Here is a 288,358-nt window from a genome sequence, read left to right on the forward strand (position 1 = left end):
TATATAGATATATAGATATATGATTTTGTCTGTTAGCCATGTCATTTTTATTTCCCCCTATCTGGTTTCCTAACCAGGGAGGAAGGTGAGGAGATGATGAAACTAGCTCTACCAGAACAAAGATGACTGTACAGAAATAGGTAAGACCAGACTTTCCAAACAAAGGGCTTGCGAGAGGCAAGACCTCACACTGTCCTGCACTCTGACGTGAGATGGACATGAGAAATCTGGGATTGTTAGAATCCTCTCCCCGTTATGCCTAACTAGATAGACCCCAAACTAGATAGTGATGGAAGATGCAATAACTATGTGATTATATATTTGGAGACAGCATACCTGAAGTGGGTTGGCTGATTTCTTGCTGCCTAGTGTCACTGCTCCCTGCCTGCCTGCCCGGAACATAATTGAATGATTGCATAAAGATTATAAGATGAAAACATAAAGAAAAAGGCAGAAGAATTATTACTTTTACTATATTGGGCAAAGAGCAGTTCTACATAGAATTGCCTCAATTCGAAGATTAAAAAAAAATTGTATATGATCCATGCAAAAATAATTTTTATAATTAAGAAAAGGGTTATAACACGAAAAGATAAAAGCAGAATATACATCTGAAGAATTCCTCCAGACAATTTGATAAACTTTTAGGGGAAAATGTGTCCTATGCTGTCTTAGCATCTGAAAAAACAAAAGTAAAGAGAAGGGGATAGTAATGGAGGATAAGAAATAATAGATGAGGATACAGATTTGAACGTTATTATTAAATGAGTAACCATACAGAAAACGATAAAGAGTCAACATATGGTAACTGAGTTTTCTAAATAAGATAACAGAGCATGAAACAAAAAAAAATATGCTCAAATATATAGAAGAAAAATTTTCCATGTGAAAGGAAAGCTAGAACATGCAGAATGAAAGGGATCAACATGTTAAAAAAATAATATGGTCATTAATGAAACAAATTCTGGTTATACTGATGAACTTCAAGGATAAAGAAAAAATCATACAAGTATCTATGCACAGGAAAAATGTCATCCTAAAGGAAAATGAGACTGACCGCATATTCTTCTTCAGCAACATTAGATATCAAAAGGCAAGGATGCAAAGTCTATGGTGCTTGAATGAAAGCCAAGCTTCCATTCATTTATACGTGCAAAATAAACTATGTCCATATATGCAAGAATTCAGGAAATACAATAACCAATGAAACCTTTGCAAAAAATATTGTTAAACTATAATCTAACTAAGCTGCTGCATTACAATAAAGAACTCATAGAAAAGTTTTGATATGAAAAAGCTGGAGATAAGCATTATTTTCACTTAAAGAAATAAATACAAACATATCTGGCAAGTGTAGATACCAAATAGACTATAATTTTTTTTTTTGCGGTACGCAGGCCGCTCACTGTTGTGGCCTCTCCCGTTGTGGAGCACAGGCTCCGGACGCGCAGGCTCACGGGCCCAGCCACTCCGCGGCATGTGGGATCTTCCCGGACCGGGGCACGAATCCGTGTCCCCTGCATTGGCAGGCGGACTCTCAACCACTGTGCCACCAGGGAAGCCCCTAGACTATAATTTTTATAATTTTTTGAAGAAAAGCTAAATACAATTGACCCTTGAACAATGCAAGGGTTATGGGCACTGTCACCCCAGGCAGTTGAAAATTCACATATAACTTTTGACTTCCCCAAAACTAAACTCCTCATAGCCTACTGTTGACTGGAAACCTTACTGATAAAATAAACAGCCAATTAGCACATATTTTGCATGGTATATGTATTATATACTGCATTCTTACAATAAAGTGAGCTACAGAAAAGAAAATGTTACTAAGAAAATCATAAGGAAGAGAAAATACATTTACAGTACTGTATTGTATTTATTGATACTGTAAGTTTACATCTGCTTACAAGATGAGTCATCTGTCAGTACCTATATCAATATTGTCTTATATGATACAAAACACTATAGATGCTACATGTATTACTAACACTAGACATGAAAAATGAAAAGAAACTGTTAAAGAGAAATTCACATTTATTTACAGATGTAACAATCATGCATTGATAATGAGGAAGCAGCAATATGATTATTTTATGGTAGCCTAGTGTAACTGATACAATTGCTTCACAGTAGCCTAGCCTATACACTAATGAATGATCATAAAATTTTTATGGCATACAGCTTACAATCATATTCATAATACAGTACTGGAAACACTGCTACATTAAAACAAACAAAAAAACAAACCACACACATACACTTCCTTTTTTTTTTTTCGGTACGTGGGCCTCTCACTGTTGTGGCCTCTCCCGCTGTGGAGCACAGGCTCCGGACGCACAGGCTCAGCGGCCATGGCTCACGGGCCTAGCCACTCCGTGGCATGTGGGATCCTCCTGGAGCGGGGCATGAACCTGTGTCCCTGCATCGGCAGGCGGACTCTCAACCACTGCACCACCAGGGAAGCCCCACACTTACTTTTTTAAAGACCTAAACGTAAGACCTGAAGCCATACAAGTCCTAAAAGAGAACATACGCAGAACACTCTTTGACATAAATAGTAGCAATATCTTTTTTTAGATCTGTCTCCTATGGCAAAAGAAACAAAAGCAAAAATAAACAAATGGGACCTAATTAAACTTAAAAACTTTTGCACAGCATAGGACACCATCGACAAAACGAAAAGACAACCTACTGATTGGAAGAAAATATTTGCAAATGATGCAACCAATAAGGGGTTAATATCCAAAATACATAAACAGCTCATACAACTCAATATAAAAAAAAAACTAAAAAATGGGAAGAGGATCTGAATAGACGTTTTTCCAAAGAAGATATACATATGGCCAACAGGGACATGAAAAGATGCTCAACATCGCTAATCATCAGAGAAATGCAAATCAAAACCACAATGAATATCACTTCAAACCTAGTCAGAATTGCTATCATCAAAGTCTGCAAATAACAAGTGTTGGAAAGGAAGTGGAAAAAAGGGGGCCCTAGTATACTTTTGGTGGGAATGTAAATTGGTACAGCCACTATGGAAAACAGTAAGGCGTTTCCTTAAGAAACTAAAAATAGAACTACCATATGACCCAGTAATTCCACTCCTGGGAATATATCCAAAGAAAACGAAAACACTAATTCAAAAAGATACATGCACTCCAATGTTCATAACAGCATTATTTATAATAGCCAAGATATGGAAGCAAACTAAGTGTCCACCAACAGACGAATGGATAAAGAAGATGTGATATATATAAAAAATGGAATACTACGCAGCCATTAGAAAAAGAATGATATCCTGCCATTTGCAACAACGTGCATGGACCTAGAGGGTATTATGCTTAGTAAAATAAGTCACAGGAAGACAAATACTCTATGTTATCACTTGTATGTGGAATCTAAAAAATAAAACGAATGAATATAACAAAACAGACTCACAGATACAGGAACAAACTAGTGGCTACCAGTGGGGACAGGGAAGCGGGGAGGAACAAGATACGGGTAGGGGATTAAGTGATACAAACTACTATGTAAAAAACAAATAAGCAACAGGGATATATTGTACAGTACAGGGAAATAAAGCCATTATTCTGTAATAACTTTACTTTTTGGCCACACCATGCAGCATGTGGGATCCTAGTTCCCCGACCAAAGATCCAACCAATGTCCCCTACGTTGGAAGCACAGAAGCTTAACAACTGGACCGCCTGGGAAGTCCCTGTAATAACTTTAAATGGAGTATAATCTACAAAAACAACAAACCACTATGTTATATGCCTGAAACTAATACTGTAAATCAACTATACTTTAATTTTTTTTAAAAACCACTTACTTGTGATGATAGTCTGATATGCGGTTTCTTCAGTTACAAAAGAGAGGAATACTGTATGGTACTGTAATTTTTTTTGACAGCAAAGTTATAAAACAGTAAGAAAGCTAACACATTATTAATTTTATATTAAATATCACTCACCTTATGCCTATGGAAAGATAGGCTATCCGCTTCAATGCAAGTCTTGCACACAGTGTTCTACAACATGAATATTTAGGCAGTGAAGATGATCATGATGACAAAAAAAATCTCATATAATTCTTGCCGTAGTTACTAGATTTCCACACAAAGATACACAAACATACACAACAGGTAAGTTTATTAACTGCATGGCACAATGATTCCTTACTATTCATTAAGTGGAGGTGAGTCATCATAAAGGTCTTCATCCTTGTCATCTTCACATTGAGTAGGCTGAGGAGAGGAAGAAGAGGAGGGCTTTGTCTTGCTGTCTGAGGGGTGGCAGAGGTGGAAAAGGAGGCAGGAGAGGCAAGCGCATTCAGTGTAACTTCATGGAAACACACAGTAATCTGTCTGACTTTTTTGCTTTCTCATGCATCTAAAAAATGTTTCTATACAACACCAATCCTTTTCCCACCATTTGCTTTTGTTTCAGTGTCCCTATCATAGAAGGGTCTGTGTCGTGAAAGAAGTCAAAAGCAGTCTTGTATAATCAAAACTCTTCTGCCAGATTGTCTAATGTCAATATGTTTTGTGGCACTGCTTCTTCTACATCTTCTTCCTCATCATCTGGCACTGGTTTGGAAGCACCCATCTCCATCAGGTTGTCTTCTGTTCATTTCTCTAGTTTGCTGTCTACCAGCTCTTGAATTTTTCCAAGGTTCATATCTTGAAACACTTCACCCTCCACCTTTTTTTTTTTTTTTTTTTTTTGCCATATCCACAATCTCTTTCATGATTTCCTTGACTGTCTTTGTTGTAAAGCCTGTGAGGTCATGCAAACATCTGGACAGTTTTCTCCAGCAGGAATTTATTGCTTTGGGCTTCATGGCTTTCACAGCTTTTTCTATAACTATGATGGTATCTTCAATGGTGTAATCACTTCAGGCTTTCATGATGTTTTCTGTATCTGGGTTCTCTTCCATAGCACTGACAATTCTTTCCATAGAGGACCATGCATAATGAGTCTTAAAGGTCCTTATGACCCCCTAATCTAGAGGCTGAGTTAGAGATGTGTTTGGGGGCAAGCAGATCACTTTGATGTCTTCAGTATTGAACTCATGGGGTTCTGGGTGGCCAAGGACATTTTCCAATATCAAAAGAACTTTAAAAGGCAGTCCTTTACTGGCAAGGTATTTCCTGACTTCAGGGACAGAGCATTGTTGGAATCAATCCAGAAAAAGTGTTCTGGTTGTCCAGGCCTTTTTGTTGCACAACCAAAAGACTGACAGCTCTTGTTTATCTTTGCCCATTAAGGTCCAGGGGTCAGCAGCTTTATAGGTAAGGGCAGTCTTGGTCATAAACCTGACTGTATTTTCACAAAACAGTAGTTAGCCTATCTCTTCCTGCCTTAAATCCTGGCGCACGCTCCTCTTCCTTACTAATAAGTGCTCTTGGTGGAATTTTTTTCCCCCAGAATAAGGCACTTTCATCTGCATTAAACACCTGTTCAGGCAGATATCATTTCTCCTTAATAATTTTCATAATGGCATCTGGGAACTTGTCTTCTGCCTCTTGGTTAACAGAAGCTGCTTCTCCTGTTACTTGACATTTTTTAAGCCAAACCTCTGTAACTACCAAATCAGCCCTTGCTGGTATTAAATTCTCCAGTTTTAGATCCTTTACATTCCTTTTGCTTTAAGTTGGCATATAATGACTCCACTTTTTCTCAAATCATATTAGTCTATAGATATGCCTTTTTTATAGCAATCCTGCACCCACATAAAAGCTGCATTTTCAATATGAGCTAAAAATGTATTTTGCAAAAAGTGCAAGGTTTTTGTGTCTTCTGGTGTAGCTGCACTAACGGCTTTATGAATTTCCTTTTCTTTTTTTTACAGTGTGTCTTACCCTGAACTCATTTATCTTGAAATGGCAGGTAACCACAGCTGCAGACCTCAATCTGTAATACACACCAAGCAATTCAACTTTTTCTTGTAATGTCATGACTTTTCTCTGCTTCTTGTGAGCATTTCCAGTGTCACTAACAGCACTTTGTATGGTCCCATGGTGTTTTTCAAAGTTTGTGGTATTGCATTAAACAAGGTAAAAAACATGCAAGAACCACAAGAGATCACTTTTTACTGTGACACACAATTTACTGGAGAAACAAACTGCTCACACAGAGACGACTAGCGTCACACAGCATTTTAAGTGGATACTCACAACTCTTGAGCTCACTGCAACAGCTACAGGAGGTGGCTACAAAATTATTATAGTAGTATGTACTAAAGTTAATTTTATGCAATTATGACTTAATACTGCATCTTTATGTTTGCTTACATTTCTCTCATCTGCAGATGGTGCCATATGGCCTGTGTTTGCATGTCTAAATTTTGGTAAATTTTAACTTTTTATAGATTTGTGTACATTTTATGGTAATAAATGATAAAATAGACTAGTGTCTGCATATATTTTATACATGGATAACATCCCTTTTTCTTACTTTTTCAATATCTCTAGGCTACTTGATTTATAAGTTTTTTCAAAGTGCCACAAATCTCCAAAAATTTTCCAATATATTTATTTAAAAACATCCTCATATAAATAGACCCACTCAATTCAAACTGATATTTTCAGACCACGATGAAAAAAACCCCTCAGAATTAATAACAAAAGCAGATGCTGCAGGTTGGCTCAATCAATATAACTTCAACTCATCTGTCATATTTCCTCCTCTAGAAAAGAGCTGGAAGGCCAAAGACCAAAGGGATTTCTCCCATTCCCTTGAAGCTAAAGTTATGTATGGACTACCTTTCGCCAACAAGACATAGTTGTGTGAGACTTAGCAGAATTGACTTTGTAAAGTGAAGATCACATGCCTCCTCAGGCAGGTTTTGTCTTGGAATGTGGTTTCTCTGCAGCAGTTATAGTAGAACATCTGGTGTCTAGTAATTATCTTTTGTGAACTGCAAAGGAAAGTATTGTCTGCAACTAAGAACTTGGCCAAAACAACCCCAACTACTTGATGATTTTAAAACTGTCTCAACTTTAGACCAAAGAAGAAATAAAAACTGCACTTATATCATGTTTGGAAATTAACTACAATGAAAATATCAAAATTTATGGGATTATACCTAAAGCTGTATTTAGAGGAAAATTCATAGCTGTAAAATGTTAACATACAAGTATCATTATTAAATATGAGGACTTTGGGGTCAACTGCCTTTGTTTGAATATTGACTCTTTAACTCAGTGCTCAGAACTCAGTTATGTATGATTACAGGCAAGTTACTTAGTTCCCCTCCAAGCCTGTATTTCCTTATTTTAAAAATGGAGATATTACCTCAGAGGTTGTTACAAAGGTTAAATAGGAAATATCTAAAGCACTCAGCTCAGTGCTTAGCATAATCACTCAAACAATATTAATTATCATCATAAGGAGTTAGAAAATGGATAAACCAGTCTCTTGCTAGAGGAAAACAAAGGGAGGGGAGAGTAAAAGGGGAGTTAGAAAACTTAAGATATTTTCTCAATGAAGGAAATTCCATATCTACCCTTCATTTGCTTTCAGTAGGCTCTAGGACTGTCACAACCCTATTCAAAGCAATGAAAGAATTCGGAACCTTGCCCCAGGAAAAAATCCTTGAGGATTTCTCATAGAAACAATTTGTGTTAGAATCTCCTGATTCTGGGTGAGAGAAGTTTTAAAACTATTTTAGAGGCTATCCAAAATTAGACTGAATTAAGTCTCCCCACGTATGTTCATAATACATTCAATGCCAGTATTGTGGGATTTCTAACTTGGGCCATTTAGTCATCTCTATCAGTCATACTCAAACAACAAGCATGTCATTTGTAACAATATTTGATATTTATCAGGCATGTTATAATTATAGAGCTCTTCCTTATGCATTTCTACTTGACCCTTAGAACAATCCTACGAATAAGCTAAGTGAGTCACTTGTTACTATACTGATTAAAATTTTACAGAGGAGAAAATCAAGTTCCAGAGATATTTTATATGACTTGTTTGAAGATACTAAATGGCAGGGCACAGAAATTTAGAACTCAGTTAGGAACCAAAAAGTACTAGACTCACTGTAATATCTTCCTTATATTTTTATCCAGAAGTATCTTTAGGCTGCCTGCTAGAGTCATGGGATTTGAGAGGGTTTTTATTTACTAAGGAGAGAACACACTCCTATTTGTATTTCATCAGGATTTCTTTCTATAACCCATTCAACAGAGATTTAATCCTAAATACCTTAAGAGTATAAGGATCTGCCATTATCATTAGTACATGTATTCCCACCAGTATCTAGTTTTATTCCGTTCCCGAAGAAATGTAAAAAGCTTTTCCATGTCATGCTATATACATTTCAACATTAACTCTGGATTCATCATTTAAAGATCTTAACTCTTCATGTACACACTAACATTTCATCAAGTTTATTGTGTAGTAATGAAAACACTTATGTTTCTCCATACCTACCAGATATTTTTAGTTATACATTTATTTATTTTAAATTTTATTTATTTTTTCTACAGCAGGTTCTTATTAGTCATCTATTTTATACATATGTATTTGTTTATTTTTATTGAAGTAGTTGATTTGCAATGTGGGATTAGTTTCTGATGTACAGCAAAGTGATTCAGTTCTATATATATATATATATATATAAAAACACATATACATATGCATATATATATTCTTTTTCATATTCTTTTCCATTATGGTTTATTATAGGATATTGAATATAGTTCCCTGTGCTATACAGTAGGACCTTGTTGTTTATTTTATATATAGTAGCTTATATCTGCTAATCCCAAACTCCTAATTTATCCCTCCCCCACCCCCTTTCCCCTTTGGTAACCATAAGTTTGTTTTCTATGTCTGTGAGTCTGTTTCTGTTTCTTAAATAAGTTCATTAGTATATTTTAGATTCCACATATAAATGACACCATATGGTATTTCTGATCAGATATTTTTATCTTTTCTTTAGTTATAGTCTCCTTTTCAATTTTAAGATGTTACTGAATCTATAAACAGATAGTGCAAAATGTTCTGTACTTCAGGTATTTCACTAATTCAGATGAGTATGTCGGAATACTCCTCCAACCAGGCTAAACCAGTGAGGTTTTTTGTTTCTAGAAGGCTGATTTCCAGTGTATTCACATATTGCACAAACCTCCAGCACTTTCATGAAATCAGATCAATCACTTGTACTGGTGCCCAAAGTTGCTGCCAAGCTTATAGTAAAGTGAAGCTGGGTAAAGTGAAGCTGCCATTCTGGACAGAACTGACTAAGCAGAGTAGATGCTTGATCTTGGGGTTGCTACTCTCCAGGCCAACCAGCTGCTCATGTGGTGGCCCAAGACAAGCTACCCAACAGGAACAACCATGATAAACTGCACCAATCAAGTCTGCCTTCTTAGGGCATCTGAAGAAAAAAGGAAGTAAGAAAATGGTAGTGGGGGCAGAAACAGAGACCCTTGGAGAGAAGGCAGTAAGCATAAGTGACGGAAATGCAGAGGCCAGAAAACAGAGAGAAACAGAGTACAAAGTCAGTAATGGCAGAGGCAGCAAAAACAGAGAAAAGCTGATTCACTACAATGGTGGAACAGCTGCCATATAGGGAGAAAACGAACCCTGTTGCTGATGAAATAACTAAACAACAGAAATAGAACTGTATATGCTATATTCTGAAAATCATTCAAATTTCTCCTCTTCCATAAGCCCAAGTTAGGCTGCTGTTTCTCTTTTCCTTACTTTCAGTGTATCCTCTAGTGTCTTTCTGTTCTTGCAACTTAAAATAGAATCTATCACTATTAACTAAGTTTGCAGTTATTCACTTAAACACAGATCAATGAATTTATGATAAATTGCTGTTCTGAAGGAATCATTTTAGTCGAAAAAATATCTTAACTGTGGTTAGACATTTACGTAACATTTTATTTCTTCTGTTTTGAGGCCAGTAGCTAAATTGAATATAGTAAGATGTCTTGCAATTGGCTACCTACACTCACCTGCTACTAATAAACGTAGTTTTTACATTTAAATAAGATGCCTTGAAGTCTCTGGTACTTTCCTCCGTAGAAAAGTTATATTTTCAACTTGCTCCTTCCTATAAATAAGGAATTGCATTTTCTCACTGCAAGAGAACACTAACTCAATAACTTTTTATTCAAACCTCACTCAAGGTTTCTATCTGACATAGGAGTGATTGTTCTGGAGCTTCTAATACTGCAGGTTTGTTAAACCACTGCTGACCAGCATTAATTTACACAGGGACCTGTAAGCCTGTTGCTTACAAAGTGAGGGTTTATTTTTGGTTCCATCAACAACTCTTTTCTAAGGTCATCTTGTTTTTGTGCCTACAGTGAAAGAATATTTTAGAACTTAGCTTGTGTACTAATAATATCAAAGCTACTGTTCACTAGAAAATTATAGTGCTCAAGGTCATGGAGCAGAGCTGATGCCTGGAAAGATTTTCATTATCTCCTTTCCTGATTATGCTCTACATTGGCTGGAATGTTACTTAGAATATAAAGTACCATTATATCAGAGAGTTTACGAACAGTTTGAGGCATCATGCATGCTCTTTATGGACACTCCTTTAAGTTTCATAACACAAAAATGCAACTTTATGTGTTTCTTTTGCCTAATATTCTGTTACAAAGAAATGCAAGGAGTTTGGAGAAATTAAAGGCCCACCGTTATTTGCAGAACTGACTTCTTATGAATAAGAATTTGAAGGCATTATGACCATGCTTCTCATAACTCAATTCTTTAACTATCTGCATCAAGATCACTTATGAGACTCATTTCAAAAATAAACTTTCCTCTTGGTACTTTCCACTCAATTTTGCTGTGAACCAAAAACTCCTCTAAAAATAAAGTCTATTTTAAAAAATGAATCTGGATACAGACCTTACACTTGTCACAAAAAATTAACTCAGAATGGATCACAGACCTACATGTAAAATGCAAAACTATAAATCTCTTAAAGGATAACAGAGAAGATCTAGATGACCTTGGGTATGGCAATGACTGTTTAGATATAACACCAAAGGCACGATCCATGAAAGAAATAGTTGATAAGCTGGATTTCATCAAAATTAAAAAAACTTCTCTCTGCAAAAGACACTGTCAAGAGAATGAGAAAACAAGCCATAGACTGGGAGAAAATACCTGCAAAAGACACATCTGATAAAGGACTGTTATTAAAAAAATACAAAGAATTCTTAAAATGCAACAATAAGAAAATGAACCTTGCAATTAAAAAAACAGGCAGAAGGCCTATACAGACAGCTTACCAAAGATATATTGATACATATGGCAAATAAGCATATGAAAAGATGCTTAGCATCGTATGTCACTAGGGAATTGCAAATTAAAATCACAATAAACCTACACACCTATTAGAATGGCCCAAATCCAAAATACTGAGAACACCAAATGCTGGTGAGGATGTGGAACACCAGGAACTCTCCTTCATTGCTGGTGGGAATGCAAAACGGCACAGTCATTTCGGAAGAGAGTTTGGCAACTTTTTACAAAACTAAACTTACTCTTACCATACAACCCAGCAATCACACTTCTTGGTATTTACCCAAAACTGTGTCCACACAAAAACTTGCACACAGATATTTATAGCAGCTTTATTCGTAATTACCAAAATTTGGAAGCAATTACAAGGTCCTTTGTAAGTTGAATGGATAAACTGTAATAAAAACAGACAATGAAATATTATTCAGTGCTAAAAATATGAGCTATCAAGCCATGAAAAGACATGGAGGAAACAAACACATATTACTAAATGAAAGGAGCCAATCTGAAAAGGCTACATACTGCATGATCCCAACTAAATGACAGAGGCAATGGAAAAGACAAAACTGTAAAACAAAGGTTGTAAAAACAGCAGTGGTTACCAGGGGTTAGAGAAGAAAAAGGGATGAATAAGCAGAGTATAGAGGATTTTTAGGGCAGTGAAACTATTTTATATGATACTATAGTGGTGGCTACATGCCACTAAACACTTGCCCAAATCCATATAATGTACAATGCCAAGAATGAACCCTAGTATATACACCATGGGCTTTGAGTGATAATGATGTGACAATGAAGGGTCATCGATTGTGACAAATGTACTGCTCTAGTGGGGGATGCTGACAGTGGTGGAGGCTGTGCTTGTGTGGGCAGAGGGTACACGGGAAGTCTCTGTAGTTTCTCCTCAATTCTGCTGTGAACCTAAAACTGCTCTAAAAAATAAAGTCTATCCAAAAAAAAAAAGTTCCCTGGGTTCCATACCAGAGTTACTGAATCAGACAGAATCCTGGAGAAGTGTTATGATCCGAGGAATATGAGTTTTAGCAAATCTCTTTGGAGATAAGACGACTAATCATGTAGGGAGAAGTGAGAAAAGGAAAGGAGAGAGAAAATGGGAAAGAAGAGATGAGGACAAAAAGTAACATTGACTGATACTCTTGTGTACCAACCTCAAAGATTCAGATTCAGCAGAGCTAAAGTGAGGCCTAGAAATCTGTATTTAAAACCTCCTTAGGTGATTCTGAAACTACAATGAGGTACCACCTCACACCAGTCAGAATGGCCATCATCAAAAAGTCTACAAATAATAAATGCTGGAGGAAGTGTGGAGAAATGGGAACCCTCCTACACTGTTGGTGGGAGTGTAAACTGGTACAGGCACTATTGGAAAACAGTATCGAGGTTCCTCAGAAAACTAAAAATAGAGTTACCATATGATCCAGCAATCCCACTCCTGGGCATATATCCAGACAAAACTATAATTTAAAAAGATACATACACCCCTATGTTCACAACAGTACTATTTAAAATAGCCAAGACATGGAAACAACCTGAAAGTCCATCGACGAATGGACAAAGAAGATGTGGTGTGTATGTGTATGTGTGTGTGTGTGTGTGTATAATTGTGTATATATATATGTGTCTGTCTGTGTGTATATATACATACATATATATATATATATATATGTATATATATACACAACGGAATATTACTCAGCCTTAAAAAAGAATGAAACAATGTCATTTGCAGCAACATGGATGGACCTAGAGATTATCATACCAAGCGAAGTTAAGTCAGAAAGAGACAGACAGATACCATATGATATCACTTATATGTGGAATCTAAAATACGACACAAATGAACATATCTATGAAACAGAAATAGACTCACAGATAAAGAGAACAGACTTGAGGTTGCCAAGGGGGAGGGAGGGATAGGGGAGGGAAGGATGGGAGTTTGGGATTAGCAGATGCAAACTATTATATATAGGATGGGTAAACAACAAGGTCCTACTGTGTAGCACAGGGAACTATATTCAATATCCTGTGATAAACCATAATGGAAAAGAATATGAAAAAATATAAATATGTATAACTGAATCGTTTTGCTGTACAGCAGAAATTAACATAACATTGTAAATCAACTATACTTCAATAAAATTTTAAAAAATAAAATAGAATAAAACCTCCTTAGGTGATTCTGATAGAGGGCGGGACATCCCTACATCCAATGAAGGAGCTTCATGGAAGTAAGGTTTTAAAAAAAAGGAGCATGAGGCTAAAAAGGAGGTTAAAATGGCACATAATATTTCTGATGTAGAAAATAAAATGACTGTTCTGAATGTTAAAAAGAAAAAGGATACAAAGGCAATGAAAAGATGATTTGAGCAAAGGACAAAACAACTAGAGAAAAGGGTTCTTCGTCCTGAGATCAATAATTATTTCTGCCAGACGACAGCCCTGCTATGTGTCTCATGATCATATAGGTGCACACTCTTCACCATCTTCATGGAGACGAGGCCGATGACAAAGTTATCTCTGGGGATTTAGTCTCAAAAACAGATTAGGTAATAAAGCCCTAACATGCCAATTACAAGAGTGGTAGTTTCTAAATGCCACAATGTAAAGCATTTATTATAAACAAGCAAAAAACAACTGGCAGATCGTTCAGATAAAAAGCAGTTCATACAGTGGGTTAAAAAAATCAATTTTTAAAGACGACATTAAAAATCCGTCAAGTCGGTAAGTGTGTCCATGAATTAGCACCTAAAACTAGGGTAACCACGTAATTTATTATTCAGAACAGGACACTTTCGAGTGAAAGAGGCTCTTAACAAGTACACCAGGAAAACAGGTGTAGACCAGAATGTCCCAGATTCATCCCAGGCAAACCAGAATGGATATCTCGCTAATGGTAATACCTCTTTGAACATTAATAAACCTAACGATAATAATCTATACTAACCACAATGTTCCAAAGAGGAATTGATGGTAATTACAAAGTTAAAAACCGCAGATGGTATTAATCCAATTTCTTTTTGCTCTCCACCCATGTTCTTAGTGTGAAACATCAAATGACACTTTTATAATTACTTGGCACAGCAGTAATTAATACTGATCTTGGAACTTAGTAAAGCTCTACAATAATTTGTAGACCACATTGGATTCAATCTAGTCTTTACTCTGGAATTCATGCAGTGAGCACTATTTCACCAGCTACCTCACCACTACCACCAAGACAACAGGCTCTAACTTGGACAAATTGGCAGAAGAAATTTTAATTTTTTTGTTTTAAGATATAGTATACTTCTATATAGATCCTGAATCCCTAGTGAAATAGTATCTTGATTATGAAACGAAGAGTCATTTCGTTGGATTTCTAATATGAAAGGGTTTGGTTTTTCTTTTCTATTTCAACAAATATTTATTGGGGTTCTACAGTATGCCATGCTTTGTCTAAATGATAGATTAAGCAGAGGAGAGAAACCAAATGACTGTCAATCCAATGAAAAGTATTGTTTAGTCACTTGTAATCTATGAGACTAGTGGTTCACAAACCAGACTGCACTTTAGAATTATTGGGGGGGAGCTCTAAAAGGAACCTTGTGGGGGCTTCCCTGGTGGCGCAGTGGTTGCGAATCTGCCTGCCAATGCAGGGGACACTGGTTCGAGCCTTGGTCTGGGAAGATCCCACATGTCGCTGAGCAACTAGGCCCGTGAGCCACAATTACTGAGCCTGCGCGTCTGGAGCCTGTGCTCCTCCGCAACAAGAGAGGCCGCGATAGTGAGAGGCCCCGTGCACCGCGATGAAGAGTGGCCCCCACTTGCCGCAACTAGAGAAAGCCTTCGCACAGAAATGAAGACCCAACACAGCCATAAATAAATAAATAAAATTTAAAAAAAAATCTTGTGGCTTGCCACATAAAAATCTGTACATAAATGTTCACAGTAGAACTATTCATAATAGCCAAATAATGGAGAGACCAAATGTGTATCAGCTGATGAACGGATAAACAAAATGTGGTATACACATATAATGGAATAGTTTTCAGTAATGAAAAAGAATGAAGTACTGCTACCTGCTACAACATGGATGAACCTTGAAAACAGTAAGCTAAATGAAAGAAGCCAGACACCAAAGACCACATATTGTATAATTCCATTCATATGAAATGTCCAAAATAGCAAATCTATAGAGACAGAAAGCAGGTTAGTGACTGTCTAGGACTGGGGATTTGGGGGAGGAATGGAGAGTAACTGCTAATGAGAACAGATTTTAGGGTGATAAAAACGTTATAAAACTGACTACAATCATCAGAGAAATGCAAATAAAACCACAATGAGATATCAGCTCACACCCCTTTGGATGGCTATTATCAAAAAGACAAGCAGTAACAAGTGTTGGTGAATGTGAGGAGAAAAGGGAACCCTTGTACCCTATTGGTGAGACTGTAAATTGGTACAGCCATTATGGAAAACAGTATGGAGGTTGCTCAAGAAATAAAAAATAGAACTACCATATCATCCAGCAATCCCACTTCCAGGTATATAACTAAAGGAAATCAAATCAGGATCTCAAAGACATTATATCTAATGTTAGAATTGCAGCACTCCTTAAGTGTGATACCTGGAGTACATACCCAATCAATGGCACCTTTCCTGCCAATCTCCATGGCACGTGTGCAATCTTCATGTCTAGGACTCTGACACAACTTTCCCTTCAACACCTCAGCACCCTGGCTGGGAAGGAGCCTCACTTAGAATTGCAGTTTGGCAATGCTGATCTTCTTCCAAACTTGGAGCAGGCCTGACCTCCTGCAAATTGGCTGGCTGGCTGATATCCTGCTTTATGTTAGAGAATCTACCTTGTAATATTCCACATTGTCACTTGCCAGACACTGTGGACCGTCACTCCCTGGACACACTGCTCCTGAAACTCTTACCTGCTTGAATGTTGACACTGGCCTGGGCAAGCCAGAGATAGCCCCAACTATCCACTTGGATATGACCTGTGATTGCTGGTCCCTGCAGCTCCCTCAGGCATGAGCGTGACATTCCTGGATTCATCTCCGTTTTCTGCTGGCCTGCCAGTAAGGTTACAGCACTACCTCTGTTAATATAAAACATTTATGGTCTTATGGAGTATTGAAACATTGCTTAAAAAGTGTTATTTTTAAAATTTAAAGAGTAAATCCCAACTAATTCTATTTGGAGATATGTTTGAGAATTTCACTGTATGTTAATATTTCTGGAAGGATGGAGGAATCAGACTACATCATATTCTAACTCCATAAAGGTCGGGAATCACAGGGCTAAAGCGTGAGTGACCCAGAAGTATAGCAACCAACCGCTCGTCATCAACTTGGGGAGACTTAATTGACTGTGTCCAGGGCTCACTGTTAGGGCCATTGTAAGAAATGATCTAAAGGGACCTTCCCTGGCGGTCCAGTGGTTAAGACTCCGCACTTCCACTGCAAGGGGCGCAGGTTCCATCCCTGGTCGGGGAACTAAGATCCCGCAAGCTGCGCAGTGCAGCTAAAAAAAAAAAAAAAAAAAAAAAAGAAAGAATCTAAAGAAGAAATTAGAAATGTGGCCATCAAGTGAAGGCATTTCACTGAGTAGGAATGAAAACCGAGTGGGAAACAGGATGGAAAGCCTTTGTGCAAGATCATATATTTAGAAACAAAAAGAATAGATATGAGAAGCCAGGTTGTAAGTGCTATAAAAAGCTCAGGGACAAAGCTGAGCACTGTCACCCTAAACATGCAGGGAGGGAGCATTGTTATGAATCAACATAGCTATAAGGTTCAATACCGGGAAGACCATACATTTGCCATATCAATTAGCAGAAAGGTCCAAAATGGGAAAGCTCAGTTCTGTGTACTTGGGAGAAGCAGCAACCTTGGTTCCACAATTAAACCTAAAAAGTAACAAATGTCCCAAATAGTTGAGAACCCCCAAATTCAACATGAAAAAAAATCATATATTATAGCAAGTATTCATCAAATGTTTATTACTTGAATGAATGACAAATAATTTAATCCAACAATCTTCAAATTGCTTAAAACTATGACAATATTTAGCTTTTCAAATTTCATATGACCTTACTCTTTCTGTGCTCTAGTTTCTAAAAGCCTGGTAATTCCTTCTATTTCTCTTCAAAAATTCTTATGCTTACGGTGAATAAACTGGCGGCATTATAAAATTATTTTAGTTCGAATGAAAATGTATATTCCTGCAAGACATTTCAACCAGTTGCAAATTATCTGAACTGAAACAAATAAAATTATGCATTGAATTTTTATATCACTCTAAAAGTTCATGAACTATATATTCTACCACTCCAGGTTTTACTTAGAAGTTTCTGATTTTATTTGAATCTTACCGTCCATGAGATTTTCTAATGACATGATAGAAATCTTAATATTCAAAAGTGTTTATACTTTTAAAAGGATGGCAGGAACCTGAAACAGACTTTCTACACAGAAGGCCTCCCTGTTTCTAACAGGAATATACCACGGTCAGATTTTATGCTCAGGTCACACAAAGATGGGCTGTTACTAGAGAGTTGTTTTATACAGTTGGTATTTTTAATTCTCTATTTTTTGGTTCCAAAACGCAGTCTTCATTTTCATCAGGAAGAGAAGTCTGTAATTTCTTCCAGTTTGAACTCATCCATCCACTTTTGCAAATCATTTGCATCATTTATCGTCCATAACTTCGCAAAACACTTTAGCCTTTTCCTGGAGAGAAAATAAAATACTATTTCTTTTATAAATGAAATTGTTAGAGGCCAGTACATCTCATGGAAAGCTATGAAAAGTCTGTAACATTAGACTCACAGGCAAGGTGATTGGGAAGCTGTGGTTGGGAAGCTATGTCAGGAAGCATCAGCCTTCCTGAGAAACAAGTTTTTCAGTGCTGCTATTATAATCAAGAGACCAAAGCTGTTGATCAGCTCTCTGACTCTGGGGAGGGGAAAGCCCAGCTTCCTCCCTCTTCTAACTCAGCCAGAGGCTATGTGTGCTCACAGGATGAAAAGTAAAATTGATTTAATAATATAATGCAGGCTATGGAAAGAGTAAAATGCCAACATAACAGAGACCTACTTAGGGTCTGAAGAGGGAGTATATGAGTTCCAATCACTGCTCCAGCACCAACTAGCTGCGTGACCCTGGTTTCCTGGTCAGCTTCCTACCCCCACCTGGCCTCATTTTCCCCAACTATAATATGGGGATGACAGCAGTACCTATCTCACAAGGCTGTCGTAAGGAATGAGTTAATGTATGTAAAGCAATAAGAACAGTAACTGGCACAGTGTCTAGGCTGCTGCAAAGGACTGACTGCCCAGACTTGCTGGTGCACACAGCAAGCATTCAATAAATATTAGCTATTACCAAACCCACATGAATGCACTGGATTCAGTTTGCTTTCTTTGATCTCGCCAATGGAATCGATGTGACAGGCACTTTTAGTGAAAAGGAAAAACAATAAATGCAGTGTATCCTGATAAATCATCAGATTCCATCCCAATGCAACCTCTTTCTATAATTCTGTCTTTTTAAGATAACTTTCTAGATTTCAAAATGTCATATACTAGTTGGAAGAGTTAAAATATTTATAAATAACCTGTGAATTTCACTGCTCTTGCTTTATAGGCTATATAGCAGCAACATGTATAAACTCTCATATTTTATCACCATCGTGCTTATGTATCTTTTGTAGTAAAGTTTTATTCTAGTTTCTTTAGGGAGAAAGAAAAATAAGAAGACAACAAGAGAGGATTTAAATCAGCCCAAAGAACTACGGGCTAAGCTTATTTTTAAACTCTCACAGATGATTACTTTTCTCTCTAGAAAAATTTTATGTTAATCTATTATGTTACAAATAACTAGAAACAAGCGGTCACTGATTATAACATTTGTTTCTAACTTGGCATTGAGGAAAGGATCCAGAAGAGAAAGTCAACAGAGGAAACGACATGTCTTTTATAGTATTCCAGCACTTTGGACCTGGTTCACCACCATTTACCACTGCAAAGTGTGGAGTGCAAGGCAGAACCACAGAGGCAGGAAGAGGAGAAAGAGAAGTTGGTTGCACAACTGTACGTCAGTATACAAGTTGGCAAGTGCTTAACTAATATTAGGTGTTAATATCTCAATATTTAAATAGGGGATGATTTCCAGAACTAAAACATATTCTTACAGTATAGTGGTCAGCCAAGATGTTCTATTGGACTAAAAGCCTGTTCACTCCTGGTCATATGGTTATGGACCAGGGCAATCATGTCCTGCCCCAGGCTGATCAGACTCCCCAAGCAGAGAAGGAGTGGGGTAGGAGGTAGGTGAGGAGCTTATGTTGTTTTATAATATAATCTTATATTTGGGGAAAAAAGGCTATAATTTATTATTTATTAGTATGATATTTTCCTAGGAATATCTTCCTTCCAAAGTATGTCTCAAGTTTATATGAAGATTAGTATATATACTGACTATATACTTGCTGGCTATCCAGGGTAAAAAGTGAGTGCATTCACAAAAGCGTTCCTAGATGATGGAGAAGTCGGTTAGAATGAAAACTTTGTCACAAACAAATCCACAAAGTAAGTGACGTGTGGATACTGACTCTAATCACCTAGTTATGTGATATTATTATTTTCATTCCTGTCCTGACAGAATTCTTCATTTCTGAATGCAACTACTGCATATCTGAATGCAATATATGAATAAAAGAAGTACTCTAAACATTTTATATATTAAGGTTTCCATTAGTAATTTTTTGCATAAACGAATATTTTAGGCAACGAATGTGTTGGTACATATTAAGGAGTTAATTCTTTAGAAAAATGATTAAAAGAACCAATTTATCAACTTAATAAAGACCTGACTAGAGGGGCATGAGTGAATTCACGTGAGCTTTGGTAAGAGCTGTTTTCATTTTATTGTAATTAAATGTTTCACAATACTTGAAGAGACACTTGAAGGAAGTTCTGATGTTCATTTACAGGACAATCCTCTTCCTGGGACAACTTGGAAGATTTCATTATAAATCAAAAAATGCAGCACAATCATTCTGACCTTTTCATATTTACTAATCCTTCCAGCTCTTTTGATTTGCTAGCTGCTTTCTTTAAAATTTCTCCAGGAACATCTGCTAGTTTAGCCACATTGAGTCCATAACTCCTTGCTGCAACTCCTCTGGTTATTTGATAAAGAAAAGTGACAAAATCAGGAACCTGGTCTTCTTCACCTAAAAAGTAGAGTTAAAAAAGAGAGAGAGAGACAGAGAAGGAAAACTTCATGCTTGAAAGTTGAAAGAAATTAGAGGATTGAAGACAACATACAAATTCTTATAACTTTATTCAATTAAAATTTATAATCTGAAAAAGAAATCCATTGTTCCTAATCCCTTGTTAGCTCCTTTTATCAATACTACATATCTAGAAAAGGGTAAATACTGCTTTGAAAATGCTTTTGCATTTAGAATCTATCTTTTAGCTCAGTTAAAATGGTTTTTAACAATTACTCATTGTAAGCTAAGAAGTATTTAGTTTTATGCTGTTTGCTGAAAAATTTCCACTGACCTTCTATATCAAAAAAAGAGTGATTCTGATACATGGTACAATACAATTTCTCCTTTAAAAATAGATTTAAAAAAAAAAAGTGTTTTCCAGTGGAAGAATATATGCACCAGTCTTGTAATACACTCTGTAAAGTAACATATATAAAAGATGTTTCTAAGAGTGCTAGAAACAAAACCACAAAAACAGATAAGGAAATATTACATGTTGCACAGTTTAAATAACAAGACCGAGAAATTCTGGCTTATTAAACATCCTAGTTAACTAAGAGCTATACATATTGAAGTGGATGCTGTCTGGTACCACCCAAATCCCACTCAGGACTGAAGGGTTTACTGCCCCAACTGTCAGGAAGGCTGTTGAGCCTGCAACGCCCAGCTGTGTGCTCTCTTTGGGAACGTCCTCAGCTGAAGAGAACTGCTTCACCCAAGGTCGCGTCCCATCTTGGGAAACCTGTGTCCAGTGACTGGTTGCTATGGGGGTTTGCAGGCAGCCTCTAAGATGGCCACCAAAGTTCCCTGCCTCCTAGTGTTCAAACCCTTGTGTCACTCCCTCTCCTTGAGTGTGGGCTGGTTCAAAGGACTTGCTTCTAATGAATAGAATATGACAAAAATTATGGCATGTCACTTTTGAGATTACATCATGAAAGACTGTGGCCTGTCTTGGGCACTCTCACTTTCTTTCTGGCTTGTCTGCTCTGAGGGAAGCCAGTGGTCATATTGTGGGCTGCCCTATGGAGGTCCCATGGAAAGAAACTGATGTCTCTGGCCAACAAGTCAGTGAGGGCCTGGAAGCCTACCAACAGCCACGTGAGTGAACTTGGAAGTGGCTATTCTGAGGTCTGCCAACAGCATGTGAGTAGGCTGGGAAGTGGATTGCCCCAGTCAAACCCTGAAGCGACTGCTGCCCTGGCCGATACCATGATGTAGCCTGTGAGAGACTGTGAGGCAGAGGTGTTCAGCTGGGCTGCCCCTGGATTCCTGCTCCACAGAAATTATGAGATAATAAATATTTGCTGTGCTAAGCTGCTATGTTTTGGGGGATAATTTATTATGCAACAGTAGATAACTAATAAAAGGTATAAGGCCTGGCTCTCTCACCCGAAGTTGAGGTAACTCTGAAGGACCAACCCTCGTCAGAGCTCTCTGCAGCGTGGGCTGAAGCCTTATAACTGTAACCCAGCGTTGATCGTGAGAGCACTCCCCAATAAACTCTGGCATGTAAACCTCAGAATCTGCTTCCTGGGGAAGCAGTCTACCACACAGTACATATACATGAAGTTAAAACTTCTAAAGAATTGGGATATGATGAAGTACAATAATACAAAGACAAGACGGTGAAGGGATTCAGAACAAGCCTCCCCAAGATGTGCCACTCTGGCGTGCAGAGTGTCTGGGGCTGAAGACAGGGGAGGCCCCACAGGCTCAGGAAAGGCTTTTTAGCTCCCCCTTCAACGGCCTGAAAGAATTTAGATGGAGGTAGGGGGCGCCCTGGCTCAGAGACAGACTGTTACCACAGATAACGTTTATCTGAATGACCTATGTATAGGGCAAGACAAACATCTAATTCCCAAATATCTGTTTTTCTTATTTCCCTGTGAATTACCATCCTCCCCTTTGATGCCCAGTCTCCTATCCCATTCCTTAGCTCAGGATGGCACAGAAGCCTCAACTGCCTGACTTGCCCTCATATTCTTATAATTAAATATAATTAAATTTGGTTTTCTCCTGTTAATCTGTCTTATGTTAATTTGATTATTAGACCAGCCAAAGCACCAAGAAGGGTAGAGAACAAATTCTTCCCCAACAGCTGCATACAGTTTAATCTTTGATAAACCTAAAGCAGCTCGGGATTATGCAGCTTTTATTACAAAATTCAATATAATTGCACGGTATTGCAAAAATGTCCAAGATGAACCAGATTCACAATGACTTCTGAGACCCTAGTATACTTATTATAAGTTTATCAGGAGCTTTTCTCATATATTATTTCATTGGATAAATGTGTATGCTTTATTCTTTTATCCAGCTAAAAAGCCAAAAGACTGAACACAATGGAGAAAAAGGATAATGGAATTTTCTTTAATCTCCTCTAAGAATTCAGCAACAGACAAATAATACCTTTCTAAGGGTGGGTGCTAGAGGTGGGAGGTGAAAAGAAGGCTGACACTCTCAGGAATACATAGACTAAAACTCACATTACAAAGCACTAAGAATACCTTTTGCCTCCAAATAAAACTTAAGGAACACAAAGAACAGGTGACAAAGTGGGTGGGAAAAGACTAGGAAAGAAGCATGTAGAAACCAGTACCTGCTAACCTGGATAGTTTTTTGTTACCTTTCAATGCTCACAAGACCCAAACTGAAGTGAACAGCAGTGGGGTATCAAAAAAGCCAATTCTTTTCATCTCAAAGACAAGTATTGCCTTTATCACTTCAACTGGGTTAGTCCTAACTGATTTCTCCACCTCCAGCCTCTCCTCTATAATCTAGCCTCCACACTGACCTTTCTGAAAAAGAGATTAATTCATCTGTCAGTCCATCTATCCATTCATTATCCACCCATCCATCTACCCCTCTATCCACCCATCCATCCATCCATCCACCCATCCATCCATCCATCCATCCTTTTCTGAAAGCCTACTAAATGCCACAAAACCCCCTCATTTAAACACTGCTTTGCTGACGGCTTTTTCCTTTTTTTTGCTTTATATACATATAAGATGTAGTATATATAATATAGCTAGCTAAAAAATGTTTCTTAAATATAGCTATAAAATATAGTTAAATTATATAAAATATGATATTGCTCCCAAAAAACTCATTAACATAACTCAGTACAAACAACTGCTGAATTTGTCATCATATGCTGGTCTCTACTTCGGTACTAATTATGGTAGTTCTTACAGCATCAAGGTAAATAATGTAACCACTCTTCCATAATCACCTGAAGGAGCTATTTTTATAGTTACCTTCTACTTCAAGACTATCTTTCACCACTCTTCCATGGGAGAGAGAGGGAAGAAGAGGGAGAAGAGAGAGAGAAAGAGAGAGGGAGGCGTGTGTGCGTGTACAAAGGAAACATGGAGGTGGAGAGAGCCAGGTCGCAGAGCAGATGGTAAAATGACTCATTTCTTTACAGCTTCAAATAAAAGTTCTTAGTGAGGACCCTACTTGTAAGCTATGACCAATTTCTTAAACAGGTATTACTGAAAAGCTTATCTGACACTGCTTAGAGTCAGTGAAAGTAATCATTCAAGTTTCTGTTTGCTACAGGGAAACTTAGCAAAACTGTTTTAAAGCAAAACTCCTCTAGACAGGTATTAAAGAGATGTGTGCTGATCAAACAGTTTCTGAAGTCACTTTTAGGATAGATTCATAAAGATTTAGAGATGGATGAGGTTAGGAGACTTTTCCCACATCTTATGGACTGGAAGAGACTAAAACACAGGTTTCTTACTGCTGGTCCATTGCTTTACCTACCACACCAAAGGAAATAGATAAGCATAGTATCTTGGAAGTCACCCAGAAGGTCACTGGGGCATTTTACTGATGACCAATGGCCTCTAATCTAGACAGAAGAGGAATTAGGTCAGAGGTAAAGGATGAAGCATAGATACAGTCAGGGATAATATTGGAAGTAAGCAGGCAATGGAGGAATGCTTCAAGTTTCTGAGTGAAAATTATTTTCAACCTAAAATTCTAGCCCTAGCTAAATTATAAATCAAGTGTGAAGGTATGGAGACATTTTCATTCATGCAAAATCTTTACCTTCTTTAGTTGATATTATTAGTAGCCTATCCAAAATCTATTCCACCTCTAAGAAAACCCTGATTTATAAAGGAATTAACTCCCTGACCATTTATCTCAGGGAGCAGTGTCCTCATATCCAGCTCCAAATGTTGACCCCAATTAGTCTAGGCTGATCAAAGTTATCCCTTCCATTCTTACTTCTAGGAATTGGTTTAAGAATGATCATGTGATTCAATCCTGAAAATAAGATAGGACACTGAGGAGAAGCTAGTGGGTATCTAAAAAAAGTTCCCTTGCTCCTAAGAAAGAGTCACAGGAAAAGCTGGTCCCTTTTCTTCCTTCCGACATCGTCAATTCTGGATGCGATGCCCAAAAGAGCTGCAGCCATCTTGCTGCTAGTCTGATGATGAAACCAGCAGGGCAGGAAGACAAAGCCTGGAGAACTGCATAGAAGACGAGCTGAAGCCCACCCTTCCTGAGGTTCCTGTAATACGAGATTATATGTATCCTCATCGTCTGAGTTGGTGTGAGCCCAAGTGTTCTGTTACGTGCAATCCAATGCACAGAGGAGAGGTTAAGAGACTTCCTAGGATGACAGCAACATCTGGGCAGCAGGCCTAGGAAACAACCAGTTCAGATGAGCAGGAGGACAAAGGGCTCCAGGAAGAATGACACCAGTGGGGAAAACTGGAACCAACAGGTTCAGTCATGTGGGAAACTGTCTAGAGAGGTGTTTTGCAAAGCTATTGGAGGATACAGGAATTTTCAACAATAGACTCAAATAAAACAATGAAAGAATGAAAACAATTATTACCTTCAAGAAAAATGTTGTACAAGAAAGAAAACATACTTGGCTCATGAGTAAGCAATACCTACTGGCAGTAATAGTGAAAACAATGAATGTGAATGAAACGGAAAAAATGTGAAACTATTATACCAGGAGGAAGGGGAAGGGAGGGCGGAAGACCCTCATTTAACAGAAGTCAGTAAATATTGTGTCAGGTTGATGAACTAAGAGATAGGAAAATAAGCACAGTATTTAGAACTATGGAAGAAATGGATGAAAGAGTCAAAAGCAGTTGCCTTGGGACTGGGATGGGGAGGGGCCGTGGAGTAATAAAAGGATGGAAGCAGGGGACCACTGCCTGTTAGCATGAGTCTTTAGCTTTATTTAGTTTTTAAAAATTATGTTCATGAATAAAAATCTTAATCAATAAAATAAAATGCCAAAACACTTAAGATGTAAGGGTCTGGGTTAGTAGTCAGTTCACATCAAACACTTACCACTGACCCTTCCCTGCTAGTGAACTCTGTTTTGTTTATCCCATTGGATTTTAGCTTATAAGCTCCTCCTGTCACTTTGGATGCAGATGAATAGATACAAAACTGCTTCCATGAGAGAATTTATGATGTGTTTTTCAAGACCGCATGGTGGTGAAAGGCCAGGACTGCCTAACATTACATTTATCTTAGGTCCAGTGCTTTGTTTTATTTGGGCCAGTTGCCTGATATCTTTTTCAGGTCCATCCTTACTTATTACTTTTCCAAAATAAAATTTGGACTCTGGAGTATCTTTGATAATGGATTTTCCATTGTAGCACACCAACTGCATAAGCCATCACTGGCCCCCAGCTTAAAAATATTATTATTGGGCTTCCCTGGTGGCACAGTGGTTGAGAGTCCGCCTGCCGATGCAGGGGACACGGGTTCGTGCCCTGGTCCAGGAAGATTCCACATGCCGCAGAGCAGCTGGGCCTGTGAGCCATGGCCGCTGAGCCTGCGCGTCCGGAGCCTGTGCTCCGCAACGGGAGAGGCCACAACAGTGAGAGGCCCGTGTACCGCAAAAAAAAACAAAAAAAAATTATTATTGAACAGGGGGAAAAAAAAAGCTAAAATCTACTATATTACTTACAGCACTTGAATTTTTTCTATTGGCTAATGATGTACTTTTTCACAAAATGTTTCATTTCTGTGACATGAGTAGTAAGCAAAAGGCTAGGAAAAATACCGTAGCTCCCATATACCATTTCTAGCAGAGCAGAAGAGAACCTGCAGGCAGAGGACATGGATTCTAGGCTCAGTTCAGCCCCCACAAAGGTGGCTGACATGGGAAACCCACTTTACCTGAGATTCACTTTCCTTGTCAAATTAAGATAACATGTATGGCCAGTATAGAGTATTGCTCTTAGTAAGTTATTAATGCTAAATGATATTCTGGGAAATGTACTGAGTATTTTTAAAGATAACTAATACACTTGACTGTTAGGGCATCTTTTCTGAGATGGATCTAAGAATAAAACCTAAATGACCCCCTCACCCCACCTTCTTCTTGTAGAAAAATGAGATAAGGAGGGCCAGAGAAGGATTCAGACATGGTGAGGATAAATGCAAATTCTATCTGACCCTAAGCTTAGAGAAAATGAATTTGGACAAATGTCAATTACAATCAACATTCACAGCTTTCATGATTAATAAGCAATAAGTTCATGCTCCTATGAACTTCAAGTTATAAATTATGAAAACCAACAGAATTCTAGTTGTACTTACTGCAAGAACAATTCATACCTGGGTCCTGTTTGCTTTCATCCTCATTGACCAAGAATCCCATGTGATAATTCCCCACCTGTTGTGAGTAACTTTTTTCTAATTCACAGACTGGTGGATAATGGGTAACAAAGAGGGTTAAGGATTTCACCTAAAGCAGTGAGACACAATGAAAGTTATTTTATTTTTAAATTTTAATTTAAACTTTTCTCCAACTTTATTTTGAAAAATTTCAAACCTTCATAAAAGCTTCAAGACAAGTACAATGAACACTCATGTATTCTTTATCTAAACAACCATTTGTTAATATTTTGCCATATTTCCCCTTTCTTCCTCCCTCCCCCTCTACACACACACACACACACACACACACACACACTTTTTTTCCTGAACCATTTGAGGATTGTAGACATCATGACACTTGGTCCCTAAATACTTAAGATTCTATCTTCTGAGAACAAAAACATTCTCCTATATAACCAGAATAAAATTATTACACTCAAGAAGTTTAACAATGATACAGCACTATTTACTAATATATAGTCCATGAACTTCCCTTACTGTCCCAATAATGTTCTTCAGAAATTTCTTTATATTAAAAAAAGAAATCAAGACTCATGTGGTGCACTTCGTCATGCCTCTTTAGTTCCCATTAATCTAGAACAGTTCCCAGACTTCTCTTTTTTCACTTCTATGTCTTTAAAATTTTTGAAGTCTCCAGGAGGGCTGTTTTGCATAATCTCCCTCAATTTGGATTTGCCTCATTCAATTCAGATTAAAACTTATTACCAGCAATATTACATATATACGTAGGTGACATACCCTTTTCAGCATATCACATCAGGAGGTACATGATGTCAGTCTGATCTATTATTGGGGATGCTAAAGCTGATTATTTGGTTTAAGTGTGTGCCCAGAAGATTCCTTCACTGTACTGACACCTCTCTCCTTTGTAATTAATAAATAACTTGGGGGGGTGATACTTTGAAACTGTGTGAATATCATTTTCTCCAACAATATTTCATCCAAAGGTTTTACTGTTGATCATCATTGCCTGAATCAGTTATTATTCTGGTAGTTAATAAATGCCGATTACTGGGCCTATAACCTGAGAAAACCAAAATTCAAAACGAGTCATGTACCAAAATGTTCATTGCAGCTCTATTTACAATAGCCCGGAGATGGAAACAACCTAAGTGCCCATCATCGGATGAATGGCTAAAGAAGATGTGGCACATATATACAATGGAATATTACTCAGCCATAAAAAGAAACAAAATTGAGCTATTTGTAATGAGGTGGATAGACCTAGAGTCTGTCATACAGAGTGAAGTAAGTCAGAAAGAAAAAGACAAATACTGTATGCTAACACATATATACAGAATTTAAGAAGAGAAAACAATGTCATGAAGAACCTAGGGGTAAGACAGGAATAAAGACATAGACCTACTGGAGAACGGACTTGAGGATATGGGGAGGGGGAAGGGTGAGCTGTGACAGGGCGAGAGAGAGTCATGGACATATACACACTAACAAACGTAAGGTAGATAGCTAGTGGGAAGCAGCCGCATGGCACAGGGACATCGGCCAGGTGCTTTGTGACCGCCTGGAGGGGTGGGATAGGGAGGGTGGGAGGGAGGGAGATGCAAGAGGAAAGAGATATGGGAACATATGTATATGTATAACTGATTCACTTTGTTATAAAGCAGAAACTAACACACCATTGTAAAGCAATTATACCCCAATAAAGATGTTAAAAAAACAAAACAAAACAAAGCTTTCTCTATTAGCTGGAATTTTGTAAAGTCGAGCTTTCCCTTCTTCCTCCCTACCCTCACCATTTTAAAATTTATTTTTGTGTTGTTAGTATCAATACAGACTTGTGGATTACTTAATTAGCAATGTTTTAAAGCACAGTTATATGTGTTCTAGAAATCCCTATCTTAAGGGAAGTTAACACCAAATCTTGGTCTAAACATTAGCAGCAGAGGGTAATCAAATTGAAGAACTCCAGTTTTGATTCATCTGCTATTCGCCTTATTAAAAGTCAGAACATATGTCTTTTCTCTAAAAACAATTACAAATAAACCTATTAAGGCAGAATTTCTTTGACAAGTTGCTCTTAAAATCTGCCCTGAAATATCTTAGGACCAGCTGTCTCCCCAGTGTCCCTTCCCTGAGCTGACGGGCATTTCTAGCTGGAAGACCTAAGGGTTTGGGTTACACCACTGCCCCCCTCAAGGCCATTTTCACCCTGCAGCAGCAACACGTAGCCTCCCTGACTCCTCCTTTTCCTCTCTTCCCCATCCCAGCAATCAAAAGACATCATGAAAAATAAAGATTTTCATCCATAAAAAAGTTAGGGACTCTTGTTCCTGAAGAATCCTCTTCAAAGACTTAACTCCAAGGTAAACTTTATCTAAAACTAACACTTTCTTCATCAACATTTAAAATATCCAAAAACTGCTACAGAAGCAATGAAAACATAAGTGACAAATTCAATTCTGTCCTAATTTGTTCCTGAAGGTTCTTAAATGACTCTTTGAAATTGTGACAAACTGCTTTTGGCAGCCAGCCTCCAACATGGCCCCAGAGATCTTCGCTTCCCAATGCTCATGCTCTTGAGTGGTCTCTTCCACACTGATCAGGGCTGGCCCTGTGTACTCAACAACATGATGGCAAAATAAAATGCACTGCTGCTTCTACCTTGGCCTCTTGGAATGCCTCCTCTGGGGGAAGCCAGATGCCACTCTGTAAGGATACTCAAGCAGCCCATGGAGAGGCCCACAGCGAAAGAAACTGAGGGCCTGGCCAATCGCCAGCACCAACTTGCCAGCCACGTGCGTGAGCCACGTTGGAAGAGGATCCTGTAGCCCTGGGTGACAACTTGACTGCAACCTCAGAAGAGGCCCTGGGCCAAAACCACCCAGCCAGGCTGCTCCCAAATTTCTCACCTCCAGATACTCTGAGAGACAATAAATGATTATTGTTGTTTTAAGCCACCAAGTTTCAGGGTATTTTGTTATGCAGTCATAGTAACTGATACACTGCTATAGCGTAGATACAATTAAAGGAAACTCGAAGTTGACAAATTCAGCTCTGTCATAATTTGTTCCTGAAGGCTCAAAACAAAGGAATGTCTTAATTAATCTAGTTTTTATTAAATGAAAGATTCTTTAAATTCTGTAGTGCTTTACAATTTTCTGAAGTGTCACACACATGATTTCATATATCCCCATAATAACCCTTTCTCCCCTTACCCCTAAAAAGCCCCTCCCTGCTTCCTTCTCCCCACTAGTTTGCTCTCTGTATATGTGAGTCTGCTTCTTTTTTGTTATATTCACTACTTTGTTGTATTTTTTGATTCCACATAAGTGATATCATACAGTATTTGTCTTTCTCTGTCTGACCTATTTCACTTAGCATAATGCCCATCCATGTTGCTGCAAATGGCAAAATTCCATTTTTTTTTACAGCTGAGTAGTATCCTTTTTTTTTTTAACATCTTTATTGGAGTATAATTGCTTTACAATGGTGTGTTAGTTTCTGCTTTATAACAAAGTGAATCAGCTATACATATACATATATTCCCATATCTCCTCCCTCTTGCATGAGTAGTATTCTTAAATGAATGTTTAAAAAGTGTGTTTTGGGGGCAGATATAGAACTATACTGAACCTGTAGTTTCTACAATGATTAAAGAAAAGTTCCTGAGCTATATCTTTTTGAAAATACAGAATTTCTTTAAAAGTAAAAAGTATTTATTTTAAAACAGAAAATACGTCATCATTAACTATGTAAGCTAACTAAACGTTTAAACAAAAAACTGAGGGCCACAAAACTTGAAAGAAAAGGGGATTTTATTTTTGCAAAGAAATACGAGCAAAAATGTGCTTTTATTGGCTATTTAGGAAGAAAGCAATGAAAATGGAAGGAAGACACAGAGACAAAGAAAAGTTAAAAAGTAGAGAACAAAATAGAAAAAGAAAAACCAAAGAAGAGACAAGGTTCAGGGGCAGGTGCTAAGGTGAGAGGAAAAAAGGAGAGATCAAAATGAACAAAACCAGAGACAGTTAATAAAGGGGACAGTTTGATGGAGATGACGGAGGTGCAAAGTTTGACACAAACAAAAGTTCACATTCAGATGCTTAGAAACGAACTCTGGGACTTCCCTGGTGGCGCAGTGGTTAAGAATCCACCTGCCAATGCAGGGGACATGGGTTTGATCCCTGGTCGGGAAGATCCCACGTGCCGTGGAGCAACCAAGCCCGTGCACCTCAACTACTGAGCCTGCGCTCCAGAGTCCGCGAGCCACAACTACTGAAGCCCGCGCACCTAAAGCCTGTGCTCCGCAACAAGAGAAGCCACCGCAATGAGACGTCCACGCACTGCAAGAGAGTAGCCCCCGCTCGCCACAACTAGAGAAAGCCCACACACAGCAACAAAGACCCAATGCAGCCACAAAAAAAAAGAAATGAACTCTAAAAAAAAAAAAAGACACATGCACTGAAGGTGTTACTAAGATAGAGACACCGAAAGATCAGATCAAAGGTCTTATAAGGAGACCTTCTAGGATATTGTTGAAAAAAGTATTTCACAGGGCAAAAATGGCACTATCTCTTATTTGGTTCTTTTCTCAAGGATTGGGTTGCAGGTGATGGGCCCTGCTCTTGATTTAGTTTGCCAAGGAGAGTAAGATACAGGTCTAGGTGGAAATATTGCCAAGGAGGCCTTTCTCCTACTGACCAGGTTTATTCTGCCTCAGCAAAAGAAAGCAAGACACATCAAAGAACTACAAACGTTACTTAGGGCCAATCTACCTGAGTTCCATATATAGCATTTGAATGATCAATTGCAGGAACAGGATCAACTGCAGGATAATATTGAATATTTTGAAACTGAGGTCAGGAAAACAATCTGTATAGTATGCACCATTCCTGTACAAAAAGGTATGCAAGATACTTACATCTCTAATAAAATGCTCAAGTGTAGCATAAGCAATGGCGATTCCATCATGGGTGCTTGTCCCTCTTCCCAATTCATCCAAGATAACCAAAGACTGTGATGTTGCTTTTCTTATTATTTCTGCTGTGTCAGCCAGTTCTTCCATAAATGTACTCTGTCCTTTACATATGTTATCTGCAGCCCCCATCCTACAAACAAGATGACAAAATCCTGATTTTCCTCTGAACTTCATTATTAGGAAGCCAGACATTATTTTCTGAGCAATAACTATAAAAGATCCCTACAGGGGTCTATGTACTTTGAGCCAGTAACAGCTGAAATTGTATTAAAAGAAAATATGTTGGATATAAAGAGTGTCTAACATCAAATGGCACCTTATAGAAACATTCTGGGTAGAACCTGAGGTACTGGACAGAGCTCTTGAAAAGCAGGGAAACCTCTGACTCAGCCTCTTTCTGACCAATCATTTCAAATCAAGGTTTTAGTACTCACAGGGGAAAACAACGCTTCTCTGTATCACTGTGTGCAAAATCCTTGAGTACTAGGATGCTGTACAATCAAAGGCTTTTTCCAGTGTTTCCTGAAGAAGATTCCACACCGATATTACAAATTAAAGTACCATGTTGAAATAAAACTTTTCTTTTTTTTTTTTTTTTTTTTTTACTAGAACTAGAATTATGGAGGTTTAAATAACCTCAGACACCTAATACAGGTTCCTAAAGTGGACTTCATGGAACAGTGTTCTTAGAGATGTCAAGAAACAGGTTCAAAAGTTGTAAGGGCTCTTTCCTGTAAGACTTCTTAGAGCCTTTAATATTCTACTACATATTGTGCATTTCTTACACCTGATCTAGTACACAGCATTTCTAACTCATTTAACCATGGACCCTTGAAACTTCTGGAGCACCTTCTGACAATAATGGTTTACAGAACACATTTGGGAGATGTAAAAAAAAAATCTGGGGGGAAAAATTAAGTATTTGCACTCCAGGTCATGTAGTTTGCAGCAAAACCTAGAATTCAGACTCTGACCCACTAGCCAGCTTTGTGGACGCTGGTGACTATTTTCTCAGCAAAATACCTTCATCAATTTAGTTTTTCTACAACAGTTCACATGTGACCTACAGCAGCATAATATGTCTCTTATTTCTGGAAAAGCTCATGGTAAAACCGAGCCTTAACTATCCTGTGGCTGGAGCCACGTACTGGGCAGGAGCAATGGAGTATAATGCCCACCTCCTCAACTTCCAAAGAGTGGTGGCACCTTAGGAGAACTGCTCCACTAATCAGTGGCATTTAGAAACTGTAATTAACTACATCTATGATGGAGGTGATAGTGCTGTCGATTCCGTCTCCTTTAAAATTGATAACTACAAAACATAATTTCTGAAATGCTGCTAACTCAGGAGCATTCTGGTTACTTTTTCAAAGTTTAAATCCTGTTATTTACCTCAATTTTCAATGTTTACTTTACTAATATGTTCCCTACCACAAAGCAAGAATATTAAACTTTCCTAAATCTGCAACCACTCTGAATTCTTCAGAACCATAATGTTTGATTCTCACTTAACAATGTTTGATTTTATTCCTGACAGGTTGTGAACTGACAAAAAGAACATATCTTTCGCTGATAATAAAATAGCTCTGATAAGGCAAATATCTGGGGGGGGGGGTATCTTTGATTCAAGAGTTAGAAAAACAAGCAAGCACTGGCTAAGATTTTAATGAAACAGTTTATGTATACTTAAGTGCTTTCTAGAAATAGTACAGTAACAGAGTGGTCTCACTGGGAACTGCAGGAATTGTAGAATGCTTTGGGGAAAGACATTCTAAGGTGAGATTTCAAAACAGGAGGGAAGGCTGAATGATCAATCAATAAAAAAAGATGGTAGCTAATTGGTTCTTTCAGGAAAAAAAAAAAAAAACGACAACAAACAAAGATGTGTCCCTACTTACACCATATTCCAAAATCAATGTATATGAATTTAAAAGTTGAATGTAAAAATAGAAACCATACACATACCAAGCAGTCTAGATGAAATTTAATCTCTAGACAGGTGGGTGGATGGCTTTATATACATGGCATCAAAACATGTGTGTAGCAAAACGCCATGGTACCAATGTGTCTTACGGTATTACAGGGTTTCTGTCCTTAAGGAGGTCAGGCCAGATTTCAGGGGATCTTGGGTGTATTTTTATTAAACAATGGTCCCAACTCTACTATTAGACCAGTAGTTTTCAAATACCTTTTACCTGTTAAATCCTTTGTTCACATGAAATTTTACAAAGAAACTCCATGAGATCAAAGGAACACTGATTTGGTCAAGAACCCAGCACTGAGGCCTCGCTTCCCTTCTAGAGGGGGCGCTGTGGGATTCCTAACACCCTGTAGAACAGTTTGAAAGCCACTCCATTACAGGAGCCAAAACATTTTTTCACAATTCTATTTTTCCATAGCACCTGATGATAAAGTAGCAATGCTGCCCAGCAGACACTAAAGAAATGGTGGCGCCTTAACCAGTCACTGAGGCCACTGGGGAAGTATGTGTTTGTAACTGTGGGAACTGTTTATTGATAAAAATATTTTCTGGGGCTTCCTTGGTGGCGCAGTGGTTGAGAGTCCGCCTGCCGATGCAGGGGACAAGGGTTCGTGCCCCGGTCCGGGAGGATCCCACGTGCCGCGGAGCGGCTGGGCCCGTGAGCCATGGCCGCTGGGCCTGCGCGTCCGGAGCCTGTGCTCCGCAACGGGAGAGGCCACAGCAGTGAGAGGCCCGCGTACCGACAAAAAAAAAAAATATATATATATATATATATATATATTTTTTTTTTTCTGTTAACTTCTCTTAAGAAATTTCCTTTAAGGAATTCCTCTTCTTAAATTTATTTTTCCAATAAATTTCAGCAATATAAAGATTTTATATGATTCTGATGGACACAGAATTTTATCAATAAATCCATTTTCCTTTTGGTCTTGGTTACTAGGAAACAACTGGATAGCACCTTATAATGACAAATAGCAACACTGACTTTATCTTAGGTTTCTATCCTTACTTGTCCTTGATCTTTGAATACCATTTTACTTTCTTGTTGTCCTGCTCTATTGTATATATCCCAGTAAACTGTCTAAAATAAGTTTTGGAAATAAGGCAGGGTGTAACACCATTAACAAAAGGTCTGTAATTTTCTATTAATCCAACAAGCATTTACAACACATCCTACTGGACAATGATTCTGAAATTTTTCAAATGTTAAAATATGTTAGAGATTTAAGGAATTCAGAACATATGTCATTATTATCATTCTGCCTGTATTTGTATTCAAATGCAGGGAAAAATGGAAAATGCATTCTTTAGGTTTCATCTCAGAGTAAGTTTGCTCTGACAGGTTACAGATATGTGATTAAGAAAAAAAAAATCACTCTGATATTTTTAGGAGTGGCGGCTGACTAATCTTTCTAATCCCCTACTCCCTCCTCGTCTAACCCTTATATAGGTCAACAAAGCTTAATAAAGCATTAATGGAGAAAAGAAATTACTACTTTTTTGAATCAGTTTCTAAAATCAAGAACACTTTCATGAAAATTTGAACAAGGGTTTGTTTTTATGAGGTCTTGATATTTTGAGATAACATTCTAGATGTTTCTAAATTATAGCAAATAGGGTGGGGCTCTGTCCCTTCAAACCACAATCTTTGGGCCTTATGAAAGGAAAATGCTAGCATGAGGGAGAAATTCTGAAATTAACAGGTGGAAAAAAGGATTCTTTATATTGAATGATAAGTAATTGGAGCTTAAATATGAAAACTGTTAACTAGAGGAAATGATTATTGTACTGCATCACGATTTTTTTGGACATACTTTAAGTGCTTTTAAAATAATATATAAGTACATATATTTTACATATATATAACTAAAATTTACCATTTTTTAAAATTATTTATTTATTTATTTTTGGCTGTGTTGGGTCTTCGCTGCTGTGCTTTCTCTAGTTGTGGCAAGCTGGGGCTCCTCTTCGTTGTGGTGTGCGGGCTTCTCCTTGTGGTGGCTTCTCTTGTTGTGGAGCACGGGCTCGAGGCACGCGGGCTTCAGTAGTTATGGCACGCAGGCTCAGCAGTTGTGGCACACGTAAAATTTACCATTTTAACACTTTTTAGGTGTATAATTCAGTGGTATTAAGCACATTCACAATGTTGTGCAGTCATCACTACTATCCATTAGCAGAACTTTTTCATCATCTCAAAATAACCCATCAAAAAATAACTCCCTGTTCTTCTCTCCCCTCAGCCTCTGCCTCTATGAATCTGCCTCTTCTAGTTCCTCAGATAAGTGAAATCATACTCTATTTGTCCTCTAAGTGTTTTGTATAGGAGGGCTTTTATATTAGCTAATTTTGCCTTCTTTTTGGAATTGAAGATGTTCTACTCACTTCATTTCGCTAAAAACTTTGCAGAATTCTATACAGTATGGGTGTTTTAGCTTGGGTTTTTTTTTGCATATTATGTAATTTTTACAGAAGGAAATAATCTCCTGAATAGCAAAGTACTCTAACTTAAGAAGGATGGTGTAAGGAAGAAAAAAAAAGTTAAAGTCTAAGAAGAGAAAAAAGGCTTCAAAAGAATACCAAATATTGAAAGATGTGTAGATACAGCATGGTATTTAAAAGGTATAAAAAAATGTGAAGTAGTAGATCTGTATCACATTTACACATAACCATTAACCCAGCAATGGAATGAAATCACAAATAATTTATCACTACACATGTGCATTTTTTAAAAGCCTGGAAGGCCATACACCTAAAGGACGATTTCCAGGTAGTGGAATTACAGGTGATTTAAATTTTTTTCTTTTGAGCTTTTCTATAGTTTTAAATTTTGCACAATGAATAAGCTTTACAGTATCATTAGAAAAACAAATGTTATTTTAAAAATCACAGTACATTTAAAACACTTTATACTCTATTGATACATTTAAAACACTTTATACTCTACTGTACCATTGTGTTAAGACAAGGCAAAATGACTGCAATTAGCAAGATAAATAACCAGCTTTCTTCTACCAATATCAAAAACACCTCATTAGCAGCAATGAAATTATTATAATAGATAATGAAAAAGGTTTCTTTATCTAGGGTAATTGTTTCTACTAACAGCTGCAATCAGATCACACTATGGTATTTAAAGTCAATTTATAACAGCTATTACAGTGAACTGCAAATATAACCAAGCAAAAAAACACTACAACAATCTTTCAGTGTCAATGGAAACATAGCTGAAAATCAAGGCAGCAATCCAGGAAAATGCCAAACTTGTATTGGCTCACATGAAACCATGTTCACTAGAACCACCTACAAAGCACATGCAGGCCACATAAGGACACAGGTGTTTTCCTATCAAAGGAAACCCACAGTGTGCTGACTGGGCAAATCATTCCCCAACACATCTACTTGTCTATTCAGTGGGAGAGTCCCAAGAAATTCAAAGGAAAATAGTTAACTATTTCTTAACTATTTTCTGTGAAACAACACAATAATTAAGGCCATCAAAGCAAGGATAAATCAGTCATGAGGGAAAAGACTAACCAGATTAATTAATAAGTTCAGTACAGGGAAACGCGACACAATCAGAGGAGGCATTCTTATAACTGAACTCACACTATGAGCTTGAGCAAATCACAATCTCTGTTTCTGCTTTTCCTTCTGTAAAATGTCAAGTGTTGAAACTAAATAATAGCTCCTAAACCTGGATATGTTTCTGAGTCACTTGCAGAGGTTCTTTTTTTAAAAATTTTTTTTTCAGTTGAAGTATAGTTGATTTACAATGTCATATTAGTTTCAGGTGTACAGCACAGTGATTCAGTTATATATATGTAAATATATGTGTGTGTGTGTATATATTCTTTTTCAGATTCCTTTCACTTATAGGTTATTATAAAATATTGCATACAATTCCCTATACTATACGGTAGGTACCTGTTGGTTATCTATTTTATAAACAGTAGTGTGTATATATTAATCCCAACCTCCTAATTTATCACCCCCCCCTTTCCCCTTTGATAGCCATAAGTTTGCTTTCTATGTCTGTGGGGCTATTTCTGCTTTGTAAGTAAGTTCAATTGAACCTTTTTTTTTTTTTTTAAGATTCCACATATAAAGGATATCATATGATATTTTTCTTTCTCTGTCTGACTTACTTCACTTAGCATGATAATCTCTAGGTCCATCCATGTTGCTGCAAATGGCATTATATCATTCTTTTCTATGGCTGAGTAATATTCCATTGTGTATGTATACACATACACACACACACACACACACACACCCCACATCCTCTTTATTCAGTCATCTGTCAAAGGACATTTAGGTTGCTTCCATGTCTTGGATACTGTAAACAGTGCTGCAATGAACACTGGGGTGCATGTATCTTTTTGAATTATAGTTTTCTCCAGATATATGCCCAGGAGTGGGACTGCTGGATCATATGGCAACCCTATTTTTAGTTTTTTTAAAGAACATCCAAACTGTTCTCCATAGTAGCTGTACCAATTTACATTCCCACCAACAGTGTAGGAGGGTTTCTTTTTCTCCACACCCTTTCTAGCATTTATTATTTGTAGACTTTTTGATGATGGCCCTTCTGACTGGAGTGAGATGATACCTCACTGTAGTTTTGATATCCATTTCTCTAATAATTAGCGATGTTGAGCATTTTTCCATGTGCCTGTTGGCCATCTGGATGTCTTCCTTGGAGAAATGTCTACAGATTCAATGCAATCCCTATCAAATTACCAAGGGCATTTTCCACAAAACTAGAACAAAAATTTAAAAATTTGTATGGAAACACAAAAGACCCTGAATAGCCAAAACAATCTTGAGAAAGAAAAATGCAGCTGAAAGAATCAGGCTCCCTGACCTCAGACTATACTGCAAAGCTATAGTAATCAAAACAGTATGGTACTGGCACAAAAACAGACACACAAATAAGTGGAACAGGATAGAAAGCCCAGAAGTAAACCCATTTACCTATGGTCAATTAATCTACAACAAAGGAGGTAAGAATATACAATGGAGAAAAGACAGTCTCTTCAATAAGTGGTGCTCCAAAAACTGGACAGTTACATTTAAAAGAATGAAATTAGAACATTCTCTAACACCATACACAAAAACAAACTCAAAATGGATTAAAGACCTAAATGTAGGACCAGATACTATAAAACTCCTAGAGGAAAATATAGGTAAAAAGCTCTTTGATGTATATTATAGCAATATTTTTTTGTATCTGTCTCCTAGAGTAATAAAAACAAAAATAAACAAATGAGACCTAATTAAACTTAAAAGATTTTGCACACCAAAGGCAACTGTAAACAAAATGAAAAGACAACCTACAGAATGGGAGAAAATACTAGCAAATGATGCAACTGACAAGGGATTAATTTCCAAAATATAAAAACAGCAAACAGCCCAATCAAAAATGGGAAGACCTAAGCACGAGTTCTTAATTACAAAGTCCAGGAGTCTCCTTCATCATACCGATAACAACTGTATCTCCAGGGAATCTACATTCCAGGGACATGCCTGGAATCTGCACTTAAAACTAAACGAAACCAAACCCTCAGGTGACTTTGAAGCATTAAATTCATACGACCACTTCCCATCAAAAAGATGAAGTGAGATATCTCCTGTTTGGCAGACACAGCTACAGGAGCTAAATAAACCAGAGAGGCACTCACAAGGCAACATTTCTGTTGCCAATAAAATTCTCAACAGCCCACTCATTTTGTAAAATATAATGTGGTTTTTAGTTCTGGTATTTACTACCAACTAGAAGACATGTACTCAGTCAAGATATTTTCCTTCTGTCCAAGAAGTATACATATATTTTAACAGAGTAAAAATACTCCACAGTAGGTGCTCAATCAATATGTGCTGAATTAAACTAAATTCAGCAAACAAACCAGTTATCATCCACACAGCCAAAAGCAAACATTTAAGATAATTTAATTTAAGCATTTGAAGACCTATTACCTTCCAATTCTCTCTCAAAGTAAACACAATGGTGCGATTCTGAGTACAAAGCATTCCTGAAGCTGGGGACCATAAGAAAGAGTTTACGTGGGGAGGGTGGCGAGAAAATTATTAACCAGAGGCCACTTAATGTAAATACCCCTTTCTACCAACATTTAATTGACATAAATAGAAATAAATTATGCTGAGAGAAGCCAATTGTTTTGTTGTTGTTTTTCAACCAGACTTAATAATTCATCGCTTTTCTAAAACTTAAATACTGAGTCCAAAAAGTTGAATGAGGTTTAAGTTTGCACTTATCAGGATAATAAGAAACAGATCTTAATTGAGTGATGCACTCAAAGATGTTAATAATCCTTGGAAATATGTGTCTAGAAATATAATATTTCACCAATGAGTACATATATCACCAATTAGGGCCAAATGTATATGTTTGCCAAAATTCTACTTTTAAAAAATCCTTCTTATTCAGAGAAAGGTTCATGAGGTTACAACATCCAGGAAAAGACTCCCAAAGCCTCCTGTTTATAGCTTTTCACGCATTTATTTATTCTTCTTACAGCACAGCACACACCACATAGTAGGCACTCAATGAATATTTATGGAAAACATGAATTTAAACCTAGTGTTGTAAATGTCCAATTAATAATGCAAAAATAACCAATTTAAAGATAAAGTTTGGGAATTCCCTGGCAGTCCAGTGGTTAGGATTCCATGCTTCCACTGCACGGGGCACGGATTCGATCCCTGGCTGGGGAACTAAGATCCCGCATGCCACGCGGCATGAACAAAAAAAAAAAAGACAAAGTTTGGAGCCAAATTTTATGCACACATCTGCTAGATTTTAATATTTTTTCCATTGAGCGCAAAAAAGGATCTGAAGTGATTTAGAATAACAAAATATTTATAACAGAAGAGTTACAATGAATATGAAAGTAAGATTACAAGCCATATAGTAGATGCTCAAATTTGAGACCGCAAGTTTAGCATGAGCTTTTAAAATGCTAATTTTAGGGTCTCACGCTGAAGATTCCAATATAATAGGTCTGTGACAGGCCTTAGAAAGCAGCATTTTTAACAAGCATCTCTGATTCTGATGCAGCTGTTCTAAGAATCATGCTAGAGAAATACTCATGGAGAAATACTCCCATATAAGAAGAGATGGGGAAAACTAAACCAAATTTGTTTCTACACTTGCGCCTTAAATTTAGCTCTTAACCTCTTGGCAGTCAAGACAAAAAGGAATTAAAGGGGGAGCAGCCATTGGCTGAAAACATGAGGCCTGGCAGTTTGTCAGGGAAGGCCAATAAAGTGCTTCAAATCTCTTTATAAACAGGCACAGCACGCACATGGAGAGAAAAAAATTCCTTAGCATTAATAAAATGTCATTTATCAGATGGTACTTCATGTAAAACATATTAATAGAAATGAAAATGCCCTTATGACCGATTTTTGAGACTATATAGAAACATATCAAATGGGTATTTCTTGTTGTAATTAATTTAAATCGTAGGGACAAACTTTTACACACTGCTGGTGGGATTCTAAACTGGTCCATGTTCCTTGAAGAACAAGAAAGATGCACATTCCTTACACTCTACAGTCCCACTCCTAGGTAAAGCCCAGAATCAGAAAACTCACACGTGTACTAGATGTGTGTAAGACAGGTATGAGCACTGTTGATATTTGCACCAAATTTGAATCATATTAGATATTAATCAAGAAAAATGGATAAACTATGGTGCATGCATACAATGGACTATCATAATTAGAGAAAAATGAGTGAACTAGAATTATATGCATCCATATGGATGAAGTTCATAAATATAACATTGAGGGGGAAAAAGCCACTTGCAGAAGAATGACGCTTAAAAGCATACCAAACATAAAGTTTAAAAGCATACCAAATAATTCCATATAGTATTTCAAAACATACCTATGTAGTAAAAATATAGAGAAACTCATGAGATAAAAACCAGAGTCAAAAAGGGTTACTCTGGATGGGGTGGAGGGGAACAGGACCAGGGAGGGTTATGGGTTCAGTTGGATTTGCAATGCTTTATTTCTTTAGTAGGTTGGAAGCTACAAGGGGACTGTAATATGTCTGAATAATTTCATAATAAATGAAAAATATGAGGTTATAATATTAAACCATATCCTAGTAAAAATTTAAAATCCTAGGGATATCACTGAATGTGGTCCACATAGACTCCTTTCCAATGGTAATAGGAAGAGAAGGCGAGGACAGGGGGAATGGACAAGGAACAGGGTTCTTCTACTAGAGCAGTGCATCCCAGATGGAGGTCTCAGAGGTTAAAGAGTTCAGGGAACCTCTGCATAGCAGACACACCACAGCCAATAAAAGTGTGAGACTAATCTGTAAGAACTGACAGGGAAATTCAGTTTCCCCCAGGTTAGGAAATAAAAGCAAGCTACATGATAATAATGCTTAGTATAAGACCACGTAAGAGAGAAGACTTACGTATACCTCTAACCTTGTGGAAAGTTACATGAAAAACCATAAATAGATGCTGACCTGTAGAAAAGTAAACATTTCACTTAATACCCTACTACACTGTAAACAGTTTTCATAATAAGCTTCTCTTACTTTTAGAATTAAATAACTGAGCTCTCCAGCAAGGGCTTGGGGAAATGCTTCTCAGCCTTGCCCACATTTCAAAACCACCTGGACACATGTAAAATTCAAATTCCCAAACCCTGCCCCAGGCCAACTTAGAACCTCTGAGGGCAGGGTCCAGGTTTCAATATACTTTAAAAGCTCCATTAAAAAAAATCCAATGTACATTAAGGGTTAAAAAAATCAAAGATGTTAAATGTGCAAAGGGCAATGTTTCTGTTATGAAAATTAAAGACACCAGTCTTGCATACTGATCTGACAGAAAGCCATCAATTCCTAAAGGAGGAAGAACTAGGGCTACTTACAGGCTGGGTTACAACTTCGGAAAAATAAAGTCTGATATGCTCTTGGGAAGGTTTAAAGCTTAGAATCCCAAATTCCATGCTACTGAGTAGGGAAGAGAAGTCTGTCCAGGAAAAAAGTATTCCCAGACAATGACCATATATGCATTTCATTAGACGCCTATGAAACATCTCATTTTGACTGATATAACCCTTAACATTTTTTGGGCAGGGGAGTACTTTTGTTACCTGTTTATTTCAGAATTTTGAAAATGTTCATAAGCCAAACTAAAGAAAAGTCACCATAATCCTATATCTTTTACAATATTTTGGAATGCAGCCTTCTATCTAGATGGTTTTCTCTGCATATATTTACATATACAATTTGTCATACAAAAGTGGAATCACACTGAATGCCAAGTTTCATAACCAGCTCTTTTTCATGTATTGTAATAAGAATATTCTTTCATGTGATACTACTTCTGGATTGGCCCATCAGGACCAGGTAACTATAAAATGTATCCCCAAGTAGATGAATAAACTAATGTGTTTGCAGGAGTTAACTCAGAATGAATGCTACTATATTGAAACAATGAATTTGGTGTTGGCAAGGTTTAGAGTGCGGAATATTTGGTTAACTTCTTTCAAGGATGACAGCTAAGACCAGCAATTCGTAGTGATTTCACACCCTTCAAAAATTATTCTCAAAACCTGGTATTATCAAACTTTTTGTTTTATAGATGTGAGACCTGAGGCTAAGTTTAGAAAAGGAGTACTATACTAACATATATATGAAGACAGACTTTTAAATCCAAAATACTAATGACACAGACTCTAGAAGAAGGAACAAAACTCAAATTTATTGAGTACCTATTACATACCAGGCACTTCATGTACTTAATTCCCACAATAATCTGTGATTAAGCAGTATTACCTCCATTTTATAGATGAAAAAACTGAGACATTGAGAAGTCAAGTAATTCACCAAAGGTCAGATAGTTGTTAAGTAGCAAAAGTGGGATTTGTACCCAACTATAACACTTTTTTTTTTTTTTTTAAATTCCATGACACCATACTTCTTTCAAGGCTCTAGATGAATGAAGTAACTAGCACACAGTCAGGAAATTGGTGAACTTGTATTGAGACCTGACCTTTCTGGCTCTAAAGCTTCCATCCTTTCCCACACATAACCTATCTACTCACATTTTAGGAGCACTTATTATTAGCAAGAGATAAGAGAATCCTACTGACCCATGCAGAACTGGGCAAAGTCTGGGATTTTACCCTATTTATATCAAGTTAAGCCAATATGGTTTCACAGATGCTAGCAAAAGACATGAAAACCCTGAATCAGAAACAAAGGACTTTTACCCATATTGGTTTGCATCAGCTGTCAAGTCCCGTAAGGGCAAGGCAAAGGGCTCACCACGGATGCTGTGCATGCAGTGGGTTGTATTACAAGGCAGAAAACTGAACTTGAGGATTCACTACGTGTACAACAAAAAGAAGCACGCTTCCTCTTTGTGGGGAGATGTTATTACCTCTTCCCTCAAGACTGCTTGCTGCAAGCCCAACCCTGACAAATGCCCAGGTAGGGAGCAATCAGGGGCTTTCTTGGTGTACTCAGTAGGGACATGCAGGGACACTCAGGGCCCATGGCAGACTGCTTTTATAAACATGACCTTAAGGTCCATGAAACAACAGCTACTTAAATGGTAAAGCATAAGAGAGTGTCCCATATTTCAGTGTTTATATCTTTATATCCTTTAACTGACTGAAATGATTCTTTGCTAATTAATGTTTTAAGGTTGTGACCAATCTTGCAGTATAGGGACTTCCCTGGTGGTCCAGTGGGTAAGACTGTGCTCCCAATGCAGGGGGCCCAGGTTCGATCCCTGGTCAGGGAACTAGATCCCGCATGCATGCTGCAACTAAGAAGTCTGCATGCCGCAACTAAAAAGATCCTGCACGCCGCAACAAAGATCCCATGTGCCGCAGCTAAGACCCAGTGCAGCCCTTCCCCCACAAAAAAATCCTGAAGTATAAAAGATCAATATCTCTCTGTGTTTCAGACAGATCTAGATATTCAAATAGATTAAGGTTTGATTTGTTTGCCCAGACTTCATAGCTTGTGTTACAAACTTTGGTCAAATGTCTGGTCGTCTCTCTTTTCACGACGTGAGCAGCCATTTCTAATTATTGCCTAGATCTATAACTACATTAGGGATTGCAAAAAAAGAGAGGGGGTGATATTCTAATACTACTATTCCTTCTCTGTTAGCTGGAACACTTCCATAAAGAGAAAATTCTTCTCATAATATTTTTGGGAAGGCATGGTAGCTGCATGATTCTTCCCCTTTATTTTTCAATTTTTATTCTCCAAAGTGACTAGTGATTTTTTAAGTATCATGAATTCATTCTAATATCCTCTAAGGTGACTGATGCATTTTTTTAGAATCATAAATTCATGGACATAACATATTCCACTGGATACCCCTCTTAAACATGTTCAAGTCTACCACTCAAAAATAAAACAAGTCCCTTATGGGATCTCTCACCCTGTCTTCCCAGCCAATCTGCTCCAGGGTCACCTACAAACTCTATATCCTAACCTCTCACTTACTCTCTAACCCTCTTTAACTGGAGTGAGGCCCCACCACTCCACCAATAACAGCTCTTGCAAAGGTCACTAGTCATATCCATTTTGCTAAAACCAAGGTGGACTTTTCAGGCTTCATCTCATTCAGTCTTTCAGCGCTGTGGACCACTTCCTTCCTCCTTGAAGCACTTTTCCCCGTGCCCCCATGACACTGGGATGTCCTGGTTTCCCCCTACCTCTCTGGGTACTTCTTCTTTGTTGGTTTTTCAAGCTTATCTTCTTACTCAGCCATGACATGTTGGCAGTTCTAAGGCTCAGCCTTGGAACATTATCTTCTTCACTATATTTACTCTCTGCCAACATGATCTCATCCACACCCAGGATCTCACTTCCCACTTATACAAAGATGTCTCACAACAAATCTATATTGTTACCTTTCATCTCTCCCTGTGAACTCAAACTTTATATCCAACTGACTACATGACAGCTTCCCTATGGTCTCAGAGTATTGCTACCTACTACATACAAAAACCAAGTCAATACTCAGCCATAAAAAAGAACAAAATAATGCCATTTGCAGCAACACAGATGGACCTAGAGATTAGCATACTAAGTGAAATAAGTCAAAGACAAGTATATGATATCACTCATATGTGGAATCTAATTTTTAAAAATGATACAAATAACTTATTTACAAAACAGAAACAGACTCACAGATTTCAAAAACAAATTTATGGTTACCAAAGGGGAAATGAGTGGGGGAGGGATAAATTAGGAGCTTGTGATTAACATATACACACTACTATATATAAAATAGATAACCAACAAGGACCTACTGTATAGGTCCTATAGAATATTCTGTAATAACCTACATGGGTAAAGAATCTGAAAAAGAATGAATATATGTATAACTGAATCACTTTGCTGTACGCCTGAAACTAACACAACATTGTAAATCAAAAAACCAAAAATAAAGTCAGGATCCAAGGAAAAAAAATCACTCTCTTCCAGTAAATGCCGGCATTCTCCACCCAGATGCACAAACCACTGTCATCGCTGAAAACTCCATTTATCTCAGCCTCATATCCCATCTATCACCAAATCCTGTTGATTTATTTCCTGTTATTTATTACCTTTCAAATACGACTCCTTTCCATTTAAACTAACACTACAACCCAGTCCAAACTACTGATACCTCTCACCAAGGCCACCGCAAGGGCCTACTGATAAGACTGCACTGATCAACTGTGTCCTTCCTCCAAACATTCTCTGCATTTCAGCCAATGTAGATGTGATCATACCAAGCCCTGCTTAAAACCCTTCAATGGTTTCCCATGGCTTTTACACAAACTCCTAACACGGCCTACACTTTGCGTAACTTGCCCTTACCTATTGTCTTCAGCTTCATGGAGAATCTTGCTCCCCTAGAGGGCCACCCTTCAGCTGTTGTCTCACTATGGTTTCTTTAATGTGAAAGAACATTTGCACATGCTGCTTTCTTGGTCTGAAATGCTCTTCTTTCCTTTGATTAGTTAACGCCTCCTTCAGATTACACTTCACTTGCTAAAGGAAGCCTTCTCCTGACGTTCCTGACCAGATCAGGTCCCAGCACCACAGGCTACCACAGCCTCATATACCTAGCCTTTGTAGACTTGTCACAGCTGCAATTTTACATTTCTTTATACAATTTTTTGGTTTATGCTAATCTTCTCCATCAGGTAAACTTCATGGGAACAGAAACTATGATTGCTTTGTATTCTGAGTGCTTGTCATATGTTAGATGCCAAGTTAGTATATGTTGGATGAATGAACAAATGAAAATGAATGGATAAAGATCCAAATTTGCTGAATTAATGCACTTTGTCTTTTTCCAGAAGGCTTACATTTGCTCTCACCGAATATACTTTATATAAATATTTTATATACATAGAACAGGTTCTATACATTGGTAAAAATTTTATTATACTAATATTATAAATATGTTATCATCACAAAGGTTAGTTATTGTTATTATCATTGAATTCATTCCTTGTGGCAGAAACTATTTTCTGGTTACCTCTAAATCCATTCCTGAACACCTGTCCCTTGCCTAGCTCCGTTATAAAAGCTGGATAAAATCAAATTCATACTTTGTTTCGCTTGTAATTATGGCCATGAGACACAGCGCTGGTTAGCGAAATGTAAGTGAAAGTTTTCTGGGAGGCTTCTGAAAAGGTACTGATTTCCTGAAAAAAAAGGAGAAGCTTTTGCATTCCTTTTCCCTTTTTCCTCATATGACTATCAATGTGATGTCTGGAGTCACAGCAACTATCTTGCAACTATGAGGAGAGGACAACAAAACTGCAGAGCCACTGAAACATCAGAAGTGGTCACCTACTTCAAGCTTCCTTGTTAAATGAGAAAAGTAAACCCTTATTTTCTTTTCTATTACTTGTATCTAAAAACATTCCTGATACTCTGCTAACAAGATTCTCTTCCAGACAAATTACCTTACATTGCCCAAGATATGTTTTCTCTTTCTTTTTATTTTTCTCTTCCTTTTATCTTTTTTCTATTGATGAAATTTCTCTTGTCACTCCTCCTAATAACGTAACCAAAATAAAATACCTAGTATTTTTTCTTAGGAAATAGAAAATTAATTATAATGTTAAAAACTAAAGAAATATTTTTAAAATTTATTATATTGAGTTCATTTACAAATATATGGAGATCAAAATAACATCTGTTTGGTGATATGGCATCAAATATTGGGTTGTCCAAAAAGTGTCTTTGGTTTTTAAGTCAAAAGAAAAGACACGTTTTTCATTTTCACCAAGAACTTTTTTTTTTTAATTTTATTTACTTATTTTTGGCTGCATTGGGTCTCCGTTGCTGTACGCGGGTGCAAGCTACTCTTCATTGCAGTGCGCAGGTCTCTCACTGCGGTGGCTTCTTTTGTTGTGGAGCACGGGCTCTAGAGTACAGGCCCAGCAGCTGTGGCGCACGGGCCCAGCCGCTCTGCAGCATGTGGGATCCTCCTGGACCAGGGCCTGAACCCGTGTCCCCTGCACTGGCAGGCGGACTCCCAACCACTGCGCCACCTGGGAAGCCCTCACCAAGAACTTTATTGAACAATATATTTACTGTTTTGTTCCACTACCTTCTGCCATTTTTCAGGCAACTTCATAATTCCATCTTCCCAAAAATTTTTATCTTTTTGAGCAAAGAATTGTTTACAGTCTTCCAGGGAATTGAAAAATTTTCCTTTAAGAGAATTTTGTAAAGACCGAAATAAATGTAAATCTGAAGGTGCAATGTCTCATGAATACGGTGGATGAATTAGAACTTCCCGGCCAAGCTGTAATAGTTTTTGCCTGGTCATCAAAGAAACATGTGGTCTTGCGTTATCCTGATGGAAGACAATGCATTTTCTGTTGACTAATTATGGACACTTTTCATAAAGTGCTGCTTTCAGTTGGTCTAAATGGGAGCAGTACTTGTTGGAATTAATCGTTTGGTTTTCCAGAAGGAGCTCATAATAGAGGACTCCCTTCCAATCCCACGATGCACACAATACATCACCTTCTTTGGATGAAGACCAGCCTTTGGTGTGGTTGGTAGTGGTTCATTTCACTTGCCCCACGATCTCTTGCATTCCACATGATTGTACAATATCCACTTTTCATTGCCCGTCACAACTTGTTTTAAAAACACAACATTTTCATTACGTTTCAGTAGAGAATTGGATGTGGAAATACAGTCAGAAGGTTTTTTTCACTTAACTTACATGGAACCCAAACATCAAAGCGATTAACATAACCAAGCTGGTGCAAATGATTTTCAATGCTTGATTTGGATATTTTGAGTATGTCGGTATCTCCTGGTATCTCCCGGGTTTCTCAACGTGGTATAACGTTGATTGTTCTCATTGAATGTCTCGATTTGATCGCTATCAACTTCTACTGGTCTACCTGACCGTGGAGCATTGTCCAGCAAGAAATCTCCACAACAAAACTTCACAAACCACTTTTGACACATTTGATCAGTGACAGCACCCTCTCCATACATGCAAAATCTTTTTTTGCGTTTCAGTTGCCTTTTTACCTTCCTTGAAATAATAAAGCATAATACACTGAAAATGTTGCTTTCTTCTTCCATCTTCAATATTAAAATGGCTACACAAAAATTCACCAATTTTAATGTTTTTTTTAAATGCATGCTGATGTGACAGCTGTCACAATAAAATCTAACAAAATTGTTTCAAATGAAGTTAAAGACAGCTAAGAACTACTAGAGCCATCTTACGGTAAAAAAGGAACAAACCTTTTAGCCAACCCAACAGAATTTAGGTTGCTTTGCTTTGTTCATTCTCTGATTAAAACCCAAGCCTTAGTGTTTTAATGTCTACTCAACTGCATGAACCTTAGCATGTGATATATTCTGATGTGTTCAAGGGTCAAATATTAAATAAGCAGGAAAATAAATCAGACACTCTACACATATACTTTGACTATACACTATAGACTATATTTACCTTTTTCTAAAAATGTAAGTATAAGAAGTATAAATAATATTTTAAGAACTGATAAATCTGAGTAAATAGATTAAACTATGAATACTAATTGGTGAGACCACAATATTTCACCTATATTCCTAATATGGCATGCAATTTAGGTTTATAGGTTGAGGGTAAATCTTAGCCAGTTGCATGTTATGTCCTTAGAGCAAAAAAGAATATGAATTAAATTATCTTGGGCCAGTGCCTTTTCCAGTCTGTTGTCAGTTCCCGACCTATAAAAATAAGGAGGGTAAACTAGGTTGCAGACTGCTTTATAGAGCCTAGAAGCCAAGTCTCCAAGCCTTCTACCTCTTTCTTTTTGAAATTAAGAAAAATTTTATTTTATATTGCAGTATAGTTGATTTACAATGTTGTGTTAGTTTTAGGTGTATAGCAAAGTGATACAGTTATACATATACATATATCTATTCTTTTTCAGATTCTTTTCCCATATAGGTTATTACAGAGTATTGAATAGAGTTCCCTGTGCTGTACAGTAGGTCCTTGTTGTTTATCTATTTTATATATAGTAATGTGTATATGTTAATCCTAACCTCCTAATTTATCCCTCCCTTCACCTTTCCCCTTTGGTAACCATAAGTTTGTTTTCTAAGTCTGTGAGTCTGTTTCTGTTTTGTAAATAAGTTCATTTGTATCATTGTTTAGATTCCACATATAAGTGATATATGATATTTGTCTTTGTCTGACTTACTTCACTTAATATGATAATTTCTAGGTCCATACAGGTTGCTGCAAATGGCATTACTTCATTCTGTTTTATGGTTGAGTAATATTCCATTGTATATATGTACCACACCTTCTTTATCCATTCATCTGTCGATGGACATTTAGGTTCAAGCCTTCTACCTCTGATTAAGGCAGAGCAGATCTGCTTTTATCTGTTTAATTTTCAACTTCTACAAATAATTTCCTTTAAGAAAGAACTCGGTAACTAACAACAAGTTGAAAATGACCAGACAAAATGATCTCCTAGGTCTCTTCTGATATTAATTTCATGATGAAATGATTTCTTTAAGTCCCGAAATTCTAAATAGCAAAATCCTATATAGCAAATCTGTTCACCTAACTATGTACGTAAGAAGAAAATTCATGTGACGATGTGGGCTTGATTTATTGTCAGAAATATATTCAAATAGAACTAATGTTTTTACCTTGTGAAAATGCCATCCACAATTCCAACTGTTGCTTCCTCTGCCGGAACATAGGAGCCAATTTGAGCCATGATAGTAATCAATGCAACTTGCTTTATGTAGGAGCTCTTCCCACCCATGTTTGGTCCAGTAATTATCATTACTCTCTCTGAGTCCCCCTAGAAAATTAAAAAGCAATTTCACTTATTGTACTAGAGGGGCTTCTATGTAATAGCTACAATTTATTCCATAAATGAGAATGCATTAGGCAAAAGATTAAGGTGTGGTGTTTAAATATGTCACCCATTAAGTATCACAAAAGGAAAGAGGACCTCTTTGTCTTCAACTTGACCTGTGCTATTACAGAACAGTGAAGTCTTAGCAGCACACATGGTTGTTTCTGGACTTAAAAATGGAAATAACAAGAAGTAACCTAAACGAGATAAATACTATGGCTTTCTCTTTAAATAATCATTAATCTGCCTATGTCTGTTTTTTATATTACTTACATTTAAAATCTATCAATTTCCATTTGTCCATACTAAAATTATAGGTATTACACATCTAATTGCAGAAAGCCCTAATCTGGGTTGGTAGCACATGAATATTTTCAGTTAAAGAGGGATAACTGCTAAAGGGATGGATAATACCAAATTCTAGATATTGGTTTTATCAGGATTTAATTACTCACTGGTATTTCACCAGAATAAGTGAAAACGGGAGAAAAGCTGCAACACTTGCAATGATTTAATTTCTAGCTTACCTGTATTAACTAATTCTAGTACTTTCCATGTATAGACTCATCTTAAGAGAAACTGTCCAGCTGCAGCCCTCTACAGAGGAGTTAGCCTAAGGCATCCATGTGCTATGCTATGTGGACCCACCACTCTTGGCAATACCTGCCTGGTCAAGAGTAACCAATCGGTAACTGACCAACAGCCTAAGAGGTGGCTTCACATACCGGTCTTCTGAAACTAATCAACTAATCTCTTGGGAGGTGAAATCGAGAACCATGGAGAGGTTCAGTCAAACTGGAGAAGAGGTTGAAAAGAAACACAAAATGAGGCTACAAGGCACTGGGGACCATGAGTAAGAAGTTATGAGTAACCAAAAGGTAGGGCAGGGAAAGAAAAAATACAGAAGAGCCAAGAGGAAATAAGAAACTTCATGCAAATAATGGGGGCATTAGAGTAAAGCATTAGAAAGTCTTACTATTAAAGGTATTAAAAAGTAAACCTGTTCCCATCTCTAAAGATATCCCATATCCTTATTAACCATACATTTCCAGTCTCCCTAAAGCCAAGGTATACTAGAGATCTTGCTCTTCCTGTGTGATTCCTTTCTCTTAGGATTACATATGGCTTTATAATGAGCCTCATGAATCTCCATTACTTGAAGGAACTCGAGTGAATCTGTGTTTCTTGGAACAGAAAGAGCCTAGCACAGTAAGAGCAAAGGAAACAAACTTGGTACAAGTAGAATGATAAAACTTATGATTAAAATTTTTAAAATTCTCCTACAGATGTTAAAAAATAATAAGCCTATTATAAACAAATGAACATTTGGCATATGAAATGTTTTGAAAATTCAAATTAAATGAACAGATGTCTTTTTTAAAATTGACAGAAATTACACAAGAAATAGAAAATCTGAATAATCCTATACCTATTTAAGAATTAAATCTGTAATTAAAAGCCCTTGCAAAAGAAAAACTCCAAACCCAGATAACTTCCCCACTGAATTCTTGTAAACATATAAGAAAGAAATAGCACCAATCTTACAAAAACTCTTCTAGAGAAGAGAACAAGAGGGAACTCTTCCCAAATCATTTCAGAAAGCCAACATAATCTTGACATCAAAACCTGACAAGAGCATTACAAGAAAAAAAAAAATACAGGTCAGTTTCATCCATAAATATATAATATATGCAGGACTCCTTAATAAAATATTAATAAGACAATCCAAGGATATACAAACCATTTAGAATTTTTGAGGAATGTAAGGTTGGTTTAATATTCAAAAGCCAATCAATGTAATTAACCACATTAACAGAATACAGAAATCATGATGCTCTCCAATGACACACAGAAAGCATCTGATAAAATTCAATATCCATTCATTTAAAGAATTGCAGGAAAAGGAAATAAAAGGTATAAGAATTGGAAAGAAAATGACGAAATTATGAAACTGTCATTATTCCTACATAAAGGAATAATGACATACAGGAAAAACTGTGTTTCCAGAAAAATCTAAAGTAATCTATGAAAATTATTAGAATTGACAAATGAATTGAGCAAGAGCTCTGGGCATAAGTTCAGTATTCAAATGCCAACTTTATTTCTACATTTTAGCAACAAGTAATTACAAATTTTAAAAATTTAATGATATAATTTACCATAGTATCAAAAGAAATCAAATACCTAGGAATAAACCTAACAAAATGACCAAGACTTCTAAAGAGAAAACTAGAAAACATTATTGAAAGAAATTAAAGAAGGCCTAAGTAAATTAAAGAAAGCGCCATGTTCATAGACTAGAAGGCTCAATATTGTCATGCTACAATAATTAAACTGGTGTGATTCCGGCACAGACACAAATAGACCAGTGGAACAGAATACAGTCCAGAACAGACTGACATGTATACAGTTTCCTGACTTACAACAAAAGTGACACTGTAGCACAGTGGACAAAGGATGTTCCTTTTAATAACTAGTGCTGAGTCAAAAAGATATCCATATAGAAAAATTTTAAATCTTGATTTCTTAAGTTACATCATAAAAATCAATTCCAGGTGGATTATAGATTTGAAAGACAGGGAAAAACTATAAGGTTATTAGACAATAACATATGACCTTGGGGGTAGACGAAGATTTCATAAGCTGATCATGAATCACAATTAACTGTAAAGAAAAACGCTGAAAATTAGAGTACATTAAAATTAAGAACTTTTATTCATTAAAAGATGTAATTAAGAGAATGAAAAATTATGGAATAGAAGATATATGTACTAAGTATTTCCCAAAGACCTGAATACAGTATACATAATGAACTCCCACAAATCAAAAGAAAGACAACCTCAAGAAATATGGCTGAAAAAAATTTTTTTAAATGACAAGAGAGGGATTTCCCTGGCGGTCCAGTGGTAAAGAATCCATCCTGCAATGCAGGGGACGCGGGTTCGATCCCTGGTTGGAGAACTAAGGTCCCACATGCCATGGGGCAACTAAGCTCATGCGCCACAACTGCTGAGCTCGTTGAGCGCCTCAACTAGAGAGCCCTGCATGCCGCAAACTACAGAGCCCACGTGCTCTGGAGCCCATGTGCCACAACTACAGAGAGAAAACCTGCAAGCCACAGCTAGACAGAAGCCCATGTGCTGCAGTGCAAGATCCCACAGACCACAACAAAGACCTCGCAGTGCCACAACTAAAGACCCAATGCAGCCTAAATGAATGAATGAATGAATAAAGTAATGAATTAATGAATGACAAGAGAAAAAACACAAATGGCCAGTAAGATGACATTCTACTTCAAATCATTAAGAAAATGTAAACCAAATCAGAGAGACCACATCACTTCACTAAATGGCTAAAGTTAAAACCAAAAACTGCCAGTATTAAGCTTTGGCAAAGATGCAAAACAACTAGAATTTTTATATACTGCTACTGGGGAAGTAAATTGTACACTAGTTTGGAAAACTGTTTGGCAGAATCTATTAAAGCTGAAAGTAAACATATCTGAACAATTCTGCTCTTAGGTACATGTCTAACAGAAATGTATACGATGTATATTAAAAAAAATGTAAAACAATGTTCACAGTAATACTTTTCATAATAGTACTAAATTGGAAGTAACTCAAATGTTTATCAATAGAACAGAAAAGTTATCATGTATTTATACAATGAAATTCTCTATGACAATGGAAATAAATAATATGCAAAAAATATGGATGAACTGTATAAAACCAATGTTGAATCAAAGAAGCCAGACACAAAGAGTATATATTGTATGTCTCTATTGATATCAGGCTCAAAAACAAGCAAAAATAACCAAAATTATTATTCTTTGGTAAAAGATATTAGGACAGTGATTAACTTTCAGGGGGGAAGTAGCTACTGGGAGGCCCTCTCATACTCTACAAGTGGAGCTTTTAGAATGTGTTCATTTCCATTCTATTGTTCTACTTCTCAACCTGGTTTTGGGATACTTAAATGGGGACACTTTGTGAAAATTCACTAAGCTGTACACTTATGATTTGTGCATAATTCTGTATATTTCAATAAAGGTTATTTTAAAAAGGAAATGAATATATTCTCACAAATTAATCTACCAAGCAATACAATTCCAGAAGTTAATTTTGAAATTTCTTTGATAGATTAAAAACAAACAAACAAACAAAAAACAAAGGAAAGTCAATACAATTTTGAAGAACCACAATTGTGAGAGGAGATTTTGTAATAAAGCTATAGTAATTAAAAGTGCAATATTGCTTTAGGCACAGGTAAACATAGCAGTAACAGAAAGCCCGGACACAAACATATACATGGCACTTGGTATTTTGCTTATTTTATAAATAAGCAAAAAAGATACCATGGTTCAATAAACAATGGTGGGACAATTGGGTATCCATATGATAACTGAGTTAGGCTTGAATCTCACAGAGTCCCTAAATCGAATCTAGGTGGATGAAAGAAAGAAATGTGAAAAGCAAATCTTAAACTTTTAGAAGAAAACATGGGAGAACGACTTAATGACATGAAGGTAGAGAATGATTTACTGAACAAGATAGGAAAAGCAACACAAAAATATAAATCATACAGGAAAAGACTAACACATTTGATTAAATTTTTAAAACCGCTGTTAAAAGCAGTCATCAAACACAAAATGAAAAGGCATATAACAAAGAAGTAGTACTCCTACTTATTAATAATACCAAAACAATGGAAAAATGGGCAAAGGACATGAATATGATATTTATTAAAAAAAGAAACATGAAAGGCCAAAAACATGTTAATCAGGGAAAGGAAAATGAAATCAGCAGTATTTTTCAAGGGACCTATTCCTTACATTCATATGAAAAAATAAAGAAATACCCATAGTGAAAACTTTTGAAGGAATAATTTCAAGAAATAACTTTTTACTTTCATCATACCATCAAAAAGTTTAAAAGTCTGTTTACATAGCATGTTGGCAAGAATGTGGACAGGAATTTTGGAAATGTTTACTCTTTAACTGATGTTAAAGAGTCCATATACTGGTACATATGACACAGCAATTCCTCTTTTAGAAATCTAGGAAAATGCACAAGCGCTCAAAAAGACATTTATAAAGCTGTTCACTCTAATAACTGTTTGTATTCGTAATAGACAAAAAATAGAAATTGTCTATCACTAGGAAAATGAAAAGATCTATTTTGTACAATTATTAAAACAATTATTTACAAGGTAGAATACAATAAGATAGGTTCAGTGGCACATATTTATGTAAATTTTAAGTATATACGAAAATATTTATATAGTATTAAGATACATCTAGGGCTTCCCTGGTGGCGCAGTGGTTGAGAGTCCGCCTGCCGATGCAGGGGACACGGGTTTGTGCCCCGGTCCGGGAAGATCCCACATGCCGTGGAGCGGCTGGGCCCGTGAGCCATGGCCGCTAAGCCTGCGCGTCCGGAGCCTGTTGCTCCGCAACGGGAGAGGCCACAGCAGTGAGAGGCCCGCGTGCCGCAAAAAAAAAAAAAAAGATACATCTATATCAAAGAATAAAAGCCATGCATAAGGATAATAAATAACATCAGGATAATGGTTGCCAATGACGGCAGGAGGTAAAGAGGGAGGAAAAGAGATGGTAGTTAATTACATATGACCTTAGCTATATGTATCCTATTTTATTCACTTTAAAAAACCCTAAATTATTACAAAATGTCAGTCTCTATGATATCTGAGTGAGGGGTAAATGAATGTTATATTGTTTTCTATACCTTTCCACTTGTTTGAAATATGAGGTAGTTGAAAGTTACTTAAGTGAATTACTTTAAGATCTAATTATTTCATGGATAATCACAATCAAGTAACTCTTTTCAAAAACACATATAATTTCAGAAAAATTCACATAAGTTCCAAACGACGTTTTGTTATTTGGATTTCCAGCATATTATACAAAAACAAAGTACTAGAAAAGCACATAATGGAAAGTGAAAGAATATAACACAAAGGAGATAACCCACAGAAGGGTTACACGTGCCATGCTAAGGCCCCCTGAACTGAGAAGGCATTGTTTATGGAGCTGCCTGAAGCGGAACTACCAAATTCAATGAGCACGTGAGGGTGGCCAATGGGAATGCGGGAGCAGAAATTTTTTTTTAATCAGTAATTAAGGAAAGCTATAAGAAAAACATACACCCTTTATCTTGTAGACAACCTTACTCCTCCCAATGCCTTGAAAAATAAAAGTAATTATTGTTCGATCCCATTTTTTCATCCAGTGAAAATCAATAAATTTGACAGGGTATCTTAAAAAAATCTTAATTTAATAACTAAATATTTTAGTAAATAAGATCTATAGTGATAAAGCAAAATATAATAGTATGTGTAGTTAGAAGATGATATCAGTTTCTGGCTTTGCCATTAACTAGGTAGGTACATCTCATTTCCTCATCTGTAAGAATGAATAACAGAAATCTTGGCCTTACATGAATTTTGTGAAATTTAAAGTAAACAAGAAAACAAAATATGAAATTCCTTCAAAATTATAAATGCTGTAACAGTTTTTGTAAATCATGTTTCTTAAAACTGAGCCACATGAAGAAAAAGTCACAACACACTCTAAACTAATTGAAACAGAAAAAATGAATTAAAGGAAATGGATAAAAGGAAATGAAAGTAAGTTTGTTAGGCTTAATGTAAAAGTCAAATGTGAAACTTACTGGAAGAGTTTGATAAGTAAAATAAGTATGTGTATGGTACTTACACAAATAAAAACGTTACTCTCTTTTGGATTTAAATTGCATATAAGTTAGCGAAAAATTAATAAGCAAATCTGGTACTTCCCATTATTTTCAAAAGGAATGACATTTTCCTTTCACAGTGAACTACACAGAAACTGCTGGTGTTTAGGACCACATGATCACGTACATGTTCCTTGAATACTTCATCTCTCCAGCATTCAATACAGGATAACAAAGTTTTCAATTTATTTGATTTCAGAGCCAATTGATACACAAAAATCAATTCTTTGTATATATAGAGAAAAATATCACATAAAAACTTACACTTCAGAGTTCTAATATTTAAATAATGTTTATTTAGCTGGAAAACAAGTCTCTTTCCCTGACACTATACACCAGTAAGTGATGAATGACTGATAAAGCAAAATGACCCTTAGAGATCTTCTTTAACCAGGAAGAGGGTATCCACCAAAGCCTTATCACAAACATCAGACTTAATGGTCAAATATTAAAAGCATTTCCTTTAGATCAATCAAGACAAGATGCCCACTATTACTGCTTTTATTCAACCTTATGCTGGAGGCCCCAGGCAGCATAACATGACACTGAAAAAAATAAAAGGTATAATTATGGACTAAAAAGAACAAAACAAAATTGTCATTCACAGACACATGATGGTTTACAAAGATAACCAAGAAGAATGGCTAGACGAATTATAACTAATGAGAGAGTCTAACAAGGTGGCTAGATTTAAGATCAAAATGCAAAATAAACTTCAGTTTTCTATAAGAGCAACAAATAATTAGGAAATAATTGTAAAAAAGTGGTGTGATGAATTGGGAGATTGGGATTGATGTATATACACTAATATGTATAAAATGGATAACTAATAAGAACCTGCTTATAAAAAAATAAATAAAATTCAAAAAAAGTTATGATCTATATAGCAACAAAGGAATACTTAGTAATAAATATGATAAAGATGTAAAAAAACCTTTATGAAAATAATTTTTTACTTTTCTTGAGAGGACTTAAAGAAAACCAAAATAAGTATATACTACATTCACAGAGGAACAAATTTATATGCCACATCTATATCATAAAGATGCCAACTTTCTCCCAAAGTGATCCCTAGGGTCAATGCAATTCCAATAAAAATCTCAATTCTTCCCCCCACAAAGAACTAGTTAAGTTGACTCTAAAATGAAATGGAGAAGCAAATGCTAAGGAAAACTCAAGATGTTCTATTAGAAGAATAGGTGGGGAGATGTAAAACATCATTTAATGCTATAGTAAATAAAACTGTGTGATTTTGGCTTAGGAACCAAAAACAAAACAACCACCACCAAAAAGAAAACAAAAAAAAACTGACCAGTAGAAAATAACAAGAGTCCAAAACAGTTCCATGAAAATATGAAAAGTTAATATATGACAGAAATAATTCTGCAGATTGATGGGAAAGAATGGATTATTTGAAAATTGATGTAGGATAACTGATTATATAGAAAGATATGAGATTGGAATCCCACCTCACACAAGATATAAAAATAGATTTTAGGTTGATTCATTAAGGACCTAAACCTGAAAAGTAAAACTTAAGAAATTATAGGTGTGGGCTTCCCTGGTGGCACAGTGGTTGAGAGTCTGCCTGCCGATGCAGGAGACACGGGTTCGTGCCCCGGTCCGGGAGGATCCCACATGCCACGGAGCAGCTGGGCCTGTGAGCCATGGCCACTGAGCCAGTGCGTCTGGAGCCTGTGCTCTGCAATGGGAGAGGCCACAACAGTGAGAGGCCCGCGTACCGCAAAAAAAAAAAGAAATTATAGGTGAATACTTTATAAAGATTGGTCAAAAAGATTAATATATAACCCAAGTTTATAAAGTATACAGAACTCACATTTCAAAAAGTCATTTGTACTCTCTGTAAAACTAGTCAGGGATATGTGCCTGCCTTTCCTCTCTAGTTCCCAAGATGACATAGCAAGTACATACATGATCAAGGAATTTCACCTATTTAATGTGTTTATCTATCTTTTAGTGAGGATCATATGTATTTGAGGTACCACACATCAAAGGGTGTCAGATATGAAAGATACATTAAATCTATCTGGAAGACCAGTTTGGATGAGTAAGCATTCTAACAGAATAGCCAGAAGCCAAAAGTTGGCAAAAAACCACTACCCACTCTGGAGCCTACTAAAGTTACTAGTAATGCACCCAACAGGACTGGCCTAGACAGTGCCCAAACCTGTGGTAGCATCAAGCAAGATGCCATGCACAGAGCAAGTTCTCAAGAAACCACACATGGATGGGTGGATGGATGGATGAATGACAGGGAACAAAAGGTGAAGTACTGCACCAAGGGGACTGTTTCTGGATAGCATCTATTACTCTGATGAACCTTTGGAGAGGCTAGAATTTCATTCTTTAAAGTTTTTACCTTAGTATTGGCAATGTCTGGATAGCATGTCATAAGATCTTAGTATTGTGTACTAAGAGTCAAAACACTGAATTTAAATCAGTAAGTTTTAAGATAGCTAATCAAGTTCCACATTTAATGCCATATTCTTTGGGAGAAAAAAGAGGTAAAGATAAAAAAAAATAAAAGGTAAACTTCAAGGTATCATAAGAAAATCATAGACAACAAGTGCCAGGCACTGTGCTCAAGATTTTATATTCGTCATCTCATCCAGTTCTCATAACAGTCTCATGGGGTAATACTAGTATCACTGTATTTTCATGTTACAGGTGAGGAAAGAAAGGCTTGGGGAAGCTAACTATTACCTTGCCCAGTAATGCAGAACTACTAAGTAGTAGAACTGGGATGCTAAGTGAAGACCACCCTGACAGATGTCTCAAAGGGAAGCCCTACTCAATGACAAGAAATCACAGTCACCACTAAATGAGAGTGCTGCTCTAGCTCAGAGCCAGCATCCTTGGATTTCTCACTGGGTAAACTACAGCGATGATCAGTCAGAATATCCCTGAAGTCAGGAGATGCATAGCAGAAAAAAAAAAAAAAAAAAAAGATAAAATTGTTCAATGTTAATTTCTAAGACTTGAGTATCACCTAATTTTCTGCAAAAACTGCTTTCTTCCTTGACAAGTACAGATGTTGACATCTATCCTTTAAAAGGAATCATGGTAGGGCTTCCCTGGTGGCGCAGTGATTGAGAGTCCGCCTGCCGATGCAGGGGACACGGGTTCGTGCCCCGGTCCGGGAGGATCCCGCATGCGGCGGAGCGGCTGGGCCCGTGAGCCATGGCCGCTGGGCCTGCGCGTCCGGAGCCTGTGCTCCGCAGTGGGAGAGGCCGCGGCAGTGAGAGGCCCGCGTACCGAGAAAAAAAAAAAAAAGGGAATCATGGTAGAACTACTTTTATAATAGCTGCAGACTGCTGAAAAAGCTCAACGGTATCAAAGTGCTTTATTCCCTGAAAACGTCAATCAGTGGCACGTTACAGTAAGAGACTCCTCAGTGAAAGCTTCGTCCAGACAAGCTCTCAGCCAAATCCCTGCACTTTTAGCCCAAGGCAAACTCCAAACAGAAAGGGGGAGAATGAGGCTGGAGAGGAGTACAGGCTGTATGGTGAGATACCAAGATAAAAGTCCAAATCCTTCCAACATCTACATGCTTTCCAATTTACGTTCCACTGAGAGCTAGCTGTTACTCTGCCCAACCCTTTCATTTTATAGATGAAGAAATCAAGACCCAGCGAGTATGGTGGCCTATCTGAGATGACAGTAAACTAACAGCAGAGCAGGATTTGAAATTACATCTCCCATCACAGTCAGGCACTTTCCCACTACACTCATGTACCAAAAAGTAGTACACGATAAGAATTTTTTAAAAAAGGAATAGAGAAAGTGCTAGAATAGAAAGAAATTATTTCTGGCCACAGTGATGGGGAAGGCTCTAAGGAGGCAGTAGCATATTTTGGGTCTTGAAGGCTGAGTAGTTCAATCACTGGAGATGAGTAAGAGATAGGAAAAGAGAAGAGGAACATTCTGCACAGGTCAGAACACTTTAAAAAGCAGTTATCCTTGACAAGAAAATTCATGAAGTGTTCCATATTTTTAATCTATGGTGAAGGAAGCAAGAATATACCATGGAGAAAAGACAGTCTCTTCAATAAATGGTGCTGAGAAAACTGAACAGCTACGTGTAAAAAAAAAAAAATGAAATTAGAACATTCTCTAACACCATACACAAAATAAACTCAAAATGGATTAAAGACCTAAATGTAAGACCGGATACTATAAAACTCTTAGAGGAAAACATAGGCAGAACACTCTCTGACATAAATTGAAGCAAGATCTTTTTTGATCCACCTCTGAGTGAACGAAATTAAAAACAAAAATAAATGAATGGGACCTAATAAAAGCTTTTGCACAGCAAAGGAAATCATCAACAAAACGAAAAGAAAACGCAGAGAATGGGAGAAAATATTTGCAAACGAAGCAACTGACAAGGGATTTATCTCCAAAATATACAAAGAGCTCATGCAGCTCAATATCAAAAAAAACCCAACCCAATCAAAAAGTGGGTGGAAGATTTAAACAGACATTTCTCCAAAGAAGACATACAGATGGCCAAGAGGCACATGAAAAGATGCTCAACATCACTAATTATTAGAGAAATGCAAATCAAAACTACAATGAGGTATGACTTCACACTGGTCAGAATGACCATCATCAAAAAATCTACAAACAATGGAGAGGGTGTGGAGAAAAGGGAACCCTCTTGCACTGTTGGTGGGAATGTAAATTGATAGAGCCACTATGGAGAACAGTATGGAGGTTCCTTAAAAAACTAAAAATAGAGCTACCATATGATCCAGCAATCCCATTCCTGGGCATATATCCAGAGGAAACCATAATTGAAAAGGATGCATGCACCCCAATGTTCATTGCAGCACCATTTACAGTAGCCAGGACATGGAAGCAACCTAAATGTCCATCAACAGAGGAATGGATAAAGAAGATGTGGTACATATATACAATGGAATATTACTCAGCCATAAAAAGGAAAGAAATTGGGTCATTTGTAGAGAAGTGGATGGACCTAGAGACTGTCAGAGTGAAGTAAGTCAGAAAGAGAAAAACAAATATCATATGATATCACTCATATGTGGAACCTAAAGAAATGGTACAAATGAACCTATTTTCAAAACAGAAGTTGAGTCACAGATGTAGAAAATAAACTTGTGGTTCCCAGTGGGGGAAGGGGGGCAATAAATTGGGAGACTGGGATTGACATATACACACTACTATATATAGAATAGATAAATAATAAGAACCTACATGCAAGAGGGAAGAGATATGGGAACATATGTATATGTATAACTGATTCATTTTGTTATAAAGCAGAAACGAACACACCATTGTAAAGCAATTATACTCCAATAAAGACGTTAAAAAAAAAAAGAACCTACATATACACACTACTATATATAGAATAGATAAATAATAATAATAAGAAGAAGAACCTAGCAAGGGAACTCTATTCAATTCTCTGAAAGGACCTGTATGGAAATAGAATCTAGAAGAGTGGATATATGTGTATGTATAACTGACTCACTTTGCTGTATAGCAGAAACTAACACAACATTAGTTAATCCACCATACACCAATAAAAAAAAATTAATTAAAAAAAGAGTTTTAAAGAAACTGTTGATTTAGAAAAAAAAAAAAGCAGTTTATCCAGGAAGAAAGGAGCACAAGAAGACAGAAATGATAGAAAATAACATTCAAATGCCATTAATATTTCCTCCAATCATTAACAATATATCATGATAATGCTATGTGAAAAACACATTTATAGTGATTTTCACTGAGGATAAACTGGAGACTGGCAGAAAGACTCTTGTACAACCAAAGCTGTAAGAAAGATCCACAGAGAGAATCAAAAACAAGGATACAGATGAACTTATTTACAAAACAGAAATAGACTCATAGATGCAGAAAACAAACTTATAGTTCCAAAGGGGAAGGGGTGGTGGGGATAAATTGGGAATTTGGGATTAACAAATACACATTACTATATATAAAAAACAAGGACCTACTGTATAGCACAGGGAACTATTTTCAGTATCTTCTAATAACCTTTTACAAAAAATAATCCAAAAAAGAATATATATACATATACGTATATATAGATAACTGAATCACTTTGCTGTATACCTGAAACACTGTAAATCAACTACATTTCAATAAAAAATATTGTTTTAAACAAAAATAAATAAACAAAAAGAAAGATCCACAAAGAATCAGGCAGGAAGGGAAGAGAAGCGATCAGGTCAGGACCTATGCCCCTGAGAAAGGACATAGAAGAGAAGGGGGATCCTTCCTGGGGAGTGAGCGGTTCAGGCCACATATTGGGCGCCCCAGCCCTGGGGTCCAACACAGGGAAGAAGAGTCCCCTTAGCTGGTTAGAAAGCCAGTGGGACTAACAGGAAGGCTGAAAGAAACCTAGACAACGTTCACGAAGAGTGCACACAAACTTCCTTACTCTTGAAACAAGGTGCAGAAAGCAAATTGAAACTACACTGGACTCTGGAAGGTTTCCTGCGACCACTCCAGCACATGCCCTAGTCTGAACCAAGCACCCGCTCAGGCCCCACCTGCTTTGTGACACAGCTCCATGCTAGGGTGAGTGCTGCTGCAGCTGAGGAGAATGTTCACTTGCAAGGGACTGCCAGCCCAGACCCGGAATGGCATCTGAATGGGGTAAGAGCAGCCATTACTGGTGCTGACAGAAACAGCACATCAGAAGTGGTCCTGGGCTTTGACTGTGGCCAGGACCACCACAGCCCGTGCCCAGATCTAGGCCAAGTGCCCACAACGGCCCCGCCTGCTCTACGGCGCAGTTCCACACTAGGGTGAGAGCTGCAGCAGCCGAGGGGAGTGCTCAGTCGTAAAGCAGAAAGGCGGCTCAGACTGGGAACAGCATCTGAACAGGGCAGGGGCAGCCATTACTGGCACTTACAGAGGCAGCACACCAGAAGCAGTCTCAGGATCTGACAGTGGCTGAGGCCAACAGCCCGCACCCAGACTCTCTTGCTCCAGCACTGCTCCCTTCTGGGGCGAGGGTACTGGTGCCGGGAGTGGGGAGAGCAACAGCACACACTTTGAGGGAATGGAGCCAGCTTGGACCCAACTCTCAGAGCTTCTGCTCCTGCACCTTGGGACCTGCCCCTGCCCCCAATAGGGTGGTGTTGGCCACAGAGCAGAGGAGAAGCTCCAGCTCTCACTTGGCTCTGGCCCTGGGCCTTCCACCTCCAATCCCACTGCCTACCAAGGTGATGGCTTCTAGCACACCCTGGGGAAAGATGTGACTCATGCTCACGTGAGATCTAGCTCTCCCACCAAAGGCACTGGGCACATTCAGATTATATAAGGTCACTCCCACACAAGGATACCCCTTCAAGACCACAACAGGTAACTGTTTCACCTAATTTCACACAGACAGAGAAAGTTAAGTAAAATAATAAGACAAAGGAATTTGTTTCAATCAAAAGAACAAGAGAAAACCTCTGAAAAAACAACTAAGGAAACAGAAATAAGTAATTTGCCAGATAAAGAATTTAAAGCATTAGTAATAAGCATGCTAACTGAATTAGGGAAAAGAATAGAGGAACACAGTGTGAATTGTAACAAGGACCAAGAAAGTATAAAAAAGAACCAGTCAGAACTTAAGAATAAGTGAAATGAAAAACATACTAGAAGGAATTAATAGCAGACTAGGTGATACAGAAGAATGCACAACTGATTTGGAAGATAGAATACTGGAAATCACCCAATCAGAAGAACAAAAAGAAAAACAAATTTAAAAACTGAGAACTGTTTAAGGGACTTCTAAGACAACATCAAGCGAACCAACATTTGCATTATAGGGGTCCCAGAAGGAGAAGAGAGAGAAAAAGGGGTCAAAAATATATTTGATCAAATTATGGCTGAAAACTTCCTGAACCTGAAGAATGAAACAGATAATCAGGTATAGGAAGCACAGAGACTCCCAAACAAGATGAACCCAAATAGACCCACACTAAGATATACCATAATTAAAATGGCAAAAGTTAAAGAGAGAATTCTAAAGTCATCAAGAGAAAAACAGTCATATATAAGGGAACCCCCATAACGTTATCAGCTGATTTTTCTGCAGAAAGTTTGCAGGCCAGAAGGGAGTGGTATGATATTTTTAAAGTGCTGAAAAAGAAAAACCTGCAAACTAGGATAACCTACCTAGCAAGATTATCATTTAGAACTGAAGGAGAGATAAAGAACTTCTCAGACAAGCAAAAACTAAGAGTTTATCAATACTAAAGCTACCCTAAAAGAACTGTTCAAAGGTCTTCTCTAAGTGTAAGAGACTATAACATGAAGTAAGTATCTATAGAGAAGGAAAATCCCAGTAGTAAAGGCAAATATATGGTAAAAGCTGAGGATCAACCACTTAAATAAGTTAGTATGAGATTAAAAGACAAAAAATTGTAGAAGGAACTATAACTACAATGAACAACCGTAAAGGGATAAACATGAAAATGTAAAATATGACATCAAAAACACAAAATGTGGGAGAGGGGATATATAGCTGTTAGGCTAACTGATGCCATCTTGGGCCCTTAGAGTCTCTCCTGTCCTTCCACTGACACTACCCAGGACTGTACTATGCAGTAAATCACTTCTCTGTCCTTAAGGGCTTTGAGTTAACAGATATTGTTTAATAATAATTAGGATCAGGTGGCCTCTATGCTCTGTTAGTCCCCAAACAATGATGAAAACCTTCACTGATGTATTCCTAGTGCCCACAAGACTAGTTACCCATTCATAAATTTAATTTAGGAATGCACATTCTGTTTCCAAGCACCTATCCCCCACACCCTAGGTCAATTATAAAATTGTCTCAATGGTCCCTCGGCAGTGCAGACTGCACCTACGAATGCCTCCGCATCACTGTCTCCTCAATCCCAATTGCACCCTGTGAGTAAGTTACCCTATAATAAACTGACGCGTTGATTATATGGGGCTGCCTGCCTCATCATTTGGTCTCAGGATGCCTTCTCAGTTGGGTGGGACTTTTTTTTTTTTTTTTTTTTGCGGTATGCGGGCCTCTCACCGTTGTGGCCTCTCCCGTTGCGGAGCACAGGCTCCGGACGCACAGGCTCAGCGGCCATGGCTCACGGGTCCATCCGCTCCACGGCATGTGGGATCTTCCCGGACCGGGGCACGAACCCGCGTCCCCTGCATCGGCAGGTGGACTCTCAACCACTGCGCCACCAGGGAAGCCCTGGCTGGGACTTTTCATTCCCACTGTCCTCTAACAGGGGAGTAAAAAATTGTTCAAACACATCTTTTAGAATGTGTTTGAACTTAAATGACTACCAATTTAAAACAAGTAGATATAGTTATAGGTCAACATAAATAAATCCCAAGGTAACCACAAATCAAAAACCTACAATAAGTAAACAAAAACTAGAGAGAAAAGAACACAAGCATACCACAAAAGAAAAATCATCAAGCCAAAAGGGAAGCAACTAAAATAATAATAAAAGAACAGAGAAGAACTACAAAAACAACCAGAAAACAAGTAACAAAATGGCAATGCCAATAAGTACATACCTATCAATAATCAATTTAAATGTCAATGAACTAAATGCTCCAGTCAAAAGACATAGTGTGGCTACTGAGATTTTTTTAAAAAGGACCCATCTATATGCTGCCTACAGGAGACTTACTTCAGAGCTAAAGAAACACACAGACTGAAAGTCAGGTTGGGAAGAAGGTATTTTATGCTAATAGAACAACAAGAAAGTGGAGGTAGCAATATTTATATCAGACAAAATAGACTCTAAAACAATGTCTATAACAAAACACACAAAAAAGGGCATTATATAGTGATAAAGGAATCAATACAAGAAGAGGCTATAATACTCACTAACATATATGAACCTAACAGAGGAGCACCTAAGTATATAAAGCAAATACTAACAGACATAAAAGGAGAAATTGACAATAATATAATAATAGTAGGGAACTTTAACACCCACTTACATGGATGCACAGATCATTCAGACAGAAAATCAATTAGGAAACAGTGGTCTCCAATGACACATTAGACCAGCTGTCTACAGGACATTCTATGCAAAAATAGTAGAATACACATTCTTTTCAACTGCACATGGAATGTTCTCATGCTAGGCCATAAAATAAGCCTCAACAAACTTAAGAGGGTAGAAATTATATCAAGCATTTCTCAATGACAACCATATGAAACTAAAAATCAATTATAGGAAGAAAAATGGGAGAAACACAAACACACAGAGACTAAACAACATGCTACTAAGACACCAATGGATCAATGAAGGAATCAAAGAGGTAATCAGAAAATACCTTGAAACAAATGAAAATGGAAATGCAACACTCCAAAATCTATAGGATGTAGCAAGAGCAGCTACAAGAGGTATGTTTATGGCAATACACACCTACCTCAAGAAACAAGAAAAATGTTACAGAAACAAGCTAACCTACCATCTAAAGGAATTAGAAACAGAAGAACAAAGGTCAAAGTCAGAAGAAGGAAGGAAATAATACAGATCAGAGAGGAAATGAATAAAATAGAGACAACCACCCTCCCCAAAATAGAAAAGAACAATGAAACCAAGAGCTGATTTTTTGAAAAGATAAACAAAATTGATAAACCTCATTAAGGAAGAAAAAGAGAGAAGGCCCAAATAAATAAGAAGAGAAATAATAATTGATATCACAGAGATACAAAAAATCATAGGAGAATACTATGAAGAGTTATATGCCAACAAAATGGACAACCTAGAAGAAACGGACAAATTTCTGGAAAGAGACAACCTTCCAAACTGAATCAAGAAGAAATCTGAACAAATGATCACTAGGAGTGAAACTGAACATATAATTACTGGTAGTGAAATTGAATTTGTAATTTAAAAAACCTCTCAGTGAACAAAAGTCCAGACCAGATGGCTTCAAAGGGGAATTCTACCAAACATACACAGAGGAGCAAATACCTATCTTTCTCAAACTGTTCCAAAAAAAACTGAAGATGACAGAACACTCCCAAATTCATTCTATGAGGCCACCATTACCCTGATACCAAAATCAAAGACACTACAAAAAAAGAATAGAAAATTATAGGCCAATATCTAAGATGAATATAGATGCAAAAATCCTCAATAAAATATTAGCAAACCAAATCCAACAATATATAAAAAGGGTCATATACCATGATCAAGTTGGATTTATTTCAGGGGCTTAAGGATGACTCAATATTCACAAAATCAATGTGATATACCACATTAACAAAAGGAAGGATAAAAATCACATGATCATCTCAACAGACACAGAAAAAGCATTTGACAAAATCCATTCATGATAAAAACTCTCAAAGTAGGTATATAGGGAACATTTCTCAACATAATAAAGGCCATATATGATAAACCCACAGCTAACATTATACTCAACAGTGAAAAGCTAAAAGCTTACCCTCTAAAATCAGGAACAAGACAAGGATGCCAACTCTCACCACTTCTATTTAACATAATATTGGAAGACCAAGCCACGGCAATCACACAAGAAAAACAAATGGAAGGCATCCAAATTGGAAGAAAATAAGTAAAACTGTCACTATTTGCAGATGACATAATACTATATATAGAAAACCCTAAAGTCTCCACCAAAAAACTATTAAAGCTAATAAATGAATTCAGTAAAGTTACAACATACAGGACTAATATAAAAAAAATCAGTTGCTTTTCTATACACCAATAGTGAACTATCAGAAAGAGAAAAGCAAGAAAACAATCCATTTAACATCGCATCAAAAAGAAAAAAATACCTAGGAATAAACCTAACCAAGGAAGTGAAAGACCTATACTCTGAAATCTATAAAACATTAATGAAGGAAAATGAAGGTGATACAAAGAAATGGAAAGATATCCCGTGTTCATGGACTGGAAAAAATATTGTTAAAATGTCCATAATACCCAAAGCAATCTGCAGATTTAATGCAATTCCTATCAAAATACCCATGACATTTTTCACAGAACTAGAACAAATAACGTTAAAATTTATATGGAACCATAAAAGACCCCTAGTTGCCAAAGTAATCTTGACAAAAGAGAACAAAGCTGGAGGTATCACCCTCCCAGACTTCAGACAATACTACAAAGCTACAGTAATCAACACAGCATGGTACTGGCACAAAAACAGACACAAAGATCAATGGAACAGAGTGGAGAGCACTGAAATAAACCCACACACTAATGATCAATTAATTTACAACAAAGGAGACAAGAATATACAATGGAGAAAAGACAATCTCTTCAATAGGTGGTGCTGGGAAAACTGAACAACTACATTTAAAAGAATGAAATTGTAACACTTTATGACAACATATATAAAAATAAACTCAAAATGGATTAAAGATCTGAAACCATAAAACTCCATAAATCATAGCAGTATTTTTGGGGATCAGTTTCCTAAGGCAAAAGAAACAGAAGCCAAAAGAAACAAATGGGACCTAATTAAACCTAAAAGCTTTTGCACAGCACAGAAAACCATCAACAAAACAAAAAGACAACCTACTGAATGGGAGAAAATATTTACAAATGATATGACCAATAAGGAATTAATATACAAAATATATAAACAACTCAGCATCAAAAACACAAACAACTGCATTAAAAATTGGGCAGAAGACCTGAATAGACAGTTTTCCAAAGAAGATATACAGATGGCCAACAGGCACATGAAAAGATGCTCAACATCACTAATCATTAGAGAAATGCAAATCAAAACCACAATGAGATATCACCTCACAGCTGTCAGAATGGCTATCATCAAAAAGTCTACAAATAAAAAATATTGGTGAGGATGCTGAAAAAGGCAACCCATTTACACTGTTGGTGGGAGTGTAAATTGGTGTAGTCACTATGGAAAATAGTATGGAGGTTCCTCAAAAAACTAAAAATAAAACTACCATATGATCCAGCAATTCCACTGCTGGGTATGCATCTGAAGAGAACAAAAAAACACTAATTTGAAAAGATTCATGCACCACAATGTTCACAACAGCATTATTTACAATAGCCCAGATATGGAAGAGACCTAAGTGTCCATCAACAGATGAATGGATAAAGAAGATGTGGTACATATATATAAAATGGAATAACACTAAACCGTAAAAAAGAATGAAATTCTGCCATTCATAACAATGTGGATGGACCTAGAGAGTATTACACTTAGAAAAATAAGTCAGAGAAAGACAAATATTTTATGTTACCACTTACATGTGGAATCTAAAAAGTAGAGCAAACGAAGGAATACAATAGAATAGAAATTGACTCACAGATATAGAGAACAAACTAGTGGTTACCAGTGGGGAGAGAGAACAGGGGAATGGCAAGATAGGTGTAGGGAATTAAGAGATACAAATTACTATGTGTAAAATAAATAAGCTACAAGGCTATATTGTATAGCACAGGGAAATATAGCTATTATTTTGTAACACCTTTAAATGGAGAATAATCTACAAAAATACTGAATCAATATATTGTACACCTGAAATTAATATAATACTGTAAGTCAACTAAACTTCAATTAAAAAGAAAACACATTTATAGCAGAATCATGAGAATAATCTGGCCATAGAATTAAATTAAGCTTACAACTCAAACATATTTTATGGTATGCATTATTGTTGCTCTGCTCTGTCATTAGGTACAAAGTCAACAGGGTATGCACATTATTGTAATCACTCTTACTTTTAACATTTATATAGACAAAACAAGATTTCTGGGAGTATTTGTTCTGGGAGAAGAGAGGAAATGGAAAGTTTGTGGTCTTTGCTCTCCTCCCACACTACCTCAACTTGACTAGTTTCAAGTATCATTCTTGTAACAAATATGTGAGCTCCTACTATGTGCCCACATGGTAGTAGGTTCTAAGGCACCTTCTTGATCTCAGGGTAAGAAACTGTGACCAGGATTCTAGTGTCCATCCTGCCCCACTCTAGAATACTTGGGCTGTGGATTTCCCTTGGGTGACAGAGATCCACAGGGTTCAAGCACTTCCTGGGAATCTTCCTGCTGTGCGTATTTGACTCATTTTCCTCCCTCTTACAAATTTAGAAGCCACCAACCACACTTTTCCCTTTCTCCCTCCCAAAAGGTAAATTTATATTATTTATATTAAAAAAAAAAACAAAAACCACGAACTAAAAACTCCACTTTGGACTGCTATAAAAAAATCCATCCATTACGAAGTCATTTGGTTTAAAAAGTAAACAATCCTGAGACTGCTGTGGGTTATGGTGGCGTTTCCCAAGCGGTACTGAGACAGGCTGGGACCTGGGACCCCTTGCTGCAGTGCTTGCACCTGGACAAACGTCTCCTCGAGAAACAAAATACAAAGAAACTATATGAGACTAAAAACAACTGCATGAATACGCAGCTGGGGTAAATTTTGGATAACAACATACAAAGAGACCAAAAACCGAACTGCCACTTCTGAAGAGCCGGGAGCAAAAGCAGGGTACTGAGCATGCCCCCTGCATACAGCACCACCAAAGGGGTGGGCGAACCCCCTAAGCCACTCTCCAGCCCATCCCTTGGACACACCCCTAGCCTCACCCCATATAAGGAACCAGCTTGGCCTCCCTGAGTGAGCCAGAGAACCTGTTGCTTGTTCTCGCTCCTCCTTGCTGAGGCAGGGGCCCCAATAAAGCCTTGCCTGAATTTCTTGTTTGGCCTCTTATCAATTTCTATTGATTAAGGAGGCTAAGAACCCTGGTTGGTAACAGTATGTCTTGGCAAACTGTCTTGGTCTGCTTCACAGGTTACAGGTGTTCCAAGATGCTGACCCTCAAAGTGGCAGGTGGAGCTGGGGCAGTCAGAGCTCCCAGGACAACCTCCTTTTGCTCTGAGCAACCTTTTCCTTCTCCTTTTATGCCAGTGTACCAGCACTAGCATCATTTTATTGGTGTGCTGCGAAGTGAAAAAGGTTGGAAAGCACTGGCTTGCCTTTGCATACTTTCATGTTTTGGGAAATAGTTCAAGACTATTCAACCTAACCCCTGGCAGTCAACTCCCCTTTCTGGGCCTTGGTTTACTCACAAGTATGAAGAGGTGGTTACACTAAATGATCCCTAATGTCCCTTTCTAGTTCTACAGTATAATTACTGTGTAAGTTGTGAACTTCCCATATAACATCCTGAAAAATAACATTTTGTGAAGAAGAAAAAAGCACAGATTTGGAGTAAGACTTGGAGACTGCTCAAGACTTCAAGTTAATCCTTATTTAACAAATCTGATTAGATGCCTGCTACGTGCCAGAGAGCCGTGATTGACAGTAGGATTATAACTAAAGCAGAGAAGCAAAGTCCCTGTTCTCTTCAAGCTTACAATCCACTGGGAACCACAAACCAAAAAAAGGCAATTACAATTTAGTGGCATAAAGACTAAACTGGGGAGAAATACAGAGTGTTGTGGGTATGTGACAGGGGTACCCATCCCAGCTTTGGTAGGGAAGCTTTAGTGCGGGATGTGACACCAGGACCAGACTTAAAGAAAAGCAGGAGCTGGAGGGCATGTGGGGTGGGAGGTGGGTGTGTGGGAGGTGGGTGCGGACGGTGTGGGGGAAGATGACATTCTAGGCAGAGGGAAGACCATCTGCCAAGTCCCTTAGTGGCACAGTACGTTGGGAACTATACGACTGGAATTTTAAGCATTAATTCAAATAAGGGAGTGATATGACAGGTTAGGAAAAGCCCTGTGGCTGCAGAGTGGAGAATAAACTGGAGGTGGGCAGATTCAGTGGCTGCTAAGTCTACAAATACTCAGATTATGTAATGAGTCAGGGAAGGGAACCAAAAAGGGAGGGTTTAAAAGCGTACTCCTTTCAATTATGCTTGCAGAAGTCAAACAAGGTTTCCTAGAAGAGGAGGCAGAGCCAGGTCTTAAAGGATAAAAAGGAATATATACCTTGTTTTTTTAAATTTTTTGTATTTCTATTTTTTTTGATGTTCAGATGAAACAATAACTGAATGCTAAAAATTAGGTAGGGATATATTTAAAAGATACTTGAAAAATTCTCTTCAGCTAAACCCACTTTCAGTGAAATGACTCTTCTATGTCATGCCTGAGAGGGCTTTTTCTTCAGCCTTCTTTACATTTTTATACAATCTCCCTGAGTGACAGACCCAGAATCTAAACTCCCTGTACATGCATCGTGATGATTCTTAAATCCCTAACTCCAGCTCAGCCCTCTCTCCTGGCTTTTATATCCACCTTCACCTTGGGATCTCCACCAAATGTCCCACAAGCACCTCAAAGTCACAGTTCCTTTCTATTTGATTCTTTGTTATATTCCTGCCAGAAAATCCAGTGTAGCAGGTTAAAAAAAAAATGTTAGTTTGTTTATTGACCATTCGGATATCCTGTACTTTGAAATGCCTGTTGAAGTCTGTTGCCATTTTTCTACTGGATAATCCGTTAGTTCCCTCATAGCCTTTGTAAGTACTCCATCAGTGTTAATTTAATTGGATCTATCTCCCACCAAATTAGAGCGGTATTGTGTCTCTTCTTTGTAAGCCTGAAATCAAGCACAATATTGACACAAAGTAACTGTGTCAAAATCTGTAAGAATAAAATATTCATATAACAATGCTAGTAAAAAATTCATAAATCAATGCAAGATTGTGAGATGTGAAAAAAAATGAGTATTCTTAAAACCGGTTGAGGAAAAGCAGGCAGTAAGTTGGCTTGTTTAGAAGCATTACAATGAGTTCATATAATACAGAATCCAGAAAAGTATAATTACATGTGCAAAAGACCATTTCTTAAAATTACATGACTATCAAAAGCAATGATGCCACCTGACTTTCAGGAAATTATTTTCAGAGTGTATTTTATAATTAACACCTATAAAATATTTAAAATTGAGTTTTACATAGTAAGTTCTTTTTCAACAGTATCCCTATATAGAAATTTATACCCTGCAAAAAAGAATGCACTTCACCATAGCAACAGTTCTATATCAACTCCTACTCAAGTTAGAAAAAGCATATGTAAAAGAAATGAATATTCTGGAATATTCTGAGGTGCTTGCTGGAATAAATCACTCCACTTATTTTGTAAAAATTTAAAAGTAAGAGTTCAACGTTTCTTTGAAACATTCCTGTAATTAGGTTAATTTAGTTTCTCAAATCTTGCTTTTTTAAATAGTGTAATACGTTACTTAAAAGAGGGGGAAAAAAAGAATAAAAAAAGGAAAAAACAAATTCAATGTCAAGAATAACATACTTGATTGGTGTTTTGGGGGATGAGAATAACAACAGGAAATGATGTTTCAAGTGATTTATAAGTAAACCAAGGTACTATATGGTACAACTCTATTACTTTCTCAAGAAAAGTAACACCCTACTGGTATTATGGAAACTGAAAAAGAAATTCTTATGTTCACAGAGACTTCCTGTAATAAGTACTTCCAAGTACTTATTAACTTGGTTTGATAAATTAAGTAACTTACAAATTCCCTAATGAGAATAAACATGTTTACAGACACTGGGGATCTGGTTATGTACTCCTACAAGTCTTTGGATGATATTGCCAACGAAAAATTGCCACTTGCCATCTGCCTCTACAAGGACTAAGTCACAAACCACTGTAACCGCTGACCTTCAACACACCCTGGAAGGATTTCAGGGTGGAGATCAGGAATAAGGCACTCTGTGCTCTGGGAAAAACTGGCAGAACAGGCCTTCAGATAGTTAGATGTTTTCAGGAGGACATTTTGAGCCCAATTCTTGCATCTCCTCATATCTAGAAAAGCACTAAAATCATTAACAGTGACATCTGCTCCTCGTGACTAGCAGCAAGCCTCCGCGAAAACGTGTACTTCACCACACACACCCCCTTCACTAAAGTCATATGTAACACTGACCTTTCCCCCCACTTCTTTGGAGCAGTTTCTCAGAGCTATCTGAAATGCTGTCTCCCAGGCTATAGCCCTCATTTTGTCCCACATAAAACTCAACTCACAACTCTCACACTGTGCATGCATTTTTTTAGTCGGCAATATCAGAATGTATCGTTAAACTTGATGTAATTCGAAGCATTTCCTTTCACTCACCACCCTTGTGGTCAACCAAATTCACCAGGCTCACATCTCTGTCACCCTTGCTCACAGCCCAAGATGGAATACTCTGTGATATTCCCAACTCCCTTGCTCTCCTGGGCTTCCTTTCTCTGGCCTAATTTCCAACTGCTCCCCTACATTTCAATTTTCTCACTATCCTCTGAAAAATTCCCCAATAGTTCTATGTTTCTAACTTCCTTGCTTAACATTTCCTTCATACGCTGACTTAGACTGAAAGCTGGCTGTTATTCCCCTGCAGTCCTCTCATTTCAAGGATGAGCTTTTTGCCACATCCTGTCACATGTATCTCAGGGTTCAAACGTTCTCCCCTATCTGCTTCCTCAGGGCTTTACCATCTCTGCTTGTCTTCACCACAGGCATCTACATCTACCTCCAGGTCACCAGTCTCCATCCCTCGCAATCTCTGACACCTGGACCACCTTCACCTTCCACTACAAATCCTGTTGTTTTAGATGATTTCAATGTGCATATGGTTGCCTTTTTCTCAAATGCTGTTCCCTGATCTCCTCATTTCCGAAGACCTTCTCCACTTCCACTACTCACCTTCCATGGCCATACCTAGGATCTTGGTAGAACACTACCAAGTAGAACACTACCAACACTTGGTAGAACACTACCTCTGAAATCTTGAAGTCAGGCATCTCATTCTCTGATACAATCTCTCTCACTTAACTATTCCCTACATATTAATTCTTTCATCTCATCACCAGATAATTTTCCTCTGTGCTGACAAAGACTCCCTCCTTGACTAAATTCTAGTCAGGCTCCTCTGAGCCCTCTTCTTGACTAGGCCCCAACCTTGGCCTAGTCAACTGCAACTCTCTCAGCACAAATGACTTCACTTACCCTCCCCACTAAGAGACCAGAGCAAAAGCCAGCAGAGCTTCTAACTGCTCAAGGCTGCATTCTTGGGATGACCCCAGTCCCCCTTAAAGTGCCTGCCTACAAAAGCACAACACTGCCAAGAGAGAATTTATACTTGTTCCAGCCAAAACGTGGTGATAGGCAGATAGACCCTGAACCTTCTCTTAGAGCAGTTACTTCAGAAAGCTTGCAATTATAAATCCTTTCTCTGCCCCTCTAAGAGGTAAATCTTCTACCACCTAGAGCTGCGTGAAATGCAAACATTGAAATGCAAACATTCATTGAAATGCAAACATTCATGGAGATAACTCTCACTGTCCTTCTCAGTCCCTGTGGGAGGGTATTAGCAACAGTTGCCAGTTAATAAACCCAGAAGGGTCTCACACTAACCAAACCCCTTTCTCAATTTTTCTGTTCCCACTTCCTTGAACCTGCCCACGCCCACCACTCCTCCCTACTCCCTCATTCTCCCTTTAAGACACCCAGTCACCTCTGTACAAACTGAAGTTGAATTCAGTTCAAGCTGGACTCTTTTCCCTATGCAATAATATTACTGAATAAAACCACCCTTGCCACTTTAATTCGTGTGTGGTAGTATACAGCTCTGTTTATCTTTGACAATGTAATTCTATGTAACACACACACACACACATACACACAGAGTTCACTTTTTTCCCCAGCTTTAATCATTCTCTTGCTAGTATTCTCAATCCTTTAGGGAAAAAAAAAATCTAAATTCCTTAACATGGCTTTAAACAAATTGGCCCCTTCCTTATTTCCGACACTTTTTTCTTTACACTCTATGTCCCAACCTTCCTCAACACCTTTCAGTTCCCTGAACCCACCCTGTCTCACTCCCAGACTCTACCATGCTGGTTTCTGACCTGGAGTACTCCTCTCCATTTCCCTGGCCTGCAGTGACTCACTCTCTTCAGTCAATATTTCATCCCTGGGAAGCTTCGCAAATGCTCCCCCTACATTGGGTTAGGTCAACCTGCTACGTGCTCCATGACACCTGGTCTCCTGTACCCTAGCCTGACCAAGCTGTATTGTAATAAACTATCTTCTCTGCTAGATCACCAGCTCTCTAAGGGCAGGGATATTTCTGTCTTGCTTCCCACTCTCTGTCCTAATGCTCTGCTTCACTACCTGGGGCTAAATAGGAACTCAGTAAGTATGTGTTAAATGAATAAGTATCTTAAATCATTAATGTAGTATAAGAGAACTCTAGCCCATATAACAAAAATTCTTATCATTGAAATCAGCTGAAGCATCTGTGATTCTTTAACAGAATGTTTGAAAACAGTAGAGCACAAGACAAAGCCTATACTATATACCAACAGGAATCTGCAAAACCATGGCATGATTCTACCCCATTAGCATCTGCGAGCATTTATAAATATGAAATATTTTCCCTGGATTACCAAGGATAACTAATTAAGGCTAATCCTTTAGTTGCTAAATTGTTCCCTCTATAGTTAGTCTTTCATTGGAAATAGCACTGATTCCATATTTGGTGGTGAATATAAAACTACAGCCAAGGATTAGTTGATTTAAAGCCTAAGGTAAAACTTGTGTAAATTTTTAAAACATTATTTGGTATTTAAAAGTTTGAGATTAGTGTTATCATCTTTCACTTATTTTTGGCCATGATGTGGTACTTACCAACAAATTTGTACTATTGGGAACATACTGGCCCTGTTCTCCCAGCAGCACGTCAATCACAGGGTGCCGGCCATTTTTTATTATGATTTTCCTTTCTTCTTGTAGAGTTGGTCTGCGAAAAGAAGCATGTTTCAATTTACAAGGCAAGGAAACAGGCTTTAAAAAAATCTCTAAGAGCATGAAAATTTTTGTGGCCAGTCTGTCAGACACACAACAAAACCTTAAACATGGACTTTAAGAACATATGTTCAGAATAAGTCTCTGAGTATAAAAGTTAAATTTCAACTGCAGAATCAGAATTGGAAAGACAATTATAATTATAGTGCTCTGAAGCACAAACTTTAGCAGAGTCTTACGATGGCTCCGTAACTACCTTTTATGAGATCCTTTTTATTTTTCTACTATTCTCTAAAATATTTTCATTAATAGAAACTACAGTGCAGATTATTGCTACTTAAATCATTTTTAGTAATAAGCAAAATAAAGAAAATCAGGCAAAATTATTTCTAGATTTAATTATTACATTAATAAAAATTGTGTGTTGGACTTGGGGACAGAAGGACCTAAAAGTTTCATATTCTGTTTAATTAAAACATCTTTATATGGTCTTTAGTATCTTTCACTTTTTTTGATATAAAAAATGTTTGTTTGTTTTGCTGGTTTTGTTTTTTAAGGTTTTATCTTTCTGTTTTTATCTATAGCTTTATCTATCCAAGCTCTTGTGAGCACTGTCCTTCTCTCAGTCTCCTCCCCAGAGGTTACCACTGAGAGCAGTTTGGAGTCTACTCTTTCCAACCTTCTTCTCTGCATTTAAGTTTATATACACTGATTGTATTGCTTTGTGATTTCTTCTTAAAAAAAAAAATCATACTGTAAGATATCATTCCACAACTACTTTTTTTCTCCCTTAATATTCCTCAATACATATAAAAGGCAGATTTCACCATTTACCATATGGGTCCAATGGAATCTTTCATTTATTTTTTAAGTATTTCTAAGTCATTTTACAAGTAATATGTAGAAATGCAAATAAAAGAATAGTGAAAAAAATCATGACAAATTTTAGTAAGAATTCAAATACAGCAAATCTCAAATTTTTATTCTCTATTTCCTGGTTTTGAAGGCATATATACCTGGAATGGGCAACACACTGTGAATGTAAATAACTGTTCATAAGCTGTCATGCATGCACCTGGACCATATTCATTTATAAATACTAATTCTAGATTTCAATATATTTCTAATAGGTTTTAGCTTATCATTATTTCTGATTCTTTTACCACTTGCAACAAAAATGCACTGTTTGAAAAAAAATGCACTGTTTGAAGAATTTTTTGAAATCTTTTAAAGCTCATAATTTTGTAAAAGAGAAGACAAGCCATCTTCTTTGTTTCATAACTGCAAAACATTTTTGCACTTACATTTATAAATACAATTAGAATAATCAATCAAATGAGTATTTTTATTTTATATCATCGATTTTCTTTCAATCTCCTGCCTTCAGCACCTATCCACCAGCAAACAGCATCAAGTAAATTTTAGCGCACAAATATCATAAAAGAATACTCCCAGACGTCCTTTTAGCAAAACAGGATGGTCCCGTTTCTTGTCACTAAGTATTGCATGCTGTGTGTTTCCTTTGGAATAACAAACTGGATAAGAATACTACATTTCATTTTGCCCTCACAAATAAATTACTCACACACTAATTCTTGAGTTGGAGACAGTGCACCTAGGATATTATTATCCACACACTCATAATCTGAGATTTTGTTTACACCAGAAATTTCACCACCATCATTAGTATCTAGAGCACTGCTATCTTTCCCTTCACATTCATCTTTTGAATAACCTAGTAACAATGAAATGTCTCCCATCAGTTTTTTTCTCTTTGCTATTATGGGTGAGAAACGAAAAATTCTGAGTTCTCAACTGTGTAGCCTCAAAGTTTGAAGCAAACTACAAGAGTGGCATCTCCAGTCTTCTTATATACCTTCTTGAAACATGATGTAACTCTTCGGAAAATACAATGAGAAAAATGAAGAATGATGTGACAGTGATTTCTATCTTAATTTTGCATCATCATTCTCCAGCTTCTTACTTTAGACTTTTACAGCATACTGGGAAAAATTGATAAACAGTGATGAAATCATTCCTAGGATGATGAAATAGTAAAGCATTCCAGACATTAGCAAGATAAAAATCATTAAAGATCCCAAAATGAATCTTTGATTTATAAAAGGGTCCAATGGACCCATCTGGTAAAGGCAAGACAGATTAAATTTTATTCTCCTTTAAAAAAAAAAAGGTAAATTTGTCTCTTTGTTCTTTGGAAGACCTTTAAAGAACTCAAAGCTGAAATTAGGTCCAGTGAACCCTGATGGCATGGAATACAGAAGATGACAGATCATTTCTTGTCAGAACTTCAGCATTCTTTGGAAGGTGCTGAATAATAAGTTAGCTGTTCTCCACGGTTGAACATTTAGACTGCCTAGATTTTCACTGTTATAAACAATGCTCCAATGAACACCCATATATACGTGTGCATGTGCATATTTCCAAGTGTTTCTCTAAGCCAAAGGAAATTCCTGAAGCAGAATTTCCAAATCACAGGGTATGCATATTTGTTAACAGATGAGATACCTGTATCAATTTACCCTCCTACCAGCAGGATATGAAAGGTGACTTTTCATACCCTTATCTAAAGTTGGTATTATCAAACTTTCTAGTTTTTAACAGTGTGACCTCATTGCTTTAATTTGCAATCACTGATTCCTAAGGTTGAACGTCTTTTCATCAATTTCTTGGCCACTTGCTGGTCTTTTTCATCTTAACATCCTATCAATGACCTCCTCAAGTGCTTAGACTCAGAACTTTCACATATAAGCACATTTCTGAACTTACTCAAAACACCAAGAAATACTACTTTCCTAAATAAATACTTAAATTCTTCTTAAATATATCTGGCTAACAAAACCCCAAGAATGTACACTCACACGTCTCAAAGAAAGTCACTAAAATATCTTCTGAGTAAACAATTCGAAATCATCCTTTGGAAAAGGACATTTAAAATTACAAGAAAAGGACAGTTTTTGAATTTTAGGGTATAATTTTAAAATACAATTTTTCCCTAAATGGGTTATGAATCTACTGTAAAAGAAAAAAGATGAAACCAACTGTAAGCGATATCAGTTTTAAAATAAAATTCTAAGTGCTCTGCCAAGTGAAATCAACATATATTCATGACATTGATATGATTTCCCAGGAAGGTTTTCACTTTAGAACAAAATTTGATTTTTTCTGCTCTAAAATCTACACTGACTTACTCCGTTACGATCAAAATTACATAATGACAAAACACTTCCTGGTATAGTAAGAAGCAAATGATTATTCAGAGAGCTGAGATGATATACTAGGACAGGACAGTTACAGCAAGAAAGATATGAAAATCATGTTGAGGGCATTTTGTGGCACTGAAGAGAAAGAACTGAGAAAATCTGGATTCTGCCTGAAAAGAATGAAACATTGAACTTGAACAAATTTACTTATTTTATATTTTTAAAATTGCATCATTCTCCTTTAAATGCCCCAGAGAAACAAAACATAATCCATATTAATAAAACAGTATAATGTCCAGAATACGAATTGGATAGAAAGACCTAGAATAAGAACTTCTGCATAAAGATTTAGACTCTAGTGAATAAAGTGTCCTAATAGCATTTAGAAAGAAGAGACTGTAATTATGAAGCCAAATAATCAATTTTAACTGCAATAACTCAGATGCACTGAAATCTTTAAACAAGTTGGAAATCTAAGGAAAAAAAAGTATAAACTTCAGATACTTAAGTACTAGTTTAAAAGGTATTTTAGATAAATGTTTCCTATTTCATGGCTATTTACACTCAATTTTATGGCTGCTATAAAAGAGACTGAGTATATTACTTAAAGGTTACGGTGTGATTTTTCATTTAAATTTTTCAGGTGGATTTTTCTTAATATAAAATATATAGTATCCAATTAGAATAGTATTTTAGTGTGCAACATTTCCTGAAATTGTCTTACTGATAGAAGAGGTGGTTTGGAACAATCGTACTGAGGACAAGTAAGAGGTTGGATAAAGTACAGAAAACAGCTACTTGAAGGCTCCTGACAACTAACAGGACAGCAAGGAATTACCAGGGCAGGATCTGGGGTAGAACTGAGGGTCAGGGAGACTGTTTGCCAATTACTGAGGGAACAGCTGACACTGAGCACTATGGACAGCTTTAATCTGGATTGAGATACCAAAGGCTGCGCATCAGGCATAAGAGTGCATATGAAGTGAGAAATGCAGATTCTGAATCTTTGAACCTTTGAATATTTGAGCCTTTGAATCTCTGAATCACCTCAAGCCCTGATAAGGACTAAGTGATGCCAGACGTTAGTGTATTGAGATGTGACTCTTCCAGAAGAAATATAACATCAAATTATTTCTACAAATGATTTTGCAAATACAATGCCTACAAGATAATCAAAATAACCAGGCATTCAAGGAGATACATGAATGAAAATGAACAGAAACAACAGACAATAGAAACAGGCCCACAAGGACTACAGATATTTGAATCATCAGACACAGACTTTAAGATAACTATGCTTACCATGTTCAAAGAGACAGACAAGATTGCGAATTGATAGAAAACGGAAAATGATTTTTAAAAAATAAATTATTATAGGTATGAAACATTCTAAAAACCCTTAGGCTCAGATATTTTTTATTAAAGACAAAAAACTTTTACAATACTTAATTCTTTCTGATTTTTGAATAAACATCTGTGAGTAACAATTGCTGTTTATTAAGTGTTTATCATCTACCTGGTCCTGCTTAGAAGTTTCATAATGTCTTTATCACATTTAATTTGCACAACATTTCTAAGAGGCAGGTATTATTTCGTCAATGCAGAAACTGAGGATCAGACAGGTTACGAAACTTGTTTACAGTCAGTTGTCAAAAACCAGGCTGGTATTCAAAACTATGCCCCTAAGAGATGATTAGGTCATAAGGGCAGAACCCTCAAGAATGGGCTAGTATTCTTATAAAAGAGACCCCAGAGAGCCCCCGATAGGGCAATGCCCACAGGAGTCACAGAGAGCCACCAGTGCAAAATTCCGGTCTGGGGCAGCTGCCAGAGTGAGCTCAGGCACAGAGCACCAGCAGAAGTGGGGCTACCAAAGAGACCTACCTCATGGGCAGGGCCCAGGCACAGAGCCACTGTGGCAGCTGGGTGGCCTGGAGCCCTAGGGGCCCAACCTTTGCCAAGCAAATCTACAGGAACAGGACTGCCACCCCAGTGGGTCAGGAAAGCAGGACCCTTGTGCCCCAGTGGGCCTAGAGGATAGAGCACTGAGTCAAAGATTTAGCTGATGCTTAAGATTTGGACTTCAGGAAGAGCAACTGAGTGCAATTTGCCTCAAAATGAATCATACCTTAACTCTCCCCCATATCTGATTTAGATGATATTTAAATGAGACTTTTATAATTATAAAGTTAAACATATCATAAAGTGTTCCAGTGAATGCTAACAAATGAAAGGATTGCTCCTTTATGAAAATGTCACCCACATAAACCTAAAAATTGAAATATGTAACATTCCCCTCTAGTTACAGTGAATATCCGCTTTCACTGCACTCAATGGTACAGCAAGAAAGGAATTTCTTAATTTTAAATCAAGCTATATGTGTATGACATTCAGCTTTACCAAGAGTTCAACATATTTGAGTAATTTTAATACCTTACAATAAAAACACTGAAATTAATTGAATAATTCTATCTGTTCTAAAGCACTGGAAAAGGGGAGAAGTGAAAAAACACATTACCTGCAGTAATCTCCTTGCTTAGCGACCTTGGCCAAGGAGAAAATGCAGTCAACAGTTGCTAGGTGATGTACTGCTTTACACAAGGAGTGATAATGTTCACTGAAGTTCCTACAGAAACAACAACAACAAGGTGAGCAAACTGATTTCTTAGACCTGTAAAAGCTGCACAATAAGTAATCACTTTGTTAGCTTAGATGAGCATAAACAAAATAACCAGGCATACCTAGCAGTTAAGAAAGGTGGAAATTACAGTGAACTACTTTTCTGTTTAATAACTTGATTGAGGCTTCTTTTTCTTTCACTTGGAAAGAAATATATATATTTAAAAGTTTCTATACAAAAGATGTCTACTATTAATACCTTATTGCACATTTCATCTGACCATGACACTTCAACTCAGACCTAATGAACACCAATGTAGTGATCATTTTCATTTAGCTTAAGTAATGTCATGAACTAGCCAAATGGGTCAGCCTCCCTTTGTGCTTCTCCTTCACAGCATCATCCAAACTAGGAATAACAGTCTTATTATCTTTCTCTCACATTGACTGGAAACTTCTCGATGGTAGAGCCCAAATCCATCTGATTTACTTATTTAACATCTAGCCCATAGAGTTGACACTGTAATAAATTTCATAGAAGGCAAGCAAGAAGAAAGGTACTTTTTTTCAGTAACCGTCAGTTGTCTTATTAATAATTCATATAGAAATTAAACCTTAGACTTGTTTTTCGATAGGTCTGCCATTGACTCAAATCTTTGGCCAATTAAGTAGCTGATGATCTAAAAGCTTAAAAGACTTTACTGAAAGACTTATTCAAGAAAAAATATAGGAATGTATCCAGGGGGTTTCCTTCTCTTTGTTTTTTTTTTTGCTTAGATTATCCCATTATCTCTTGTCACAGGAGTCCCTTATACCCTTTTAAAGAAGGTCCCCACAAAAGTGATGACTGTTATGCTGAATGCTTCTCTTAAAAAATATTTCTGTATTGTACTATGGGTTTCAGAAACTGAGAGATTTAGTCTGTTTGCTTCTTAAATCCAAAGGTTTTTAGAGTGCTTCCTAGCTTGAAAATGACATCCAGATTAAGCTACTATGTGATTAGTTATTACTATAATACTGTATTGATCTTTTAGAATCTGTAATTTCTGATTTTTTATTAATATTAGACTATTCTATGTAAATGACTTTTTCAGATACTAGAAACAACACGTTAAATATCCAGTTTTATTTCTGCATTAACTTTGTGAATTGAAAAATTTGTGAACTGAAAAAGATATCTTTACATTACAGTATATTTTAAACTTCTTTGAGTAGATGGAGCATAATGAATACAGTTTATCAATTTCTCCCTGAATTAAAGTTAATCAAAACAAACAACATGAATCCCACTAACAGTATTAGGAGTCTGTGCAAAATCCCAAGCACAAAGGAGACTGGCCCCTGCCATCAGACAGGAGCACCAAGTTTTCACCTTAAAAATGACTCTTGGGCTTCCCTGGTGGTGCAGTGGTTGAGAGTCCGCCTGCCGAAGCAGGGGACATGGGTTCGTGCCCCGGTCCAGGAAGATCCCACATGCCGCAGAGCAGCTGGGCCCGTGAGCCATGGCCGCTGAGCCTGCACGTCCGAGGCCTCTGCTCCACAAAGGGAGAGGCCACAGCAGTGAGAGGCCCGCGTACCGCAACAAACAAACAAACAAACAAACAAAAAAAACTCAGTTTTGAAGATGCCACGTGATGCACAGATGTAACACCCCTGAGTGGTTGCCCAGTGATCAGGCCTTGTCATTTCTGGTCTGGCTTCAACTTTAGATCTGACCACTCATCTATCCCTTGGACTGTGGCTGATTCTGTCCCTAATTCTAATTACTGACCCATCTGGTCTTCCTATCCTGGCACTCTCTCTTTTGCCAGAGAGCAGCCACATTTGATGTTTCTGCTCTTGCCTCTCTGGATCTGAGTGTCAAAGTACCTGTGGCACTTAAAAAAAAAAAAAAAAAGCAGCCAATTCTTTCCTACTCTCACTCCATTCTTCTCAAGTCCTGTCCAGGCTACTAAAACCCTAATTTGCCACTACCCAACAGCCTTAGGTTGAGGGTAACTGTCCCTGATGACCTTCTAACTTCCGGGATTGAAATGAGTAACATAACTCTCAGTCAGTACCATTTCAGTTTAACAACAAAAAAGGCAGGAGAGAGAAGGTAATTATTTTGATACGGACGACAATGTTCTTTTTCATGTCAATTGTATAAATAAGGCATGTGAAAAAAATTTTAAAACTATCATAAACCTTAAACATCACCATCATAACTTCATAATTCTTAAGAAGCCTTGTTTGACTTCTCGGTCTTTGTCTATTTGCTACACTTCGCCAAATTTCAAAGAGATCATTCATACTTAGAAAAATGACAAGCTGAAAAATGGGCAGTTCAGATAACAATCTGATAGACTGGGTTTATGTCATAACAACGTGCAACTTTATCACTAGGCCACCAAACAACTTCACCTAAACACTGTGATTTAATTTCTGGTCAAAAGATATTGCTGGGTCCCTGGGAAGAAGATTAAGACACTTGTGTTCTAAAGCTGTTATGACAGTTTATCATCATATGTTTACTATCAAATGTTGCTCAATGATATCTGAAGTTAATAAAAAAGGAGGATATTTTATTTTTATTTGCAAATGAATTTCTAAAATAATCAAGTGACTGTGTGAGAGGTATTATAATTCAATTTTTAAAGAATTTGCAGTTGAGATTATTCAATATCCACAGCCCATCTTCTAGAACACAAAAGAAGAGACAGTTTTTTGAGAGAGGGTTCTATTCACAGACTTTGTTACAGCCTTGATTTCTTACGATATTTTGATAAAAAGTAATGTGACTAATGGACAACCGTTAGTATCTCAGTAAGAGACAAAAACACTTTGTATAGCTGGTATTCAATCCTCTGGTGTCACGTTCAATGAGGTTAATCATTTCTGAAATGACATTATATTCACACCATCTGGCACCTCAGTAAACAGTATGCCATAACAATCAATGCTATTCTCAAGTTGGGGCTCTAGTTGCAAATGCTGTAGCTAAATTTCAGCCAATACTCTTTCTTAAGATAAAAAATTTAACATATTTTTCTCATTTTGAAAGTAATATATGTATATTATAGAAACTTTTGCTATCATGTATCTGCAAAGTACATTAAATTTCCAGTAACCTCATCATCCAGAATTAATCACTTAATATTTGAGACGATACACACGCCCCCACCCACCCACACACACACACTTCTCCAAAGATATACACCTGGACAAACCTCTCCTCGAGCAACAAAATACAAAGGAACTATGTGGGACTAAAACTAACTACTCACATGCCCAGTTGGGGCAAATTCTGGACAAAAGATACAAAGAGACCAAAAAACCCAACTGTCACTTTTGAAGAGCCCCAAGCAAAAGCACGGGGTCAGGAGCAAAAGCAGGGCGCTGCACACGCCCCCAGCTCACAACATCACCTAAGGGGTGTGCAAGCCACCTAAGCCACCCCTCCGGCCTGACCCCTGGCCACACCCCTACCCTCACCCCGTATAAGGAACGAGCTTGGCCCCCCTGAGCGAGCAAGGGAACCTGTTGCTTGTTCTCATTCCCCCCTGCTGCAGTAGGGGCCCAGTAAAGCCTTGCCTGAACTTCTTGTCTGGCCTCTGATCAATTTCTATTGATTAAGGAGGCCAAAAACCCTGGTCGGTAACAAAATCTCTTTCTGATGCTATAATTCAAAACTTTGCTGGGCAACAAGAGATGGTACCAATTTATTACCTTTTAAAAACTCACATATTATCTTTTTTGTTCCTTTTTTTCCACTTGTCAGATTGGTTAATTTAAATGGAATAAAGCTCCCTGAAGACTTCACTGAATACTGTTCAAGTTTTTAAAGAGAAAGATTTCTGTTTAGACTGATGCCCATGGATTGATTCACCATGGGCGGGCTCTACAGCCTGATGGTAAGGGGCACACACCCTGCCACCAGATACCCTGGGTTGCACCTGGGCTCCAATCCTTACCCTTGTTGTGAGCAACTTATTTTTCATTTCTGCATCTCACTTTATCCATTTGTAAATTGGGGATGATAATAGTATTTCACTAATAGGGTTCTTGTGAGGAATAATGAGCCAACATATATAAAGTGCTTAGATGTGTGGTGGTCTGCAGCCAGCTCCCATTGACTCTTGAAACTCAGCTGTGCACACCTCTTCCCAATCCAGTCCAGCAGGAGATTGCAATCAGTCCAGGTGGGAGTAGTGACACAACAGAAATCAAACACACACTACTACTCTTCCAGAGAGTTGGCTGTTAACCATTTACCAGCACACCAGCAAATTAAATTAAATATGAGCACGTGACTATTAATAAATCCAGAATGAGATATTCTTTAAGACAAAGGCAGGACTCTTCAAAAAAAAAAATCTCATAAAAATCCAAAAAGGTAGGGGCCTATTCTAGATTCAAATACACTAAAGAAACATAATAACCAAATGCAACATGTGAAAGTTTTTTTTAAATATGGGGGGAGGAGGACTCAGACATAAGAGAACAGACTTGTTGCCAAGGTGGAGGGAGGTGGGGGAGGAAAGGACTAGGAGTGTGGGATTAGCAGATGTAAACTATTATATACAGCATGGATAAACAACAACGTTCTACGGTATAGCACAGGGAACTATATTCAATATCCTGTGATAAACCATAATGGAAAAGAATATGAAGAAAGAATGTCTATATGTGTATAACTGAGTCACTTTGCTGTAAAGCAGAGATTGGCACAGCATTGTAAATCAACTCTACTTCAATAAAAAAATTAAAAAATTAAATATGGGGGGAGGGGGACTTGAGGCAATTCAATATTTCTTAAATTAATATTAATTTTTCTTAGGTATGATGTAAGATTACAAAGCAAAATGTCCTTATTTTTAGAAGATGTATGCTTAAGTATTTAGGTGTGAAGTATTACACTGTCTAAAACTTACTTTAAAACGTTTCAGGAAAAAAAAGTGTGTGAGAGAGAGATAAAACAAATGTAGCAAAATGTTAACACTTGATAAACCTAGGTGAAGGGTATATAGATCTTCATTTCAATTTTCCCACAGATGTAAAATTTTTCAAATTACAAAGTTAGGGGGAAAATGTAAAAATATAAGAAAAAAATTAAATGGCAATGATAAAAACAAAATAACTAACCCATACTTGTCCAACTCTGAAAATGTTAAGCCTTTATATAAGAAAAGTAAACAAAGTCCAAGGTAGAATTTCAAAGTGACACTACTAAACATTCTTAGCAACAAAATGTTAGTACAGTAACAATAAAGTATATTTGGTTTCTTACTAAAGACTAAAATGAGCTTACATTTCAAAGGATTAAAAATAAAATCAGAGAACACATGTACTCAACTATTTTATGGCAGGTCACAAGCAGTAATCTCTACTTTTCTTTTTGATGGAAAGATTTTCCGGTCTATTTCTCATAGCAAAAAGTCAGATTATATTTTTCATTGTAAACTCACTCTAGAAAATCAAGCCATTCAGCACTGCAGTCAAGGACTAGCTGCTCCCGGAGCTGATTCAGATGTCTGTAATTTTCTACAATAAAAGGAGAGTGAAAGCGGCTCACAGCTTTTGTGCTGGAAGAGAAGAAAAAACATAAATAGGAAATCAAGGTTACTAAGAAATCAGTAATGCCATCACTTCAGAAAACTAAAGTAGTTATTATTCTCTGATGAGCGTTGAAAGTAAATAGCTGTAAATACAGAACATTCCTCAATTATGATCCTGAACTTTACTGACTCCAAAGATCTTTGTTGTAAATAAAATACTTGAAGTTCACAGGACTTTGTTCAGGAAGCTTTTAAAATTCATTTCAAGTTATATCCATATGGCAAAGTCAAAGTTTAGAATTTCTGTTTCATAAGTAAAGAGCTTTTTTCTTTAAATTATACTAAATGAAAATGCTTGCTTTTTTAAAAAAAGATCAGACGCAAATATAACAAAGGAAGTCCTAACAAAGCGGGGAGTTGGACATATTGGTGAGGGTGGTATTATTTTTTATATTTTATACTTTTTTGTATGATTAAAGTATTTCAGTGAAAAAAAAAGCATTACAGAGAATAGCAATGTATTAATTCAGGAAGCAGTCAAAGAAGAGTTCTTCATGATCTAACTATAGATTCACAGTGACCCTGGATGGGAAGAAATATCATGTACTCCTCTTCTGGGCTTGCATATCATCTCTGCTTCTTCCTCAAGAAGCTGCAGAACACAATGGGGGATGCTATGGGTCCCCAGTCAGAGAATCCAGACCAAGGCTTCAACTCTGCCACTTACTTGCTAGCTATGTGACTTTGGGCCAATAAAACTGGCTTTCTCTAAACTAAAAACATTCCTCATCTATCAAATAGGGATAATAATAATATCTACCTTATAGGTACAGCTGAGAGGATCAGACAGTGCTTAGCAGAGTACCTATGTCATTAGTACTCAATGTTAGGAGCTGTCCCATGGTGGTGGGGATTACTGCTATTGATGCTATTACTATGATGGGAACTTTAAGAAGAAAAGGTCAAGATTGAGTGATAGGCAGGTGATGACAGAGTGTATCCTGATCTTTGTTTGCACCCTCACTCCTGTAACATGCTGTCACAATTACCTTTAATTTGGCAAGTTACTGGATTATAAGTGAGCCTTTCACATTGGAAATCTGACTTGATATTCTAACCTATTCCTGTCAAGGTTCTGATAGCTAAACAACAGATAAAAAATAACAGTGAAACTTCCCCCATACCGTCTTATTTATTCATTCAATTTACATCATTGAAATGTTCAAAAGACGCTGGCACTGATTTATGGCTTGCTTATTGCTTTTAAAGTATGTCATCTAGATTTCTATGCAAACATATTTATCATAGTTCTCTTCTGACAAAACTCATTTAGTGAGACATTTTAGTGATTGTTCTAGATACACTAACATGATTTCTAGTAATTTCTCTTCACAAAGCATATTACCATTCATTAGCTGTAGCACAGGACAAAAACAGATAAAGAATGCCTGCAAAATGAGGAAACATTCCCTAAAATCAGTAATACCCAAAATTCAATTATAGCTTCTGGTAACATAGGAAAACAAAGGATGGTATCGGGGCAAAGAAACCCATGACTGTGCCTTCAGGATCCTTTGATAGTGGCCATGGATAATAAATAGTTTTCTTTTTTAATTAAAATAATAATTAAAATTCATAATCATTCACACATCATGTCAAAATAATGTTAAAATTTCCTTCCATTCTTAACATAGAGTTCCTTCATACCATCACCAGCTACTAGTCCCTCTTCTACTATCTTAGGCAAATGTAGTATTTTCATCTCAAGTTCATGCAAACATATTAACGGTAGTAATAAATATTTCACAAACGATGATGCTACTCACAAGAGGAAATACACTTCGATAAAACCACTTCTTTAAAAGAGTCCCCTCTTGGGGATTAATGCCTAACCAAGGAGAAAAGGCAGGGTCTCAACGTGGTTCTCTAATTTTGTTTCTGATTATTTTCATCAATTCATGATATAACTTAAAAAAAAAAAGAACATGTAAAGAACTATTATAACTATGTGCCATGGAAAGCAAGCTCAGTGAGGCACAAAATGAAATGTCAGCTTCTTAAAAGAAATGTCAGGTATAGCATTCATCAAGAAGTTCAAGCAACCAAATTAATCTTATAACTGAAGGTTCTGCAACTTTCTTTTTCCATGTGTTTAAAGTGTTCTCTGAGGTATAAGAATAAAACAGTAGTTCACAAAACAAGAAAAGTGTACACAAATAAGATATCCTTTGGAAAAAATGTTTTAAAATCCAGGATAAAAAGAGTTTAAGATAATTATTTATCTAGTTAAAGTTCCATAAAGAAACTGAAGGGCCAAAATTGCTTTTAATGTCAAGGATGTGGTTATTAACATACCAGAAGCATGCAGGTAAACACATGTCATAATTCACGTTAATAAGAAAAAACATGTATTTTTAAACTTACCTTCCAACCTTAACCCAATCAGTTGGTATACAAGATACAGCAGAATTCTTTACCTCAATCATAAACTAAAATAAATACAAATAAAGGTTAGATATTTAAATGATTAACCATTATATTTTTAAATCTTTTAAATCTTCCTCAAAATTGTTCTATAATAGCTGAAAATAAATGTAATGATTGTAATTCAAAAAAAAAACTGTGCTATAATAGTCTAGCAAATATTAATCTAAACATTCAAAATAAATCCAGTATTGTTATTGGGAGAGTTCATATGTGTCTGTACAACCAAATATTATTAATTAGGGTTTCAATACTTGGGATAAAGTACAATTTGTATTCAGCAAAAAGTCTGTGATAAAGGATATAACTTGGCGCTTTAATGTTTGTAACACTGTTATGTTCATACTACGAATGGTGATTTTTCTTTAATGACCTTTTTCATTTATTACTACCCACTTATCTTAAGAATTCTATTACTCAGTAATAAGACTGAATTTCTAAGTGCATAAAATTTTAAAATATTTGATTATTAGATGTTATATCAGCTTGAGATATGGTCAGTCCCTAATTCTGAACAGAAGAGGATTCATCGTAATAGTTTTTATCCAAGAAACCTAAGTCCTCTAAAAGTATACTCAGACAAAGCACTTAACTTCCTCAGCAATTAAGGGAGGAATAGATTTCTTCACGAGTGTCTTCTTTAAGTTTTCATTTATATGAACCATATCTTTATAGATCCAACTGTACTCTACAAGCTTTTCTGAAATCATCCAGGAAGTAAATGAAATCACTACTTCAATCACACCTTCCATTTTTAGTACTAGTTATATATCATCTCTTCTTCCTGTTCACTTTCCTGTATTATTGCAATGAAACTTACTGTTTTATTTAAATAAATAAACAAATAAAAAATACACTTATTTTGTATGGGATGGGACCCAGAAGCTCTGTGGCGGCCACTAATTTTGAGATGGCTACAGGAACTTTGTCACATGTTTTACAACATTTCAGGTATTTATAATAGGCATATTATTAATAGTATCAGCCTGGGACTTCCCTGGTGGTCCAGTGGTGGAGAGTTTGCCTTCTAATGCAGGGGATGCAGGTTCGATCCCTGGTCAGGGAACTAAGATCCCAAATGCCGCGGGGCAACTAAGCCCGTGCGCGACAACTACTGAGCTCGTGTGCTTCAACTAGAGCCTGCACACTGCAAACTTCAGAGCTCATGCACTCTGGAGCCCGCATGCCACAACTAGAGAGAGAAAACCCACGCTCCAAAACTAGAGAGAAACCCACGCACCACAACAAAGAGCCCGCGTGCTGCAACTGCAACTAAGACCCAACACAGCCAAAAAAAAAAACAGTATCAGCTTGGCTTTTGAGTTTACTTTTCGATTAATAGAAACATTGTAGCTTTTACATTAATTATAATAGGAATTAATGGTTAATTTTAAGAATTTTCATCCTTAGCAAAGATTTTATAACTAATGATGTCCTCTTTTATAGAGGGAATTAATACAATTTCAAATCTGGTATATCCAGTTAAAGAGTTAAGATTGAAGAGTCTTTAAAAGTCCTCTTGGCTAAAAAAAAAAGTAACTAAGGAAAAAAATTCACAAAATAAATATCACTGATGAGAAATCACTTTAAGAGTAGGCTAAAAAATTCTGCTTAAATATTATTTTGAAATGTTCTATGAGAAAACATATTGGTCTTTTTAAAAATTAATTGTGGGAGGAGCTATGTCAAAGGCAAACAGCAAAATTGAGGACCACGTTAGATCACTAATATTTGGGAAGGACATGTGTAACACAGAGCTCCATAGGAATTACTGCCTAAAGATGGTGGAAATTTTGAAAAGAAGCTACAACTGCCTCAGTGAGGTCTCTGGGCAGCCAGCTAGGATAGTGTACTTAAGTTATTCACCATAACTCTGCAGCATGGCAGCTCTGGATTCAGATCCATGCCTTATACTCATTACCAACTGCCACTGGTCACAGCCCTTTGGAGCACCTTGGGAATAGTTTGGACCATAACTGTTCAATCTGTAAGTATCCAGGGTCCATTCTAAGGACCACAGCTCCTCAAGCAAGCCATTTATAGAGCCAATACAGGGTGGAAAACAGAGTGAGAATCAGGAAAGCTACGTGGACCTCCTGCTTGTTAAACCCCTGGGGTCACTTCCTCAGGTGCTGGTCCTGTGTGTCATCTTTTCAGCCTGTGTTTCTCCTCAGAATTGTCTTCAACTAGCAAATTTTTTTCTGTTCTACACTAGCTATGGAATAGGAAATTTTCTATTTCATGAACATTCTAAGAATGAGAAGACAGGCCTTTTGTTTAGAGACTTTATTACTAAAGAAAAGGAAACTAACAAAAATTGGAAATTAACATATATTTCAGAAATCTTAGAGAGTTCTCATAGCAACTTCCCTCACTCTATAGTTCGTGACTGTGTTTCTCAGGTGCGGATGCTAGAAGTCTGTCCAGATTCATTGTAACAAACACTCATATTCTTCTGCTGGGATCCAGTTCTGTCCTGGTTAAATGTCAGATATTGTTACTCAATCTACAGCCCGTGGAATCACTGGACTGGCATCATTGTTAAGTTTGCTGAAATTCTTATCACACTCCAGAAACTGCTCTCCGTTTTCTCCAAGGCCACACTTCACCCATTCTTATTCTCCCCACTTTCTTTCCCACTATGTCTTAGGAATTTGCAAATATTTTTTATTTAGATGTAAAATATAACAGAGATTGCTTTCCACGTCTTAAACCTGCTAAGCAGATATTTGGATATGCTGCAAATTAATAAAATTGTTTCTACAGATTTTCCACTAATATTTCTTTCCTTTTCCTTAAGAAAACTACTAATCAATACTGCCTCAAGTCTAAATATCATCCCATGCCTATTCCATAACTGATTCAAGGTTAAGAAACAATTCTCTCCACACATAAAACATGAAAGAGACTGCCACAGAAGCAATGAACTATGTAAAGCTATGTAAATTTCTGCTTTCATTATTTTCTTTCCAGGATTTTCTTTCTTTCACTATTTTCTAAACCAATACTCTCAGAGTCAGACACAATAATTCACCATAGTCAATAAGGCTTAGTATTCTAACGTGTAAAAACTGGGAACAAAGGTGAAAAAAATGAATGGTGCCAAAAGTAACACTGACTTGACAGTCTATTTTTACTAATATTAACAAGATCCATGTACCACATAGGGCTGTTATAACAGGTTTTTAAAAAATATTACAAAGTTATATGTATGGAAATAAAATTTCAGACAGAACCGAAGGGTATAAAATAAGAAGCACATATATATAAAACAAGGGTTTTCCTTCTTTCCTCCTTCACTTCTCAGAGGTAATCATATTTGATGGAGTCTGTTCTTATTCCTTTGAGTATCTCTAAATTTGCTTATAACTTCAGTACAAATATTTAAACAGAATTTGATAACAATGCTGACTATCATTTGGTGTTCGAATGAACAGAATCACTAATTCCCAAAAAATGCTATAAAAGTGATTCTGTATTGATGTACTATTATGATTCTACAGATTAAAAAAAAAACCCAACAAGAATCCATCCTATTGTTAAAAACTAAGAAATTTCTTGCCTCAAACTTATCACCTTAACTTAGTAAAGGTTAAAAATAAGAAGATAATTTACCTTCCTTATTAATCCTTTGTAATCCAATTACTTAATCTCCACTCTGTGCTTTTTCTTAAATGTCAATGCTATACTGATACAAAATAACTAAATATCTACTAAATATTATTTATATTATAAATTATATAAATTATATATATTTATATTTATATATAAATTTATATTTATATTATATATAAATTTATATATATAATATATATAATATATATAATATATTATATATAATATATTATATATAATATATATATTATATATAAATTTATATATATATTATATATTTATATATATAATTTATATTTATAAATTAATATTATATAAATTATATTATATAATATTATAAATATCTACTAAATAAATAACTACTATCCCTTATGAATTCCTAATCAGTTTTCCCCATTTTTACTTTAAAACTGCCAAATGAATCCATGGCTGTCTTCCAAAGCCTTGAGCTTTATTTAAGTCTGAATAGTATAAGCTCTAAAATGTCTGGATTTTATCAAATAAAATCTATGATGTTGATAATCCCTTGTATTAATATTTGTGAGTTGAGTGAAATAACGACATGGTATAAAGACTGGAGGCAGACCTGGGCTGGAAATGAGCTTCTAACTTGGGTAACTTATCTCACTATACTATGCCAAGTCTCAGTTTTCTTTCCTGCAAAACTGGAATAATCCCTTTTTGTGTTGTTACAAGGATTAATAATATATGCAAAGCACTTAGCACCATTCTGAACATTAACAAGTGCTTGACAAATGGTAACTATATTACTATTATTAGTATTATATGAATAATATGTGCATAGTGCTTTCCAATTAGAAAATACTTTCATGTATTTTAACTCAATTGGTCTTCACAGTAGTCTCACTACAGGGGTGACTCTTCCATGGTCATGTAGCATGTAAGTGGTAGAAATGGCATCTTTCCCCACTGTAATACCAGGTAACCACTTTTCTACTAAACATCTTTTATTAATGTATCAAGCAATTTTGATCATCTCATTTTCAACAAATAGAACAGAACAGTGGCACTGAGATCACTTGTCAGTTTGCAAGGTCATAATTATATAGTGAAACCAATAGATACAATTAAGTATTTGGTATTTGCCTGTTCAGGGGAAGAATGAGAAGTAAGTATATGTAGGGTGAAGTCATTTTTCTGTTATATAGAGCTCTATGTGGAATGCATTATGAAATGTCTGCCTTTGTATAATATCTTAATTTTGTCTAGAAGACAGGCTGACTTAATCACTGGTCTGTTACATTAATAAACATTTTAATAAAGATTATAATTTACTGTAGAATTTCTTATTTCAAGTAATCAAACAAATCAACACTTGGCTAAATAGATAAAGCAGTGCAAATATTTTAAAAACATTTGAAATTACACTTTTCCCCACTAGAAAAATATCTATTTTTAAAAATTATGAATAAAATGTTCATCCTATAGAAATTATTCACAAATTCCCTAATTTGCTATTTTAACAAAGTAGAATTTTTCAGATTCCCTCAGTTGGAATCTTTATATTTTATTAAACATAAGATGTAGAAGTAGCGACACGTCAAGACTCAGAATAGGACTGACAGATATAAGTACACTTTAAAAAGCGTACTTATTCCTGGTTCTCTTTCAGATACTAATATCAAACTTTAAACAGAAATACACATACCAAAAAACACATTCTAGACAGCACCATAATCTTATGGAAGATCCACTAAATGTAGGTTTTTGCTATAGTTTTTTTTTCAGTTCTTTTAGCAGCTATACTGCTTCAAAAGGGAACCCCTGCCATTTAATCACTTTGTGATCCAATTAGTGTAGGTTATTCACTACATTAGGTGGTTTGTATCATTTCATCATCTGCAGGCCGGGAGAAAAAGACTAACTTCTCTCTCCCGGATTTAGGGCAAATGAAGTCTTGAAAGTTATTATTTACAATAGTCAAGGTTCTCTACAATTTCAATAGATAATATTAAAACACATGTAACATTAAGTTCCATGGTTTTACCGAGACTAAAGTAAATAAGCAAACCAAATACTGTTATTAAAAGAAAATTCTTATCAAAACAAGCTATTACAATATATTTCCAAGAAACAAAACAGAAAATCTGAAAAAAAAAGAAAACAATAATACTTTCATCTATCCTCAGATTTTTATTTACATTTTAAAATATCCTTTCCAATTGAGAAAAACTAATGTAAAAGAAAAGTATGTTTGATACTACCTCCTGTCCTGATACTGTCACATATTGTGCAGAAGGATTTTTTAGTATTTTTCGTATTTCTTGCAAATGTGTTTGGATCTTGTCAGTAACTTCCTGAATTTCGTCCTTCCTCTTTTTTATTAAAGGGAAGTGAGAAAGGTCTTTGAATAATTCGGTTTTATCCCCAATCCTAAAAAAATGAGAAAATGCAAATACATATATTAAAGCATATTACTTATACCAATTAACAATTATTTTTCAAAACATAATGAAAGACCAAAGGGTAGGAAGTCAGGAGAACACGATTTTAATTCCAGCTCTTCCACTAAATACTTATGGGTGAGTTTCTTAATTTCTTTGAAGACAGACAAAATTACCCTAACATTATTTTCATTTTGCAAGTTCATGATTGCCATGGTGAAACCAAGAGATGAAATTCAACATTTCATGTTGTATATTCAGAAAATAAACACTAATGTAAATACTGCCAAATCTTTTTTCTTATACATAGAGTTCTTTGTGGGATAAATTGTAAAACGACTACTCCTTAGAGGATAACTTTCCTTCCACAATTTCTGAATATAAAGCAGAGGATCTCTGGATATCTAGCAAATAAGCACAAGATGCCATCTGCCATCTATTTTTGGATTATTAAACTGCTACTACTTGCTCGGCCTGGACTTTACCTTTTCATCACCTGATACCTGGAGAAGTACCACATTTGTTCTGTGTGACGGAACTGCCTAAACACTAAGTGTTATTTCCAGCTGTAATATAGAGCCTTTAGTATCCGATCACATTTCTAGTTTTACATGCAACTTCTATCATTACTTCTATAGAAGCTTAAGTATCCACACATCAAATGGCAAATACATTACTTTCACTGCTAGAAAGGAAGAACTAAGGGTCTGCTACTTACTTGGCAGCTTGTTCATTGAGAATCTTTAAGTAATGCTCCACTGGACTGAGGAGTTCAGGAATTTCTGAAATAAATGTCTGGAGCAACTCTGACTGAACATGGGAATTAACAGCAGGTATTAGTGCTTGAAATTCTGACTTCAGGTGATACAGGGTTTTGACAATCAGGAAGAACTCTTGCGTAGAACACTGAAAATAGAAATATTTTTCCTAAATAGCATAACATATGTGAAAATGAAATATAGTTAGTGGTCGTTTTAAAGGTAGAATCAGAATAAAAGAAAATTTTAATTTACTGTATAAATTAGTTAATTGAAATAAAGTTTTTGTTGATATGTCCTAAATGTTAATAGTTTAAGCATTTTATAAGATAATATTTTCAAGCTATAAAGAAAATAATTTGAGTCAAGGATAGGAAAGCCAATACTTGTTCAGTATTTTTTCATTTTAAAATATGTTGACCATATAACAAAAATACAGTAAACAATGTCGCAAATAAAAAGAATAATTCTGAGAAAATATCTGCAAAACATTTAAGAGATAAAGGGCAAAATTCTCTCAAGTATAATGAGGTTTTACAAATTGACATGGAAAAGATGAATGATCCAAAGAATAGTGGCTAAACGAACTGACTATGAAGCTCATAGAAAAATATGTCCAATAAGCACATGATTAATGTCACATATAATTAGGATAAGCAAATTAAAATGACAAGATAGCATTTTTCACTCATCAGAATGTCAAAGATTTTAAAGTATGATAATAGCTAAGTCACATAGAGTGTGAAAAATGACACTTTTATATACTACTAGTAGAGGCGTAACTTTCTTGAAGAGCAATTTGGCATATATTTATAATAAAAAGTGTATATACCCTTTGACTAAACAATTCCACTTTAAAGGATTTAACTAAAATTATTTTTCACAAGTAGTGAAAATCTTTACAGTAGCACTGTTGGTAATAATATTAAAAAGATGAATAAGAAACAAGTATCCAGCAATTGAGATATTAGGAAAAACTCATTCAATGTGATACTATAAAACAGTTAAAAAACTTAGACATCTGTAAATACTGATGTGCAGGTTGATATGGAACTCTGTAGTTTCAACATATATTAAATATACATAGTATATGTTTACACTATATACCATATATGTATTTACACAGTAAAATATCATTTGTGATTCTTTGAACTATATATATTATTCTACAGAAATAAAAGTATAAATTGAAAATTTCTGGAAAGTACACATGTAACCTTCTCTAGTTACCTCTGGGTAGTGGATATGTAGGAGGGTGGTAAAGGGAGACTTTTTACTCTTTATTTTACACTCCTGTATACTGTTGTAATTTTGTAACATGAACGTGAATAATTTTTTCAGGGGCGTATAGTTGTTTTACAATGTTGTGTAACTTTCTACTGTACAGTGAAGGGGAGTTCCCTGTGCTATATATCATGCTCTTATTAGTTATCTATTTTATACATATTAGTGTATGTATGTCAAACCCAATCTTCCAATTCACCCCACCACCGCCCCCACCACTCTCCCCCCTTGGTGTCCATACATTTGTTCTCTATATCTGCGTCTCTATTGCTGCATTGCAAACTCTTTATCTGTATCATTTTTCTAGATTCCACATATATTCGTTAATATACAATATTTGTTTTTCTCTTTCTGACTTACTTCACTCTGTATGACAGTGTGCAGATCCATCCACGTCTCTACAAATTACCCAATTTCATTCTTTTTATGGCTGAGTAATATTCCATTGTATATACGTACCATATCTTCTTTATCCATTTGTCTATCGATGGGCATTTAGGTGTGTCCATGACCTGGTCATTATAAATAGTGCTGCAATGAACACTTGGGTGCATGTGTCTTTTTGAATTATGGTTTTCTCTGGGTATATGCCCAGTAGTAGGATTGCTGGGTAATATAGTAATTCTATTTTTAGTTTTTTAAGGAACCTCCACACTGCTCTCCATAGTGGCTGTATCAATTTACATTCCCACCAACAGTGCAAGAGGGTTCCCTTTTCTCCACACCCTCTCCAGCATTTACTGTTTGTAGATTTTGTGATGATGTCCATTCTAACTAGTGTGAGGCGTTACCTCATTGTAGCTTTCATTTGCATTTCTCTAATAATTAGTGATGTTGAGCAGCTTTTTATTGCCTCTTGGCCATCTGTATGTCTTATTTGGAGAAATGTCTATTTAGGTCTTCCACCCATTTTTGGATTCGTTTGTTTATTTTTTTCATGTTGAGCTGCATGAACTGTTTATATATTTTGGAGATTAATCCTTTGTCCGTTGATTTGTTTGCAAATATTTTCTCCCATTCTGAGCGTTGTCTTTTCATCTTGTTTATAGTTTCATTTGCAGTGCAAAAAATTTAAGTTTCATTATATCCCATTTGTTTATTTTTGTTTTTATTTCCATTACTCTGGGAGGTGGGTCAAAAAAGATCTTGCTGTGATTTATGTCAGAGTGTTCTTCCCACGTTTTCCTCTAAGAGTTTTATAGTGTCTGGTCTTACATTTAAGTTTTAATCCATTTTGAGTTTATTTTTGTGTATGGTGTTAGTGGAGTGTTCTAATTTCATTGTTTTACATGTAGCTGTCCAGTTTTCCCAGTGTCACTTATTGAAGAGACTGTCTTTTTCTCCATTGTATATCCTTGCCTCCTTTGTCAGAGATAAGTTGACCATAGGTGCGTGGGTTTATCTCTGGGATTTCTATGCAGTTCCATTGATCTATATTTCTGTTTTTGTGCCAGTACCATATTGTCTTGATTACTGTAGCTTTGTAGTATAGTCTGAAGTCAGGGAGTTTGATTCCTCCAGCTCCGGTTTTTTTCTCAAGATCACTTTGGCTATTCGGGGTCTTTTGTGTTTCCATACAAATTGTAAGATTTTTTGTTCTACTCCTGTGAAAAATACCATTGGTATTTTGATAGGGATTGCACTGAATCTGTGGATTGCTTTTAGTAGTACAGTCAAATTTTCACAATATTGATTCTTCCAATCCAAGAACATGCTATATCTCTCCATCTGTTTGTGTCATCTTTGATTTCTTTCATCAGTGTTACAGTTTTCTGAATACAGGCCTTTTACCTCCTTAGATAGGTTTACTCCTAGGTATTTTATTCTTTTTGTTGTAATGGTGAATGGGATTGTTTTCTTAAATTTCCTTTCAAATTTTTCATTGTTAATATATAGGAATGCAAGAGATTTCTGTGCATTAATTTTATTTCCTGCAACTTTACCAAATTCACTGATTAGCTCTAGTAGTTTTCTGGTGGCATCTTTGGGATTTTCTGTGTATAGTATCATGTCATCTGCAAACAGTGACAGTTTTACTTCCTCTTTTCTAATTTGTAGTCCTTTTATTTCTTTTTCTTCTCTGATTGCCATGGGTAGGACTTCCAAAACTATGTTGAGTAATAGTGGCAAGAGTGGACATGCTTGTCTTGTTCCTGATCCTAGAGGAAATGCTTTCAGTTTTTCACCATTGAGAATGATGTTTGCTGTGGGTTTGTCATATATGACCTTTATTATGTTGAGGTAGGCTCCCTCTATGCCCACTTTCTGGAGAGTTTTTATCGTAAATGGGTGTTGAATTTTGTCAAAAGCTTTTTCTGCATCTAGTGAGATGATCATATGTTTTTTATTCTTCAATTTGTTAATATGGTGTATGACATTAATTAATTTGCATTTATTGAAGAAGCCTTGCATTCCTGGGATAAATCCCACTTGATCATGGTGTAGATCCTTTTAAATTGTTGTATTCTGTCTACTAGTATTTTATTGAGGATTTTTGCATCTATATTCATCAATGATATTGGTGTGTAATTTTCTTTTTTTGGTCGTACCTTTGTCTGATTTTGGTATCAGGATGATGGTGGCCTCATAGAAAGAGTTTGGGAGTGTTCCTTCCTCTGCAATTTTTTGCAAAAGTTTGAGAAGGATGGGTGTTAGCTCTTCTCTAAATGCTTGATAGAATTCACCTGTGAAGCCATCTGGTCCTGGACTTTTGTTTGCTGGAAGATTTTTAATCACAATTTCAATTTCATTACTTGTGATTGGTCTGTTTATATTTTCTATTTCTTTCTGGTTCACTCTTGGAAGATTATACTTTTCTAAGAATTTGTCCATTTATTACAGCTTGTCCATTTTATTGGCATAGATTTGCTTGTAGTACTCTCTTAGGATGCTTTGTATTTCTGCAGTGTCAGTTGTTACTTCTCCTTTTTCATTTCTAATTTTACTGATTTGAGTTTTCTCCCTCTTTTTCTTGATGAGTATGGCTAATGGTTTATCAATTTTGTTTATCTTCTCAAAGAACCAACTTTTCGTTTTATTGATCTTTGCTATTGTTTTCTTTGTCTCTATTTCATTTATTCCTGCTCTGATCTTTGTGATTTCTTTCCTTCCACTAACTTGAGGTTTTTTTGTTCTTCTTTCTCCAGTTCCTTTAGGTGTAAAGTTAGTTTTTTTTTTGTTTTTTTTTTTTGTGGTATGTGGCCCTCTCACCACTGTGGCCTCTCCCGTCGCGGAGCACAGGCTCCAGATGCGCAGGCCCAGCGGCCATGGCTCACGGGCCCAGCCTCCCCGCAGCACGCGGGATCCTCCCAGACTGGGGCACAAACCCGCATCCCCTGCCTTGGCAGGCGGACTTTCCACCACTGCACCACCAGGGAAGTCCTAGATTTTTTATTTGAAATTTTTCTTGTTTCTTGAGAGAGGATTGTATTGCTATAAACTTCCCCATTAGAACTGCTTTTGCTGCATCCCATAGGTTTTGGATCGTCGTGTTTCCATTGTCATTTGCCTCTAGGTATTTTTTTATTTCCTCTTAGATTTCTTCAGTGATATCTTGGTTATTTAGTAGCATATTGTTTAGCCTCCATGTGTTTGCATTTTGCACGGTTTTTTACCTGTAATCTCATTGTGTTGTGGTCAGAAAAGATGCTTGATATGATTTCAATTTTCTTAAATTCACTGAGGCTTGATTTGTGACCCATGATGTGATCTATCCTGGAGAATATTCTGTGTGCACTTGAGAAGAAAGTGTAATCTGCTGTTTTCGGATGGAACGTCCTATAAATATTAATTAAATCTATTTGTTCTATTGTGTCATTTAAAGCTTATATTTCCTTATTAATTTTCTGCCTGGATGATCTGTCCATTGGTGTAAGTGAGGTGTTAAATTCCCCCACTATTACTGTGTTACTGTCAATTTCCTCTTTTATAGCTGTTAGCATTTGCCTTATGTATTGAGGTGCTCCTTTGTTGGGTGCATATATATTTACAATTGTTATGTCTTCTTAGATTGATCCCTTGGTCATTATGTAGTGTCCTTCCTTGTCTTGTAATACTGTTGATTTTAAAGTCTACTTTATCTGAGTACTGCTACTTCAGGTTTCCTTTGATTGTCATTTGCATGGAATATCTTTTTCCATCCCCTCACTTTCAGTCTGTATGTGTCCCTAGGTCTGAAGTGGGTCTCTTGTAGACAGCATATATATGGGTCTTGTTTTTGTATCCATTTAGCCCATCTGTGTCTTTTGGTTGGGGCATTTAATCCATTCACATTTAAGGTAATTATTGACATGTATGTTCCTCTTATCATTTTCTTAATTATTTTGGGTTTTTTAGGTCTTTTTCTTCTCTTGTGTTTCCTGCTTAGAGACGCTCCTTTAGCATTTGTTGTAGAGCTGGTTTGGTGGTTGGTGCTGAATTCTCTTAGCTTTTGCTTGTCTGTAAAGCTTTTGATTTCTCCATCAAATCTGAATGAGCTCCTTGCTGGGTACAATAATCTTGGTTGTAGGTTCTTCACTTTCATCATTTTAAATATATCGTACCACTCCCTTCTGGCTTGCAGAGTTTCTGCTGAGAAATCAGCTGTTAACCTTATGGGAGTTCCCTTGTGTGTTTTTTTTCCTTTGTTGCTTTTAATAATTTCTCTTTTTCTTTAATTTTTGTCAATTTGATAACTATGTGTCTCGGTGTGTTTCTCCTTGGTTTTATCCTACCTGGGACTCTCTGTGCTTCCTGGACTTGGGTGGCTATTTCCTTTCCCATGTTAGGGAAGTTTTCGACTATAATCTCTTCAAACATTTTCTCGGGTCCTTTCTCTCTCTCTTCTCCTTCTGGGACCCCTATGATGCGAATGTCGGTGCATTTAATGTTGTCCCAGAGGTCTCTTAGGCTGTCTTCATTTCTTTTCATTCTTTTGTCTTTATTCTGTTCTGCAGCAGTGAATTCCACCATTCTGTCTTCCAGGTCACTTATCCGTTCTGCTGCCTCAGTTATTCTGCTACTGATTCCTTCTAGTGTATTTTTCATTTCAGTTATTATATTGTTCATCTCTGTTTGTTTGTTCTTTAATTCTTCTAGGTGTTTGTTCTTTAATTCTTCTAGGTCTTTGTTAAACATTTCTTGCCTTTTCTCGATCTTTGCCTCCATTCTTTTTCCGAGGTCCTGGATCATCTTCACTGTCACTATTCTGAATTCTTTTTCAGGAAAGTTGCCTACCTCCATGGATTTAGTTTTTTTTCTGGGGTTTTATCTTGTTCTTTCATCTGGTACATAGTCCTCTGCCTTTTCATTTTGTCTATCTTTCTGTGATTGTAGTTTTTGTTCTGCAGGCTGCAGGACTGTAGCTCTTTTTGCTTCTGCTGTCTTCCTTCTGGTGGATGAGGCTATCTAAGAGGCCTGTGCAAGCTTCCTGATGGGAGCGACTAGTGGGTAGAGCTAAGTGTTGCTCTGGTGTGCAGAGCTCAGTATAACTTTAATCCACCTGCCTGCTGATGGGTGGGCCTGTGTTCCCTCCCTGTTGATTGTTTGGCCTGAGGTGACCCAGCACTGGAGGCTACAGGCTCTTTGGTGGGGCTAATAGCAGACTCCAGGAGGGCTCACACCAATGAGTACTTCCCAGAACTTCTGCTACTAGTGTCCTTTCCTGGCGGTGAGCCACCCCCCGCTTCTGCAGGAGACCCTCCAACACTAGCAGGTAGGTCTGGTTCAGTTTCCTATGGGGTCACTGCTCCTTCCCCCTGGGTCCTGGTGCACACATTACTTTGTGTGTGCCCTCCAAGAATGGAGTCTCTGTTTCCCCCCAGTCCTGTCAAAGTCCTGCAATCAAATCCTACTGGCCTTCAAAGTCCAGTTCTCTGGGGATTCCTCCTCCCATTGCCAGACCCCAGGTTGGGAAGCCTGACATGGGGCTCAGAACCTTCACTGCAGTGGGTGGACTTCTGTGGTATAATCGTTCTCCAGTTTGTGAATCGTCCACCCAGCAGCAATGGAATTTGATTTTACTGTGATTGAACCCCTTCTACCGTCTCACTGCGGTTTCTCCTTTGTCTTTGGAATGTGGGGTATCTTTTTTGGTGAGTTCCAGTGCCTTTCTGTCGATGACTGTTCAGCAGTTAGTTGTAATTCTGGTGCTCTCACAAGAGGGAGTGAGCACACGTCCTTCTACTCCATCTTCGAACGTGAATAATTTTTACTTTTGGAGCTTGGGATAAAGAGTATGTGCTAAACATGTGCATCTAATTTCACTCTGTCTTGAAGCTACAGACCAAGATTGTTTTAAAAGTCACGAAACCTCAAGATTAGGAGAAAAAACAACAGCAACAATCCCTTAGAAGCTACAAAGAAAATGGACTAACAGTAATTGACTTAGAAGCCTCAAGGTAATTGAATCTTAAGCAGCTATGAGGAAAAGTAGGACCCCACTTGAGTTATACCCAGAATCCTAAGACTCAGGAACTGGTGGCACAAAGTGGAAGTGGAAGCTGGAAGTAGGGGAGTTGGGAGGGGAGAAAACAACTGGTTGAAAGTGAAGTAAGCAGCAATTAAATCCCTCAATCCCCTATTCCTCTATATGCTACTAAACTACCACCATTTTCCTACCCTACAGAAGACTACAGTTGACCCTTGAACAATGTGGAGGTTAGGGGTGCCAACCCTTCACACAGTCAAAAATCTGAATATAACTTTACAGTCAGCCCTGCATATTTGTGTTTCTACATCCATGGATTCAACCAACCATGGATCATGTAGTACTGTAGTACATATTTATTGAAACAAATCTGCTATAAGAGGACACGCACAGTTCAAACCCACGCTGTTCAAGGGTCAACTGTAGTTTTCTTCTCTGGAGAAGGTAAAACATAGGGTGTGTGTACCAGCTTCAGGCACAGTGAAGAATGAGAGTACCACCAAAAGCAAGGGATTAAAGGAATGAGTACAAACTGAATGCTGAGATTCCCAGCTGTCCCCATTGAGCTCCCAGAACATTAGCAGTCAGAAAACTGAAAGAGTCCCTGGGGAATCTCACAAGCCCAAGAGGAAAATTCTAAAGATACCATATACCAGGAGTTCCCCCAATAAGTGGACCATTGAGTTCACACTACAGTTCACCTCATAATTTGCAAGCCACATTCAACTACACAGACCTTGCTATTGGCATTTTAGTTCCCCACTCTTTAAAAATGATCGGACAGATTAAAAATTCTAACATGAAATGCAAAAATTAAAACAATCAATTAATGGACCAACAAATACTAGAAGAAATACAGCCTATACAGGTAGAAGAAATCTTCTAAAAAAAAATGGTAACAATATCCTCAGTTAAACAGAGACTATTGAAATAAGAGTACTGAAATAAACAGAGAATCATGAAGTAAGAATGGCATGTTATTTTTTTTTAAAAAAGAAACATTCAGAGAATAAGAAAACAACCAAAAATTTTTAGAACTTGAACTATCAGAGTAGAAATGAAAAATGCAACAAAAGAGGCAGAAGATCAACGTGATAAAATTTCCAAGAAGGTAAAGCAAAAGTGTAAAGAGATGGAAATACAGAAGAAAGTTCGATAATCAGTCCAGAAGATTCAATCAACTCAAATAATAGAGCTGCAGAAAGAAAGAAATCATCAAAAAATAATTCAGAGATGTGTTACATATATACAGTGGACTACTACTCAGCCATAAAAAAAGAATGAAATAATGCCATTTGCAGCAACATGGATGGACTTAGAGATTATCATACTAAGTGAAGGAAATCAGAAAGAGAAAGACAAATACCATATGATTATCACTTATACGTGGAATCTAAAATATGACACAAATGAACCTATCTATGAAACAGAAACAGACTCATGGACATAGAGAATAGACTTGTGGTTGCCAAGAGGGAGGGGGTTGGGGGAGGGGTGGAGTGGGAGGTTGGGGTTAACACATGTAAGCTATTATATATGGAACAGATAAACAACAAGGTCCTACTGTATAGCACAGAGAACTATATTCAATATCCTGTGATAAACCATAATGGAAAAGAATACATTAAAAAAAGAATGTGTGTATATGTATATATATACATATATATATACATATACACATATCTGAATCACCTTGTTGTACAGCAGAAATTAACACATTGTAAATCAACTATACTTCAATAAAAAAAAAATTTGAATTTATAATTGTGCTTCCAAACTTCAAATAATAATAATAATTCAGAAAAATTTCCCAGAACTTGGTTGCCAGCTTGAAAGGGCCCAATACAATGAATTAAAACAGAACCAAATCATGGCAAATCACCATGAAATTTTAAAACACTGGAGACAGAGAGAATCTTCCGTTTCCAGAAGGAGAGAAAAAAAGAACAACAACAACAAAAAGTCACACAAAGAATCAGGAACCAGTATGGCTTCAGACTGTTTAACAACAATAGTAGAAGCTATTGAAGAAGACAATGAAGTAACACAAAATTCTGAAGGAAAATAATTTATAGCTTAGAATTTTTATACCCAACCAAACTACCAATCAAATGTGAGAGTAAAAGAAAAAAGACATTTCCAGACATCTATGTTTCAAAACTTACTTCCAGTGCCCTTTCTCAGGATGTTTCTAGAGAACGTACTCTACCAAAATGATGGAATAAACCAAGAGGAAGTTATGGAATACAGAAAACAGAAGATTCAGTTCAAGGGAAATAAAGGGAATCTAAGAAGACAGCTATTCAACAGGTATAGCAGGGCAACCAGTCCAGGTTGGATCAGGTAGGAAGGCTCAAGAAAATGAAATTAACAGAATATTTGATGAAAATAAATATCTGGAGATGAGAGGACAATGTAAGTTTGAGTTAATGATAAGTACACAACATAAATAGTATATATATACACACACACACACATATATACACATATATGTATAAATGGATGAATGCTAAGAACATATTTAGAAAGATAATAATTAACTACAAGGAATGAAGTAAATTACGCAAAAAGAAAAAAAAGGAAGTTAGGTCCACCTGAACAAAAGCTGAGTTCAAAATGCATCATAAAGCACCTTTTCTCCAGAAAGGCCATGGCTTGCTGGGAAAGATACATACAGGAAGCTGCACTGTTTGTATAAATGTGCAGCCTAGAATTAATTTACAGCCTAGAATTGACCTAGAGTCATTTAATAGTACATGCTAATAAAAGAGCAAAAATTAACATTTTCAATAGAATTTCTGAATAATAATGTCTTGTAATTATTGTAATTTGATAAGCAAAAAAGGGGATTGATGGTTCACGTTCAGGTATGATATAAAGTTTAAGTCAGCAACAGAAGCAAGGTGAAAACCAGAAGTGCTTGCAATCAAGTCCTAAGTGCCCATGGCAGGTTGCTCCCAAACTTCTTAAGCAAAATGACTCAATGGAGCTGCAAGAAAGCTGAGGATGAGGGTAAAACAGTTGCTCCTGGAGTCGCTCATGTTCAACCCCATTTCTGGCAGCAACCTTCTCTGTGGAAGAGCTTGAGAACACATGCCCAAGTGCAGAGGCAGGTCATCACAGGACTGGAAGAACCCCAGCCTAAGCTCCATACTGAACACATGGCTTTGGGCTTCTACCAGTCTAGCTATGAAACTATTCTCGCCTACAAAATTCTGGAAACACTCTCCTTTCAACATTTACTAAGTGCTATAATCCTTTAAATGTATTCACCACCCTTAGCACTTATGTATCATTTTCTTACAAAATAGTTATTGAGCAGTTAATATGAATTCCTATGACTACCACTATTTTCTAAGATTTAAATTTGAAGTCTTACTATCAAAAGAAATGCTTATTTTATTTAAGAGTCGGCCCACTTGGTATCCTCTATTATTATCAACATAAAAATACCTATTTGTGCCTATTCCACGACACTTTCCACACAGCCAGATGGCCTAGGCCTACCACTTCCACAACATCCAAACCGTGTTCCTTACCATTTTCTGAATTTCACATAATTGGCACAATCTGTACCCAGGATATCACTCACCATTTGGTGCATACAGCAGAAGCTTATTTAGAGTAATCTAATGATAAAGAACAGACATGTGTTTGATGGTATGTTCCAAGAGCCAGCTAACTAATCTATAAAAATTTGCTTTAAAGCAGTCAGACTTCCTAAAGTTGGTCTGTTACCAAATCATTTCTAATCTTCGCTTTTCAAATCAATCTTTAGGCACATTCTTGTGTAAACACTGAAACAGCAACAAGGAACAGCTTCTGAGTGAGTCACAAGTCCCTTTAGTATAGTCTGAAACTCTAAAAAGTCATTCCTACTCTGCCTGTTGGTTACCTTTAAAAGGATCATATTCCATCATATGTGGAATCTAAAAACAAAAACAAAAACAGAAAACCCAAATTCATAGATACAGAGCACACGTTAGTGGTTGCAGGGGGTGGTTGTGTGGGCAAAATGAGTGAAGATGGTCGAAAAGTATTTGTAAGTTGCTAAAAGAGTAGATCTTAAAAGTTCTCATCAAGAGAAAACAAAAAAAACTTTGTAAAGGATGTTAACCAGACTTACTGTTGTGATCATTCTGCAATATATATATATATATATATATATATATATATACACACACACATTGAATCCTTATGTTATATATTGATACCTGAAACTAAAATAACGTTGTTTATCAATTATACCTCAATTTAAAAAAGAACTAGATTCTGACATTTACCAGAGTTTTAAACTTTTATAAGTACACAAACTTTATGAAATGCAAATATTAAAGTACAGTTTAAAGGGAGGCAGGAAGGCATAACAGAAATCACAGCATCCATTTTGATGCCATGGATAGTCTGATTCAGCTCTTCTGATTAGCAATTGATAATTTTTTCAGCTTTGCTCCTATTTTCTTTTGAGAAAAACAAAAACCTCTAACGTCTGTCAGTGAATCCTTTCAAGTAGTGAAGGCAATGTGTTTGGAGATCTGTTGCTTGATGAACGGTTATAAGCCCTGATTGTCAGCCACTGGGTTAAGGTCGAAAACAAAATAACAAATGGTTTGACATCCATTCTGTAACCTCAAAAGAGTCAACCATAAGACTTTCAACTACCAGGGCAGCCTCTAGTATTGGCAGCAAAACAACAACACAGTGCACCAAGCAATGGTACAACAGATGCCGCAAACCCCTTAACCAATGCACACATTTTTTCCCTAGGGATTAGTATTTCCCAATTTCAACTCGTTCTTTCTTTTCAAATGTAGCCGAAGCATATGGAACAGTTACGTAAGTCCTCTTGGGCACTGCAAGTATTCTTGGAAGCAGTAGTTATTATTCTAGTAAAACTTTGTGGGGGAAAAGGCCTAAAAAAAGTAAAGACTCATGAAAAATTGGTCACAACTAAAGTTTGGGCACATAAAAAAAGTTCTACAATAAAATTATTAAATTGGCAAGGGTTTACATTTGGGCAAAAAATAAAATTTGCTTATGTAGGGACAACGAGGGAAAAAAATGCAATGGTATTCAAAACTGCTACTACATCAAAAATGGTAATGTCCAAAAATGTAAGCCACTAAAACCCCATCAAGGACCCTCATTTAAATATGAACTCTGTCACTTAGTAACAAGTTACTAACCCTCTTCTTAGCATCATCATTTAGTCAAGGTAATGCAAGCTGTTGTAGCATTATATAAAGACAGCAATACACATAATTTCCCACCAGTAAGAAGGTGCTAAACCTTCTCAACCTCACCAAGTTTTTTTTTACAAGGAACAAAGAGTCTAATGTATGTGAGTGACTTCTGCAGTAGGTAAGACACTATAAAAAGTTTATTAACAACGATAAATATAACTGATAATTTTTAAAAATTTTAGGCAGATTTTGAAGATAAAGCAAATTATTTCTCTAACAAACCTCACTTGTTACTGTTATGACTTAAACTGTAAAGCTTAAGTGATGAAAGTCAAAGGAATGCTTTTTACTTACACTCAATATCCAAACTTGTCTGCATATTAATACCACCACAAATATTTTACTAGCAGATTTCTCCTTCAGTTAAGTCAAATAAGAAGTTGTTCTGAGGTCAAAAGAAATAAGGCATCTCTTTCTAAAAGTAGATGGTCTAAGTAAATTTCCTATTTTGATGATGGTCCATACTTTGAGGTTGAAACAGGAGAACATCCTGTATTATAACAGAAGGGCCTCTATGTATTGCTATAGTTAACAAAAGTGGGCAAACTTTACTATTTACAATGCAAAAATTGGAATAATCTCAGTTTGTGCAATTAAAATCTCTAAGGATTCTCTCATGTTAGCTGCAAGATTTTACAAAATAAAATAAAAATAAAGCTCTGAGATGTTTCCCATTAGCACCTGGTGTCCTCAAGCTGAAGAACATTATCAGTTTTAAAAGATTCGATTTCTATCACACTTACTTTTTTGTGATAAATGCTACAGAGTCCTCTTTCGATGTCAGGCAATTTACGTAGATGATTTTCTATCTGGCCAAACACACTGGATTCTGAATGGAGAACTTCAGATACAGCATCAAGTCGAGCATTTATCTCCCTGTGAGAACAGAGTAATAGCAATTATCAGGTATGTTAGGAACTCAGACTGCAGACATTTCCCACTCTAATGCCCAGCACTGTGAGAGCAGCCACTTAGAAAAGAACAAAGGAGACTCTTCCTCCATACCTCTGGCCCTTCTCTGCCCCTTATCATCGAAATCGAAGAGCAGGTACCACACAAGGAAAGTCATTAACTAGATGGCTAGTCATTAACTAGCCAGCAGAGACTGGCTCCTTAAGTTTTCCTTCCTCCAGAGCAAACACACAGACTACACTTCCCAGCCTCCCCTGCAGTGAAGTATGGCCGTGTACCCAAGTTCTAGCCAGTGAAATGTGGGTAGGAATGATTACACCACTTTTAGCCCTGGCCCATAAAACCTCCTGTGATCTTCCACATTCACTCTTTCCCCCTTTGCCAACTGGATGTTGAGTCCAGGGCAATTCTGTGAGCCCCTCACCTGCTGACTCCATCAGCATGGGTGTGTGAGTAGAGCAGAAAACCCTCCACTCCCACATCTGCTACCAAATGAACGTTTCATTAGCAAAAAATAAACTTGTATTGTATTTAAACCACTGAGATTGAAAATTTACTTGCTACCATTGCTTGTATTACCTGGCTAATAAAATGGGTCTACGGTGGGCAAATGAATTTTCTACTCTGACTGAAAGGACGGACCATCTCAATCAAAAAGCAATTCTTTCAGCTAACCAACTTTTTTGAGAGAATACTTGGTGGTGGTGGTTGAACTGATCAAGTGTTTGACTGAAATGGGACTAGGCACACTGAGCCTGGGCAAAGACTGGGAGCAGCAATCGAAAGTGCAGAGGATGGGACTTCCCTGGCGGTCCAGTGGTTAAGACTCCACGCTTCCACTGCAGGGGGCACGGGTTTCCATCCCTGGTCAGGGAACTAAGATCCCGCGTGTCGTACAGCACAGCCAAAACAACAAAAAGGAAAGTGCAGAGGAAAAACATCAGGAGACACGGGAGGCCAGGGCTGCAGGATTTTATGAATGGCTACACCCAAAGTGATGGGCCGCTTGGGGAGAAATGGTGAGACTCTGTCAACTCAACATGGAAACCTGACTAAATGTGTGCTAAATGAGATAAGGCCCATCCAGCACCTATACACATCAAAGGCCTACACTGGGTATGATGGCCATATGTGAAAAGACTGAAATAAGTAAACATATCTAGTAGAAAACGGGTCTTTAGTAAATGCTTTTTGGATCAATGAATGAACAAACAAGCAAGCAAATGAAAGAATGAACTGACATTTGGGGGGAAATGGGGCCATCAGCTGTTGAATACACATCTATCAAAGTTCTGTTGATATCATATACACTGATGTGAAGGGCAAACCTATATCAGAATCCTGCCTAGATAACTATTAAATTGAGTATTTCACAATTAATTAAGTGCTTTTATCTTTGTTATCCTTATAACTATCCTGTGAATTCACAAAACAGATACTAACTTCAGGTCTCATTTTTTAAAAATATATTTATTTATTTGGCTGCACCGGGTCTTAGTTGCGGCATGCGGGATCTTTAGTTCCCTGACTAGGGATCAAACCCAGGCCCACTGCATTGGGTGCCCAGAGTCTTAACCACTGGACCACCAGGGAAGTCCCCAGGTCTCATTTTTGTTCCATTTTGTCTCTGGCTCATCCTCTGCTATGGAGAACAGGCATTTGGTTTAGCATGACAAAGTAGAACAAGCCAGAGCTTTGTAGACACACAGGCTGATTCTTCCATTCTCAATGGGATGACCTCTTAAATCTATTCAGTTCTTTCCATGTCTGTTGCCACTACCCTAGTCTAAGTAAAAATCATTTCTCACAAAGAGAAATGTTCTACCAAATCAGCCTCCTAACTTTCCACCCCATGCGCACTTTTGTCCCTTTTTCCAATCCATTCTCTACACTGTAGCCTGAGTGGTCTTCCTAGAACCCAAACTTGTTCATGCCATACCTCTGCCTTAAGCTCATCAATGACCTGCCACTAATCTTAGATTCAAATCCAGAATCCTTAACTGAACTTTCAGACAACTGATCCCTGCTTACCTCACAAGCCTCGTCTCAGATCACCTGTCACTCTCTTCCTTTCACTCTAAGTTCCAGCTGGACTGAACTTCTCCCAACATCACGGTCACTCCAAGTTCTCTGACATCAGGGCTTTATCATCTGCTCCTCACTCTGCCTTGAAGACTCCTTTCCCCTTTCCTACTGCCTACCAGCTTCCACTTTGGCAAACTCCTTCTCACCCTTCCTCTGAAAGGGCTTTCTAGACTCACTAGACTATATTTCATCCTTTGCCATCCTTTTCCATACAACCCTCTGTTTTCTTTCCATAGTGGAACTTACAACTGTATTTACTTCTCTACTATCTTTACTGCTAGACAGTAAGCTTGGTGAGAATGGGGATCATTTCTTCAGTCCCATAGTTCTGAGATCATGATACGTGCTCAATAAGTAGCTGTTGAATTTGATTCAATTGAATTTCAAAGACTACATATAAAATAAATCAAGATGAGGTGAAAAAATAAAAAATTAAATTTTCTTTGCATAAGATTGTTAGGGTAAAACATTGATTTATTTTATCACAACGTTTACCCCAAATGCTATACAAATATAAAGTTTTATTTTAATAACTCACTCCTGCACAAATGAAAGATGACACCAATTGAAATAGATTAAGTTGATGCTGCAGATGGTATGAGGACAGATAAAATAATGCCATCTGTGAATGTATAAAAGACAGCCAGATAGCTACTCCCTCAAAAATTATAAAGGTTGTCTGAAATATGGAAAGATAAAAGCAAAAGAGGTTAATAAAAACCTAAATCACATTTATGAAGTCTTCCAAAAGACTTTTAAAAAAATACTTTCTTGGAAAATAGAAAGGTAGTAGCTTTTTTTAGCCTTGTGACAGCCCAGACAAAAGCCTGTTCACTATGAATCACTTTCACATTAACCCAGCCTTTACTTGTTAGGGAGGTAACAGCTCAGAGGTTAAGAATTTGGGCTGAAAACGTAAATGACCTCAGTTCAAATCCAGGCTCTTCCATTTACCAGTAATTTAAACTTGCCCTATTTTCTCCATCTATAAAATGGAAATAATAATGGTCCCTAACTCATAGAGTTGTTACAAGAATTCAATGAAATAATACACATTAAGCACTTAGCACATTGCCTGGTACATAGTAACTACTCAATACATGTTAGCTGTTACCACCATTATTATTACAGAGATCTTTATTTGGTTATGAAATTTGTTTGGTAGGCATCACAGAGAACAGCTCAGGGGAGGGAGAAACAGCACCCAAAACAAAAGCTTGGAAATAACTATGTGTAGACAAGCCTTTAGGCATAGATATGCAAAAAGGTGTTTTGTGCAAAGTGAACAGGAAAGGATTACACAAGGAAAGCTAGTTCTGGCATCTCAAGTGCTACATCTGACTGGTAGTAGTGACCTGAAGTACTGTACTAAGATTGGTTAGTAGGTACATTGAGAAAGAATGCCATAACCAACTACAGATGTCTAACACGGGCAGGGAGAGGGGGAGACGGGGAGAGGGTGTGAGGCACTGTTTACCACCACAAATTTCTCATCACTGGGGCAGCTATACTTCCACTTTTATCTCCTATAAGCAGAATGCAAATCAATGAAAAATGACTTCTAATCAAGTTTTTTAAATAAAATGGTATATCTTAGAACTGTTCTTTAATTAACAGGTATAAGACTTTCTAAATAACCGTAATAAAATAATAGGTCAGACCACCAGAACAGAAAACAATTATTTTGGTGCAGTCAATGAGAGAGATCAACAAAACAGGAAATAGCACTGTCAATTAAACGAGGATAAAGATATTATTCCAAGATGCCCTATGGTATTCTACAACTGATCTTATCACATGATACATTCTAAACAAATGAAAAGAGGACACCTGAGTCATTCATTTCATTCCATATGACAAAAAAACAATGAATCTGAGGTCCTGGGGATGACAAATATTCTTCTTTACCACCAAAGATCCAACGAGTAAATGTGGGTGTCGCTGGAGGCCTTCACATTTGAAAATGAACCGTGTGATGACGTTAATATCTGTTGTATGTGACTGTCACTCAGAAACACAGTGTATCACCTATAGCTACTGCCATAGTAAGGACATGTGATCAGTCTGTACCTGCTGGTTGCTATTTGTGGAGATGCCTCTATAATTCTAACATCAGGTTATTTGGGGAGGAAAGAAGTAAACTACTGGGGAGAGGTTTTTCGTTATTGCTGTTTGTTCTGATTTTTTACTGAAAGGTTAGCTCTAAAGACAGATGATATAAAATGAGTAAATTAAATTCAGACATTAACACATTACTCATGCGATATGGCTAAACCAACTACCTAAACAACTTTCTGGTAGAAACATGAATCACAGGCCTTCTCCTAGGGCCTAACCATCATTATTTGAATCCACCTAGCTTTGCCTTTCACATACACTATTCACTCATTCATTCAATGAACAATTACTGAGTGCTTATAAAGCACCAATTGCAAAAATAGAAGATGGAGAGTGCAAATATCACGCTCAAAATCTTATAGATCATGAAAGAGTTTATTTTATTTATGAAATTACATTCTAAAGAGCTATTCTCAATATGTACTTTGTTGCAAATTGTAAATCACCCAAGTTTTTAAGGATTTTTATTACTCATGTTCAAATGAGGCATCATTTTACCAAGAGACAATTCACCCTTTTCAGAATATTAAACAGAACAATTTTCTGACAGCTACCTTCCATTATTGGTTCAGGCCACAAATCTGAGTCTTTGAAAAGAGCATGAATATGATTTGTGTTTTTGATGATAATGGGAATGGGTATTTTCAGACCATCCCTCCCACTGCGGACAATTCAAAAAGCCAAACAAAACATAAAACACATTCATGAAAGCATCAAAGGACTAAAAAAATGGTAAGGAAAAACTATACTAAAATCTAAAAGAAAGCAAGAACCCAAAGAAATAATCCAGCAGTCAAAACCACTTTTGCACTAAAAAGATATGCCAGAAGGATCTGCTGTAAAAATAAGCTGGCCTCATAGTAAGGGTAAACTTGTAGAGTAGGTGAGCATCATTTGGATGAACTGAAACATGTCAAACATTGAACCTGGATTAAGATGTCCCAGACTGGAAGTATCACTGAGAATCTGGCAGGAGCAAATTAAAATCTTCTTTGGGAAAAGACACCTTCATCTTAGCTCTCATGTTATTTATTTATTTATTTATTTTTATTGGAGTATAGTTGATTTACCATATTGTGTTAGTTTCAGATGTAGAGCAAAGTGTTTCATTTTTTTCAGATCATATTCCATTATAAGTTATTATAAGATACTGAATATAATTCCCTTTGCTATACAGTTTATCTGTTTTTATGTATAGTAGTCTGTATCTGTTAATCTCATACTCCTAATTTGTCCCTCCCTCCCTCCCTCCCCTTCCCCTTTGTTAACCATAAGTTTGTTTTCTGTGTCTGTGAGTCTGTTTCTGTTTTATATATAGATTTATTTGTATTATCTTTAGATTCCACATATAAGTGATACCATATAGTATTTGTCTTTCTCTGACTTTCACTAAGTATAATATTCTCTAGGTCCAATCATATTGCTGCAAATGGCATTATTTCACTCATTTTTAACAGCTGAGTAATATTCCATTGCATATATATATACCACATCTTCTTAAGCCAATTGTCTGATGATGGGCACTTGGGTTGTTTCCATGTCTTGTCTATTGTAAATAGTGCTGCTCTCTCACTTTATTCTTAAAAATAAAATTTCTAAATAATATAACCAGCATTCAAGCATAAAAAGAAATGAGATGAGTAAGAAGCAATAGAAACAACAGACAACAGGAAGAGACATAAAAACTACCAAGCTTTGTGGGGTGTGGGGCTGAATGATAAAAAATAATAAATTCAAAAGACATTGTCAAAAGAAAGCAGATGAATTGCAGAACAGGTAGAAATTAGAAATCAAATCAGTTATATAATTTCCATTACTTTACAGGTGATCTTTCTTTGCTCTCTATAGGATTTTTATCTCTGATTCAGTGTTATGTGTAGTTTCATCATGATTTAGCAAAATGTGGAATTCTTGTTTGTTTTCAATTGCACTTTGATTCAATTGTGTTTTCTAAACCTAAGGAGTCACATCTTTCATGAAATATGAGAAACTCTCATCTTCTATCTCTTTGAATATTGTCTCTCTTTTCCTATTCTCATTTTCTTCTACTGGAAATCTGATGAGGATTATGTTAGACCTGATTTGTCTTTCAATCTCTTCTATCTCTGATCACACTTTCTGTGCTACACTCTAGGTAATTTCTTCAGATATCATCTTGGAATTCAGATATTGCATCTATTCTGGTCTAACCCACCCACCATTTCTAAAAGTTGTATGTAGTCCTTCTGAAAAAATCAACCTGATCTCTTTTGATGGTATTTTTGTTCTGTGCTCATGTTTTTATTCTCTTTTGTGTTTTTTTTAACTTGGTGGTTCAATATTTATCTTTATAATCCCCTTATCTGAAGGTCTTGGGATTCTAAGTCTACTGTTTATAATTTCTGCTGACTCAACTCATGATTACTTGTTTCTCCAGATCTTTTGTAATTACGGTTTATGAGCTTACAGCAGAACTTGCTCTTTGAAATTCCTAGGAGGCCTAGATGAGAGTGTATCCCTTCAGGGAGGACCCATATTTGCTTTCGCTAGGAACCATAATGCACAATGGGACGATTTTAAATAAATTTCATAACTTAGAAATTGCCAGACCACAGAGATAAAACAAATTAAAATAACAAACCGGAGTGAAGGTGGGCCTGTGGTTAAGAATTCTTGGAAACTTGGCAACTATAGTACAAAGCAGAGACCAGCTAAATGTTCCTGAATAGACTGCATCCCAAAAGATGCTGGTCAATCCATATGCAATAACAGGGCAGACGTTTGGGTAAGAGGCATTTAGGGTCACTTTTTTCTTGGTGGCAGCAGTCCCCTTCTCTGCTCTCACTCGCATCCACACAGCAAAGGAAAAGAGGCATGGAGTCAACACCAATCAGTGACAGCTCCCAGTTATGCTTCACCCACCACTCTTCCTTCCCATTTATGAGAAGTAGTGTGTCTCACTGGGCTGAGTAAGAGCAGAGTCACCACAGGTGAACATTTGTTGGCAGGCTCATGGAACATGGGAAACCACAAAGAATAAACAGAGCCTCCTCGTGTAATTAATTTCAGGAAGTTCCAGAGTTAAAATGGCATTTAGTTTTGCTAATATAAACTAAATGTTAAGTGGAGCAAATATATAATATTCTATTACTTTGTCATTTAGGCCAGGGCTATAAATAGACATACAAATATTAATACTCTAAACATATGGGTTTACCAAAATAAAAGTCATTTAATTATTCAAGAAGATTAACTATCACTAAAATGTACTTTAGAAAATTACACAAAAATCTAGTCAAGGACCTATTTCCTAAAACCAACAATTTTCAATTTTCTTAAATATTGGTGTGATTTAAATGCCAAGAATAAACTTAGCATGCTTAATTCCCTTAAGCAGTTTTATAAAAATCTAATTTGAATTATAAAAGTATTCTTCATTTGTTCTAATTATGTTATTGAGCTATACAGTGAGTCGCAGCATTTTATTTTAGGTATAAAAGTTTCCATCACTTGCATCTCCTTCTCCTCATTAGATTACACCTTGACCAAATTAGATTAGAAACTCCTTGAGGGTAGGAACACTGTCATTGACACTAAATAATACAAAATTAATAATAACTATCTGGGACTTCCCTGGTGGCACAGTGGCTAAGAATCTGTCTGCCAATGCAAGGGACATGGGTTTGATCCCTGGTCTGGGAAGATCCCACATGCCACGGAGCAACTAAGCCCATGCGCCACAACTACTGAGCCTGTGCTCTAGAGCCTGCGAGCCACAACTACTGAGCCTGCGTGCCACAACTACTGAAGCCCGTGCACCCAGAGTCCATGCTCTGCAGCGAAAGAAGCCAACGCAGTGAGAAGCTCATGCACCACAACAAAGAGTAGTCCCTGCTCACCGCAACTAGAGAAAGCCTGCAAGCAGCAACGAAGACCCAACACAGCCAAAAATAAATAAGTTTAAAATAACTATCTTATACTACTAAGTGTTAATGTGCACTTGGTCAATCAGAACAGAAAGTTGAGTTTCCTAAATTCCCAGGACTCAGACAAGTTAAGGTATTAAATAAAAGAGAAAGGCTGTGATCCAAGCCCAACCACATACAATGACAGTCCTCAAATGCTAATGGTTGCGTCATTTGAGAAGGGACTCACACAAAGGCTCTACCTCCTTACCAGTGGTCCTTGAAAATTCTCCTCATGATTCTGACTATAGCTACAGGCAAAAGATAAAATACAGGGAAGTACCAGATTCAGGAGAACTGACCAGGACAGATACTGGACAACTGACATCGTGGGCACACAGCCTCCTTCCTGTCACGACTGGAAGCCCCCCAGCCAGGTCATCTTATGACTGTCTTCCCATCTTTCTAAAACAAGATGTGGTGGAAAACAGATGCTCTCAAGTCTAACATGGGCTTTCCAGAGAGATGGGCTTGGGTTTGAATCTCACTTTCACCTGATTAGAATGAGGGTGAAGGGGTGGTAGCAGTACCATTTAAAAAATTCATGTGTGTGTGTGTGTGTGTGTGTGTATGTATGTATTATATTCTCTATATTATTTACTTTTTAAGAATAAAACACTGCAAACACACATAAAACACTACTCCAGCTGTATTTCTTTCCCTTTCCTCCCTTCCCAGAAGGGACCATTTTCCTGATGTTAGTAAATATCCTTTCTACTTCCTATTTTTATATTTCTACCACTTATGTCTGAACCCCTAAACAACGCAAATGTGTTACAAAGTTCAGATAAATGGTTACTGTGCTCTATGTATTCTTTTATAACATTGTTTTTATGAGATTTATCCACATTGAAACATGTAGACTTGAGTCATTCATTTTAACTGCCATATGATATTCTAATGTATGACCAGATAACTCTTTTTCCATTCCCCTACTAATAGCTAGGTTGCTTACAATTTTTTGGTATCACAAAGCTCACAGCTATCTTCTTGACTGCACAACTGATGTCAGGAACCACAGTAATCCTTTATATGTACCATCTTATTTGGTCCTCACAACACCACTACGGGGTAGGTAATGCAATTCCCATTTTACAGGTAAAGAAACTGAGGTGTACAAAAGTTCATAACTTGACCCAAGTGACACAACTGAATGAGGGAATCAGAACAAGCTCAAGTGTCTCATTAACTCCAAAACTGTGCTTTCAGACATGGCCCTATGTGCTCTGCTGGATGATCTCAGTTAATGAACCTGAGTGTCAGTTTTTCTCATCTATAAAATAGAAGCAGTAACCATCTCTGAGGATAGTTGAAAGAACAGAGATAACACAGATGAAAAATGCAGGTGAAAAACCACATGAAACACCAGTTAGACCTGGTTTCCCTTTCTGCCATTTTCTTTCCACTCATATGATGCTCTTGAGTTTTCATCTTCTGCTTCCCCCCACATAGAGACTAGTTTACAGAGGAACAGACCTCACCTCTCAAGCCTCAGCACTTCCCTCTTCCCACCTTGGCTACTCTTCTTTCCTCAACTCTTAGATTTGGACGTCTGCTCCTTTCTACCAAAACATTTCCCTTTCTTTTTTAAAAAAAAATATGTCTCCTTTTCATCCCTAAAATCAATCTAACATTTTGCATAAATACCTTCACCTGGACAGATACAATCCAGAATGTTTTTCAAAGGTAAGGGAGATTAAAGATTTTTCAGAATACTGTACTATAGGAGCAAAATTGCATAATGTTTGCAATTTACAAAATTCAGTGTTCTTTACAACCTCACTACAGATATTGAATAAATGTGTGATACATTTAAATAATCATCAAAACACTTGTTTCCATTCCAGAGATGTGTACATTTGATCTGCCCATGCCAAGAGGAGGAAAGATATGAAATAATTGAGCCTATCTGTTATGGATTGAACTGTGTCCCCCAAAAAATATATGTTGAAGACCTTCATACCTCAGAATGTGACCTTACTTGAAAATAGGGTTATTGTAGATGTAATTAGTTAAGATGAGGTCATACTAGAATAGGGTAGGCCCCTAATCCAATTTGACTATATTCTTATTAAAAGAATGCCACATGAAGAGAAATGCACACAGGGAGAATACTATGTGAACATAAAGGCAGAGATAAAAGACAACACATCTCCAAGCCAAGTAACACCCAAGATTGCCGGCAAACCACCAGAAGCTAAGAGAGAGACACTGAACAGATTCTCCCTCACAGGCCCACTGACATTTTGATCTTGGACTTCTAGCCTCCAGAACTGTGAGACAAATTTATGCCATTTAAGCCACCCAGTTTGTGGTACTTTTGTTTCAGCAGCCATAGTAAACTAATACACTGTCTAAATCACCAATTATGTAATTCAGATTCTACAGGTATGGTCTTTAAGAGCCATATGAAAATCACGTTGACCCCAAATATTTCTAAGCAAATAAATTCTGATTCAGATGGGTTTAGAGTTATGAGCTAGACCTTTTTACATGATACTTAAAACTAGCTATGCCTGAGGTGGATGATAGCCCCTTCCTGTCACCCAGCCTGGCTTCCTTACTAAGTCACATGACTTTCTCTGATCAACTTCTATCTATTTTAATTCCACTAGGGGTTTGACAAGAATGCAAGATGTCACCACACCATTTCTTCCACTGTTAAGTACAATGTTTTCACACCTGAACAAGCAATTATTCCACTAAAAGAGAAGAAATGATTTCTCAGAACCAAGTCTGTGGCACTAAAACAAGGAATCACATGAAAGAAAACTGCTTCTAAGGTTCTTTTAAAATCAAGAATTTTTTCTCAGAAAATTAAACTTCCCTTATATAGGTTTGTCTTTATTTTCAAAGCCTACTGAGAACCCTAAGATTTTCAAATGGATTCATTTGTTCATAATTTCTTAATCATCTGTTATATTCAAAGTACTATGAGCTGCCAGTGTATTCTATGTGTGTGTTTGGGGTGGAGAAGTAAGAAACAAGACATAACTGAGAGGAGATAACTTTCTATAGCGGGAGGAAGGAGAAGAAGGAGGACTTCTCAAAGGAGGAGTCTGAGTTAGGACTTTAATGACTTTAAGGACTTTCTTTTCATTATCCATTCAATAAATACTTACCAGACTATACTACAAAGCCACAGTAATCAAAACAGTATGATATTGGCACAGAAAGCAGACACATAGATCCATGGAACAGAATAGAGAGCCCATGGTCAATTAATGTACGTATGGTCAATTAATCTATGACAAAGAAGGCAAGAATGTACAGTGGACAAAAGACAGCTTCTTCAGTAAGTGGTACTGGGAAAACTGAACAGTTATATGTAAATCAATGAAATGACAGCATTCCTCACACCATACGCAAAAATAAACTCAAAATGGATTAAAGACTTAAATGAAAGGCCTGAAACCGTAAAACTCCTAAAAGAGGACATAGGCAGAACGCTCTTTGACATAAATTGTAGCAATATTGTTTTGGATCTGTCTCCTAAGGCAAAAGAAATAAAAGCAAAAATAAACAAATGGTGCCTAATTAAACCTAAAAGCTTTTGCACAGCAAAGGAAACCATCAACAAAATTAGAAGACAACCTACTGAATGGGAGAAAATATTTGCAAATGATATGACCAATAAGGAGCTAATATCCAAAATATAAAAACAGCTCATACAGCTCAATATCAAAAAAAATAAAATAAAAACAACCGGATTCCAAAGTGGGCAGAAGACCTGAACAGACATTTTTCCAAAGAAGATATACAGATGGCCAACAGACACATGAAAAGATGAACAACGTCACTCATCACCAGAGAAACGCAAATCAAAAGTACAAGGGGATATCACCTCACACCTGTCAAAATCGTTATCATCAAAAGGTCTACAAATAACATGCTGGAGAGGATATGGAAAAAGGGAACCCTAATACACTGTTGGCGAGACTGTAAATTGGTGCAGCCACTATGGAAAAGAGCATGGAGGTTTCTCAAAAAACTAAAAATAGAACTACCATATGATCCAGCGATTCTCCTGCTGGGTATATATCTAAAGAAAACAAAAACACTAATTCACAAAGATACATACACCCCAATGTTCACTGCAGAATTATTTACAATAGCCAAGAAATGGAAGCAACCTAAATGTCCATCAATAGATGAATCGATAAAGAAGATCTAGTATATTTATACAATGGAATATTCTTCAGCCATAAAAAAGAATAAAATTCTGCCATTTGCAAGAATATGGATGGACCTAGAGAGTATTATGCTTGTGAAATAAGTCAGAAAGAGAAAGACAAATATTCTACTCTATAACTTATATGTGAAATTTAAAAAATAAAACAAGCAAATTTATATAACAAAACAGAAATAGACTCCACAGACATTGAGAATAAACTAGTGGTTACCAAGGGGGAGAGGGAAAGGTGGAGGGGCAAGATAGGGTTATGAGATTAAGAGATACAAACTATTATGTATAGACTAAACAAGGATATATTGTACAAACGGAATTATGGCCATTATTTTGTAATAACTTTAAATTGAATATAATCTATAAAAATATTCAATCACTATGTTTTACAATATTATATGTTTCAGGTATACAACACAGTGATAATGTTGTGAATCAACTATACAACTATACCTCCACTTAAAAAAAGGAATACTGATATATGCTACAAGATGAATGAACCTTGAAGATATTATGCTAAGTGGTAAGATAGTCACAGAAATACAAACCTTGTGTTATTCCACTTATATGAGGTACCTATAATAGTCAACTTCGTAGAGACAGAAAGTAATATGGTGTTGGCCAGAGTTTAAGAAAAATGAGTAATGAGAAGTTATTCATGAACGTGTACTGAGTTTCAGTTTTGCAAGATGAAAAGAGCTCTGAAGATGGACTGTGGTGATGGCTGCACAATACTAATGGATTTAATACACTTAAAATGTACTTAATGAATGTACTGTACTTAATGACATGTACACATAAAAATGATTAAGATAAATTTTACATTATGTGTATCTGACACTAATAATACATATTTTGTTTAAAAAGTGCAAATGTAGAAAAATGAGCACAGGGGAAAAATACTTATCAATTGCTTGTTATAAATGAAACACACAGTTGAGTGAGACGGGCAGATATTAAACAAACTCTGATAAACAAATACCAATCATAGTAAGTCCTATACACTATCCAAGAATAATACGAAGAACATAATTTAGATCAGGAGGTCAGAGAAAAGCTCTCTGAAGAACTAACACTTTAAGGTAAAACCTAAAGAATAAAGCAGTTAGCTGTGTAAAAACTGAAGATAAAGAAAAGAATATTCTAGGTAGAGAGATGAGTAAATGCAGAGACCATGAGAAGAGAAAAAGCTCTGGGATGCTCAGGAACTAAAGGAAGGCCAGAGTGAACAGACGACAATGAATGCATGAATGCAGAGGAGAGTCGGACAGAACAGCCATGTTTAAGAATTTTAATTTTATTTGAAGCACAATGGAAAGCCAATGAAGAGTTTAAGGCAGGGGAGTAACATGATTCAGCTTTTATTTTCAAAAAAGAGATCAGTTAGGAGGATATTGCAGCAGTGCACGTGGGACTGACTGCAGTCAAGATGGCAAGACATGCACAGTCTCTGGATATATTTTAGAGGTAAAAGCATAGGACTTAGTATTAGATTGGATGTGGTTGTCAAAAGGAAATGTCCAGAGTAACTCCCAGGTTTCTTGCCCAAGCAACGCATTAGGTGGAGGGGACAGGGAGCCAGGAGGAGGAATAGGGTTGAATACGTTAAGTTTGAGATGCCTGTGATACACCTATGTGTTTAGGAGCCTGAGTTGAAGATATAAGCCTGGAGAATAGAGGAGAGTAAGGACCAAAGATACAAATTTGAGAATCACTGACATTTTGATATTTATGGTCATGGACATAGGTAAGTTCATTGGAGAGAAGAGAAGGGGAGGGAAGGATAAGGGAAGGAAGAAAGCTGAGCTCCTAAGGTTCAGGCCTCAGAAACTCCAACATTTAAAAGATACAGAGAAGATGAACAGTGAGCAAAGGAAACTTTGAAGAAGCAGCCAGCAAGTAAGGGAGACAAAAATGAGTAGTTTCCACTTTAGAAAAAGGGAACAGACGGTACAAAGGTCCAGAAATATATCACACCTTAGTGTGCTGTGAGAATGGTAAATAGTAGGGAGCAAAACATAATCAGTTATACATTTTTAAAAAAAATCATCTTTGGGTAATGCAGATAGAAACAGAGAAGGGCAACACCAGAGGCATGGAGATGCTTAGTTTCCTTAATAAAAAGTCTTTCATGAAAGGGCTTTCATCTGAGTGCCTTTCATAAAAAGTGATTTTACAAAAAGGCAAGATGATATACTACTACTTCTGGCAGAGAGACAATGTTTTCATCATTGATCAAAATAGTTCATCCACTAGAAGGGGAGGAACTGATTTCTCAGGTTCCCTTTGTGGTTAATAATCTGCTGTTCTATAAGTGTGTATGCACACCTGCACACACATGTACACACACACACACAGAGCTGCATTTCCAAGAAATCACTGTCTCACTGAAGGAAATGTCTTATTTCCAATTTGTTCTGCATGCTCATGTTGAACATTTCCTGAGGCAGAGACATGCTAGTGGATGTGTGGGTCTGGAGCTGCGGGAGATAATGGAGACAAAGTCATCTGCACATGAGTTACAGGAGAAGCCATGGCCACAGATAAGATCCTAAGTAGTGTTGAAAGTAAGAAGATGCCCCAGGGAAGAACCACGGGTAACATCAACACTTAAGGTACAGGTAGAAGAAGAGGTACTCACGGAGAAAACTCAGAACTTACCTTTGCTTAATATTTCAAAACATAGGGTAAGTTACTGAATTTTGAATACTCTTCTGAGATGACCAAATCTGCCTTGGAAATTAATATTTTGCCTAAAATACCATTTTAGATACTCATCCCACATTTTCCAAAGTTTTCTGCCCCTTCCCCCTCCCAACCAGTCACTATTTACAAGCAGAATTTGCATTTTGGGGCTTGTGGAGAAAACCAATAAAGTACCTATGGTATATGTATAAAAGATTGACAAGACCATATCAACTAAAAGAAGCAGAAGAAATTCAAAGATGGAATCTCAAAAAAAATGAATTCAATATAATTTAATTTTAAAAGGTCTTAGGACTAATGGCTTGCCAACATGGCATTCGGTTATAAGAAGCCAGAGACCTACACTGAAGAGTCTTCTTGCCTAAAATTACAGAACTGATAAAATGTATGGGCCACAACACATAAGAAAGCATAACCTATTTATAAAAGCCAATGTGGTTTCAGTAGAGTAACATCTGACCTCAATAACCCAAGTGAATTCTTTGAATCAGTAAGTATAGGGTAAAAGCCATTTGTACTTTCTAGAAAGTCACTAGAAAAATTTGCACCAAAGAGGCCATTTTATAGAATAAAAAGTAGTGGGAGTGGAAAATCCTCTGAAACTTGAAACACTTGGTCCTGAATTTATGAACTGTGTGATTGCCCTGGAAGCTAAAATAGGTTAAAAATGTTAAAAAGATCCTAAAGGATTTAAGAGAATTCATGGATGACTGACAAATAATGGCTCTTGAAGAACTTTGGGAGATCCACCTTATATCTTGCTAAGTTCCCTTGTCACCAATTATTTGCTGTATGATCTCACTATAGACGAAAACTAGGCTCTAAACTAATCTTTGGCTGCCTATGTCAGAGACAGAATATTAGCCCGGATGCATGGCACCTAATGTTAGTACTAAAACAACAACAACAATAAATATATAGCTGAACTACTGACTAATCAGCTGAAGATTTTCTCTAGGTATTTGTTTGGAAGACATGGCAAGTGCAATTAAGATATAACTGGAATTCTTTTGAAGTCAATTTTTTTTATAAGCACATTTTTATTTATTAATATTTATTTATTTTTGGCTGTGTCGGGTCTTAGTTGTGGTGCACAGGCTTCTCTCTAGTTGTGGGGCATGGGCTTTGTAGTTGTGGCATGCAGGCTCTCTAATTATGGCACACGAGTTCAGCCCCATGGCATGTGGGATCTCAGTTCCCTGACCAGGGATCGAACCCTCATCCCCTGCACTGGCAGGCAGATTCTTAACCACTGGACCACCAGGGAAGTCCCTGAATTCAATTTTAATGGATTAGGAAGCTTAAAGTTTTTAAACTATGACTTAAAATAAAAATGGCAAAGGAAGAAGTTTTGTGTGCCTGTTTTCAGCTATATATGTTTTAGGCTGGTCTAAAGTTCATACTTGAAAGCACTGGAGTTCAATGCATGGAGTACCTTCTCTCAGCCTTTTTGGGAAAGGAGGGTCCCAAAGAGTACATGATCAACCCCCAAAGAGCATACAACATGATCTACTGAATTTATCTCAAATTAATCCTGTTTAAACAAAACAAATTTAACAACAGAAATAAAAAATTTAATTTGCATGTAAAAGTCTGCTAGCAAGTCTGTTTCTGTTGAATATTTCAACCAACCAAATAAAATAAAAATAATAATGTGGATGCTTTAGATGCCTTTCTATCAGCCAGAAGGCAACACCCCTTATATTGCTGTCCGCACACTATCTACAGAAAGCCATCTTGTCTGCTTTTGCTCCATGAGGTATCTTTATCTTGTTTGAATACTGAACCAAAGTAGATACTTCCATTTTCAGAATTCCTTCTTTACCTAGTCAGTTACCCCTGTCCGAAGGTCTTTATGGTCAAGAAAAGAAACCGTAATGACCCACTAAAAGGTGAAGTGATTTAGTAACCAATCATCATCAGAACAGTATCTTAAAGCTTAGGACTAACAGTAACAGCATCTGCTATCCTTTGCCAAAGATGGCTATTTACTAAGCACAGCATAAGATGCAGCCATTAGTGAGGCTGCTGTGCAGTTGAAGAGACGATGCACGTAAAGCCCCTAGCATAGTGCTTGCTATATGATAAAGAGCTCAAAACTGGCAGTGAAGATTACTGCCTCATTCTATTCCTTACCGCAGCCCTGTGAGGAGGTACTGTATCACTGCAAAGGTGAGAACACGGTGGGCTGGCTAGGGGGTGGTGAGCTGCAGCCTTAGTGGGACTGACTCAGTTGACAGAGCCCACTAACAGCACCAGCACTACACTCTCTCTGGTCCGTCCATATGGGAAGCTGTTCAAGATGGATTCAATGCTGATTTTAAATCTAGGCTCTACCAGCTGTGAAACATCAAGCAAGTTACTGAAGCTCTCTGAATCTGTTTACTCATCTCAAGGACCCACCCTCAGAGGATGATTCTGAATATTAAATACTGGTACATAGTAAAAGCACAATAAATAATAGCATTCATTCATTCAGTCCGTCAGTCAACGTTATTTGGACTCCTACTATGTGACAGGCATAGGTCACAGCTCCCAAATCTATCTGCATGTCAGAATCATCTGGGAGCTTTTAAAAATTTCAACTCCCAGGCCACACTGGAGGCCACTGAAATCACAGTATCTGGGGGCTGGATACAGGCATTAAGTATTTCAAAGCTACCCAGGTGATTCCAACGTGCAGACAAGCTTGGAAACCACTGTGTTTTAGGCACCAGACTCACCTACCTTCCCTGAAAGCACACCTAGTTTACTCATCCTACCTTCTTAAACATCTCACATCTAAGCCCTCTTTCAGATTCCTACTGTTACTTCTTTAGCTCAGGTCCTCAGAACCTCTCCGTGAACTTGCTAACTTGTTCCCCACCCATGACCACTTTGTCTGCTCCCACACACAAGCCAGCTCTGATCCTATCACTCCCATGTGCAGAATCACTGGATTAACCTCCTCTGACTACCAGCTCCTCGGCCCAGCCTTCAAAGCCCTCAACAAAAGGCAGTGCCCCATCGCCCCAGCCTCTCTCTCCCTACACCCTTATGCTACTGATGACCCAAACTAACTGGTTAACTCACTTTCTCCGGGCAGACCCCATGTCTTCCAACTGAAAGCAGGCTCGTTGTTAGGGACAAGGAAAAAAATCTTCCCGATAATAGTCTATTGCCAGATACAAAATAAAATCTTCCCCAACTGAAAACAGTGTTCAGATTAAACACACAAAAGACAATTCCTTTTACCTTAGTTTAAGGAGTGGCTGGGTCACCCACTTCTTTAACTTCCGTCTCCCAAATGAAGTTTTAGTATGGTCTAAAACCCAAAATAAACTTCCTTTGGTTTTCATATCAGTCTAAAAAAGACCAGAAAACAAGGTTTATTAACTAGATGATTGTATTTGTACCAAAACTGCTAGTTGTTCATGCATCCTCATTATTCCATAGACCCCAATTTTAAATGATACGCCCTAGCATAAAACAGAGCTCAAAACAGGTGTTCATTTAATGTCAGATGAATGAATGTATACATACACACATCCTTATATACACACACAAAGTACTTATATTTTACACAAGAAAGATATAGTCTATGTATAGTTTTTAGTTAACTAACAATAAATTATTGAGAAGTCTCTTTTGAAATGTCTGTCCTAAACATCTCAAAAATATAACTGCATCCTTTCCTGCCTTGGAAAGCACAGTGAAGATAATTTCATTTTCCTCTGGCAGTTCAGTATCTCCCACTACCTAAGGGTTGCCATTCTAAAGACAGATACTCTCATGACAACACTGAACAAGTTTAAGGAGAGAAGTGAACCTGTACTGCACTCTAGGACTGTACCCCTGAAGGGTTTGATTTTAGTCTGTTTTATTAAATCCTTAGCAAAAATTTATCTATGCTTTGCCACTTTAAAGTTAAGCCATTAAAAAAATTTTACAATTAACTAGAGATGGTATTAAATTTTACCAAGGTTTCACTGTAGTACAAAATGTCTAATAATAGGTTTAAGTTCTATTTGGAACATAAAGTTGTTTTCACCTGATTTTGTTTTTTTTTTTTTTTTTTACTCTTTGCTTTTCCTTCAAATCAACGAGCAGGTACTTACAGAATACCTCCTGTGTGCTCAACAGAATAACTGGCAAAGGTATATTAAGACATGGTCCCTCCTTCAGGGCACTTACATCCAAGTGTGGGAGAAAAGACTCCTAATGAGGACACAATGCCACCTGGCAGAAATCAACTATAAAAAGTGTGCTATAGCCTCTCCAGGCCTTAGGAGTTTAAAGCAGAGCACACACAGAAACTACAGTGGTCATGGAAGGCTCCCTGAGGAGCTGGGCAGGCAGAGCAGACCTATGAGGAGAACCCACATCAGTGACTGCACCATCCCTTCCTGAGACGAGAGCCCGACTGCCTGGACCACAGTAAAGGGTCCCAGGAAGAATACAGTGGAGGGGAATCATTCTCTAATTACCTGGCATCATTGGAGAAGCAGGCTCAGACAAGAGAGGGAGAGCTGGGGGAGACCTGAGTCCTGTTACACCTTTGCTCTCCCTGGCAACCAGCTCCTTCCTCATGACCCCTTTCCATTGCTCTATGGTAAAGGAGGACAAAGCCGAAGCACAAAGACAAGCAGAAGATGCTAATTCTCAGCTTCTATTTCTACAAGGGCCCAAGTCCTGATAAAGAAAGGGATTTTAGAGGGTATTCTGATGACGGATGATGTTTGCCTTAGGAATTTGATTTCAGAACTGACTCCACTGTAAAGGATGTGAACAGGGAGGATGTGGCAGAAGTAAAGAAATCTTGGAATACCAGGGCTGTGTCTGCAGGCTTTGACTGTGGGCTCTTCTTCACCCCAGAAATGCCCTTTTGTCTGCTACCTCGGGGATGTTTACAGAGTTGATGAGAAAGACTTGCGGGAAATATACTCAACTTCCGGATGACAGAATGACATGATAAAAATGTTATTGCATAAAAGGAAGGCTGACTCCAGTATACAAGGACAGCCTGGCAGAGGGAGAAACCAAGTGAGAGAAACTAGACAGCAATATACAAATCCAGGAGTCAGGAGAATAAATTCAGCATTTACTTTAATTCACAGCAGTTCTAGTGATTCACAGCAGTTCTAGTGATTCACAGCAGATGGTTCAGCTTTTCCACTACTTACTCAAATGACTTGGAACTGCTTTTTCTTTCTGTGACTTTATGTTATAATGACATTAGTTTTACAATATAATATCTCACATTTCCAAGTGATAGTTTAATACATGAAAGCAATAATTTTAATGTCTTCATTACCCTTCTCATTCATCAATAAAGGGCAAGTAAACAATGATGGAAGTTTGAGAAGTGAAATATTATGCATCTTACAGTCAAACTGAGTATCAGAGAAACTTGCTTTATATGCTGGATAATGAAGTAAGACTGCAGACATTTCAACAATCAGTTAAAAGTATATAGAAAAAACATAACCAAGCAGACCAAAAAAATCCACTTTACATTAATTTCCAAAGATGATGCCTTTCCAAAGAAATATTTGATAAAGAAATTATCAGGATGGACGTGTTGCTTCAATCATTAAAAAGCACAGCTCTATAGCTTCCAACGTAACCCCCAAGTAAGTATTTCATGTATTTGGTCCTCAGAAAAAGTGAGCACTGCAGTTACCAGTAGATGTCAGGCAGAGCTGCCAGCTGAAGACAACACTGTTTTCACCTGCATACCTAAGAACAGACTGCTACCTTATCCCACATTTTTTTTCAAAACCATTTTGAATCTAATAGGCCTTATGTTTACCTGACCTGATTCTGAAGGATTTCCAGGTTCCTTAATGTTGTTCCATTAATTGTCATAAATTCCATTTCACCTGACAACTGTTTAAAATTCCTGTAAAAGAATGAAATATGAGCCATGATGCAAGTGCATAAAGAAAGAGAAAAACTAATTTAGGCATTAGAAATACTCAAGTAACATGATTTCCTGCGATAGGAAATCGAACCCAAAAAAGCCAAAAAGAATATTCATCATTATGAGAGTATCTTCTATCGACACTGGGCGCTGTTAGGTAAACTGATGTGAAAGGACAGCTGTTGTCACACCAAAACCAAGAACAAGGAACGGAAGTAATGGTACCAACAATTTTTAAATTTTTTTATATTTCCAGTAATAGAACCAAACATAGTCTTTTATCATTGGCAGAGCAAGTGGTGGTCTCTTCAGGAAAAGGTATGAAATTTGCTAGAAAAATATGTCAGTATACTTAAAAACGTCCTCCTTATTCTTTAGCATGAGATCATCCTGATAAACACTTTAAAAGCTTTTAATCAACATTCTGGTATGTGCAAATGTTATTTACTCTATAATTAAGACCACAAATTAATGTGGCTAATGTTTTAGTAGAGTACAAAACTGAAAAAGCAGAAATTACTTCCTTAAGTTCAAAGAATTCACATTCTCCGTATGTCCCTGTAACTATCCCAAACTAGATTAAAAATTCAATAAATTTCAAATAAACTTGACTATTGAGTTCAATGTGATTAATAAATGTATGCACAATTCAAATTTTGTCCTTATTAGCCTGTCATGTTAAAAAGTATATTAATCAATGCATTACTAACCCAGTAATCAATTTCCTTTATAAGCCAGTCCTTTGACATTTCTGTCCACAGCACTTACAGATTTGATGGCTCATTTTTCAAAGCAAGAAAAATAATGGCAAGTCACTAAACTATTTGGAAGGAAAGCATGAGTGTTTGCATCATAAAACTAACCCCACTCATCATGGCCATAATAAGATGTAAATAAAATCCAGTTTCTTAAGCCAGTTATGGAAGCAAGCTTTCATCCAGGAATCTAGAGCCTAAAATCAGAGCCCAAGGAGCCAGTGCTCATCGAGAGATGCCTCCACTTCTAGATGACTCCCACAACTAAGGTTCCAGAGCCCTGAAAAAGAAATAACTTACTGCATATTAGGAATGTTGCCTAGTAACTGAACACTGTCCCCTGGCAGTGTAATTTACCTGCAACAGGTTTGACCTAGCTTCCAAAGGATGACTTGTTAATGATTTTTAGAGGGAAGCAACTCCAACACTGATAGTAGGTGTGAGTAGGCCATTCTCTCCTTCTTATAACTGTTAACTTGATTTGCCTTGCATTACAGTAATTTATCTTCTTCTGCTATCCTCATTAATAGATCTAAGCTCCTTGGAGGCATGAGTTCTTTGTGTCTTATACATTTTGCAGCACCTGCAGAGCCTAGCAGAAAGTATATGCTCAGCAAAGGTCTGCCATCTTTCTGTGGGGAGGCCAGTTTGGGTTTGTTTGGTTTCCTTTGAGTCATAAAGCCCAGAAATGTATGTGAAACACCCAGAGACAGTAATAAAATGTAAAACATTATTTTCAGGAAGAAACAATTAGGCAGTGATTTGCTGTACAGCTGACAGATGTTCACACACCTTCATGGTCAAAGATACAAGTTGGAAGTATTGCTAGCCTGCACTCTGAGTTGCTATCTAACCAGTTCCTATGTGTTTAAAGAAGTCATTTACTTCCCCTGTTCTTGACAGGTTTAACCTACACCCTAGGGGTGATTAATGAACACTTGAGTACCTTAATAAGACAGACTCTCGAAGGATGCTTAGTTGGCATCAAGAACCCACAATTCAGCAGCATTGACATCTGCACTGATCTTAATAAAAGAGATCAACCACTGGGCAATATTAAGTTAGACTGATTCCTATGGAATGATAATTACCAAGCAACTGTAAGAACTAACTATGCTTCAGGTTTCCCATATGTTTGGATGATAATGTACTCTGGAGTTCTGACTCTTCCTTACAAATACAAAAGAAATTTCCTTCTGTCAGTGTCTATTTCCATTAGGAATTATATATATACTTTTGAAGTCAGGGTTATATCTGCCAGCATCCTTAGGAATTCGACAGTATATGATCACTGATCAAGCAATTCTAAATTATTTATCCTGTTGGAAAAAAACAAATTTTATGTGCTTTGAAATAAACCTTATAAACAATGCCTGGCTAGCATTCATCCTGTGTGAACTTCCACAGAAATCTTCCAAGTAACATGGGAAAATACTTCATTAATATTTCAGACAACAATAATACAAAGGATGCTTTTTATCCCCTCAAGTTTTATAATGGGAGAAAAATGTTCTTGCTGAAAATTGCCAAAGAAATTTAAGATTCTACATCATTCCTATACTACTTAAAAAAAAAACAAAAAATAAAAACCAATCTTTCTGATTTAGACAAAGGCAGCAAAGGTGTAGACCTTATGTGAAAGATCAACCCCTTACAAAGATTCTATTTAAATACTATTAATATTATTTGAAAATGAAAACAGACCAAAAAGAAAACAAAGACACCCTACCACATTACATATGAAATTTATAGTGGAGAATAGTTCTCTATGTAGTTTTCAGAGTTCATACATTCACCATTTGTCTAACCTTTTGATGGTTAATTTATGAATTATAAATTGTATCATACGACAAAAATTCAGTTTTATTGTAGATTCACTTCTAATTTATTTGCAATTAAAACAAATATCTTTGCATTCCTAAATGCTGCCAGTATGCATATGAAAGAAGAAAATAAGAAGAAGGGTGTATAACAGATCCCCAACGATTCACTAGGAGATTACATAGGACTCAGCATACAGTCATACTCACAGCTATGATTTATTACTGTGAAAGGATACAAAGCAAAATCAGAAAAGGGAAAAGGTACATAAGGCAAAGTCCAGAGGAAACCAAGGGCAAGCTTCCAAGAGTCCTCTCCTGGTAAAGTCACACAAGATGTACTTAATTTCCCCAGCAGTGAGTTGTGGCAACATGTGTGAAATATCCACCAGAGAAGCTCACTGGAGACTCAGCACCCAGGGTTTTCACTGGGGGCTGCATTCACATAGGCACCTCTTCCCCACCGTGTACCAAAATTCCAGCTCCCAGAAAACAAGTAGGTGTTCAGCATAAACCATACTGTCTGCAGAAACCGTTTAGGCACAATGAGCCATTCTTACCAGAGAATGCTGGAAACCCTCCCCAAAGGCAAGGTCTCAGATGCTGGTCAAGGGTCAAGCTTGCATGTAGGGTTTCCTAAGGATAGCTGTCTCATCAGGTTTGCCATGTTAATCTTTTCTTGCATCTCTCTTTTCAAATTCTGTTTCTCTTAAAAGTATCTCTGTTGTATTTATTTACTTTTGTATTCCTTCTAGTTTACTCTTTATTCCTAAATTGATCTTTTTTTTTAATATATAGTTCATTCTCAATCCTATCACCTCATTTCAAATCTTTCCTATTTCTCATCTATTCTCATTTGTCCTTTCACATTTAGCATCATTTCCTTTTAGCTCATTTTGAAGTAGTAGGTTATAGTTAGGAATTATATATATACTTTTGAAGTCAGGGTTATATCTGCCAGCATCCTTAGGAATTCGATAGTATATGATCACTGATCAAGCAATTCTAAATTATTTATCCTTTTGGAAAAAACGAAATTTTATGTGCTTTGAAATAAACCTTATAAACAATGTCTGGCTAGCATTCATCCTGTGTGAACTTCCACAGAAATCTTCCAAGTAACATGGGAAAATACTTCATTAATATTTCAGACAACAATAATAATTTGTGGGCATGTCTTTCTGGCATGCGTTCACTTTCTGTAAGGACATTATCCTGCTCCTTGTTCTTTTTAATTATAATTTTATATGGGATTCCAATTTGGTTCTTTTCCCATTGCTAATTTTTAAGTGAAAATTAGTTTTCCAGAAGTTTCAGAACACAGATATTTTTTAGGATAGCTGATGTTACTTTACACATCTCCCTCTTCTGTTGTTTTTTTATGGTGTTCAATCCTGGCACCTCACTTCTGCTTTCATTCGTAAAAGATTAAACGCATGAGTACTGTCCTTTAACCACAACTAGAAAATTATACAAATATATGTATACATACACACACTATATATGTGTGTGTGTGTGTGTGTATATATATATACACATATATATAGACATTTAAAACTGTTTTCGGGCAGTTGGACATCAGGCAGCATAGAACTGTGATCCCTGAGAGAAGAAAAACAAAAGAGGTAAACACTATGACTAACTCTTTGGACAGACCAAGGAAAGTAGAAGTTGTGAGAGAGAATGTCAGAGACGACAGAGCTGCATACAGAGAGATGCAGAAGGGTCCCATCAAAGTCTTTGGCCAAGCACTGATCCTTAAATATGCGGAGGACCTCACATGAGATCAGGGAAAGAACCACAAGAAACAGTAGGACGAACAAGGGTTCACATAGGGCTTAGAATAGTTTGCTCTCTGACTAAAGAGAGTAGAAATACCTCAAAATACTTAGGGCATTGGGTAGAAGTATTGGAAGTGTATTGCTTTCAGGGTGGAATTAAAATAGACATAGACAAGGATTTCCCAATCTTGGTACTAAATGACATTTTACTGAGATAGCTCCTATCTGTCCACCCCACCTCTGCAGAAGAGGAAGTAGCTTACTTATCCAGGATCTATATGATATAGGGTAATTCTTCACAGAGCCAAAGGTAAGGGGCTAGTGAAGGTAGAATATGGAAAGGCAAGAAAATTATTCTGCTACCCTTTTTTTATTCCACTAGCTTTTAAACTAGAATTTTCCTAGAATGTCAATTGCCAGCTTTTAAATCTCTCAACTCTACAAAGTTAATCACTCTTTTAAAAAGCTGTCTGTAAGGGGCTTCCCTGGTGGCGTAGTGGTTAAGAATCCGCCTGCCAATGCAGGGTAAACGGGTTCGAGCCCTGGTCCGGGAAATCCCACATGCCGCGGAGCTACTAAGCCCGTGCGCCACAACTACTGAGCCTGCACTCTACAGCTCGCGAGCCACAACTACTGAGCCCATGTGCCACAACCACTGAAGCCTGTGCGCCTAGAGTCCGTGCTCCGCAACAAGCCCGCGCACTGCAACGAAGAGTAGCCCCCGCTCGCCACAACTAGAGAAAGCCCGAGTGCAGCAACAAATACCCAGTGCAGCCAAAAGTAAAAAAAGTTAAAAAAATTTTAAAAAAAGCTGTCTATGTTAGTAGCTGTCCTCTTTATCTTCAGCTTTATGGTCTGTGAAATAAGAATTGAAACCAAGAATAAGAAAGGTGATGAAGTTTTATGAATGCTTTTCAATACCACTTCTTAATACTACTTCTCAATTAACTGTGCATTAGTATAAAGCACAGTTTTATATTATGGTGTTGTGGTCAACGCTATAATACATTCAATACCTATCATGAATACAAATTGACAGAATTCTTAAGCTTTCTTTTAATTTATGTCAATTAATATTTTTAATATTCTTCAGCAACAATACCACACAGCTCATTCTTGCCCCAGAATATTCTATCCAGAGCAGGTAAACTTCTTTCCTAGTACTTAACAAAATTCAATTCAACAGTACTTACCAAATTCAATTTAAGAAATGTTTTTTAATATACCACCACCCTTTTTTTATTTTTGAGAAATCACTTACTTGGGTTTGGAAAGCACCTTTTCCAAGTTAAATTCTTTCAGATATCTTATTATGGCAGCCAAAGAGCAAATCACAGGCTTTTCCAAGTTAATGATGCCAGAAAAACTTTGAGAACCTAAAAAAACAGAATATACACCTTCATTAAAGTTATTATTCCTTATTAAAAACAAACATTAAGTTAAATAAAATTTAGTTTATGATTTTTGAAATAATAATTTAGACCGTTATCTCCTAAAATTACCCTTTGGAAAAATACAGAAGTTTACAAATACTTAGGGTACGAAGGGCATTTTCTGACGGTGGATGACCCTTTTTTGGAGAGCAACAGAGCAACTATTTTCAAAGTGTAAAATGCTCATCCCCTTTGACCCAGAAATACTCCAAAATGCTTGTTAAAGATGTGTATACCAGAAAGTGAGTTGAAAAATCTTTTCTAGTAGCTTCTGCTTTATAACAAAGTCAATCAGCTATACATATACATATATCCCCATATCTCTTCCCTCTTAAAAAATTAGACACAACCTAATTGAACATCAATAAGGTATTACTTAAATAAATTTCAGTACATCCAGATTATTATGCACCTACTAATGGGAATGACTTTCCCATTAGCTTTCCATCTGGTCTCCCACCTCTATCCCTGTGCCCTATAGGGTATTCCTAACAGAGTAGCCAAAGGAATCCTTTTTAAAATGTGCGTCACATAACTGGATTACTGTGCTTACAAATCCTCCAACATTTCCCAACTCACTGAGAGAAGCAGCACAAATTCGTAAAGGGTCTACAAGTCCCTACACAACCTGCCTTCCATCTCCTTTCATCTCTGAGCACACCTCCTAATGTTCTCCCCCTTAGTTACTCTGTCCCAGCACCCAGGCTCCTTGATGTTCTTTAAACACACCAAGCACTTAAGATATGTTGTACTTACTGTTGTCTCTGCCTGAAACTGTTCCTTCACACGTCCATGTGGTTTTCCCCCTTAACTCCTTTAATCTTCGTTCAAATCTTTGTTCAACTGCCACACTCTCAGTGTGGCCTTCCCTCACCACTCTACTTAAAAATTCACCTCTTCCCTGCCTTTCTGTATAGTACTCATCACCTTTAAACACTATTTTATTGTACACCTCCCCCTATTAGACTGTAAACTCCAGAAGGGCAGGAATTTTTGTCTGTTTAATTCCTTACAGTACGTAAAATACCTCAAATAGGCATTCAATAAAAATTAGTTGAAAGAATAAATACAAGTTATATTAAACAAATACATAGAAATATGTATGTTTATGTGTAGATCTGTACATCACAAAATTCTTAAGGATTTGAGGGGAAGGACTTGTACTTTTTTCCTTACACACAACTATGTTTTAACTTTTTTTGCAGTAGGTATTTATAACCTTTAGAAAAAACTACAAGATAACCTCTACAAATCTGTAATATAAAATATATTACTTTCAACTATAGCTTTTTATAAAACCAAGGTGTAAATGATGAGTTAACAAAACTCTTCCCTTCTACTGAGAATTTCACCTTTTAACTGTCTAGCTCTGCTCCCCAGGAAACTTGACAAAGATGAACTGCCATTGTGTTATGAGGTAGCACTGCATATGGTAAAAATGACCTCAAACCAGTAAACTGCAGCATCTGAACTAGGGGAAATTATAAATATCTGACTCCAGAATTTTGGCCTTCCTTGAGTACACTGACTCTTTAAACTTGGCATGTCCTTTGGAGAAATTCCAGCAAGAGATAAGGTTTCCTATAGGTCATGGGGCTTCTAAGCCAGGGCAGATCCTGCATCCCCCTGATGAAAGTCTGCTTTCTTTGCAACTGAGCAGTCACTAGAGGAGGGAGGGGATTTTAAGCGCCCAATGACTCTGTGGACTGCTGCAGACTGCTGAGGACTCCTCCCACTAAGAGGAACAGCGTCCTGTCGGCAAACTGGATTTTCTGTCCTATATCCTTCTAAATGAATCTGATGCCAAGAGTGGCTTATGACAGTTTCCTGACTTAGTCTTGTCTTTAGTTGAACATAAGATGACGATCCCTTGGTGATATCTCGGACTGCCATTATAAGTGGGTTACACTCTCAGACGCCTGATTCAATTTGGCCAAGACACCATGAGATTAAAAGGGATGGGGAAAGAAATGCCAACAAGACATTGATGCCTAAGAGGGAGCTGGGGGAGGCTGGTCTAACAGTGAAAGCTCTGCAGCTTGTGATAGGGGATAAAATTGGATCTTAGCATAAGCTGGACTGGCAGGAATGAGGGGTACAGACCAAATCAAACAGATACTTGGCTGAGAAAATGTGAATTAGACAAACAATGGTAATCCAACATATTAAGACCCTGTCACTAATGTTCTGGTATTTTAATTCTGGCCATCAATTTTTGGAAATGCTAGCCTTCATTAGGAGATTTACATTTTATAAAATTGCAGGAAAATCATGGACTATCTTTTAAAGGAAGCAAAAAGGAAGGTTCTTCTGTAACTAACTTGTTACACTCCAATGAATATGCCAAAAACATCAAGTTACTAAATGGTCATAATTACAAAGAAGCAGCTGCAGTTGTGCTTCTGATGAGTGCAATAACAGGGAACTCTTCCCTCTACTTCCAGTTATTAATCAATAACTATCTAGTTTCCATTAGAGTTTTAGTCAAACTTGCACCTTTATCCAAATCTCAACTCAGTTAAATTTGAGGACACATGGCTAACATGTATAAAATATCTACCTTTACCGTCAACTATGTCTTTTGCATAAAATTCTGTAACCTCTTGGAAAGCGTGGCTGTATTCAAAATACATGTTATCCATCCTTTCTACTCGAATTCTGTCGTCCCGCATGCTGAAAGATAAAAAGGCAAAATTAAAAAATTAATTATCCATAATCTTGCACTATCTGTATTTAGGCCTTGACCTGACCAAAATAAATAAGACTCATTCCTTATTCTCTCCCAAGTTGAAAAAAAAGAGACAAAGAGCTAAGGTTTCCCAGTCAAAAGGCTGCATTTCATAAAATATTATTACTTTTACTACTAGTATTTTATATCACCTAGCACACTGTATTTTTTATATATTGTTATTAAGAACTCATTAAAATTAAGGTCAGTTACTTTAATAAACACAAAAGGGAGAAAAATGGAAAAGCATCAATTTAATTGCATCAATTGTTTAAATCCACTAGAAACAGAATACATCATTAATTTCTTTGAAGTGGCATCTTTGGTTGGCACTATGCTAATAAGTCCATTTCTTCTACCACAGCCTCCAGTCAAATATAGTAAATTCCCCTTAAGTCAACTCTCACTGTTTCTATAAGTGGTTCTACACTTTTAAAAAATATGCGTATGTGTGTGTGTGTATATACATAAATGATCACGTAAGGACATAAACAAAATCATCAAATCATCATCCATGCTAGTAGTGCATTGTCTTCCATTTTCTAGTTTGCTTGACTCCCCATTCCCCTCCCCTCCCCTCCCCTCCTCTCCTTTCCTAATCACCTCACTCCCAACCCGTTAACAGTCTAGGAGGAACCCTTCCTCATCTTTTTCATGTTCATATGGTCATATGTATGTCATATACACCTACTCATACATGCATTGTTTTATAAAATGGGGATGACTTTATACAAACTTCCCTGCATCTTCTTTTCTTCACTAAATAATAACTCTTGGAAATCCCTCCATATAAAGTGACCTAGCTACAACTCACTCTTTTTAATGTCTGAAAAATATTTGATAGTATGCAAAAGCCATAATTTATTCCACCATTTCTTTACTATTGGACATTCACTTGATGTTAACATTTTGCCACGTGTTGCTTTAGAATATTTTTATCTAAAAAAAAATTATAGATACAGGTGTATCTTGCACACGTCCCTCTTCAGTCATATTCATCTACCATCTTCAGAAGTAAACACTACCTTCAATTTGGTGTATATTAGCACCATGTATGTTTTTATACTTTACAATATATTTTAGCATCTTTACACAATACACTGTACCATTTCATGTTTTAAATTTCATATAAGCAGTACTTTATTACACCTATCCTTCTACAACTTGCTTTTGCACTCAGAATTATATTTCTAAGATTTATACATGAAGATGGACATGTTTTTTTTAACATCTTTATTGGAGTTTAATTGCTTTACAACAGTGTGTTAGTGTCTGCTATATAACAAAGTGAATCAGCTATATGTATACATATATCCCCATATCCCTTCCCTCTTGCATCTCCCTCCCACCCTTCCCTATCCCACCCCTCTAGGTGGTCACAAAGCACCAAGCTGATCTCCCTGTGCTATGCGGCTGCTTCCCACTAGCTATCTATTTTACATTTCGTAGTGTATGTATGTCAATGCCACTCTCTCACTTCGTCCCAGCTAACACTTCCCCCTCACCATGTCCTCAAGTCCATTCTCTACGTTTGCGTCTTTATTCCTGTCCTGCCCGTAGGTTCTTCAGAACCTTTTTTTTTTTAGATTCCATATACATGTGTTAGCATACGGTATTTGTTTTTCTCTTTCTGACTTACTTCACTCTGTATCATGGTGTCTAGGTCCATCCACCTCACTACAAATAGCTCAATTTCGTTTCTTTGTATCTGTTTTTAAATTTTCAATTATTTCTTATTTTTGAGTAAATTTTTAAGATTTGCTTTTCAAATTTAATTCACCTGAATTTATTTTGGGGGATGGTGTGAAGGTAGAAATACACTTTTATTTTCCATATGATTCTCAATTAAGGATCAAGCACCACTATAAAACATTCCATCTTTTCCTACTAATTTAGACTGCTGCCTCCACATTTCTACATATGTGTGACCCTCTTTCTGGCTTCTATCCTATTCCACTGATCTTTTTGTCTATCTCTGTATCAGGACCACAGTATTGTAATTTCCATGGCTTGGTATCAATATCTGTGGCAAGGCCCCTACCTTGCTTTTCAAGATTGTCTTGGCTATTCTTGGGCTTTTGAATTTTTTTAGAAATTTTAGATTCATTTTGTCAAGTTTCACAAAAACCTTATTGGGCTTTTGACTGGATTTGCAATGAATTAATTTAGAGAGAAATGATATCTTAACAAATCAAGATATCCTATTGTTAAAGATGGCAAAATGTCTCTATTTATTCATGTCTTTTATATCTAACAATAATGTTCTGTACTTTTCTCCATGTTATATATATCTTTGGTTGTGCTCACTTTATATATATTATAGATGAATACTACTGTGAAGGGAATCTTTTCTTCTATTACATTGACTAAAAGCTTATCACTGGTGTACATGAATCTAAATTTTTATATGTAGCAACAATGCTAAACACTTTTTTCCTGTATTGTCTATGCATGAATGAATATCATCTTCAAGAAGAAAATTTCTATTTTTCATTTCTTTTTCCTGTTTCAGTACACAACTGGCTAAGACCTTCAGGGCTGCGTTGAACAAAGGTAAGGCTAACAGCCATCCTTTGTTTTCTTACTGATACTAATGGGAATGCTTCCAAAGTTTTGATTCTTAAATATGATTTTTACTAATGGGTTTTGGAATAAATGACTTATTAGCCTGAGGTTTGGTAAGTTTCCCAGTTTTTGCAAACATAAAAAAAAATTAGTCATAAAGGATTACTGAATCTTAGCTAATGTTCTTTCTATAGGTATTAAAATAATCATATTGTTTCCTCTCACTTAATCTGGTAAGGTATTATTCATATTTTCTGATGCTGAATGATCTTTGCATTCCTGGAATATATTATACTTGTCCTGATGTTCTGCGTTGCTTAAATAAAGTTATAAATTTGATTTCTTAGTGTTTTTCTTTTCCCCCAGAAAATCTGTGCCAGCATACCTAGCTCCAAAGGCTTTTTCTGTTCTACTGCAAGACTAGACAGGCATAAGCTGCTTCAGGAAGAAATCTAAGAGGGAGGATTTTCTCCCATCTGTAGTGCTGAAGAGGATTTTTCCACCTTAATCCAATGGAGACAGTATCAGACTAACTATTGCAAATCTCTTATCAATTTTTATCTTCCTGTAGACACCCTTAATACCTGGATTTTTAGAAGCCTACTGCAAAGCTATTTAGTAACTCAAAAAGCAATGAATGACCTTAGGTGAGTTCCACAATGCTTTTGTACAAGTCCCTAGAGTGAACACACGAGGCAGCTGGTAACTCAATTACTGTTCTAATATTTTGTTTTGAGAAGCAGATGAGAATTTAGAAACACATTAATTTTGATAAAAATGGACTCGTCAGTTACCCTTGAGGCTTTCATGGAAGCATTACAAGAGTGTTAAATTCAACATTCTGCAATCTGTATATAAAATATCCTTATGCAAACATTTTTTTCCACAAACTGATTGGAGTTATATGTGAAATCTCTTATCTGTTTCCCTAGATTTCTTTATGATAAAATCAAATCACTGTATCTTTGAAACAAAAGTCTACTTGAAACACTGTATACATAGAGAGTAATATCCAACCAGAATTTTGTCAAACTACATTTTAGTAAAATTTCTATATTCAACAGAGAACTGTCAATCTTGGTTTCCTCAAACTGTAGCCTGTGAAATACCTGCATCAGAATCACCTGCAACACACATTAAAAGCACAGATGCCACACCCCAAATGTGTTCCATCTGAATTCAGCAAGAAGCTGGAGGAGAGGGGGTATTTTCATTTTCAACAGGGTTTTCGGGGTGACTCGCAGGCAAACTGCAGACTGAAAACACTCATCTACACGAAAAATACTGGCAGCCATTGTAGGACTAGAGTACAAAGTGGAAATATAAATCTTCTCCAAAGACAGTCTATGTTTTTAGCTGCTCTATTAGAGGTGAGCAGTAAATATCTTTTCACCAAAAAATTAAGTCAACGATGGTCCCATAATTGACCTAGGACTTAAAAAATTATAAAAAAAACACCTTCCCACCCTCTACAGAGGCTCTTTGTGACCAGAGGCTGAAGCGTTCTAAACAGAAAAGAGACTGAACAGAGGCTATGCTCCTCCTCCGTGGGCCTGGGGTGGCAACTGCCCTTCTGCACTGGATGGGAGGACTAATGTCAGCATGTGAGTCTCAGTCACTACACGGGGTACGCAAAGCTGGACTGTTTTAAGATTTCTAATTTTATTTTATTTTTTTAAATATTTATTTTTTATTTATTTATTTTTGGCAGCATTGGGTCTTAGTTGCGGCACATGGGACCTTCGTTGAGGCATGTGGGATCTTTCGTTGCAGCATGAGGGCTTCTCTCTAGCTGTGGCAGCAGGTTTTCTCTTCTCTAGTTGTGGCGCACAGGCTCCAGAGCACGTGTCCTCTGTAGTTTGTGGCGCGCGGGCTCTCTAGTTGAGGCACACAAGCTCAGTAGTTGCAGCACTCGGGCTTAGTTGCCCTGCAGCGAGTGGGATCTTAGTTCCCTGACCAGGGATCGAACCCATGTCCCCTGCATTGTAAGGTGGATTCTTTAGCACTGGACCACCAGGGAAGTCCCAAGATTTCTAATTTTTGAAAATCCTTTTCATATATTACATGCCTCTGTGTTGCCAAATATATTGTTTTTGAAAAATTAAGTGGCAATAAAACTCTCAACAAGTGTGGAACCTACACTAAAAAAGGGGGGAACTTTAGACCCAGTAATGTCAACTTGGACATAAAATTGGTGATTCTCTAGTGCTGAGTAGCAAACTACCTACAAAGATTTTGATAATGTTTAATTGTGACCAAATGTCAACTTACCAATTTATGATCTATGCTGGCTTTTGAAACTATAATTTTTATAGATAAAAAGAGCCTTGCTAAAGGCTGACAATCTACTCTAGGAAAACCCAAGGCCTCTTCTGACAGTGCCCTTATTGATAATAATGATACGGATTGATTCCAAGCTTGCTGAGTGATTAATTCTTTCCTCTGAGGACAGAATGCAATAGAGATCGAGATTGAATAAAACAGACTATGTAACATAGTTACAATGCCTCTATATCAGAATTAGGATGAAATTCATTAACTTATTACTTCTTATAATAGGGAACCATCACTTTCTTAGAAGACTGAGGGCATTATGTCAAATTATAAAGACAACCACTAGAATGAAAATATCAGAATAACCCCAGAACAGCAGCAAAGAAAACAGACCATATAGTGGAAGATTCTTTAAGATATAAAAATAGAAAACTGAATATGGACAAACTAATATCAAATATATCTACCATAATGACAAATGTAAATGGGCTAAACTCACTTATTTAAAGAAAATTAACCTCGGATTGGATTACAAAAGAAGAAAACCTGGGACTTCCCTGGTGGCACCCGTGGTTAAGAATCTGCCTGCCAATGCAGGGGACACAGGTTCAAGCCCTGGTCCGGAAAGATCCCACGTATCACGGAGCAACTAAGCCCGTGCACCACAAATACTGAACCTGCACTCTGGAGCCCACGAGCCACAACTACTGAAGCCCGCACACCCAGAGCCCATGCTCCGCAACAAGAGAAGCCACCACAATGAGAAGCCTGTGCACCACAATGAAGAGTAGCCCCTAATGCTGAATACTAGTGGTCATAGTAACTATTCTTGTTATTCTTCTGACTTTTCTGGGTCTATTATTAGTGCTTGCTATTGTTGCAGTTGTATAATCTTACACAGTATAGAAGTTTCCTGAAGCATTGCTGTCATTTTTGGTGTGGTGTTGTAATAAATAATGGATGAATGTTGGATGTTGAATTTTATCAAAATACTTTTCATATCTGTCTAGATGATCATACATTTTTCTCCTTTACCTTACTAATGTGATGGGTTATATTATTAGATTTCTTTATGTTGAACTGTTTTTATATTCTTCAGCTGAGGCATCACGCTATCTTGTATTTATCCTTTTTAGTATACTGATGGATTCTGTTTGCTAACATTTAATTTTGGAGATTGATTATATGATTTATACCTTAAAAAAGAGTAGCCTCTCATTCTTGCAACTAGAGAAAGCCCGCACAGCAATGAAGACTCAAAGCAGCCATAAATAATAAATAAATCTATTAAATAAATAAATAAATAGATAGATAGATAAATAAATTTATTTTAAAAAGAAGAAGAAAAACTTTCTACACTACCAATAGGAGCAAAACTTAAAGTAATTCTGAAAGGTTAGAAAGAAAAGGTTGGCTGGAAAAAAATTGCCCAGATGAATATATTAGGCTAGTGCAAATAAAAAGAAAGCATGGGGCAAGATTTTCTTATCAGGCAAGATAAAATTCAGGACGAAAAGCATTATAACAAGACAAAGAGAGGTACTTAATGATAAAAAGGACAAGATGGAAGAAAAGCTTTTCATCCCATATCCTTACAAGAGTTTTAGATTTTTGAACCATTGGAATATACTACTTATTCAAAAAATAAAGTTGTTTCTTTAGAAGAGAGAAAGAGGGCTTCCCTGGTGGCGCAGTGGTTGAGAGTCTGCCTGCCAATGCAGGGGACACGGGTTCGAGCTCTGGTGTGGGAGGATCCCACATGCCGCAGAGCAATTAGGCCTGTGAGCCACAACTACTGAGCCTGTGCGTCTGGAGCCTGTGCTCCGCAAGAAGAGGCCGCAATAGTGAGAGGCCCGTGCACCGCGATGAAGAGTGGCCCCCACTTGCTGCAACTAGAGAAAAGCCCTCGCACAGAAACAAAGACCCAACACAGCCATAAATAAATAAATAAATAAATAAATAAATAAATAAATAAATAAAAAGCTAAAACTATAAAGCTTCTAGAAAAATATGGAGGAATATGCCTATGAACTTGGTATAGGCACAGATTTCTTAAGAGTTAAAAAAGAAAAAAAGAAGAGAGAAAGAAAAAGGAAAGAGTGGATTACAGGATTTACACAGGAGCTCCCAGAAGATGTTTGTCCACTTCCCTGGACTTAAACCTGGGAGGCTAAGGAGTCCAGGAAACGGAATGGCTGCAACCTTCCTGCTACCTTGTGGAACGCAAGAGGGCAAACGCCAGAGGGAGAGACAAAGGAGAACAGCCCCTAAATCCAGCCATGCCCAATTCCAGCCTACTTTCAAGCTTTTCACTTACATGAGCCAATATGTTCATTTTTAACTTTTAAAAATTCAATAAGAACTCACTATAAAGTATACAGTTTTCAAAAAGCAAAAGAGGAGTCTTTGCTGTCCAGAGAAGGAAGTGGACACAATCACACAGGCAGCATCTTAGAAAGATGGCAACCTCTACTGTCGGCCAGATGGGCAATAGTGAACTGAGGTAAGAAAGACCCAGTTTGATTTCAGCTGGTGAGCCTGCTTCCAACCAAACCAAGAGGGAGACAGAGTACAAGTCAGAGACTGTAGAGACCAGGAAGCCCCCGGCTACCACTGCACACTTTCCCACCAAGCAGAGATAAAGGGACCTTAGACAAGTTACCAACCGGGGGGTAGAAATTAAAAGCAGATTTAGGGCAAGCCCCCACAGGGTTAGAAAGACCCGAAGTAAGGAAACACTAGGACCTAGGCCCAGAGGACAGGCCTGTTGGGGAGCCAGAAGAAGAACTGAGAATCTCCTCACTCACTATGCAAACTCCATGGGGCCTCAGACAGAGGAGGCCTAAGGCCCAGGAAGTAACCAAGGCCTGCACGAATGGCAGCTGTGCCTGCTGTTCAAAAGACTAAGACAGGAGGTCTTATCTTATCTTACCTTATCTTAAGGTAAGAAGTCTACACTAGGTAAACTCATGTCTTTCTAAACTTTTCTCTAGCTTTTGATTTTACTTTTTCTTTTATAGTAGTTGTTACTTTAAGGAAAAAAAAAAAAGGTAACACTCCAACAAAAAATTGCTCATGTCTGGAAATTGCTAACCTGACAGGGAAGTACTTCTATCTGCAATGAGGTCAGGAAAACTAAGAGGATTAGAGTGCTCAAACTTTGGGGAACCAGGGGGAAGAGAAAAACGAAGGGGGAGGGAATGGAGGCAGAAAGCCCAAGGGCCTAGAGAAGGCATCATTTCTGCCCACAGTCATAACCTCCCAGCTCTTCTTCCCTGACCCTGGAAATCTTCTCTAAGGATGAACTCTTGGAACAATATTTTAAAACCTCCGTCCTTTCTTAATCTTTCAGTCCATCCCAATCCTGGGTCTTTTTGCCACCCATCTCCACATACCATACCCCCAGCCCTGTGCACATATTCTTACTTATTTAACAAGCCAGCCAAGACTCACCTCCTCTAAGACGTTTTCCCAGAAGAATAACCACATGCTAGGATGGCCTGTGCTTTCTACTGGACATGTGGGACTGCAGTTTGTAAAGTAATACCTTCAGAAATAAAGCTACTTTGTTTGAAGCACACATGCTTTTTGTCAGGAACTTTACTGCCAGAGATAGAAATACAAACTGTAATATGCATTATAAAGGAATGAAAGTTTCATGGAATATTAACCAAAATATTGTCAACTGTGCTATAAAACATTACTTATTTTGAAGTCCAGAAGCAGAGGTGAAAGAAGGGAATGGTTGCTTCTTTGTGTGTTTTTATTGAGAAGCCGCAGTATAATGGAGTGGTTCAGAGCCTATGCTTCAGAGCTAGGAAGTCTGGATCAAATCCCAGTTCTGCCACTTAGTAGTTGGAAAACCCCAGACTTAACAGCTCTCTGCCTCAGTTTCCTGGAAATCTGTATTAAAAGAATAGTAGCTCCCTCACAGTGGGTTTGTGAAGATTAAATCAGTCAATAAATATTATAAAGCCCCTAGAATAGTGTCTAATACATAGTGTTAGTTATTGCTGTTATTATTAACATTATTACTGCTACTTAAGAATGAAAGATAGGAATAGTCATGTGCTCAAAGGAAAAGGGAAAAAAGGGAGAGCGCTTTAGAATAGATGAAATTGGGCAGGACAGGCACAAAGGAAAGAACACATCAGCAATGAAAAATATTCTCAGTAGCTACCAAGATGTCTCTAATGGTACCTTTTCACTCCAGGGGAGCACAGGATGAAGATGAGGAAAAGCTAATGTGGGATTTCAGAAACCACTACCCCTCCCCAAAACAGCACCTCACCTACTTCTGACCTTTGAGTGACTCAAATAAGTCACTCAAAGGTCACTTAAAAGGTCACTCAAAGGTCACTTAAATAGCGGTCACTCAAAGGTCACTTAAATAGTGGTCTTCAAAGATGACAAAAGATACAGGTTAATTTTAAAGGTTACCTTTATAAAAATTAACAAAAGTTGCTAAACTCTAAAACCAATTACCTAGACATGTACACACTACTATATATAAAATAGATAACTAATAAGGACCTACTGTATAGCACAGGGAATACTACTCAATACTCTGTAATGACCCATATGGGAAAAGAATCTATGGGTTGGCCCAAAAGTTCCTTCAGTTCTTAAGTAAAAATAAAAGACATTTTTCATTTTCACCAAGAACGTTATTGAACAACATATTCACCGTTTTGTTCCACTAACTTCTGCCGTTTTTCAGGCAACTTCATAATTCCATCTTCCCAAAACTTTTTATCTTTTTGAGCAAAGAACTGTTCTGGTGCCTTTTATAGTCTTCCAGGGAATTGAAATTTTTTTCCACTAAGAGAATTTTGTAAAGACAGAAATAAATGGAAATCTGAAGGTGCAATGTCTGGTGAATAAGGTGGATGAATCAGAACTCTCCAGCCAATATGTAACAGTTTTTGCCTGGTCATCAAAGAAACATGTGGTCTTGCATTATCCTGATGGAAGATGACGTGTTTTCTGTTGACTAATTCTGGACACTTTTCATAGAGTGCTGCTTTCAGTTGGTCTAATTGGGAGCAGTACTTGTTGGAATTAATAGTTTGGTTTTCCGGAAGGAGCTCATAATAGAGGACTCTCTTCCAATCCCACGATATACAAAATACATCACCTTCTTTGGATGAAGACCAGCCTTTGGTGTGGTTGTTGGTGGTTCATTTCACTTGCCCCACAATCTCTTCCATTCTTCCACATTATTGTACAGCATCCACTTTTCATTGCCCATCACAATTTGTTTTAAAAACAGAACGTTTTCGTTACATTTAAGTGGAGAACTGCATGTAGAAATACGGTCAAGAACGTTTTTTTCACTTAACTTATGTGGAATCCAAACATCAAAGCTATTAACATAATCAAGCTGGTGCACATGATTTTCAATGCTTGATTTGGATATTTTGATTATGTCAGCTATCTGTTGTGTGGTATAACATTGATTGTTCTCAATTAATGTCTCAGTTTGATCGCTATCAACTTCAACCGGTCTACCCAATGGTGGAGCATCATCCAGCGAGAAATCACCAGCACGAAACTTCGCAAACCACTTTTGACACGTTCAATCAGTCACAGTAACAAAAACTCATATGTTCAGCAAGTGAATGGATAAACAAGTTTGTAGCAATTCTACTGAACAATAAAAAGGAACAAACTACGGATACACTCAAAGCATGGGTGAATTTCACAGGCATTATGCTGAAAGGGGCTGGACGTAAAAGAGTACATACTGTAATGATTCCATCTATGTGAAATTCTGTAACAGTCGACTCAGATCAGTATTTGTTTGGCGTAGGAGGTGGACATGGGGAGAAAAATGACTGCAAAGAGGCACAGGGAACTTTCCGGGAAGATGGAAATGTTCTATATCTTAATTGGAGTGGTGGTTATATTGATGCATATATTTATCAAAATTGATTTGACTCATATACTTAAAATGTGTAATTTGCATTGCATGTAAATTATACTTAAGGTTGATTAAAAATTAAAGCTTTATTCCAAAAAAACAAAAAATTAAAGCTTTATATATTTGCCATATATAATTTATAGCTGAAAATTTTCTATTAAAAAATCTGTACATTTTGGTACAGATGAACCGGTTTGCAGGGCAGAAATTGAGACACAGACGTAGAGAACAAACGTATGGACACCAACGGGGGGAAAGCGGCAGGGTGGTGGTGGTGGTGTGATTAATTGGGAGATTGGGATTGACATGTGTACACTGATGCGTATAAAATGGATAATTTAAAAAATCTGAACATTTAGACCAACCAATTCCTGTGCCAGTGTGTATTTCAAATACATTTTTGGAATAAGATTCTAATTCAAGTATTTATTCAGCAAAAAGCAATGGTGCAGAGAAGTATCTCATTTTGAAGAAAAACATTTAACTTCAAAAAGTACATTCCATATTTATATGCTTTGAGATGATCATAGTTTAAATGTCATCCACTATTTCACATACACACAATCATCCTAACACGAAGCAAATTTTTACAAAATAATTTACGTTTCCTGTGGTTCAAAGACATTTTTGTTAATCACAAAAATCACAAAATCTTTACCTGACATTATATGCCCTCGAGAAAAAGCAAAAGAAATCCTACTTTTCTGAGAGTCTTATATAATCCTGAAGAGAATGATCAGCATTAAAACATTCTCAGCTTAGTGGAAATTCATCTCAAACATATTTTTCATGCATGATTAAAAGCATTCTCTCAGTGACAGACACAAAATCAAGACCATTTCACTCGGATCATATGCCTTTGAGTTCATTAACAAGCTCGAGCCTGCCTCAGACAACTTAAAATAACCAATCTTCCTAAACTGATATTTTTCTCTACAAGTAACGAACTCTGATATTATCCCAAGAAACAGCTGCTTCAAAAAAAATAATCAAGTTGACGATCTGGAATTCATAGTACATGAATAACTAACTGATGTTTCCTTTTCAATTCAACAAATCTTCACTACAGGAATAAATGGAAAGAAGGAGTTCCTTGCTGTGTGTTATGGGCTGAATTATGTCCTCCTAAAATCCCTGTGTGGAACTCCTAACCTCCAGTACCTCAGAATGTGACCTTTTTTGAAGACAGAGTGCTTACAGAGGTCATCAAGTTGAAGTGAGGTCATTAGGGTGGGCTCTAGTTCAATATGACTGGTGTCCCTAAGAAAAGGGGAAATCTGGACACAGACACACACCCAAAACGAAGACTACATAAAGAAACGTAGGGAGAAGATGGCCATCTATGAGCCAAGGAGAGAGGCCTGGGAGAGCCTTCCCTCACAGCCCTGAGAAGGAACCAACCTGCTGGAACCTTGATTTTGGATTTCTAGCCTCCAGAAGTGTAAAACAAGAAATTTCTGTGTTTCAAGCCACCCAGTCTGTGGTACTTTGTTACATCAGTCCTAGCAAACTAACACAACCCTACTAAAGGGCTCAGTATCTGTTTAGAGGTGCTTATAAACAAATCACTAAAATACCAGGTAGATTGAAAAGAATGCCTCTGGTAGTACCTGCCAATTTCAAGAGTGTAAATATTCTCACCATGGCTGATTTTAAGCTACCAAAGCTTACCTGAAAGAAAATTCCGTGGAAATATAACCATCCATTCTCACAAGCCACTACAAGCGAAATCCAGCACAGAGCAAAAACGCAGGCATCAGTATTTAACACACAGGTGATTTCAATGTACAGCCAAGGCTAGAATCCCAACTGAAAATTGCAGGACAGCTTCATAAAAGCAATAAGACTGTTAAAATACAGACTATTTTAGAAGACAGATGAGGAGAAAACACAACACACCACATAAGAATAGCTTAAGAATGGCAAAATAACAAGTGAAGAATGAAAAAAAGAGCTAATATCTACTGAGCACTTACTATGTTCTATGCACTGTTTTAAACCCATTATATGTATTAACTATCTTAATCCTCACTACTACTCTGTGAAAAAGTTCCATTATTATATACCTGGTTTTGCATAAGAAAACAGAGCCACAGAGCGGTTAATAAGATCCACAGTTAAAAAACGAAAGCAAAAACAAAAAACCAAGGAAGCTAGGATTCAAACACAGGTTGTCTGGCCCCAGACTCTGTACTCAGACCACTGTCCTGTGCCATCTCTCATTGTACATGACATGTTTAGAACACAGCAATTAGTCTAGTGCAACTAGAGCCCAGAGAAAGGGACAAGGGACTAGACAGGAGAAAGTGCGCCATATTCCTGGCTTCGTGCTACCTTACTTAAGCAATGGGTTTTCAACTCAAACTCTTGTAAAATCAATTTAACCTTCTTGCATAACTTGTTGTTTAAAGACGTCCAATCAAATAGAAAAGTCTGGAAGTGAAAATCTATCTGTAAAACAAAATCACCACCTCTTTATTTATATGTGAAAATACGATTTAGACACAAGGATTGCTTAGCAGGCAACAAGCACCTGTCATCATTCAGGAGCAATTAGCGTGGCCTAGAGCCTCCGACAAGGAATGCAGGAAAATCGCACACATTCCCTAAGCCACAAAGAGAATTCTGGAAGATGGGGCTGCACTCACTAAGCTCCTGGGGCAAAGATCGCACCACACACGAAAAGCCTAAGTTTTCCACTTCTGAGGTTAGAGGAAAGACACCTATAAACACTTCACATCACCGAGGCCCTGGGGTGGGGGGTGGCGGGGGGGGGACGAATGAATTCCACTATTGTTTCCAACATTTAGCCAGTATTTAACTCTGGAATTGTTCTTTAAAAAAAAAAAAAGAATGCTTTTTATCTATGTATTTGCAGAGCATTGTAAAACATCAGCATTTTGACAAAGGTAGCATTTTAGTATATAGGGTAATGGCAAAACTGAATAAAACACATACCCTTTAAGTAACATCTTTGCATTGTCAGTACAGAGGGAAAGATAAAGTGAAAGGAAACAGGCAATCAAGGAGGGAGAGACAGGCTTCTCTCCTTTTACAGGCAAATACTTTTATGCTCACAGGGCCTTGGAACTAACCTAAGGAAGCCCTTTCTTCTGCAGCCCCAGAAAAAATGACAGAATGTGTTGAGAGGCTAAGTTCTGTGTCTCTCTGTAGCAATAAGTAGGTGGGAAGGAGGTAGAATATGACAATCAACCTACAGGCCAGGCTGTTCCCACTGTTCTCCAGAAGGGAGAAGAAATAGGATTTTATTCTCCATGGGTGGGCAATCTCTTGTCTTGCTCAATTTAATCACCCACAAGTAAACTCTGTGATATCCGGGGGTTGAGAGTTAAAAGTTACATAAAGACTGTAAAGTATCCTTACCGATACCTAAATGACTGCCTGACTTGGCAACCAGGAATTGCTTAAAAAGGGCAGTAATCACTTTATCAAATACTTCCAAACTCCCAATATTTTAGTCAGAAGCAAACTAGTTTTTACATTCTTACTTGCAAAAATTATATCTCAACAGTATTAAACACCTGTCACTTAGTGGCTTATTGGAACAACACACATGTATTATCTCACAGTTCTGTAGGTCAGAATTCTAACACTGGTCTCACTGGGCTGAAATCAGGGTATTGACAGGGCTGTGTTCCCTTTCTGAAGGCTCTGGAAGAGAGCCTTGCCCTTTCCTTGCCCTTTCCAGTTTCTAGAGGCATGCTACGTTTCTTGGCTTGTAGCCTCTTCCTCCATCTTCTGAGCCAAAATGGGTGGGTCACACACTCACAGCACATCACTCTGACTCTTCTGACCCCCCGCCTTCCACATTTAAAGGACTTGTGATTATTGAGCCCACCTGGAAAATCCAGGGTACTCTCCCTACCTTAAAATCAGCTGAGTAGCTCCATTATTTCCCCTCTGTCATTTAACCTCATATATTCACAGGTCCTGGGTTTGGGACAAGGTAAACTTTGGAGACAGAAAGACAGATACATGCATATATGCATACATGCTACTAGACCACCTGTGCCTGATTCCTCACTATAAAAAATTTATAATTTATAAATTACATAGTAATTACTATATAATAATAGTAATTACCTCAAAGATTTGTTGTGAAGATTACCTGAGTTAATATGAGTAATCATCATGGAATATACCTGGTATATAGTAAGAGCTTCACTATTTTTTACAAACTCTTTAGAATTTCTTTTTTTTTGGCTGCACTGGGTCTTCGTTGCTGCATGTGGGCTTTCTCTAGTTGCAGCGAGCGGGGGCTACTCTTCATTGCAGTGCATGGGCTTCTCATTGCAGTGGCTTCTCTTGTTGCGGCACACAGGCCCTAGAGTGTGTAGACTTCAGTAGTTGCAGCACACGGGCTCAGTAGTTGTGGCTCGCGGGCTCTAGAGATCAGGCTCAGTCGTTGTGGTGCACGGGCTTAGGTGACCCGCGGCATGTGGGATCTTCCCAGATCTTCCAACCTGTGTCCCCTGCATTGGCAGGCGGACTCTTAACCACTGAGCCCCCAGGGAAGTCACTACAAACTCTTATTTCATCTGTGTTTAAACCTTTCTCTCGTTGTACAATGTATTTTCCCAACACCTGTCTAGTTAAGTGTTGCCTATCCTTCTAGGCCTTCTCTTGCATGATGCTTCCCTACATTGCATAAAACTGCATTTGTCTAATACAGCAGCTACTAATCACACGGAGCTACTGAGCACTTGAAATAGGGCTGGTTGGAACTGAAGCGTGCTGTAAGTGTAAAATACACACTGGATTTCCAAAACTTTGTAAAAAGGAATGTAAAGATTTAATATATAAAAAGGGATGTAACAGTTATATGTTGAAATGATATTTTGGATATACTGAATTAAAGTATATTATTAAGATTAATTGCACCTGTTTCTTTTTACTTTTTAATGTGGCTACCAAAAATTTTAAATTACATAAGTGATTCACATTACATTTCTACTGAGCAGTGTTGCTCTACACAGAATTATCCTCTCCCTCTCATGTACTCTCTTAGTATTTAGTTTGCTTTCCTATCACACACACTATATAATCTACTTTGTACTGCAGCGATTTGTATAGGTGCTGGCTTTCCAAGTAGACTGGTAGCCTTTAATGGGCAAAGGTCATGGATCTTCTAATCTCAAGAAGATCCAGGGTAACTGTACAATAACTGTTTATGAAGCTGAATGGAAAGGGAAACATTATTTAGCTAATGTGTTTTGTATACCTTACCCGATTTGTTGTTAACAGGAATGACCAGAAGTCAATCTGTCTTTGAAGCAACTTTTTCTTGGGTTAAATCATGATTAGGATGTATAGCAAATGGCAAAACAAAGTTTCATACAACAATACTTAGCTTATTACATACAACGCACCCATCTATCTTTGACTCCACACTATTGTATTTCTTTTTTTTAAGTGGTAATTGCAACCCATAAGATTGTTTTCATAGTCCGCTAAGGATTTGTGACCACAGCTCAAAAAGCACTGCCTTGATGGGTGGGTCAGGTGCAGGCCTCCCTGGCTGGACACAAACCATCTTAAAGATGTCATGTGATACTCAGCACTCTCCTGGTCTCAATGGCCCCACCAGGTAAAGACTAACCCTGTGGTGTGGTCATGGTCCAACATGGCCATCAGGGAAGACACAGAGATCCACTCATCATGAATTCTTTTCTCCACCAGCCTTCCTGTTAGGGCTGGGGGCAATTTAGTACACAATCTAGTACAGTGTGTTCAGGGCCCATGTCCACTCCCTTGAGATGGAGAGCCCAGCTCAGCATGGCCAATGGATCAGAGCTGAAGGTACAAAGTAACAGAAAGAGCTCATGATGGTGCTGAGGGAAAGAGTCCTAAGAACTTGTCAGAGTTTTCTGAGCTGCTGTTGTGTGAAGGGGCTCCCAAGCAAGCCTGGAGAAACGCCATCAACCTCAGCATTATGTATATTAAATCAAATTATATATTGAATCAAATACTAGACAGGTATTTTCTTTAAAAAGGTGAAGGGAGGAGGGGTAAGGAAGGGAAGAGGGAAAGGGAGGTAGAGAAGAAAAATGGTTGAGGGAAAAGGCAAGCCAGGACTTCACAGACTTTTATTGCTCTAGGGATGAAGACTTGGGTTAGTGGTTAAAAAGAATTCACAAAAAGAGGATGGGAGGGAGAAGAACTTCCTGGCCTGAAAATAAGAGATAAGGGAATAATTTCAGAGTAATCAACAAAAATAATGGAAATTAGTAAGAAATCTCCTTTCAGCAGAATGGTTTGACAGGAAGGAGTCATTGAAAAGACTAATGGATAAGTCTGCGACCACAAAGGCTCCGACATAAGCAAGCCTGGTGGGGAGGCGGGGTGCGCTTTGAACCAAGGTTTTGGGTTAAGGTAGACAATGAAAGGAAGCTTTGTTAGAAGGGAAGAACGTGAAATGAATCTTTGAACTATGAAGAGGGAAAGGGAAGAAAAATAATGGAAGAGATCCTAAAGATAGATGGCTACCTTTTTAAAGAGTTCAATTATGGAGATTTTTGTACTTCATATTGCTATTAGGTTATATCTTAATGATGGCAGGAGGTGGACTTATCAACATCAAATAGGACTGGAGATCTAGTGGGCTTTGCCACTAATTACCTTGGTGATCATGTAACTTCAGAATAAAATGTTTTAGTTAATTAGGAGACTTTATGAAATTAAATCTCCAACCCCAAACAAACAGGTGATTTACAAAAATCAAGTAAAAGTAGTAGAACAATTCTGCACATCTCACACAATTGCTTCCCAACTTTTCTGTTCAAGTAGACTGGCCCCACCTTGGGAGTTCTCTGTAGTAATCATTCCTCCAGACTCCTCAAATTCCGTTTTTTCCTATTCGACTACTATCAATAAACCTATAACATGTACACCCCATTATTCTTTTAAAATAGAGATATTCCTGAGGATTTACACTCAATGAAAATGCACAAAGACGCTCACTATTTAGATAAACCACACAGCAAACACTCTTGTAGAATATCTATTAATTTATTGTGTTTTAAAATCTGGATTTTCATATATATGAGTTAAAAGTGCTACCCATTAAGGGCTTCCCTGGTGGCACAGTGGTTAAGAATCCGCCTGCCAATGCAGGGACACGGGTTCGAGCCCTGGTCCAGGAAGATCCCACATGCCGCAGAGCAACTAAGCCCTTGCGCCACAACTACTGAGCCTGCGCTCTAGAGCCTGAGAGCCACAACTACCGAAGCCCGCGTGCCTAGAGCCCGTGCTCAGCAACAAGAGAAGCCACCGCAGTGAGACGCCCACGCACCGCAATGAAGAGTAGTCTCCACTCTCTGCAACTAGAGAAAGCCCGCGTGCAGCAACAAAGACCCAACGCAGCCAAAAATAAATAAATATATAAATAAAATTTTTTTAAAAGTGCTACCCATTAAAAGTCCTAGCTAGAGATGTAAAAACTATCTGCACCAAGAAAACTACTGAAAATACAATGGCATTTCTACCAGAGAAGGAATTAATATAATTTTTAAAAGGAAATCAATATAAAACAGATTTTTAATATATTAAGACTTCCTCTTTAAATGTTTGCCTTGAGACACATTTTCCTACTGTGTATTAGATTTATTTCTGCTACTTAATCCACTACCATATCTACTACCACAATCAATATTCTAATTTTGAATTTTCTAAATAGTGAAGTGAAAATTATTACATAATAAACATAATGAAACAGAATGAAAAAGGAGCCAACTTTACCTTTTATCTTCTACTCTAGAAACAAGGAATAAAGAAAATAAGAAAAACAGAACAGAAAGAGAAAAAAACAAAAAAAGGATTTCCTATGAGCATCACAGTAGAAAAAGTTTCAAGTGCCAAAGATGAGGTTGGAACCTTGCTGTCAAATGATAGGAAATTAATATGGTCTTCCCAAAATGAGTTGGCTATCCTCATACCATTTAAATACACATTTACCATCATATATCCTGTACGAATTTCCAGCTACTACAACAATCCCTTCACGTTTATAAAACCCAATTCATTTTTCCTAAGAAAAACAAACAGGAAATATTCATTATTCTCCTTATTCCAAAAGTTACTTGTTTAGTCATTCACTCATCAAGCATTTATTAAGTACCTACTATATTCAAGCTACTATAATAGGTCCTGGGGACACAAAAGATTATTATGACACAGTTTCTGCCACGAGCCATCCCTTCTTTGCCTTTTTCTGAGGAGACTCTTAATCCAACCCCTCCTTAATATTGCTCTCTCTCCACTGTTCCAACCTTGATTCTCTTTCAGTTCCACTTTATACAATCTTTCTCTCCAAACCCCACATCTGTCCTGCCTTAGGCTGCTACACTCACCCTGGCAGGGCAGCCAACCAAACTAGTTTCTTTTCCCTGAGAAAGCCACGGTCTCTCAAACCCCCATCAGCCTGGCTGTCATTCTCGAGTCTCAACTCTGGCATACTCTTCTGGGAAGCCTCGCTTAACTGCATAGACAAAGCTTCGTGTTCTTATGCTACCAGTGACTCTATAAGACCATAACATTTGGCACTTTTGTTATAACTGTTCGTTTCCATGACTACCAGCCCTGTAGACTGTAAGAATCTGGAAGGTAGCGACCTTACTCATTTTTGTATCTTCACCATCTAGTAATAAGCTTGGCACACAATGAATATTTTTAAGAATGAATGAATGAATGGATGGACGGATGAATAATAACGTGCAAATCAGAGGATGGATCAAAAGGTGAGAATCCACTGCAAACATCTATCAATACAAATATTTCTTAGGGATAAGAAAAGAATAATCAATCAGAATTTACTGCCAGCTATCTAAATTAATAAAATAAACTTGAAAGTGTAATAAAATACCTCAATTAGAAAGGTCAACTACTATAAAAAATGGAGACGAGCCCAACTCCAAGGAGCTTAAATGCCCTTTCTGGACCTCAAATACATCACCTGTATTTCTCTTAAACTCTGGTTTGGATTTTTTTCATTCAAGCAATGGTCCCATTTATACTGGATTTAGCTCTAACACTCATACAGAACTTAAGTGACAAGAAGCAGATAAACATGACATATGCTGCCCCTGAAGTGTGCTCCAGCATGTTCCCCCTACCTCAGGCATTCCCCCTCCACCTTCAAGAATGTTCCCACATCTGCAAGTACATCACTACTACAACTCAGTAGTTTTTGGTAAACCAACCCACTGTTTTTTCAACACAAATACCAACTTAAGAATCTTCCTATGCCATAAAAATTCATGAAATCACAGGTTTGATTCACTAATTATACATTTTTAATATACCTTAAATAAATATTTAACTATGAAAGTAAAAAATATTTATTTGTGAACTGCTTGGAATTCTATCAAGTAAGTAAACCAAGTGTGACTCGGCTCCCCCAGTGGTGGCCAGTGCTCGGAGTCACCGACTCCCAACCTTCCCTGTTCCAGGGCCACTCCTCTTTTGACCTAAGACTCTACACCTGATTTATGCCCTTCTCCAGGCTCTCTGAATTCACTTGGTTTTGAGTTTCCTTCAATTCTTTTCGAATTTTAACTTAAATACTTTTTTTTTTTTTTTTGGTAATAAGCAATAAAGGAGAAGCTTTATAAAAAGCTAATATGACTTAATCCTCGTGACAGCACTCTGATGGAGGACTGGTAAAACTTCACTACGGTTATTTTTTGTCTGCTCAGATTGTTAATTCACCAAAGAACGGAAGAAGGACTTTCCCCATTGGTTGTGCTTTTAAAAATATTCTAACATGCTTAAACTTTAGGTGATACCAAAACAAATTTTAAACTGTTTTAAATTATAAAAAATTTGAAAACGGAGTTTTCTTTTTCCCTGAGTCAGACTCACCCCATGTACAAAACTACAGTAAAGATTTGCACATTGGGGCTTCCCTGGTGGCGCAGTGGTTGAGAGTCCGCCTGCCGATGCAGGGGACACGGGTTCGTGCCCCGGTCCGGGAAGATCCCACATGCTGCGGCGCGGCTGGGCCCGTGAGCCATGGCCGCTGAGTCTGCGCATCCAGAGCCTGTGCTCCGCAACAGGAGAGGCCACAGCAGTGAGAGGCCCGCGTACCGCAAAAAAAAAAAAAAAAAAAAGATTTGCACATTGGATTATCAACATAATCCAAGTGATTTTAAAATTTTATTTTAATTAAATTAAAGTAATATCAAGGAAGCAAAGTTCATTCATACTCAGAACAATCTCTAAAATAAGATCTTGATTAGAAGCACTTCTGCTCTGGGAAAGAAGAGTAAACACACTTTTCCCTCTTTCTCTTGCTGAGTACAATTCCCTGGACATTATACATAAAACAAACAGAAGACACTCTGAAAGGCAGACAGAAAGCAGACCAGCAGGGAACTCGAGACCTAGAGGCGAGTCCCCTGAGTTTACTTTTGCCACATATATCCCAGCCTTGGAGGTGAAGAAGCTGACAATCGGGAAAGGACGACAGGAGCAGGCAAAAAAGGTCCAACAATCCTGCTCTCCCCAAACACCCAGGAAAGGTGCAACCAAGCAAGACAGAAAACTCTTAGACAATAACCACTCTACTCCAGCCAAACACCACAGTAAAAAAATGTGGTCCAACTCCACCCATGCTAGCAAAGGCCAAGGGGGGAACCTAGACATCCTTTCTCACCAGATGGATAAATGGTATCAACTGGTCACAGTTAGTTTTTAGCCAAGTATAATTTTCTAAATGTCATGCAGCTTCAGAAAATTTTAAGAGTTAATATTGTAAAAAATTCATACACACCACTGACCATATCATTTGCAACAGATGGACTACAACTACATATCCCTACCTTGTCCTGGTTCTCTACCTGGCTCTTCATCTCCTCCCTTTATGTTTCTTTCTATCCTTCTTCCTCCGACTCCCAACTACTGACATTCTCCAAATTCTTTGATCTTATCCTTTTCTCTGTACACTTTTTTCTTTTATGGGAACTGTTTATTTATTTCTTTTATCTCAACACTCGCACTAGGCCTCTTCTCTTTTATCATGCCATTCTTTGCCCAGAGACCCAACTGCCTTCCATTAGGAGTCCACACCCCTTGGCTGGATTTTAAGGTCCTTGACTCTCTCTTCCCCCAACTCTCAACACGAAAGTTCTCCTCCAATCAGAAAAGTCTCCCCACTGTTTTCACACTTCCTCTAATATTTCCAGCCTGTGGGCCCCAGAGTTCATGTCGTTTCCACACACACAACGTACTGTCCTTCCTCCCCACTACCAATTCAAACCCCCTGTCCTGCAAATGCCCCTATGCCAGCCAACCTCCTCCAACAGGCCTTCCCTGGTTATGTCAGGGCCCCGAAAGCTCTCCCGCTCTATACTCAAAGTTGACCATCATCTGCTCTGTTCATCTGACTTGCCTCAAAAATCAGTTTCTTTGAGAACTAGTAAATATTAATTAATATTTGTTTATTGTTTTCTATACCTTTCCTTTTGACCAGTTTTTTTTTTGTTTGTTTTTTTGCGGTACGCCGGCCTCTCACTGTTGTGGCCTCTCCCCTTGCAGAGCACAGGCTCCGGTCGCGCAGGCTCAGCGGCCATAGCTCACGGGCCCAGCCGCTCTGCGGCACGTGGGATCTTCCCGGACCGGGGCACGAACCCGTGTCCCCTGCACCGGCAGGCGGACTCTCAACCACTGCGCCACCAGGGAAGCCCTTGACCAGTTTTATAAACATATAACATCTCTAAGCTAAAGTGATCTTAACTGCAGTTAATACAGTGCTTAAAATCATTACTTTCCCTTTGTTTCTCTCTATAGAGAATGTAGGAATGTACACATTCTTACAACAAATGGAAAAGATAACAATTAATATAGTAAGACTAATTTTCTAAGAACCAAACTGAAATCTATAAACACACTTTACATAAATGATCTATAAAATTTTACATAAATTATCTATAAAAGGTAATTCACTGAAGAAAAATTGATAGTTTATCATTATTGAGAAAGAATAACTTTAGCTTAGTACTATCTTTGACTAATAGTTATTTACTCTAAATTATCATACAATACAAATTAATTCTGTATCTAGACAAATAAAAGTAAAGCTTTTCGTAGTCTTTCAATTGTTATCCATGGTATATGAAATGCTTTGGAGACCTCTTGTGGTCAAAGTTAAAAAATACAAAACAAAACAAAAAACCTAATACATACTTAAAATGGATATTCTGTAATTCCAAAACATTCTGCCTTTTCTCACAAAGCTTTATTATGTCTTCAGTATTAATAAAATATCAACCACTAAGTGACAAAAACGGATGGTTTTAACTTCAGGTTTATAGTGTAAGAAAAAAAAAAGGAATTCTAAATCTGAGACTCAAGAACCTACCCATCACTATTTAAAACAAAGAAGAAGATACCACCAGAAACACAAAACAAACTTTTCTCCTTGAAAATTCAATGCTATGTTATTTACTGGTAGTAAATATGGAACAGAGTTTTGGCAAGCTCTGTTCTTCATACCCTAATCAAAAGCATTCCCGTGCTTCCCTGGTGGCACAGTGGTTGAGAGTCCACCTGCCGATGCAGGGGACATGGGTTCGTGCCCCAGTCCGGGAAGATCCCACATGCCTTGGAGCGGCTGGACCCGTGAGCCATGGCCGCGGAGCGTGCGCGTCCGGAGCCTGTGCTCCGCAACGGGAGAGGCCACAACAGTGAGAGGCCCGCATACCGGAAAAAAAAAAAAAAAAAAAAAAAGCATTCCCGATCCCCGTTGCTAACTTTTTCTTTTTTTTTTTTTTAAACAAGGCTAGGAACTGTATCTCAGGTTGATAAAAGCTAAATTTTATGGATGTTAAAGTGGACCCACTAGCATTTAGGGAGAAATTAAGGTAGGACCACACTTCACACAGTAAAGCAAAATAAAAGTGAATTAGAAGTTGAATGTAAAAATTTTTTTTAAATAATAAATCGACTAAAATAAAATATAAGTAATTGTGTAAGTGTTTTCAGAATAAGGAGAGATATTTCTAAGCATAAATATAATGGAATGCTACCATTAAGTATGGAGGCTTAATTGGTCCAGGCAGTACACTAAAAATACAGAGAAATAGTGAATTAATATATAATCAAAAATGTTTTTTCAAGAGATTCAAAAAAAAAAAAAAGGAAATCCCCAAGGGCCAAAAACCATATGAAAATCATAGCTGTGGATGGGAGATGACACCATAAAGGTCCATGCACAGAGAGTAGAATATGAAGATCCAACATACTTCTAGTAGGAGGTCTTAGTGGAGCAGAGGGGAGAGGCAGTATTCAGAGAGATAATGGCTGATGAGAATAACAGAAAGAACAGCTTCCATCTATAGAGAGCTTTCTATGCTGGGTGCTGTTTCAAGCACTTTGCCTTTATTTTAACTTATTTAATCCTCACAGCAATCCTATGAGGTAAACACTCTTACTTTCTCTATTTTACAGAAAAGGAAACTGAAGGACAACACAATTGAGTAATTCAACCAAAGTCGCTACGAGGAAAGCCAATTTTCGAACCCAAACCCTATGTCACAAGAGCCACACTGCTTGACCGTTTGACTTTTGAATCTCTACTGCTCCATTCTATACCTAGATATGGATCAGCGTTAGACTACACAGAAATGTGGATTAACTGTTGAGTGTTTAGTCCATTATGTGAATAAAATAGAAAATTACATGTGGTTAGTAAACACAGAAAAAATTACATACTCCCAATGCTATCCAGAAAAATACAAAATAAAACAAGACAAAGGCAGTCATCAAATTTGGTAAAACCCACATATGACACCCAAACTATCTTTGGTATGCCAAATGGCTTTTGAATCTCATTTGATGAGTAAACATTTAGGAACATCCCCAGGCTTGCCAGCCAAAAAATTCCATTTTGGCAATGTCTTTGTGGAATGTTTTATTGAATTTTGCCTTTATTTTTTTATAAAAATAAGTGCTTTGTGACCATCTAGAGGGGTGGGATAGGGAGGGTGGGAGGGAGACGCAAGAGGGAGGAGATATGGGGATCTATGTATATATATATAGCTGATTCACTTTGTTATACAACAGAAACTAACACAACAATGTAAAGGAATTATACTCCAATAAAGATGTTAAAAAAAAAGACGACTTCTAGTTAGAATGCTGTGACTATACTGTAGGTAGAATTGAATATATCCAATTTTCTGAGAATGAATAATAATCATGGGATGAGATATGATAATATAGTCTCAAATATTTTGTCTAGTTAAAAAAGTGTTTGTCACCAAAATGGGATAGATAATCTATGCCAACTGAAGAATTTCCAGTTGTCTACATTAATTTATACATTTGTCTGTTGAGCATTATATCTTGTGTGAAAGATTTCTAAATGATGTGCTGTTTCAAAATCTTAATGTGGTCTTCATTTCTAGCTGTTGTTCAGTAGTACTGGTTTGAATCATAGTATTCTACTAAAAATAAATCATAAATTATGAAAATAAATAAATGAAAGCTAAAAAAATAAGTGGAAATCAGGAAAATGAGAGTGTTGATTCAACTGATCAATTTTAATCTCAATTACATCTAATTTAATCAAATATACACTCAGGTATGAAGGAAAATTAACAAAATCAAAGATATAAAATATGGGAAATATAGTTTTAGAAGACTATCTTTAAAATCTTTAGAGATTTTATTAACTTTTTTAGCCCTCCAAAGGCTGCATCCCTTATCAGTCTACTTGTCTGACTTTTAATTATCCAAGTTTGAACACTGTCAGAAAAGGATTAAGAACAAAATAAGGGGAATTCATGCAGAATTTTTCGTCTATCCAATTGGCAGAAATTATTTCAGTGATCACTTCCCATACTAGCAAGGGCTCAAACAACCTGCCTATACTATAGTGGTAGAAGTATAAATTAATATTACCAATTCTAGCAAGCAATCAAGAGTTTTCTAAATGTTTATACTCTCTAACCAATTAATTCCACTTTCAGGAATTTAGCTTAAGGAAATAATCAGAACTGCACACAAATATTTCTATGCATGGACATTCATCATAGCAATATCTGTAATACTGAAAAAAATGCAAACAATCTAACAAAAGAGGAATAGATAAATTACTGTATGATCCACTTATATGACTGAATGTTATGTAGTCATCTTGCCTTCATAAATACTGACTGAAATATTGGCAGATGCAATGATGTTCTCTAGAATTTGCTTCAGATAAATAATCCAGGGATGGAGAGCGTAGAGTTATAGATGAAATGAGATTGGCTGGTTGAGAAATACTGAAGCTGGTTGATGGATTCATGGGGTTCACTAAACTATTCAGTATAATTTCATATACATTTGAAATTTTCCATAATAAAGTAAAAAAATACATGGGGAATTTAAAAAAAACAGAATACAAAACTGATTTTGTAACATGAATCAAAGTTTATAAACAAAAAATGATTATACCCAGAAATAATACACCAAGATGTTTAACAGTAGTTATCTCTGAGTTATAGCTTGTTATTTTTATGGGGTTTTTTTTAACTCTAAACTTTTCCTAAATGAATATGGATTAGGGTTACAATCAGAAAAACATATTTTGAAAGCTACTTTGAAAGAATTTCAAGTCAAATGAAAAAGGAACATTTAACTCGAAGAACAAAGAAACATACAGAACTTCACTGAATCAATTAATTTGATTTTCCAACTGATTTGTCAACCTATTAAATATAAATCTTCGTGGGCTCTCCGGCCTGGTCTAAAGTCCAAATTCCTCAATATATAAAGTCCTCTTCACCCGGGCCCCAGCCCACCTATTCAGTCTCTTCTCCCACCAAACTCCTTGGGTAACAGTACAGAATCTTCTCACCTAGGCACCTTCATGTCTGTCATGCAATACATCATGTTTTGGGAATCCAGTTAGGTCTCTACACATCTGCTTCTCCCGCTGGATTATAAACTCTGCCAGACACATATCACAAGCACATCTTCTCCCTCCATACGCCATCGTGCCTAGCACACTGCCTCATAAATAAGAGGAGTGACCACAGATCTAGTAAATTTAACTAGTGGACTCAGCCACAAATTGAAACTTGCAGCACAAATAAGGCATTTCCAAAATTATATAAACTTTCTAAGAAATGATTACCTGCAGAAACTGAAGATTAATTACCAAATAATATCATTTAATAATATCATAAACCCTTTAATTTCAAAAAATTTCATTAAATATCATAACCCCCTTTAAAAAGAGCAACTTCTAAAAGCCTTCATTAAGGTGACATTAAGGGTCATTTTGGTTTTCTTTTTCGGAATTTCCACTACTACTGATGAAATATTTTTATAAAGAAAAATCATTTTTAACAACTTTATTATCAGTTTGGGAATCAGATCTAAGTTTCGGAATCAACATGACTTTCCAGCAATGTGCCAACTCACCTCACAGCTGTGGTCCTGTGGATGAGCATCTCTGTTTGCTCTGACAAGTCTGATGGAAGCAGAAGCTCCACTGGCTGCAGGCATAATATCCGAGTTTCTAGCTCTGAACGGGAAGCAGAGTCCTGGAAACTGTCGAACACAACCTCACCTGTGGTGGGCTGCACCCCCTAAAAACAAAAATATAATGGCAAAGAAAATATATATATTTTCCCCATCATAACTATGACACAGCATTAATAAACGTGGAAATAGTAAAGACGACACTCACAAGTATGTACTTGCATTTCTAAAATGTTTGAAAACCTGTCTGCTTTCCAAGACTCTTAAATAAGAAGTCAGACTCACCAATCTAAACTATGCTAGATGGGATTTTAGAGAGACACCCTGAGTCCAACTAAGTCCTGGATCTAACACACCGGACTGAGTGACTGTGACAAGTCATTAAACCCTCCTGGGCCTCAGGGTCATCCTCTGTAACTGGGGATAAACCAGCCTACTTCCCTCACAGAGTTATTGTAAGGGTCAAATCAGAAAATAAATGAACACCTTCTAAGCTATAAAGTACGTACAAATGGTGGCTGCCAATACTGAGAGTAAGAAGTGATATGTTTCTAGAAACGTGGCCACCAGAGTAGGAGTAAGGTACTATTTCAATATATAAAATTAATAAATAAAAAGGATAGGGGGGATGGGAATGTCTGTCCTGAAGGCGAGGTCTGGGTGGCTCACCACAGCATCCACTACACAGCTTTTCTTTCTGGCATGTTAATTTCTTTACTGGAGTCACATTCTTTTGGTTTTTTTAGTTAAAAAGATTTTTTTTTGGCTGCATTGGGTCTCCATTGCGGCACGCGGGCTTTCTCTAGTTGCAAAAGCCTTCTTGGAATCTGACATGTTATCACTTTGGAACCGCTGGCCAGCTGCTCCTGACTTGGCCACATGAAGGCTCAGACTGTCCCAGTCTCTGAACTGAAGAGAACTAACACTATTAGCATATCTCTCACTACCAATGCAAGGTATTTCAATGAAGAGTAACAGGAAGACATCTACAAATCCCAGACTGGCATATGCAAGTTCTGAGGAATGGTGGAATAACCCAATGTATCTGGGTGACCTTTGGAGACAGCTGAGACAGAACTACAACAGGGCAGTGGCTGACACCCAACTCACAGCTCATCTTCTCCAGCCGTGTGGCTGATGGGTCAGGGTGCTCCAGCAGGCTGTCAGGCCTGAGCCTCTGATGTGGGAGAGCCGAATTCAGGACATTGGTCCACCAGAGACCTCCCAGCACCATGTAAATCAATCTGTGAGAGCTCTCCCAGAGATCTCCATCTCAACGCTAAGACCCAGCTCCACTCAACGACCAGCAAGCTCCAATGCTGGGCACCCCATGCCAAACAACTAGCAAGACAGAAACACGACCCCACCCATTAGCAGAGAGGCTGCCTAAACTCATACTAAGTTCACAGACATCCCAAAACACACCACCAGATGTGGTCCTGCCCACCAGAACACAGGCACCAGTACCCTCCACCAGGAAGCCTACACAATCCACTCAACCAAACTTACACGATGGGGGCAGACACCAAAAACAACGGGAACTATGAACCTGCAGACTAGGAAAAGGACACCCCAAACACAGTAAGTTAAACAAAAGGAGAAGACAGAGAAATACACAGCAGGTGAAGGAGCAAGGTAAAAACCCACCAGAGCAAAAAAATGAAGAGAAAATACAGTCTACCTGAAAAAGAATTCAGAGTAATGATAGAAAAGATAATCCAAACTCTTGGAAATGGATCAGGAATGAGGAATGAGGAAAACACAAGAAACGTTTAACAAGGACCTAGAAGAACTAAAGAGCAAACAAACAATGATGAACACCAAAAAAATGAAATTTAAAATTCTCTAGAAGGAATCAATAGCAGAATAACTCAGGCAGAAGAACAGATAAGTGACCTGGAAGACAAAATAGTGGAAATAACTACCACAGAGCAGAATGAACAAAAAAGAATGAAAAGAACTGAGGACAGTCTCAGAGACCTCTGGGACAACATTAAATGCACCATAATTTGAATTATAGGGGTCCCACAAGAAGAAGAGAAAAAGAAAGGGACTAAGAAAATATTTGAAGATATTACAGTTGAAAATTTCCTTAATATGGGAAAGGAAATAGTCAATAAAGCCCAGGAAGCGCAGAGAGTCCCATACAGCAGAAATCCAAAGAGAAACACTCCAAGACACATATTAATCAAACTATCAAAAATTAAATACAAAGAAAAAATATTAAAAGCAGCAAGGGAAAAGCAACAAATAACATACAAGGGAATCCCCATAAGGTTAACAGTTGATCCTTCATCAGAAACTCTGCAAGCCAGAAGGGAGTGGCAGGATATATTTAAACTGATGAAAAGGAAAAAGATAACTCTACCCAGCAGGGATCTCATTCAGGGTCAACAGAGAAATTAAAGCCTTTACAGACAAGCAAAAGCTAAGAGAATTCAGCACTACCAAATCCGCTTTACAACAAATGCTAAAGAAACTTCTCTAGGCAGGAAACACAAGAGAAGGAAAAGACCTACAATAACAAACCCAAAACAATTAAGAAAATGGTAATAGGAACATACATATCAATAATTACCTTAAATGTAAATGGACTAAATGCTCCAACCAAAATACACAGACTGGCTGAATGGATAAAAAAACAAGACCTGTACATATGCTATCTTCAAGAGACCCACTTCAGACCTAGGGACATGTACAGACTGAAAGTGAGGGGATGGAAAAAGATATTCCATGCAAATGGAAATCAAAAAAAAGCTGGAGTAGCAATTCTCATATCAGACATAATAGACTTTAAAATAAAGACTACTGGGTTTCCCTGGTGGCGCAGTGGTTGAGAATCTGCCTGCCAATGCAGGGGACATGGGTTCGAGCTGTGGTCTGGGAAGATCCCACATGCCGCAGAGCAACTAGGCCCGTGAGCCACAACTACTGAGCCTGCGCATCTGGAGCTTGTGCTCCGCAACAAGAGAGGCCGCGACAGTGAGAGGCCCACACACCACGATGAAGAGTGGCCCCCCGCTTGCCGCAACTAGAGAAAGGCCTTGCACAGAAACGAAGACCCAACACAGCCAAAAATAATAAATGAATAAATAAATAAATAAAAATAAAGACTATTACAAGAGACAAAGAAGGACACTACATAATGATCAAGGGATCAATCCAAGAAGATATAACAATTGTAAATATTTATGCACCCAACATAGGAGCACCTCAATATATAAAGTGCTGTATATGCTAACAGTCATAAAAGGGGAAATCAACAGTAACACAATCATAGTACAGGACTTTAACACCCCACTTTCACCAATGGACAGATCATCCAAAATGAAAATAAATAAGGAAACACAAGCTTTAAATGACACATTAAACAAGATGGATTTAAATGATATTTATAGCACATTCCATCCAAAAACAACAGAATACACTTTATTCTCAAGTGCTCATAGAACATTCTCCACGACCGATCATATCTTGGGTCACAAATCAAGCCTTGATAAATTTAAGAAAATTGAAATTGTATCAATTATCTTTTCCAAACACAATGCTATAAAACTAGATATCAATTACAGGCAAAGACTGTAACAAATACAAACACATGGAGGCTAAACAATACAGTACTAAATAACCAAGAGATCACTCAAGAAATCAAAGAGGAAATCAAAAAATACCTAGAAACAAATGACAATGAAAACATGACAACCCAAAAGCTATGGGATGCAGCAAAAGCAGTTCTAAGAGGGAAGTTTATAGCAATACAATCCTACCTCAAGAAACAAGAAACATCTCGAATAAACAACCTAACCTTACACCTAAAGTAATTAGAGAAAGAAGAACAAAAAAAACCCCACGGTTAGCAGAAGGAGAGAAATCATAAAGATCAGATCAGAAATAAATGAAAAAGAAATGAAGGAAACAATAGCAAAGATCAATAAAACTAAAAGCTGGTTCTTTGAGAAGATAAACAAAATTGATAAACCATTAGCCAGACTCATCAAGAAAAAAAGGGAGAAGACTCAAATCAACAGAATTAGAAATGAAAAAGAAGTAACAACTGACACTGCAGAAATACAAAGGATCATGAGAGATTACTACAAGCAACTCTATGCCAATAAAATGGCCAACCTGGAAGAAATCGACAAATTCTTAGAAAAGCACAACCTTCCGATACTGAACCAGGAAAAAATAGAAAATATAAACAGACAAATCACAAGCACTGAAATTGGAAACTGTGATTAAATATCTTCCAACAAACAAAAGCCCAGGACCAGATGGCTTCACAGGCGAATTCTATCAAACATTTAGAGAAGAGTTAACACCTATCATTCTGAAACTCTTCCAAAATAAAGCAGAGGGAGGAACACTCCCAAACTCATTCTACGAGGCCACCATCACCTTGATACCAAAGCCAGACAAAGATGTCACAAAGAAAGAAAACTACAGGCCATCTATCACTGACGAAGATAGATGCAAAAATCCTCAACAAAATACTAGCAAACAGAATCCAACAGCACATTAAAAGGATCATACACTCTGATCAAGTGGAGTTTATCCCAGGAATACAAGGATTCTTCAATATACACAAATCAATCAATGTGATAAACCATATTATCATACTGAAGGAGAAAAACCATATGATCATCTCAACAGATTCAGAAAAAGCTTTTGACAAAATTCAACACCCACTTATGATAAAAACCCTCCAGAAAGTAGGCACAGAGGGAATTTACCCCAACATAATAAAGGCCATATATGACAAACCCACAGCCAACCTTGTTCTCAATGGTGAAAAACTGAAACCATTTTCCTCTAAGATCAGGAACAAGACAAGCTTGCCCACTCTCACCACTATTATTCAACACAGTTTTGGAAGTTTTAGCCACAGCAGTCAGAGACGAAAACCAAAATAAGGAATCCAATTGGAAAAGAAGTAAAACTGTCACTGTTTTCAGATGACATGATACTATACATAGAGAATCCCAAAGATGCTACCAGAAAACTACTAGAGCTAATCAATTAATCTGGTAAAGTAGCAGGATACAAAATAATGCACAGAAATCTCTTGCATTCTTATACACTAACGATGACAAATCTGAAAGAGAAATTAAGGAAAGACTCCCATTTACCATTGCAACAACAAAAAAATAAAACACCTAGGAATAAACCTATCTAAGGAGACAAAAAACCTGTATGCAGAAAACTATAAGACACTGATGAAAGAAATTAAAGATGATACAAACAGATGGAGATTTAGTCTTGGATTGGAAGAATCAACATTGTGAAAATGACTATACTACCCAAAGCAATGTACATATTTAGTGCAATCCCTATCAAACTACCAATGGCATTTTTCACAGAACCAGAACAAAAATGACCCCAAATAGCCAAAGCAATCTTGAGTAAGAAAAATGGAGATGGAGAAATCAGGCTCCTTGACTTCAGACTATACTACAAAGCTACAGTAATCAAGACAGTATGGTACTGGCATAAAAACAGAAATATAGATCAATGGAACAAGATAGAAAGCCCAAAGATAAACCCACACACATATGGTCACCTTATTTTTGATAAAGCAGGCAGGAATATACGATGGAGAAAAGACAGCCTTTTCAATAAGTGGTGCTGGGAAAACTGGACAGCTACATGTAAAGAATGAAATTAGAACACTCTCTAACACCATACATAAAAATAAACTCAAACTGGATTAAAGACCTAAATGTAAGGCCAGACACTATAAAACTCTTAGAGGAAAACATAAGCAGAACACTCTATGACATAAATCACAGCAAGATCCTTTTTGACCCACTCTCTAGAGAAATGGAAACAAAACCAAAAATAAACAAATGGGACCTAATAAAACTTAAAAGCTTTTGCACAGCAAAGGAAACCATAAACAAGACAAAAAGACAACCCTCAGAATAGGAGAAAATATTTGCAAATGAAACAACTGACAAAGGATTAATCTCCAAAATATACAAGCAGCTTATGCAGCTCAATATCAAAAAAGCAAACAACCCAATCCAAAAATGGGCAGAAGACCTAAATAGACATTTCTCCAAAGATATACAGATTGCCAACATACACATGAAAGGATGCTCAACATCATTAAGCATTAGAGAAATGCAAATCAAAACTACAATGAGGTATCACCTCACACTGGTCAGAAGGGCCATCATCAGAAAGTCTACAAACAATAAATGCTGGAGAGGGTGTGGAGAAAAGGGAACCCTCTTGCACTGTTGGTGGGAATGTAAATTGATACAACCACTAGGGAGAACAGTATGGAGGTTCCTTAAAAAGCTAAAAATAGAACTACCATATGACCCAGCAATACCAATACTGGGCATATACCCTGAGAAAATCATAATTCAAAAAGTCATGTACCACAATGTTCACTGCAGCACTATTTACAATAGCCAGGACATGGAAGCAACCTAAGTGTCCATCAATAGATGAATGGATAAAGAAGATGTGGCACATATGTACAATGGAATATTACTCAGCCATAAAAAGAAACGAAATTGAGTTATTTGTAGTGAGGTGGATGGACCTAGAGTCTGTCATACAGAGTAAACTAAGTCAGAAAAAGAAAAATAAACACTGTATGCTAACACATATATATGGAATCCAAAAAAAAAAAAAAAAAGATTCTGTAGAACCTAAGGGCAGGACTGGAATAACGACGTAGGCATGGAGAGTGTACTTGAGGACATGGGGAGAGGGAGAGGTGGGCTGGGACAAGGTGAGAGAGTGGCATGGACATATATACACTACCAAATGTAAAACAGATAGCTAGTGGGAAACAGCCACATAGCACAGGGAGATCAGCTCGGTGCTTTGTGACCACCTAGAGGGGTGGGATAGGGAGGGTGGGAGGGAGATGCAAGAGGGAGGGGATATGGGGATATATGTATACATATGGCTGATTCACTTTGTTATACAGCAGAAGCTAACGCACCAATGTAGAGCAATTATACTCCAATAAAAACGGTGAAGGAAAAAAAAGTATAATTTTTGCAAAAAAAATCAAATATAACAAACTCTGATAAACACTATGTACATAGTCTATCCAGGGAAAAAACTATGATAAGTAAAAGCCATCTCCATCACCCCAAGCCAATAATAGCCAAGATAACCTGGAAAAGATCATAGTTTGGAAGAGAAGAAAAAGATTAAGTAATTTACTGAAGGTCGAGGGGCAATAAAGTGGTGGAGGCAAGATTCACATAGTCTGACTCCACAAGCCACACTCTTACTCACTACTGACAATTACAAAAGGCATGGGGCCAGTAACAGACTGCATGAGCTAACAGGAGGAAAAACAACCAGTCCCTACACTCATGGATGGCTGGTGGAAAGTCAACTGACACAGCCTCTCCAGAAAACTGCCTGGCATTTTCTAAGAAAGCTGAAAACATCCACATCCTATAACTCAGCAACTCCTCCCCTACCTATATACTCTTGAGAAACTCAGGCACATGTATAAGGCATGTGCAAGAAGGTTGACAGTGTATCCTTTGTACAAGCAAAAACTGGAAAGAATCCACAAGAATAAAAAAACTGTAAAATGAAATACAATGTAGCAATGACAACAAAAAAACTACTAAGGTAACACATGTAATATCTGATAAATCCCATGTACAAAATGGTAAACAAAGAAGCAAGACCCAAAAGGATACATACAATATATTTACATTTATATACTTTTTAAGGATGTAAAACTGTATCTAAAAGCAAGGGAATTATTACCTTAAAGTCTGGATTATGGTTACCTCCAGAGGGAAGGGGCCCTTCTGTGAGCAGTGCTGTATTTCCTAACCTGGGTGGTTGTCTCAATATTACACTGTAAATTTGTTTTATGCATTTTTTCCTCGATTATAACTTTTTAAAAAATCACTCATTTTTGGCTCAAGGAAGTTCCTTAATTCTAGTCCAGAGGCCTTCTCTAGTGGCCAGATAGCTAGACTGTAAGTACATTAGCATACACATATAAGTTTATCTCCCAATCTACAACCAAATTTTTACAAAAGCTATTAACAGAAGTTCAAGTAATAAATTTATCAGCCAGATAAATTCCCCTCTGCTTTTTTAAATCAGAGAAATGGTCTATGTCATAAAACCTGCAACATGTACTACTCTGTGTGATATGTAACATTGATAAACCCATAGTCAGTCTGTATAAAGCTGTGCATTGCCCAGCCTGACGGTAGTGGGCCTGATGGCAGTGGCAGTACAACACAAAAGCCTTTGATTTCAGACTAACTACCAGTATCCAAAGGATGACTCCTAGGTAGTGACTGGGGAACATGTGACACTCACCACAACAGGGAAAAACCCAGCAAGAACAGGGTAAAGGAAGATGAGATCCGTTTCAGCCACACTGAATTTGAGTGCCTTGTCCAATGAAGAGTTGGAAGCAAGAGCCTGGAGCTCACAAGAGAGGTGCAGCCTGGACCAGACCTCTGGATGTCGTCAGCCCAAAAGTGGTTGGTGAGGTAAAGAATGGATCCCAAGAAAATGCCTGAGATGCAAACTATCATTTCTTTGTTTTTTTTTTTTTTTGCATGCCAGTTCATACACTACGGTTAACTTTGGCAGTAGGCCAGAGCATATTTCTAACCGCACAAAGTAGGAGTTGTATACTATCAGCTCTGCTCCTTAGATTGAGTTCTAGGTAAATATAAAATAGCACATTACATCTGATAAAGCTTAAAAGCAAGTAACCTTACTATCTGTAGGTAGGTTCAATTGCCTGCAGCTAGATAAAAAGTGCTTCTCAAGGGTAAAAAAATCATTTAGAGCCATCCAACAGTAATGCAAAGTCCGGAGAGAAAGGCTTACTGATTAAGCAAATGTCAAGTTAGCACAAAGTTATGCAGTCAGAATGAGGTATTAAAAGGTACTTTGGAGGCATTTGGGTTGTAAGAATTTTTGTTGATATTGTAGCTGGTTGCAGAAGTTTGTAAAAAACAAAGAGAATGAGTTATTATTAGGCAAAGGATCCTACTTGTGCTTAACAGAACAAGGGAGTCTAATAGTTCCAAAGGGCCCTTAAACCTAAGATTTTAAGCAGAGTCCAAGTAAGTCTATAAATGGGCAAATCTGCTCACAAATTGCCAGAAGGCAAGATCAATAAAACTATGGTTCACAAATTATACTTACCTGGAAGACTGGTTATAAATATTCCTAATCCTTATTAAAAAGAGTTTTGTACTACCCAGCTATCATTTCCCTTTAACTCTCAAACTTTCCTCTAAACTAGATATGACAATCCCATAATCATTTGTGTTTAACTTCAAATCCCTAGAGGAAATTTGTAAAACCTCTGTTATCCATGCATGTGTTGACTTCTATTCTGCTATCTGTACACTGTCCACATGCATGCCTGTCACTGGGTCTATCTTCAACCCTAAACTGCTAGAGCCCATGGACAGAAACTATCTGGATCTCTCCATAGCACAGAGTGCCAAGTAGCCACCTGAGAAAATTATAACTAGTAACTTAACATATAAAATTGGGAGGAAAATATTTTTCTAGTATAATTACTTGAGGACACAACCCATCAGATAGCCTCATTATAAACCATACATGATTACACATATTTAAAGATCCCTTGAACATCTATCATTTGTTTTCTTTAATTTTTATTTATTTATTTTTGGCTGTGTTGGATCTTCGTTGCTGTGTGCAGGCTTTCTCTAGTGGTGGCGAGCGGGGGCTACTCTTCGTTGTGGTGCGCAGGTCTTTCATTGCGGTGGCTTCTCTTGTTGCAGAGCACAGGCTCTAGGTGCACAGGCTCAATAGTTGTGGTTCGTGGGCTCTAGAGCGCAGGCTCAACAGTTGTGGCTCACGGGCTTAGATGCTCTGCAGCATGTGGGATCTTCGCGGATCAGGGCTTGAACCTGTGTCCCCTGCACTGGCAGGCGGATTCTTAACCACTGTGCCACCAGGGAAGTCCCTATCATTCATTCTTCACCTACAAAGTACTTACCACAAGTCCAATGAAAACGTTCCCCTTTTTTTTGTCTTTAACATTTTCCTTATTTTCACAGATACACAGAAGATAGCTGGTAGAAGTATCAGTCATTATCTCATCGACATTAACAGCATCATCCAGCTTGACTAAAGGATTTACATGTAATAATCATTAAAGAAAAACAAATGCTACATTCCCATTAGCTTTTCTCCCTTAAAATAATGGTTCCTTTTCCTGGGCATTTTTGCTTTATGCAAAACTCTTCCATACAGCATTTACTCTTCTGATTTATTCTGATCATAGTTACATGACTTATCTTCCCTAAGATGTAAGACTCATGAGAACAGACAACTATTATCCTCTCACTTCCAAAGGGCCTGTGATATGCCTCAGATCCTGTAGAAGCACCAATTTTTAACCCTCTGCTTTACTTGGATGATGCTGAGCCTTGACTCCTTAACAATCTCGTGATGTTTAATTCCACAAGTCAAAGCATGGATACACTAAAATAGTGTAAATTACTTTCCTCCGTTAAAGTACCTAACAGCTCTCAGACATAGCAAGAGAATTTTTAAAAGATATGAGAAAAGAAAACCAAAAAAGAAAACAGAAACATACATACGTGTGTGTGTGTGTTGTGTGTGCGCGTGTGTGTGTGTGTGTGCAGTAAGTCCATCACATAAATTCTCAGGGATGAAAGCTGATTTTGGACAAAGTCAGTCTGGGAACATCCACTTTGGGCATCAGCAGATAAGAGCTACAGCAGCAGCAAAAGAGAAGCACGGAGGGGTGCTGCTTTAGAAGCAGGCTTTGAAAAAGAGACTCAAGTTCAGGCAAAAGAAACAATAAAATTGCGAAGTTCTTACAGCCTGGTCAGCTTAAAACAACAAAGAGCTATTAATGGTCTGGGGTCCACTCTGAGTGATAACCGTTCCATATTCATGGTATTAATGGAATAAAACAGCCTTCAGAATTTGGGGAGAAGCTAAGCAGGCGTCTAAATAAGCACATCTGTAATAAACCATAACAGCAATACCTTCACACAGTATCATTTAAGACCTTATCCCTACATTCTTTTATTCTGAGAGACCTGACCCCATTCCACAGTAACCAAAATGCTTCCTTATCATATTTGATATATAATTATTTGGTTTTTAAATAATTGATAGAATGTTATGACTTTGCTGTTAAAATCATTTTGCTTCGAGTAACTCATTGAGTTTATCAATGACTATAAACTGGGGGGCAATCATTATATATACTGAGGGTTCTTGCAAGTGAGAAAGCTTACAATCCATTTTGAAAAGTAATAAAATTCTTATGATGCTAACAATTAATGAAGATGACCTACTATTATGTTTTATAAGCAGTTAACTGTGTGTTAACTTGGTAGTTTTCTTTTCACATTTTGAAGTAAATAAGCGATTTTTTAGGTCTCATCTTAGGAAGATCTACAAGAGCTTGTAAGCCCTAAGCACCTAACCACTGCCCACAAAGGCCTAGGAAAGATGTAATTTCACATCAGTTGCTAACTTGCTATCATCTTTTATCAGGCTCTCTTTTTTCTTGCTCTTAAAATACAATGAACTCTCCTTTTACTATGGCATTTGAAAAATGCTTCTTTCCAGCCAATATCAACTCTTCTCTCTTCAGTACCTTACTAATCACAGGTCAAGGTAACCATACTGCCTCATCTCATCAAAAAGGTACCCAATCAAAGAACAGTTTTAAAAAATGCTATTTAAAACAAAGTCCTTGTAACATTTAAGAAAAACAATTCCTATTTGAAAAGGATATCTTCTCCGATAAGTGTAGATTTTGTATAAAGAGCAGTCAATTTCCGGGAAAAGAGTGAACTTTTGTTGTCCCCAATGGCTTTTAACGCAGCTGTTTCAGTTTGTTTCACAACTCCCACCTTCAACAAAAGTAAGAAATACTGCATATCAAATACGATGGAAAATTTGTTAACAAAACATTAATTCTAGATTTTGAAAGGTTAATTCTGAAACATTTAAAATAAACAAATTAGTCCACAATGTCCAGAGGTAGGGCTTAAGTAATAAGTACCACAAGGACCTTGCAAGTGTGGATAAATCACTATGAAACACTCCATCACAGAGTTGAAGAAACTTTTTACCCTAAATATCTAGTATGTTAAAAACTCATGGAGCTATACTGCCAATAATTATGACAAATTTTAACTTCTCCAAAATATCAAATTCCAAAACCAGTTATAGCCTACCATCTTAGAAAACATTTCCCTCTCTGGAAGAGACGCTAATCCCCTTTTCCCACAAGTTGAAGCCAAAGCTGACCTTATATCCCTTGGCCACAAGGCGGCGTACGTGAACAAACAGCCGGTGAGTAGGTATGCTTGCTGTCATAAAGTTGTGATCTAAATGGCAATAGATATTGAGCTCCCGGGCTGCAATCTAAAAAAATTTAAGAAGAAAATATCAATAAATTTCTACTTCTAGATTCCCTGTGCAGTGTTTGTTCACTTTGTTAAAAATCCATCGAGGTATACATTTAGGATTTGTGCACTTCTCTGTGCGGTATGTCAATAAAAAGTTTAAAAGACATTCACTGTGTACAAGCCTATGGTTTTATCTTTTTTTTAACAGTGTCCATGGCCTAACCTCAAAGCCAACATCTATATTTATAAACAACTCAGAAAAATATGACAGGCTTTCTTTTATGTGCTTAGATCTATCAAAACCTTAAAAGTGCTGAGCTTTCCCTGCACAACACAGAGACCATGAGACTGAAGTAGAATAAGAATTTGCTACTTAGCACATGCAAATAACTGAAAATTAGGAGATACCACGGAGTATACATACATGAGGAACCTCCTTGGACAGAGGGCATCTTTGAGGAAGTGAGAAAAGAACCCCCTGGTCTGGTTAGCTACTTAATGATGCATGAATGATAGGAATGCAGAATCAGGCAGCACCACCTGATTCCCTACGTTTTTCTACAAAGTCCCAGGGCTTAGATATTGCCCACTGGGGCCACGGAATTGGAGTCATTCCTCCACTCTCACTCCCCTATACCACCCGTCTCTGAACTGTATTAGTTCATCACTTCAGGGCAAGAAGACATCAGTCTTTACTGTGGTCAAGGCTGAATTTAGCACTCAACCTAGAGAGAAGGGCAGACAACAGCACTTCCTTTCACCCCTTCATCTATAAGAGGCCAACCACGTGGTTCCTGTCCTCAGGAAACACGTGGATGCTGTTTCAAAGTCTAATTTCATGACACAGAAGAGAGCATCATGCCATCTGAACTAGAGAACACCACTTTCCAGCCACAGGACTTAGGACGCTAGAAGAACAAAAGTTGGCCAGGTCTCCACTCCCCATTCATGAGGTGGCAGACGAGCCACCTCATCACTCTCTGAAGACGTACTATCCAACCAGGCCTAAAACTAAGGGATCATCACAATCATTCGTGACTTCAACAGCACCACCAGCAATACCAAGCCTAAGCTTGCCCCTAAATGCTCAAATTTACTTTTAACCTTCTTAACTTAGGCCTATATCAAACACCCCAAATTAAACACAAACTCAACTTAGACTAAGATAGCAAGACAGCTGATATACGGAGACCTGTAAGACTTCACACACTTGTTGGTGGCTGGCAGAGTTAATGTGCTCTTCCACTGAGATTTAACTATGTTCCTGGCTATGAAAATTCATAAGTTAAGGGTAAAAAGAGGAATATCTGTACATCTCAATTTTCTTTTTCTTGCTTGAGTCTTCATTAGGAATACTCACACGATTATGGTTCATTCACAATTGACTTTCGATGGATGAAAGATACTGGGCCAGCACCATGGAGAATAAGCACGAACATTCCAACAGGGACCCCTCATTTCCTTCCCCACAAATCTAGCATCCACCAAGTTTGCTTGTGTCTATTTTTAGTTTTTACTTTAAATGAAAGTATTTTTGAAGGTAATTGATCACATTAGCTTCTCCATGAGGTCAGAAAATGAAATAAAAACACTGGAAAATATTTAAGGCTGGACAAAAAAACAGGAAACAGTGTCTGAGAAAACAACTTACCTCTGCATCTTCCCCAAAGAATCTATACTTATATCCACATTCCACACACAAAATTGCATCTTTCTGCTGCTGCTTCATTTCTATGTATTGTAATTCTAAGGGGGTGTAGATGCTTTTGGTCCGTTTGTTAGATGGTTTAGAATCAGAAGTCTTCTGTAAGTTTTCACAACTGCTATGTGATGATCCACAATGACTGAGTGTCTTGTCCTGGCAACCGAAAGATTTTTATAGTTTAAAAAGTATTAACTGTAATAATAGTTCCAGAACGTAAATTTGACACAAAGCTAATAATTGGTGAATCCAAGTGAAAAGTTTACAAGAGTATATCATATATTAGGCATATTTTCTTGCAGGTTTGGAATTTTTTCAAAGTAAATGACTTAAAAAAGTGAGCCAAACTAAACTACTGTATAATTATTTGAGCAAATTTTGAAAGCCTAAACTAAAAAAGCTTTCTATACTTCTCTTTAAATTGGATTTCATTAAGCCAATTATAATTAACCATTTTATTTTCTTTATTCCCAGATATATAAGGCACAAAAAGTCATCAGGCATCGATCTGTCTCCCTCAGCGGTAAGGCAAAACCACTCTCAACAAGCATGCCAGCAGCTAAACCTGCACTTAACGTTTAAATTTCCAAGTACAGTCTAAAAGATAGTATATTCCATAATCTTTATTCCAAGAAAGAACCACAATTTGTTTGGTAAAGAGAGATGAGAAACAGCTTTTGGAAAACATAAAGCACAAGGTTACATTTTCAACATTAGTATTCCTGATATCCACCTGTCTATATGAAAACCATAACTAAATCCAGTTCACAGCTTAGAGCGAATTCCTTGCTTCTGAGACTTATTAAGGTCAAGTGAAACAAATCTGTACAATTGATGACATAAAAATTCATATTTTAAGAAAAGGCAAGAAAAATCTAAACAAAATTTTTCTCTCCCCATTTTGGCCCCCTCCCTCCCCTTCAGTGTGCATTGTGCATCTATCTGCCTTATGCTTAGGTTTAGCAGAAATACCTGCTCAACCATTAAGATCAATTTTCCTCCTTCTGGTGCCAGCCTTATAACTCCTTGGAAACTAACATTTCTTTCTCAATCCTTTAAGGGGTCACGATGACCCACCCACTCACCTCGTACACACAGACATCTATGGGGAACTTTATATACAATGCCAACATACCATTTCCCTTAAAGATAGCCATTGGTGCATAACATACCGGTCAGACGACCTGGGGAGACACTGGGCACCTAATGGAAGTCTTCTTAGCTTAAATACTTACTTATGACCTTATTAATGTTACTAGCTATATTACTTGTATTCTGCCTATTTTATAATATAATTGTTTCTTGCGTTACCAAATGTATGACTGAGCCTCCAATAAAATTAATAATGATTAGGCGACTTAAAACAATTGACAAAATACACAGTCCTATATGATCAGTGATTTTAATAGTGTAACTCTAGATATGGGAAGAAGCAACAAGAGAGAATCGTTTTCTAGACCATAACAGACTACAAGACAGGTGGTTCAGAGGCTTTCGGCTACTGTTAACAGGGCCTAGTCCAGGAACAGCACAGTGAGTGGCCTATCAACAAAATCCTTGCCTGACCTGAGAATGAGTATTCCTAGCGCCACAGGACAAACTGATCACAAAATGCCTCCCAAACCTTGGTTGAAATTAAGACCGAAAGGGAACCGATTACAAAATAAAGACTGTTTGCCCATCAACCAATTCTATAAGAATGAAGTCATTAGCTACTGTGGTTGCTGACCTATATTACACCCTGAAAGGAATTCAGGAAGATCAGGATGAGGCTCTTTGTGAAACTTGCCCTCAGATAGTTAGATATTTTCAGGAGAAATTTTTTTATAAACCTGGATTCTTGCATCATCCCATACTTAGAAAAGCACTAAAATCATTAACTAAGATGTCTGTTCCTTGTGACTAGCAGCAACCTTCTACCGAGATGTGTGCTTGAGTGCACATACCCCCTTTACCAAAATCACACATATGCTGGCCTCCCCGCCCTTTACTTCTTTGGAACAGTTCTCAGAGCTCTCTGAGAGACTACCTCCTGGGTTATAATCCTCAGGTTGGCTCAAATAAAATTTTTCACTTCTTTCTTAGATTGACTATTGATTATTTTTGTCAAAAGGATAAATCCAGCTTCTAATTAACTGTCACTGGGTCACTGCCAACATCTAAAAACTTACCAGCTACCCCTGAAATTAAAAATATGGTCTAAAAGACTAGTGACCAGCAGAGGCAGAGAAGAGAGAAAGAGAAATGTCTTATATGGCCCAGGGAGGGGACCGCAGTCCAAGGAAAGCCCAGAAACACGTTCTCTACAGTTGCAGTTGCTAAAGGTTTAAAAAATTCAGCTTAGCTGGAATAGCAGGTAGAGACACAGTTTATCTGAATAGCGAAGCCAAGCAAACCTCCAAAGATCAGCAGTGAGATCTGGTAAGGTATGGACAGGTATGGCAGGAGAAAAGTGGGTCAATATACCAGGTTGGAGAATGCATTTGCTTTTAATTATGATGGATTTTCTACTTCATTTCCATGACTGTTATCTAAAATTCAAGAAAACCACATACTGCAAAACTTAATGAATACTTAAAAAAATATATTTCCTGGAAAAAGAAAGTTCTTACTTTATTACCTTATTCATATAGGGAATGAAAGTAGGAATCCAGCAAATAGTTTTAAGCATACGGGATACGAATAAACAAGTCAATCTGAATACTTGAGTATTAAGCAACTTTTTTTCCCCACCATTTGCGTGAAAATATTTCTCAGATATACTCTTTTTCATATTCCCAGAGACACCATTCTGAACTCAATTTAACTTTGTCTTGACAATTGAGGATGATCAGGATAATAAAATGGGAATTTCAGGACCTATTTCTCGGTGTCCCTTCTAACTGGTTACTTCTAATGTGCTGTGAATCAGAAATGCCAAGTTGGTCATTTTATGTATAAACCAACAGTAAATCTCATGAGACCCTAGGATAAATTCTCCAATTAATAAAGTGAACATACACAGACAAACTTTTTGACCTCTATACTTTATGACCACTACACTCAGGTGAACTGCTTCTAAGTACTAAAAAAAGATTAAAAATGAAAACAAAGCAACTTTTTTTCTGATGATGTAAAATAAGTCAATGGATCTTACGGCCTGGCTGAAGGAGGAGTTCATGAATCTGGACTTTGTGGGAAGGAGTGTGAACTTCTGAAAATTAGATACAAAATTGTGTTGGTCTGAGTATTTTTCTGAGTAACGAATCCATAGTTTTCATTAGATTTAAATGACTCATTAAAAAAAAGTAAAGAACTAGTTCTCTAACTCCATGGTTTTCGATCATGGCTACACATTAAAATGAGAGCTTTTAAACGATATCCATGCCCAGTTTTTCATGAAAACTATATAAGTCCAGTAACTAACTGTCACCATTCAAAATTATGACAGTAAGGTGATTCTAATTTAAAGCTGGGCTGAGAACCACTAATTCTGAATTATAATAGATTTCAATGATGGATCAAGAGTTAAATTCCCTGATTTTGCAATGGTGAAAAATACTAATAATCACCGAACAGTGGAAGAAGTAAGGAAGCCATATACGTTTGGTTAAACTCTGAAGTTATTATATCAGCCAAGCTTTCAACTAAAAACCTCAAAACATGTCTACAAATTATTCACTGTGATTTTCCAGACTAATCATGGAAACTATAAGGAGGACTATAAGAAACTGTGCTTGTATTAATTATTAATAAAGAATCCCTCCAAGTCAGTGGCTCCTAATCCAGGCTGTATATCAGAATCTGCTGGGAGGTTTTCTTGGTTTTCTGTTGTTTTAATAAAACTAATTCATCTTGCCTTAATACATAGTAAATCACAATCTCCAGGAATTTAAAAACAAAAAACTAAAAAGCAAAAGCTCCCTCATCTCATTTGGATGATCAGCCAAGTTTGGGAACCAGTGCCCTGAGTGAACCCACAAACCTAATGGCACGTGAGAACCTACAGTTCTAAGTAACTGGATATTCATCTATATAAGAGTTACATACCTTTTGACTAGTTTGAGATTTGGAATCTTCAGAAGAAACTGCATTCTTTGCACGTAGAAGATTGATATCATCAAAATCAGTACATTTTGGCAGAACTGCAAATCTCTTCTGAAGAGACTCTGTCTGGACTCTATTTTGAGGAAGGGCAGAATCGCAGCAGAATTCTTTCAATTTTTCCAGAGACTTTAAAACGATCCTGGTCCTCAGATGTTTCTTTGGCTCTTAGCAAGTCAGAAGAAAATATAACAATAGTATTTTATCTCATTATGTCAATTCATAATTAGCATAGGATTTTTAAAGAGGGAGCTTCTCACTAAAGCAATGAATCTAACTATAATGTGATAAGGAAATAAAGAAACCTCGGGTTCAGGGTGCAGATGGCATATTGAAACATAGATCTAATTTCACTTGGTCCTGAAACCCCATTAAAAACTACAACAGGGGCTTCCCTGGTGGCGCAGTGGTTCAGAGTCCGCCTGCCGATGCAGGGGACACGGGTTCGTGCCCCCGTCCGGGAAGATCCCACATGCCGCGGAGCAGCTGGGCCCGTGAGCCATGGCCACTGAGCCTGCGCGTCCGGAACCTGTGCTCCGCAACGGGAGAGGCCACAACAGTGAGGCCCGCGTACCGCAAAATAAATAAATAAATAAATAAAAAATAAAAGGGGGAAAAGGATTCAAAAAAAAAAAAAAAAAAAACTACAACAGGGCAGACAGAAAAGAAGAGGTGACAACTGCAAACAAAATATCTGAAGCTAGAAGGATAAATGGATAAGCAATAACCAATTTAGCATACCTGAAAGCTAAATCCTAAATCAGTAATATATAAAACCAGGAACCAATCCTACTTAGAACACAAAATGCTTATTAAATGGCTCAAGAATCAGGGCACCAGTAGCTCTGGAAATGGAAAAAAGGGAGGTTCTAAAATAAACAGAACTGGTTCAAAACAATTTAATCCCTAGACCCCTACCCCACTCCAAACTCAAGGGTACCTGTCCTCCTTCTACCTCAGAAGAAGACTGGAGATTTCTCTGGAAAAGGCAAAACAGGCACAGGTGAGAGGCAGTACTGTGCCTGAGCCATAAGAATGATGTGAATACAGGCTTACTGTATGTGGAGAAACCAGCCTCTTCTCACCAGCTCTCAGAACACAGGCAGCCAGAGTTCTCTCTCCAGGCAGGAGCTCACAAGACTCTGGACTGGGGAAACTGACCAGCTCCACGGGAAAGACCTAAAGATACTGACACCAGGAATTCACCAAGGAAACCACCCCCAGGACATGTGCCTTCCTGCCTCCACAGCTTTGCTCATGCTATTCTTTCTCCCCAGAATGCCCTTGACCCCAATTTCCACATGGCAAATTGTACTCACTTCGTCCAGACCCATCTCAAAACTACTTTTTCATGAAATTCTGCTAATTCTCCCAGTTTAAAGTCATCTTTTCTTTCTCTATGTTCCTATAACAAGATCGCATCTCTCTACAGCACTTATCACACTCTGCCAATTAGCAGTTATTAATAAGCAAGCAACCCATAAAATAAGGGAAACTATCATGTACTGGGTATCTACTATATGCCAGAATACATCTTTTCACCCTTTAGAGCAATACTATTAGGTAATTATTATTTAATATAAAGAAACTGGGACTGCATTTATTATCTCTTACTTTCCCATTAAAGCAAAAACACTCTGAGGGCAAGAGTTGGGTTTTGTTCATTTCTAAAAGTTTAAATATTTTCATATTAATATGCAAACCTCTTTTTAGATCTATACTTTATCCTGTCTCCTATTAACCTTGTAGCTAGAAAAATGTATATTTGAAATCTCTTTTCAAATGTATATATTCATCTTGTTTACTGTTATTCTCCCCTTTTCAGGATGTATACTTGAATCACTCTTCAAACATATAGTGTAAGTTTTTATATTATATAAGGACTTCCCCCTATCGATTCAAAAAAACTTTCCCGGGATGGGAGCGGGGTATAAGTCTTAGAATTGCACTCATGTGAAAAAAGAATATCTAAAACTGAAGTGTTAAAAACTAAGGTGAAGTAGCCAGGGACTCTTCTAGCTAGTGAACGCTCTGCTCTTTTCTTCCCATTATTTATTTTTTTAAGTAAACAGTAAAGTTCATATTTTAAAAAATTCCATGTCTAGGCCTTATTTCCACAAACTTCAGGGTTTGCTCAGCTGGATGTGCAGCAAGGACTTAGCGTGCATGTGGTAAGAGCGCTTGATGGCTCAGTTTCTTGCCTTCCTCCTTACCATCCTTCCCTACCCTACCCTACTCTCACCACTGCCAAGGAAGATTCCACCTTGAAGCTCCATCCTTGAGTTATGCTCAATACAGAAAGGTTTTTGTCAGTTCAGAAAGATCCTGGATTGAGCCCATGCTTCTGTACAACCTCTCTGCTACCCTTCCACATCTCTTAAAGTTTTTTCTCTCCTTTTTCTGTGTAGCCATCTTTCATCCTTAGGCTACAATGACTTTCTACGAGTGCACCACAGCTCAAGAGTTAGGAAAGAAGGTGTCCCACACTTGTTCATTTATATCAAGCCATTATGATTCCTGAACTCTAAAATAAGAGAAAGAACTGGTACACAAGCAATTACCCAAAATTACAATTTTTTCTTAATGCTCCTAGGACCATCAAATCTTGAGCCATCTAAAAGAAAACCAGGGGGAAATACGAACATGTTATCTGTGGGAAGAATGAAGCTTACACAGGAAAACCAAAATCTTTCATTGCCTTCCTCACAGATACCTAAGAGAGATTCTAACACCTCATAAGGCCCTCAATGAAAAAAACTAAATTGGAAGGCTTCTCAAGTGCAAAGCCCCCAAGAGCTACAAAACCCTCATGTCTGAGAAGGGACACAGATATAGGCACCAGTCCCTCAATTAGGCCTTGAGGAAGACTGTAACTACTGTGCAAAACCTGGCTCATGGAAAACTGAGTACTATGAAAATTAAAAAGGAAACCTCCTAAAATGGAGTTGGGAGGCCAGCAGGGAGAGCTCTCCTGGACATACTACCCAGCATCAATACAGATCCCAACAGGAAGAGACTTACCTTGCATCTCCTATAGAAGTGACACTAGCTTACTACCACCAGCAGGAGGAAGATTTTCTCCTTGCCTGGCAACAGTACAACCAATGAGAGACTGTCACAACTCAGCCAAAGAAAAGCCACTATACTTTGAACTCCCAGTTTCCTCCAATGACCCTCCCAAATTCCTCTTCTCCTCTATAAAAGAGTTTCCTCTCCTTTGCCTTGCTGAACTTGCATGTGGTTTGCCATAGTTGCATGTCCTAAATTGCAGTTCTTACCTGCTCCCAGATAAATCCATTTTGCTGGTAAAATAATTGGCTGTTCTCCTGTTTTAGTTTAACAGTACCCCAATAAACCTTAACAACCTCCATATTCTGCTCCTATACTTAAAACCTCACTTATACTATTTCCTTTTCTGAAGATGCCATGAAATGAACTATCAAATTGCCACAATATGAGATTAAGACTTGCCCACATTATCACTAAAGTCTCTGAGCCCTTAAGAGGATATACCCTAGAAATAAGGCCATCGGTTGCTGTCCCAACATGTTAAATAGGCCAAAAACTTCTCAGTAAAAATCTTTCACTGAATTAACACCTTCACTGTTTGAGCTTTAATTTTTTGTGTACCATAAAATGTAGATACATAATAGTTACTTTCTCTACTCAGCCTTCCTCCTCTAGGCCTAGGTTATGAAGGATCAAGGAGGTAGAAGAATTATCATATTTTAAATAAAGAATTTTAATCTAGAAGGAAGCAGAGTAGATGCTGAAATATAAATATGTGCCACTATAAACAGATTTTTTAAAATCTGTATAAGAATCTGTTTTACAGATAAAATAATTCATCTTAAAAAAAGGAAAAAAAGAAAAACCTCTGGAATATTACAAACATATTTTAAATCAGTTAAATTAAACACAATGTTCAGGCAAAACCAATCTATACTGAAGTCAGGATAGTGGTTATCCTTGGTGGGGGGAAGGGGTTGCCAGTGGGAGGGAGCACAGAGAGGTTTCCGGGGGTCCTAGTAATATAGTTTCTTGATCTAAGTGATGGTTATATAGGTGACTTCAGTTTGTGAAATTTATCAAGCTTATGATTCTCTACATGTGTTAAACATCTATAATGAATTAAAAACATCAACAAATCCATGTTCATAGATCTCAGGGTCTCAAGAATTCTCTGTTTGGGAAGATAAATTACACCCAATGTTTTTGAGGGTTTAAGCTCAAAAGAAGATATTTAAGCTTAGGCAGATAAAAATAAGACACAAGTCAAGGAGGAGAGCCTTAAAAAGAAAAATAAATAGATTTAAGAGGCAGTTTCAAATCTTGTCTAACAACAGAAACCCAGGCAAAGGGCAGAACTTCTTCTTTTAAAAGACTTATTTTTTAATCTTAGTGCCCTTGTTTTTAAATATTCATTCCAAATTGGGGCATGTTGTTTTAAACGTCAAAAGGTGATTCTTTATTTAAGAGCATAAAATGAAAATGGAAAGTTTGCTGGATAAAATTTTTTACTCTGTATAATAGGCAGTCATTACAGAATGCAAAAATGGGAATTTGGGGAATGGCATATTTGATTCCATGAAAAATTTTGATTTTTTCACTAAAACTAAGTAGCTTCATACTCAGCCATAAAAAAAAAAAAAAGAATGCCATTAGCAGCAACATGGATGGACCTAGAGATTATCATACTAAGTGAAGTAAGTCAGACAAAATCTTTTATCATATGATATCACTTATATGTGGAATCTAAAATGTGATACAAATGAACTTATTTACAAAAACAGAAACAGACTCACAGAGTTAGAAAACAAACTTATGGTTACCAAAGGGGAAAGGCCAGGGGTGGGGGGGGGGAGCACAGACAAATTAGGAGTTTGGGACTAGCAGATACAAACTACTATATATAAAACAGATAAACAATGAGGACCTACTGTATAGCAAGGGAACTATACTCAATATTTTGTAATAACCTATAAGGGAAAAAAATCCAAAAAAAAAAATATGTCTGACTGAATCACTTTGCTGTACACCGGAATCTAACACAACATTGTAAATCAACTATACTTCAATTAAAAAATATTTTAAATAACTAAGTAGCTTTATGTTAGGATATTAATTGCAGTGTGTAATAATTATAAATATTAATCGATGTCTTTTATAAAATGGTCTAGGGTAAACTGGAAAAAATGAATTTAAGTCAGATTTCAATTTGAACTTCCTGCATATGGTTTAAAGGTATAATATCTGATACATTTCCCGGGTCTTTTTAAAAAATTGTATCTTATTTTTATATACTCTGGCTATATTTTATAATATCTTTAATTGATTTTGGAAAGTCCACATTTATATAGTATTAAGATAATGGATATTTGTATTTATCAAAATGCATTTGAGACAGAGTTCTACACTGTTTATCTGTAATTAAAATAATAACAAAAAGTCAAGTCTGAATCTGGGGAGATTTTATTTACCAAACGTAGCCAGACATATATATATTCCATCCCATATGTTTTTCCTATGTGATGCTGACACTCCTGCACTGAAAGGTGGAATCCATGTTCCTTCCCCTTGAACCCACACAGGCCTCTGTAACTAATTCAACCAACAGAGTATGGCAGAAGTGACACTATATAACTTCCAAAGCTAGACTGTGAAAGACAATACAGCTTCCGTCTGGCTCTCTCTGAGGATACTCATTCTTGGAAACCAGCCACCACTGCTATGAGGAAGCTAAAATTAGCCCACACAGAGAGACAACCCTGGAGCCAGCTCATACCGGTAAGTGAAATCTTCAAGAACTTTGTGAGCCAGTTGTAAAACACAGCTATTATGTTACAGTATACAAACTTACAATTAAAACAAAGGTAACAGAGGGCTTCCCTGGTGGTGCCGTGGTTGAGAATCTGCTTGCTAATGCTGGGGACACTGGTTCAAGCCCTGGTCTGGGAGGATCGAGCCCTGGTCTGGGAGGATCCCACATGCTGCTGCGGAGCAGCTAGGCCCGTGAGCCACAACTACTGAGCCCGCGCGTCTGGAGCCTGTGCTCCGCAACAAGAGAGGCCGCGATAGTGAGAGGCCCACGCACCGCGATGAAGAGTGGCCCCCGCTCACCACAACTAGAGAAAGCCCTCGCACAGAAACGAAGACCCAACACAGCAAAAATAAATAATAATAATAATTAATAAAAAATCCTACCCCAATTATCTACTTAAAAAAAACAAAGGTAATAAATACTCAGGCCTCATTGCTTCCTAAAACTTTTATTACATTTTACTATTGTCTATAATCTAAAGATTATTAACATGTATTGTCTCTATGGTGTAAATACTATATAATGGTGTGCTATTGCAACTATCCATCCTTTCCCAACTCTAGAAAAGTCAAGGCTTAAGAATGGGGCTACTCTAGACCTTCTCTTCCAAAGCTTAAAAACAATCCCTAAAAAGATCAAACTGATCCACAAGGAATTTAACTACTTGCCAGAACAAAATTCAACATTCTTTAAAGAAACACAAATCCCAGCACACAACAATACAAAGTTCAAAATACTTATTATCAGAACTTCCCTGGTGGCGCAGTGGTTGGGAGTCCACCTGCCGATGCAGGGCACAGGGGTTCCATCCCTGGTCCAGGAAGATCCCACATGCTGTGAAGCAACGAAGCCCGTGCACCACAACTACTGAGCCTGCGTTCTAGAGCCCGTGAGTCACAACTACTGAGCCCACACACCACAACTACTGAAGCCCACGTGCCCAGAGCCCGTGCTCTGCAACAAGAGAAGCACCGCAATGAGAAGCACACACACAGCAAGGAAGAGCAGCCCCCGCGCACTGCAACTAGATAAAGCCCGCACGCCGCAATGAAGACACAAGGCAGCCAAAAATAAATAAATTTAAAAAACAAAAATACAAAACACAATCCAAATAATTAATTACTAAACATGCAAAACGTAGAAAAATCAGTCAAGGTGTACCAAACCAGAAATGATAGAGATGACAGAATTAGCATATAAGGACATGAAAACACATATTATAAACATGTTCCATATAATCAAGAATGAAAAGGAAAAAATAAAGAGGAGCAGAATGGAAGGTTTTTGTTTGGTAACAGCTTTACTGAAATACAATTCACATAGAAAAATGGGATATTTTTTAAAAAGAACAATGCAGAACTTCTAGAGATGAAATATACAATATCTGAACTGAACATTTCACTGAATTAAATTTATATCATATTAGATACTACTGGAAAAAAAATCACTGAACTTGAAAATACAGCAGGAGAATCAATCCAAAATGAAGCAGAAGGGGAAATAATACTGGAAAATAAATGAAAAGAGCTTCCTTATTTGAGGGATAATGTTAAGTAATCTAGCATCCCTATTAATAAAGGGAAGAGACAGAAAAAAATTTTGAGAAAAAAGTGGCCAAAAAATTCTTCCAAATTTGATGAAAACTATAAACTGATGGAACCCAAGAAGCTTTAAATGAACTCCAAACAGGATAAAGATTAATGAAGAAATAAGAATTTTTTTAAATACTAGACTAAGGCTCATCAAAATCAAATGTGGCAAATGGGACCTAATGAAACTTCAAAGCTTTTGCACAGCAAAGGAAACCATAAACAAGACCAAAAGACAACCTCAGAATGGGAGAAAATATTTGCAAATGAAGCAACTGACAAAGGATTAATTTCCAAAATTTACAAGCAGCTCATGCAGCTCAATAACAACAAACAACCCAATCCAAAAATGGGCAGAAGACCTAGACATTTCTCCAAAGAAGATATACAGATTGCCAACAAACACATGAAAGAATGCTCGACATCATTAATCATTAGGGAAATGCAAATCAAAACTACAATGAGATATCATCTCACACCAGTCAGAATGGCCATCATCAAAAAATCTAGAAACAATAAATGCTGGAGAGGGTATGGAGAAAAGGGAACACTCCTGCACTGCTGGTGGGAATGTGAATTGGTACAGCCACTATGGAGAACAGGATGGAGGTTCCTTAAAAAAACTACAAATAGAACTACCATACGACCCAGCAATCCCACTACTGGGCATATACCCTGAGAAAACCATAATTCAAAAAGAGTCATGTACCAAAATGTTCATTTCAGCTCTATTTACAATAGCCCAAAGATGGAAACAACCTAAGTGCCCATTATCGGATGAATGGATAAAGAAGATGTGGCACATATATACAATGGAATATTAGCCATAAAAAGAAACGAAATTGAGCTATTTGTAATGAGGTGGATAGACCTAGAGTCTGTCATACAGAGTGAAGTAAGTCAGAAAGAGAAAGACAAATACCGTATGCTAACACATATATATATGGAATTTAAGAAAAAAAAAATGTCATGAAGAACCTAGGGGTAAGACAGGAATAAAGACACAGACCTACTGGAGAACGGACTTGAGGATATGGGGAGGGGGAAGGGTGAGCTGTGACAAAGCGAGAGAGAGGCATGGACATATATACACTACCAAATGTAAGGTAGATAGCTAGTGGGAAGCAGCCGCATAGCACAGGGAGATCAGCTCGGTGCTTTGTGACTGCCTGGAGGGGTGGGATTGGGAGGGTGGGAAGGAGGAAGATGCAAGAGGGAAGAGATATGGGAACATATGTATATGTATAACTGATTCACTTTGGTATAAAGCAGAAACTAACACACTGTAAAGCAATTATACCCCAATAAAGATGTTAAAAAAAAAAATCAAATGTGGGCAAACCAGTGATAAATACAAAATCGTAAAAGCAGCCAGAGGAAAAAAGACATATTAGGGAAATCAACACCATAATTAAAAAACACCTTGATGTCACAAACGTTAAAGGTTAAGAACCTTTGAAGGAATACTATGACTCCCTTTCTTCTTAAATATAGGACTTTTCTAATATATACTTTACCTAGTTTCCTGTGACTTCTCTTCTTTTAGAGATATATATTTGAATTTCTTTTCAAATGTATGTTTTACCTTTTTATTATTATTCAATTTGTTTTCAAAACACATATTTAAATCACTTTTCAAATGTATCAAGTTTCCTTGTGAGTATAAAAGCTTCCTTCCCCTGTGGATCCTAGGTATAAAAATGAGTTTATATATTGAAGAATTAAGAACTGAAGTGGATCCATATAATGGCATATTATTCAACAATAAAAAGGAGTGATGTAATTTAGAGTACTCAAAATCATGGAAAGTAGAATGTTGATGGCCAGGGACTGGGGGAGGAGGGAATGTGGAGCTATTATTTAATGGCTATAGAGTTTCAATTCTACAAGACAAAAAGAATTCTAGAGATGGATGGAGGTAATGGTTGTACAAAATTATGAATGCACTTAATTGAACTGTACACTTAAAAATGGTTAAGATGAAAATTTTATGTTCCGTGTACTTTACCACAATAAAAAGAAATCAAATCAAAACAACTTTTGAAAGGAAGGAGGTACTGATACATGCTACAACATGGATGAACCTTGGAAACATTAGGCTAAGTGAAAGAAACCAGACAAAAAGGCCACATACGGTATGATTCTATTTATATGACATGTTCAGAATAGACAAATCTATAGACAGAAAATAGATTCGTGGTTGCTTAGGTCGGTGAGGGGGGCCCTGCTTGGGGAAAATGGGAAGTGACTGCTATTGGGTACTGAGTTTCCTTTGAGGGTGATGAAAATGCTCTAAAATTGACTTAATGAGGGCTGCACAATTCTGTGAGTATACTGAAAGTCATTGAATTGTACATGGTAAATGGGTGAATTGTATAACATGTGATTATATCTTAATAATCTGTTATTTAAAAAAAAAAAAAAAACCCGAGGTGGAGCGATCACCCAGCGTTTGACTGGGGAAAGCTCTTTCTTCTTCCTGAGTGTGATTTTTACCAAGTAGCAAAGGTCTTATTTCAAAACATTCCAAGTCTGTTGCCCCTTTTCCACCTCAGCTCCCCTGGGTGCCTGGAAAAGTTACTTAAGTGTGGTAACCCTCAACCTCACCTATCACTGGAGGACAGCAAGGGTTGTTTGGAAGAATAAAAGAACTACAAAAACCTGTACAACAATGGCAGGTAAACAGAGGGTTCATTAACAGCTTGACGAATTTACTGAAAAACTGAATAGATCAGATCTATGTAGAGTAATGAAGCAAAGAAAGGTAGACAACCCTGGAAAATGCAAATTCTGTCAAGTCATGCCTCTCGTCATGGCCCCTTCAGGTAGGAGGAGAAAAAGGGTATCACCAGATTTATCCTTCTCTTTAACCATACGTCTCCATTTCTATAGTTATTTCATACTAAGGCTTTCATGTTAACCCTAAATCCAAACTTTACCTCTTGAGCCACTAAATAGAAACTTTTTTTTTTGTTTTTTGGTTTTGTCTCGTTTTCTTTACCTAAATTCCTGGGGATAATGAAGAAAGAAGCATTTTCTGTCCTCCCCATCACAAATTGTCTGAGGCCAAAAACTAGAGAAAAATCTGCTCAACCATCTGTATCCAATGCCTCCCCTAGAAGTCCAACAGCTCAGGAATAGTGGTTTTACCCAAAACCCTTTAGCATACAGAAAAAGCAGCTCCATGATTAAAAAGGACAGGGTAGATCTACATGTCCTGACATTGAAAATTGTTCAAAATGTTCTGCTAAGTGGAAAAAAACAGTTGCAAATTAGTATATATAGTATAATATAATTTATAAAATATTATTATTAGTTAACTTATTTTGGGGTCTATTTGAGTACATATAGATGTGTATAAACAGAAAAACCTGGAAGAATGTACAGCACCCCCAAAAATTAGCAGTAGCCCTTACTGAAAGGGAGAGATTATGAGGTCTTTTACTGTCCACCTTCTACATTTCTGTATTGTTTGAAATTTTTATAACAAGAACGTTTCACGTTTATAATCAAGACAAAAATTTGCTAGAGGGAATAAGAGAGAAAATTGGGAGAACTACAGCCAAATTGCAGAACTCCATCTCTTACCTCCACTCCCCCAACCTCTTACCCACACCGCCCCTTATGAAGGGGCTAGTCTACTCAAGCACAATGGAGACCTTTCTCCACAAAGGAAAAAATGGCCCAATACTCCAACAGTCTCCTCTGCCCTCAGGAGAATGTGAGAATATCAGAGTCATTACTTGTAAGAATGAAGAAAAATTGCCCCAGAACTCACCAGCGTTCCCAGACATTACTGAATCACTTCCTTCTTCCTTTTCTTGGACTTTCTTTGCTTTCTTTTTAACAGGCCCATCACTCTCCAGTGGTCTCTTTTTACTCCTATCGATTTCTGCAACCTATGTTAGAAAATGATATTATCTCTAATCTCAAAACTTGATGTATGCAAAATAATTTAAACCTTACTTCTGAATGACAGCAAGGTTCTTGCCATCCACCCTTCATAGAATCATCTGTTTAGAGTTATGGGTGAACTGTTTTACCATCTTCAAAGACAAGGTGGAGACTGGCAAGTCATGAGCCTCAGCACCTCAAGCCCTCCTAGAATTAGAACCAAGGCTGCTACTTTTCTTCACTCGATCAGTCTTCCCCTATCTCAGATTATGAATCACCCTACTTACCTATGTTAAATAGAATACCTTTAAGAAAAAAACCTAATATTTAGAAAAGTTGAATTTAGACAGATAATTTAAAACAGTATCATTTTTGAAATGTTAATTGTCATTTAACTGTTTCACATTCAAACTTGATTTATGTTCACCACTGAAAATGCCACAAGATTATGGACTATACGCTGGCAGAAAACCTGTCAAAAACTTAAGTCCTTCACCAAATAACCTCTAAATGGTAGGCATAAAATAAAATCTTGGTGAATTCATGAAAATATAGGCTATGGTCAAAAAACAAAGACAGGAGAGAACAATCATCTATGGAAGAAACATAAATGAAGGGAACAAGATTTTGAAGCAACAGGAAGCATACAACTAGCCATCACATCTGTATCATCTTAAGAAACTTTATCCACCCAAATTGTGTATTAGACTTTATAACCTGAACTACAAGGGGTACAGTCACCAGGGAACTGCACATGACTTTGACCCATAAACGCTTGAAATACTAAGCAAGGCTGTTGCAGCCTTAAAAACTAGAGATTTAACGGCAGTTTTCGTCTAGTCAGCTAACCAAACACATACAAATAATAAATAATGCTCCTCTTCAACCCTCAATCCAGAAAAAAAAACGGGGGGGAGGGGAGAGGATGGAGATTAAAATATGTATCCTTTGACTCTAACCGCATCAGAATGAGCTAAGGTCTGCCATTAAGAGCCGGTGTGACCTTAGCCTCAAATCTATTACCCCAAGTGTAATATTACACTAAAATGTCTGAACTGCACCTAGGACGGATGCTGCCCTGCCTCTTCCCTCTTTCTCCTTCTTGAGCCCCGCCCCTTCCCCGCCTGGCCCAGCCATCTCGCATATTCTCGCGCACAGTCCCCGCCTCGTCCAGCTCCACCCACAAGCACCGCCCCCGCCCTTATGGTCGCGCCCACTCACCGATGGCCCCGCCCCGCCCTGGACCGAACCCACCACGTGTGGCGGCAACTGAGGCGGGAGAGTGGCCGCTAGGGGCGCTGCGGAGTTAGAGTCAGGATCCGCCTTCTCGGCTGTACCCGTTGGGGAGGAGGTGGATTTCAGGCTTCCCGTAGACTGGAAGAATCTGCTCAAAACCGCCTGCCTTGCAGGGCCTGGGCCGGCGGGAGCGGCGCCACCAGAGACCGGCTTCCGGCGCGACATCGCGGAGCACGCAGCCACAGCCCGGCAGCAGGTCGAGCTGGGAGCGCGAGCCCGCGGCCGCCGTTCCCAGGGCGTCTGCGGGCGCGAGCACGTCGCAACCCTGCAGTGCGCCGGGGCGGGGGGCGGGACGAGGGCGGGGTCTCGCCTGCACAAATAGGACTGAGGGGGCGGGGTGGCCAAAATTTCGCGCCAAACTGGCGGGTAATCCCCGTGGTCAGTGTGACGTGCTAGCTTGGAAGTGTTTTCTGCTGCTATCATGGTTCGTCCGCTAAACTGCATTGTCGCTGTGTCCCAGAACATGGGCATCGGCAAGAACGGGGATCTGCCCTGGCCCCCGCTCAGGTACCTGCTGGGCCGGAGGTGGGTCGATTGTGTTGGATCGGAGCTTAATCGGGGTACCTGGGCCGGGCCGGGTCGACGCTGCGAAAAGAAGGGGTCGGACTCGTGACCTGAGTTGGCGGGAGGTAGGCTTAGACTTCCTTCCGCGTCAGGAGCCTGGCGGCTAGTTACTGATTTTCGTCCCGCTCCAGCTGCCCCGCTAGGCCTTTTCCCCCCGCGTCCTACCCCAGAGCAAAGTCCCAGTCCTGGAGGTCCCCCCAGCGCACCGTTTGTCTGGTGCGTTAGAGCTGAAGCCCACGGGATCCCATTCTGAGTAACTCCATGTGTTTCTCTAACTTGTAGGAATGAATACAGGTATTTCCAAAGAATGACTACAACCTCTTCAGTAGAAGGTAATGTGGGATTTTTAAGTGATTCAACTTTGCGAAGGGTCTTGCCTAAGGAAGCTTACCAGTGCAAATTTTACTTAAATTAAAAGTTTTTCATGTTAGTCTGGGACCTTTTGTCCTAACATAAATGAGGATGCAGTTCCCAAGATTCATTAAACTTTTTTTTTTTTTAATTTCTTTGAAATTTTATGTGAGCGTGCGTACAACTCAGGTATTGGTCAAAATTGGAAGCCAGGTAGAGGCTTCTGTGGAGGTTAGCGCTGGCAAAGGAAACCAGAACAGGCCTTTGAAATAGCTGCTGGAAGAGATGATAGTGCCTGAATGGCAATGGAGAGGACAAAAGTCCAAAAAGCGGTTACAAGATACTCAATTTGGAGATTAGAAAGTTAAAGGTGATGCAGGAAGGCATCAAAGATGAACTCTCAGATTTTCAGTTTGAGAGTCTGGGTGACATGGAAAATAAAGGAGTGGGGAATAGTGTGCAGCTGTAATGATGATGATTTTAAAGTGCTTGTAGTATATCCGGGACAATTTCAGGCACGGGGAACTAGATGAATTGAGCCACTGGAGAGAAGAGGATAACCAAGGATAAGAATGTGGGCATGAGGGAGAAAAAACCTAAGAGACATGTGTGTTTATTCATTAGAGGAGGAATAGCAGAGTAAACAGGGAAACAGTAAATCAGAAAGGAGCAGATGCAGCATAACTATAACAGGACAGATAAAAGGTACTTCAATTTGGCCCTTGAGTCACTAGTTGGAGACATGATGGCAAAAGCTTGAAGCTAAAAAATTGACATGAACCACTCTCAAGAATCCTAAGTATGGCCTGCTAATAGGAAGAGCATCCCATGCCTGACCTGTTTGCTGGTTTTCAGTAAATATAGTATTACTTGGATAAATGAATGAAAGGGTACCAAGGATGTCTTGGCTTTTTTTTTTTTTTAAACGCCTCCCTATGTCCTTCACTCATCATCTCTACCTTAGTTGTTAGGTCAGGTCTGTGCCATATTCCTCATCAGAATTCCTCACCTATTAGCTCCATTATCTTTAATAGTTGATATCTCCTTATTGAACACGTAAAACTCTGTCTTTGAAAATATAGTGCATATTGTATAAGGGTGCTCTGAATTACAGGGGGTTTTTTGTTTGTTCTTGGAGGAAAAATTTTTTTCCAACATTTGGAGGTAATATTTGGTAAGAGTAGTGAAGCAAAACCTGAAAAATGCTTAGTCTTACAACTTGCAGTTTGTAAATTTAGTGTTTTTGTTTAAATAAAATCAAACTAACGATGATTCTTTAAGAAAACAGATACAGGGACTTCCCTGGAGGCACAGTGGTTAAGAATCCGCCTGCCAATGCAGGGGACACGGGTTCGATCCCTGGTCCGGGAAGATCCCACATGCCACGGAGCAACTAAGCTCGTGCGCCACAACTACTGAATCCCGCAAGCCACAACTACTGAAGCCCATGCGCCTGGAGTCCGTGCTCCACAACAAGAGAAGCCACCACAATGAGAAGCCTGTGCACTGCAACAAAGAGCAGCCCCCACTCACCGCGACTAGAGAAAGCCCACGCACAGCAACGAATACCCAACGCAGCCAAAAATAAATAAATTAAATAAATTTTTTTAAAAAGTAATAAAACAAAACTACATTAAAAAAAGAAAACATACATGCAGTCCTTTTGATAGTCTATCAGAACATATCAAGAATCATAGAAATGAGTATGTTCCTTTGATCCAGATACCTGACTCCCAAGGGTTTTTTTCTCCTAAGTAATTAAACAAAAATGGAAGCTTTACATGTGTATAGTTTTTATAGAAGCGTTATACTTGAACTAGATGCACAGAGGCACAATTGATAATGTTTTAAGCTAATTGCATGGAATATTAAGCAGCTGTCTTTTAAAAAATGACTAATTTAAATGTATAAAGTATGCAAATATGAATAATACTGTTATATCAGTTATTACAGTACATATTAGATGCTGAGTATTGTAAGTCTTCAATCGCCACAACAACTCTACAAGTAGGAACTACCATTATCTCCGTTTTATAGATAAGGAAAATAAGACACAGGAGATAAACATGACTCGCCTAGTAGATGACAGAATACATTCAATTTGAGCACTTCAACCCAGAATCTTTGCTCTTAACTACTATAATATGCATGACTACAGTTGATGAAAACTATATATTGGTTATAAGTTGGCTAAAGCCAAAGAAAATAACAGTTACTAAACTTAGATAATGGATGACAAATGGTAAATTTTGATAAAGCTGTTTTAAATTTTAATTTTTTAAAGCAGATCCACTAGGTGTCCCTATGACAATCATATCTATGCATATATGTATGAATATATAAAAATATATATGTGTACTCCCAAAATATATTTATCTTTTGCGTGTGATTTTACAGGTAAACAGAATTTGGTGATTATGGGTAGGAAAACCTGGTTCTCCATTCCAGAGAAGAATCGACCATTAAAGGACAGAATTAATATAGTTCTCAGTAGAGAACTCAAGTAAGTACTGTACCATAAATTCACCACAAGAAAATCATGTTCCATTCCTTATGGTAGAGGTCAGGTATAGGACAACATAAAATAGTATGAATGTAACTATGGATGAAGCTACTTGATATCATAAAGGTGATTACAGAAAATAAGCAGTTATTTATGCCATATGACAGTAACTTATTCTGTTACTCAAGTGACTGATTTCATCACCTTGACAAATTACATTAAATCTAACTATGGTAATAGTAGATTTGCACGTTTCCTTGAACCATTATTCAGTAGACTTAAATATCAGTTATATAATGTAATTTAATAAACTTTTCTAGTTTCATGTAAAATCAAAATACATATGTTATGGAACTTGCCAAACTTAAGTGGTTATCCCCTCTCTGTACCTAGCCCTAAATGCAATAAGATGTAAATTTTAGGATTGGGCTAAAAACTGGTCCTAGTCTTGTGCCCTGTTATTTCTAGTTTACCACAACAGCCAAATAATATTTTGTGCTTTTGTTCTTTACCCAGCATCTGAAGGTTAAAATTTTCAAAGTTTTGAAATGGAAGCATTTCCTAGGAATTCTAGGGAGTGTCTCTAGTTGGCCTGGGGGAGGAATTTTCCTGTTTACCAATTTACCATTAGGCAACATAGTTCTGGATGCCTGGAAATGCCCTGGGGACTTGGCAGGGTGAGGAGGGGGAAGCAGTTTAGGTGAAAGCATTAAGACTCTTCATCAAGTCAACTGCAGTGCTTTTACCTTCACCAAGGCTTCCATGGCATTTACTCTACATGTAGTGCAAACTGATTGCTATTTTGTTTCTTTTTGTTATTTTTTACATTGGTCCCAGCCCACTAAAATAACTTCTGGAACCCCAAGGGGTTTTGCAGGAGTTTACTGTGGGGGGGGAGAGGGGAGCCTGAATTATACCATAAGGGAAGGTTTAGGACTGGCATGGTAATTATTCTCTCTTAAACTAATAATATAATCACACAAAAAATGCAGCATCCTGGGGCACTGCTTGCTTAATAACGGTGGTCATAGTATTCCTTTCCCATGTGTATTATTAGGGTTCACCCAGAGCAGCAGAACCAGTAGAAGATAGAAAGATAGATAGATAGATAAAAGAATTTTATTGCAAGGAATTCCACAGTTGTAGGGCTGGGTAGGCAAGTCCAGATATCTGTAGGGCAGGCCATCAGGAAGGGCAGGGAGGAACTCTGCAGAAGGGGCTGAAGCTGCTGCCCGCTGGTGAAATTTCTTCAAGGAAGCCTCAGATCTGTTCTTAAGGCCTTTCAACCCCTTGAATTAGGTCCACCCAGATAAAAGTCATTTAATTATCAACTTTAATCACATCTGCAAAATACCTTCACAGCAACACCTAGATTAGTGTCTAAATAACAGTACTATAGCCTAGGCAAGTGAACACCTGAAGACTATCCAACCACGGAAGGAAAAACACTACACAGCTGTAGCCTAAGGGGACTCAGGCTTATATAGATTTTCTCCTAAATCCCTCCTATAATGGTATAGGTTAAAAACCTGGAAGAAAGTATACCAGAATATTTCACTGATTGCCTTTGGGTGATGGGGAATATGTTGATCTGCATCTTGCCATCTGCCCCGATCTTCATGCTCTTCTCTTTCTCCTGGTTGCTAGGATATTCTGATTATATCTTTACTTCATAGAATCCAAATTCACAGACCGTATTGCCATTCCCAGAGACTCTTTAATAACATTCTTTAATACTACTCAAGTTTATTTATGGCCAGCTTGAGCTAAAACAAACATAAAGAAATCTCAGTGGGGTAGATGTTCAGTTGGGCCAGCATATCTCCTCAAATGATGAGTCTTATTTCTTCTTTATGACCCCCCTATGGTGTATGTAATTGGATTCAGTTGTTTCTTATGTATTTATATGTAACATTTGTTGGTGCATTTCACTTTTTTTGTTTAAGGCAGAGAGAAAATTTAAAATCTTTATCACCAAGCACACCAAGGAAATAGGGATACCAGTTAGAGAAAAAAATTAGAGTTATTTTTTGTCCTTCCTTCTGCTTCCCTACTTGCTGGTCAGTTCCACACATATCCTGAGCACCTGCTATGTGCCAGGCACTGCTAGGTCCTAAATAAAAGGGGGGAGATATATACATGTAAATCTCTTGCTCATGCAAGCTTTTAGAGATATTCAATTTTTCACCACCACCCCACAATGTAAAAAGAAACTGAATCCTCAAAGTAATCCAAAAATTTGCTGCCAGATACTAGTCATTTTGCATAACTGTTCCCTTAATAAGGTATAGGAAAAATGCCTTTCTAAAGCTTTCTAGACAATCAAGTTGTGGCTTCAAAAGAAATATTATGCAGCCACATTTGGAAAACAGGCATTTTCTCAAAATGTTAAACATAGAATCATCATATGACCCAGCAATTCCACTCTTTGGTATATAACCAAGAGAAATGAAAACATGATTACATAAAAACTTGTACACAAATGTTCATAGCAGCATCATTCATAGTAGCCAAAAAGTGGAAACATCCCAAATGTCCATCAGCTGATAAATGGATAAACAAAATGTGCTATATCCATGCAATGCAATATCATTCCACAATAAAAGGAATGAAGTACTGATATATGCTACAACATGAATAAGCTTTAAAGTCTTTGGAACCAAAAACCAAATAAAGAAGTTTTACTGCAATGCTGCAGCTTTGGCAGCATCTTTAGAAAATCCAGAATTGCCTGCATTATATAAGATGTTGTAAACTGTCTTCAGTCCATGAAGTTGTCTAACATTTCATGGCAGAATAATTTTTTATGGTCGTGCTATCATATTCTCCACAGTGATTAAAACTTTCTTCTCTTCATAAAGCTTCAGTTCTCTCCCCACCACTCACATACTTGGTGTAGCAAAGACTTAGCAACCTGGCTTCTAATACCTGTTCTGGCACCTATTAACCTTGAGCCTTGCTGAACCTCAACTTTCTTACCTACTGAATGGGATTAATGACAACTTCTTAGGGTGATTTTGAGGGTTAATTAATATTTTATATGTTAAATTTCTGGCACACAGAAGGTACCCTACAGATATCAGGTCCTACTCCCCCAGTCCTTGCTATTTTACCAAAATTACATAATTTTGTAGCTTATTGAAAATATTAATATTAATGAGATCACAATGGACAGGCTCATGATCTTATTTTCACCTTAACGTATCACTTTGTTCTTCCTTCCCTCGATCTTGAGACAGAAAAATCCCCTGCTTTTAAAATCAATTCCTTCCCCCGCCTCCACTGTTTTATTCTAGACTCCATTTTGTTTCTGTCCTCAGGACCTTGCTCTATTAGACTGCCCTTTAGTATTTTAAACCTCACCACAGATTACTTTTCCTCTCTCAGTTTTCCTGGAGCTTTCTTGTGTTAAATAACCTTAATGTAAGCCTCAATAATATTTATAGTGGCCTGTCACTTCTGTGTTTTGCTCATGCTTTTACCTCCTTCAAGACTCAGCTAAGGGATCAGACTCCAAAGAGAATTCTTCCTGTCACCCCAGCCAGATGATGCACAACCTCTGTGCCCATCTAGCCTCCTCCATACATCCCCAGTGCATGTCCTTTTCACTTTTATGGGCACTGCTGAGCTATTTCTTTGCCTGCCATCACAATCTTTTTGGTACAGGAAGTGCTTTTTTTTTTAAATCTCTATTTCAAGCACCTGGCATATCTCCTAGCAAAGTAGGGGTTCCAGAATTTTCATGGAATAAATGGTCTGTAGTCAGTTTATAAAAATAGAATCATCCCACATAACAACACTTTGTAACCTGCCTTTTCCCCACTCAATATATTAAAAGATTAATTTCTATAAATATTTTTAGTGGCCACATAGTATTCAGTTATGAGGATGAAGCATATTTGAATCAATTTTTAATAGTTAGAAATCACATTTTTAAAGACTGAGTATTAAAGGTCTTAAAGTGAACATACTTCTGAATTCTGGTTAAGATGTGATTCTAGCCTAGGGTTTTTCTTTTTAACTGTTTTCCCAACAGTCCTCAGGGAAATTGGGGCAGAATTCTATCTGCCATCCTCTTTCATCAGGCACAATGGAAAGGATAATGTTTATATAATACCCCAGAGTAATCAAATGAGGCAGCTCAAGGCCGGAAAACACTGGTCTGAGGGCTCTGCCTAAACTAGGCCACACCATCTGAGGCCTGAGGGAACCAGAATCTAACACCTTTGTAGCCCATGACCACCAGTTGAAAGCCTATTGTCTGAATAAGAAGTGCCCCTCAGGCCCCAAAGTCAGGCTGCTGGAAGTCAAATCCTAGGTCCACCATTTCCTAGCTGTGTGACTATTGGCAACCTAATCCCTCAACCTCAACATCCTCATCTGTAAAAAGGGATAATAGTACCTACATTGGACTGCTGGCAACATTAAATGGTATGATGAGTATAAAGCACTGCCTGACCCTACTACTTGTCAGAGCAAGTAGGCACTTAATAAATGTTAGATATTTTCTTTGTAATACAGCTATCCATCAGGTAGAAAGCAGCCTCCCTTGAATAGGGCTTTTAAGGAAAGGGATGGAAGTATCACTGGAGTGCCTGCTATGTGCATTATCTCTTTTAATCTTCATGCCAACCCTCAGGGAATTCAAGATTCTGGGTAACAAGCAAAATATCAAGCATGGCCACACACTTCTTGATGTAGAGTGTGTGTGCTACCACATACCAACTGTCCTTTGTGAGGGAATCCAATCTGGATCGGATTGAGATAATTATAGAAAGAAAATTTAGCAATGAAATAAGTAACAATATTGAGTGCTTGCCATATGGTATTTATTGTGTTAGTTTCTAGGATTTGTGCTGTGAAGAGGCTGATGAACCATTGGCTCAAATTTTTGCTAATTTTCTGCCCATCTAGGGTCAAGTGTTTCTTGTGAAACATTTCTATACCACTAAGTAGCAATACTGTGCTGAAGCATTTCCTCAATGTCTTTGTTATATCTAAAATCTGAAACAAATCCTTAATCTGTTCTTTGTTTCCCTTTTTAGACTCACTGCAAAAGGGCAAAGAAGTAGTCTTTACCTTAATCCCTTGAATCATTCTCAAGCCATTGTTCCACAGTCTTCACAAAAAGATTGTCCCCTTTCTTTGAAGTCCACACCAACCACGTATACCACCTTCTAAATCATTTTGCCGTAATCCACCTACTTCTAGAATACCTCTTCCGGTTTTCCTTGTATGTCAGTTCCTAAATCAACAATTTACATCCTACCTTAACTCCTGTCAGCAGTCCTGATTTAAACATCCTCAGTTACTAAAACCATCTTGACTCTTTCAAAGTCATTGTAAACTTGGTTTATTAACTAGACTGTCTTCTCCCCCCCAACTCCAAATCTGTTTCTTCTAAATTCAGTTCTCCCCTCGAATTGCCTGGTCCATCCTAGTCACTGCAACTGCCCTGATACCTTTGGGGATCCCTTGGCTCCTTTAGCTTCACCCTAGTCTCCATGTCTTCTTCCAGCTTTGAATCAAAATACATTCTTTGTGCTATCTTAACTTCTTGAGAGATGACAAAGAGTGAAGTAAGTCAAATAGATATCAAGAAGGTGAGAAAGGAGGCAGCAAAGAGAATGAGTAGTCCCCATTAGCTCTTAGTTAATCATTGTTAGAACTACTAGTTCAAAGGCAATTACATTATTTTTTAAAAGCATCAGTCTAAGAACTTGACATTGAATTGTAATTTCTGTTGTGTCTAATTACTCTGAAAGCCAATTCTGCATGTTTCTTCATTTATAAAGGGAATTGCAAACTCTCACCAAAATAACATTTTTGGAGGTTGGGAGAGACTGAGCTAGTCAATATAAACAATAAATTAATTGACTTTTCCCCTTTGGGATTTTTAATTACAAAAGTAATAACGTGCTCATTTTTTGATAATTCATTTATTTCTATATTGTTTGAAACATGAGAATCCTTTCCCCACACCCCAAAGGTAACCACTTATTAACAGTTTGAATATCATTCCAAACTAAAGTCACTCAAACATATCACTCTTTTTCCAACATTTTATCTGAAGACTGTCAAGCCTATAGAAAGAATTTTACAGTAAACACCTGTATACCCACAACATAGATTCTACCACATAGATTATTTTATACTATGCTTGTTTTATCATCCATCCAACCATCCATCAGTCTTGTTATTTTTATGCTTTTCCAAGTAAACTGCAGACATTAGTATATTTTCCCCTAAATAATTCATTATATATCTCATTAACTAGAGTTTAATATTACTTTACTGTTTTTTTCTTTTGAAATAAATATTATGTACAATGAAATGTACAAGTCTTACATGTACATTTGCTATATTTTAACAAATATATGCACCTATGTAACCCCATATCAAAGATATAGGACATTATTGTCACTCCCAGAAAGCTGCCTCAAGCCCCTTCCCAGTGAATCTTTACCCCATCCCTCTGGAAACAACTACTGTTGTGATTTTTTTTCCACCACAAATATGCAGTATCACAAGTGGTTCTGTTTTTGATTCATTGTAGACCATACATACACAAATGTGGGTTGCATTATTGGCCATGAGCCATACTGATGTTAAATGCTTTTTATTGAAAGGTTCCATATTTATGATGCTTTTAATTTTATAATTACTGCCTCCTAGTCAGATTATTTGACTAGTATGAATGGGGTTTATAGAAATTATGTGTAATTCTTTCTTGTAATCTCAGGGAACCTCCACAGGGAGCTCATTTTCTTGCCAAAAGTCTGGATGGTGCCTTAAAACTTATTGAGCAACCAGAATTAACAAATACAGTGGACATGGTCTGGATAGTGGGAGGCAGTTCTGTTTATAAGGTAAGTAACGTTATCTGTGACTATAAGGAAATAGTCTACCCTCTTTCTTTCAGCTTCCCTGCCATCTCAACTTTAAAAAATTAAGCCATGAGCAAAGAAAGCACGTTATTTCTCCTGGAAGTTAGACATATTGCCAATTTGCACTATTCATTTTTTGATACTATCATACAAACTAAATGAAAAGTAAGTTTTTAGGTCTGTACCAGTCTATTTTCAATTCAAAATAGTTGATGTTTCCAATTTTAAAAACATTCTAAATCCTTCCTGAGAATTGTACTTGCACTGCATTGTCTTCTCCTCCCTGGATGTGCCTAAATACACTAAGCTATCATCTTTTCCTCTAGAATAAATATTATGTCCCTTACTGAGGAAAGGCTCCGTTGAGATACACTGACTAGATGTATGTGAACTTGTTCAAAGCACAAGACTTTCCCTCAACAATTTTCATATAAAGTGAGGGTAGGGGGAAAGTGTTACATGATTTCGTATCATAAGAGAAGACACTGTGTTAAATAGAAAATATCCCTTTTTCTTGATACCAGATGACTTCCAGCTTTAAAAATTTTTGAGGATAATAAATAGAATTTTATAATTCTTTTATAACACTGAGGAAAGATTACATTTATGGAGAGGAAAAATCAGCCCCTACCCTTTGTGGCTTGTCATAATATATGAACACAAATTATTTTAGGAATAAGTATACCAGGATCCTAGGTGGCATTATAAAAACTCTGTTTCTTGGGTTCCTGTTTCTACAATCTTTAACATTCTCCATTTGTAATAGGGGGAAAATGGACATTTTCATTTGATCTTTTCAGCCAAGAATGAATTTCTAAGAAAATAAGTTGTTTATTTTGCTGAGTGCCGATCACATTTTGAATGATTCAATACCATAGTCACTTGAAAATGTATTCTTTAAACAATATAAGTACTTAAATACATTTATATAATTTGATATATCTGTACTTATATAAATAATAAAGAAGTAGAATCTGTAGGTTTTTGCATTATCCACCTCACACCACATTGACTTACAGAACATTCGGGACTACCAGCCTGTTTTTGTAAATAAGGTTTCAATGGAACACAACCATGCCCATTGGTTTAGTGTTGCTTATGGCTGCTTTTGCCTACAAAGGTAAGAAACCATATGGCCCACAAAGCCTAAAATGTTTACCATCTGACACTGTACAGAAAAGGTGGGCCAGGATTATTTGGCCTGAGGCAAACCAGCAATGGAGCCTACAGGCCCTTTGGTGGGCCTAATGGTGGACTCTTGGAGGGCTCACACCAAGGAGTACTTCCCAGAACTTCTGCTGCCAGTGTCCTTGTCCCCGTGGTGAGCCCCAGCTGCCCCCCGCCTCTGCAGGAGCATTCCAACACTAGTAGCCGTGTGGCTGACAGGGTCTTGGTGCTCTGGCCGGGAGTCAGGCCAGAGCCTCTGAGGTGGGAGAGCCGAGACTGACATTGGTCTACCAGAGACCTCCCGGCCCTGTGTAATATCAAATGGCGATAGCTCTCCCAGAGATCTCCATCTCAACACTAAGACTCAGCTCAACTCAACGACCAACAGGCTACAGTGCAGGACACCCTATGCCAAACAACTAGCAAGACAGGAACGTGACACCACCCATTAGCAGAGAGGCTGCCTAAAATCATAATAAGTTCACAGACACTGCAAAACACACCACTGGACGTGGTCGTGCCCACTAGAAAGACAAGATCCAGCCTCATCCACCAGAACACAGGCACCAGTCCCCTCCACCAGGAAGCCTACAACCCACTGAACCAACCTTAGCCACTGGGGACAGACACCAAAAACAATGGGAACTACAAACCTGCAGCCTGCGAAAAGGAGACCGCAAACACAGTAAGTTAAGCAAAATGAGAAGACAGAGAAACATACAGCAGATGAAGGAGCAATGTAAAAACCCACCAGACCAAACAAATGAAGAGGAAATAGGCAGTCTACCTGAAAAAGAATTCAGAGTAATGACAGTAAAGATGATCCAAAATCTTGGAAATAGAATGGAAAAAATACAAGAAACGTTTAACAAGGACCTAGAAGAATTAAAGAGCAAACAAACGATGATGAACAACACAATAAATGAAATTTAAAATTCTCTAGAAGGAATCAATAGCAGAATAACTGAGGCAGAAGAACAGATGAGTGACCTGGAAGATAAAATAGTGGAAATAACTACTGCAGAGCAGAATAAAGAAAAAAGAATGAAAAGAACTGACAGTCTCACAGACCTCTGGGACAACATTAAATGCACCAACATTCAAATTATAGGGGTCCCAGAAGAAGAAGAGAAAAAGAAAGCATCTGAGAAAATATCTGAAGAGATTATAGCTGAAAACTTCCCTAACATGGGAAAGGAAATAGTCAATCAAGTCCAGGAAGTGCAGAGAGTCCCATACTGGATAAATCCAAGGAGAAACACGCCAAGACACATATTAATCAGACTATCAAAAATTAAATGCAAAGGGCTTCCCTGGTGGCGCAGTGGTTGAGAGTATGCCTGCCGATGCAGGGGACACGGGTTCATGCCCCAATCTGGGAAGATCCAACATGCCACGGAGTGGCTGGGCCCATAAGCCATGGCCGCTGAGCCTGTGCGTCCGGAGCCTGTGCTCCACAACAGGAGAGGCCACAACAGTGAGAGGCCCACGTACAGCAAAAAAAAAAAAAAAACAAAATTAAATACAAAGAAAAAATATTAAAAGCAGCAATGGAAAAGCAACAAATAACATACAAGGGAATCCCCATAAGGTTAACAGCTGATCTTTCAGCAGAAGCTGCAAGCCAGAAGGGAGTGGCAGGACATATTTAAAGTGATGAAAGGGAAAAACCTACAACCAAGATTACTCTACCCAGCAAGGATCTCATTCAGATTCAATGGAGAAATCAAAACCTTCACAGACAAACAAAAGCTAAGAGAATTCAGTACCACCAAACCAGCTTTACAACAAATGCTAAAGGAACTTCTCTAGGCAGGAAACACAAGAGAAGGAAAAGACCTACAAAAACAAACCCAAAACAGTTAAGTAAATGGTAATAGGAATATACATATCAACAACTACCTTAAATGTAAATAGATTAAATGCTCCAACCAAAAGACAGACTGGCTGAATAGAAACAAAAACAAGACCCATATATATGCTGTCTACAAGAGACCCACTTCAGACCTAGGGACACATACAGAATGATAGCAAGGGGATGGAAAAAGGTATTCCATGCAAATGGAAATCAAAAGAAAGCTGGAGTAGCAATTCTCATATCAGATAAAATAGACTTTAAAATAAAGACTATTAAAGAGACAAGGACACTACATAATGATCAAGGGATCAATCAATGAAGAAGTTATAACAATTGTAAATATTTATGCACCCAACATAGGAACACCTCAATACATAAGGCAAATGCTAACAGGCATAAAAGGGGAAATCAACACAATACAGTAACAGTAGGGGACTTTAACACCCCACTTTCACCAATGGACAGATCATCCAAAATGAAAATAAATAAGGAAATACATATGCTAACACATATATATGGAATCTAAAAAAGAAAAAACAAAAAACGGTTCTTAAGAACCATGGGGCAGGACAGGAATAAAGACGCAGATGTAGAGAATGGACTTGAGGACACGGGGAGGGGGAAGGGTAAGCTGGGCCGAAGTGAGAGAGTGGCATGGACATATATACACTACCAAATGTAAAATAGATAGCTAGTGGGAAGCAGCCGCATAGCACAGGGAGATCAGCTGGGTGCATTGTGTCCACCTAGAGCAGTGGGATAGGGAGGGTGAGAGGAAGATGCAAGAGGGAGGAGATATGGGGGTATATATATATATGTATAGCTGATTCACTTTGTTATACAGCAGAAACTAACACACCATTGTAAAGCAATTATACTCCTATAAAGATGTTAAAAAAAGAAAAAGAAAAGTTGGGCCATATATCATTAACTTTGATACAGATCTTCAAATGCTGCTGTGATTAGTCCCTTCAATTTTTCTAATTTTTGGTATAGTAAGAATTGGTAGAATACTGATTTGATCAGGGCAAGAGAATAAATGATTTAATGTAAGCCATAGGATTGAAAATAAAAAGTAAAATTTGTTCTATGCCCTTTGTATGGAATTTTAAGGATTACACACAGTTGAATTTATATGTATATGTGTTTTTGTTTTGTTTCAAAAGCTATTTCAAAATCAAGAGTTATTGCTTTCTTAGAGTTGCAGTTGGGACTCCTGACTTTGTATTCGAATTTTAAGATATTTGTTCCAGGGGAGTTTTTTTTCTGTATAAACTATCAATAGTACTATAGGCAGTAATAGAAAAGTCATTAACAATATAATGCCAAATGCAGTCATTAGCAACAAGAGACAGAATAAATTACCTACTAGCATTGTAACTATCTGCTGAGAAACTGAGGCATTAAATTTTATGTATATGTACTAAGCATGCCCTTGGGATTTTCATTAGTCAAGGTCTCATGAAATTACTATCCTATCCATATATACATACATAAATTTTTTCTGTGGAGGGTAACTAGATAATTTGGGGTTTTTAATTCTTAAACAACAACCAAAGATAAAAGACAAAATTGAATGCTTAAAATGAAAAAAAGAGTTCATGGAAGCAAACTAGAGCCCAGAGTATGTTTGAACTCACCCTTGTAATTATTGATAAATGATTAGGGCCATTCCCAACTAAGTCATACTTTGCAGGGTCCCAAACTAAAGAATAGGATAATTAAATAGCATGCTTTGGAGGTAACAAGATATGTAGCATGTCTCTAATATCTAGTACAAACTTCAGTATGTAATTAAAGCAAAAATATTAGAGTTTCTATAACTTTTGACGCAGATAAATAAGGAAATTGATGCCTTTTGTTTTATTTCAAAGGAAGCCATGAACAAGCCAGGCCATCTTAGACTATTTGTGACAAGGATCATGCAGGAATTTGAAAGTGACACATTTTTTCCAGAAATTGATTTGGAAAAATATAAACTTATCCCAGAGTAAGTAAAATGTTATTCATTGGTCTGAAGCACCTTTGGCTTTCCTGCTTAAGAATTATAGAAAAGAGAATGTCTCTTCAGATTGAATTCGAAGTAGCAATGTGTTTTATAGACAAAAACTATAGGAATTTTTGGATATGTTTTAATGTTGAAGACTTGGGAATGTTCAGGTTTTAATGACTTCACTGAAATCTAGAGAACAGGCATTAGTTCATTCTGTAAGATCAGTGCTTATTTAGCATCAGACTTTGTCTTAGGCATTGGGGATACAGTGTTTACCAAGACAGATGATGTCACTATTCTCCAGGAGATTACATCGTTTATAGTAGAGGAGGAGGGTGGCAAATATAGATAAACATCCAAAGAGTCACTGTGTGGTAAATTGAAATACTGTGATGTGGTAGATACTGTGTAGTCTGAGAAGTCCTCTCTGAAGAGTGATGTCTACACCAGATCTAAATGGCAAGAAGCCAGCCACACAAAGGGCTGAGGAGAGCATTCCAGAAACCAGAAGTAGCTAGCGCAGAGAACTGAGGGCAGAAAGAAGCCTGAACCTGAAAGCCATGGTGGGCATTGTGAGCGAGGAGGAGACCAAGAGGGATCAGACCCAGGGCAGGTTTAGAGGGTTCTGAATAGAGAGTGATACTCTTCTGTTTATGGGCAATGGGCTGGAGGGGGCAAGAGTGAAGCAGGGAGACCAGTTACAGTAGTTCAGGTGAAAGATGAAGGAACTAACTTAGTGGTGGAGGTGGAAGAAGATGTTACACTTGATTTACTCTGTAGTTTACTTTGATTTTAGCATGAAACTGTCTACTTTTGAAAACATTTTAGTTTAAAAGCGCTTTTCAGCTGTTGGCTATGCAGAGTAGAAGATTAATTATATCAACACTTTTAGACTAGCTCTTAACACATTCTTTCAAACACTCAGTTGAAAACAGTCATTCTTTGAGTGCAAGTTTGATTTTGGAAATGCCTCCTAAAAGCAGCATTCAGAGCCAAGTCTGAATAAATGGATGGCCAAGCTTTAGAATAAAGTATATTACTTTACAGAGTAATATAGTTAATGGTCTCAAGTCAAATGAAGTTGGTGACTGATTTTCTTGGGCTCTTAACTAGGTCTAAGGAAAACTGGAAATTCTAAGAACTCTAAAAAGTTTCTAAACAGCTAAAGTACAGGCTTTTGCTTATAGTCTCCAAAGGTGACTACTTAGAAAAATCACATTGATTTCATATATATATATTTTTTTTTAAATCAGCTGTTTCTTTGTCCCACCTTATTTTCTCTTGTACCGCTTAGATGGCTGATTCTCACATTATGTGGATATTGATCTCTGCTATCCCTCATTTCTTTCCTTTCTTTTTGCTACTAACAAAAAGAATAGATTACTGTGTGAATCAGCTTCATATTAAATACCTTTGTAAACCCTGTCACTCTTGATTAGACCTCTTTCCAAAGCTATGACCCTTCAAGATCCTTGATAACTTAAAACAAATACAATTCTGGCTCTTTGACTCTTAGAAAAGAAAATATTAACATCTCCTGAGAAATGATTCACACATCTCAACATTCACCCATTCGAAGTATATAATTCAATGGTTTTAGTATATTCAGAGCTGTGCAGCCATCACCACAATCTTAAGTTCAGAACATTTTCACCATCCAAAAAGAACCGCTGTACACATTAGCAGTCGCTCTCCATTCCCTTCCCCTGCTGGCTCTAGGAACCACTAAATCTATTTTCTATCTCTATAGATATGCCTATTCTGGATATTTCATGTTAACAGAATCATATAATATGAAGTCCTTCTTGGAATTGGCTTCTTTCATGGAATTGGCTTCTTTCACTTAGCATACTGTTTTCAAGGTCATCCATGTTGTAATATGTATCACTACTTCATGCCAAAAAGAATTCCATTGTATAGATTTACTACACTTTATTTATCCATTCACCAATTAGTAGACATTTGATTTATTTCCACTTTTTGGTTAATGTAATGCTGTTTTGAACATTCATGTACAAGTTTTTGTGGGGATGTATATTTTCATTCCTCTTGGGTATAATCTGGGAGAAGAATCACTGGGTCATATAGTTTAACATTTTGAGGAACTGCTGAACTTTTGATAATGTGACTGTACCATTTTACAGTCCCACCAGCAACATACGAAGGTTCCAGTTTCTCTATATCCTTGCCAACACTTGTTATTGTCTGCCTTTGTGGTTATAGCTATCCTAGTAGGGATGAGGTGGTATCTCATTGTGGTTTTGATTTGCATTTCCCTAATGACTAATGATGTTGAACAACTTTTCAGGTGCTTATTTGAGATTTATATACTGTATCTTCTTTGGAAAAATATCAATTCACATCCTTTGCCCATTTTTAAAATTTGGTTATTTATCTTTCTATTACTGAATTTTAAGAGTTCTTTGAATATTCTGGATACAAGTCCTTTATCAGATATATGAGTTGAAAATATTTTCTCCTATTATCTGAACTGTCTTTTCACTTTCCTAATTGACTTTCGCTTTTCCTAATCATTTGCAGCACAAAGGTTTTTAATTTTTATGTAGTCCAATTTTTCTCTTTTGTCAATTGTCCTTTTGGTTTCATACCTAAGAAACCATTAGCTAATCCAAGCTCACAGAGATTTTTTCCTGTGTTTTCTTCTAAGAGTTTTATAGTTTTAACTCTTAATTTAAGTCTATGATCTGTTTGAGTTAATTTATATATGCTATAAGGAAGAGGTCCAAGTTCATTCTTTGGTAAGTAGCACACCAGTTGTCCTAGCACTGTTTGTTGAAAAGACTGTTCTTTTCCCCGACTGAATTGTCTTAGCACCTCTGTGGAAAATCTGTTGACCATAAATGTGAGGGTTTATTTCTGGACACTCGGTTCTATTCCACTGATCTACATGTGTATCTTTATGCCAGAACCACACTGTCTTGATTACTGCAGCTGTGTAATAACTTTTGTGATCAGGAAGTACTAGTCTTCCAACTTTGTTGTTCTTTGTTGTTTTGACTACTCTATGTTCCTTGCATTTCCACATGAATTTTATGATCAGCTTGTCAATTTCTGCCAAAAAGCAAGCTAGGATTTTGATAGATTGCCCTGTATCTGTAAATTACTTTGGAGAGTATTGCCGTCACATCAGTATTAACTGCCAAATCATGAACATTTGATGTCTTTTCAACTTATTGAGATCTTCCTTAATTTCTTTCAGCAATGTTTTGTAGCTTTCAGTGTACAAACCTTGCACTTCATTGTTAAATTTATTCTTACATATTTTGTTCTTTTTGATACTATTGTAAATCAAATTGTTTCTTAATTTTATTTTCAGATTGTTCATTGCTAATATATAGAAATACAATTGATTTTTGTTTATGGAGCTTGTATCCTGTAACCTCACTGAACTCATTTATTCTAATTGTAAATGGATTCCTTCAGATTTTCTAGATACCGAATATATCATTTGCAAATAGAGATAGTTTTACTTCTTCCTTTCTAATCTGGATGTTCTTTATTTCTTTTTTTTCTTTCTTTCTGGATGTTGTTTATTTCTTTTTTTTCTTTCTGGATGTTGTTTATTTCTTTCTTTTCTTTCTTGCCTAAATGTCCTGGCTAGAACCTCCAGTATGATGTTCAATAGAAATGGCAAGAGCAGGCATCCTTGTCTTGTTCCTGATCTTAGAGAGAAAGCATCCATTAAATACGATGTTAGCTGTGGGTCTTTCATACATGCCCTTTATCACACTGAGGAAGATCTCTTCTATTCTAATTCATTGAGTGTTTTTATCATGAAGGAGTATTGGGTTTTGTCAAATACTTTATTTTGAGTCTCTTGAGATAATCATGTGGTTTTGTCATTAATAAGACAAAATATATAATTAATACTTAATATGCTATCAATATGGTATATTACATCAGTTGATTTTTCTGTTAAACCCATCTCGCATTTTTGAGATAAATCCTACTTGGTAGTAATGTATAATCCTTTTTATATGTTGCTGAATTCCATTTGCTAATATTTTGTTGGGGATTTTTACATTTATATTCATAAGGATATTGGTATATTGGTCCGTAGGTTTTTTTTGGTAACGTCTTCATCTAGTTTTGCTATCAGGATAGTGCTAGCCTCACAGAATGAGTTGGGAAGTGTTCTCTCCTCTTCTACATTTTAGAAGAGTTTGTGAAGGGCTGGTATTAATTCTTCTTTAAATGTCTGAGAAATTTTTAATGGTGAATAGACTGAGATAGGAAATTGCTATCCAAAGCCAAAATTCAAAGAAATTGCTCCAAAATGGACATTCTAAACAAGGCTATGGAAGAAAACAAAAAGTCCTTTCTTCCACTGCAGCAGGTCATAGTCATCTGTACTTTCAAGCCTGTAGCAACGTAGTAACAGCCTCTTTAACATGGGATGGAGGGAATCCCCTAAGGGATAAGGGAGAGATGAAGTAGTATAAATCTTTCATGAAATAGAGAAAAAGGAAACCTCTGAAGCAAAGAGAATATGCTTTGTCCCTGGACGTCTGTAACACTGCTCAATTCTGGAGCTTTCTTTCCAAATCTCTCTACATTGGGCAACTTAGAATTGCTCCCTACTGTCCAGAAATGAGTTCTGATCATTCTTTACTCCCCTTCATTCTTTCCCCACAGCTACCCACTTTGTTTAGTCTTCCATTATCCCTATCCTAGGCCTCTTGTGGTTACATAGGTTTCAGTTCAAACACAGTATCTTTTATTGACACCAAACTTCCCAGTAATAAAAGCACCAGTATAATGAAATAAAAATGAAAGAGGACTACTGTGAAGCAAGAAGAGAATAAATTAAAATGTAGATGAAGCCACAAGTGGTAGAAGTCTGAAAGCAGAATATTAATGAAGTAAGATGGTTTTACTTTGTGTCTCCCTTTTTTTCCCAGTGGGTCATTGTCAATGCAATCATTTTTTTTGACAGCACCATGCCAGCCTGTCCATTAATCTGCCCTTATTCATCTTGCCTGGAAGAAGTCTTTCTGTCTCAGACTATTTCACACTAGGATCCAACCAAACCATCAGAGCAAAATATTTTATAGCAGCAGTTTTCCCACTTAATGAGCCCCAAACAGACTTCTCCTTCTGGTTAACAACCTTTCATGTGACCATGTAGTCAAATAGGATTAAAGACCAGAAGAGGCCTTTGAGGCAGTAATTGGCTCCAGAGCTGGGACAGATGCCCCTCACCAGTAGACACTTGAAGTAGGATTTAGATGGGTTGACATTTCCTCTTCTGTTCCCATTATTTCTTGACTGTCCAACAGGATCCTGGCATATTTGTCCATATTATTTGTGGATCCTTCTCCTCCTGAGCTTGTGCTTCCTATAGAGTCATCATTTTTAGTTACGATTTGGTTCTTATGGATACCTGTTCCAGGAACTCTGTTTACCTCTATTTTAGACCTTCCATCAAATCATCTCTGCATTATTCTCATGCTCCTTTGTCAGTTCAGATCTTATGATTATTTGTATTCATTTGCTTCTTTAATGCTTGAAGATTCTAGAAAAGACCATCTATCTGGGTGGTTCATAATAAATAGGTGGTATTTCCAAATCCTGTTAGACTTAAACTTGGAGTTCAAAGGTTGCTCTTAGACAGTTTGTTCTTCAGAAAAGTTTGGAATTATGATTATGAGGTAGTTATCATTATTAAAACAGACTGAATATGTGAATATTGTGGAAAGTAAAATTAATCTTAAGCAGAATTCAATTTTCGTTTCACAGAGAAAATAAACATTATTACCATGACTAGTGACCATATCTAGCCCATAGCATAGTTATTTCTAAATCATTATTCGTGGTTTTAAAAATAGCTTTGATTTGATACTTTGCTTTTATCTTGTTAGCTGACAATCTTGATACTCTTGAGAATTTTACACACACACACAAATGTAAATGTTGCTTTTGGTGACTCATCTAAGAAAGTAAAATTGTGGTTTAAAGTTGGCCTAGTAAAATCATTTCTTTAAACAAAGAAAAAACTATATTGCTACTAAAACAGTAGAACAGAAACAGCTTAGGAAATGGTTAGTAAATAGAAACATACCTTCTTCCTCTGAAATATATTCTCCCTTTTTTTTCTTACATATTATTATGCTATTGTTATTTCATGTTTCTAATTATATATTTTTTCAAAATGGCATAATCTCTAATTGGTCAACAAAAGGTTAATTCCTATTATTACTCAGCATTCTGTTGGGTATCATAAGAGACTTAAATTTGTTTTCTATGTTATCTCTGCCTACGATGAGGTTAGAAAATAGTTAGGGGGACAAAACAAACTAATATCATTAATGGGTAACATTTGTAGAGCACTTACTATATCAGGCACAGTGCTAAATTCTCTATAAGGATGAAGACTTTTTATTGATAGCTACGTGTCACACAGCAGAACCAGGTTCAAACACAAGCCTGACTAAAGCAAGTCTTCCTGTCCCCTCACCTCCAGCACAGTGGATACAGCCAGCACAAGCCTACAGAAGTGCACCAAGATTAGGGTTGTGGACAAGAGTGGTCAGAACAGCCTTCAGTGGAAGACCCGGGTTTGGGGTTTTTTTTGTTGGGGGGGGGGGGCAGTGGTGTTCAGTGAAAAATAATTTTTTTGTTGTCATAAGAACACAGCATGAGATCTACTCTCAACAAATGCTTAAGTGTACAATACACTATTGTAAACTGTAGGGCCAGCGTTACACAGAAGATCTCCAGAACTTGCTCATCTTGCTGACACTTTATATACCCTTTGAACAGCTACTCCCTGTTTCCTCCTTCCCTCAACCCCTGTGAACTACCCTTCTACTCTCTGTTTCTATGAATTTGACCCTTGTAGATTTCTCATATAAGTAGAATCATGCAGTATTTGTCCTTCTGTGACTGACTTATTCCACTTAGCATAACGTCCTCCAAGTTCATCCATGTTGCTGCGTATGGCAGGACTGCCTTGTTTTTTGAAGGCTGAATAATATTCCATTGTATGTATACATATTTTCTTTATATATTCATCTGTCACTGTAGTTTCCATGTCTTGGCTATTGTGGATCATGCTGCAGTAAACATGGAAGTGCAAATATCACTACAAAAGATAAGTGTTGGCGAGGATGTGGAGAAATTGGCACTCTTGTACATTGTTGGTAGGAATGTAAAATGATGCAGCCACTATGAAAAATAGTATGATGTTTCCTCAAATTACTAACAGTAGAACTACCATGTGATCCAGCAGTCCCACTTCTAAGTATATACCCAAAGGAGGGCCTGGGTTTTGACTTAGAAGCTGAAGGAAACACACACCTAAGTGAGTTTAGGAGTAGAAAAGATCAGATAAACAGTGATTCTAGTAAAGGATATGAAATAAGCCACACAGTGGGGAATTAGAGCAGTGTGGCGTCCACTGATTAAACAAATCAAGAATCCCCGGGCTTCCCTGGTGGCGCAGTGGTTGAGAGTCCGCCTGCCGATGCAGGGGACATGGGTTCGTGCCCCGGTCCGGGAAGATCCCACATGCCGCGGAGCAGCTGGGCCCGTGGCCATGGCCGCTGAGCCTGTGCATCCGGAGCCTGTGCTCCGCAACGGGAGAGGCCACAACAGTGAGAGGCCCGCGTACAGCAAAAAAAAAAGAATCCCCATGCACCACACACAACTTCAGTTCCACTCTAACAGCTAAAGGTTGTGTTTTACTTTTTCTTTGCTCACACAAGAGACTTGATACCAAATGTAAGACTTGCAGAAAGTTCTTAAGAAATTTCATATTAGCTGGGTGACAAGAGTGGGAACATAAAAGAGAAACTGCTAACAGTGGTTAGTTTGGGGGAGAAAAACTAGGAGTTAGAAGGAAAGGAAGAATTATACTTTTTATTTTCTAACTTTCTGAGTTTGAAATTTTTCTTACTATTTGCATGTGTAGTGTATTTGCATAATATTTAATTATACATCTTTTTCTTTTACAGATATCCAGGTGTTCCTTCTGATGTCCAGGAGGAGAAAGGCATTAAGTACAAATTTGAAGTATATGAAAAGAACAATTAATGTGAAAGTGTTTTCTGATCTATTTCAAGCCTCCTCCTCCCCCAGCAAAATTATGTATTTTTTGTTGTAGAGACTTTTGTTGACTTTAGATCTATGGATAATTATTTCTAAGCAAAGTACTTTTATTCCCCATTAATCTTAACTAGACTGTATCAGATACCATCTGTGAAACATTTCTTGCTGTAACTTCCTGAATGCCCATCAAGAGTCAAGAATAGGTGACCAGCACCTGCCTAGGGTAGAATTAGAATATCTACCAAGACAGCCCAAAGTAGGAGAGTGCCCTGGTAGCATGAGCTGAAACCAGAGCCTATATATAGCGCTAGGAGTTAGGCAGATGGGTCCAAAGGTCAGAAATGGATTATAAACAGAAGAGCTAGCATTCAGTTATTTAAATTAGATCAAAAGAGGGACTGTGAATTACTTTATCTCACACTTCTGAAAAACATTCCCTTCACTTAGACTAGGAGTCAATAAATTGAAAAATCCAGGATATTCCACAGGGATAGTAAAGAGGCAGGTACGAGACTACCTTTTCAGTGGTTAAAGGAGAAGGTTTGAGACCTTAAAAAACTTTGTTCCTGATCTTCAGTGAGATTGCATGGGATGTTACAATGATAGAACAAGAATTGGCTGCTCGTTACAAAAAAGAATCTAATATCAAACATAATATCTAAAATTAAAAATTCAAAGAGGTAATAAATTGAGAATGAATATTGCTAGAAACCAAAATTAGTAAGTTAGAAACTAAACTTCACAGAATTAAAAAATGAAAATTAAAACATGTTTTACCCATCACGTTAGCAAAGATTTAGATTAAGTATCCAAAAAAAATAGCATTTTCTGCCTTATAAATTGGTACAATCTTTTTAGAGTGTAAGTTAGCAATATCAATTAAAATTCAAAATATTCTGGGTTTGGACCCAGAACTTCCACTTCTAGAAATTAATCCTGAACAAAGATATGGACCCAAGAGTATTTGTTGCAACTTTTTTTTTCAAACTTAGAAACAGCCCAAATGTTGATTAATAAGAAATAACTAACCAATATGTCTATAAAATGTAACATCTGCAGCAGTTAAAAAGAATGAAGTACTGACAGGAAAATGCCAAAAATTGCTAAATAAAAGAAGCAAATTGTGTATAATACTCAAAACGTTTAATAACTGTTCATGTGTGGGAAAAAGCGTGCTGCAAACTGTTGACAGTATCAAAGTTGGGAGTGTTATTTTCTGCATTAGGTATGTCTGTTGTGATTAGATTTTTTGTAGCATTATGTACTTATTTTCATGAAAAACTACTTAAAATGATAAATTGAGCCCTTTGCTCTTAGCAGTAAAATTAGGTTACAGAACATCAGGAATAAACAGAAATGTCTGAAAATCTTTCAGAGAGGGAAAAAAACAGATCACACAGAAGAATAGGAATCAATACTGACTAAGACTTACAACCACAAGAAGACAGTGGTGCTCTCTGCAAGGAACATAACCAGAAAACTATTAGTATCCAGAATTTATAGATATCAGATACTGCTAAGAAAAAGAAACAAGCCATTTAGAGAAGAGGAAACTCAAGGGGCCAAAAATATATAAAAAGTTGTACCTTCCCACTAGTAATTGGGGAAATGCAAATTAAAACTACAGCAAGGGCTTCTCTGGTGGCACAGTGGTTAAGAATTTGCTTGGGGCTCCCCTGGTGGCGCAGTGGTTGAGAGTCTGCCTGCCGATGCAGGGGACACGGGTTTGTGCCCCAGTCCGGGAAGATCCCACATGATGTGGAGCGGCTAGGCCCATGAGCCATGGCCGCTGAGCCTGCGTGTCCGGAGCCTGTGCTCCGCAACGGGAGAGGCCCACGTACTACAGAAGAAAAAGAAAAGAATCTGCTTGCCAATGCAGGGGACATGGGTTCAAGCCCTGGTCCAGGAAGATCCCACATGCTTTGGAGCAGCTAAGCCTGTGCACCACAACTAATGAGCCTGTGCTCTAGAGCCCACGAGCCACAATTACTGAGCCCACGTGCCACAACTACTGAAGCCTGCATGCCTAGAGCCCGTGCTCCGCAACAAGAAGCTACCACAATGAGAAGCCCATGCACCGCAACGAAGAGGAGCTCCCGCTCGCCACAACTAGAGAAAGCCTGCGTGCAGCAATGAAGACCCAATGCAGCCAAAAACAGAAAAATAAATAAATTTTTAAAAAATAAATGAAACTACAGCAAGGTACCATCCATACACATCAGATGTGGCATTCTCTCCAATACTTAACATTGTCAGACTGTTAAAATGTTGGCAATATTTATTAAGGATGAAGATGCACATACCCTTTGACCCAGCAGTTCCACTCAATACCAAGAGATAACCTCCTACATGAATCTTGAGAAGTTTGTAGAAAAATGTTGCGGCCTTGTTTGTAACAGTGAAAAACAAAACAACCTGCAAGTCCAGTGACAAAATGAGTATGTTACTGTCTTATATTGGGTTTCCCCCAGAGCAGATCCTGAGACTAGAATTTGAATGAAGCAGTTTATTTGATAGATGATACCAGAAAGCACCAATTGGTATGTGGAAAAGTAAAACCGGGAAGGTAAGAAGGCCAGTTCAAGGTCAGTGAGCAGATTCCCATTGGGCAACAAACTCAATAGTGCTGAGATATCTGGGAAATGGAGGGGAGGAAATCCGGAGTATTTATCCCGAACTCGTTGATTTGGGGCTGCTCCCAGGTTTGTCAGCTCCCTGACCTGTGTATTGAACACACTCCAGCTGCTAGAGTCCCAGGTATTTGCAATAAGAGGCTGCTGGCATGCATAGGAACAGCGAATGCTAAACACTTAAAGCAATTCCATATATTTATGATTGTGTATGTAAGATTTTCATACTTTTTAATATAGTAAAAAGTATAAAGCCACACATAGTTTGTTTGAAATATTTTACAATTTAAAAATATACAGAATTAGGAAAATCAATTAGAAGTTCAGGAGAGGAATGATGGTAATTCAGACTAGAGGATTGGGCATAGTAAAAATATTTGATTTAGGATAGATTTAAAAGTTGGAAGTAGGGACTTCCCTGGTGACACAGTGGTTAAGAATCCACCTGCCAATGCAGGGGACATGGGTTCGATCCCTGGTCCAGGAATATCCCACATGCTATGGAGCAACTAAGCCCATATGCCACAACTACTGAGCCTGCACCCTAGATCCTGCGTGCCACAACTACTGAGCCCATGCACTCTAGGGTCCATATGCCACAACTACTGAACACGCGTCTTGCAACTACTGAAGCCCACGCGCCTAGAGCCCGTGCTCTGCCACAAGAGAAGCCACCACAGTGAGAAGCCCGTGCACTGCAACAAAGAGTATCCTCTGCTCGTCACAACTAGAGAAAGCCTGCACACGGCAACAAAGACCCAATGCAGCCAAAAATAAGTAAAATTAAATTTTTTTAAAAAGTTGGAGGTAACGGGATTTTCTGGAGTTTGATTTTGGCTTTGGACCCACTGAATTTGAGTTACCTTTAAGGAAGGAAGGAAGGAGAGAGGGAATAAAAAAAAAACTGAAATAATAGAACCATGCCTTCAAAATTGAGAGAAGTTACTTTCAACTGATAAATCTATACTCAGCCAAATAATCAGGGGTGATGCACACCTGAACAGTTGATCTGATAAATGAATTGGCTACTAAGTCCTAACAGGCAGGACAAAGGGATGATTCATGTCCTGGGAGGGACAAAGTGGGCCACCGTGTGAGAGTTCATCACACTACTCAGAACGGTGTGAGGTTTAAAACTAATTATTTCTGGAATTTTCCATTTAATATTTCGGACTGTGGTTGACCTTGGGTAACTAAAACTGCAGAAAGAAACCTTGGATAAGGGGGTGCTGCTGTACATTGACATTTCTGTTAAACCTCTTTATCCTTGGGACGAAAAAAAGAGCAAATCGCGTTGTTGTGTGCTATTTCAAATAACTCTGCAGTCAATAGTAAAAGTAAATAAATGTGAAATGTGTTTATTGGAAGAGAAATTTTAGGTGTCCTCTACCTCCTTGCCCCAGGGCCATAGGACACACAGAAGACAAACACTTGAAGGAATAGAGGGTTAATCTGCAAGGAGACATGGTGATACTGGACTCAGGAAAAACTGGAGAGAACAAAGATTTTCTACTCCATCTACCAGCCAGAATCATTTGGGAAAGGGACCCTGAATGAGACTGCCCCTTTTTCAGCCTCTGGTCACAGCCCCCTTCAAAAGGCCAAAGCTTGCCCACAGGTTGGTTTTGCACTGCCCAGTACTCTCTGAGAGGTGAATTAGCATAACAGAAACCTGGCATTTCCCACCCCCACCAACAGCATTTTATTTTATTATGAACTCTTTCAAGCACACAGAAAAGTTGAGAGAATTTACCCATCACCTGGATTCTATCATTGTTAACACTTTGCTGTCTCTGCTTTATCACATTTTTTGCCAAACATCCATCTATACATCTTATATTTTGATGCATCTCAAAAGTAAATTGTAGGTATCAGTATGCTTCATTCATAGATTCTTCAGCTTGTATATCATTAACTATATTTCAATATTTGTTACTCTATTTTGGCAAAATTTACGTAGCAAAATGCAGATCTTAAGTGGAGCATTCTACAAGTTTTAACAAAAGCATATGACTGTGACACAAACCTCTGTCCATCACCCCAGAAAATTCCCTCATATCCCTTCCTAGTCAATCCCCATCCCCCAGAGGCAACCACTATTCTGGGCTTTTTTTCTCATAGATTAGTTCTTCCTGTTCCTGAACTTCACAGTATGTACTCTCTTGGTCTGGCTTACTTCACTCAGCAAAATTTATTTGAGATTCACCCACGTTGTTGCATGTATCACTGGTTTGTTCCTTTTCATTACTGAATACCTTCCATTGTATGGCTGTACCACAGTTTGTTCATTCTCCTGTTGGTGACATGAGGGCTTTTTTTGGTGCGGGGGGCTGTGTTGGGTCTTCGTTGCTGTGTGCGGGCTTTCTCTAGTCGTGGCGGGCGGGGTTGCTCTTCATTGCAGTGCATGGGCTTCTCATTGTGGTGGCTTCTCTTGTTGTGGAGCACAGGCTCTAGGTGGGCAGGCTTCAGTAGTTGTGGCACACGGGCTCTAGAATGCAGGCTCAGTAATTGTGGTGCACGGGCTTAGTTGCTCCACGGCATGTGGGATCTTCCTGGCCCAGGGATCAAACGCGTGTCTCCTGCATTGGCGGGTGTATTCTTAACCACTGCGCCACCAGGGAAGTCCCCATGAGGGCTCTTTTAAGGTGGGATTTGAGCCTGGTATTGAAAGGTCTAGAGAGGTGATGAGTGACAGGCAGAAGGCAGAGGTATGCTCCAGGCAGAGGGAAAGCCATGAAGAAACCTCATCTCCAGATGTTGGGCTGCACCCTGCAGGCCCACAAGCCTTGTAGTTACCCAGCCTCAAGACTGAAGAAAGAGACAGAGACATCACCAGTTTACTGGATAGGAGGATCTTACATATCTGAAGCAAAGTCCTACAGTGACATCCCACCCTGTGCAGCAGAGGGCAGGCAGGACCTGGCAGCAGTCTTTCAGTACTCCGGGGAGAAGGAGGCTACCACTTACAGGGGGCATTGACGTCAGGTGGCCTCATCAGTTGCCCAGTTACTAATGAAGCCCTATAATTAAGAAGACTGGATAGTCATGTGAGTGAAGCGGGGAGTGGTTGAGCAGGGGATATACAGAGAGCAAGAGAACAGCCATCTCGGATGGCCCGACCATACACCAGATTCCAGAAGCCGGGACAAGGCCTTACCAAGGAAGGCAGGTGTGATAGGCCCTGCCTCCACCAAGTGCCAAGTGCCTACTCCACCTTCCCTGTGCCTCTCAATCTGTTCTTTTTCAAAACCATATCTATCTAATTCAGGTCTTTATTTTCTCTCACTTAGACAGTTGGAGGAACCTAAATTGGTGGTTTTTCCATATCTGCTCTCCTTCCCCAACATTCTCTCATAAACATGGCCACCAAGACCAGCTTTCTGAACTGCACCTCTGATTATGTTGCTGTCTCACCTCGTTAAAGCTCACCCAGCTAAGAACAAATACCACCTTGGCCTTTAGGGTCCTCTGCAGAAGGCATTGATCAACCTCTCCAAACTTATCTACCATTTCCACTCCCCACATGTTATACACAAAGCACACTCAGCTCCTCACAAATCCCCAAACAGACCCCAGCTTTGCCACACACGTCCTTCCTGTGCAGTTCTCTCTGCCTATAATTCCTCCCTCCCCGCATCCTCCAGTCTAAGCCATACCTGATCCTCAGAGCCCTGCCCAAATCCAAAATGTTACCTCTTTCATGAAGCTTTCCATCTCACCACTCTCTGAATCACCCAGCACCACCTGTCTGTTACAGCCCTTAAATGCGGTTTGCCTCACAGCTGTATGTTATTCTCATGTCTCCTTCATCAACTAGGAATGTTTTCAGCTGCAAGTACCAGAAAACCCAACTGGCAGTGGCTTAAACAAATTGGGATTTGCTGACTCAGAACAATTTGGTTTCTTGCTCAAGGTTGCAGAATGGCTTATACTGCTTCAGAAACAAAGTCCATGGTCGCAGCTGGAAGAGAGAAAGGGAGCAATGTCAGGCACACTGCTTTCATCAGGAAAACAAAACTTGTCCCAAATCCTCCTAGCACTAGAGCCTAATTCTAATTCATGCACATCAGAATTTAGGATCGCTGGTTTAAAACTAATCTTGAGCTGTCACCTGGGGCTGGTATATTGCCCCCACCCCAACAAAATCAGAGGTCTCTTGTCAAGTAAGACAGGAAGATGGATATGAGACTACAATTAACAGTGTTTTTGCTACATCAACTCTGCCTGACAGCTGTTTCAAGACAGAAACTACATCTTATTCACCTTTGTCTGCCCTCAAGATGTCAAAAATATTGGTTTTTGACATCTCGAAAATCTTGGTTGATTGACTGATCGATCAATCAATAGACAGATGGATGAACAGAATGCCATGCACTGGGGAGGACTATACACTGGGGAGGACCATGCCTGGGGAGGAATTCAACTGCATGGAGGATAGCACAGATCATCACAATGCCAGCCACCAGGAATAGAACTCCAAACGCTTCTGCCCACAGCATCTTAAGTATCGGAGTTGCCAAGGAAAACACAATACAGTCAAGCACTGGACGGAACAACACTTTACTCACATAGAGAAGAAAGAGAGCAAAAGCAGCTCCAGTAGTGTACATGGTTCCCCATGGCAAGCAGGTCCGCCTGGCAGCCAATGCAGGGCAAATGGCCTACTGGCACCCCTCTTGTGCTGTCCTAGAAGGACCCCGACCTCTACTCCATGGAGTCTGAAATACTGAATGCCGGGAGTGTGCCTGAGGTCACTGATGCAGATACCTAAGCGGAACAAAGGAGCCCACATTGAGCCTGAGATAGGGAAGGTGGTAAACCCAGCACAGGCTGTGTGGCTCTTTATCTCTTGGTAAGGAAGTGTTCTAGGCCCAAGGCCCATATTTATATGCCTAAGCAGGGGTCAAAATAGGTGCCTTACAGCAGTTTGGGTTGAAAGGCACATATATGAGACTGCCTTTCCCAACACTTAGATAGATAGATAACAAAATGGGTTAAATAAAATTTTGTATATCATCTTTGAAACCTCATAGCCTATATAACATTGACTCTTTAGGGAAATGGGCTTCAAGTTTTAAACAATCAATTTACAAATGAGTTATTTGCAATAATAATAATAGCAACAACAACAAGACAATCAACACACAACTCTTTTAATGAAGTGTTCTTTAGTTGGTTTTATTCTGTAAGAACAGAGTAGAGAAAACCATGCTAATTCCTCTCTTAGTCACTGTGTGTCTGGTGGCCGTGTGTGAAAACCTAGGAAGGCAAAACACCTAGAGAGGAAAGAATTGGCTGCCCCCAGCCCCTAGCCACCTTGCGTCTACTTTCCTCCCTGGTTACCAGTGCCTCCACTCTCCACAGCTGATAAAAAATTTCCAGGCCATGAAGGCTTAACACACCAGCACAGCACTTGGAGGGTGGAGGGAATTGCAATCTAGAATTGAAGAGTCATATTTAATTTCTATCGTATATTCAATCTCACTTATCATATATTCAATCTCATTTAAATAAATTCTATGTGGCATCCGCATTTGGGGCTGATTTGGCATTTCATTATATCAGCCACATTGCCATAAATGACATTCCCAATCAATAGATTAAAATAAACTTGTGGGCTTTCCCTGAAGTACATTAAAGGTGACAGCAATGCTCTTCACTCACTGTGTTGATTAAGAATTCACTGCCTTAGCAGATAAACCCCTAATCACAGTGCTTTAACACAATGGAAGTTTATTTCTTGCTCAGATGAAGTCCAACACAGGTGTTTCTGATCAGCAGGCAGCTCTCCAGGTGGTGATTCAGGGATCAAGGTCATTCCATCCTGTGGCTTCTATCTTCAACTAGGGATTTCCAAGATTGTTGCCAAAAAGGAAAGAGCATGGAGGGTCACATGTGGGAGGTCTGACGGGGAGGGCAGGCTGCAAAGTGGCACCCAGGACTTTCCCTCACATTCCACTGACCAAAACTTTGTCATATAACCACACCCAACTGCAGGGAGGCTGTAGTCTAGCTGTGGAGCAGGAGATAAAGGAAACAGATTTGGTGAACAGCTAGGTAGAAAGGAAAAGAGAAAGATACCAGGATTATAACTTGACCTCTGCTTCTCCATTTTTCTATTTTTGCATCTTTGTTCTGGGGTTAAGAGATTTGGGTGAATAGTATGGAAATGCCTCTTGCTTCTAGTAAGGGTCCTTGAGGTTTTTGAAAATATTAGGCTAGAAGGAGTTAATGCTAATTGTTCTTTAATGGTTGTGAGAAATATAAGCAGAGTTCAGGTCTTCTTAGGACAGAACTCCATATTTTAGGAAAGTGACTCATTCATAGGCAGAGACTATATCTCTCTTGTAAAGAATGGAAAGAGTAATACCAGTCTTTGCACATGGAAATAACTTTGTCATTTAGAGCCTTTTTTTAACATTACAGATTGGGCTTGTAATTTAGTTCCATATTACCCATATTCTCATTGCCTGTGTCATTATATTTGGTAAAAAGTGTTCTTCTGTTGTGGAATATAGTCTTGTTTGGCTCTTCCCTCTAGACTAGGAAGCCTGTCCTTCCCCAACAGGCCATTAGTAGCACAGACTTCTCCACATTCTGTCCTCAAAACTTACTCCTGGAAGGAGTAAGATTTCAGGTTGTGAGTGGAAATCAGGTCTGAACTCTGTGGGTCTCATTCAGTGAATGCTCCCTGCTGGTCCTCTCACTCCCTAGAGTTCTCTTGTGTGTATCTCCAGGCAGCCTGACATCCAAACATCTTTCTCACTTCCCTCAGATAGGACTTTGTAGCATCTGAATTGAAATTAAGAATGTTGTCAGTTCATTTAGTACAAACTCAGAGGGGCAAGAAGAAAGTTCATCCAGATTGAATGGTTCTGAATTTCCATCTTAAAAACTCCAGCTATTACTCAGGTACACAAATGTGATTGAATTGGTCTGAGTTTTCCATAGAATGTGAAATATATATGTCAATTCATGTATATATATATATAAATGTGTATATATATATATATATATATATAGAGAGAGAGAGAGAGAGAGAGAGAGAGAAATTTATTTTAAGTAATTGACTCATGTAATTGTGAGCACTGACAAGCCTGAAGTCTGCAGAGCAGGCCAGCAGGCTGGAAATCCAGCCAGGAGTTGACGTTGCAATCTTGAGACAAAATTTCTTCTCAAAAAACCCTGCTTTTGATGAAAACTGTAATTCAAAAAGATACATGCACCCCAATGTTCATAGCAACACTATTTACAATAGCCAAGACATCGAAGCAACCTAAATGTCCATCAACAGATAAATGGATAAAGAAGATGTGGTACATATATACAATGCAATATTACTCAGCCATAAAAAAGAATGAAATGAGCTTCCCTGGTGGCGCACTGGATAAGAATCTGCCTGCCAATGCAGGGTACACGGGTGCGATCCCTGGTCCAGGAATATCCCACATGCCGTGGAGCAATTAAGCCCATGTGCCACAACTACTGAGTCTGCGCTCTAGAGCCCGCGAGCCACAACTACTGAAGCCCACGTGACACAACTACTGAAGACTGCGTGCCTAGAGCCCATGCTCTGCAACAAGAGAAGCCACTGCAATGAGAAGCCTGCGTACTGCAACAAAGAGCAGCCCCCACTCACCGCAACTAGAGAAAGCCCGCGTGCAGCAATGAAGACCCAACATAGCCAAAAGTAAAAAAACAAATAAAAATTAAATTAAATTAAAGAAACAAAAAAGCAAAAAAAAAAAAAAGGAATGAAATAATTCCATTTGCATCAACATGGATGGACCTAGAGATTATCGCATTAAGTGAAGTAAGTCAGGCAGAGAAAGACAAATATCATATATCACTTATATGTGGAATCTTAAAAAAAAAATGATACAAATGAACTTATTTACATAACAGAAACAGACTCACAGACATAGAAAACAAACTTATTGTTACCAAAGGGGAAAGGACTGGGGGGGATAAATTAGGAGTTTGGGATTAACAGACACACTACTATATATAAAATAGATAAACATCAAGGACTACTGTGAACATCAAGGACCTACTGTGCAGCACAGGGAACTGTATTCAAAAGCTTGTAATAACCAAGATGGAAAAGAATCTGAAAAAGAATATGTATATATCTGAATCACTTTGCTTTACACCTGAAAAAACATTGTAAATCAACTATGTTTCAATTTTAAAATATTATCAGGGCAGAAAAAAAAACAAAAAAACCTGCTTTTGCTCTAAAGCCTCTGACTGATTAGATCTGGCCCACCCATGTTGTTAACGGTCATCTCCGTTACTTAAGGTCTACTGATTGTGGGTGTTAACTATATCTACAAAACACCTTTATGGCAATACCTAGATTCATGTTTGATTAACTTACCAAGTACTACAGCCTGGCCAAGTTAACCCAGAAAACTTACCATCAAAGTAATCAAAAATGTGATTGTGCCATATGCCTCCTTGCAGTTATTTCCTTTTCACTTCAGGAAGCTTTTTGAAATAAAGTCAACAGTCTCTTAAGCACTAATGTCACACTTCTTGGTCTATCAGGATGATTTTTCTTAAAGAGTTTGTGGTTCGGTCTAAATGGAATGTCAACCAGATTGGAGGTTTTTGATTTATGATTGGGTCTTAATTGTCACCTCCTCCATAGTTCAGTGATGCTTCAAGCTTAGATTAAAAATAAAAAGTGAACTCGAACTTTTCAGATTGTCTCCCCTTGCCCCTGAAAATCCAGCTCCAACACAACATCTCACTCTTGCTTTTTATCAGCGCCTCCAAGTATCTGTAGCTTCAAAAAACATTCCTTTGGAAAATCAAATCTGAAAACATTCAAAGGGCTGGCCCTCAGCTCTGCGAACTTTTGACAATAATGTACATTGAATGAAGTTTGTCAAAATCTGTTTCTTTTCATAGCCTGTGGCTTGTGAGTGATTTCTGGGAAATGTTGATTATGAAATAAGCTCTCTTCAGTCGGTTTCAAAAGATGATCCCCAGGTAGGTAATCGTCAAGTAGAGGCATCTTTTCAGAGAAACGCAGGGGTGAGCAAACCCCTCTGGGCCTGTGTTGTCACTGCCCAGAGTCGTGAACCTGCCCATTCAGCCCTTGAAAAGTGGCACTGAGCACCCGCCAGGAGCCGTGGAGCCTGCTCCCCCATAGGCAGGTGCGTGGGGGTGCTTCAGCGTTTTGTACTGTAACCTTTCAACACAAATTCTAAAGCCGGGGAAGAGGGCAGGAAAACAACCAGGATTCAATACGAGCCAGCTGTCAGATCCATCCTTGAGTCACTCTGTTAAGTGGAACCAGTAATTGTCTCGTTGGAGACCTGCAGAAATAGCTCATCGGAGAGAACGATCTGTACCTGGAATATATTCATTAGCTTGTGTGTCAAAAGGCCACACGTGGATAGAAACCATAATCTTGGTATTTCTTTGCACTCTGCAGCCTTGAGACTTCAAGGGCAGAAGCCCACGTGCCCTGGTGGCCACCTATCAACCTTTCCTACCGGCCTGCCTGGCAAGCCGGGTAGCAGGTGAAAGTGGTGGGAGGGGGCAGCTGGAAACCCAGGGATTTAGGTCCAAAGAGAGCAGAGAAGATGGATGCATTGTACAAATAAGCACTCCGTTAAAGGCCTGTTTCTGGTTTCTTGGGACCCTCCTACTGGTCTACCTTATATATATATATATATATATATATATATATATATATATATATATTTTTTTTTTTTGGCTGCGTTGGGTCTTTGTTGCTGCGCACAGGCTTTCTCTAGTTGTGGTGAGTGGGGCTACTCTTCGTTGCGGTGCATGGGCTTCTCATTGCGGTGGCTTCTCTTGTTGCAGAGCACGGGCTCTAGGCACGTGGGCTTCAGTAGTTGTGGCACACGGTCTCAGTAGTTGTGGCTCACAGGCTCTAGAGCACAGGCTCAACAGTTGTGGCACATGGGCTTAGTTACTCTGCTGCACGTGGGATCTTCCCGGACCAGGGCTCGAACCTGTGTCTCCTGCATTGGCAGGCGGATTCTTAACCATTGCACCACCAGGGAAGTCCTGCTGGTCTAGCTTAAATTGAGAGGGGATTTGGTGCTCCTCACGGGCTGTTTCCTCCCATTCATACTCAGTTACAGCTCTTTTCATTTTCATTGAATACATTTAATATGCACCATTTTTGCATGGCCCTCTGCTAAAATCTGCACAAAGGCAACATCCCTAGCCCTGAAATTGTGAAAAGAGCACTGGACTTAGGGAAAGAAGGCCTGGGTTTCAATCTGGAATGTTCATTAAAAACCTTAGTTACAAGGAACAGATCCTCACTGGAATCACCTCATGTGATTGGGTGGGACAGGGTATTGACTGTAAAGATACACACAAATTGACATGGGAAGGTGTAGTGGGATAACTGAGGACATGGAAAGGAGACGTGACCCATGAGCCCACGCCCCCCAGCAAACTGGGGGCTGGCGAATAAGCCAGAACTGCAAACAGTCCTGATTGCTTTGAGCCCCCCCCGGCAAACCGGGGGCATGCGAATAAGCCAGAGTTGTGAACAGTTCTGAATGCTTCGAGCGCGCCCCCCCGGCAAACCGGGGGCCTGCAAAAGAAGCATTGAGTGCTTTGGGCACTGATCCATGAGATGTCCTCAGTATAATCAGAGTGGTGGGAACGCAAGGAGATGTCCTTGTGCTACTTCAGTATAATCAAAATAATGGTGGGAACTTTGTGCTGTTCTTGCGCTCAAGGACGAAGCACGGCAGGTGCTCACGAAAGCCAATTATTGCTTGTATAATTAATAAAAACATAGGTTGCTGCTTTGGCACTTCTGAAATGTTAAGAAAACAAGTCTTAAAGTGTAAACCTAGATAATGCTTTAATAAAAGTTACCACAGCAAGACAGACGGCGCTGTTCTGCCTGAGAGAGCGGCAGCCCTCTCCTGCTGTGCTTCAGCACAGTTCATCTCGCGTGATGAGCTTCCTTTCGGCCCTGTCCTAAGAAACTACAACAGGAAGGTGAAGGCCATCTGGAAGCTGAAGCAGGGTAGGGAAGGGGGTGGGGGGATGGAGCTGTGCTGGTTGTCAGTTGTGGTTTCTTTCCTGCTGTCTGATTTCCTCTGTGTGCCCCTTGTAACTCCAGCCTACCACCCCCAAAGGCTTGTTTTGGGATCCCACTACTAACTCCTCAATTTCCACATTTCTTAATTCAAATTCCCAAGCAATAATATGATTATTCCAGCTTTTAAAGTCAGGCTTCACAATAGCCCAGTAAGGATTGGCCGCTTTGGGACAAGGGCCCTCCCCTGGTCAATCGGCTGCCTTGAGCAGCCCACTTCCTTCCTTCTCTAAAGAGATGTGGTGGGCCAGGTATTCTGAGGCTTGGCTTGTCCAACACACCTAAGCAGGTTATTTAACCTCTCCCAGACCACCGTTCCTCAACTGTATTAGGATGTTAGCACCTGCGCAGCCAACAGAGTTATCACTCGTGCATTCAAAATCACGTATTAATGCAAAACAAAACTACAATGAGGTACCACCTCACACCAGGCAGAATGGCCATCATTAAGAAGTCTACAGGGCTTCCCTGGTGGCACAGTGGTTAAGAGTCCACCTGCCAATGCAGGGAACACAGGTTCGGTCCCTGGTCCGGGAGGATCCCACATGCTGTGAAGCAACTAAGCCCGTGCACCACAACTACTGAGCCTGCGCACCTAGAGCCTGTGCTCCGCAACAAGAGAAGTCACTGCAATGAGAAGCCAGCGCACCGCAACGAAGAGCAGCCGTCGCTCGTGGCAACTAGAGAAAGCCCACGTGCAGCAACGAAGACCCAATGCAGCCAAAAATAAATAAATAAAATAAATAAATTTTTTTTAAAAAGTCTACAAATAATAAATGCTGGAAAGGATGTGCAGAACCCTCCTACGCTGTTGGTGGGAATGTAGATTGGTGCAGCCATTATGGAAAACAGTAGGGAGGTTCCTCAAAAAACTAAAAGTATCGTTGCCATATGATCCAGCAATCCCACTCTTGGGCATATATCCAGACAAAGCTATAATTAGAAAAGATACATGCACCCATATGTTCATAACAGCAGTATTTATAGCCAAGACATGGAAAATACCTAAATGTCCATAGACAGATGAATGGATAAAGAAGATGTGGTATACATATTACAGTGGAATATTACTCAGCCATAAAAAAGAATGAAATAATGCCATTTGCAGCAACATGGATGGACCATGGGCCTAGAGACGGACCTAGAGATTACCATGCTAAGCAAAGTAAGTCAGAAAGAGAAAGACAAATAACATATGATATCACTTATATGTGGAATCTAAAATACAATACAAATCAACATATCTATGAAACAAAAACAGACTCACAGATATAGCAAACAGACTTGTGGTTGCCAAGGGGGAGGTGAGGTAGGGGAGGGAAGGAATGGGAGTTTGGGATTAGCAGAGGCATACTATCATATACAGGATGGATAAACAAGGTCCTACTGTATAGCACAGGGAACTATATTCAGCATCCTGTGACAGGAACTTCCCTGGTGGTCCAGTGGCTAAGACTCCATGCTCCCAATGCAGGGGGCCCGGGTTCAATCCCTAGTGGGGGAACTAGATCCCACACGCCACAACTAAGAGTTCGCATGCTACAACTAAAGATCCCACATGCTGCAACTAAAGATCCTGAATGCCACGACAAAGATCCCGTGTGCCGCAACTAAGACCCGGCACAGCCAAATAAATAAATAAATATTTAAAATATATATCCTGTGACAAATCATAATGGAAAGGAATATGAAAAAGAATATATATATTTACATATATTTGCATATATGTATAACTGAATCACTTTGCTGTACAGAAGAAATTAACACAAAATTGTAAATCAACTATACTTCAATAAAATTAAAAGAAAAAAAAAAGCATTTACTGAGCTTCTATATAAAGCACTTTGATTGAGTGCTTTCCAGGCATTGTGCTTAGCAATGGGGTTACAAGAGTGAATAAAACTGACGTATATCTGCCCTCATGGAGTTGACCATCCAGGATCAAACAAGATCATATCTGTGAAAGCAGCCCCAACCGTCCCACCTACAGCCCCACTGCAGACTTAGTGTTAAGATGCCTTCCTTCAGTCTTTTTCATAAGCATGTACTGTAAGTCATAGCAGCACTAGGAATCCAAAGATAAATAAGACATGGTTTCTGCTCTCAAGGAACTCACAGTCTATTTGAGAAACAAACATGCAAGAAAACAGTGATGGTGCCGAAGCACAAGTTAGCAGGTAGCAGATGAGGTAGGGAAAAAGGAGCCTCAGCTTGGCTGAGTAAGTCAGAGGAGGCTTCTCAGAGAAGGTGACACCTGAGCTGAGATATAAAGGACGAGGAGACATTTGTCAGATGTTCAAGCAGTGGAGGGGGGTAGGGTGAGGAAGGACTATGGACATTCCAAGCAAAGAAAATAACATGCAAAGCACAGTGGTTGTAGAGATTATGGGGAGTTCCAAAAACAGAAACACTCTAGGATTGCTGGAACCTGAAATTTAAGAAATATGGCCCAACATGAAGCCAGAAGAGTAGCAAAGGCAAGATAATCATGTAGAATTTTGGATGCCTTGCTAAGTTGTTTGAGTTTTATCCCATGCCCTTCGGGGAGTCATGAAAGAATTTAGATTAGTGGATCAATTTCGGTCATTAATCGGAGTCATTTCAGATTTACTTTTTACAATGAGCAAGCTGGGGGACAGAGCAAGACCAGACTGGAGAGGGGCAAGAAGAGAGGCAGAGATGTGGTAAAGACACAGAGACAGTAGTCTCAAGGAGAGACAGCGAGGGCCTGATCTGTTGAGGGAAGAGTGGGTAGGAGAGGACGTAAGCATCTCCAGAGTTTTAGAAGGTAGAATTTGCAGAACATGGTGATCGTTTTGAAAGTAGGGAAGAGAAGGGATGAGAAGATGACTCCCAGGGTTCTAGCTTGAGGGTCTAGGGAGGAGAGGAGTGCTGAGCTCCAGAGAAGGAGTTCAGAAAGGAAGCAAGCAGGGAGACGCTACCTCCATTGGGACAGATGGAGTTTGAGGTGCCTCCGGAACATGAAGAGATGTTGAGGGGCTCTGCAGCTGGATGTGCCAGCCTGTTGCTCATCATAGGAGGCTGCGATGGAGGTCTAGATGTGGAGACATCAAAATGTGAAAACATCTGAGACGATGGGTCCAGAGAAGGTAGAGTGTGAGAGGGACGGTCCATGGTAGGGACCTTGGGCAGACACCTGTCTGCAGGAGTGAGGGAGACTCATTAATTGGAAGAAAACCCCACCGTCCCTAAGACTAGCTGCTCACTCCCATCCTGCCACTCAGGAGTATGCTCTGGACAGAGACAGAACAAATCATTATTCTCTGACAAAGATTAGAGGTGTTTGCCTTAACTAAGAATTTGATCTGGACCAACATACGGATAAGCTGTAGTTTCAAAGTTTAGGCCGTGTGTGTGTGTGTGTGTGTGTGTGTGTGTGTGTGTGTGTGTGTGTGTTTACGTAGCATTCGGGGTAGATGTTCTCTGAAAGGCTCAGTAATGTGCTGTTTTTCTTATGCTCCCTGAGTCTCTAGCCCAGTCCAGAACTCCTAGTGTTCTGCCTAGTAATATACTTGGCTATCCCCATTGTGAACACAAGAAACTGTCCTGGCAAACATGTTCTAGAGAAGGATTTAAGATGGGGGTGGGGGGAACATGTATTTATAGATTAGCTGAAAGGAAAGATGTCAGTGAAGCCGAGAATGAAAGTAGACAAAAGTGAGAGAGGGAAGTGATGGAGAGGGAGGACGGCCCTGAGGGCTTCAGAACAGAGGTGAGGGGGCTGGTCCTGAAGAGCAGGTGGCAAGGAGGAAGGAGTCAGGAGGGGGGCCCAGCTCGCAGGGTAAGTGAAGGAAAGGAAGTCATATGTGTAACTGAAGATAGTTCATATGCAGAGCTTAAATCCCTGTGAATATGGAGAGATGGAGCAAGCCTCTCTGCGAAGAGAGAGCACATGCTTAGGCCATGTGGGCTCCAGAACAGGCAGCAATGTGACATGGAGCTGACGAGGGTCATAGATACATAAAGAACAAGCCAGCCTATATTTGCAGTAGTGTATGCAGCATCTGTCAAGGTCATGTATAGTTGGGGATGAAAGTAGACATCTCATATATTCCAGTTTTTCAGTAGAAAAGGATGCAGGGAAAGTCATAATTTCTCCTTTAATAAACCCAGAATAAATCATAGAGAATACTAAAAGAAAACACATGGATTGATTGAGCTTTGGGCAATCACGTACCTTTTTAAAAAAACTTTCAGTCTCCATAATATATTAAAAGTACTGAAGAATAAAGAAGAAAAGGAGCAAAGGGCTGATAGCAAAATGGCAAAAGATAAGAACAGAAAGATCACAGAAAAAAAACAAATGGACCTTACGTATGTGAAAAGCTGCTCACATCACCAAAAATAAGAAAAATGCCAATTAAAATTGCACCATAAAACTGAAAAACTTGACAGCATACTCTGGTACAACTCCCATGGAGGGAAACATGGCAGAGTCAAGTACACAGCACTACATATGTAGTCTTTCACCAAAAAACTTAATCTGAATTGAATCAAGGCTCCAGACCCAAATTCTAATTTATTAGAATGCAGAGGATAAAGGAACAAGTCAAATCGCACCATCATAATACCAGAGTGTTGAATATTTTTTAAGAAAACTAGATTGGACTCTGAAAAATGTCAATGCCGTAAACTAGAAATGACCCAAATACCCATCAACAGTGGCATGGATAAATTTTGGTACAATCCTATATTGTAATGCTATACAGCAAGAATGAATGAACTTCAACTGCACACAAGAGAATAGATAAATTTCACAAATATAATGATGAGTAAAAGAAACAGAAACAGAAGAATCATTACGCTACAGTTCAGTTTACATAAAGTTCATAAACAGGCAAAACTAATCTATCGTGTTTTAAGTCAGGATCCTGGTTACACTGAGGGGGATAGTGATGGGAAGAGACCAGGGCTGTTCAGTTTGTGAAAACTCAGTCATAAACTTCTGTGTATTTTTCTTTCTTTTAAAACTTTTTTTAAAAAATTGTGGTGTACACATACAGTGAAGGGCATAAAGTAATAATCTTAATACATACTGTTAGATGGATTTTTTACAATTATATGCAACTTGTAACCACCACCCACATCAAGATATAGAACATTTTCAACACCCCAGAAAGTTCCGTGATGCCCATTTCCCATCTAAAAATCACACACACACTATCCTGACTCCTATCATATTGGATTAGTTTTTCATGTGCTGAACTTCATCCGACTTCTGTGTCTGATCTATTTTTGCTCAGCATAACACCTGTGAAGTTCATCCTGACTGCTGCATGTGTCAAGTTTTTTTAAGTTGTATAATAGTCCATTGTCTGAATATAGCACATTATGTTTCTTGATTCTCCTGTTGGTGGATATTTGAGTTGTTTCTAGTGTTGAATTATGAATAATTCCTGTACATATCTTTGGTGGACACAGGCACTCATTTCTCTTTGGTTATAAATCTAAGAGTGGACTTGCCGAGTCATCGAGTGGATGACTTTAGCTTTAGTAGATACTGCCAAACAATTTCAGAAGTAGTTGTACCAGCCTTACTCTTACCTGCAATATATGACATATTTGAGATATTCTAATATTTCCATAACCTCTTCAACTCTTGGATTTGTCATCTTTTTAATTTTAGCTATTTTGATGAGTGGATAATCGTATCTCACTGTGGTTTTAATTTGCATTTCTCTTATGACTAATGATGTCTAACACCTTTACATATGTTTATTAGTCACTTGGATATCTTTTTTGTAAGGTACTTGTTAATGCTTTTGTCCATTTTTCTAAAGCTTGGGTTTTGTTTTGTTTGGTTATTTGTACTTGTTCTGTATATTCTGAAACTCAGAAAGTTGTCAAATACAAGCACTGAAGCTGTCTTCTCAGCTGTGGCTTTCTTTTTGCTTTCTTTATTGTGTCTTCTGATGAACAGTCTTTATTTTAATGAGGTCCAATTTATCAGGTTTTCTTTTTCTTTTAAGGTTAATGCTTTTGTTTACTATTTTAGATATATTTATCTTCCTAAGGACAGAAAGACTTTTTTCTTTGTTTTCTTTTAGAAACTTTATTGTTTCACTTGACACATCCGGTCTATGATCCACCTTAAATTACTTTTTGTACGTCGTGTGAAGTAGGGGTCAATTTTATTTTATTTTCTATATAAATACCCCATTGCTCCAAGGCCATCTATTAAAAAGGTAATACTTTCCCCCACATGACTGCAGTAGTGCTTTTATCATATATCAAGGGTCAATATGTGTTTGCATACATTTCTGGACTCCCTGTTTTATGCCATTGATCTATTTGTCTTTCCTTGAGCTAATATCATACTATCTTGATTATTCTTCCTTTAATGAAAGTCTTGAAATCTTATAGTACACATCCTCCAAATTTGTTTCTTATTCAAATTACCTTGACTATTCTAGGTGCTTTGCAGTATCACATAAATTTTAGAATCACCTTGTCAATTTCCATTTTAATTGGAATTATTATGCATCTAAAGATTAACTATGTAGATTTAACATCTTCCATTTATTTAGGTCTTTAATTCTCTCATCAACATTTTATACTTCTTAGTGTAGAGGAGAGGTCTTTTACATCTTTTGTTAGGTTTGCTTATGGGAATTTGGTGTTTTTTGATTGTGTTATAATTAAATTTTTTACATACATTTTCATTTTTTGTTGCTAGTATATAGAAATGATTTTTTAATATAAATTTATTTTATTTATTTATTTTTGGCTGCATTGGGTCTTCATTGTGCACGCAGGCTTTCTCTAGTTGTGGTGAGCAAGGGCTATTCTTCATTGCAATGCACAGGCTTCTCACTGCAGTGGCTTCTCTTGTTAAGGAGCATGGGCTCTAGGTGCTCGGGCTCAGTAGTTGTGGCTCGTGGGCTCTAGAGCGCAGGCTCAGTAGTTGTGGTGCACTGGCTTAGTTGCTCCGCAGCATGTGGGATCTTCCTGGACCAGGGATCAAACCTGTGTCCCCTGCATTGGCAGGCGGATTCTTAGCCACTGCACCACCAGGAAGGTCCCTAGAAATTATTTTTGAATAATGACTTTATATCAAGAGACCTTGATGAATTTCTTTATTCTAATAGTTTGTAGATTATTTGGGATTTTCTTTGTATATATTCATATCATCTGTAAGTAAAGATAGTTTTCTTTCTTCCTTTCCAAACTTTACACCTATTTATTTATTTTTCTAGCTTATAATGCAGGCTACAACTTCCAATGATTTTTGTACTTTTCTATATGTACAGTATAATTCAAAAAATTTTTAATTTAGTGGCATAACTGAGCTAGACTAACAGAGACTAAAATGACATAACCAAATGTAATGCATGAAAACGTACTGAATCTTGGTTTTAAAATATTTACAAAAGATCTGTTTTACAATTGGCAAATCTGAACGTGATCTGAATATTAAATGATTAAATGAAATTATTGTTAATTTTTTGAAAACAGCTTGATAATAGTGTTGTAGTTATGTAAAAATGTACTACTCTGAGGAGATAAATATTTATTTAGAGAGTAATGTTAATCATGACAAGTACTTTTAAACAGTTCAACAAAAATGTATGCATGTGAAAAAAAAAATGTATGCATGTGTATACATGAGAGAGACAGGGAGAAAGCAGATGTGGCAAAATGTTAACAATTCTTGAATCTAAATAGAGAATTGTGGTGCACAGTTGGAGTGGCTCCCATGATCCCCACCTCCTGGAGTTTATGCTCTTTTGTGATGCCTTGTCCTTGACTGTGAGCAGGACCTGTGACTTGCTTGTAGACAATAAAATATGGCAAAGATGTAGGGTGCACATATTTATGTGTACATGATTATGTGATTAAGTTACATAAGACTCCAGTTTCTGTCTTAGTGGAGTCTCTCTCTCCCTTGCTAGCTTTGAGGAAGCAATTGACCATGTTGGGAGCCCCACATGGCAAGGAACTGTGGTAGCCTCTAGGATCTGAAGATGCCTTCCAGCTGACAGCCAGAAAGAAACTGAACTCCTCAAAGAATTGAATTCTGCCAACAACCTGAGTGAGCTTAGAAGCAGATCCTTCCCCAGTTGAGCCTCAGATGAGACCACGGCCCTGGTCACCACCTTGTGCAGCCTTGAGCGATGCTAAGAACAGGACCCAGCTAAGCCATGCTAAGATCCTGAATCACAAAAACTGTGAGATAACAGATATGTGTTGTTTTAAGGTGTTAAATTTGTGATGATATTTTTGTGTAGTAATAGAAAACTAACACAGGTGTGATGGTTAATTATGTCAACTTAACTGGGCCATAGGGTCCCCAGATATTTGGTCATACTTTATTCTGGATATTTCTGTGAGGGCGTTTTTGGGTGAGATTAACATTTAAATAGGTATACCTAGTAAAGCAGACTGTTCTCCCTAATGTGGGTGGGCCTCATCCAATCAGCTGAAGGCCTGAATAGAACAGAAAAGCTGACCTTTCCCCAAGTAAGAGAATTCTTACTGCCTGACTGTCTTTGAACTGGGACATTACCTTTTTTTCCCTCTTATTCTCAACCTCTCTCCTTTCCTTTTTTTCTCAGTGAATCTACTTTATTTAATATGATATTTTTTTAAATTTATTTTATTGAAGTATAGTTGATTTACAATATTGTGTTAATTTCTACTGTGCAGCAAAATGATTCAGTTATACATATATATACATTCTTTTTCATATTCTTTTACATTATGGTTTATCACAGGATATTGAGTATAGTTCCCTGTGATATACAATAGGACCTTGTTGTTTATCCATTCCATATAGCTTGTATCTGCTAATCCCAAACTCCCAATCCATCCTTCTACCACCCTACCCCACTTAGCAGCCAGAAGTCTGTTCTCTATGTCTGTGAGTCTGTTTGTATTTTGTAGATAAGTTCATTTGTGTCATATTTTAGATTCCACATAATATGAGATTTTTAAACACACAATAGCCACTGTAGTTAAACATAAATAATAAATCTACCCTTTTTTGTGGAGATTTATCCTCTATAAACATTATACTGAGAAAGTTTGGCCTTAGCCTTTGTTCTGCAAATGTTTCAGAATTTTTTTCTACTGCCACATTACAAGATAAATGTCAGTCTAACTGAAGGCTTTTCTGTAAAACTCAGCAGCTTCACGGATGGCCTCTAATCCACACTCATAAAAGACAAGGCTACATTTTTTTGGTTGAAAATAATTTCAAAAGCTCTTCTTAAGTTCCCACCAGAACATAATGCTACTTTTGATGCTGCATGAGGTCAGTTAAATAAACTCAGGCAGTGTTCTCCAGGAGTTATCAAACAAACTGAGAAAATTACATAAAAATTATGGTTTTACCTAGGATTAATATAAACAATTTTCCCAGAAACCTCAATAATTACATATGGCCAAATCACTGCTTTGCCCCAGGTTGCTTCCTCTGATGTGACTTGATGAATAATCCTTCACAGAAAGTGATCAAGGTTAGATGAAGGCAAACAATGGAGATATGCCTCAAATTCATTTTCTTAAAAGCACACCTTAAAGAAACCTCTAAGCATTGACAGCATATTTTTAAGGAGGTCCGTCACACAGTAAAGCAGTTTCTGGCTTGGGCTACACATTAGAATCACCTGGGGATCTTAAAAAAACACTGGTGCTATGGGCCTTCCCTGGTGGTCCAGTGGCTAACACTCCGTGCTCCCAATGCAGGAGGCCTGGGTTCGATCCCTGATTGGGGAACTAGATCCCATATTCATGCCCCAACATGAGTCCTCATACCACAACTAAGAAGTCTGCACACCACAACAAAGATCCCTTATGCCACAACTAAGACCCAGCACAGCCAAAACAAGTAGATGATAGATAGATAGATAGAAAGTCTCAGCAGAGAACTGGAAATTATTATTAAAAAAAAAAACAAAACACTGGTGCAAGAATTTCCATCCGCCATCCCAGAAAGTCCAATGTTGGTCTGGTATCAGGATTTTTAAGTTTCTTTTATGCAACAAAGGTTTAGGAATTATCGTAATAGAAGCACCATATATGTAAACTCTTTACATATTCTTAGATTACATGCAGAAACTAATTTGAATCAACTGTACTAAATGGTGGATACTCATAATCTAGGCCACTCATGCTATACCAAAATGCACAAACCTAGAGGAAGAAAGAAAGGGTCTAAGATGGAGAAAGGATTCAAAATGCTGTCAGAGTAGGAATTTCTATAGCAACACGTGATGTTGGTTCCGAAAAGAAAGACCTGGAACCCAAGAGCTGCCTTCACATAATTCAAGGGTACACCAAAGGGCAGAGCTAGAGTCACAGATGACAGCTAAAGGAAGCTATATTTTGGTGCAATATAAGACTTTCTTAAAAAGCAGTGTATCTGTGGAACATTCTTTGACATAAACCATAGCAATAATTTTTTTTTTGGATCTGTCTCCTAAAGCAAAGGAAATAAAAGCAAAAATAAACAAATGGCACCTAATTAAACTTAAAAGCTTTTGCACAGCAAAAGAAACCATCAACAAAATGAAAAAACAACCTATAAATGGGAGAGAATATTTGCAAATGATGTGATCAATAAGGGGTTATTCTCCAAAATATATAAACAGCTCATACAACTCAATATCAAAAAAACAAACAACCTGATTAAAAAATGAGCAGAAGACCTGAATAGACATTTTTCCAAAAAAGACATACAGATGGCCAACAGGCACATGAAAAGATGCTCAACATCATTAATTATTAGAGAAATGAAAATTAAAACCACAATGAGATATCACCTCTCACCTGTCAGAATGGCTATCATGAAAAAGAACAGAAATAACAAATGTTAGCAAGTATGTGGAGAAAAGGGAACCCTCATATGTTGTTGGTAGGGATATAAATTGGTGCAGTCACTGTGGAAAACAGTATGGAGGTTTCTCAAAAAACTAAAAATAGAACTACCATATGACCCAGCAATTCCACTCCTGGGCATATATTCAAAGAAAATGAAAACACTAATTCAAAAAGATACATACACCCCAATGTTCATAGCAGCATTATTCACAATTGCCAATATATGGAAGCAACGTAAGTGTCCATCTAAGCAAACTAAGGAATGGAGATAAACACACAGACACACACACACACACACACACACACACACACACACAATGGAATACTATTCAGCCATAAAGAAGAATGAATTTTTGCCATTTTTAACAACATGAATGGACTTGGGAGGGTATTATGCCAAGTGAAAAAAGTCAGACAGAGAAAGACAATTATTGTACGATGTCACTTGTATGTGGAATCTAAAAAATAAAACAAACCAGTGAATATAACAAAAAAGAAACAGACTCACAGATATAGAGAACAAACTAGCGGTTACCAGTAGGGAGGGGGGAGGGGCGAGGGGCAAGATAGGGGTAGGGGATAAAGAGGTACTAACAACTATGTATAAAATGAATAAGCTACAAGGATATAGTGTACAACACAGGGAATATAGCCAATATTTTATAATAACTATAAATGGAATATAACCTTTAAAAATTGTGAATCACTATGTTGTACACCTGAAACCTATATAATATTGTATATCAACTATACCTCAGTTCTTAAAAAAGCAATATTATCTGGGAATAGACTGAGTTGCCTTGAAATTGTGAGTAGCTGGTCACTGCAGGAATTCTGACACTAGCTTTTTTTTTTTTTTAATAACTTTATTTTATTTATTTATTTTTGGCTGCATTGGGTCTTCGTTGCAGCATGGGGCCTTTCTGTAGTTGCAACGAGCGGGGGCTACTCTTTGTTGCGGTGCACAGTCTTCTCACTGCGGTGGCCTCTCCTGCTGCGGAGCACGGGCTCCAGGTGTGTGGGCCTCAGCAGTTGTGACATGCAGGCTCAGCAGTAGTGGCTCCCGGGCTCCAGAGCACAGGCCCAGTAGTCGTGGCACATGGGCCCAGCCGCTCCGTGGAATGTGGGATCCTCCCAGACCAGGGCTCGATCCCATGCCCACTGTGTTGGTAGGCGGATTCTCAATCACTGCACCACCAGGGAAGCCCCTGACACTAACTTTTGAGCTCTAGGCCAGGCTGTTACAGAGGAAACCCCTGTACCAGGTGCTGTGTTAAGCATATTTGCTATTTTTGTGACCATCCAATATCCCTTTGTTCTTTTCCTAGTAACAGCCCCCTAGTTTTCTTTGAAGGCCCACTTCTATCTTACTCTCAGTTCTGATAGAGCCAACTCTCTGTCTAGCTCTAGAAAAGAACATCGATCCACTCCCAATCAAATGGAAAACTGTGATTGCCCTACACAGTGACTGGTTCGAGAATAAGCAAATAACCCAACTTGAGCCAATCAGAGGTAACGAGATTAAACTCTGGGAATATTCCTTACATTTTTGAAGGCTCTCTCCCATTAGATTCAAAATTGTGACAATGTCATATGGAAAATATGAACTTGGAAATAACAAAAAGAAGAGAAGAAAATTTCAAAATGATCTTATTAATAGACTTAGAGATTAAATAAGATAATGTATCTGTGAAACAAGAAGATGATGCTATAGAACAAGAATATTCAGATGCCAAAAAAGAGTTCTTGGAAATTAAAAGATATGATGATAGTTCACACACACACACACACACACACACACACCACAAATGTACTATGGCTATGCTCAAGCATCCTTAGCAGCATCCCCCTTCAACAGACTTCTGGATAAACCACCTTTTATTATACTGCTGAGCTGCTTGGGTTCTGCTGACAACTGTGTGTGAAGTACTTTCGTTTGATATTTTCAGTAAACCTCAGTTGTTAAAAACAAACTAATAGGGCTTCCCTGGTGGCACAGTGGTTGAGAGTCCGCCTGCCGATGCAGGGGACACGGGTTCGTGCCCCAGTCTGGGAAGATCCCATATGCAGCGGAGTGGCTGGGCCTGTGAGCCATGGCCGCTGAGCCTGCGCGTCCGTAGCCTGGGAGAGGCCACAATGGGAGAGGCCACAATAGTGAGAGGCCCGTGTACCGCAGAAAAGAAAAACAAAACAAAACCAAAAAACTAATAAAAATTTAAAATATGACATTAGTAATGAAAACAATCACTTATGAAGTTGAAAGATAAATATGAGTAAATCCTACCAAAAGTAGAAAAAGACAAAGGGATGAATAATAGGAGAGAAATTATATGTATGATTAATCCAATATTAACATGCTAAAAATAGAAGACCCAGACAAATAGAACAGAGAAGAGGAAACAAATAAATTATCAAAGAAATAATGAAAGAAAAAATCCTAGAATTGAAGGATGGGAGTGTTCATGGTAAAAGGTCCTACCACTGAAAGCACAGCAAAAATAAAATTTAAAGACCCACAGTAAGGCACATCATCGTCTCTGATGATAAGTTATCATCAAAGGATTTGGAAGAAAGTAAAAATCCTACCACTGAAAGCACAGCAAAAATGAATTTTAAAGACCCACAGTAAGGCACATCATTGTCTCTGATGATGTTATCATCATAGGATTTGGAAGAAAGTAAAAATCAAAGTGTAGCAGTAAAGAAGGGTCTTGCCCAGACTCTGAAATGCAAATCCAAACAATGTCCTGCTTTCGTAATACGTATTTCTCTTCAACAAAGGTAAAAAAAAATTTAAACATTTTGAAAGCTTGCTATTTTGAGGCATTCTATAGTGACCTCTTTCATAAATATGAAAACCAAGATTCCCTGATCTAAACGAGACTATAAAACAGATTAGGTGATTCAAGAAAGGTTATCAGGAAAATAGCCTTGATGATGAAGGATTGCTGACTGTATATAATCCCAGGAAACTACATGTGACTAGCAAATCTCTCAAGATGACTTCTTAATGCTCCAAAATTCTCTCGATAAAGGACTGAATACAAAATTGTATGAATGCTACAATTGTGTAAAAGATATACCCGTATCATGGCCATCATCATATCACAAAAATCTATAAAATTAAAATAACAAGTTTAGTATGTTTTCTCTATTGATGATGTTTTTATTCATCAAATTGTTCTTAATATTGTTATATTGGTTTGGCAACAAAAAATTAAATTCCTTTTCTTTTTCCTTTAAAACAATTGCTCCCAAGTACAAAATAATAACTTCAATTCATTTTGATTACTCCCATGACATGTTCCAAGATAATTTTATGAAGACCTAAGTGTTCCATTTAGTATTAGGAAAAGCAAAATGTTAAGGGATGTTTAAGCTCTGTAAAGTTGAATAGAATAGCATTTGAATGGCAGGATATAATTACAGATCACTAAGGATACAGTACAAAATGTACCCAATCCCACCTCTTCATACTTTGTTAAGAACAGAGTGCTTCAGTGATATATGAGATTAATAAAATATCAAAAGAAACAATAGTTCTGGAAGAACCAAATCTTCCTGGTTAGAGTTATCAGAGCTGTAAGAATTACTACTAAAATTTAATAAAATCTATATCAACTATAAAGGACTAGACCCTGTACTACTTGTGTGTCATTGAATTGAAGTCTACCTTTTATTTTCATTTTACTGTTTCCAACAATGTGTGTCCAAATACTCCATCTAAACTTATAAGATGTCTATGGGCAAATATCATATCCTATATATTTATTTGTCTTAGTTCAAGTTCCCCATCGACAAGGTCTGGAAACAGGTGGAATGCGATCCTAGGAAGAAGAAGTGAGAGAATAAAGCAAGAAAGGACAGAAAGTATTTAAAGGGCACATTCCTAAGGTCACTATTAGGTAATGGAGACCTGGCTGAAATTAGAGGTGATCCAACGGGATGTGACATGGGGCACCAAAAGCATCTGCTATACTCATACCTAAAATCTTGCCCCACACTCAAAAGACTCTCAGTAAAAGCTTTCCAAGTCATTTAATCTATTCCAGGACCCCCCAAAGCTTCCTGCTCCAAACAGTGATATTGTCAAAGATATCTGAGGGGCTTCCCTGTTGGCGAAGTGGTTAAGAATCCGCCTGCCAATGCAGGGGACACATGTTCGAGCCCTGGTCCGGGAAGATCCCACATACCGCAGAGCAACTAAGCCCGTGCACCACAACTACTGAGCCTGCGTTCTAGAACCCATGCTCTAGAGCCCGTGAGCCACAACTACTGAAGCCCGTGGGCCTAGAGCCCATGCTCCGCAGCAAGAGAAGCCACCGCAGTGAGAAGCCCGCGCACTGGAAGGAAGAGCAGTCCCCACTTGATGCAACTAGAGAAAGCCCGTGCGCAGCAACGAAGACCCAACACAGCCAAAAATAAATAAATAAATTTATATATTAAAAAAAAGATTATCTGAGAAGTTGTACATTGCCTTTTACAGTTACATTCCAGGACCTAATTTAATTTTGTCAGTTCCATGTGTCTTTGAAGCAAATAGCAGAAACATTATCATATTAGCTTAAGCTAAGGGGGTAGTTATTATGTGGGGATATCTCAGGAATTCCAACATGACTTTTAGGCTGAGTCTGGATTTGGAAATCTGAAGGCAGCTCTCTTCCCTGCATGCTGGTTTCTTCTCTCTGCAGAGTTTAAAATGAACCATCATGCTGAATGGAGTTGTTGATCAGTCATCCAGGGCTCATTGCCTGTACTGAGGTGGCACCAGCAGTGATTCAGAGATCTAAGATATGACTCTGGAACTTAAAGAGCTTAGCATTTTGCTAAGAAGGTAAGGCACATAAAGAATAATCTACATACAAACTAAAGACCAAATGACTATTACCATGTAAGTATCATAGGAATTCTAAAAAGGGATGCACCACGGTGGTTGGGATGGCTGGCCAAGGCTCCATGGAGGAGGTGAGCTAGGTTTCCAAAGAGATGTAAGAGTTAGAAAAGTAGAGAGGAAAAGAGGGGGCAGAAAGGACAAAATGAGCAAGCAAAGGGCCAGAGGAAGGAATGTGTCTGGTCCATTTCCAAGAAATGACTTGACCGGTGGCGATGGTGACTCCATCCATACTCATTAACTAACTCCTTACTGAATGCTGCTCATGACGGTAAAACAGAACCAATTAGTATGTTGGAAATATCTTCCTGTTCTTTTCAAACTACAATTCAGTCATTGCCTTACTTTGCATAAGATCCTGAAAACTGTCTGCAGAGAATATCCTGGGTGAACTCTCTTACCTAAGCATACTCAGTATTAAACCTAAGCATAATCAGTTTTAACTGGGATCAAGGAACACTTAAAATTCAGCCACCTGAAAATCACAGAAAAGTTGGTTTTCTTTTCCAAGAAGCATTGACAAGTTCTGTGTATTTTTCCACAGAACTTAGAGACATGGACTATATTACATTAGTACGAAGGCCCCATAATCCATTTTAACATTTCATGCTCAAAATGATTTCCTTGAATTAGAAACAAAACTGAAAGCAACATTAATTCTTAATATTCTAGTTATTAAACTCCCCATTGCTTAAGAAATAGCACATCCTTGACTTAAATCCATGAACTATTGAAGTATCATATTCCTCAATGATTATTATCACCTAAACATTACTTGATTACAGAATATAACAGCTATTTTCATCACACTGAGATGTAAAAACACTCACCAAATATTTTCAAAGTTAAAAAATATTTTTAAATATTGTATCTTAATCAGGTGATCATTTCTTAGTTTTCTTTCTTCCTTCTACATATTTGTTAAGTAGGAGGTAAAACGTCAGCAGGAATGGTTCTTCTTTGAACACTGCTTTCTCCTGGAGTAACATATTGCTGGAGTTTCCCCACTAAAGTTTGTCCTAGTTTTGCCAGGATTCTCTAGTCTTCTCTGTACTAGGATACCACCATCCCCTACATAGTCACCAGCTTGGTTTGGAAAGAGGTTTTTTTTTTCCCACTGCAGATCGTTTGCTCATCCAGCAATGTAACTTTAAAAAATAGTAAGAAGGTCTATATTGGGCATAAACCAAATGATAAACAAAAAGAAACTCTAAATGGCAAGAGCAAGCAGAAGAGATGAGCTATCCTGAAGCACATCAGTGATTTCGACACATCCCATCTGTCAATAACGTAACATTAAAGCATGCTGGAGTTTGGTCCTGCGCCAGCCTCCCGGCTTCCTCCCTGCACAGCCTGTGAGTGACAGCCCTTCCCTCGCACCTGACTGGGCCTTTGGGGCAAGGAGGTGCTGCATGAAAGGAAATCTGAGGCACACAGAAGTTAACTACCTGGTCCAAGATCACAGAACTAAGCTGTGAGACTTGAGTTGGATTCCTTCATGCATCACATCTTCCCCATCGCTTAAGAAGCCATTGAGATACTTGCATATTTAGCTGTCTCCTACCTGCCGTGTGGCTGAAAGGGTCTTGGTGCTCTGGCCTGGTGTCAGGCCTGAGCCTCTGAGGTGGGAGAGCCGAGTTCAGGACGTTGGACAACCAGAGACCTCCGGGCCCCACGTAATATCAATCAGCGAAAGCTTTCTCAGAGATCTCCGTCTCAATGCTAAGACCCAGCTCCATGCAACGATGAGCAAACTCCAATGCTGGACGCCTCATGCCAATCACCTAGCAAGACAGGAACACAACCCCACCCACTAGCAGAGAGGCTCCCTGAAATCATAGTAGGTTCACAGACACCCCAAAACACACCACTGGATGCAGACTTGCCCACCAGAAAGAGAAAATCCAGCCCCACCCACCAGAACACAGGCACCAGTCCCCTCCACCAGGAAGCCTACACAACCCACTGAACCAACCACACCTACTGAGAGCAGACACCAAAAACAACGGGAACTATGAACCTGCAGCCTGGGAAAAGGAGACCGCAAACACAGTAAGTTAAACAAAATGAGAAGACAAGGAAACACACAGCAGATGAAGGAGCAAGGTAAAAACCCACCAAACCAAACAAATGAAGAGTAAATAGGCAGTCTACCTGAAAAAGAATTCAGAGTAATGATAGTAAAGATGATCCAAAATCTTGGCAATAGAATGGAAAAAATACAAGAAACGTTTAACAAGGACCTACAAGAACTAAAGAGCAAAAAAACAATGATGAACAACACAATAAATGAAATTAAAAATTCTCTAGAAGGAATCAATAGCAAAATAACTGAGGCAGCAGAACAGATAAGTGACCTGGAAGATAAAACAGTGGAAATAACTACTGCAGAGCAGAATAAAGAAAAAAATGAAAAGAAATGAGGACAATCTCAGAGACCTCTGGGACAACATTAAACATACCTACATTCAAATTATAGGGGTCCCAGAAGAAGAAGAGAAAAAGAAAGGGTCTAAGAAAATATTTGAAGAGATTATAGTCGAAAACTTCTCTAACATGGGAAAGAAATAGTCAATCAAGTCCAGGAAGCACAGAGAGTCCCATACAGGATAAATTCAAGGAGAAACACACCAAGTCACACATTAATCAAACTATCAAAAATTAAATACAAAGAAAGAATATTAAAAGCAGCAAGAGAAAAGCAACAAATAACATACAAGGGAATCCCCATAAGGTTAACAGCTGATCTTTCAGCAGAAACTGCAAACCAGAAGGGAGTGGCAGGACATATTTAAAGTGATGAAAAGGAAAACCTACAACCAAGATTACTCTACCCAGCAAGGATCTCATTCAGATTTGACAGAAAAATTAAAACCTTTACAAACAAGCAAAAGTTAAGAGAATTCAGCACCACCAAACCAGCTTTACAACAAATGCTAAAAGAACTTCTCTAGGCAAGAAACACAAGAGAAGGAAAAGACCTACAATAAGAAACCCAAAACAATTAAGAAAATAGTAATAGGAACATACATATCAATATATACCTTACATGTAAATGGATTAAAAGCTCCAACCAAAAGACATAGACTGGCTGAATGGATACAAAAACAAGACCCGTACATATGCTGTCTACAAGAGACCCACTTCAGACATAGGGACACAAACAGACTGAAAGTGAGGGGATGGAAAAAGATATTTCATCCAAATGACAGTCAAAAAAAAGCTGGAGTAGCAATTCTCATATCAGACAAAATAGACTTTAAAATAAAGAATATTACAAGAGACAAAGAAGGACACTACATAATGATCAACGGATCAATCCAAGAAAAAGATAAAACAATTGTAAATATTTATGCACCCAACATAGGAACACCTCAATACCTAAGGCAAATGCTAACAACCGTAAAAGGGGAAATTAACAGTAACACAATCATAGTAGGGGACTTTAACACCTTACTTTCACCAATGGTCAGATCATCCAAAATGAAAATAAATAAGGAAACACAAGCTTTAAATGACACATTAAACAAGATGGACTTAATTGGTATTTATAGGACATTTCATCCAAAAACAACAGAATACACTTTCTTTCCAAGTGCTCATGGAACATTCTCCAGGATAGATCATATCTTGGGTCACAAGTCAAGCCTTGGTAAATTTAAGAAAATTGAAATCATATCAAGTATCTTTTCTGACCACAACACTATGAGACTAGATATCAATTACAGGAAAAAAATCTGTAAAAAATACAAACATACGGAGGCTAAATGATATGCTAATAAATAACCAAGAGATCACTGAAGAAATCAAAGAGGAAATCAAAAAATACCAAGAAACAAATGACAATCAAAACATGACAACCCAAAACTTATGGAATGCAGGAAAAGCAACCCTAAGAGGAAAGTTTATAGCCATACAATCCCATCTCAAGAAACAAGAAAAATCTCAAATAAAAAACCTAACCTTACACCTAAAGCAATTAGATAAAGAAGAACAAAAACAACCCCAAAGTTAGCAGAAGGAGAAAAATCATAAAGATCAGACCAGAAATAAATGAAAAAGAAATGAAGGAAACAATAGCAAAGATCAATAAAACTAAAAGCTAGATCTTTGAGAAGATAAACAAAATTGATAAACCATTAGCCAGACTCATCAAGAAAAAAAGGAGGAAGGCTCAAATCAACAGAATTAGAAATGAAAAAGGAGAAGTAACAACTGACACTGCAGAAATACAAAGGATCATGAGAGATTACTAGAAGCAACAATATGCCAATAAAATGGACAACCGGGAAGAAATGGAGAAATTCTTAGAAAAGCACAACCTTCTGAGACTGAACCAGAAAGAAACAGAAAGTATAAACAGACCAATCGTAAGCACTGAAATTGAAACTGTGATTAAAAATCTTCCAACAGACAAAAGCCCAGGACCAGATGGCTTCACAGGTGAATTCTATCAAACATTTAGAGGAGTGCTAACACCTATCCTTCTCAAACTCTTCCAAAATATAGCAGAGGGAGGAACACTCCCAAACTCTTTCTATGTGGCCACCATCACTCTGATACCAAAACCAGACAAAGATGTCACAAAAAAAGAAAACTACACACCAGTACCACTGATAAACATAGATGCAAAAATCCTCAACAAAATACTTGCAAACAGAATCCAATAGCACATTAAAAGGATTATACACCCTGATCAAGTGAGGTTTATCCCAGCAATGCAAGGATTCTTCAATATACACAAAGCAATCAATGTGATAAACCATATTAACAAATTGAAGGATAAAAACCATACGATGATCTCAAGAGATGTAGAAAAACTTTCGACAAAATTCAACAACCATTTTTGATAAAAACTCTCCAGAAATTGGGCATAGAGGGAGTCTACCTCAACATAACAAAGGCTATATATGACAAACCCACAGGCAACATCATTCTCAATGGTGAAAAACTGAAACCATTTCCTCAAAGATCAGGAACAAGACAAGGCTGCCCACTCTCACCACTATTATTCAACATAGTTTGGAATTTTTAGCCACAGCAATCAGAGAAAAAAAGAAATAAAAGGAATCCAAATCAGAAAATAAGAAGTAAAGCTGTCACTGTTTGCAGATGATACTATACATAGAGAATCCCGAAGATGCTACCAGAAACTACTAGAGCTAATCAATGAATTTGGTAAAGTAGCAGGATGCAAAATTAATGCACAGAAATCTCTTGCATTCCTATACACTAATGACATAAAATCTGGAAGAGAAATTAAGGAAACACTCCCATTTACCATGCAACAAAAAGAATAAAATACCTAGGAATAAACCCACCTAAGGAGACAAATGACCTGTATCAGAAAAAACTATAAGACACTGATGAAAGAAATTAAAGAAATTAAAGACTATACAAACAGATGGAGAGATATACCATGTTCTTGGACTGGAAGAATCAACATTGTGAAAATGTCTATACTACCCAAAGCAATCTACAGATTCAGTGCAATCCCTATCAAACTACCAACGGCATTTTTCACAGAACTAGAAAATTTTTTTTTACAATTTGTAGGGAAACACAAAAGACCCGAATAGCCAAAGCAATCTTGAGAAAGAAAAATGGAACTGGAGGAATCAGGCTCCTTGACTTCAGACTATACTACAAAGCTACAGTAATCAAGACAGTATGGTACTGGATCAATAACAGAAATATAGATCAATGGAACAGGATAGTAAGCCCAGAGATAAACCCACGCACATATGGTCACCTTATCTTTGATAAAGGAGGCAAGAATATACAATGGAGAAAATACAGCCTCTTCAATAAGTGGTGCTGGGAAAACTGGACAGCGACATGTAAAAGAATGAAATTAGAACACTCCCTAACACCATACACAAAAATAAACTCAAAATGGATTAAAGACCTAAATGTAAGACCAGATACTATAAAACTCTTAGAGGAAAACATAGGCAGAACACTCTATAACTTAAATCACAGCAAGATCCTTTTTGACCCACCTCCTAGAGAAATGGAAATAAAACCAAAAATAAACAAATGGTATGTAATGAAACTTAAAATCTTTTGCACAGCAAAGGAAACCATAAACAAAACGAAAAGACAACTCTCAGAATCAGAGAAAATATTTGCAAACGAAGCAACTGACAAAGGATTAATCTCCAAAATATACAAGCAGCCTATGCAGCTCAATATCAAAAAAACAAACAACCCAATCCAAAAATGGGCAGAAGACCTAAATAGACATTTCTCCAAAGAAGATATACAGATTGCCAACAAACACATGAAAGGATGCTCAACATCACTAATCATTAGAGAAATGCAAATCAAAACTACAGTGAGGTATCACCTCACACCAGTCAGAATGGCCATCATCAAAAAATCTACAAACAGGGCTTCCCTGGTGGCACAGTGGTTGAGAGTCCGCCTGCTGATGCAGGGGACGCGGGCTCGTGTCCCGGTCCGGGACGATCCCACATGCCGCGGAGCGGCTGGGCCCGTGAGCCATGGCCGCTGAGCCTGTGCGTCCGGAGCCTGTGCTCCGCAACGGGAGAGGCCACAGCAGTGAGAGGCCCGCGAACCGCAATAAAAAAAAAAAAAAAAAAAAAAAAAAATCTACAAACAATAAATGCTGGAGAGGGTGTGGAGAAAAGGGAACCCTCTTGCACTGTTGGTGGGAATGTAAATTGATACAGCCACTGTGGAGAACTGTACAGAGGTTTCTTAAAAATCTAAAAATAGAACTACCATATGACCCAGCAATCTCACTGCTGAGCATATACCCTGAGAAAACCATAATTCAAAAAGAGACATGTACCACAACGTTCACTGCAGCACTATTTACAATAGCCAGGACACGGAAGCAACCTAAGCAACCTAATGGATAAAGAAGATGTGGCACATATATACAGTGGAATATTAGCCGTAAAAAGAAACGAAATTGAACTATTTGTAGTGAGGTGGATGGACCTAGAGTCTGTCATACAGAGTGAGGTAAATCAGAAAGAGAAAAACAAATACCGTATGCTAACACATATATATGAAATCTGAGAAAAAAAAAAAAGGTTCTGATGAACATAGGGACAGGACAGGAATAGATATGCAGACGTAGAGAATGGACTTGAAAACATGGAAGGGGTAAGCGTAAGCTGGGACGAAGTGAGAGTGTAGCACTGACATATATACACTACCAAATGTAAACTAGATAGCTAGTGGGAAGCAGCTGCATAGCACAGGGAGATCATCTCGGTGCTTTGTGACCACCTAGAGGGGTGGGATAGGGAGGGTGGGAGGGAGGCGCAAGAGGGAGCAGATATGGGGATATATGTATACATATAGCTGATTCACTTTGTTATACAGCAGAAACTAACACACCATTGTAAAGCAATTATACTCCAACAAAGATGTTAAAAGAAAAACAAAAAACAATTCTTGGAAGTCTATCAATTAGAAAGAAATACAATTTCCTGAACTGGCTTTCTCTCCTAATTACCTCTGTAATTGCCCTTTCCTATTATTTTGTACCCTTGTAATACTATATCCTCTTAACTGGTGTGTCTACCTTTTGTGTCTCCCTTCCCTTGTCTTTATTCCACATAGCAAATAAAAAATTATATTTGTGAAGCACACACAAAAAAATAGCGTGCTGCATGGTAGTAATGCCTGAGAAAGCAGTTTTATTTTAATTACCAATTTTCAAGCCTGAATGAGACAAATTCTGTCCTTTGAAGTGATCTATTATTTCTTTTTTTTTTTTTCTTTTTGGCGGGGGGAGCATATAACTAGTATCTGCCCAACATGTAAAGCAAATACCTCAAACTGAAGGAATAATTCTCCCTAATGGCCAGATAGTGTCACCAACTGGTGACAAGTCCAATTGCAGTAAAATTCTACTAGGCATTTCAACATCATGACCAAAAGAAGGGACCAAATTTCCAGAAGTGCAGCTGGATTCATGAGAGTTTTAGAAAGCTGACAAGTTCCCACAGGGTTGAAAAAAAAGTGTTTAAACACTTAGGCTCCTTGTCCACACATGTTTGGGACAAGAGGAAAAATTCAGGTATCACCCTGGCTCTGAGCCTACCCTGTTTTAGCCAACCCTGCATTCCAGCAGCAACCGAACACCTACTCAACTTTTCTCTTTGGCAATTCCCTGACCTTGTGAACTGATTCTGTGACTTCCCTGGCCTCGTAACCAAACACACACTTTTAGATTTCAGTTCTGCAAACTGGATACCTTTCTTTGCCTCTCCCTTCCCCACCCGCCCCATCTTTCCTCCAGGAGTGGTATCTGATTATAACCCCTGCTCTTTCACAGAGTGGCTATACAATTTGGGTAAATCATCTAGCCAGCCTGAATCTCAGTTTTCTTATTTGCAAAATGAGCGGTTTGGATGAGGGTTTCAAAGATCCTTTTGAATTCTAAAATACCACTGCCTTTCTGTCAGGCTCTTGGAGACTGTGGCCTGTCCCTGATTAGTCGTTTGTCTGTTAAAAGGGTGAGTAGCAATTAAATGCACTGAACAAACGTTAGAATGCAACATCTTTTGTAAAATACATGCTTTCCTGTCAATTGGACCCTAAAAGTAACTGTAGTTTTTAAAATGAATTCTTCCTGATCTAGAATTGGACCAGGTACAGAATAATACCCTGTATCCTACTCTCACATAGAGTGTATATCAGCCAGTGTTTCTCCAAATAATAAAACCAACACAGGCTAACTTATACAGAAAAGAAATTTATTTGAAAGATACCTGATATTTCAAAGAATTTCATGAAGACTGGAGAATCAGCCTTGGAAACAGGAGCTCAGGGGTGTATGGCACAGTCAAGATTCCACCAGAGGTTCCGTAAGTGTAGGGTTCTGGCCCCGGCATCTCTGCCCTGGACGCTTGTCACCATCCACTGAAGTCTCAAGTCCATCCAGCCACTCTGAGAGATCTCTAGCTGTCTCTAGCCTTGTTATCACTCCCTGAAGACTCAGAGTCTCAGTAAAGAGCCTCTGATTGGCTGAACCTTGCTCAAATGTCCACACACAGGTCTAAGGAGTCCAAAGGGGAATTATCTGCTCAGGTCCATGTTCCAGAGTGGGAAGTCAGATCCTGGCCTCCACTCATCTTGGATTTGCCAAAATAGAAAAGGTGTTTGGATGCCGGACGATGCAAAATGACACATAGTTTTCTCACTTATGATTATAAACTTAACACATCTTAAAGGCGGATCTAAGAGGTTAATCATGTTATCGAGAGGTTTACATCGGATCAATTATTCCAGCATTACTTCATCTCTTCACTGATTTACATGAATCAGTAGTTGGTCCAGTAAATGAAAACATATTCATCAGTATGCTGACTACTTTATTGAGCTGGCTTTTCATATTTAGATGTCATGTCATCTGCATGATAAAATGAGTATTTGGAATGAATAATGAATCATCGGAAGAAAAAACACATCTTCCTTCTGAACATAGGTTGTCACTGAGTTTTAAAGTAAAAATAATACTATTTGGTATTTCATTCTGGTCTAAAGTTCTTCACAGAGCTGATGTTAGTTTCTTTACGTCGTTGCACTGTCCTGGTTTTATAGATCAGTTGGGATTTCTGAGGTATCTGGAGTTTAGGTGACAGATGTCAGAAGAGACACTAGAGCTAAGTTTCTCAGCCTCTTTCTAGAACAAATCCTCTAAGCCTAAGAAACAGTTCTTCCACCCTGAGAACAGAAGGCAGGAAGGTTCCCACAGGATTGCTGCCGTTAAGTGGGACCCCTCCCAAGGCCAATGTAATAGAAGAGAGTTTTGTCAACAAGCTTAAGGACTGAGACAGTCTTCCAGAATACGCAGTAAGCTCAGAGAACTTGTCTGAGGAACTGCAGGGGTAACAGTGTGTAAGAGGTCTTTGGTTTTTCTTATGTTTTTAAGATATTCAGGGGACAACCAAAGAAAACCTCCCTAAAGAGAAGCGGCTAGCAACCCAGAGTCCTTTATCCTGGCACACAAAGTGCCTCCCTGCACTGGTCCACCCTTTGTTCTGGTACAAAGAATATATTCATCATGAAATAGATATGGATGAATGTAACAGAGATCCTCCAATGACAATGGCTTAAATAGATGAGAAGTTTGTTTCTCTCCATGTAAAAGCCCCTCTACTCTTCACTGATATACCTACTTGTCCTTCAGGTCTCACTGGAAATGTTACCTCATTTGAGAAGCCTTCCCTGATGCTACCTAGACAAGTTAAAGTATTTTCTTAAATAAATTTATTTATTTATTCATTTATTTATGTTTGGCTGTGTTGGGTCTTCATTGCTGCGCACGGGCTTTCTTTAGTTGCGGTGAGCCGGGGCTGCTCTTTGTTGCGGTGCGTGGGCTTCAGTAGTTGTGGCTCGCGGGCTCTAGAGCACGGGCTCATTAGTTGTGGCGCACGGGCTTCGTTGCTCTGTGGTGTGTGGGATCCTCTTGGACCAGGGCTCGAACCCGTGTCCCCTGCATTGGCAGGTGGATCCTTAACCACTGTGCCACCAGGGAAGCCCCTCCTCTCTGTCTTGAGATCAGAATTAAATAGATAGTAAATGAATTCTAGTATAACCACAATTTTTAAGAGAGCTGGAGGGGCTCCATCAGTAAACCAAAGTGTTCAACTTATTTCTGGAAGGCAGAAAGTAGATGGAGGGATTTCAGATCAAGATGCTTATCAAACACATGCATCAACTTTTACTTGTTCCTAAAATCCCACCAAAACATATTGTTAATGGTATAAAACCATGAGGACAGCATGTTTCATATTCCAGATCATCCCACTTTATCACCCACAAAGTAGGATGTGTTTAATTGGGTTTGCACACCTTGGGTCAGTCCTGCCTCTCAGCTCCCGTCACCTTGCGTCTCAGTGAATCTCACACAGTAGGGAGTGGAGCAGCGCCAAGGACAACAGGAAGAGCGGCAAGTCTCATTCTGTTCTTGGTTCCATTCCTGAGGCTCCTCGAGTAAATCAGATGGCCTCTTGGAGCCCTGCTGGTCTCATAGGTAAAGTAGAGATAATAACATCTGTCCTGTTTCTTTCAAGGTGTGTTTGCTGGACTAAAATGAGACCAGAAGTAGGTAGACACAATATGTCCTCATCCTCAAGCCCTGACTGTTAAAGTCATCTCCCTTCAACATTCAAGTTACGATGCAGGCAGGGCACGCCTGCCTAGATTAACAGGCTCTTCCATCCCACCTCATCCTCACCTCACCTCACCTATGTGGGAAGTCAGTCCCCACAGTTCCACCATCAGCCCCGAAACAGGTCAGTCCCCAGGGCCTGGAGGAAGGATAGGGACATGACATGGGCTGGGGGTACTGTCCACTGAGAGGACCTTGCCCACAGTGCAGAATCTGATCCGTTCTCCATTGTTTTCTTGTTGTTCCCAACTCCCACGAAGGAGAGTCTGCCTTCCCGAATGTTTCACTCAGCGAGGTGCCCAGGCCCAAACTGACCTGCACTCTCATTCCCTATATGAAAGCCTCTTGCCTCAGATGCGTTGGTGGTGCCAGGATTGTGACGTTCCAGCATCAGCCTCCCTCTCCTGCCTATGAGCCCTGTCACAGCACCCAAGTCAACAGCACTAATCCTCCAGGTGAACTGTATCCCAGGGCTTCATTGTCCTTTTTGTCCCCAGTCCAGCTTCTCTCCATCCATCCAACATGTTCCAATACCCCGATGACAGGTGTAGTAGGCTGAATAATGCCCTCCCCAAAGAGGTTCACATTCTAATCCCTGGAATCTATGGATATGTTACAAAAGGAACTTTGCAAGATGTGATTAAACTAAGGATCTTGACATAGGAGATTATTCTGGATTATCTGAGTGGGCCCAGTATAATCACAAAGGTCCTTATGAGAGTGAAGCAAGAGGACAGAAGGCAGCAGAGAGACCCAAAGACATGTGACAACAGAAGCAGAGTTGAGAGAGAGAGACCCTGAGATATGAAGGGAATAAGGGGCTACCAGCCAAGGAGTGGAGGCAGCCTCTAGAAACTGCAAAAGGCAATGAAATGGATTATCCTTTAGAACCTCCAGAAGGAACTCAGCCCTGCCAACACTTTTAGTCATGTAAAACCCAGTTTAGATATGACCTCCAGAACTGTAAGAGAATAAACTTGTGTTGTTTTAAGCTAAGCTTGTGGTAATTTGTTACAAGCAGCAATAAGAAACTAATTAAATAGGAGTGAAAATTAGATCATTTACTTTGAAAAACTGTTTGGCGATATCTGCTGAACATATGCCTGCTTCATGACTCACAATTCCACTCCTAGGTACGTACCCAACAGAAATGTGTGTACATGTTCACCAAAGACATCTGCTATAATGTTCCTAGCAGCATTATTTGTAACGTCCCAAACCTAAGAATTACCCCAATGCATATCAGTAATAAAATGAGTAAATCCAGGTACATTCACACAGTGGAATACTATACAGCAAAAAGAATGAACAAGCGAAATTCATAGACAGCACGCACCTCTTCAACATAATGTTGAGTGAAAGAAGCCAGAAACAGAGTATATTCTGTATGATTCAATTGCTATAAAGTGCAAATACAAGTCAAAGTAATCTAGGCTAGTTGAAGCCACTACTCTGCCCCCTGGAAGGAAGAAATATGAGACAGTCTTCTGGAGAGCTGGTAATATTCTGTCTCTTGATCTTAACGATGCTTCAGTTTGAGCAAAATCGTTGAAATTGTGAAATGTGCACCTATTAAACATCTACTACACATTATTAAAAACTTTTTTAATGGGGGAAAGGAGACGGGTGCCTTCATGCAAATTTGCCCAATCCCCTCCTGTGAATCTCCGACCTTCCCAAGCAAACAGATGTGGGCAATGGTCAACCCAGACCTAATATTCCAGCTCTGTAGAGACCAACTCTGGGTTAAAATGACCTGTGAACTTGCTTAACATATACTTACTAAAGGGCCAAATTTAGCAGATTATTTTCCTAAGTAAAGGAAGCCTGCTCAGAGATAAGTGTACTTTCCCCCTTTGAGAAGTCAAAACTACAAATTATTTTAAATTGACATCATCTGAACAACAACAAAAGGTCATAGTCTTTTCTCCACCAGATGATCCCTTATAAATGAGTTAAAATCATTGCTGCTTCTTAATTTCATCTCTCTTTAATTCCACAGTAGAGTTTAATACATAAAATATACGTTGTGGAATTTTAATATGTATTAATGTTTTAATAATAGTATAATGAAGTTATAAACTCATCAAAACAAAAGAAGAACGGCTGCTCCCACGAATGCCTCAACCTGAAGTGAGGCTCTGGCTTTACCAAAAGAGGGTACAGGGACGGGGAGGGGGAAGAGAGACCGTAGGGGACAGACACACGGACCAGCCGGGTGGATATGAACTGCGGGGGAGGGATGCAAATGTAGACGGGCTGGGGGACCAAGGGCCGTTATAGAGGGGTGGCCGACGCCCTGCTGTAGGAAAGACGCTGCCGTCCTTGCTCTGGGCCAAGTCGCTCAGGCCAAAGCGCGGTGGCCTGTGGGGTGTGGGAATGGGGGGAGGGCGGATACTCGTGGGGACAGAAGGCGGGGCTTCAGAGGCCACACTTTGGCCCCCGGGGCCGCCGCCCACACCTGCAGCACAGCCGCGAACCGGCGCGTCACTCCCAACGGAAACACTGTGCAGCCCGGGCGTCTGGCGAGGTGCGCGCCTCCTGGCCCCCGCTAGGACGCTTCGCCGCTCGGGCTCAGACGCCCGCATCTCTCCGCCGAGTGGGGGTTGGGGATACGGCGGCACCTACCGGGATCTGCGACTCGAGCCGCCGAAGACCACGTCCCCTCCCGGACGGCGCCCCGGGGCCACAGGCACGGAGGGTCCAAGCGAAACCGGGGAGGCGGGAGGCGCTCCGCCGACTCGACAGCGCGTCCCAGGTCAGTGTGAGGCCCTGGCTGTGCGAGCCCTACTTAGGGAAACTTTGGTTTGCGTGTTGGCTGCTGGGAGGAGGGCGCAGCCCGGGCCCAGCGGCCTCCATGCGCCCCGCCCGGTAAGCTCAGGCCCTGGGAGCCGGCACCTCCCGCGCACCCTGACTCTGCAGAGACCTGGCGCCCACTGAAGGCCTTCGGGGTGCAGGGCCCTGTCCAGAGACTCTGCCCCACCATTCCGGGTGCGCTCCACGGAGCCCATTCTCGCGCCTCCCGCAATCCCCGCCGGTTCTTGGCTCGGGCTTTGCGGCGGCGCGGTCTTGGACCCCGCCGGCATGCGGGTTTCGCCTTCTTCTCGGCCTTGCAGCGCTGGGGACGTGATGAGGGTAGCCGGCGGCCGCGGGATGTCTGAGAGGATCCGGGGCAGGGGCCTCGCGGGCGCGGGTTCGCGCCGCAGCAGGAGCGGCGTGCGCTCGGCCGGAAGAGCGCGCGGGTCGGAGTGGCGGACTTGGACGTGTCTCCGCAGGTGTCTCCGGCCGCCTGGCGGCGGCAGGTGCAGACTGAGCGCGGGGGGCGGGCCAGAGGGGGCTACGGAGCCGTTTGCAGCCACTGTCTCCACAAATGCGAGACACACAGGTGCGGACAGCCGGGTCCCCGGAGCTGCTGGGGGCGCAGAGCTTTGGCACCAGGACCTCAGTACTCTTGTCGGAGAACTGGGGTCCAGAGGCGCGCCTGCCCCAGCATGGGGGCAATGGCTGCTCCCATCGGGCGTGCTATTTCCCAAAGGAGGGCCGTGTCCTCTGGGCGGGAGGTGTGGGGACCGCTCCGCAGCGGCTCTGGGCAGAACCCCTTCTCGTGGATGGCGATCGCCTCAGCCCTCCAGCTGTGCCTTGGCTCCGAGACGAGGCGACGAAACGCGCACCCCGCCCCCATCGGTGTCCCGATGTTGTCGCCCCAGTCACCTTCCTTTGCCCTTCTCCGACAGCACCTCGGGCTCGCTCCCTCCCCGCTCTCAGGAAAAGCTGAGCCAGCGAGGACTGTGAAGACGCTGCCAGAATCCTCAGCAGGCTAGAAATCCCATCACCTTGGTTCCCTGAGACTTGGAGGTATAGGTTGGCGTGTCTTTATGTGTGTGCGCTGGGAAGTGGGGGTGGGTGTCTCAGAGACATGTGGGAGTGCAGCTCCCCCAGAGCCCAGCCCCAGGGCCCTGGGGGACAGCTGAAGTAACTAGAAGTAAGCAGCCCTTTTGGATACGTGTGGGAAAGACAGCAAACCTCACCAGCTACTCCTCCCTCTTGGGCAGTTTCTAAATATTTCTTTCAAGCTGGTGCCAGAGAACACTTTTCCTGGCAAGTCACTATGTTTCCCGGGACAGTCTCAGCTGCATCTTTTGTTCTGGCTCTGACCCTTTCCTTGAATGGGGAGAAGACATCTATTTTGCTTGTGGCGGGCAGGCTTGCCTCGTTCCAGGTGCAGCTGGCCTCCGCATCCTGGCCTGGGCTGCCCACTACAACTCTGGACTTTTCTCAGACCTGTCTGGGAAGGGTAAGACAGCAGACCTCCAGTACCTGACCTGTTCTAACTCAAGGCTGTACTCTTCTCTGAGCCTGTGGGCTCCCTTTGCCCCTCTCTAGGCGTGGCAGGCGTCTCTGCCCTTCACTCCCGTGCGGGAGAGTTGAGCATCAGGTGGCCTGGAGGTGATGACGGAGACGGCTTGGTGGGAGCCTGAGGCAGGGATTGATAGCTAATAGGTGGTGGGACTGGGATGAAGAATGAAGAGTTTGTCACAGATTCTTTCCGAGCGTGCACGGGAAGCACCCCCTATTGGGAGTGGAGCCTGGAATCTTATTAACAAACTCACCATGTGATCTTATGCCCACAGAAGGTGGAGAACCTGTTGGTATAGGCACATTAGCCCCCATTCTCAGGCCCCATTAGCCCAGAGCATTCACGTTTAGTGATAATATGTTTAGAACCTGACATTGTTGAATTCCTAGCTGGCAAATATATTAGGATCTTCTAACATCCTCACAGTCATCTTCAGTAAAGTAGGTATTATCCCCACTTTAAGAATAAGGAAACAGAAGCCCAAAGGAACAGCTTCTCAAGAGCTGGTAACTTGGGAGGAGACAGAGCCCCAGGCTTTGATACACAGTCTGCTGCCTCCTCTGGTCCCCTTGGGGGCAGCACAAAGACAGGGCATCCTGGGGCAAAGGTGAGGGGCTGAACTTTGAACTTGAAACCCATTTGTTGATTTCCACCCCCTTGCTGCCCTGCCCCACCATGGCCAGATAAGTAACTTTTTGGGAGGGAGCATACATCCTATCTGGAGGTGGAGTAAGAGGCTCAGAGGAAAATAAAATTTCTTTCTGAATGACAGGAAAACTGGGGGTGGCTTGGGGAGAAAAAGTCACGGGAAACACCAAGCCTATCATCTCCAAGATAGCTTTGAAAGCACCTCGGCCCACGTGGCACTGCCATGTTAGACACCACACAAATTAGGTACTCAAAACAGAACCCTACTTTGTAAGAAGCAAGGAGACATAAGAGAAGGGACACAGGAACATCTAGTTAAGTCCTGGCAAGCAGGTGAGTAAGAGAAAGGGTACCTTTCCCTCCTCAGCCACCTCATCTGCACAGAATGGGGCAGACCAGGTGAGTGCTGCAGCCTTTCCAGCCGCAGCAGTCCTTGCAGGGTAGACTGCTTCCTGCACACACACACACACACACACACACACACACACACACACACACACACACACACACCCCACACTGGATTGCCGTGCACAGAATCCACTCCAGACACTTTGCAGAGTCATAATCAGTGAAATATGATTAACTGCACAAACACTGTGGGGATGTCTTTCTTAACAAGGAATTAAAAAACTAGACTCCAAATGGGAAAGATGTGTGGAACAAATTATAGGTATTTATGTAGCTCTGAAAAGCTTTGATTTCCTTCAGTAGGAACTGACAGCTGGCGACAGAAAACTCGTCCAGGGAGAGAAAAGACATGTGAAGTATGAAATTTTGAATAATGTTTTCAGGTAACTTTGTATTTCCATGTGGAGTGGGTGTCTGGAGGGGTGAATGTAGTTATGGTTTGAATTGCTTCATTTATCGACAGATATTTTTAATAGGGCTCATAATTCTAAGATCCAGTGCTTTTTACTTCTTTTTCCTGCCTTCCAGTCCCTCGGTAGCTGGGAATTTCACCAGTCAGCCTGTCGACTCACTTTCTCTTGTTTTCAGCACACGGCTTCCAAGGTTGGAGCCTACCTGATCAATCTGTTCAGAGAATGAATCTTTGTTTTCTTGCCTAAGAGAGTGGTTGTCTACTTGGGGTGAGGTAAAGTTCTGGGGGTCCGGTTGTTCTATCCAACCATCCTGTCATGTTCAGCCCCGTGCCTCATTGCCACTTTCAGTGTCATTTGGAACCTCCATGTCCTAAGCTTCCAGGGTCCTGTGGGTAAGCTGGCTTCCTTCTCGTGGGGGCCACCTCCCGGGGGCTTTATGTTGTAGCCTCTGCTATGCTAAGGCAGTTTACCACGCCACCACCCGCCTCTGTCTCCACAGCTTGTTTGAAATTGATCATCTGATATCTCTCTTCCAGTTTTCTGTGTTCTTCAGAATAGATATCTTTTTTAAAAAATAACTAAACTGTAATTTTAGTGGGGCCTTGGGAGATGGAGAGAGGCACTAAAAGAGTAGAGCAATATGCCATGATGAATTACAAGCAAAGTTAAAGACATTCTAATTTTAAAATCAAAAGCAATTTATCCAGCTGTTTAATAATTAACATCTTATAATAATGAAGAAATTATTGTATTTGGAAATTATAAGGAAAATGCACTTAAAGGATATCTTTTTCCATAGTTCACTTATTAGGTTCCATTTATATTTACAAACCATTATTTACAGATTCTAAAAAAGCATTTTAAATATTTTATGTTATTTAAATAGTCTGTGGATTAGAGACATGATAAAACTAAAAGATGGCTAAATTCTGAGACAAAAATTTTAAAAAGAAGGGCTTCCCTGGTGGCGCAGTGGCTGAGAGTCCGCCTGCCGATGCAGGGGACACGGGTTCGTGCCCCGGTCTGGGAAGTTCCCACATGCCGCGGAGCGGCTGGGCCTGTGAGCCATGGCCGCTGGGCCTGCGCGTCCGGAGCCTGTGCTCCACAACGGAAGAGGCCACAACAGTGAGAGGCCCGCGTAACGCAAAAAAAAAAAAAATTTAAAAAGAAGAACACAGTGAGTATGAAGGCACAACAGGAAAGTCTTTTTCTAGATGTTGTCTGATTTCATTACCAGCCCCCAGGGGACGAATGTTTCATAGTTGTCTTCCACAGATGGGGAACTCAAGACTCGGAGAGGCTAAGAGATTTGACCAGGCATACAGCTAGTAATTAGGAGAGTCAGGATGGAAATCTGGGTCTACCTGACTTTCAAACTTTCTCCAGTTGAACTGCTCTCTGTTTGGAAGGTGTAACGGAACTGGGGAATCATTTATAAGCTAGATTATGAGTCTGACTGAATGTTAATACAGTATTAGCACTAGGTGCCCAGTAAGGATGTTTCACAGGAGGACACAGAAGGCGGGCACATTTCTGAACTAGGATCATTGTAGGCTAGAGAGGTGGTTTTCATCCCAGGTGGGGCTTACCTCTATGAAGAGTAAATAAATCAACTTCAATATGGGCATTTTTGACGTGCGAATGGATGAGGTGAGATAAGAGAATGGACTGAAAGAGGGTGAAGGCATGAAGACAAGGGGATTATTCCAATAAAGTACTGATTACAAAATGAGACACCAGGAAACCTAACATGTATACACAGGGAAGGTAAAGTACCTGATAACTTTTTTTTCTGAAAAATTTAATGCTTAAACAATTCAAAATTGCTCTATTAAATGTGAACAGTTTAAAAAGTGAGCCATCCAGTGGGCCTTAGAAGTCTTTATAATGAGCAAAGCGTAAGCCTTTGTTGTTTGTGCTTGACAGCCCTGCAGTACTAAGGGGCGAGGTCTGCCTAAGGCCTCACGGTAGATATATTCGCTAGTTGCCACTGGCTAGTGGTGTCACTGCCCAGCTTCCCTGAGGCCCTGGAGCCCATAGCACCCTCCCTTTCCACAGGACCAGGGCGGGGCCACTGCCTCCCTCAGGCATCGCAGCCAGCCCCCCTTTTTCTCCCAGAACCTCCTGATGCTGAGTGTGGGAGGGAAAGTTATGGCAGGAAGTGGCCGGGTTTAGCACTGTGGAGAAAGATCTTTACGTGAGGATAAGTGAAAAGGTTTGAATGTCTTTCCAAAAGATTCTTTTAAGACTTTTTTTAAAACAACATTGGCCCGCATACTAGAAGCTATATGAAAGTTTAATATTGAAATCTGGTATCTGGCAACTGGTTCTCATTTGAATATCTGTTTATCAAATGCTACTTTTGGTCAAAGGTGCTTTTACATGATTGATACTGTTATCTCTTCTTGAATGGCAGTTCTATATTTTATATTATGTTCCAGCTCATTGCTATAAGTCTCTTTGCTTTATTAAACCTATTTGTATATGAAAAATGCTAAAAGAAGGTTTCTTTTGTGATCACTGTCTCATGTGTGCTCTTTGCAGATGTTTCGCATTCAGAATAAACCTCAGTTGGGACCCAATCTGTCAACCAACCCTAAATTCCTAGGTTGCTGAGTTGCAGGTATGTCTGGCTCTGGAATAGCTTTTTTAGAATGTTGCACGGGGGACAAAAATCATATATTTCATGTGTGAACTTTTATTATATTTATGGATGTGTATATCTAGTGGTTGTTCTTTGCTTAACATCATGAATGAAACTAAAGTGGAAACGAATAAGTATATTCTTTTGAATACTGCTTATCAGGAGCTGACTAGCTGAAATTCCTTGGAAGTCTAGGCGTAAATACTATTGATAACACCACAAAAAAATGATTTATGTTGTGAAAACTAAGACTTACTATGGCTCTTTATAAATTTTAATTATGAAACATTCTTACATAAATGCTATGTTTTGTGTACATGTCCCATTTTACAAAAGAGAATAGTAATATCATACAGGCGAGTACATGAAATATATACTGTTTGAAGAATAATAATAAAACGGACACCTATATACACACCTGAAACAGAACAGAACATTACCCGAACCTTAAAAGCCTCTGTGTGTCCCTCCCAAATTGCATTGTTCTCCTTAACCCTCACCAAGAGGTAACTTAGTCTTGACTATTGTGTAAGTCGTTCCTTTGCTTTTTTGTTTTCTGAGTTTCCCACTTGCATGTGATCCTTAAGTAAATTAATTGTTTATTTTTGGAAAACTGGGTAGAAAGCACAAAATTAGATGAATAAAGGAAGATCAATATTAACAATATATGGCAAAAGTTCTCAGGAGAACATAAGTTGAACAGTCTCTGGATCTGAGTACAGCTCAGCATTCCTGAGCATTTACAAGAGCCACTCTGGGCAAGGTCATGAGTGAGTCCTGGGAAACATGGGGCTTACCATGATAGGGCTTCTGGCGGGCTGCAGTGTAGAGCAGATAGTGGATATGCAAAAGCAATGGGTTTTGAGTCTTTCTCCTCCTAAGCTCACCATGACTTATCCCCAGATCTCAGAGCAGGTCAAAGTAGAACATTTGAGTAGGGCTGAAACGAGTGCCAGTGGCTGCCCCAGAAAGCTGGGTATGGAGGGGAGAGCAGAGATGTGGTCAGGACAAAGCAAGTCATTTAAAGACCTGAGATCAGGCTTACCTGGGCATTTGGTCCTCAGTTAACAAGATGGTAAAATGGCAGTATGATCTCAGAGAGGATGTCTGTGCACATCCATTATCCTGGCATCTCCTCTCACCGTCTTCTTGGGGATTTTCCGTGCCTTTCCTCTATGATGATCTCCAGATCTCGTTTCTTCTTTCTTGTTCCACCATTTCATCTTGATAGAATATATTCTTCAGTAGATTCTTGAGAGTGTATCCCAATTCTTGACTGATGGTTTGGCTAGCTAGAGAATTCTAAGCTGGGAATCATTTTGCCTTCAGATTTAAAAAAATATTCCTCCGTTGCCTAAATCTTCTCTGTTCTCAGTGTTCTGGAAATACAACCATGTGCCATGGTCAGGGTCTGTCTTCATCCATTGTGCTATGGTCTCTTTGGGCCCTTTCAATTTGGGAACTCATGTCCCTCATGTCTAAAAAATTTTCTTGATCTTATTCATCATTTCCTCTCCTGCTCACCCCTTTCTCTACCCCTACTATTGTCTCTTGCAAGAACTTCTATTAGTTGGATCTTGGATTTCCTGATCTAGTCCCCTAATTTTCTTGGTTTTTTTCCTCTCTATCCTTTTTGCTTGACTGTGTTAGAGATTTTTATCAATGTTATTATTCAACCCTTCTATTGAGTTTTGCAATTTGTATCATGTTTTTATCTTTTGAGAGCTTTTTATGATCTCTGAATATTCTTTTTAATAGACTCTTATCCCTGTTTCATGGTTACAACATCTTATCCCTTTGAGGATAATGAGTTTTTGAAGGTTCCATTTTTTGGACTAATATCTGTCTTCTCCAAGTTGATTTTTCTATTCTGCTCTGTCTTTAATGTAAGAGGCTTTTTTGTTTTCATGCTCATGATTAAAGGGCTTGGATTAAAAACCTAATGTGAAGCTTTTCCACGAGTGACCTTTTTTTTAAATTTTTTTATTTTATTTATTTTTGGCTGTGTTGGGTCTTCGTTTCTGTGCGAGGGCTTTCTCTAGTTGCGGCGAGCGGGGGCCACTCTTCATCGCGGTGCACGGGCCTCTTACTGTCGCGGCCTCTCTTGTTGTGGAGCACAGGCTCCAGACGCGCAGGCTCAGTAGTTGTGGCTCACGGGCCCAGCTGCTCCGCGGCATGTGGGATCTTCCCAGACCAGGGCTTGAACCCGTGTCCCCTGCATTGGCAGGCAGACTCTCAACCACTGCACCACCAGGGAAGCCCCATGAGTGACCTTTAAGCCACACTGTGGGATGATCTGGGTGGCATGTTGGGGAATCCCTGTGATCAGTACTCTTAAGTATTTTCTCCTTGGTAGGTCATATTCTTGAGAGACGAGTATAGCAGTTTTCTCCTAAAGGATAAAATATGGCTGCCATCATTCTTGGAGCTGAGTTGGGGTAGAAGGCTGTGAGTCCCTTCACTCAGTGGTCAGTAAACATGCCATCACTTATTCTCCTATTTTCCTGTCCTCAAACATGCCTAGTGTCTCTCAGTCCAGAGACTCTCTGTTTCACCGTTTCTGGAGAATAAACCACTGGACATCTTTTGAGGTGGGAGAGGGGCAGTCTTCTATCTCCTAGTGGCTTGGAGTGGAGGAGCACTTCTCAAACTTCAATGTGCATGCAAATCACCTGGGGATCTAGTTGAACTGTAGGCTCTGACTCAGTAGATCTGGGATGGAGCCTGAGATTTTGCATATTTAACAAGTTTCAGGTAATGCTGCTTCTGCTGGTCCAAGGTAGGACCACGGCACTTCCGGAGCAAGACGTAGGGATCCAACTGCCTCTCTAACAGCTTTTCTCCTAGCCCTCCTTATTTAGCTGTACTCTCCACCCCCTAGTTATAGAGCCTCCTACTGCCACCTCTTTCGAGGATTCTGTAGTGTACACAGGCTTCGTGCTCAACTCTGCCGCCAATGACTCGAGGCACAGCCTTTTCAGGTTGGCTCAGTCAGTTACCACTGGCCTATCTGCTTTCCGGCTTCCAAAATGTTGTTTGTCATCTTCTCTCCTTTTCCTGCTATCTTTGTGAGTTTATGTTTTAAAAAAAAAAAACTTTACTTTTAGGGGGTTTCAGGAAGGGACAAAATTAGATGTACGTGTTCTGCCACATCACCGTAAGTATAATCATCTGCTAAAATATTTTCCTAAACTTTGGTTGTAGTATGGTGTAGAGCCTGGTTTATGATAAATAACTGCTATTTTAAGCCTCTAGGTCTTTGCACAAGGAGTGTTCTCTACTTTTCCTTTACTCCTTTTTCTGCCTGCCAAACTCTTTCGCAGTCTTCAAGGTTTAGCTCAAATGGCTGGCCTCTGTGAAGCCCTTCCGTCCTCAAACCATTAAAGTCTGTGTGTAAACTCATAACCAGCTGCTTATACAGTAACTCTTCCAAACAGCTATGTAACCTCTTCAGGGCTAAGGCCTATACCTTTGTAGCTCAGTGCCCAGCACATATTAGGAGCTTATAGCTGTTTAACAATTGAATTACTTTCTATGTGCATGTCTGTCTTTCCCTTTTTTCTTCACTTTCTTTCTGCTCTCTTTATCTCTTCTTTCCTTTAAGAAGTCATTATATTTATTATCTATTCCAGCGGTTCCCAACCTTTTTGGCACCAGGGACCAGTTTCATGGAAGACAATTTTTCCACAGACCCTGGTAGTTGGGGAACGGTTTCAGCATGATTCAAGCGCATTACATTTATTGTGCACTTTATTTCTATTATTATTACATTGTAATATATAATGAGATAATTATACAACTCACCATAATGCAGAATCACTGGGAGCCCTGAGCTTGTTTTCCTGCAACTAAATGGTCCCATCCGGGGGTGATGGGAGACAGTGACACCCGAGGTGTGTTGCTTATGTCCAGTCTACTCGGTCATCTCGTTTTGGTTGCTGTCACTGCAGAAAACCCTGCTTCACAAAGATAGGATGTGGAAATGGAAGCAGGCTTTTCAGTGCTTTTGTGGCAACTCAGGATATTCCTCCTTGATTTTAATCCAGAACGTATGGAGATTTGAAGTTGTTTCAAACGTACTTTTAAGGCCACCGTCATTTGCAATCTCAAGCAGTAGATCCTCTTGTAGCTTGGACAAAGTCGATTCACCTGGCTTATTGACAGTATGGGTGGCGGATCCATTCCTTCCCAGTTCGGGGGTCTTTTGTGGTTGGGAAGTAATGCTCAAACTCTTTTGAAAGCTGAGATAAGTGATCATGCACCAGCTGGGAGAAAGAAGGCCCTGGCTCAGTCTCTTTCAAAATCTCTGCTAATGTTTGAAACATGTCAAAAATCCTAATGTTCGCGTGTCACCCCCATAATTCCAGTTTGGCTTTGAATGTAGCTACTTTTATCTGCCAACTTGAACACAGTTGTCATTCTCGCCTGAAGTGACAGAATGAGTTCGTTGAGCGGGTTGAATACGTCACACAAGTAAGCAAGTTTTTTTTTTTTTTTAAATAAATTTATTTATTTTATTTATTTATTTTTTGGCTGTGTTGGGTCTTCGTTGCTGTGCGCGGGCTTTCTCTAGTCGCAGCGAGCGGGGGCTACTCTTCATTGCGGTGTGCGGGCTTCTCATCATGGTGGCTTCTCTTTGTTTTGGAGCATGGGCTCTAGGCACGCTGGCTTCAGTAGTTGTGGCACGTGGGCTCAATAGTCGTGGCTCATGGGCTCTAGAGCGCAGGTGCAGTAGTTGTGGCGCACAGGCTTAGTTGCTCTGCGGCATGTGGGATCTTCCTGGACCAGGGCTCGAACCCGTGTCCCCTGCACTGGAAGGCAGATTCCCAACCACTGTGCCACTAGGGAAGCCCAAGTAACCAAGTTTTGTGACCCGTTCTGTGTCATTGAAATGTGCTGCCAGTGGTAACTGTTTTTCTAAAAGAAATCTCTGGAGCGGCTCTCAGAACTCAAAAACTCTGGCCAGTGATCTACCTTTAGAAAGCCATCTCACTTCTGTGTATAAGAAAAGACTTGTGTACTCTGCGTCCATCTCCTCATAGAGCTGTGCGAACAGACATGAGTTAAGGGCATGTACTTTAATGTGGTTGATAATTTTAATCACATCCTGTGAAATGTTGTTAAGTTCAGGTGACATTTTTTGGCTAGCCAGCATTTCTCTAGGGATGACACAGTGCATAGACTCACATTCAGAAGCAACCTCTTTGACCTGAGTAGTGAAACCAGAAAGCCGTCCAGTCATGGCAGCCGCTCTGTCTGTACATATGCCAACACAAAATGACCAATTCAGTTTTCCTGATATGCAATCATTCAAAGAGTTGAATAGTTCTGCAGCTGTGGTGTTGGTTGGCAAAAAAAAGTGCACATAACATATCATGCACATCCTCCTGAAAATATATCACACAAAAACAAGCATTGTTGCCTTGTTGTCAACATCGGTAGACTTGTCAACCTGGATTGCATACTACAGTGACTCATTAAGCCTAACAATTGTGCCTCAGTATCCTCTGCTATTTCATCAGTTCATCTAGTTATGGTGCTAGCCGAAAGAGGAACACATGCCACCTTTTGAACTGCAGCCTCTCCTAAAAGTTCATGACAAATGTCCTTAGCAGCAGGCAGGATCAACTCTTCACTAATAGTAAAGGGCTTCTTAGCTTTAGCAATGCCGTTAACCACTAAGAATGATGCTTTCAGTGCAGACACATTTGATGAAGTGGTGGCCTTCAATAATTGCTTCTGTTTTTCGTGTTCACGTTTTTTTCTTTTGAAAAAGTCCAAAGGCTTGTCTTTTAATGCAGGGTGCTTGGTCTCCATGTGGAGAAGCAGTTTTGAAGGTTTCATGGCTTCCTTGGATAGCCTGTCGCCACATGTTATACAAAGTGGGCTTGGAGAATGTGAATCACCTGTTGTAATGAACCTGTAAACTAAGTAGGACTCTTGTTATTTTCTTTTAAATGCAGCTTTCTTTTTGCTGGCAGTCTTAAGAGTCTTCTGCTGTCTCATCATTGGGTCTTTCCCCCTCTTCAAAGAAGTTCTCCAGCAACGTTTGTTTTTTACTCAGTTTGGCTAGGATTAGCTTGCGGGCTTACCAAAACTGAGTGAGACAAGTGTGCAGTGCAGGAAAGAGGTGCGGATGGAGGTGGTAAATAAAATAATGGGTGGGCCACACATGGACTAAAATAAGTATCAGATTCTGACTTAAAGCCTGCCACCAGATGCAGCTGTACAATTGAAGTACATCAACTCACTTGCCACCATAAAGCCTGCCACCAGATGCAGCCTAATTGTCACTTGCCACTCACTGATAGGGTTTTGATATGAGTCTGCAAGCAATTGATTTATTATGGCCTCTGTGCAGTCAAACCTCTCTGCTAATGATAATCTGTATTTGCAGCCGCTCCCCAGTGCCAGCATCACTGCCTCAGTTCCACCTCAGATCATCAGGCATTAGATTCTCACAAGGAGCATGCAACCTAGATCCCTCGCATGCACAGTTCAGAGTAGGGTTCACACTCCTATGAGAATCTAAAGCCGCCGCTCATCTGACGGGAGGCGGAGCTCAGGCGGTAATGTGAGCGATGGGGAGCTGCAGTAAACACAGATGAAGCTTCGCTTGCTTGCCTGCCGCGCACCTCCTGCTGTGCGACCTGCTTCCTAACAGGCCACAGCACAGACTGGTACTGGTCCGTGGCCCAGGGATTGGGGATCCCTTATCTATTCTACCATACAATAGAAATCCGTGTCCCATATTCTTTATTTTAAAAGTAAATGAGTAGAGTAAATAATACTTCTTGATTTCTCAAAGCTACACAATTCAATGAAATAGATCTAAATGTTATACAAACTTTTAGTTGATTTTTCTCCCCAGCTTTAAGGACTGTTACAAGACTAACATTTCCTTGGCTCTCGATAAAGACATAATTCTTATCACCTAATGAAATTATCTGTTGAATAAGTTTAAATCTAAATTTTTATTTATGTATTTATTTATTTATTGGCCATGCCGCATGATTGTGGGATATTAGTTCCCCAACCAGGGATTGAACCGAGGCCCTCAGCAGTGAGAGCACAGAGCCCTAACCATTGAACCGCCAGGGAAATCCTGAATCTAAATTATTTAAATAAATGAAACATAAATAATTTTCAGTTTTAATGATAATAAAATGTTTTTAAAGTCTGTATGTCTTCACTTGTTTCTAGCCTAGAAAACTTTTTTGGAGCAACTGTCAAAATTTAACTCAATAGTATGTTGCTAACCCCATAACCTAGTCAGTGGACAATTTAAGTAATGGAATCAAGAAAACTGCATAATCTCATGCTCACCATTCTTATCTCAGTGTGAATTCCAGACATTATATCAGTTATTTTAACATCTTGTAGTCCAAATATTTTTCATCCTTTAAAAGAAACATCGAAATGCCCCTCAAATTTAGATCTTAATTGCATTATTTAACTGAAAAGCATGTTTAAGTAATTAATACTAAGAAGTTTTTTGTATTAAGCTATCGTAAACATGCTCTATTTTAGTTGATTCAGTTGCAGTTACACAGAATTTTGGCTTTTTTGCTTAAATTTGCATTTTAATATTATTTAAAAAATATTTTTCACAGGTGGAAACTAAGTGGATTATTGTTTAATTGATGTGGGATTTAGAGAAGTACTAGGCTAGTGTTATGTCATAAATATTCAATGAAGATTTGGGGAAAGTAAATTTTAGTTCGAGCTTCCCTAAAGGTTGTTACTCTTCTAAATTTTTCAAATTTTTCTCTATATTAGTAACACAATCTTATTTATGTCTTCTTTATACATATTTCAGACATTAATTGTGAATAACAACATGAATATAAATTGGGACATTGATTCAGGCTAATCTTTTGTTCTTCATCTTCTTTGCTAACCAGGTATTGATTCTGACTTTTGAAGATGGATGAAGGTATAGAAATTTCTAGTGATGGAAATTCCCTGATCAAAGCGGTCCATCAGAGCCGGCTTCGCCTTACAAGACTCTTGCTGGAAGGCGGCGCCTACATTAATGAGAGCAATGACCGAGGGGAAACACCTTTAATGATTGCTTGTAAGACCAAACATGTTGATCACCAGAGCGTCAGTAAAGCCAAAATGGTTAAATACCTATTAGAAAACAATGCTGATCCCAACATACAGGACAAATCTGGGAAAACTGCTTTGATGCATGCTTGCTTAGAAAAAGCTGGTCCTGAAGTTGTTTCTTTGCTCCTAGAGAGTGGGGCTGACCTCAGCTTGCAAGACCACTCTAGTTACTCGGCCCTTGTTTATGCTGTAAATTCAGAAGACAGAGAGACCCTGAAAGTCCTACTTAGTGCTTGCAAGGCAAAAGGGAAAGAGGTCATTATCATAATGACAGCAAAATCGCCCTGTGGCAGGCACACGACCAAACAGTACTTAAATATGCCTCCTGTGGATATGGATGAGTGTTATTCCCCAGCCACCTGTGCCACTCCTTCAGCAATAGACTTAAAAACAGCCTCATTGCCACTATCACATTCTTCTGAAACTGAAATGACACTTTTTGCCTGTAAAGATCTGGAACCCACAGGAAGCAGTGATGATATGGGGGACCCAAGCTCCCCCTTGAGGAAGCCTTGCGTGGCCCCTAACGGGCCGAAGCTACCTCAGGCTCCACACTGGATCAAGAGTGCCCCCTCATTAATGCACCAGAACAGAGTGGCCTCCTTACAAGAGGAGCTCCAGGATATTACTCCAGAGGAAGAATTATCCTACAAAACCAATGGGCTGGCCCTTTCCAAGCGATTCATCACTAGGCACCAAAGTATTGATGTAAAAGACACTGCACATTTGTTAAGAGCCTTTGATCAGGCCAGCTCAAGAAAGATGTCATCTGAGGAAATAAATTATCTATCATTTTTTTCAGAAGGAAATCAGCAATGCATTGGCATCCCAGTTGACCAGGACCCAGACTCTAACCAGACAATATTTACTTCCACCTTAAGAAGTATAGTTCAAAAAAGAAACTCAGGAGCAAATCACTATAGCTCTGATTCCCAGCTCTCAGCTGGTCTCATCCCTGCAACTTTAGATGATGGCAAAACACTTACAGGAAAGAAAAAGATCCTCTCACCATCTTCTTCTTTGTTGTCAGGATCCAAAGAATTGTTGGAGAATATCCCACCAGGTCCCCTGAGCAGGAGAAATCATGCCCTTTTAGAAAGGCGTGGTTCGGGAGCTTTCCCTTTAGATCACAGCATTACACAAACCAGACCAGGATTTCTGCCACCCTTAAATGTGAATCCTCACCCTCCCATCTCAGATATCAATGTCAGCAACAAGATTTCCAGCCTTCTTTCTTGTGGTCAAAAAATGCTTATGCCAACAGTTCCTATTTTCCCCAAAGAATTCAAAAGTAAAAAAATGTTGTTAAGGAGACAATCATTGCAAACAGAACAAATTAAGCAATTAGTTAATTTTTAAGAGACGGCTAGAAAATACATTTTGTTCACATGTCTATACCAGAGAAATATGGAACTAGAGAAGAAAATTCAAACGTTCATCCTTTTAAATCTTTTAAGTGGTTAGTCCATAATAGTTAGGGGTATCAAAATGTACTGTGTATCATCATATTAGGCACTGTGGATATACAAATAATAGATAGCTTTTGCTAAGGGAATTCTCTCAAACAAAATTAAAACTATTTTTTTCAAAACCTTCAATATTTAACAACCTTCATGTGGTCCAAGTTTTTAATTTAAACAAAAATAAGCAAAGAAAGAAGGTCACATATGTTGGTGATAACTTAAAAAATTTCAGATTTGCCAAATATTTTATTAGGAAACATTGTGTTCAAATCAATTTTTAAAAAGCATTTCATGATTGTAATTTTCCATGATGCCAACAGCATAAAAGAAAACATAAACAGCTATAAAGTGTTCTATGATCAATAAGCCTAAGCTACAAAGAAAGAATGAACTAATTCTTGAAAAATGTTGACTGCAGGTAGGTGACAATCTAATTAACATTTTTTTATTTTTATTTTTTTGCTGTACGCGGGCCTCTCACTGTTGTGGCCTCTCCCGTTGTGGAGCACAGGCTCTGGACGCGCAGGCTCAGCGGCCATGGCTCACGGGCCCAGCCGCTCCGCGGCATGTGGGGGGCACGAACCCGTGTCCCCTGCATCGGCAGGCGGACTCTCAACCACTGCGCCACCAGGGAAGCCCTAATTAACATTTTAAAAGGTCAACCATTATAGTAGATGAGGCAGCTATATGTGTTGTCAGCTTAATAAGTGTCAAAAATGGCAGATCCGAGTTTTATAAGCTAGTAATAATCTGTGTCAAGTGTTTCTGTGCTGTTTTTTGCTTTTCTTTGTTTTTTAATGTTATTTATGGAATTCTTCCTTCTCCATATCCTTTAATTCCTGTTATTGTTTTTTGAAGCTTATTCATAGGTTCCCAATAACAAGATAATACAAAATTTAAAAAGCATTTCTCATTTTCTTATTATCAAAGTGTTCTTGTCTTTTTAAAGACAACCAAAAAAAAAAGTTTGGGATTTATCATAAATAGAAACTAAATGCTTGCTTTGGTTGTAAAAATGAAAAACTGATTATTAGATTATCTTAGGTTAGCTAAAATTAAGAAAGCCAGTAGAAATTTAATTACAAAATGTATTAAATATTCGGTCAATATTAAACAATATCTTTTTTTCTGATACATAATTATTAGACATTTATATATTAGAATAATTAGGATAATTTCCTTGTGTGACATTCCAATCATCTAGTATTTAGGACCTGTGAATAACTTCTAACAAAGTAAATGAATACCATGCTAGAACCATAAAATATTATGACTATATTATCTATATGATTTCAAAGCATAGTGTTTATAGAGAGACCTTATTTCAATCTAGCAGTTTTACAACAAAGAATAAATCAAACTGTACAAAACCTGAGTGTATTAATTTGAGATCCTAGCAACTGGCATGATGCTTTTCTTCACAATTTGATATAAGCAAGTTGTTATGTACATAGTAATTATTTAATTTCTTGTGGCTTTTATTTGAAAAAGTAACTAAGTTTTCCATTTAATGTTTTGAAAAACATTAATATTAATTGCACTAGAAGTATTTTTTGATTCAGAACTTAGAATTGTACCTGATGTTTATAAGTAACCTTAACCCTTTTCGCAAGTTTTAATATTGAGAAAAGTTCTTGGCTTTACATTGTAAGGGTACAGTTTGGAAGAATATGTAGCTAGATTAGTTCATAAACAAAATGGTATCATTAAAGATTTAAATGCCATTTGGGGTATCAGTGATTTTTACTTACCTCAAATACTAATGATAAATATTTCAACATAATCTGAAGAGAAATTGTGCCACGTATGTTACTTTGAGTAAATAGAAAACTAAGAAAGAATAACATTTGTTGCTATTCTCATCCCAACATGAAAAGAATATTTAATAGGATTAAAACTTTGTTGACCATATTTGGAAGAATTTTTAGTCTTGTGTCAATCCTAGGAACATTTTAGGGGCTGTGGTTGTTTGAGCCTTGTTGTAAAGTCATCCTGTGGGACTCAGTTGAGATTAGACAGCTGACTTTAAGTACTGAAAGGACTGATGACTGACTTAGTCTGAATCCTCCAGATTAAGAAAAACTAGAACCAGAAATTTGAAGTTACAGAAATATTTCAACTCTTTTACCTACTAGAGCTGTCCATCTATGGAAAAGTCTATCCTAGGAAGATAAGAACCACTTTTGGAAATAGGCTGAGGATAGATGTTGATCAGAGATTTAACAAAAGAGATTCTTTTTATTAAAGGATCTTTAAAGTCTTTTCAATTTTGAAGGTTGTTTGAGTCAGGCTTTACTTATTAACAATTCTAGATTCATTGGGACAAGTTGAAAACTAATGATTGAAATTACATTTTTTTAAACATCTTTATTGGAGTGTAATTGCTTTACAATGTTGTGTTAGTTTCTGCTGTATAACAAAGTGAATCAGCTATACATACACATATATCCCCATATCCCCTCCCTCTTGCACCTCCCTCCCACTGTCCCGATCCCACCCCTCTAGGCGGTCACAAAGTACAGAGCTGATCTCCCTGTAATATGCAGCTGCTTCCCACTAGCTATCTGTTTTACATTTGGTAGTGTATATATGTCAATGCTACTCTCTCACTTTGTCCCAGCTTACCCTTCTCCCTCCCTGTGTCCTCAAGTCCATTTTCTACGTCTGCATCTTTATTCCTATCCTGTCCCTAGGTTCATCAGAGCCAATTGTTTACTTTAGATTCCATATATATGTTAGCATACGGTATTTGTTTTTCTCTTTCTGACTTAACTTCACTCCATATGACAGACTCTATGTCCATCCACCTCACTACAAATAGTTCAATTTCATTTCTTTTTATAGCTGAGTAATATTCCATTGTATATATGTGCCACATGTTCTTTATCCATTCATCAGTGGACACTTAGGTTGCTTCCGTGTCCTGGCTATTGTAAATAGTGCTGCAGTGAACATTGTGATACATATCTCTTTTTGAATTATGGTTTTCTCAGGGTATATGCCCAGCAATGGGATTGCTAGGTCATACGGTAGTTCTATTTTTCGATTTTTAAGGAACTTGCATACCGTTCTCCATAGTGGCTGTATCAATTTACATTCCCACCAACAGTGCAAGAGGGTTCCCTTTTCTCCACACCCTCTCCAACATTTATTGTTTGCAGATTTTTTGATGATGGCCATTCTGACCGGTGTGAGATGATATCTCATTGTAGTTTTGGTTTGCATTTCTCTAATGATTAGTGATGTTGAGCATCCTTTCATGTGTTTGTTGACAATCTGTATATCTTCTTTGGAGAAACGTCTATTCAGGTCTTCTGCCCATTTTTGGATTGGGTTGTTTGTATTTTGATACTGAGCTACCTGAGCTGCTTGTATATTTTGGAGATTAAACCTTTGTCTGTTGCTTCATTTGCAAATATTTTCTCCCATTCTGAGGGTTGTTTTTTTGTCTTGTTTATGGTTTCCTTTGCTGTGCAAAAGCTTTTAAGTTTCATTAGGTCCCATTTGTTTATTTTTGGTTTTATTTCCATCTTTCTAGGAGGTCAACAAGGATCTTGCTGTGATTTATGTCATAGATTGTTCTGCCTATGTTTTCCTCTAAGAGTTTTATAGTGTCTGGCCTTACATTTAGGTCTTTAATCCAGTTTGAGTTTATTTTTGTGTATGGTGTTAGGGAGTGTTCTAATTTCATTCTTTTACATGTCACTGTCCAGTTTTCCCAGCACCACTTATTGAAAAGGCTGTCTTTTCTCCATTGTATATTCTTGCCTCCTTTATCAAAGATAAGGTGACCATATGTGCGTGGGTTTATCTCTGGGCTTTCTATCCTGTTCCATTGATCTATATTTCTGTTTTTGTGCCAGTACCATACTGTCTTGATTACTGTAGCTTTGTAGTATAGTCTGAAGTCCAGGAGCCTGATTCCTCCAGCTCCATTTTTCATTCTCAATATTGCTTTGGCTATTTGGGGTCTTTTGTGTTGCCATACAAATTGTGAAATTTTTTGTTCTAGTTCTGTGAAAAATGTCCTTGGTAGTTCGATAGGGATTGCACCAAATCTGTAGATTGTCTTGGGTAGTATAGTCATTTTCACAACGTTGATTCTTCCAATCCAAGAACATGGTATATCTCTCCATCTGTTTGTATCATCATTAATTTCTTTAATCAGTGTCTTACAGGTCTTTTGTCTCCTTAGGTGGGTTTATTCCTAGGTATTTTATTCTTTTTGTTGCAGTGGTAAATGGGAGTGTTTCCTTAATTTCGCTTTCAGATTTTTCATCATTAGTGTATACGAATGCAAGAGGTTTCTGTACATTAATTTTGTATCCTGCTACTTTACCAGATTCATTGATTAGCTCTAGTAGTTTTCTGGTAGCATGTTTAGGATTCTCTATGTATAGTATCATGTCATCTGCAAACAGTGACAGTTTTACTTCTTCTTTTCTGATTTGGATTCCTTTTATTTCTTTTTCTTCTCTGATTGCTGTGGCTAAAAATTCCAAAACTATGTTGAATAATAGTGGTGAGAGTGGGCAGCCTTGTCTTGTTCCTGAGCTTAGAGGAAATGGTTTCAGTTTTTCACCATTGAGAACAATGTTGGCTGTGGGTTTGTCATGTATGGCCTTTATTATTTTGAGGTAAGTTCCCTCAATGCCTACTTTCTGGAGGGTTTTTATCATAAACGGGTGTTGAATTTTGTCAAAAGCTTTTTCTGCACATATTGAGATTATCGTATGGTTTTTATCCTTCAATTTGTTAATATGGTGTATCACATTGGAAATTACATTTTTGAATTTCAATCATCCACATGACTTCTTAGCTTTATTTTCACAATTATTAAGTGTTAGTTTTAGTGGCACAAATTTAAATTTTGATTGTCAGTCAACACATTTCAAAACGGATCTTCTCCATTTCCAAAAAAAAAAAATTGCTATATTATCCCTGCAGCTGTGGGTCCTATAAATATGAAGAATCTGACATCCAAGGGAAGAACAGTTCCACCAAGGGATTCCATCACTGTCTTCTGAAATGGAAACTGTGATAACCATCTAGTCATCCCAGGCTCCTTCATAAGAGAAAAAGGGGTCATTACGTTCGTTGAAATAATTCTCAGTACTACAGATAGGAGCTAGAAGGAATATGGGTGGAATTTGAGCAATTCACTGGGGACTCCCTTGTATTATCATAGCCAGTGG

The 288,358-nt window shown here is 38.2% G+C and overlaps 3 protein-coding genes across 5 annotated transcripts; 2 read left to right on the forward strand and 1 right to left on the reverse strand.

Annotated features, from left to right (window-relative positions):
- Nucleotides 1-17,398: 17,398 nt before the first annotated feature.
- Nucleotides 17,399-201,312, reverse strand: MSH3 (mutS homolog 3). The gene is made up of 24 exons (XM_082836378.1): nt 201,026-201,312; nt 199,689-199,809; nt 188,447-188,667; nt 184,367-184,573; nt 182,615-182,731; nt 182,097-182,214; nt 180,315-180,460; nt 170,264-170,430; nt 142,906-143,018; nt 140,174-140,288; nt 134,451-134,535; nt 131,889-131,998; nt 113,447-113,579; nt 99,731-99,918; nt 98,833-99,001; nt 92,933-92,997; nt 90,419-90,535; nt 84,871-84,978; nt 79,015-79,126; nt 51,378-51,535; nt 32,134-32,320; nt 27,189-27,318; nt 20,369-20,540; nt 17,399-18,034 (listed from the first exon to the last, which is right to left on the reverse strand). Exons 1-24 carry the CDS (start codon nt 201,263-201,265, stop codon nt 17,926-17,928), a joined length of 3,408 nt encoding a protein of 1,135 aa, XP_082692504.1. The 5' UTR covers nt 201,266-201,312; the 3' UTR covers nt 17,399-17,925.
- Nucleotides 201,215-225,675, forward strand: DHFR (dihydrofolate reductase). 3 transcript variants are annotated; one of them, XM_082836377.1, is made up of 6 exons: nt 201,215-201,296; nt 201,947-201,996; nt 204,413-204,518; nt 211,261-211,387; nt 216,305-216,420; nt 224,400-225,675. In XM_082836377.1, the coding sequence occupies exons 2-6, from the start codon at nt 201,972-201,974 to the stop codon at nt 224,476-224,478; spliced, it is 453 nt and encodes a 150-aa protein (XP_082692503.1). In that variant the 5' UTR covers nt 201,215-201,296; nt 201,947-201,971; the 3' UTR covers nt 224,479-225,675. The 3 variants fall into 3 exon arrangements, with proteins under 3 accessions (XP_082692503.1, XP_082692501.1, XP_082692502.1); XM_082836375.1 differs by lacking the exon at nt 201,215-201,296 and adding an exon at nt 201,466-201,625; XM_082836376.1 differs by lacking the exon at nt 201,215-201,296 and adding an exon at nt 201,466-201,607.
- A 55,839-nt stretch (nt 225,676-281,514) lies between these two features.
- ANKRD34B (ankyrin repeat domain 34B) lies at nt 281,515-283,059 on the forward strand (the record flags this gene model as incomplete). Its single annotated transcript, XM_082835970.1, has 1 exon — nt 281,515-283,059. One exon carries the CDS (start codon nt 281,515-281,517, stop codon nt 283,057-283,059), a length of 1,545 nt encoding a protein of 514 aa, XP_082692096.1.
- Between the last annotated feature and the right edge of the window lie 5,299 nt (nt 283,060-288,358).

This window comes from Leucopleurus acutus (genome assembly GCF_964270905.1).
Source record: "Leucopleurus acutus genome assembly, chromosome: 3".
In the NCBI taxonomy this organism is placed as follows: Eukaryota; Metazoa; Chordata; class Mammalia; order Artiodactyla; family Delphinidae; genus Leucopleurus; species Leucopleurus acutus.

Excerpts from the sequence above, each read along its gene's own strand:
- MSH3 (XM_082836378.1), bottom strand. The coding sequence starts at position 201,265 with ATGTCGCGCCGGAAGCCGGTCTCTGGTGGCGCCGCTCCCGCCGGCCCA. Across the intron at positions 182,732-184,366 it reads TCTTTGGGGAAGATGCAGAG|ATTGCAGCCCGGGAGCTCAA; the intron begins GTAAGTTGTTTT and ends AAATTTTTTTAG. Across the intron at positions 20,541-27,188 it reads TGAAAGCAAACAGGACCCAG|GTGAAGAAGACCAGGTTCCT; the intron begins GTATGAATTGTT and ends TCTACTTTTTAG.
- DHFR (XM_082836375.1), top strand. The coding sequence starts at position 201,522 with ATGGTTCGTCCGCTAAACTGCATTGTCGCTGTGTCCCAGAACATGGGC. Across the intron at positions 201,997-204,412 it reads TACAACCTCTTCAGTAGAAG|GTAAACAGAATTTGGTGATT; the intron begins GTAATGTGGGAT and ends GTGATTTTACAG. Across the intron at positions 211,388-216,304 it reads GAGGCAGTTCTGTTTATAAG|GAAGCCATGAACAAGCCAGG; the intron begins GTAAGTAACGTT and ends TTTATTTCAAAG.